The sequence below is a fragment of the Eubalaena glacialis genome, chromosome 8 (assembly GCF_028564815.1).
Source record: "Eubalaena glacialis isolate mEubGla1 chromosome 8, mEubGla1.1.hap2.+ XY, whole genome shotgun sequence".
NCBI classification, from domain to species: domain Eukaryota; kingdom Metazoa; phylum Chordata; class Mammalia; order Artiodactyla; family Balaenidae; genus Eubalaena; species Eubalaena glacialis.
Window position 1 is genome coordinate 76,656,790 of NC_083723.1, and position 243,793 is coordinate 76,900,582.

The 243,793-nt window shown below is 39.2% G+C and overlaps 2 protein-coding genes and 3 pseudogenes across 3 annotated transcripts; 3 read left to right on the plus strand and 2 right to left on the minus strand.

Moving 5' to 3' along the window:
* Positions 1 to 37,212: 37,212 nt before the first annotated feature.
* PALS2 (protein associated with LIN7 2, MAGUK p55 family member) lies at positions 37,213 to 145,903 on the plus strand. 2 transcript variants are annotated; one of them, XM_061197839.1, is made up of 12 exons: positions 37,213 to 37,340; positions 95,496 to 95,614; positions 110,422 to 110,574; positions 114,282 to 114,434; positions 115,472 to 115,699; positions 127,725 to 127,856; positions 129,723 to 129,822; positions 130,156 to 130,224; positions 132,496 to 132,657; positions 138,381 to 138,583; positions 139,535 to 139,663; positions 145,550 to 145,903. In XM_061197839.1, the coding sequence occupies exons 2-12, from the start codon at positions 95,498 to 95,500 to the stop codon at positions 145,724 to 145,726; spliced, it is 1,623 nt and encodes a 540-aa protein (XP_061053822.1). In that variant the 5' UTR covers positions 37,213 to 37,340; positions 95,496 to 95,497; the 3' UTR covers positions 145,727 to 145,903. The 2 variants fall into 2 exon arrangements, with proteins under 2 accessions (XP_061053822.1, XP_061053823.1); XM_061197840.1 differs by having other exon boundaries at positions 37,213 to 37,330.
* LOC133096618 (protein C1orf43 homolog) lies at positions 90,998 to 91,943 on the minus strand (annotated as a pseudogene).
* Positions 117,631 to 119,064, plus strand: LOC133097026 (transcription factor BTF3-like; annotated as a pseudogene).
* Positions 145,904 to 158,776: 12,873 nt separating the features above from the next.
* GSDME (gasdermin E) lies at positions 158,777 to 229,748 on the minus strand. Its single transcript, XM_061197842.1, has 10 exons — positions 229,680 to 229,748; positions 222,347 to 222,576; positions 210,269 to 210,461; positions 185,344 to 185,515; positions 183,596 to 183,716; positions 177,807 to 177,971; positions 175,724 to 175,851; positions 174,813 to 175,008; positions 162,570 to 162,640; positions 158,777 to 159,085 (listed from the first exon to the last, which is right to left on the minus strand). Exons 2-10 carry the CDS (start codon positions 222,555 to 222,557, stop codon positions 158,855 to 158,857), a joined length of 1,488 nt encoding a protein of 495 aa, XP_061053825.1. The 5' UTR covers positions 222,558 to 222,576; positions 229,680 to 229,748; the 3' UTR covers positions 158,777 to 158,854.
* On the plus strand, positions 199,777 to 200,311 carry LOC133096293 (telomerase RNA component interacting RNase-like; annotated as a pseudogene).
* Positions 229,749 to 243,793: the final 14,045 nt, after the last annotated feature.

Below are 243,793 nucleotides of genomic sequence, written 5' to 3' on the forward strand. Positions count from 1 at the left end.
TCCATAAAACCAAAAGCTAGTTCTTTGAGATGAATAAAATTGATTAACCTCTAGCCAGACTGATCAGAGAAAAAAAAGTTGCAAATGACTAATATCCAGATGAGGAAGGTGGTATTTACTACAGATTCTAAAAATACCAAAAGAATAATAGGAGAATATTATGAACAATTTTATGCCAGTAAATTCAACAACTTAGATTAAATAGACAAATTCCTTGATAGACACAAGCTATTAAAGCTTACCAGGAAGAAATAGATAACCTGAATTCCTCTATATCTATTAAAGAAATTACGATTATAGTTTAAAAACATTCACACAAAGAAAACTCTAGGCTCAGATGACTTTTCTGGTTACATCTACCAAACATTTAAGGAAGAAATAACACCAATTCTACACAGACTCTTCCAGAAAACATTACATTAATACTAAAACCAAACACATTACAAGAAAAGAAAACTATAGACTAATATCCCTCATGAACACAGATGCAAAAGTTCATCAAATTGAATCCAATAAGTTTTTTTAGGAAGGATAATATATCATGACCAAATGGGTTTTATCCCAGGTATGCAAGGTTGGTTTAACATTTTTAAATTTTTTAATGCAATTCACCATTAAAAAAAAATTGAAATAAAACACTTTGATCATCTCAAAAGATATGGAACAAACATATGGACAAAATCCAATACCCACTTCCGATTTAAAAAAAAAAAAAGCTCTCAGCAAATTAGGAGTGAAAGAGAACTTCTTCAACCTGATAAAGGGCGTCTATAGAAAAACCTAGAGATAAATATCATACTTTATGGTGAAAGAGTGATGCAACCTAAATACTCAATTATTGGGATGATTAAAATAATCACCATGCATCCATGCAGTAGAACATTTTAAGGGTATTAAAAGTCAGGTATTTAAATAATATTTAGAAGCAAAGAAAATTGTTTATGATATAAAGCTGAATGGAAAAAAGACCTATAGAAGCACATGATCCAATTGTATTAAATACAGAGAGAGAGTAAAATCAAAAGGAAATATTATACACATGTTAACAATGATTAACTTCTGCTGGGGAGAGGAAGAATGATATTATTATTAATTTGTTCTATATATACTTTTCTGCATTTCTAAGTTTTTCTATCTTTAAAGTTAGGAAAATTAATGTTACTAAATTTTAAGAAAAAAATGACAAATAGTAGAGTGGAAAAAGAAAACTAGGGAAATTTAATGACTCCAAATTTGTATCTTCAATCAGTTCCCCTCAGCCTCTTCCAATATTCACAACTGGATGTAGCTCTTCTCAGATAGCTACAGATATTGAAATTTAAGAGGTCCACAATTAATCTCATGATCTTGTTTAATACAGTTACCAATTCATTAATTTATCAATTCAACAAATATATTGAGTGTGTACTATGTGTTGGGCACTGTAGTAGGCAGTGGACAGACAGCAACAAATAAGGTATGGACCCTGCCTTCAAGAATCCTCTGACATTGTGATGGAGATAGCCAATCATGCTTGTATTGTAGAGTAAAATGTGTTACATAATGGGAGTATGAACAAGGTGCCACAAAACTATAGAAGAAAAACAATTAACCTGGCCTTTGGTGGTCAGAAAAGTCTTTCCATAGGAGAAAATATATGAACTGAGTCACAAAGGATGAGAGGAATTAGGCAGGTAGCATGTAGTAACTTATGCTCCAGGAAGAGATCTGTTTACACAAAGGCCAAGAGACTCACTCAGAGAACTGCAAGCAAACACTTGAAAATATAGGCTCCTGATCATAAAAATCCTTGAAAACCATCAAGGAATTGGGACTTTGTTCTATGGCAATGAGAAACTATTACAGGGTTTTCACTCGCACCAAGAACCCATACATTCATGCAGTTTTAGATTCTGAGAAGCAAAGCGTCCTCTCCCTCTAACACCCTACTATTTTTGAGTCCATTAAGTAGGGCTTGATGGTTCATAAATGGGTCAAGTTATCAGCAGAGTGTGCCACCATTTCTGGCCTCTGCCATGTTGAGGGTAATGGTAACTGTGCCAAAGATCTGTAATATCATCACCTGCTTTGGGACACCCATCCCTGTTGATCACACTAACCTCTGATGCATTCGACCTTATAATAGCTCTATTGCTGGACAGTCTATTGTGAAATGAGAGAGAAAATTTCTCCCCTCCATGTGATGCTTTGGTGGGAGAGGGAGGGTTATCCTCACAGCAGGGTGGTCCGAAGATGTCACAGAATTTAGTAAGACTGCTTTGTTTGTTTGTTCACATAGCCATTTTGTCCTGGGAAGCACTCCCACCACAGAGCGCTTGGGTCAGAAAAGTTTCAAGTAACAGCTATCGTTATGTTCCCAGCCCAAGTGGCTGTCTTCAAATGCTTAGAACCTACTGTGGAGTCTGGATATTTATGCCAGACTCTTTCTTCCATCAGGTGGCTCTCTCTCAGGGAAACTTTTCCTCATTTTGATTTGGCTTGTTTTAGACATCCAAGGTCTACCATATGGGATATATCTGAATGTCACTTGCAAAAACTCTCTGAATACTTTCCCTAGCAGTTTCCCCAGCCCCCTTGGATCAGTAGAGCTAAATAGATACCAGAAATTAGGAGTGGAGGGGACTCTCTTTGATCCAGGCTGCATCTATGTCTCGGCTATGGCCAACCAGGACACTGTGTAAGTTGATCCTTACACAGTGAAAAGTATAAAAGTTACAGATCAAATGCTAATGATAGACAACTCTGTGCAGTGGAATTTAGGGTGATATTTTTGTTCTAGTTTCTTCTTTCCATTTTCTAAGTTGTTTCTCAAAGACCATAATTACTTGTGTAAGAAATTTCATAAAAATTAATAAGTCCTACTATGATCAACAAGGAAAGGGTGGGGTGGGTATCGGTGAGGAGTGGGGGAAATAAGCACTCTCACATAAGTTAGAAGGGAGTGCCTTTTCTTTGAGAGCCATTTGGCAATAGCGGCCAAATCTTTGCCACGCTCTATGACCATCAATTTATCCTGCAGATATATTCCCTTAAAACTGTACAAATAGATGCATAGGGATGTTCAAGGCAGCATTGTTTGCAACAGCAAATAACTGCAAACATCCTAAATAGTCATCGACAGAGAAATGGTTAAGTAGATTTAGATACATCTATATCAGGGACGTGGTGCTAAAAATAATGAAGGAGATCTCTATCTACTGATTTGTATTGTATTCAAGATGTATTGAGAAAAGGTAGGTTACAGAATAGTTATATATAGTGTGATACCACTTGAGGAGAAAGATGGATAGGTGGATGAATAGATAGATTGATAGATGACATGATACATTGACAGATAGGTAGATAGATAGCTAGATAATTTGAATATGCATAGCAAATGTCTGGAAGAATTCAGAAGGGTGCTGTGACTTTTTACTCATCATCTTGCACTTTTTATATGGTGACTCATTTGTACTCACCCCATGAACCCTGAGTTCAGGCCAGTATTCTCCAAGACACCAGGTCTTTTCATGAACACTTACACATGCTGTTTCTTCTACCTGAAGTGCCTCCATCTCCTCCATCCTCTCACAAACTCCTTTTTTTCCAGTAAGGGTCCAGCTCCATGTCACCTCTTCCAGATGCTGTCTTCAGAGCTCCTACCCTGCTTTCATTATCTGTTAGCACTTTCCACATCTTAGCGTCTTTTTTTTTTTTTTTTTTTTAACATGCCCGTTTCCCTCACTAAAAGAGAAGCTTCTCAAAACGAAAACCATGACTTTTATTTCAAAATCTAGATTTGTATTTCAGAATCTAAAGCCATGCCTGGTACCTAATAAGTACCTGTAAAATGTTTGCTGTTAAAAAAAAAAGGAATGACCTTTCTAAATATGAAAGTCTAACCTCCTAGAAAAAAGGAATTAGCCTCAGCACCCTAATCTGTTTATAAATCTGGAATTTCTTTTAAAATAAATGCCCGTCTAAGGAAAAAAGAAAAAAAAAACCTGAAAGTCAGGAAGATATTGAGGTCTAATATTATTGAAGTAAGGTTTAATCAAAATGGATGCTTTGAATTAAGTGAATATCTTGAGAAAATGTTCAGACTTAGTCATTACTTTAAAGAAATTATTTTGTGTTAAATCTCAAGAATCATTTTCCATTTCAGCTAATCTCTCAACTTTTATTTATTTATATATATATATTTATTTATATATAAGATAAAGATACAAATGACTGGATTTTATTGGCATTTATCATTTCTAATTATAGATCTTATTTTTAAAAGAAGCATATAATCACAGCTTTGGTTAAAGGTTATATATCCTGTGATCCTTTCTTTTAAATGTCGAAACTTCTATTCTTGTCTTGTTCTCTACTGTAGTTCAGACATTAGGAAAGGGTGATGAAAGGAGCAAAATTTGATTGACAGCAAACACGAATGTTAACCAACCCTCCCCCAAAGAGACTACAGTGAAATGTGAATAATGATATATAAATCATAATAGAAAGTGAAAATCAGTCAGTTTGCACATATGGTATGTGCCGCTTGGTTTCCTGAATGCAGGAAGTGTTGGGATGATTGATGGGTATGTGTTGTGTGTTGTGTGGATCAAAGTGAAATGTCTCAGTAACCTCTGGCTTTTACAAATCACAGTGGAGTCCTTTTGTAATGCTAATAATGCAGTGATACAGATAAATGACAATGGGCCCTGAGATTTCGCTGGACAGTTGTGATTTCGTATATTTTGTCCAATTGACCCCTGAATATATCTTTCATACCATATGTCCCAACTTTTATTTCTGAGAACATAGCTTACTGGAGTTACGAACTAAATTAATACATAATTTTGAAGGATATTGTTTTGTTTGGGGAGATAAGATTAGATCTGTTCTATTAAGTCTTCTAAATAAACTGTGGGACTCTTCTGTAATAAAAAGTGACCTTCATGGAAGAAATGGACTGTCCACAGATGACGGTCACTCCTCATCACTGCATATACCCTTAGTATTTAGTACCATTCCTTACACAAAATAGACTTTCAGTAAGTATTGTTGAATTAATTAAAAGACTGGAATTAAGGAGAAATGTCTCAAATCCACGAAGTGAAATTAATCTTCTCTTCTAATACTACTCTCAGCAAATGGCATTTGCAGAGAGGTGATGATTTTCTGGGATTGTCATATATCTACTAGGACTTAGGTATTCGGTCCTGCTCAACTCATTTCAAAGCCAGTAGAGAAGTGCTTGGAATTTCAACATACCAACAACCCACAAACTTTGCCACCCACTTCCCACCCTGCTCACTGGACCTCAAATAATTTCTTTGATACTCCATCCTTTTGCTTTTGTGGCATTTGTCCTAGAAATTAAAAAGTGTCTTTGTTCATGCTTTTATTTGATTTCAAAATTCAAATGTCTGGAATGGGGAAAAATATTGCTGAAAGCAAACTTTCTCTGCTTTGTCCCTAAATAACCCAGGGATGAAATAGGATCAGCCGAATGTGACATTTGACTTGTCATTTCTTACAAAGAAATTGTAAGCTTCCTCTGAGTTTTGGAAATTAAGAAAATTTTGGCGTGAAGAGGTGTAATTGAATTTTTTTTTAACTTCTGTCATGATATGCAGATTTGAAAAGTGTTTCACACAGCAGCCCAGGGGATCTCTTTAAAAATCTGATCACAGCTCTCCACTGCTTAAAGCTTTTCAGTGGTATCCCACTGACCCAACAATATTCTCAACTTCTCACTGCAGCCTTGAAAGCCTGTGTGTCCCATCCCCATCCCATTCACTGGTCTCATCTTACACCCTTTCTCCTCAGCCTGTGCACCCAGCCAGAGAAACCTCTTGCTGCTAGACATCGCTCTGCTAAAACCTTCTCACATGCTCTCCCCCAGCCTGCAATACTCTTTTGTGCAGCCAACACCACCTCTGCCACCACCTCCAGCCACCTTCACACCTTCCCCTGGCTGACTATTCAGCCTTCACCTCCTCACATAAAACGCTTTTGTTTCCACAGATTAGCAGTTCCCAACGCATCTAGAAGTTTCCCTTCACAGTTTCTATAATGTCTGTCTTCCTCACTGAATCGGTTGTTCTCTGAAACTGGGGATTGTGCCTAACCTTGGCATTAGGGTGTCTTTAGCTCAAGCGAAGTGTTCAGCACATAGTTGTGTAACAATGAATGAGACATTACTACTGCAGATGAAATACTAGAAACAATCGGGGTTTGGATGTGATACATCTATGTTTTAATCTAGATCTAAGTGATGGACAAACACTAAATAAGATTTTTCATCTGCCCATGACTCAATGCTTAAAGTCACAATTGACTGAAAGGGGCTAAAGTCCTTGAAGCTGTGGAAAAAAACAAGCCAAAATAAAAGAATAAAATCCTCCTTTTAAAAAAATTTAGCCATTGTCTACCTGCTGAGAACCCACAGACTTCAGCATTGCTTTTTAGTTTTTATTTAACTTTATGATGAGCTTAGTCACTTTAAATATTTCAATATTTGGGGGATGAAGGAGAGGAGAGAAGTAACACTCTTCAAAGTGAATGTTGAGTCTGCCTCACCTTGAACCAAAGACAGCTAAGTCTGTTGGGGACAGAGCAGCCACACGTCTCTCTGTGGGTAGGGCTTCACCCACAGCTCTTACAGAAAGCCATAGATCTACCTGCTAGTCTGTTTACTCCTAGAACAGGAAGGGTTGGGACATTTGGTCTTTGTATCCATATGACTCTCAAGGAAGCACATGGCAAATGCTTGGGGAATAGTTTTTACTATACTGTATATCTGTTTCTTAATTTTAAAAGTATATATAGCTTGTGTGAGTAATGTATATATAAAGCATATATATCTGTATGTATACCTTATATAGTAACAGTTTATCAAGACAGAATTCACAAACCATACAATAGATCTATTTAAAGTATATAATTCAAAGGTTTTTAATATCTTCATAGAGTTGTGCAACCACTATCTCAATCAATTTTAGAATATTTTCATCACCCTACAAAGCAACCCTGTATAGATTAGCAGTCACTTCCCATTAATTTTCAATCCCCCAGCCCTAAGCAACCATGAGTTGACTTTCTGTCTCTATAGATTTGCCCATTCTGGACATTTCATATAAATGGAATCATACAATACTGTGCGCTTTGTGACTGGCTTCTTTCATTTAGCACAGTGTTTCATGATCCATCCATGTGGTAGCATGTATTAGTACTTCATTCTTTTTACAGCTGAATAGTATTCCATTGCATGGATATGCCACATTATATTTATCCATTCATCAATTTATAGACATTTGGGTTGTTTCACTTTTTGGCTATTATGAACAGTGCGGCTCTGGACATACATGCACATGTTTTTTGTGGACCTATGTTTTTAACATGTCTTAGATATATGCCTAGGAGAAGAATTGCTGGGTAATATGGTAATTCTATGCTTAATCTTTTGAGCAACTGCCAGACTTTTCCAAAATTGCTACACTATTTTACATTCCAACCAGTCGTCTATGAAGATTCTAATTTTTCCACATCTTCACCACTACTTCCTACTGGTTGTCTTTTTGACATCATTCTACTAAGCATGAAGTGGTATCTCACTGTTGTTTTGATTGGTTTTTTTTCTGATGGCTAATAATGTTGAGCATCTTTTAATTTTTTTTTTTTTTGCCATTTGCATATCTTTTTGGATATGTCTATTCAGATCCATTGCCTATTTTTTAACTAGGTAATCTTTTTATTGTGGAGATGTAAGAGTTCTTTATATATTCTACATACTAGTCTTTTATCAGCCACATTATCTGTAAATATTTCCTCCCAGCCTTTTCACTTACTTGATGGTATCCTTTGAAGCACAAAAGGTTTTAATTTTGATGAAGTCCAATTTATCAATTATTTTTTTTGTCACTTGTGCTTTTTAGGTCATATTTAAGCAGACTTTGCCTGACCCAAGGTCACAAAGTTTTACTTCTATATTTTCCTCTTAAGAGTTTTTTTTTTTTTTTTTTAGCCTTACATTTAGGTCTTTGATCCATTTTGTGTTAGTTTTTGTGCATGGTGTAAGAAAGGGGTACAACTTTGTTCTTTTACATGTGGATATCTAGTTTTCCCAGGACCATTTGTTGAAAAGACTATCTTTCACCATTGAAAAATAGTACCCTTGTTGAAAATGAATTGATCACAGATGTGAAGGTTTATTTCAGTACTCTCAGTTCTATTCCATTGATCTATATATTATTCTTATGCCAGTACCACAATGTCTTGATTACTATAGCTTTGTAATAAGTTTAAAGTCAGAGAATGTGAATTCTTCAACTTTGTTCTCCTTTGTCAAGATTGTTTTGGATATTCTGTGTCCCTTGCATTTTCATGTGGAGTTTAGAATCAGCTTTCAATTTCTGCAGTTCATTTTATTTATTTATTTATTTATTTATTTATTTATTTATTTATTTATTTATTTATTTATTTTTGGCTGTGTTGGGTCTTCGTTTCTGTGCAAGGGCTTTCTCTAGTTGCGGCAAGCGGGGGCCACTCTTCATCGCGGTGCGCGGGTCTCTCACTGTTGCGGCCTCTCTTGTTGCGGGGCACAGGCTCCAGACGCACAGGCTCAGTAGTTGTGGCTCACGGGCTTAGTTGCTCCACGGCATGTGGGATCTTCCCAGACCAGGGCTCGAACCTGTGTCCCCTGCATTGGCAGACAGATTCTCACCACTGCGCCACCAAGGAAGCCCCTGCAGTTCATTTTGAATTTTGAGAGGAATTACATAGAATCTGTAGCTCAGAATCTGTAGATTCAGAATCTGAATCTGTACTTCTAAGAGTACTGACATCTTAGCAGTATTAAGTCTTCTGCTCTGTGAACATGGAATGTCTTTCCACTCAGTCTTCTTTAATTTATTTCAACAATGTTTTGTAACTTTCAGCATATAAATTGAGTACTTTTTTTGTTAAATTTATTCCTAAGTATTTTATTCTTTTCAATTAGATTGTAAAGGATATGGTTTTCTTGTTTTCTTTGGTTTTATTTCAACTGTTGTATAGGAGAAAACTGGAATATAAAACCGAGTGTCCAATGGTGTTATTGTTATTCTTCTAAAATTTTATATGATCTTTTATTGTCCAAAAATCTATACCCTCATAAAAAATAAAAATAAAGTTCACTGAAACTGAATACATTACTCAATGAGAGGAACAGAACCACTGGAAAAGACCAATTTTTCTTATTATTAGATAAGATCCTAGAATTCTAGTGACTAGGTTACAAAAATTAAAAGAGGCCATGAATTAATAGTTCAAAGATAGAATGGGCCACCTCAAGAATGATGACTCAACAAGAATGATTAGAGACAATAAGTCTTTTTCAACTTCTAGATTCTACCCTATTCATTAGCATGACCTGGACAAGTATTTCCCTGGACCCCAAATAAATCCTCTACAAAATAAGAGGATTGGACCAAGAGATCACTGAAGTCCCTTCTAAAAATGTTCCTGATGATTACTTTATTAAATTTAAATGACAAAAAAATTAATGGCAAATGGTCATTTCTCCCCCAGAATAGACACAGTCTTCCAAAGAAAGCACTGTGCACAGAGGGTTTTTCTCTCTCAAGGTTATATATTAACGCTTTCCCATTACATATGATACATATGGTCAAAATCCGTAAGTATACTTTGGCCTTCTTTCCTAATTTTATCTACATTTACTACAAACTACGTATTTATTTTGAGCACCAATGTTATATCTCCTTCCTTATTGCTCACTTTAGTGTTTAAATATCTTTGGTGTCCAGCTTGGCCCCTGACTATTTTCCAATTCAGAACACCCTGTGGGGAAAGCAGGGTGGACTACTGCCTAAGTATTGATAGTAGACTGTGATATCTAGCAGAGAGAGATAGTCTCCTTAGTTCCTAATGTCCCTCACTTGTTTACCAATTCCAGAAAATTGTTTACAAAGGACCGAGATAACATTGAATACAAACAGGAAACATGTTTGACTTTAAATTTATTGTTAACTGGAAGTGCATTTATGTGAAATCCTTTAAAACTGAAAAGTATAATAAAAATTTTTAAGGTACACAAAAACTATAATAAAGTATAATAATAATTTTTAACCATTAACTGTAGACACTTTGAGCATCTGACATGGAAGGTAGTGAAAACAAATAGAAAAAAGGGGGCAGAATGGACATCTGTGTGATGGGGGAGGTTTGTGGAAACAAGCAAAATATACAGGCTGAGGGTCCTAAAGATAATCTTTGACTAAGAAACCAATTTGCCTAGGAGACTAGATAGATAGATAGGTAGGTAGGTAGGTAGATAAGTGGGTAGATAGAATCTCCTAGGCAAATTGGTAAATTTAAATTATAATATATTATGTTACGTTATGTTATATTATTTTACTTAAGCAGTAGTCCACCCTGCCTTTCCCAAAAGATGTTCTGAATAAGAAAATAGTCAGGGCCAAGTTAGATACCAAATGTATTTAAATGCTAAAATAAGCAATAATAAAGGATATATATATATACACACACACACACACACACACACACACACATCCTTTATTTATTTATATATACATATTTCATGAAGATAATATTTATGATTATCTACTATATCAAGGCACTATTCTTGACCCTGGGGGTATAGCAGTAAACAAAACGGAGAGGTTATATTATGTTATATTATATTATAGTGGGAGTATAATGTTATATTAGATTTTACTGACCACAGCACCTAGCACAGTGCTATATCCTCTGATTCTAATGTGGAATGTTATCTGTATCAGTCAGGGCTTGGTGAGAGGAGCACAGTTCCCTGAGTATTATGGAAGAAGAGATTTCATAGAGTTGACCTAATACAGTTGTGAAGAGCTGGGGAAATGAAGGTCTCATGGTGGATTTAGTCTAAGACACCAGACTCCTGGCCAAGAAGCGGAGCTGACCGGAAGCTACTGCCTTTGTGCAGCTATTGCCTCTGCAGGTTTTAATCGGTCTCTGGTGATGGTCCTGGGGCAGCTGTTGGTCAGCAGTTGGAAAGAGGAGCCAGACCAGCTGGAACTGGCCAGGCAGTTTCACATCAATCCATCATTGATCTGACCATGACATCCAGCAGAAAGTAATGGCCACTCCATCACTTCTGCTTTCCAGCCTTGTGCAGCTTAACTAGGTTGACACAGCACAAAACTCCACACCTGCCATCAAGATAACAGTATGTTGTATGGATGTATCTCAGGGTGGTCTTCATGATTCCTACCTCCAGATGTCCACAACTTTGTATAATACCCTCCACCTGAGTGCAGGTGGGACTTGTGACTTGCTTCTAATCAATAAAATACAACAAAGGTGACGGTCGTCACTCCTGTGACTATATTATCTTACACAAGACAGTCTTAGCAGACTGGAGTGAGAGAGACTCTCCAGCTAGCCTTGGAGTAGCAAACAGCCTATGTTGTGAACTACCTGTAGCGATCATCCCTTGCAAGGAGCAGGAAATCACGAAAGAAAAGTCAATCACAAGCATCGCAAATTCTCACTATTCAGCTTCTAATTGCACCTTTCTTGTTTCATCCTAGTACAGGGCTTTTCCTTCTTGGCACTATCGACATTTCAGGCTGGAGAATTCTGCGTGTGGGGAGCCGTCCTGTGTATTACAGGAGGTGCAGCACCTCCTCTGGCCTCTACAAACTAACGCTATTATCTCACCACTCTCCCACAGTTATGGCAACCAAAACTGTCTCCAGACATTGCCAAATGTACCCTGAGGGGTAAAATTGCTCTGCTTGGTAACTACTATTCTAGTATAAGAGCTATTGTAGCACTAAGCTCTGTGTAGCCAAAGGGAAATCTTAAAAAAGAGAAAGATAAGCCTTGGGCACAGTTAATTCACACACTAGAAAATCTATTTTCTAACCACACACCCTCAAAAGTCAAAGCTGGTGCTTGCAGCCCTAGGTCCAATGGCTTTTTCATTTTGCTTGCCAGCTGATAATGAAGAAAGTGCTCATGTGAACACATTACAAGTAAAACTTGTTTGGGAGAGAAAACTATATTTTTAACAATGCCTGTATAAGCATGTGACTCAAGCATTAAATAGCACAGTATAGATGTAAGTTTTATTCCAACAGCTCCTGTTCTGTGGGAGAATCTATGAAAAGACAGACCTTGGGAAACTTTTTATAAACAACTAATTATACAGTAGATCTTTCTGAAATATTTGCTTGGGGTTCCAGAATCCATTCTCATCATTATGTTTTGGCATAAGTTGTCGTGCTACATTAAGTATTGTGGCCCAGGTAATGTTATAGGATATTAACGCTAATATGAAATCCTAAGCACAGAATTATTTTGAAACAGATGCCCAAGATATAGTGCTATTAACATAACAAGCCCTCTGGTAATAGAGCTTTTTTTTTTTTTAAATAAAGTTGACAAAAGTATGGATGAATGAGTGAATGAATTCATTCTTGCAACCTGCCTTTCTTGAGAAACTACTACACATCAGGCACTGTTGTCTTCACATCAAATTCTCATCATGGGCTCTAACAGAGCTAACATAACGTGGAAATTATACCAGCTGCTGAACCCCAGTGCTCATTCTTCTATAGCAAAATCCAAGGCACCACTTTCTTAAAAATCAATGTTACTGAAAAAACAGGAGTCAGCAGCTGTTTTTTAAAGTGGACACACAGCCAAAGGAAATATTTATCTTGTATTTCAGTTACAGATGGAGATCAACTATTTCTCAAATCAGGTTTTACTGAAAAGACTAAGGCACTGTTGTCATTGCTAAAGACATAATAGATAAGGGGAGAGATTTATTGGTTAAGGTTACAGGAATGACAGGCTCCTTGTTTAATGGAAGAGACAGAAGAACAGATGAATGAATAGGTGTGGTATTATGATAACATCATGCATAGGGCACTGGGGTAGCAGGGAGAGAAGGCACCTAACTCAGCGTGGAGATCACTGAAGTTTCCAGTCAGAAGTAAAGAATTTATTTGCATCTGTCAAGGGAAGGAGCTAGAAAAGTGTGCTCCAGCATAAAGAATGACATGAGTGAACTTGAGAACTGTGATACAAAAGGTGTATCCAAGCCGTCGGAAATGAGTCTGGGTGCAGGCAGGGCCAGGTGATGACATGCTAAGAAATTTTAACTACATCCTGAGGTGATGGGAACTGCTCTGGATTTCATGCAGAGCTGTGACATGGTGGCAATTTGCGTTTCTGGAACAACTAGTCTCTGATTGGAGCACGGACAGGACCTGGACAAATCCTGAGGCAGGAAGACCGTTAGGCAGCTAAGGCACAAATAGTGTCAAAGATATTCATGAAAGCTAGCACGGAGGCAGCAGGGATGGCAAAGAGAGGATTTGGGCATGTTCTCCTCACCTCCTGGGGGTGGGTCTGTAAAGAGCCTCCCTCTCAGAAAGGGAAGAAAGGCAGAACCAGTTAGCCTACTTGGGTTCTACAGGAGGCAATACACATATAAAACAGTCCTACACATCTTAAGTACTTAGAAATACACATCTAGAACACATTCCTAAATGTCTTAAATAATTACTCATATGATAGAGAGTATAAATTTACTATCCCCATAAGAAAAGATGTCTTTTGGAACACATATTCATTAAGAAGGAATTATCATACTTCATGAAGTCAATCTGTCTGCGATTGTCAAATGTTGCCCTTTCTCTGAGGAAAATCACCAGTGTAGACACGCATGTACACCACACTTCATTTTTCTCTCCTAAGTCTAGTTTGTAGACATCATTCGGTATAGCAAACAATAAGTAATCTATTTTATACATTCGTGCCAAATAAAAATTGCTGGATTCAATTATATTTCAAGTGGCAGAGCAATAACACATAAACGGGGAAAGTAGCAAGATGTTCAAACGAAGTAGACAAACACAACTTTTCAGGAATATATTTATTGTGGATGTCAAGGTGCTCTTCTGCTACAATAAAAATGTTGTTTAGGTATATCATGCTACTGACTTGGCACCAGTTTGTAATTTTAAGCGAAGAGTTATTCCTCACCTATTTCAGTCCCAAGAAATGGACTCATTTTAAAATGATGGGAAGCAGAGATAGAATGTGATAGCCTTGCTTATATAAATATAGCCCTGAAAGATTCAAGCATTTAGAGTTGGTTTGCCCAGAAACCACTAGAGCTATATTTACCAACACCTAAGTCATTAGAAATGAAACGCATTCTAGATCAAGCCTGAACTGGCAGAATTGCCCCACTTGCTTCTATTTTCAAGTTATCTGGGCTGATCTAAAGTTTAAATACTTTTCAAGCTTAATTAGATGAAACACTTAAGTTATACAAGCATTTAATACTGAGTTGGAAATTGAAAAACAGATACTATGAAATCCCTAGGTAAAAAGAAAAATCAAGCAACATCTGCAAGTCCCATTTCTCTATCACTTGGGATGGATGTGTTTATACAGATCCAAATCTTTAAATAACCAAATGCCTCTGAAATGATTTTTTTTAACTTTTTGCACAGTATTGCTGATCTGTGGAAAGGCCTGATGATCCTCACACAGCTGTTGTCAAAGAATGATTTGCAAAGGCGTCAGGAGGAGGTAGTACCTACCACAGGTGTTCCGATTATCGCTTCTTAGAATTCGGAAACTCTGGGAAGGTAGGAGAGCACCTAATTCATGGGGCTGTGCCAGCATCCAAAGAGTGCTTGCTGTTTTGGTGTGAGTTTTATAGGGATCCATTTATGAAGATTTTTCTCCCTGACATTTAGCAGAGCTGTTTTATAGTCATCAGAATGGAGAGTGATTTTAATAAATTATGGGAAAATTATAGCACAGTGTCTTACACTCACTCAACGCACGTTGCTGAATGAATACATGAGAGCACCCCTCCCTCCCAATAAAGCATAAGAAACAGAATTTGAAAACTGTAAGAAGCGTTAAAGATCATCTATCTTGGCATCCCATGGCACCCACAGATACCCAGTTTTACAGATGAATAAACTGAGACCCGGGGACTTTAAATAATTTGCCCAAGGTCATACAGTTAATTTAGTAGTGAGAATAAGAGATGCCAAACAAATAAGAGGATATTCATTTATTTGCTCGCTCACCAGGGAGTCTGCTAACTTATTTACTTTTATAGATCATTAGGGCCTTCCTTTAGCCTGCACATTATAGGTACTCAATAAAGTCCATGAAATTCATTCATTCATTGTTTATTCACTCATTTGTTCATTCATTCAGATAATCTTTATCTGAATACCTACTCTGTGCCAGGTATCAGGTATATGATCATTTGGATCATTTTCTCCTTCAAATAAAATGTACTAGAATCAAATACATATTTTCATTTTTTGAGTAAGAATTAATATTCCTATGTCAAATCATATCATTAGCCTGTCTAGTACTACACTCTGCCCCCAGCAGGATCTTCTAGCTGGGATTCTTGTAAGAAAGTTGAATCTCCCCATCCCAAAGCTTATTTAGCCCATTATGCAAGGCTGCACACAACCATGAGGTCCTCGACTGACTTACTACCTCAGGCTGTGGGTTAATGCTCTGTTTCATGAGATTTGACTACCCTTGTTATGGTGGTTTATATAACCACAGATGTTCCCTGGTAACTGCAAAAGAATCCAGCTCATTCAAAATTGCGATAATGTTAATTCCATGAACAGCTCGCTAAATTCCATGGTAAGCATAAAATAGAATGTTTCTGTTTACTATTGTTATTTATGGCATGTGCCCTTTGATGTCATTACTTTTTTCTTTTATCCATCTTCCCTTTTTAATTTGATAAGTATTCATCCCTGTCCAGTTTCCACATTTCAAAGATCAGATAGCCTAATTTAACACTTTATCGTCATACATATTCTTGCTTATAATAACACAGTTTTTATTTCAAACATTACTAAATACTTTTCATTTGGCATTGTAGCATTTCATACTGCATCCTTGTGAGATTACCACAAGCAAAGAGGTTTTATACTTCTTTGCCCTGAGTCATATGGTTCATTTAGGTTAACTTGCTATATCAAAGATAGCTTAAAAAATTCTAAAAAAGAATTCTATGTCTGTCAAGATGACATTAATCACTACACTTTTATTCCCTGTTAACCAGCAGTTCCCAAACTCATGAGAATCACCTAGAGGGCTTGTTAAAACACAGATTGTTAAGTGGAAGCCACCCAGTGTCCATTGATGGATGCATGGATAAACAAAATGTGGTACACCCATACAATGGAATATTATTCAGCCTTAAAAAAGGAAGGAAATTCTGACACATACTACAACATGGATAAACCTTGAGGAAATTATGCTAAGTTAAATAAGCCAGTCACAAAAAGACAAATACTGTATGATTCACTTATTTGAGGTACCTGGAGTAGTCCAATTCACAGAGACAGAAAGTAGGTTGGTGGTTGCCAGGGGCTAAGGGGAGGTGAAATGGAAAGTTGTTGTTTAATGAGTATAGAACTTCTGTTTTGCAAGATGAAAAGAGTTCTGGAAATGGATGGTGGTGATGGTTGCACAACAACGTGAATGTATTTAACACTAGTGAATGGTACACTTAAAAATGGTTAAGATGGTAAATTTAATATTATGCATATTTTATCCCAGTTAAAACACACACACACACAGTCCCAGATTGCCAGACTTTTGCAGAGATACTGATATAGTAGGTTCAAGGTGGGGTCTGAGAATCTGAATTTCTAACAAATTCTCAGGTGATTCTGATGCTACTGGTTTGGGGTCTATAACCTGAGAACTGCTGAGATATACAAAATTAGTGACAACTCTAGAAGTTCTATATAAAAAGGGTTTATGAGTAATAATCTGTTGTAAGAAAGATGAGGGGATTTGCCTTTCCAGTTTTCATAGTGAGCACACTGCCTTCAGATTGCATGTTTATTTGGAGAAGCTTTAATGGGAGAGCTGAAGAAAAAGAAACCTGCTGCCCACACCTCTGAGCCACCTCTTGGTGACACAGCTGTACCTAGCTAATTGCTCAGGTCATCTCATAAATCCTAAGTGTAAAGGGGAAAATTAAAGAACTTGACATTTTTGCACTTAACAGATACAATCTCTTTCTTTAATTTTACAGTTTTTCTTTCAAATTGGAAAAGAGCAAGTAGGCTTTTTTTTTTAAATTTATTTATTTATTTTTGGCTGTGTTGGGTCTTCGTTTCTGTGCGAGGGCTTTCTCTAGTTGCGGCAAGCGGGGGCCACTCTTCATCGCGGTGCGCGGGCCTCTCACTGTCGCGGCCTCTCTTGTTGCGGAGCACAGGCTCCAGACGCGCAGGCTCAGTAATTGTGGCTCACGGGCCTAGTTGCTCCGCGGCATGTGGGATCTTCCCAGACCAGGGCTCGAACCCGTGTCCCCTGCATTGGCAGGCAGATTCTCAACCACTGCACCACCAGGGAAGCCCGGCATTTTTTAAAAGAATAGAGGAAAATATGAAACATTAATGAAGTGAAGAGCTATATGTTGAGTACCTGGGCAAATTAAGCATGAAGCAATGTGATAAGCTCTATCGAATTAAAATTCATAATACTCCCTGGGGTGTGGTAGGACAGCAGTCTCATCAACTGCTGTAGAAAGTGTATATCACAAATACCCTGGAAAGATTTGACCATATATGTCGAATATCCATATCCTTCCACCCAGTGATCCCACTTACAGAAATATATCCTAAAGAAATAAAAATGTAGAATATCAGAATACTTACCACAACATACCACTTGTGGGAGTATAAAATGTCATAATCCTGATGGAAGGAAATTTGGCAATATCTAACAAAACTACATATGCATTTACCTTTGACACAGCAAGTTCTAAGTCCTATCTCAAAGGTACAGCAGCAAAAATATGAAAAGACATATGCACTACACAAGCCTATTAATTTCAGTATATTTATAACAGGAAATGTTTGGAAACAACCTAACTGTCCGTCAGTGGGGGACTGATTAAAGAAACTAAGGAACATTCACACAATTGAATACTATGCAGAAGTAAAAAGAAATGAGGACTGTCTTGATATAGTATATTACATGGGGATCTCCAGGATATATAATATAAGTGAAAAAAATAATGTGCAAAACAAAAACAGAGTGCTACCCTTTGTGAAATAAAGGGGTGTGTGTATGTATATTTCCCCCTTTTTTGCAAAAATTAATAGAAGAATAAACCAAACACTAGTACAAATGATTAGTCATCAGGGAAAAACAAAAGTACAGTGGGATGCCTACAAGAACAGATAATATTACTAAGACAGAAATTATCAACGTTGGCAAAGATGAAGAACAAATAGAACACATACACTGCTGGATGAAGTGTAAATTGGAACATCCACTTTTAGAAACTCTTTGGCAATATATACGAAAGCCTGAACACACACATACCACGTGACCCAGGAATTCTACTCTTGGGAATGTACCCACCAGAAATACATATGTGCACTAAGATGCATATATAGTATACCATAATTTATTTATCCATTTTGCTGTTGATGGAGAAAAGGGTTTCTAGTTTTTAGCTTTAACAAATAATGCTTCTTGAACATTCTTGTATGTGTCTTTTAATATAATAGAATACATTAACAGCAATGAAAAAGTGAATACTTCTACTGCACACAGCAACATGGATGGATCTCATAAATAAGTATATTGTTGCATTATCTTATTTATATATAGTTCTACATATGGCAAAACTAACCTAGTACCTGAAGTCAGGAGAGTGGTCGTCTCTGGAGAGAAGAGTGGCATAGGAGTGGAAAGGGCATAAGGGCAATTTCTGGGGTGCTAGAAATATTCTACAAAGTGGGTGCATGGGTATATTCAGTTTATGAAAAATCATCAAGCTGTATGATCATGATGTGAATATTTCACTGTATGTACAGTACACTTTTTAAATGGTTTAAAAGCATAAAATTATTAAATCTAAAGGGAGAGAGGAAGCAGGGTGGAGGAGATGGCTGGAAAGCAAGACCTTTCTGAATCTATCTTGTTGTATAGTTTTGCCTTTGGAATCATGGACATGTTTTACATATTCAAAAAATAAATTCAATGAAATAAGAAAAATGTATAGATGCATGTATTAAACGGAGGTAATTAAAACTATGTTTTCTCAGATGTTAAATAAATTCTGAGATAGATATAGATAGATGATAGATGTAAATAGATATAGATATATTTTTAAAGAGTACCCTATAGCAAGCTATTCTTTCAGGATTTAACATAAGTCTGAAAATGGACAAAGCCAAGTCCTCTGAAATGCTAGAATGATTATTCTAGATTTGGTCTAACAGCTTGAAAAAAAGTGATGAATGCTAAAAGCTCAAAAGCTCAAGCTGTAGGGAAACAAAGAAGGAAGATAGAAAAATGAACAGCTGGAAAAGCGCTGGTTACTATCCAAAACAAAGAGATGTACTGGGGTTAGGCACATACTAACCTAATGGCCTTTGGAATTGACAAAAATGTGTTTGAGAAGCTGTAACATCAAGGCAGCTGGCTCTGTGAGCTAAGCAGTAAACTAAATGCCCAGACAGAGCCCCCATTCGCTTGGCCTTGGCTGAGTCAGTTCAGAACATTTAATACTGACAGCTGCAGAACTGTGCAAAATGGTGAGTAAAAAACAAATAAACAAAATGGTCAAGTGGTTCATAACTGTTTTTTATTATGAACTTTAGCAGCTCCTTCCAACTACTTCATGCTCAAGATTTTCCCAAATGGTCCTAAGCTAATGGAGGTGGGAGGATAATTGGAAGACGCCTAGAATCCTCATCTTGGGGAGAGGCAAGAAATATAATTGTGTATGCAATAAGCAATCTGATTTTAATCTGTAAAGAATTCTGACCCCCAGTGGATCTTATGCCATGATGGGGTCAGAAGTTTGAACATCTTTCTAGTTTGGGGGTTCACATATAGCTCTGCACCTTACTAATTTTGTGACCTCAGCCATCTCTTTAATCTTTTTGGACTTCAACTTTCCTCATCTGTAAAATGATAAGGAACCCTGTTGGGTTGTTCTAAGATTAGATCAGATAAGGTACATGATGTATTTAGCACAGTGTAAGCATTTAAAACCAGCTAACATTACCATGCTTCCACACTCTATCTTTTCCTCATGCATTACTAACTAGAAAAAAAGTGAGTGGAATGGATTAACATTTATTCACCACCTATTATGTGCTAGATGCCTCACTAAGCATTTAAATAGTATAGAATAATTTTTATTTATTTTATTTAATCTTTGCAAAACTCTCATGAGGTTACAAATAAGGTAATGATGTTCACAGCTCCCATGTGGCAGCACAAGGATTTGAGTCCATAGTTCTCTGACTCCAGAAATTACTTCTCTGTGTCTACAAGAAAGTAATCATCAGGATGAAAAGAGAACCATATCAGGGGGATAGTCTGTGACTGCCAGGAAAACATTGATTAGTCATTCATAAAATAGCTCAAACACACACTAAGAACTAAACAAAGGGCTTACTCCCTCTTAGAATAGACAGAGACAGTTCTCTTTGGAAGATGGAGGTGGGCTGAACTGGACAAAGTGTGGGCAAGTTGAAGTTGGTGACCTACAGAACAGTGCCTGGTACAATAAGTGAGTGAATGAGGACATTTAATATGGAGAAAAGGTTCCTCGGTCACTATACGTCTTCTGGATGAAGCTGAGGTCAGAATTTAGGGGGCCAGGGAAAACAAGAGGATTTAGACCAATGAACGTATATTCTAAACCAAAGCCAGGAATCATAGAATAAAATATTAAAATTGTCCTGAAAAATCCAAGCAAGACTAACAGTTGCTATAATTATAAGAAGTAGGTGAGCTCATGTTGATGTTGAGAGCTCAAGGCTGGACAGAGGTCATAGGTGGAGGAGGAGAATATGAGTAAGACATAGACCAAGGAAGTTCAGACTGGGCAATGGAATGAACAGAGAGGGAGGAAAATATAGACTAAGCAGGAAAGCACAATTAGTTTTCGTCTATGGATCCCAGGGCAGTGGCTGTTGGCCTATAATTCTGGTTTTAGGTAATTAATGTAATAAGAGTAGGTATTGTTTCATGAAACTTTCAATGTATGTTCTGGATCACATTATAAAATGTATTTTTTACTATGGGCCATGAAATCTCCTGCTTTAGGGAATTTGGGACCTACTTGAAAATTATACTCCTGTTAATGGTAGTTAGGGAAATAAGCTACAACTGTTGATTAGGAAAAACCCATGGTCCAGATATGCCTCAAAGGGCAGCCTTACCTTGATAAAATCACCACGTTGCAAGGTCTGTTTCACCATTCCATGGACAAAGGAATTTGATTGTGCTGCCCATGAAGAGATGTCCAGTATCTTAGGACTGACTCATGTATTAATATGCAAAGAGAAATATGGCTACATGAAGTTATTTTGATTATCCCCTCCTGGTGGGAAAAATCTGCCTGGGTAGTTACATGAGAATGTGGCTTGGTGCACATTGAATCAGAGTAACAGTAATTAGATTGATCATGTAAGTGGTAGTGATATCTGGGTGTGAAAACTCTCTCTGGTAATAATAATTAATAACAGCTAGCATTTATTGAGAGCTTACTGCATGTCAGACATTGTACTCAATACTTTATATCTCATTTAATCCTCATCCTGAGATTTTTCACTGAGGAGATACACCTGCCAAGCAGATGGCACATTGATGTCAATTAGTCAACCTACCCTTCTTCTGAACACTTGCTAACAAATTGTCTCTTTGACTGCACCTTACCAGACTGCTAATCTTGCTTGCTAACACTGTGTTCCCACACTTGCCTAAACAACACTCCTGAAGTCCCTGCAAGGAGCACCAGTGGGTACACAAGCCCTAGAATAACATGGAGAATTTTCCAGAGAATCAGTCTTCCTTGATGGTAAACAATTTCAAATATTTTATATGAAACAAACTGGGTATATTATGAAGCACAATACAAAATTTGAATGAATTGTAATTTCATCCTTAAAGTAAAAATCTTGAGATCTCTCTTTTAGGGTGCTTGGTGGAAAAGTTTTAAAATCAGAGTCCAAGGGCAGCACAAAGCAGCTGAATGGGCCTAAATTTCCTGAATTATAATCACATATTTGCCACATTTCCTACTACACTGCCCAGCTCACCTTGACTGAATTGGGTGGTTTAAATTTCATGAGCCCCATATTGACAATTAGCTCTTAGGTTCTGTCTATAGGTAGCTAATTTTATCCAGTAACATTTTTTTCAAAATTAGAATGTATTTTCTTTCTCTGACTTAAAAAGGAACACAAATTTATCGTAGAAAGTTTTGAAGATATAGAGCCACATAAAGAACAAATCTTTAAGCGCCTTAAACTCACCAATATGAAGGAAATAAGATTGTTAACATTTTAACAAACAAATATTTTTGAGTATCTGCTATGTGTCCAGCAACTATTGTAAACTTTGGGGCTACACTGTGAATTAGACAAAGTCCTTGCCTTCAAAGACATTCTACTTCTTCATTCTTATAGATGATAGAGATAGAGATACAGAAATATACAAGTATATTTTTATAAGGCTGGGATACTACTCACATTCTTTTATTAGGTGATTTTTTATTTAATAGTATGTTATAAACATGATTTTATTTTATTACACTTTCATCTACACCATAGTTGTTAAAAGCTGCCCAGTAACTTAGGGACACAAAATTTATTGTCTAATAAACCTCCAACTTATTGTTAGAGTTTAGGTTGTTTTCAATTTTTCTTTCTTATAAATACACAAAGATGAATATATTTACAGACAAATTTTTGTGTATATCTATGATTATTTCCTTTGGATGAATTCTTTTCAGATCAACATGATCTTCTTTTTGGGTCAAAGATCATGCATGTTTTCATGACTTTTAATGCATTATCAGAAAGAGTTATACCAGCCTGTATGTTCAAAAGCAGTTTATGATAATGTCTATTTTCTCATACCTCAACAACATTATGTATTTATTATTAAAATTTTTAAACCAATTTGTAGGTGAAAATTGATTTCTTGTTTTAATATATATATATTTTAAATTTCTCATGAGATCAAAAACTCATTGGCTTCTGCAGTTCATCTTTTGTGAATTTCCTTCTCATGTCTATGCTTTGGCCATTTTTTTATTGGGGGTGGCTATTTTTTTTCCTCTCTTAGTTGTAAGTGTTTTTCCTTTTAAATAAAGTATATAATGACTTTTTGTCTGCCACATATGGTACAGCTATTTTTCAGTTTATAACTTGCATTTTAATTTATTTACTGAGTTTTGACGTTGAAGAGTTTTAAAGTTTTATGTGGTCGATAATTTCATTTTCTAACTTCTGTTCTGGTTTGTAGCTTAGAAAGGCCTCTCCCACCTCAACATCCACTACCTTTTTAATTCTTTCTAATTCCAAAGGATAACATCACAAAATGTGTTGGACACATTCTGAATATCTCTCAGATTTGAGGGAAGAAATATGATCCTTCAATTTTCAGGAAAAAAAACTGGGGGGATAGAAGGGTCATAGAGAGAGAAGAGGGGTAGGTAGTGCTTTGAGACATGCATGTTACTGTACCCTTTTCTTCCCAGAAAGCAACTAGACTCTAATCCAGTGGTCTTGGGTAGGGCCCAAGAATTTGCATTTCTAACAAGTTCCAAGGTGAAGCTCATGGCTGCTCTAGTCTATAACAATAGGTGAGAACACTGGAATTCCTTAATATAACAACCAATTTGAATTGACTTACTTCATCCTTTTTCTAATCTAATAACTTTCACTAATATGAGACAATAAGATAAATTGAAGGGTGTGAGCAAATTTTCTCTAGTGTACCTGTCCCCACTCAGCAGTCCCCACTCAAGACCTGGCCAAATGAGAAAGACCGTGTCCAGACACTGAGTTTCCAGAAGGTCTCCATGGCTCCCTGAGCACCTGAGATTCTCCTGAGGTCACTGGCCCACATCTGGTCCTGACTGAGGACTGGGAGAGGGTCCATTCTTTTCTGCTTCGGTAACTACTTTGTAAAAATCTCTGTGGTGAATGGGATGTCAAACTCTTCTCTGAGCTACAAAGTGGGTTTTTTTCCTTTTTAAGTAGCAAACCAAATTCCCATTTCTGAGATTTATATTTGTTTTAAAACAAAAATATTATGCAAGTCAGACCTCAAAGCCAGCTAATACCACCATGCCTCTCATCCTCATCATCCTTGTATAAATGCAAGCCCCCGAGGGCTTAATCTTCAATCCTCCTTTCTCTGTGCTTCCTCTCCAAAGACTGCTTTGCCAGGGCTGCTCACTTTCCCCGTCATTTCCACTATGTTTTTCTGAAATCCCTTGTTCTACCCCCAGATAAGCTCTTCTACATCCTACCATGTTTTTCCCACAGCTGGGAGTCATCCCAGACCCTTTCCTCATTCCCCACATCCAGACACAAAATCTAGAAGACCATGTCATCTCAACATCTCTCAAACCTGTCCATTCTTTTAATCCCTGTTGTTATTGCCTTAATTCAAACCCTTAGGATCTGTCCCCTGGAAAGGCTGCGTGGTACAGAAATGAATACACAAATGATTTGGTATCAGAGAGACTAGTTCTTGACTCACATCCACTGCTTATTAATGGCCTGACACTGGAACAATAACTTGACATTTCTGAGGCTTCCTCCTCTTTAAAATGGGAATCGGCTCCATCTCGCAGGCATGCCTTGTAGGTTAATAAGATAGAGTATGTGAGAGGCTTAACAGGCTGCTCCACCCACTAGGTCTTCAACAAATATGGGTTTCCTTCCCTACTCGATCTTTAGTTCTTTGATTTTGATCACTGTTTGCTCATGGGTCCCCTGTTCTCCAAAAGAACATCCGCACTATCACCAGAGAAGCCTTTCTGAACCAGAAATCTGATTTTTTTTTTTTAAAGCAATTAGGGTCTTAGCATTGCTGGCAGGACAAAGCCACAGCATAGGTGCTCCAGGCACTGTCCTCCGTCTGCCTTTACAGGGCTCATCTCCTTTGTTTCCCCCTCTAGATGCTTCCTGAAGTGTGCACACTCCTCGGAACACACCCAGCAGCTTCATGCCTTCCTGACTTCCCAAGTCTGGTCCCCATGGCAAGTATCCTTCTCTTTCCCCAACCCTGTTCACCTGACAGCTCCTTGCTATTTATTCCCTAAGCCCCACCTTAAGCATCTTAAGAAATTTTCCCTGAATTATTTACATAATTGATCTTATCTTTTTTTTAAAAATCACTACTATACTTCATATAAAACATGATTACACCCTTTATAACATGGTAGTATGTTAATTATTTGTATGTCCATTTTTCTTCCAGACTCTGAGGTCATTGAGAATTGAGATCACATACTAGGTATCTTTATAGAGCCAACACCTAACAAATAGAACCATTAACTTCAACTCTTCTAGACCTCCTCACACTTTGTATTGCATATATTAAAATGAACTCACATCACACAATTAATATAACTCTTTTGCTCTGATATTTTGAAAGGATTTTATAATTTTGCTTTTAAAATTATTTAGCTACAAATGAGTGGTTTAATACTCAAAGGGCAATGATTTCTAGGCAGTCATTAAGCATAATCATAATTCTCCCAACGTGGGAAATCTGACCTAGAAATTACTTTTAAATATAATGAAATACTAAATTAACAATAACATTTTGCAGATATTTAATAACTTATTTTACATTTTGTCATGTTTTTTCTTTTCATTTTTTTGGAACCAGTAGTGAACTTTTTCAGATCTCAAATATTTCCATACCGCTGAAAAGTTTGTGGGCCAAAAGGACTTTTCTTATGGTATGTAATCAACACAGTACTTCTGCCAATACATACTAGGTATTAAATAAAGAATAAGTATTTTGGTGAATTAATAAATAGCTCTGTGGCCTTTTTTATTTTTTGTTACCATTTAGTTAGCCTTTGCCACGTGCCTGGTCCTGTGCTGTTATTTATATATATATTAACTCAGTTGATGCTCACCATTATCTCCATTTTTATAGATGGAAGCACCTGATCCCTAAGGATATCAAGGAACTTATCTACTCGGTGCATTGATGGCAGAGCCAGGATTCACTCTAAGGCCATGTCTCAACCACTACACTATATCATGTTTAAAAATTAGAGTACTACATCACTCTAAGGCCATGTCTCAACCACTACACTATATCACCTAAGGCCATGTCTCAACCACTATACTATATCAATCTGACTTACAGCTTCCTTGCCCATAAACTAAAGATAATTATATATTTCTCAAAATACACATATATTTTGAAAATGAAATGAAAAGCAACTAGCATAGTACTTAGAACATAGTTACTATACAATACATAATTTAAATAGTTTGCTAGGGACTGAAAATAATTCTCCTATGCTGAGATAACAGTAGGTGTGCTCAGAACTCCTATTATGTGCTCCCATAGCAGCTGGACTTTTCCTAAGTAGCACCTGTGTTGAATCTAATATATTTGCTTGTTTAATTGTCTCCCTGTCTAGACTATGAGCTCCATGAGGACAAGAATCATGCCTTCTTAGTCACCTTCATACTCAAGTTCCCAGCATATTATCTGACAGAAATATTAGCTACTTGAAATAAATATTAGTTGAATTGGTTAAGTTAGTAAGCACCTACTTGGTGCAAATAACTACCAGGAAAGGAGTAGAAATCAAGTCTTTTGCCAACAAGTAGCCTGTACTCTAGTTGGGTTAAAAAAAATCATAGCACAGTATTTTCAAAGCAATATGTACTCATAATTTGTATAGTAGCATCTCATAAGACCTCGCTGCTTTTTCTATTCATAGAATCCCATAAAGGATATAATATGAAAAACATTGTCATAATTCTGCTAATATTCTTGCTAATATTCTTTTAGCATACTAAGATATCATTAAGATGTAAGAAGAGGACAAAAACACATCAAGCCCATAATGATATGCAAATGATATTGATCTAATCAGTCATGTTTGCTGTCATAAAGAAGTCCACATGATTACAAAATATTTCACATATTGTGTGAACATTATTATAGACTACATCATCATCATTAAACACCCATTTGTGTGAGGCACCCTGCTAGGTACCATGTAAAATGCTTTAATTAAACAAGTACAATCTCTATACTTTGAGAATCAAGTTCACTCAAATAATCCTCTATTAAAAACAGTTCTCTGATACTTTTAAAGTATTAAATTTAAGGAATAATTTAAGCAACTGGATCCTATTTTATTGACACTTTCATTAATTTTCATAAATTATCAAGTGTACAAGGTAAATCCTAAAGAATATGGATTCAGTCAAGCTTTCATTTGTTATTTATTAATTTAAACTAGATCTGGTTATTTATATTTATACTGATTTTTATATAGTCTTTATATATGAGGACTCAAGACTTTGTCATGGCTCAAGACTTTGTCATGGCTTTCAGTTTTATTTCTAAATTTATCGTTTGATTTTCAACTTATTTTATGGCATCCTTTTCTCCAAATAATGTCATGCAGTCACAGTTTTTAGTCTTTTGATACAGTTTCTGTCTTGCTGTAATGGTGTATTTTATTTTCATTCCTTATATGGTTTAATCTTTTAGATTTAAATCTTCAGTTCATCTGGAATTTATTTTTTGGAAGGTATTTTTTAAATGTTTTGCCAATTATCTTCACACCATTTTTTTCAAACTTTATCAATTATAAGTAATAACTTTTGCATTCCCAAATTTCTATATATACGTGGATCTATTTCTTGACTCTTGGTTCCATTCATCTATCTATTCTTTCTCCAATGCTGTATGTTTAAATTACCATGGTCTTATATCTCAGTTTCTGGTATGACACATTTTTGTTGCTATCATGAATAGGATATGCCTTTTTTCAGTTTAATTTTCTATCTTGTTATTATGTCTGTGGGAAACCAATTGCATTTTATAAGTTTTGATCAGATTTGACTATCTTTCAAGTCTTTCCTTTTAGTTCTGTTAGCTCTTTTAGTTGATTATCTTTGGTCATTTAAAAAGACAATTTCATCATCTGTAAATAATGATAACTTTGTGTCTCTCTTCCTGTATTAATACCAGATCTCTTTTCTTTTTTTTTCTCATTGCACTGGCTAGAACTTCCAGATAAATGTTTGACAATAGTAGATACAATGAAAAATTTATCTTCTTTGAGAGGAAAGATAATCTAATTAAGAGCATTCTTAGCTCTTAATTATGAACTAAAGATAATTAGCAAATGGCCGTGTGCTCTTCTACAACTATTGTGAAAATAATAGTAGTCATAATACTCTCTAATACTCTAATACATAATACTCTCTTCTCTGAGCAAGCAACTGTATCAGGCATTTCATAGGTTTAATTCATAATCCTTAAAACATCCTGCAAGTTAGGCCTATTACACCCATTTTGCAGAAGAGGAAAGGAAAGTTCTCATCTACTGAATAACTTACCCAAGGTTACCCAGCTCATAAGTAGTGAATTCAGAAATATAACCTAGAGCTTTCTGATTCTCAACTCTTCTTTTGTACCATATTATCTGCATTATATAAATAGCATAATGACTTAATTCTGAAATATGTAAATGGAAATATTTGATTGGGCAATTGGTGTAGGTTGCAATGATACACTTCAATATATTTTAAGTAAGTATTCAACTTGTGAGAATTACATATGGACTTAGAATGAGATAAATTATAATCATCACTTCTTAGTTTTAAAAAAATTGAAATGAGTTAATCTGATAAGTGTTAAGTACACACAATTAGTCAGTATCTTCATAATTATTTACCTAACTGTACCATATAAGCATATATTGATTGTATTGTGGCTTAACATTTAATAGATGCATAACTTCTCCCACAAACAGATTACGTATGTCAGAACTCTTGATAGAAACCCAACTCAAAAAGTGTCTCATGAATTTATGTAACCAGAAACACCCAGAAGTAAGGCTGACCTCAGGCATGACTAAATCTTCCCTTTCTGAGTTTCTCCAAGTGTTGATTTGAGGAAAGAAAAAAAATTATCTTTCTCTTTGCTGTAATATATTTTTTAAAAAATCCAAAATTTTCTTGATTTAGGTAATATGCCTACTTCTTGGACCAATCACTGAGAGGATGAAGTCCTCTGATCGGCCAGGCTTGGGTCACATGGCCACTCCTATGATTTGAGAGTGTGGGAAGTGTACCATGATTAACAGCCCCACCAGAATCCAGTGCAATGAGTAGTGAGGGAGACATTTTCCCAAAGGAAGAGAGGGGAAGGAATGCTGGTTAGATAAAAATAATAGGCATCCATCATCAATTGTAAGCTCTTCTAAGTCAACCAAGTCTCTTTCGTCTAATTGTATTCCCTCACAGCAACATGCAAAGTGGTTATCCATGTAGATAGAAGACATTCATACAATGTAAATACAGACAGACAAAATACACATACAAATAATTGAATAGCTTCAGAGTCAGCCATGAACCTCCGTTGAAACAATTGCATTAGCATATGACTTGATTATGTTTTCTCCCTAAGGTAAAGAAACATATGATGAATGAATCAAAGCCTTTCCTGTGTCACCTGGTGGGTTCTCTGAAAGGTGGACTCTGAGACAGTTCAGTGTGTTCAGTACAGTAGGTATACTTGGATGAACACCTGTGAAAGGAAGGCAAGTAAGATTTGGCAGAGGGAGAAATCAATGTGGGACACAGGCCTGAATAACAGCCTCAGCTGTTCCCACGGGGGACTCTGGAGCTAAAATGGCCTCTCAGACTTGCTACATGGGCTGAAGTGGCTGGACCTTTACCTGCTCCTGCTCCATCTGTCATTCAATGTGGACCAACCTGTGAAGGGCTTGGGGCACATCTTTGGGCATGTGGGTTTTCTGCAGCTGACGTGATCCCCAAAGGACTGACAGCTGGAGTTCTTCTGACAGCTCTCCTGCAGCTGGGGCAACAAGTCTTTCCTTAAAAGCAGATTTGGGGAGTGCATCTCTACAGCCATCATGTTTTCTAAGGAAATTGAAGTTAACTGACAATGAGGAAAAAAACTAGAGTAATAATTTTTGCAATGCCCTGCTGTAGATAATTTATATAAGTTGTCTTTTAGAAGTATTTCCTTTACTCTTAATGTTATTCTTTCCTGGTAGGGAAGTGGATTTACACATAGTGAAGTTGAACTGATGCTCTCCATTCCTTTTTCACTTAGTAAGTCCCCGTGCTACAAAACTATGTCACTGCAATGTGTTGACAGCTAAATAATGACCGTGTACTACTAAATGAGTAAAAGAAACTCTTTTCTTACTCTTTTAAAATGTGTTTTTTTATTTACTATTTTGTTTATCACTTTTTTATTTCTTGAAAGACAAGTTCAGAAAAAATGTGCACTTTTCTATAATATAGTTCTACTGTAACAAAAACTACAAACATAGCTTTTCCACAAATCCTACATTGTTAAAATATGCAGTAAGTTTGAAAATCATGGTGATGAGTCTGAGTTAAATAACATGCTATGGAGAACCCTTAATTGTGGTGACTTGCACTATAATTCATTCCGGTTGAATTGACCTGAGAGTTACAAAGCACCCTGTGTATGAAGTGTGGGAATGAGCAGGAGCTTTGCACTTGAACTGACTTGAACACTTCATAGTTATGGAGCCTTGGGCAGGTTAATTTAACCCCTCTTCACTTGTTTCCTCATTTGTAAAGTGGCGATGAAAATAATGACTCAAATAGGATATAAAGGACATAAAACGCTGTCTGCCACATAGGCATGAGCGCAATAGATAATTGTTATTATTCACTATTATTATCAAAGCAGGATTTTTAAAAGACCTGGTCTTTCATATTTATAAACAGCTGATATTTTAAAGAGGAATGAAGTGCCCTTTACTCCCTACCATGAAGATGGCATCACTTTAGAATGGGCCATCAAGTTCCTGGATTTTTATTTTTTAACAGACAAAACAGCTTGCCCTGACTATCCCCGACACACACACACACACACACACACACACACACACACACACACACACACACACACTCTCTCTCTCTCTCTCTCTCTCTCTCTCTCTCTACTTCATCTTTGTTCCCAGTATCCTGATCATGTTTCATTCATTTGTGTAACAAAAGTGTCTTAGGGGCCTACTATGCACTCTCTTCACTTGGTTTTGCCCTCAAGTCTGCCCTCCAGTATTCTGGAGGAGCATCAGACTCAGAGAGTTTTACCCTTTGCTTCTGTGCTTAATGGCTATTCAGACACTCTTTTTTACTATAATGCCATAAGACTCCTCATAAAGACCTCTGCCCTCCAGGACTTCATGCCTCTCTGCCTATCCAATGAGCCTAGGATACCATATTGACACCATATATATTCACAATCTTTAAACTTTTTTCTCTTTTCATATATTTTAAAATCTACTTTTGATGCCTGAGTAGAACTGCTATTATTTTTTTTAGCTCGTATATAAATAGGAGAGCTGGAATTTGGAAGCCAGTTTGAAATGAGACTCCCAAAGGGTTAATTAGATATAGCAGCTGGCTGCTGTCTGTTAAACTCCAGTAGCTCAATTAGGGTCCCTGCCTGAAATCTGATTGCCCTTGGAAGAGCTTCTCAGCTGTAGCTTGTATACAAGAGCAAGAGTTCACTTCTAATTAGCAACATTTTTTTCCACTTAATTATCTTTAATTTTAGAAGTCCACCAACTAACAACTTTATCTGTTTCAATAAATGAGCCCCTACTATGAGTAGTATTTTGCCAAGCATTCCTGTACACAGCACCCTGGATTCTTATCTGCAAGTAAGTAGGAGATGGGGCTGGCAGTTGTGGTGAAAAGAGTGTTAAGATAAATATTCAAAAACAAATGATGCTCTTGTGAAGCAGAATAGATAAAGGGCTGTAAGAGATAAAATGTTACAGTAATTCAAATGAAAACAGTTGCTTCTGTTTAAAGCGGAGCAGATAAATTGTAGTGGAAAAGGAGGATGTGAGATGGGCATAAAAGCTTGGATTTGGGCCAGCAGAGATGGGAAAGGCATTCCTGCCAAAACAGAGGGGTGGAAATGTAAAGGTACAAGATATGACTGATGTGTAATATCCCCACATGGGGGCGGGGGAGTCTTGAAGATTGTTGTGAATGACCTTGTGAATAGAGTCCCATGGGCAGTGAGGAGGCAAGGATGATATGACTGACATCTGGCATTCAGATGCACATGGGACTGGACAAGGAGACTTTCTATAGGGCCAGAGGAAATGAACAAGAGAACCCCCTCCTATGAATGACATTGAAAAGGCAAATTTCAAGAGACCTGGGTGCAGGCTGTATCCGTTAGGGAGAGGGTAACAGAGGCACAAGGGAAACCTGCAGGAGGGATAGAGCAGGGGGGTAGAAACAATACATTTTATTTTAGATGTTAATTTGAGCTGTGAATGGGTTATCCAGATGGAGATATTCAACAGGAAGTTGAAAACATGCCTCAGGGGAGAGTAGAACTGTAGATACAGATGTGGAAGCACTGAAGATAGAACCCTAAGGGTCCATGAGATTCTTGAGAGAAACAGTGGTCTCTTCTCTGTCTACACTTTCTCCCTCAAAAATCTCTTCCATTCTTAAGTGGAACATTTTCATTTAGGAAGTGGGAGAAGATGACACAAGTTAAGAGGGCAGAGAAGGAATAACCAGAGAAGTAGAAGGCGGTCCTGGGTCGTAAAGTGTCAGGGAAATAGAAGGAAAGGAGAGGTTTAAAAGGTGGAGAGGCTAACCTCCTCAGACACTGCAGAGAAGTTGGATTGCTTGAACACTAAGCAAAGACGCACCCCGCCAGGATTCCATTGTGTCTGGTTAAGACTCCTGACATAGCATTTATCATGTGATAATTTAATTGTTTATTATTCTCCACCATTAGGTAAGGGTAATTTGGTATTGTTAATTATTTTATTACCAGCATTTACCACTGATAAATGAGTGAATGAATGAATAAACACATGAATGAAAATGTCAGTTGTGGCAGCAGTGAAGTGTAGTTTCAGTTGAGAGCGGGGTGTGGAAGCCAAACTCCAATGCCTAAAGTAAATGAATGGTGGAAAGGACAGTCAGGGAGATCAACCGAGATATACAGGCTGTTTTTAATTTTTGTAAGAAACAACATCAAGAAAAAAACCCCAAACATGCAAATTCTTACAACTGTTGGCTTTAATTGTGGTGACTGAAAAAAAATGAACTGCCCTTGTGTTAGGGAATGTTCTTTCTGGTGGGTAGGAGAAAGTGCTGCTAAGAATAACATTTCTGTTTATTTTGAGATTGTCTGTTAACCTAGTGGGACTTCAGAGAGATTTAGATTACAAGTAAGCCTCTGACAGATATCTATGAAAGCTAGATTAAAACAATAATACGCACAATCAACTGTGGTCCAAGGGCTTGTAAACCAGCGCCAGTTGGAATGCTCAGAGAACTGGGAACAGTGATTTTTAGGCAGCCAGGTGAGACTAATCTGGGGAAGCTTTAGGAAGGAGATAAATTTGTTTTGAAAGGGGACTATTCTAGTCAATTGGCAAAGAATCTTACAGCACAGGATTAGGTACTTTAATTTGATTACTTGAGGTAATTTGGAGCCACCCCAATATTCTGAGAAGACCTGGTATAAAATGTTGTTTGGAAGATGACTCATTTCAGTAGTTTTTAACTCTGGCTGCATATTAGAATTACCTGGAGAGCTTTGAAAAATCCTGGTGTCTAGGCTATGGGGCAGAACGGTGAAAGCTAGAGTTGGGACCCGGCCGTCAGTGGTTTTTTAAATGTTTTTTATTTTCTTTGTTTTGTTTGTTTAAGTTCTCTGGATGATTCCAATAAACAGCCCAAAGTGAGAAGTACTGCTCTAAGTGTAGGGAAAACTGCAAGCAAGCAAGAGAGAGACTAGAATTAGAAAGGTTAGCAAGGAGGCTGGAAATTGGTATCTGACCTAGCTTTGTGAACAGAGATAAAAGGGGTGAAGCTAAATAAAGTATTCTGGAGGAAAGCTTGGTTGGACTTTGTGGTACATGTCAGTTGCAATTTTTCACAAAGCTATATTCCAGGAGCATCGCCGATCTTGTTATGATGGATTAGTTGAAAAACAAACAGGTAGGACCTGCTAAGATTTGGGGCTTTTATTATTAGCAAAATTCTCAATTTCTGAGGTGCCAAAGCAACTCAGAAGAGAGAGAGAGAGAAAAAAAAATCTTATTGAAAGAATAGAAGATTTTGTTTATATTTGAAGGCAGAAATAAAGCCAATGATAGATGCTCTGGAATTAAGCATCAAAATTCAGACTTTAAATTGAGTTACAGTTAGGAGAGATATTGGTCTGTGGCAAAATTATGATCCTTTTAGAGTAACCTTGAAGAAAATGAAAAGCCAAACCATTAAGGACACTAAAAGAAAGATTCCCCATCGTTTTCAATCATAACATTCCACTTTCTTGGAACAAAGAATTTGTAACAGGTATGGGAAATGGATGGGTAGTGTCTCAGAAATGATGACCTCTCAGAAAGGTGGGCTGGCAAGCAATGATGAGAATTCCAAAGTTCATATTAAATCACTTTAAATTTATTCTGGCATGTCCCACCTTTAAAGTTTAGAGGAAGGGCAGAATGTCATAAAGTGGCACTATTATTTATAAAAGGTAGTGTTTTATAATATATCATATTTGATAAAATATAGGCACTGAAAGAGAAACTTCACTGCCAAGAGCATCCTGAAGACAAGCAACTGAAGGCAGGTGTGGAGCAAAACCATTTTTTTCTGGCTCTGAGGATGAGGCTGAGTCTTAGAAGCATGGTAAGTCTCCATGTAATAGCTGTCATTAATTAAAGAACAGACTTGGAACTGTAAATGAAAGATAATTGTTCCTATATTCCTGCTCCCAAATGCTGGGTCCCTGGTACCTGCAGGGATAAGAGAGTTGGTTAGGACTGGTCCCAGCTGTAAGTCAGGGAGGACTACATGTTGTGATTTGAGGGGCAGAGACTCCCCTATCTCTCCCTCCCCAAAGCTTCCTCAGTAAACTTCATCCTATTTTCAGGGACTGGGGGTGGAGTAGAAGGTTAGTACCTTGCTTCCAGAACACCCTTGAGAAAATAAAAGCGTACTATAAGGGATCAGGAACACACCAGAAATGACACTCATCCCCTCTCCCTCAGAGGAGCTCAGGGCGCTCCCTGGGTAGGAGGGGGTGTCCTGAGGTTGAGCGTCAGAAGGAAGAAGAGAATCGAAGTTGGCAGGTCTGGGTAGGGTGCAGCAGGGATGAGCCATCGGGTCTCCCGTGGGAAGCTAATGGGTCTGGGAAGCAAGGAGGAGGAAAAGGAAGACCTGAAAGTTTTGCTGATTCTCTGAGAGGAGAAACCTCATTCTTCCCTTCTGCATCCGCCTCGCCTCACTCTTGGGCATGGGGCACTTGCTACTTCATTTCATCCAGCTGGCCTGACTACAAGGGAGGGGGGGGCTCAACACATGTCCACAGTTACTCTGTATCCCTTAGTACATTCAGGTGTCCTTAAATGCTTCCAATTTCCCTTCCTCAGGTTTGCTGTTCCAGGAAAGAAGGTTCTAAATTAATAGGCTACAAACTCCCCCTGCATGTTGGTTTGCAAAATTAATGATCCTAACGGAAAAGTAAATTAATCTTTGATGCTTGGTTGAGGCTAAGAGAAAAATCATTGTTTTGGGGGCTGGGCCTTCTTAAACACCTCACCCAAAGCATTCTCTCCCTCCCTTCTGTGCTAACCACACTCACAGAGATTGGGTGGCCGGGGGCCGGCGGGGGTGGCCGGGGGGGTCGGGGGGGGGCCGGACACAGTACAGCTTGAAACTCCATCTCTGAATCCAAAGGGCCATGTTGCAAACATTTATCACATGCCTGGTTTGTGCAGAACAGTGCAACTGTGCCCAAGCGAAGCCAGGAAAGGCTGCATAGAGGAAGCCACCTGACGTGACGTTCCTCCCATGTCAAGTTTTACTTGCACTTTCTACATTCACGGTTTGAAAAGACTGCAGTATACATTTTGTAAAATGTAAAGAACACGTCCACAGTTTCTTCAGTTTTCGGAAGAACAGCTTTGCCAAAAGCCCCCATCACGGGTCTGAGGGTTCACAGATCTCTTGGGATTAGGTAGATGTTAAGGGAATCAGAAGTTCTCTGATTGTCTTGCTGTGTTTCTCTAGCCAGAGCCTCTGCTGCACTGCATTGCTCAGTTTCTTTCAACTGAAAAATTAAATCTGCTCTCCTGTCAAAACGCATCATCTGCACACCTGGTCACTCATCCCGGTTCACCAAGCTCTCGGCAGAGCCGAGGTGGAAAGGATGGCAGTCCCCACTTCCGAAGTCTGGGAAGGCCAGATGTTTGGGAGGATCTGAACAACTAGTGTCCTGGGAGTTCCACGGGAGACCCGGTGCTATGAAAAGAGCTAGTGTCCGTCCATTTCCTAGCGTGTGAATCAGCCGGGTTGGGCCTTCGGGAGAAAATTCGTGAAGGACATCGTCAGAGCTATGGAACCTGCCAAATACACACGTCAGAACCAGGGGTGTGAGCGTGAAGGGGGAGGGGAGAGATTTTCAGAGGCTTTTCTTCGAGGTCTATTTATCCTTTGTGCCCCACGACTGGTGGGTTCTTAGAACGTAAACTCTTGGTAAGGGCCGGGAGGAGCCTCTTCCGAAAACGCCCAGGGGAGTATCTTGCTCATCAGTAAATGCTGAATGACAGCGGCAATTTCGGTCTGGAAGACCCGGCGCGGATTGAGTCTGGTGACCCTCTCGCGGGCGCGGCTCGGGACCAGGACCGGGAAGACCCTGGAGAGGCGGCGGGGCGCGGGCGGCGCATCTGGCCGGGACGCCGCCGTCTGCGGGCGCTCGGAGGGGGCTCCACCTGGTTGCCGCGCCGCGGCCGGAGGGGCAGGGCCCGGCTTCCCCGAGGCGGCGGCGCCTCCTCGCTCCCGAGCGCGCACTCCCCGTCGTCCGGCGCACGCGCGAGGCCGGGAGGGAGCGCGCCCCGGCGGCGGCGGCGGCGGCGGCGGGAGCGGGAGCAGGAGGGGGAGGAGGAGGAGGAGGAGGAGGCGGCGGCGGCGGAGGCGGAGGCGGAGGAGAAGGGCGGCTGAGGAGAGGCTGGCCGCGCGCGCGGTGGTGGCGGCGGCGCCGGCGACCTGAGCCGAGCGGAGTGGAGAGCGACGGAGGGGGCGGAGAGAGAGGGAGGCGGAGGGGAGTGAGAGCCGCATTTCCAGTTCCCAACTACGAGTCCCGAGTTTGTAGATGGGGCTGCTCGGCGGCGCCTGCGGCTGAGGAAGAGCAGCGGCTGCGGGAGGAGGGGAGCGACGGCGGCGCGGAGGAAGCCGAGGTGCGAGCCGGTGAGTTGCCGGGGCCCCCACGTCTCTCGGGTAACGGTCTCGCCGCGCGCCGAGCCGGCCGGGGGGCGCCCTGTTGCTTGAGGCTTCGCGCCACGCGGGGACCCCGGCCCGCCCCGCGCCCTCGGCACCTGGGCTCGGGCGGGCGGCGGGGGCTGCTCGGCTCGTCTCGCGCGGGAGGGGCGCGCTCTGCGGGGCCCCCGGTTCCTGGGCTGCGGGCGTGCGGGCTGGCGGGCCGAGCGCGGCAACGTGTCTGGCCCATGCTGCCGGCCGCCGCGCCCCGCTCTCCGCCCGCGCTCCCCGGCGCGGCCCGGGCGGGGGCAGGGCTGCGGCTGGGGCTGGGGGCGCGGGGCCCCCTCCGAGAGCCGGGCGCGGGCGCCTGCACCCTCTGCGGCGAGAGTGGCGTTAAAGCATGAATGGAGAGCCGCGCCGGGGACGGCGGTTGCCGTGACTGACACCTTCGGGGACGGTCCCCAGTGGGGGCGACTCCGCCGGCCTCTGGCTGCTTCTCGAGCTCCGAGTTCTTGGGGGAGGAGGCTTTCGGCGAGTACTGCTGCCACTTCCGAGGCACGAGACTCCAGTTGTTTGGCCAGAGTGGTTTTGGGCCGAGCATACGCTGCTCCGGAGGCGTTTGCGGCTGAGGCAGTGCTTTCCGATTCTGAGTACGTTGGTCTGGAACCAGAAAGGTGCTGGCTTTTTTTGTTTGTGGTTTTTTGGGGTGGGTTTTTTTTTTTTTTTTTTTGGCTTTTTTGGCGGGGTGGAGGGCCAGGAGCGAGTCGATGGAGGGATCTTACGGTCGGCGTGATGACAGGATGCGGATTGGTTGGTGGGTGTTTTGGCAGAAGGACTTTTTAACACTTTCTTGGGAGTTTAGTCTCAATCTCCCCAGCTCCCGGGATTACGGCTCGAGATTACATCCATTCAACTTCCATCAGTTGGGGCACGTTAAAGGGGGTGGGGGCAGGCGAGGAAGGTAATTGAAGGCTGATGGGGAAGCTCAGAAAATTCTCCGCATTACTTATAAACAGCCGGTTAAGGTCAAGCTAGCCACGTTTTACTCTTTTTCCATGCCTTTGGGGATGGTTGGAATTTTACTTTGTGCTTCCTGACTTGGTCTTCTTGTTATATGGCTCGGAACAGTGGAGGTGCGTTAAATCGCTCTTAAATGGGAGTATGGTTTAGCAGCCATTTCTTCCCGTGAAATCTTTCAGATGGTCGTTGGGAAACTTCCGTATGCCGAATATTTAGGGGAGGTAACACGCTGTTAACCAATGCGGAGATAGTTGCGGTACGCAGGTGAAACAACAGACCTCACGGTATTATTGTATCAGGCCTGATTATAGTCATGTCTTCTGAGGCCTGATTACAGTAAACAAAGAACTTTTGTGGGTTGTGTCATTTTGAGGTCATCTGTATCTGAAATCTATCATGTATTTAAATTTATGTTTAAATAGACGTTTGCACAATGTATTACTCTTTAAGGTCTATGCTTCTTTTAGTTTAGACTAGGGTTACATAATATACAAGTGGCAACATTTTTAATAGCTCTGTTTTTGTCCTATAGAGATTGCACACTAAATATCTTTATGCAAAAAAAAACAAACAAACAAACAAAAAAACCATTCCGGGATGTGTGTGTGTGTCCTTTTCTAATTGATGCCACTCAGTTGCTTTTCCACTTGGAATTTCAAAATGAATTTTTTCTTTTTTTACATTCTAAATCAAATGAACACTAGAAAAATTAGGGGCTTAAGCAAGTCTGGTAGCTCTATATAAGACAGCGTCATTTTTTGTTGTTCTGTAGGCCAACTGTTGGATTTTTTTTTTAAACGAATCATTTTTTTCTTAAACATTCATGGGAGCAGTTTGCATTTTTCCTGAGTCTCATTTAAGGCTGAAATTGTTCCAGAAGACTACACAGCCTGCTTCTCTTCCTCCTCCTCCCACCCCCTCTTTTTAGCTTGGGATAACCAAGAAAATCATAATTGTGAGACTCCGTGTATGTTATCTATATTATGCTTTTAAAATTGAAGTTGTTTGAGTATTTACCATCCCTTTATATACTTTACCGTTTAATAATAGATGGTTAGCAGAAGACAACTGAGATTTTAATTAAATGCCCTTCACTTTTTTGACATCCAAGCTTTGTTAAAAGTAACATCAGAAAATTATTGCAAGTTACAAATAATACAGGGTTAGTGCCGGTCAAAGGCTACCTAATTATAAAAACACCGAGAAAATAAATGTTAAAAGAGGCAAGAGGAGCCATTTGTACTTTTTTTTTTTTTTTGGCTGTGTTGGGTCTTCGTTTCTGTGCATGGGCTTTCTCTAGTTTCGGCAAGCGGGGGCCACTCTTCATCGCGGTGCACCGGGCCTCTCACTGTCGCGGCCTCTCTTGTTGCGGAGCACAGGCTCCAGACGCACAGGCTCAGTAGTGTGGCTCACGGGCCTAGTTGCTCCGCGGCATGTGGGATCTTCCCGGACCAGGGCTCGAACCCATGTCCCCTGCATTGGCAGGCAGATTCTCAACCACTGCGCCACCAGGGAAGCCCCAAGCCCTGTACTTTTTATGTCACTTGCTGTATTATAAATTACCTAGTTCTAGGTGGTTTTTTAAAAAGAGTGTCTTGCAAATTAGACATTAGGTTTTTAGCACTGGTTATAATTTTCTTTAACAAGGTGGTTCATTTGGTAAGTGACTAAATTTGTATCAGAACATCACTTCAGGTAGATGTAGTTAACTTGCAAGGGATGTGCTCTTATTTCCGGAGGAATGAACACCTGCCCATTTAGATAAAACAAATACTGGGCTGAGGATATCATTAAATTATTCCTAAAAAATTGTACTGAGAAAAAAGAACCTATAGATTCTTTCCTTCCAAAAATAGTGTTCACATTTATGAATATCATAAGAGCAGAAAAGCATACGAGCTCTTTTCACTGATATGGTGCTAGTATTGAATTAAAGATTTGATTTCTTCGTTGTAGTTACCAGATTCTGCATAGATTACTTTTGGTCAGTCTCACAGGAGCTTCGATCATTTCCCAACTCTTCCTGTTATTTGTATGTGACCACTGGGGGGAGACTTTACAATTTAGGTTGACCGTATCCCTCCCTCCCATACACCACTACTAATCATCCCTGAGCACTTTGCCAAACTGCTGGAAATATGTTGAGGAGGATGCCCTCAGAATCAAGTCTTGATCAAGGTGTCTAAATGACTTTTATTTCTTTAACTCACACCACACTCAAAAAGTACCTCTCTTTATAGATTGTGTTATTAACAGTCTACTTTTTGGTTACGTGGGCTAACTAAATATCTAACAGTGAAATATGAGATTCATGAATACATTAGAGCTTTCAAAGATCTGACTTTACTGATATTAATCTTAGAAGCAGTGCAGGTTTAATTACTTGCTTTGCATATATAGATATTAGTTGTCTGGAAAGATCTGGAGAGAACACCATCTTATGTGAGCTGTACTGTATCCAAACCTCTTAAAGCTGATTGTTCTCCTAATTTAAAAAGCTTTCAGAGGAAAAGATATTGAAGCATCCTTTGTACCTAATTTTTATCACATAGGGGAAGTTCTTCCTTTATCATAGTAATAGAGATAAGATCGAAACCCACAACTTTGTAGACCATTAAGCTGTAGGTATTCTCAAGAGATACAATAAAGTCAGAGAAGTCTAGTTTCCGGTTTTCTCTTCTGACAATATTTAACTTTGTTAACGTCCAATTCAATAATAGTGAACTCAGCAAATGATGTTACTTTTATAGTAGCTTAGAAAGGACTTAAGTTTTTAAGTTCTTCTTTAAGACCTTTGTGCAATCTTGATCATAGCATATAGATTCATTCACAGTATAATACGTAGTACAGAATTTGAAGTAGTTTCTACCATCTTTCCTAGTTTCTTCTTTTTTAAGATGGCTTTGCATTTTTTTCTTAAAACATTTCATAATCCTCCAGAAGAGATATTTTCTGCTTAGGAAATGCTCATTCCTAGCTAACCTCAACATTGTGTTTAATACTTGGGGAGTAGTTTCTAAAGGTTTGTAAAGTTATCACTGATGCAAAGCAAAATGAGAATTAAAGACAATGTAGTGAGTTTTTCATAAAGCTCAAGTTATTTTCAAATCCTTTCCTCTGCCTACTAGTTCCTATACGTGATCTGATTCATACTTACTTTACCAACTTACACCTTTCCCTCTTAGATCAATTACTCCATTACCACTTCTTTATCATTCCCCCTTGTTCACTATATTCCATCTACACTGCCCTTCTTTTTTTCCCTCAGAAATGTCATGGCTTGTTCCTGACTTAGGTCTGTTCCCTCTGCCTGGAATTCTCATCCGAAAACATGACACAACTGGCTCCTCATCATTTCAGGTTTCAGTTCAATTACCTTCTCAGATGAGCATTATTATCTAACCACCCTGTCAGAATGGCACCATCCTCATTTCCCTGTATCCCATTACTTAAATTTTTTTCTGCAAACTGTTTATCATATCTGAAATTGTATTTTTATTTTATTATCTGTATACTCTCACTAGAATGCAAGGTCCATTAGAACAGTGATTTTTATCTCTTTTGTTTAACAATATATTCCAAGAACTTAGACTTGTTCCTGGCACACAGCTGTCATTAAATAGAAATATTCCTTTTTTTTAAATTTGAGGTTCTATCCCTCCTGAGGCTTTGGTGTTAAAATGTTCCTTTATGAAATGATTTGAGTAGATGATAGTTGTAGTAAGTAGGCCACTTTTGGCTGTAAGTAACAGAAATCCTTTCTAACTGGTATGAACAAAAAGTGAGATATACTGTAAAGATGCAGGAGTGTCTAAAGGAATCCAAGGGTTCGGACTCTGGAACTCCAGTGCCAGCAGGATACACTTCATCTCTTCTCTTTACTCTTCACTGTGCATTTGCTTCATGTCTTCTAATGCTGTAGAGGACCACTTCCTAGTCCTCTTAGTAGATGGCCATCAGCAGCTCCTAAATTTTCCCTGCACTGGCCCAGACAACAGGAAACAGATTCATCTAGCACCCATCCCTCCCCTGTTCAACAAACTATACCATATTACTAGAACTTGCTTGTACTTGCTGTAATCATGTGAAATAGGATTGGGCAGTCAACCCAAATAGGTGCCCCAGTGATAATTCATTTTCACCCTTACCACCCCCCCGCAAAAGGCTGGTTTCCCCTCTTTTAAATTTTGCTGCTATATGTAGTTGGAAGATTTGAAAAGCACTGTCCTGGGTTTATATAAAAGAAATGTCCTTTTATGGAAGGAATTTACCATCTAGTTGAGGATAATGTATACATGAAGGAAAGAAACAGAGTGGCATGAACTAAGGAAAATATTTGCAACTTGTATTATAGACAACAAGCTAACTTCCTAAATATATGAAGAGTACCTGCAAATTGATAAGAAAAAGACCAACCATAATGTGGGCAAAGATCATGGACAGATAATTCACAGAAAAGGAAATTCAGATCGTTCTTAAACATATATATCAAGATATTCAACCTCACAATATAAATATCAAAAATTAAAACTATGAGATACTATTTTTACCTATTAGATTGATAGATCAAAAAAGTTTGATAGTACATTTAAAAATTTTTATTTTATATTGGAGTATAGTTGATTAACAATGTTGTGTTAGTTTCAGGTATACACAGATTCAGTTATACATATACATGTATCCCTTTTCAAAGTCTTTTCCCATTTAGGTTATTACAGAGTATTGAGCAGAGTTCCCTGTGCTATACAGTAGGTCCTTGTTGGTTATCTGATAGTACTTTTGAAGAGGATAGAGACTAACAGATGTTCTCACGCGTTGCTGGTGGAAGTATATATCAATAGAATTTGATGTGATTGAAATTTCTGAAGATTGCTAAGGTAAATAGAACTACCTGGGAATATGTATAAATTGGTGTAGCTTTTTATGGGAGAGGAAAGAACTAACTTATTTACCTGAACGCTAACTTGTGTAGCTTTATTTTTGGCTTTAATCATGAAATAAACCCAGGCGAAGGTAAAGCCAGCAAGATTCCACACACACACGCCCTGCCCCCCAACACACACACAAAGGAGATTTTTTTTTAAGGATCATATTCAGTTCTCCTTCCCAGATCACCTTTTCTTCTACCCTAGTACTGGTGAAGTTTGTGTCTAAATCACTGAGATTTCCATATACTTTGTATCTTTTCAGAGCCTTGTACTTTATTAGCTACTTAGTAACAGTTAAGTAAAGATTGAAGTGAACAGGGCTTAGCTTATTGGCTTTTTGTAGCCACTTCATAATTTTATGCTTTTGGAAATCTTTTGTAAAAAATGATTTATAATTTCATTTAATATATGTACTTCGGATTTTATTACAATAAATGGTCATAGAACACTTTTATAAGTTTATTATATAATATATTAATGGAACTTTTACATGATTCCTTTGTTCTATGAAATATTGTTAGATCTTAGTTGGGTTGGAAAAATGTTGTGGAAAGATGGGGGAGGGCAGCTGAAATTCACGGACCTTTTCTAGAAAAATTCGTGAGAAAGCATGAGGAAGATGACTGAGCAGATCAGGGCCACATGCTTAGGAAAGGAAAAGGAAAGAGTGAGGGATTTATAGAAAGTCTGTGGTGGAACCCAGAGGGGCTACATCTTGGGAGAAGTTTTAACCTAGGAAAATGCTGTTGATTTAGTTGAATGCATATTTTGAGGATACATTATATCCTTCATGAGACTTTAATTCTGTAGGTCTTTTGCCATGAATTGGCTCTGATACCGGGGCTCTCTACCTGAGTGGGTATCGGAATCCTTTAGTGTTATCCCACACCAAAGGATTCTAATTTAGTAGGTCTGAAGGGCGGCCAGAGCATGTTCCTATTTTTTAAATCCCCAAGAGCCAATATTTGTAAAATAATACATCCTATAAAATATTCTTTTTAACGACCAAATCAGTCAGCATAGCTTTTATGGTCCTTTACCATTTACATAACTAACCTCAGAAGGTCTGTCTCACCTTGGTCTCTACTTTAGCCAGATTGATAGCTCTACAAGCATCTAACTGATTTCCATTGCTTTGCTCACTTTCATGCTTTCCCCTTCTTTGCCCCCTTGTTTCTTCTCTGCTAATAAATGTTTAAGCTTGCCTCCCCCAAGAAGCTGTCTTTGGCTGGCCTCATCCACCGTTTATCTTTTCAGTATAGGACAAATTATAATGTAACACTGACATAGCTGGTAGGTACACATCATATGAGGGGCTGATTCATGTGTTTTCACTCCTGAGTCTTGTGTATGTATACCCCTGCTTTACTGTTTGAACATCCTTATTTTTTCCTCTTGCTACCAAGAGCTTGGAGCTTAGACATAGTTGGCTTAGCATCGATAATGGCATCAGCAGTATATTTGAATGCTTACTATGTTTCAGGAGCTTTGCTAAGTGTTCTCCACACGTTATCTCATTTGCTCATCAACAGATTTTTAAAAATCAAAACCCTTTTCTGATTGAGTTAGTTTCCTGTAACAAATTGCCACAAACTTGGTGGCTCAAAACAAAAGAAGTTTATTCTCTCACAGTTTTGGAGGCCAGACGTCTGAAATCAGTATCATTGGGCGGAAACAGGGTGCTCCCTCCAAAAGCTCAAGAAAAGACTATGTCCCTTGCTTCTTCTGCAGTTGCTGGTGGTGCCAGAATTCCTTGGCTTGTGGGTGCATCACTCCAGTCTTCAAGGGCAGAATTTCAAATCTCCCTCAGCTCTGTTCTTCTCATCACATTTTCCTGTGTGGGAGAGAAGGAGAACTCTCTCCTTGACTCTCTCTCATAAGGACACATATGAGGCCCCCCCCCTTTTGTTCCAGGATAATCTCCCCGTCACAGGATCCTTAACTTAATCACAGCCACGAAGATCCCTTTTGCAAATAATGTAACATTCACAGGTTCCAAGGACTAAGACATGGATATCTTTTGGGGGACCATTTTTCAGTCTATCACTGTGATAATTCAGATGGTCCAGAAAAGGAGGGCTGGTAAAAGTCTTTTTGCCCCCCCCTCATTCCAGTGTTTCTAAGCTAGAGACAATTTTGCTGTCCCCTCAGGGACATTTGACTATCATAACTGGGAGGCAGTTGCTATTGGCATCTCTCAGGTAGAGGCCAGGGATGTTGCAGACAATGTACAGGACAGGCCGTCCCTCACAAAGAATTATCCAACCCAGATATCATAGTGCTGAGGTCGAAAAACCTTGTCCTAAAGGTAACTATTGCCAATAGTTTCTTGTATATCATTCCTGAAAAAAAAATCTTATATTAGCACATACGATGAGTAAAGCCCTCTGATATGATTTGATTATGTCTGGTGGTAGTTTTTGGTTGATTGAAAGTTGATTTAAGTGAAGAGTCATAAAAAATGACTCAATATACCTTAAATAACATATTTTCACTTTTAAAATATAAATATACGTGCATGCACCAATCTTTTCTTTGAGTATGTATCTTCTGACTGGAGCTCTGGGTCAACATTCTTATATAAACTTGTGTATTATCACCGATCCTAACTTAGGAGCAAAAACTTAAAAGTTTGTGAAGGAATCTGAGTGTAGGATCCTTGTAGTGTTTTGTGACTCCTGGATTGTTTATAGCTGTCTTGCTTACACTTAATTATACAGCAATTTGGATTTTTTGTTTTCTTGTTTTGTCACTTACTTTCTTTGGGTCTTTCCAAAGCATTTAACTTGGTTTTCATATGAAGAATAATATAGCTTTCATGGTATTGTATCAAATACAACATATATATATATATATATATATATATATATATATATACACACACACACACACATGTAGGATGCGTGTGTGCACGCACGCGTGTATGTGTATAAAGAAATCCAATTTTGTACAGAAAAGAATGGCTTTCTAAGATATTGCAAGTACTTCTTCCAGTTGTAGCTCATTTAAATAGCTTCTCATCTGGTGATATGGTGAGAGCTAATGTCACAGTTACTTCCAGATTTTTGGAAGTTTTAGAAAGTTTTGTTTTAATACTATAATGACAGTTTATAAATTATATGATATTACCATAAATACTTTATTGCTGTTACCATCTTAATGCTTGAGTTACTTTTCATTAACTGTAACAAATATTATTTGGAGCTTTGCTTACTAGCAAAACATTTTCACTGTTTCTTATATAGTGAAATGATACAGTTTCTTGAAACTGGGTACTTTATTATTTTCTTACTCAGCAAGGCAAGAGAGTTAGCGATATGGGTTGTAATTCCAGTTTTTCCAACTTCCAGCTCTTTTACTTTGTTCAGGACACAGAGCTCTGTGTGGTATAAACAATACGCTTGCTGGCAGAGATTCTGGTGTTACTACTAAACTCAATATACCTTATCTCTAAAATAGGGATTATAACATCTACTTTATAGGGTTGGTGTAAGATTTTAATTGGATAATATATGTAAAGTGTCTAGCACAGAGTCTGGTACAGTAAATATCAGTATCCTTCTCTTACTGTTTGGTACAGTGTTATGTGTACAGTGGATAATATTTGTTGAACAAATATGTCTTCAGTGCCTTTGCTTGATTCATACTTTCACTTTTTTCTTTCCAGTGTAAGAGCTATGTCTGTTAGTAAATATTTTTTAAAAGAACTTTGCTTTTAAAGTAGTCCAGTAAGTTATGTGCTTTGACTAAAGTTAATAAGTCTTATTTTTATATGACATTTCAGTGTGTTTACAAAGGCAAGCTAAATATTGGGTGGAAAGATGACTATGTAACCTCAAAAATTCCTTCCAGCGTAATCTAAAATTTTTATAAACTTCACACAATCCTGAGTTTTCCTCCCGCTTTCCCCCTAAAATCTAAAGAAGTAAGTAGTGTTTGAAAATGTAGCATTTTGTTTGGAATGAAGAAAATGACCATACTTATAATATGTTCATAATGGTCCATTTATCATATAATAAGAATTCTTTAGTATTTGGAATGAATGTTGCTATCTTTAAGTAGATTTGTCTTTTTATTTTACCTTGAATATGTATTTTTATATACATATAATAAAATGTTTTACGGGAAGTTTCATTTTACATAAAACTATTTGCCTTTTTATTCATCTATTACATATCCTAGCTGGGACTTTGGTATAAGAAACTTGGGTAGCTGAGTTAAAGAAATCTAATTCATTGAAGTTGCTTATTTTAGAAAGTAAATGATGGTCATGCGTAATTTTATATAAGTTGATTCAGATGTTTTTAATTTTCTTTTTTAAACTAGTATTTTGGAATGGGGGATAAATGAAAAAAATTAAACCACGTTTTTAAGAAGGTTGGAACACCCTGGGAGGCACATGGGCAAAGCCATCACAGTATGCACTTGCCATCCTTAGCACTGGGTTCTTGAAAAACCGAAGGTAGAGAAGTTTTCCCTGAAGGAATTTAAACTGTTGTGGGGGAAATAGGATTAAGGAGTCTGAGATTGTGAATGAACCCTTAAAAACCTTATAAACTTTTAATGTCCTCCCAGTTAAAACATTAAATATATCAAACAAATTATCGATGACATTTTATGCAATTCAGTTTGGAAATACCGGGTACTATACAACTAGTTTCCATTTACCACTACTTCCTTGAAAGAAATGTTTCAGGATTTCCAGTCTTGGGGTAGGGGGGGACAGGAAATGCTTCATAAATCCTAAGAAGCATTTTTAGGACGTCTTATTCAGAGCCTTTCTTATTTTCACTTAAAGGTTACTAACTTCAACTTCTGTTTCTAACTGTTGTTTTAGAGATAGCATAACTTGGATATTTGAGGTAAAAGAATAAGCTTTTAGTAACCTTTATTTAACTCACTCAGCTCGCTATAGCCAAGTGGGTATTTATAGTTCCTTTCCGTCTGTGGTAACTTCATGCCGGTTCATGTCAGAACGTGACATAGTGGGGCACTGACTTGGCTCTGATTGTCCTTCCATTCTCATCTCTGTTCTCTCCTTCCCAACAGACTGTGATTCTAGATCGAAGGCTGGAAATTTGTTTTGTCTCTGTTTCTATCTCTTTTAGGAGTGCCCAGCAAATATCTTCTACTCCTACTCTGCCGTCTCCTTATTTCCCTTCCAAACCTGCAGTTCCCTCTCTTCCAAAATATCTCCAGAAACAACAGCTTAGAATTTGTTACACTCAAATAGAAATCTTTACCAAAAGTAAATCTGTGTATATATGTATATACTGGAATTTCACATAATACAAAGGTTATTTTATATCGCTATTTGAGGGAAGAAATGGTCTTTGTGTCCCCTCAGCCAAGCATTGTCCCATGATCTTAGGCAATGCTTGATATTTATTATTGAGCAAATTAGGAAACCTCAGAAATTAGCATATAAGTAGTGGTTTATCATGTGCAGCAGACTGTAGGTTCTGAGATGGTTTAAGAAAAGAAATTCTTATCTGTAGGGAGGGACTTGCTGCTCATTTGATTGGATTAATTTTTGAGATAAGTCCTAAGATGCTTTTAGCTCTAAAACTTTGATTGTAAAAAAGCAAGAAGGGGGCCATCAATTGACTAGGTATTGAATAGCCAAGAAAAAAATAATATTGTTGGGTGAGGTAACATGAATGAAGGCATTTGGGTGGGAATGAGATAATGTGGTTGTAGGTATAGGAAGTAAAAAGATCGATGTAGTCAGGACAGAGTTTGTATTAGAGAATAGAGGAATTCAGTTGAATAGATGGAAGGCTAGATTTTTAAAAGAGAAATTTAAGCATTTCCAGATGGCAGAAAGCCCTATTTTTCTAATGCAGTATTGTCATTAAAGTGATATTTTAACGTGATCTGTGTGATAGTCTTATGCTGAGTGAATTACAGCAAAGAAGAGAATAGTAGTAGAAGACTTGCAGTGGTAATTTAAAGGTGAAGCAGCAAGAGCTTGGAAGACAGGTGGCAGAGAGAATGGAGAGTATAAGATGAATATAGGGAAATTGTGAATTCACTGTGGCTGATCAAATGGAATATAGAGGTATTTTTCAAGGTAGTTTTCAAGGGATTCCTAGGCAAAGGACAGTCCCTGGATTTTCAGGGTTTGGGGATCTTTTCCCAAGATAAGCCCTGTTCTTGTTTTAAAGGTTCATTTAGGTTCTTATTTTTAAGTAAGTTGTTACATTCCTTAGATTTAAGCAGGCTGTTCTCAACTATATTTGACCCTTTTTATTATTATTAAAGGATAGAAAAGTTCTTTTGAGACCACTTACCTGGGTATTACTTAGTAAGTCAAATTTCATTTGGACCAGCATGATATACTGTTAACTTTCAAAGGAAGGGTATTTACCGTAATGATGATGGAGGCGCTGTGTCTGTGTTGTCCTGGAGGGGAGGGACAGAGAAACTAAAAATTAGGAAAAGGGGAAACTTAGAAAAGCAGGACGCTGATAGTACTGATGAAGATGATAAGAATATTAAACCAGGAATATTAAATTTTAAAAGCATTCAAATGCCTGAAAAACAATTAAAACAGTGTTAGAAGTTGTGGGGAAATATGAGAAGTCTGTGATTTGATTTTTATTATCAGAAGGCATATATAAAGAATGGTCATGGGCCTTCCTCTCTGACTTTTTTTTTTTTTTTTTTTTAATTCATCAAAAAACCATATAGTAAATACCTCTTGGAACCATGGTCATACTTTCTCTAGAAAGCCAAATTATTATGAGACATTTACTGGGTGATCAAGAAAAGTGAGGTGATTTTGATGCTAGAAACATCAAACTTTATTAGCTTGGTTTGCATTGTATTTCAGTGTATATTGTGTAATTGTGTATATTGTATTTCAGTGTAATCAATGTATATTCTAAAATATACCACTGATTCTTTAAGGGGGGCAGTTTTGCTTCCCACGGGATATTTGGTAATATCTGAAGATTTTTGATTGTCACAATTTGGATAAAGGTGCTCATTAGCATCTAGTGCTTAGAGGCCAAGGATGCTACTAAACAATTCATAGGACAGTTCCCCATAACAAGGGACCAAAATGCCAGTAGTGCCAAGATTGAGAAACTCTGGAATATGGAGTAGGCAAGTTCTTCCCGGGGAATTTTAGACACCTGGTCAATTTATTATTTCCTTTTTTCTAGATTTGACCAGGTATTGCCTTCTGTTAATGCACTTTCTTCCCACAGCTTACAATACACTTGATTGTCACTGTTTTCTTTATTGTGTTCTTATCCTATGGCTATATCTTGGATACTTTGATTAGACAAATATTTCCAAATACTTCGACCTGTCTTCTCTTAGGGTGGCATTTTTCTGCTAGGACTGTGTATCTTGTGTTTCATTTTACTAATTTAATTCTTGAGGGATCACCCTATTTTCAAATTCTGAGGGCCTCTTGATGCGATTTCTTAAGTACTTTCTTTTGTAAGAAGGCTTTTTCATGTGCTTCAAGTCCCAGGTCTGGGTTGAGCTAGTTCTTGAGTCCAGGTTTTTTTTTTTCTGATGATGTTTGTATCCATTCTAATATTTTCGTACAAGGTAATTTTTTTTCTGACAATATTTGAAACTGTTGTAATCTTTCTATTATACAAGTTTATTTAAATGAAATGTTTAACTCCAAGAAAAACCATCTAGGAGTTATTTCTTTTAGAATAATTTTATCCCTGCTTATAGATAAAGATTACCCTACATAAAAGTTGCATATGAAAAGGTATTTTAAAAGGTATTAGAATGGTTTCATAATGATAAGTGAAAAACATTAGGAACCGGTTTATTTTTTCCTTAACATACCTCAATTTGATGTTCATCTAAACATATTGACCATTTAGTAAAATATAAGTGCAGTATGCCTGTGTATACAGTTGACCCTTGAATAACATGGTGGGTGGTGGGGTGGAGGGGCTGGTAGTCTGTGGATATGTATCATTGGCCCTCTGTATCTGTGGTTCCTTGGCACCTGTGGGTTCAACCAACCACGGATTGTGTAGTACTGTAGTATTTACTATTGAAAAATATCCACGTGTAAGTGGACCCACACAGTTCAAACCCCCATTGTTCAAGGGTCAGCTGTACTAGCTACTCTGTGTACAGGAAAGGAATAGGGAGGGAAAGCAAAAGTATAAAGAAATTATGTAGTAGTCAGGATGTGATGGATCCATATTGTGTGTGTGTGTGTGTGTGTGTGTGTGTGTGTGTGTGTGTGTTGAAAATTTGTCATCTTTGAGAAGCGAAGTTCTGGAGTAAGTGTAGGGGGTTTTTTTGTAGTAAATATTTTCTGTCTACTTCTAGTACACATCACTTATATCTTAATCTTCCATTTTCATCTGTGCAAATGTTTCATTAATTGACCTTCCATCAATCTAAAACTGATCTGCCTCACTGATAGATCGCTTGTTAAAAAGAGGCTTTCATTGGTTTGTTAAGCGACATATTCTGGAACTGCACAACAGAACCATCCTACCCCACCACTTCAAATGTGCGTAGTTATTGTTTTGAGTCTTGACTCCTTCCTTAGGCTTCTGTCAGCCGTGGAGAGCACTGCAGTTGCAGCTGCTGCCTCACAAAAGAGGTTTCGGATCCTCACTGCATGAGCACACAACCAGCATCAGTAAGTCTGTTTTAATTCAGGAGATACTTTAGCTAAGAAATATTTAAACGCTGGAAGAGACTGCTCTTCTGAGTCTAGGAATTGTAGGGTAGTCTCATGCACTGCTTTTATCCTTGGTGTGCTGAACAACCCAGTTTATCTAAAAGGAGAGATTTATGTTGACTGATGAGCAGGACAGTTGTCCCTCCCATTAATTGTTTATATAAATTTATTTTTAATTTTTAAAAAATATTAATGATAAACAGTTAAAATAGTACAGAAGGATGAATGTACAATGAAAGTTGCAAATTTTCTGTTCCCAGTTTTACTTCATAGAGTTATTCATTGATAATAGCTTCAGATTTAGTCATATCAGTAAAGTGTTTCTCAACAATTGGTCTTTGACATTTTTGGCAGTACTGCGCTTTGTCTTGTGGGATTGTGCTGAACACCACTTAAAGTTTAGTGCCCCTGTTCTCTACCACAGCCATTGGAGCATCAAAGATGCCCTCACACATTTCCAAATGCTCCTGGGGAGGGGAGCAGTACTTACCCTGGGTGAGAGTTTTGTAAATTTTAAAATTACGCTGTGTGTCTTAGAAAACATGTGTCTATTTTTTCAATTTCACCCAGTAACTATTGACTCTACTATAAAAGAAGAATATTTGAGCACACATGCACTTCTCAAGGGAGGCCCAGAAAGAAGTCCACTTGGGAAGAACTGCGCTTACCTCTGATGGCTTAGATTACAACATTTATTCAATCTTACCTGCATTCCTTTATGATAGTATTACTCTTGTGGTTTCAATTACCTATCTTTTTTTTTTTTTTTCTCTCTTGAGTGTTTTTTGTGATTTTTGAATTGTGAGCTCATGCTTGGCAGGGTTTTATTCAAGGGATTCTGTGCAGCCTGGTTAGGGGGCACATTTCTCCAGGGAAGATTTGCTAAGGGTTTTCTTTGGCACCTGTGTAATTTCTCAGCTTGGGGTTTTCTGAACTAGGTAGGTATATTGGAACCCTGAATCCTTGAGAGTAGGCTGTGGTTACAAATTCTCAGGTGGTATTTGCCCCCTCATACAGAGTTCAAGCTGAAAAAGGCTCATTTCCTCATTGTCTTCCTTGACCAACAGGGACAACTTTGCCAGGCCTCTCTTTTACCAGGTGGGGCTTAGTCCTGTAACATCCCTGATCTATATGGAGGGGTCTAATTGGCAGTTCTTCTTTTTGAACAGACCAAGGCCTAAACTGCTGCCTCTGAACTAGGTACTGAAGTCTGCAAACACTCCATGCAGCCATGACTCAAGCACATGCTTACCAGTTTGTTTTTATCCTCTTCATGTTGGCCCATGAGGAGTTTCTTGAGGACTTACCCTTGTACTTGAGAGGATGATTTTGGTGCTTTGGTTAGCATTTCTAGGCATTTTGTGAGAGAGTTACTTTCAGATTTTCAAGTCCATCTTTTTGCTAGACATGCAAGCCTCTTCACCAGCTTTCTGACTTCTAGTATTTCCTAAAATTTATGGTTTCTAATCTTTCATTTCTCTCCCATCTCACCTCTAGTACTGTTGGTGTTCTATTCTTTTTAAAAAGCATGGATTCTGTCATTTCAGTGGGACCTCAGGAGGGAGACGGTGTAGGCATGTGTGCTCAGCCTTCCATTGTGTCTGGAAGCTTGTCACATAGTTTTTAGATCTAAGCCCATCGATGCTATCTGACCTGAAGAAAAATAAATCTCTGTAAATGCCTTTTCATTTAACTGTGATTTTTTTTTTTTTTTTTTTTTTTTAAGTTTGACCTTAAAGAGCGTGATGTTTGGCTATAAAAGAGGTGAAAGGACAGGGGTGGAGGATGAAGTTCAGGCCATTAACTGGGCAGTTGAGCAAGGCCTCCCTGGTGTGGGGAGCAGAGTGGGGATCTCACCATGAAGTCTAACTATATTGGGCAAAATTACAGTACAACAATGAGAAACTACAGTTTTCTTAGTTACATGCAATCAATGTTAACTGCAGTTTGTTTGGCATAATAAGAATTAGAGTTCAAAGATAAATAAGATGCCATTTCTGCCCTCAGAGAACCCACTAATTTTGTGGTAGAGATAGACATGTAAATGCAAGTACAATCACTTCTCATTATTCATTTTTTGTGGTAGTTTTGTTCTGTAAGTTCTCTGTGAACACTGAATTAGGGAATACTGAGCCATTGTTTCTAGCTAAAAGAGGGTTAGGTTCCTACAAGCCTCTGATCACATTTTCATTAACTGGTCAATACATAACCTTGCTTTATGTGTGTTTCTGTTTAAAGACACCTTGAGATATATATATATAGTTGATTCATTAACATTGAATGGCCAACAGCACTATAAATTCATGCCTGAAGGAAGCTCATCAGACACTTGTGTTTTCTCTGTAAGGTACATCACCCTACTTCTTTGTGCTTAGGAACACTGGACAGCACTTAAGCACTATGCTTGGGGGACATTTCAGACAGTGAAATCACCATGAAAAAAGCACAAAAATGTGAAAAATGTGACACTAAATAAACCATGAAAAGGATACTTGTTTTTGGTGTGAGAGCTGAAACAACAAGGCAGAGTGTTGCCTAATTGGCCCTAAGCTGGGGATGCACACACTGGGCATGTTGTTTTTGCTGCTCTGTGTCTGCATATGACAACAAAAGCACTATGAGTATTGACTTTGAGGCTAAAGGTAAATTTTAACAAGTGGGTGAATTCATAAATACAGAATCCGTGAATAATGAGGATCAACTGTACTATTCAGTAAGTGCTGTATGTTCTAAATCTTCTAGGATTGGTCAGGAAAGGCTTCATTTGAGACCATTAAGATAAAATCACAGCAGTATGAAGCAATAGGTTTATGGATAGCAAATGGCTTGGTGTGGCTGGAATTAAAAGGGCCCCTTTAAGGGGGAGCAAGAGAGGATGTTTGAACAGGTAAAGGGGGGAATATAAGGTCCTTATGCCTCATATGACCCTTATGCCATGTTAAGTAATTGGAATTTTATAGGTGATGGGGAGCCAGTGAATGATTTTAACCAGGAGGAAACATGGTCATATTTGTATTTGGGAAAGCTAACTCTGATGGTGGTATTGGGGATAGATAAAGTAACAAAAATAAGTAGAAGGTGTTAGAAGTTAAGGTGAGAGAGGATGAGAGTGTGAGCTAAGGAAGTGACAGTGGAGATAACGAAAAAGGGATGTGTTTGTAAGATATGCAAGATAACAGATTGAAAGGTCTTGGTGGCAGATTAGGTAGCAGGAATAAAGGAAATTGAACAGGTTTACCTGGGTGCCATTAATTGAGATAGGGAATACTGGAAGGTGACCAGATTTAAGAAGTAATTTGATGAGTTTTGGGCATGTTGAGTTCATTGTGTCCGTGGGATATCTTTACAGTGATTAGACAAGAAAATATCATCTGAAGCTCAGGAGATAGAGCTTTGAGAGACATTAGCGTATATTTGTTAATTGGTTGATGAATATCTGAATGCCGTCCGTGTGTCAAGGCACTGTTCAGTGCTGGAGGAGACAGAACAATGAGTGAATTTCTAGCAAGGGAGACAGGCAACAAGCAAAGATACTTTCAGATGAGCCCTAGGATGAAAATAGAACTGATAGGAGGGAGAATGACTGAGGATGTGTGTGAGGGAGAGGAGCTTGTTTAGACTGGGTGTTAGGGTTCACTTTCTGGGGTGGTGACGTTTATACTGAAACAAAAATAAAGAGAATAAGGATATGCATGTGGGTATCTGGGAAGATCATTTCAAGCAGAGAGAACAGAAGATGGTAAAGATGGGAGATGAGAAATGGGAAATAAACTGGGCATGTTTGAAGAACAGAAGGAAGGCCCGTGTGACTAGAGATGAGCGGACCATGGGGAGAGAGTTGTAGCAGATGAACTCAGAGGGACGCACAGGGTGCCAAATCATGAAGGCTCTGTAGGTCATGGTCAGGAGTTCGGATGTTTTTCTAAGTGCAGTGGGAAGCCTTTGGATGGTTTTAGCACAAGAGTAACAAAATCTGTTTATGTTTTAAGTGATGGTTCTAGCCAATCTGGAGAATATTGTTGAGAACTAGAGTGAAAGCAGGGGAGCAACTGAGTGACTACTGAAGTAAATGAGCAAGAGATGGTGGTGGCTTAGAGTAAAATGATAGCCGCCAGGGGTACGAGAGTTGGATTTTGAGTCAGTTACTTAAGATTATGTACTTTTCTTCTATTACCACCATCATGGCTGAATTTAAAAATCACTTTACCATTGGATCTGTTTTGAATTCTACATATTTTTATAAGTGCATGTGAAAAATAAGTGTTATCTTGAAAAAACTACCAATGAAATTTACTCTAAAATAATCTAGTTTGGGGGATACTAAAAAAAGATTCAAATTTGCATATTTAATACAATCTGGCAGTGACGCTATAGTCATATTTCATGTTTATTAGTGCTTATTGTATAAAAGCACTTTCAGACAATTCTGTTGGTTCAGTTATAATACTACGTATTTTCTTATAAAAAACCAATGGAGCTTTAAACTGCTTTATTAATTAGTGGTTAGGTCAGTAAAAATGTATTAAAAGCAGGGCTACTGCATTGTGAGAGCAAATTAGGAACAGCACTATTTGAGCTGTTTTAAAAAAAAAAAAAACTCTGTAGATCTAGCTTTTCTCAGGATGAGCGCTGTACTTTAACAAGGATGCTTCTGGACACAGCATGGAGCCAGGACCAGGGTGGGGAAAGATTAGAGATCAGTAGACCAGTTAAGAGGCTTTTAAAATAGTCTAGACAAGAGAAGATAAAAACTCTAAACCAAAGCTCAGAGGCTGGAAATTGTGATGAGGATGAATTTTTGAGACTTTTGTGTAGTAGAATGAGAAGGATTTGGAGGAGAATTTGATGTCTAGGTTAGGGAGAATTTTTAAAAATCAGATGATTCTGAGATTTTACGCTTTGGAGAATGGGTGGATGGTGATGTCATAATAACAAGAGCTAGAATCTCTAGTTAGGGTGAGTGACTAGTTTTGAAAATGGTAAATTAAAGGCACCATCTTTGGGGTTCCCGGGGAAAGTACAATACATTAAGAAGGCAGTTGGGGAAAAGTGACTGCTGTAACTAAGATCTGAAAATCATATTCAGATAGAAACTGGTTGAAGCCCTAGAAGTAAATATCATTCAAGAAAAGAATGAAGATCTGAGGAATACCAACAGGAGTGACAGCCTGCCCTCAGGCAGAATGTGGACAAAATATGTGCTTGATTTTTCAGTTAGTTTATTCCTAAACATAGTTAGGAAGTTGGAGGAGAGTGGTGGCTAGGGAAGCCAGATAGCGGAGGCTGAATGGGAAGGTGGAGAACTGAAGAAAAGATGCCCAGGGTGAACTACTCTTTAAAGAAGCTTAGTAGCTGTGATGGGGAAAAGGAGAGAGAGGAGGGTGTGACTTAAAAGTGAAATGGGGGGCTTCCCTGGTGACGCAAGTGGTTAAGAATCCCCCTAGCAGTGCAGGGGACACGGGGTTCTAGCCCTGGTCTGGGAAGATCCCACATGCCACCGAGCAACTAAGCCCGTGCGCCACAACTACTGAGCCTGAGCTCTAGAGCCCGCGAGCCACAACTACTGAAGCCCACGCGCCTAGAGCCCGTGCTCCGCAACAAGAGAAGCCACCACAATGAGAAGTCCGTGCACCGCAATGAAGAGTAGCCCCGGCTCGCCGCAACTAGAGAAAAGCCTGCGCGCAGCAACGAAGACCCAATGCAGCCAAAAATAAATAAATTAAATAATTTTTTCTTAAAAAAGTGAAATGGGGTTCAAAATAGAGATTTAAAATATCATTACTGAAAGATGAGGAAGATATTAAAACTTAAAAATGTGGGAGTTACAAATGAAAAAATACTGAAGTTACAGGAGAGGGATAACCCATGGGTCATGGTCCTACATTGGGTGGGAGGGACTTGATTCACACAGACAGCAGCTTTGTAGAGGACTAGGGGCATATTTTCTTGTGAGATTTGAGGAAAAAGAGGTAAGGAACGGAGCTGAAACAGTTGATTCTACAAGTGGAGGGGAATTTCAGTAAATCATAAATGATAACCTCTTTTTGTTTCCCTTCTGACAAAATCATCTGCTGACTAGGGTAGTAAATGTTTGAAATAGAGAATGTGAGAGAACCAAGGGGCAAGTAATAGAAGTGTGAAGCAGTATTTGGGACTTTGCTGATTTGGGGGAAAATAAGGAAGTTTGAGCATATTGAAAAAGCTGGGGATAAGAATAGGAAGGAGGGCACTGAAAGGAAGGAAAGAGCTGTGGAAATCAGAAGTGAGGGGAGATGAAGACAAACTTGATTCCCAGATAATTTTGTCTACGGCTACATTTATTGAAATGAGTGCAGGCGAGCTGTAGCCAGGCTAGTGGGTGAATCTTTTCACTAAGTCTTAACGTAACTACACCATTAATGCAATTTTATCAAACCAAAGCATACGAAGAAAATTCTGTTAAAGCAGAAAGCTGTCATTACAGAAAAGGACTTGTAAAAACTTTCTGCAATATTTGAAACAATATTTTTATGTAACCTTTTAAACATTTGTGAGAGACACATATTACCATATTTCTAGTTCATTTTGTTACCAGTGTTCTCAAAACATGGTATCCAGCTCCTTAGCTGCTAGAACTGAAGGGCTGGCAAGGATATCCAGTTGTGTCTAGTGTTTATGCTTGCCATAAGGAAAATTGCAATGAGAAAAAGACTAAAATAGTACCAGGATTCAGTTGTCATTTTATCTATTTAGAGTGTTCTTTCACCACTTTGAACATATTGCATGTTCCTCAAGTTTCTTACAACCAGAAAGTCTTCCAAATAAGAAATGTGAGGTTAAAGCCTAAAATAATCTCTTCATTTTGGATAGGATATAGCTGCTCTCACCGAGGTAGAACTTCTTTGGGCTTTCTAAATTTCTAAAACTTTTAAAATAATTAGTAAGGCTATTCTACGCAGGGTTTCCATCTGGACGTATAGAATGAAGTTTTCTAATATTGTAGATTATGTTTGACATTCCATACATGGACTTCCTATGTGGGGAGACTGTGTTCCGCTGTCTTCTTACCTGAGCATTCCTGCCCAGGAGACCTAGTTGAGTGGCATTATACCTTGGAGAAGAGAATGTTTCCTTCTTCTTTTTCACTGTCAATAATATATTATTGTGCTTATTTTTAATGCAGTGCCTTGTACTTACTTTTATGTAATGTTTTGCTCAGTGCTTTAAAGGCTGATATAAGTAGAAGTTAACAACAGCCTGAGGGTGTTGAGTGAGATAAGAATATTTGAAATTGATAGCTAATTCTAGTAGCTTATAAAATATTTTTACATAGAGAGATCTGTGTCATTTTAGTATAACAGTACTATAATCTGAATTGTATTTGATTACAAATCAGTGATTTTTGAGCCCCAGTTCCTAGTTGGAGTGGAATTAGTGGTATGTGAATTAGGGAAAATGATTTGGGTTAAAACTAGATAAACATGGCAGTAAATAGAAGAAGCAGTTTTATGATGAATTAAATAAGATTGATTAAAAAGTTTCCTTTTGTTAAAGTTATATTTGTACACTTATGAATGTAGAGAAAATACATATCTTTTGAAAATTAAAAATATTCTTTATAGGTTTTTAAATATTGATTTTAAATGTTATATTTTAATGGAATGTTTTACTAAAATACATTTCATATCATAATATATACAAAGAAGAATTTAATGAAGCATATCATCCAAAGGTGACTTGGTGTTTCCAGGCTTTTTCACCTTCAAAGAAAAAGTCCTGTTTGTTTTTAACTCTGCAAGAACAGTTGTAATTCTGATCTTTCTGTGTTCAAATTGGTTACTGTTTATGCACAAGAGGCATATTTTTTGGTAGGTTTTCATATTAAAATTGTTAATGCATGTACAGATCAAAGACTGTCTTGCTCTTTATCTCTATTTCTTGATGCCTAGAGGCTACTACTTTGAACTTTTTAGCTGATTCTTTTGGCACTGAGCTCCATATCATTTATGGTATGCTTATGTGGCTGATTTCTTGATTGTTCAGTATTAACCGTTATGGAAGATGAGGATTTAGCTCTTTTTTCCACTCTACCCCTACTTTCTCTCTCTATATATATATATACACACACTTCTGATCCCTCAATTCTCCCAACATAATTATATTAATATTTTTATTAAATCAGTATTTATTAATTGACCCATTAGTAAATTGTAGTTACCTTTTCCATTCCTGTGTTTTTATTTTCTTGGAGTTAATAATTGTTTGCTGAGTTTTCCATATATACTGCTTATCAATAATTCAACCCCCAAAATCTCTGCTAGTTTTTTAATTCACCTTTCAGTATGTTTATCCAAGTTTATCAACTTGATTTTCTTGAAGACGTTGCTCCTGGGACCTTCTCACTGTCCAGGATAGACTCATTATTCTCCATACCTGATACACACTTGTCACCATCTTCCTGAGAGTCACTTTTGCCTTTCTCATGGATTGCGTCTTCTAGTTCCTTTATCTCATATCTTCCCCTTTTTTATTTTGCCCCTTTGTTACATGCTCAGAGGGCAGCATGTCTTTTTTTTTTTTTAATCTTTCTAAGAAAAAGTGTTTGTGGTAGATTAGTTTTATGAAACCTTATAAGCAAGTCTGAAAATTAATTTTAACTGTCCTCACACTTGATTGATAGTTTGGCAGGGTAAAGAATTTTAGGGCGGAAATGTTTTTAGATGCATCATTTCATCGTCTTTTATTTTTAGGTGTCATCATTGAAAAGTTCAAAAGGACTTTGATTCCTAATTCTTGATATGTGATTGTGGTTTTTTTCCTTTGTCTCTAGTGTTCTCAAATTTCACGATGATGTGTCTTCGTATACCTCTGTTTTCATCTATTTCACTGGGTGCTGTATGCCCCATTTAGTCTAGCAACTTACCGCTTTCAGTTCTGGAAAATATTAAGTGTTTCATTAATGTTTTTCTCCCTTCTGTTTTGTATATTCTTCTTTCTAAATAATTCCTCTTATTTAGATGCCCTCTATTAGTCCTCTGACTTTTTTCTCTTCTATCTTTCTACCTCTGTACTTTTCTACTTTTTTTGGTATTTCCCCAAATTTATCTTCCATGATTTATATTGCATTTTTTATTTCTACTTTTGCATTTTTATTTTAGAAGCTCTTTTGTTTCCCCTGGATGTTCCTCTCCTACAGCAGTCTTGCTCTAGTTTGATGAATACAATGTTTTCATATTTCTCTGAGGATTTTAATGATTGTTTCCTTCAGCCTTGAACAGTTTTATTATTACAAGTAGATTTTACCTGTTTGTTTATTCTGGTCTCTGTCACTCAGCATCTGAGATCCCAAGGTTAATATCAGTAGCTCATTCTTTTTTTTTTTTTTTTAATAAACATGACTTTTAATGCATTTAACATTTATGTACCCTTAGGAACATAAAGAATCAGGTTTGTTTTTTTCCTTTCCTTAAAAAAATTTTAACCAAAAAAAAAACAAAGTACCCAGTTAAAAACAAGTAAGAGTAGAAAGAGATATATAATGAGAAGTCAAATTTTCTACTTCACATCTGTTTCCCACGTCAGCCACTATTAGTATTTTCTTATATGTTCTTACATAAATATTTTATAAACACACAAAAGCACATATAAATATGTAAGTGTGTGTATTACTCCTTCCCCACCTTCTTTTCTTAAACAAATGGGAGCCTGGTATACTCACTTGTTTTTTTTTAACTGTAGATGTTTCATTTCTGTAAACATGAATACAGCCCATTCTTTCCACAATTATATATATTATAACTGAGCATACATACTATGAGTATATATATTATGACTTATTTAGCCAGATTATTTCTAGTCTTTTTTTTTTTAATTAATTTATTTATTTATTTTTGGCTGTTTTTTTGGGTCTTCGTTTCTGTGCGAGGGCTTTCTCTAGTTGCGGCAAGCGGGGGCCACTCTTCATCGCGGTGTGCGGGCCTCTTACTGTCGCGGCCTCTCTTGTTACGGAGCACAGGCTCCAGACGCGCAGGCTCAGTAGTTGTGGCTCACGGGCCCAGTTGCTCCGCGGCATGTGGGATCTTCCCAGACCAGGGCTCGAACCCGTGTCCCCTGCATTGGCAGGTGGATTCTCAACCACTGCACCACCAGGGAAGCCCATATTTCTAGTCTTTTGCTTTTATAAACAATGTAGCATTGAAAATCCTTGAAGATACATACTTTTTAATTTATGTAGAAGCTGCCCCAGTGTGTACCCCCAACTCTGTTACCAAACAGAGTTTTTGACCTCTGCATTTCTCTTTGGTTAACGTTAGTATCTCACTGTTATTTTGATTAGCCATCCTCTATTTAGTTCCACTCATCTTCCCATTTCTACCTGAATGAGTACTACCCTGTTTTGATTAACACAGCCTTAAAATATATTTTAATGTCTGATAGGTTCAGTCTCCTTATATTTCTCTATAAAAGGATCATTTTAAAAATATTTTTAGGACTTCCCTGGTGGCACAGTGGTTAAGAATCCGCCTGCCAATGCAGGTGACACGGGTTCGAGCCCTGGTCCGGGAAGATCCCACATGCCGCGGAGCAGCTAAGCCCGTGCGCCACAACCACTGAGCCTGCGCTCTAGAGCCCGTGAGCCATAACTACTGAGCCTGCGTGCCACAACTACTGAAGCCCACACGCCTAGAGCCCGTGCTCTGCAACAAGAGAAGCCACAGCAATGAGAAGCCTGCGCACCACAACGAAGAGTAGCCCCCGCTCCCTGCAACTAGAGAAAACCCACGCGCAGCAACGAAGACCCAACGCAGCTGAAAATAAATAATATAAATAAAAAATAAATTAAAAAAAAATTTTTTAGGACAACATTTCAGATTGCCTTAATGACAGACTGACCAGCACAATATAGTTATGCTCTCAGTATATAAATCCATCACAGACCTTGGAGATATTGCGGGTTCGGTTCCAGATCATCACAATAAAGCAAATATCACAAGGTGAGTCACATGGATTTTTTGGTTTCCCAGTGCATATAAAAGTTACGTTTACACTATACTGTAGTCTAGTAAGTGTGCAATGTCATTATGCCTACATATCTTAATAAAGAAATACGTTATTGCTAAAACATGCTAACCATCATCTGAGCCTTCAGCGAGGTGTAATTTTCTTGCTGGTGGAGAGTCTTGCCTCAATGTTGATGGCTGCTGACTGATCACGGTGGCCATGGCAGTTTCTTAAAATAAGACAGCCATGAAGTTTGCCCCATTGATGGACTCTGCCCTTCATGAACCATTTCTCTGTAGCATGCAGTGCATTTGACAGCAGTTTACCCACAGTAGAAGTGCTTTCACATTGGAGTCAGTCCTCTCAATCCCTGCCGCTGCTTTATCAACTAAGATTATATAATATTTTAAATCCTTTGTTGTCATTTCAACAGCCTTCACAGAATCTTCACCGGGAGCAGATTGCATCTTAAGAAACCACTTTCTTTGCTCATCCTTAAGGAGCAACTACTCATCCATTAAAGTTTTATATTTGTAACAGATAATGAAAAAGTTTGAAATATTGCAGTTACCAAAATGCAACACAAAGACACAAAGTGCAGTAGCTCATTCTTAACAGTAGAGAACTAAAACCATGGAACTCTGTGTGCATGTATGAGCTTCACTGTAGCCATTCTGTGACTGGATTGTTTGGGGGTAATGCCTGATCTTGATGTCTATGTCTTTCCACTTAGGCTGGTCATATTCTCTAGAGAAGATTCTTCACATCTGCCTGGAAGGTAAAGATGTGAAGGGTAAAGGCTTTTGATAGTCAAGAGGGAGAAGCAGGTGGAAGGTCTGTCTCATCATTCAATAATCCTGTTTTCCATATGATTTCATTGTCCTTTGTCCAGCGACACTTCTTACCTTACTCTCTCCAGATCAACCCCTAGTTTTCAGTCCTGCATGGGTGAGGGGCAGCAAGTACCCTGCAAGGAGGGTGGGGTTGAATTATTGATAAGTAGTATATATGAAAAACTAAGCAAATAAATATTAACTTCAAGAAAATAAAAATACAGGAATGGAGAAAGGTAACTACGGTTTACTAAGGGATCAGCTAATGAATACTGACCTAATATTATCTGAGTCTCCTCATTGTAGTTCCCCTCACTTCATGTACCTTGGGCTGCTAATTCCTCAGCCTTTGGAAGATTTTTGGTTTTTTTGTTTTAAGGATTTTTTGTTTATTTATTTATTTATTTTTGGCTGTGTTAGGTATTCGTTTCGTGTGAGGGCTTTCTCTAGTTGCGGCAAACGGGGGCCACTGTTCATCGCGGTGCGCGGGCCTTTCACTATCGCGGCCTCTCTTGTTGCCGGGCACAGGCTCCAGACGCGCAGGCTCAGTAATTGTGGCTCACGGGCCTAGTTGCTCCGCGGCATGTGGGATCTTCCCAGACCAGGGCTCGAACCCGTGTCCCCTGCATTGGCAGGCAGATTCTCAACCACTGCGCCACCAAGGAAGCCCCTGGAAGATTTTGTTTTGTAAATGAAATGATTTTCTGCTTTTCCTGTAGCTTGTTTAGAGTTTGACCTCTTGGATCTGCTAAATCAGTTAATCCTTTATCCCTATGTTTTACAGCTTGCAAAGTCAATTTATCTCTAATTCTCCACCTCTTTGTAAACTTATGCCTTTAAAAATAAAATTACACACACACATCTTTGTTACATTTTAGAGAGATTTTAGGTGAGAGCAAAAATAGATGAATTCAGTTTATTTTAACCTGGAAATACTGATATTTGTCCTCTTGAATAAAAATATTTGTTCATTTTACTTTTGTTTTTGTGTTTAATATTCTTTCAAGCTTGACACTTAATTTTGTCAAATCCAAATATGCCAAAATGTTGGAGCCTGTCAGAGAGAAGGGTTTCTGCTTTCTAACCATGTTTATTTTTAATTTTTAATTATACCTTGGGTAAAAGGATCTGTGATGAAGAACACCCTTCAGCTTTTCCTTCCGAAAGAAGATTGTTTACTCTAAGAGCCACTACAGCCATCCATGCTTTGCTTCAATTTGAATTTTTCTTTAGACCTCTTCATTGTTAACACAAGAAAGTAAGAAGAGTTGGTTCCTTTGGCATACTGGTGCTATTTCAGACTCAAACTAATCCCCAAGTGACTTTGTATTTTACTTTGGTATGTGTCAGTTGCTGATTATACAAAATTTTATCCCCAGTCAGAGCTGAAAGCTAGGTAATATAAAGGAAAAATAATTCAGAGCGTTAGTTAAACACTTATTAAACATTTGTTGAGTACCTATTATATACAAGGCTCTCTACTGGGAGCTATAATGGAAGAGAAAGCTCTTGTTCTTGGAGAGGTTATCATTTAACAAGGAGAAACAGGGAACAAATAGGAAATACTTAATGAATGCTGGAAAACCATTCTTTCTGCTTGTTTAACCAGACGTTTGTATTTAAAAATAATTAGGAAAATAGGAAAATTAATTATGAATGTATGAATTCCCTTTGGATCTTGACTTCGTTTGTTAGACATTATAATAATCTTTTTTTGGAATTACGTAATGTAGAGTGACATAATTAAAATCTGTACCTGTTATCACTCTTCCTTCAGCATTTCTTGAATTCTTGATAATTGGTTTTAACCCTAAAAGATTACTTTAAGCAAAGAATATGAGAGAAAAAAGAAGGTCAGTAATTTGCAAAAAAAGGAAATGTTTTATATTTAATATTTTTTTTTCTTCAGATTTCAATACATACATTTGATTCCATGACTGTTTTATCTTTCACAGTTCAGGGAGAAGGAGAGAATAAAATAGAGTGGTGAGAGAAGTATCTTAACCCACTGTTGATCTGTAGCATCCAGCATCCCTGACTTCAAAGAGTTTCTAATGGCCATTTCTGACTATTAACCTGGAGTTTTATTTCAGTCGTCTGTTGTTCTTGCAGGCATTTATTTTAGTCATCTGCTGCTCCTGAGCATGTTAGTACTGGCAACTCATTTTCTTCCATCTTCCTGAACTTTGCAACTGCTTCCAAGTTTCACAAGGATATTTCTGATTCCATTACTGTGTCCAAACACTTGGCGTGGCAGTAGAAATGATGAGAGATGGCTGGTGTTGACCAGTAGAAATTTGTGTCTACTCTTTCAGGGCTAAAATCATAATAAAGTCATACTGCATAGTGGCAAGACTGGGACTAGGAACTGCGTTTTCTCATGCCCAGTGTTCTGTCCAGTGACCAAACTGAATTGTTTCATGAGTTTTCTTCATATCTGCCACTTGTTGAAATGCAAGCCCTCAGTGACAGAACTCATGTCATCATATCCCTGTGCTTTTGGCCAGTCCCTTGCAAAATGTTCTGATTTGTTATCCTTTCAGTCGCTTGGACATTTTCCTTCTTTCTGTTTAGGGAAAATATTGAGATTGTTTTGTAGAGGGATCATATATGGGAAATAATCTGTGATTACAGCTGGGAAAGATGATTTACATTTACATTTACATTTATTATATGTAAATATGATGTTTACATTTATTATATGTAAATCATTTACATTTATTATATGTAAATATGATGTACATATTTTTTTAACCTATTGACTTATCGCTGGTCAGTCTCTTAAACTTTGGGGGCCTCATTTTTCTCATCTTTAAGATGGAGATAATACTTATACCCTCCAGCTTATGGCAATTTTTTGAGACTGAAATGGGATAGAAAATGTAGGAAAATGTAATAACAGTGGTATGCAGGCTTGATTCAATGATGGAGGAGTTGTAAAGAGTAATGGATTTAAGACTTTTATACTGACACCACTTGATGGCTTTGATTAAATTAGCGTGTGTGGGTGTGTTACATGAGCAGAAAAGCCTAAAAGAGCTTTTACAAAAGGGGCTCCTTAAAGCAGCAATAGTAAGAAATTCTTCCTCAGTCACTTAGTACAAATAGAAAAGATGGTCTATTTTGTCATTTTACAGTTGTGAGAGTAATACAGTATTATAAGAGAGAAGAAGAGTCCTCTAGCCTGATAAATATTTATTAAGAATCGATATAGAAATTCTTAGTCATCTCATACCAAATACCCTGGAGCTACATGCAGAAACTACAGCTTTCACTGTGTGTGTGCATGGCTAACAGTGGAAGGTAAGTTGTTTTCATTTATTCCCCCAGTGGCTTGGAGGCTTTGTTTTGAAATTTATAAAGGTCGTGATTAAGGTAAAAATGGGAAAAAAATATCTGATTTGTGGAATGAACATGTAAAAAATTAAGAGCAATCGTTAGTGAGTTTCATTCATTGTAATGCTTAACTATAGGCATTAAAATAGTCTCATCACTTAAAGTGCTCCTGTTAAAATTATGAAAAGGTATTATTTAATGTGACATGGACTGAAATGGCTTACTAGGAAAGAAATCCATGATAAAAAGTACAAACTAATACATAAGGCATGAGGTATTTAAGGGATGGAGTGTTCTATATAAGGAGATTATCTTTGGAGAGACAAATCCATGATTTGAGAAATGAGGCTAAGCATTTTTGCCTAATGAAATCTTGTACATAAGGCTACTTAATTTTATTAGGTAAGGTGGTTTTCTTTAATCCTTATAAGTCTGTACAGAAACCTCTAGGAACCTTCATGATATTGACTCTCCAGATATACAGTTCATAGTTTGAGCAGCTCATTTGTTCAGTCATTGTTTTGTTACACAGGTATGCATAAATATATTAATTTTGTAACAATTTTAAGATATTACCAGGTAGAGCCAAGAGCCCTTTTAACTAACCCTTCTTTCAATCTCTGCTCCTTCCCCAGGGGTAATACCTGTTATACTTTGCTTTATATCTTTCCAGACCGATTCCTGTATATTTGCATATTTGTACCTGTGGAAAAAAAGTTTTGTGTGCTTCATTTCTCTCTATATGACACAATACTATCTTTATGACACTTGCTGTTTTCCACAGAAAAACGTGTTTTGGAGGGTTTTACATGTTAGTGCATATAAAATCACGTTCTTTTAACGGTTGCAGATTATTCATAGGATGGGGATTTAGGCATTCCCCTGATGAGGAACATTGAGGCTATTTCTGTTTTTTCCCATGTTTTCCAGTAACATCACAGTGAGCATCCTAAAAAGCTGCCTCATTAGAAGCAATATTACCAATTATCATGACGATCTTTCACTTGATAATAAGTTGTGATGATGAAGGTTTAGTAGAGTTAAAACTTTGATTTTTCTTTTTAATTAAAAACATTACTTGAATTCTGGTAATGGTGGCATGAAGAGGCTGGCAGTTCCCTCTGCAGAAAGTAAATAGAAAACCGGACAGAATTGTCAAAAACATCCATTTAGGGGTATTGGAAATTGACCAAAGGTAGTTAAAAAAAATTGATCTTGCACAACCGTTAGGGCTTGGGGTGAGAACAGTGCGAGTCTGTGGCCTTCTGGCCCGGGCCCTTCCCAGATACCTCCTCAGGCGTGCCCTGCTGTCCCCACCCTCCTCAGCTGATGAAAACTGAAGCTTTACCAGCTTGGGACTAGCTGAGAAACCCAGCAGCTTTGCTGCCAAAGAGGTGGCCGTGGGGGAGTAACTTGATTCAGGGAAGGGAGGAGTGAGAGGGGACACAAAAACCTGTGGCTTTGCAAGTACAGAGTGGTGGGTTCAGATGGAAAGAGAGGGAGAAAACCTGCTGCCTTGCTAGCTCAACGCTGTGGACCTGGTTTAGGGTGAGCAGTGGACCAGAAGAAATTTAATAGAGAAATCCCAGAAATGAGAGAACCATAGAAGGGCTGAGGTAAGTTCACCATACAGCTCTGGTTGACTGGAAGCTACATATGTGAAGGGGAGACCCAAGAGAGGGGAGACCCAAAAAGTTCAACCCAAAGGAGACTAGAGAACTGGCTGCAGTGTTGAATGCATTCCCCAGTCTATACACAAATCAACTGGCAGAAGCTGGACGTCTTACAGGCTTGAGATGTTTGAGCACAACCATTGCCCAGGTCATTGGCTGACCATTAAGCTATACAGACATAGCCACACCCACTAGGAAGCCAGGCTAAAATATAAAAGTAAGAATTAAAAAAACTGAACAGAGACGTCCCAACTGCATACCATGTAAGGAAACTGATTCTTCAGTTCAAGTCCAGATGAATTACTAAAAAAGACCCAGCATCTCTGAAAAATAAAATAAATTGAATTACCATAATATATTAAAGGTTCAATTTTCAAACAGAAACTGCTGGACGTGAAAAAAAAAAGAAAATAAAACCTAGGAAAACGTGACATATAATCACGAGAGTCAGTGGAAACTGACTGTGAGTGGGCTTGATGTAGGATTTAACAGAGACTTTGAATTGGCTGTTTTTAATATGTTCAAAGAATTAAAGGACAGTATATTAGCAACACTTAATAGAGAGTCCCAAGAGAGAAACAAATTAGAAAAGAAGAATGAAATAGAAATTTAAGATTTCAAAAGTACAATAATTGAAATGAATAGGATAGGATTTATTTATCCAATAAATCTGTTATTGGATAGGCTCAATAACAGATTTGAGATGTCAGAGAAAACTTGAAGATCAATAAAAAGTATTCACTCTAAAGAAGAGAGAGAGAAAAAACATATTGTGAAAAGTGGACAGAGCCTCAGAGACCTGTGGGACAATGTCAGACATTTCAACATAGATGTAATGAGAGTTCCAGACAGGAAAGAAGGAGAGAAGGGACAGAAAAAATATTTGAAGAAATAGTAGCACCAAACCCCCCCCACCCCAGATTTGGTGGAAAATAATAAAAAGGGTTCCAGTAAGATGGAGTAAGCACACAATACCCCGTCTCTTCCACTGAATGCGGCCATAAAAACTGGACAGCATACAGGAGTAGCTATTTGCAGACTCTGAAAAGTCAATAGTATCAGGCGGGTTAGAGAAGACAACCAGAAATTTAAGTACCATTGAATCAACGGTGAGTTTACTGTTCTTTTGTTCTGTTTTGCTTTGTTATCCCTGGACCTAACCCCAAACCTAGAGCATTAGAATGGACAGCTAGAACTCCAAAAACTTGCTGGTTCTGGTTTAAAGAGCAAGATGCTCAACAGGAGTGCAGAGATCAATCAGTCCCTCCCCCTCCCCCCTCCCCTCCCCCTCCCCCTCCCCCTCCCCCTCTCTCGCCCTCTCTCTCTCTGCCACCCAGCCCCCAGGAAGTCCTTTGGCAGCAGTGTTGAAGCAGCTACAACAGCTAAGAGGAGCATAACTAAAACTCCAAAACAAGAAACCTTCCTCTTCAGTTGGAGGAGTTGTAGTTCCTGTCGTTTTTTTGTGGGGGTTTTTTTTTTTCCCTCTGTGCTCTGGCTGCCTGAACCAGGTCATGAGCCCATTTATAGAAAGTACACTGCAGAATGGGTTAAATTATGCCCCAGATTTCTGGAGGATCAGTAAAGAACATCCCAGAGAACCCAAAGTGCCAGGCAGATTGCAGAGGAGCTTTGGAAAGAGACTTCTTAAAGTTGTTATGCACTCCTAGGCTCATCCTTGAGAGGTGCATATGTGGCTCTGACCCTAAAGAACACACATAGATGTTTAGTACTGAAATACCAATAGACCACCAACTAAGCCCCAGACTGGCTAGTGGGTGGTACATATATGGGACTGATCCAAATAACACTGTGGAAATTTTGAAGTTTACTGGTTTCTTATAAAGTTAAATATACACTTACCATGTGATCTAGCAATCCCATTCCTAGGTATTTACCTAAGAGAAATGAAAACTTAAGTTCACAAATAAGGGTGAAGATAAGCATGGACAACTAAACTAAAATGGCATTGCTACCTTAGAGGGTCAGAATTTAACTGAGTCAATTGCTTGCTGAAACAAAAATATCAACACTCTCCCTAAGATTTCAGCAAGACAGTCTTTGTTTATTTATTTATTTATTTGGCTGCATTGGGTCTTCGTTGCTGTGCGTGGGCTTTCTCTGGTTGCGGTGAGCGGGGGCTACTCATTGTGGTGGCTTCTCTTGTCGCGGAGCACGAGCTCTAGGCCCACGGGCTTCAGTAATTGTGCCCCACAGGCTCTAGAGCGCAGGCTCAGTAGTTGTGGCGCACGGGCTTAGTTGCTCCGTGGTATGTGGGATCTTCCTGGACCAGGGCTTGAACCCATGTCCCCTGCATCGGCAGGCGGATTCTTAACCACTGCGCCACCAGGGAAGTCTGGCAGAGTCTTATGTTATTAAAAATGTACAACATACAGTCCAAAATTCCTTGGCATATGGAGAACCTGGTAAACCTTAACTCAGATGGGCAGAGATAATCATGAGACACCAATACTGAGATGACACAGATGTGGGAATCATCTGAGAAAGATTTAAAGCAGGTTTTATAAATATGCTACAACAATTAAGGGTGAGCTCTCTTGAAATGAATGGAAATATAGAATGTCTCAGTAAAGAAATAGGAAAAAGAAAAACCAAATGGGAAATTTGGAACTGAAAAATATGATACCAAAAAACTCACTGGACAAGCACAATAGCAGGATGAAGATGACAGTCCATGAACTTCAAAGCAGATCAGTAGAAATTTATCCAAATTGAAAAACAAAGAAAAAAATAGTTGAAAAAAAAAACAATGAGAAGAGCTCGAGGGACCTATGCGAGGGATGGTACCAGGTCTAACGTTAGGTTTCATCGACACCCCGAAGGAAAAAAGAAAGAATATGGTACAGAAACAAGTGTTTGAAGAAGTAGTGGCTGAAAACTTCCCAAATTTAGTGCAAGACATAAATTTGTCTTGTAGACTCAAGAGGTTCATTGAACCTTAAGTGGCATAAGCCCAGTGAAATCATGCCCAGAAACAACATAATGGAATTGCTGAAAACAAGACAAAGAAAAAAATACAGAAAGCAAAAAACAGAAAACCAGTAATAGAGTAACTATTTGAATGAATGTGGATGTCTCATCAGAGACCATAGAGGCCAGAAGGAAGTGAAACAATATTTTAAACATACCAGGGGTGGGTGTCAATCCAGTGAAACTATTCTCCAAGAACCTGGTGCTTTTTTTTTTTTTTTTTTTTTGAGCGGACTTCTCTCTGAAAGCATTGCACATAATAGAAAATTGTTTCTAAGTAAGAGTGCCAGGAAGTTACACTAGCTGCTTTTGCAAGGCATTTACTTAGTTCATAGTAGGAAGATTGTTAAGTTCATTTAAAATGGTAGTTCACTTTCCTTTCTGAATTAAACTTGTCATCAGAGGATGACAGTTCAAAGTGGGTCAGTTAACATGATTAAATTAGGGGGAAAACCCAACTATGTTCATTAAAAAAAACAATTGTTTTTAAGGTGGGAAAATTGTAATAAATTGCTGTTTTTGAGATACATTTTTCACTGACACTTTAAATAATTAACAGTAGTCACGATGAGAGATGGTTGAAGAGATTGAATTGCAGAATGTTAGGTAAAGCAGAATATTTAGCATTTATATGTTTTTAGTAGATCAGTCATTTAAATTTATTGTATAACCTCATGAGTTATATCAATCTCATTTCTTTTTTACAGATAAGGAAATAAGTGTGTAGTTAAATTTTTCTTTAATGCTATATTGGAGAAAAAGATTAAAATTCAGAATTTAGCTCTATTTTAATCACTTTTTGCTGCACATGTTCTCAGCATTTATATTGATATGTCTTTATGAGGCAATTCATTATTATTATAACATAATGAAATGAGGATCTCTTAATGGAGATGTAATTGATACAACCTGTTTTATAAAGGACAGTTTGACACTATCTGACAATTGAAAAATCACATATCCTTTCATCTAGCAGTTCTACTCTTAGTATTTACTTACTAATGATGTGTACGTAACTATGTATGTGTGTATAGATATAGGTGTTGATTGTAACACTGATTATAACTGCAAAAAATGGAAGCAACCTGTATATCTTTCAGTAGAGGACAGACTAAATAAATGTCGATGCATCCATATAGTGAAGTGCTAGATATATTGAAAAGAATGAGCTCCAATATGGAAAGATTACTAAGGTATTTTATTAATACAACAATCATTCATGTAAATAAAAAAGGATATATTCAAATACAGGGATAAATTTTGCTGGGGCGGCTAGAAAGAAGATCTCTTTGGAGTAAATCAATTTTTATGTTTATTTTAAAATATTTCAATATAGTTAAACTGCCTTTCACCACGCATGTGTGTATATACACACACATATACATATTTGTATATATATACATGTGTAAATATATATTGAGTTTTTAAAAATAACATATGTAAAGTTTTTTAACTCATTTTTTCATCAAAACTTTGACATTGTTACTCCATTATCTTCTGGTATTAAATATTACCAGTAGTAAGTGGCATGGAAGTCTGATTATTGTTACTTTTACAAACTCTTTTCTTTCTGGAAATCTTCACCTCCCCCTTTTTAATCCTCAACATTTTGAAATTTCACTTAGGTGTCCAGATCTGGGTCTTTTGCATTCATTCTGAAGTTTTGTTTGTCATTTAAATTCAGAGACATTTTCTAATATTATTTCTTCAACTATTTCATTCCCATCCTTGTCTCTGATCTTGTCCTATGAAACTCCTGATACGCACCATTGGATTTGATTATGTATTTTAAGTGTTCTCATATGTTTTATCTTCTCCTTTTTGTTCTGCATTTGGGAGTTTACCTTGACTTGATTTTCCAGGTTAGCAGTTTCAGCCTTATCATTCTATCATTTAGTTTGCTGTTTGATTTTTTTTTTTTACTTTGACAATATTGTTTTTAACTGCCAGTAACTTTTTCTTCTTCTCTGATTGCTCCATTATCTCCCTCTTAGCAGCCTGTTCCTTTATGAATGCAGTAGCCTCTCACATATCTTTGAGAATGCTAATAAAAATAAAAAATTTAAGTTCTGTTCTCAGCACCATCTGTTTCCCCTGTAGTTTAGTTTGTTCAACTTTGTCCCTTGTCACTGATGTTTTCTTCATATGTCTGGCAATCAGTAATGGTTGGTTTATATTTATAAATCAAGGACTAGGTTGATTAATCCAGAATATACCTCTGTTGAGGACTTCCTCTGTAGTTGTATAGGCTGTCCCCCCACCCCCCAGCCCTCTGTCTGGAATGGCGGGCTTCTCCTTCAGATATCTAGGCAGAGAACTAGTGAGCAAGTTGGGAACCCTCAAATAGCTAAATTAAGAAGGAGGAACTTACCCTGGCATTGGAACATATTGGTACAAGGCTGTAAGTTGGAAGAACGGAAGGGGAGAAGGTGGGGCCACCCCAGAAGTGTTAGGCAGTGTGGTGAGGGGAATTTTTTGGTTATCAGAATACCTGAGGAACACTGCAGGCATTTGGTGGAGAACAATCCTATGCAAAAAGGATTATGCCAATAGTCTCCTGTTTGAGAAACACTGCTTTAGAGCATTCACTGTGGGATAGTCTCCCTTCCCCCACCCCTCCTCATCTAGTGTCTGTTGTGAAGAACCAGATGCACCTCAGCCTCTCTGCTCTTTGTTTAGGCCCCACATCCATGTAAGGAACCCTTCCCATGCAAGACATGCGCCTACTGTCTCTGGAAAGAAGTCTGTGGTACTTAGGCCAAAAAGTGTGCCCTTGTGTATGGGGTTCCTTAATTGCTATGAGTGGCTGCCCATCCACTCACTGTGCCTGCCCTTTTCTTTTGTTGGCTCCAGGCTTAGATTTTCTCTAGGAATGCTTTGGGAAATACAGCTCCATGTTTTGTTTCAAGGTTTTAAACATTGATCATAAATTCAAGATTTTCAGTAGGGTGAACTGTTTGGTTCTTTGCACTGGGATGCCTTCCACTGGGTGTCTCCCATTTTATCGTCCCACCACTCCCATCAAAGAAAGAGTTAACCGTTTACTCCTTTCCAGTATTCACTCAGTGTTAATAATGCACTAGAAGGTATTGTTGCAGGAGTTGCCATGTATTATTTAGTTGCAACAACCCTGTAAGAATAGGTAACTATTGCCGTTCTCCATTTAACAGATGAAAGAAACTGAATTGGAGAGGTTAAGTCATATACTCAGGTTTTCAGGACTAGTTAAGTGGTATTGTCCAGGCTTTTAACCACTATGCTACATCACTTAATTCTCTGATTCCTTCATAGTGTTCTTATCATCATGCTTTATTCATTTGTTTACACATTTTGGTCTACTCTGCTAGATGTAGTTTTTGGAGGAAAGATAGTGTGTCTCTACTTTCTTCAACATCAATCATCATGCCTGGCCTATAAGCACTTGGCTAATGTTGAGTAAGTTAGCTGAGCACATTTAAAGTTTAACTTCTTTGATTCAATATAACTAAACTAGAATTTCGAGATACTATTTTGAGAACTAAGGTATTGACTGCATATTGTCATTTTATAGAAAACAAGTGTTTTTATTGACCTAACGATTTAGATGAACTCTTGCTGTCAAATCAGTCACGCGAGTCATGTGTCAAAATTTAATCATAAAGAAACCTAACTTGGTCCAAATTTTTTTTAAATTTTTATTTTATATTGAAGCATAGTTGATTAACAGTGTTGTGTTAGTTTCAGGCGTACAGCAAAGTGATTCAGTTATACATATACGTATATCTATTCTTTCTCAAATTCTTTTCCCATTTAGGTTATTACAGAATATTGAGCAGAGTTCCCCATGCTATTCAGTAGGTCCTTGTTGGTTATTTTAAATATAATAGTGTGTACATGTCAATCCTAAACTCCCAATCTCACCCTTCTGCCCTGGTAGCCATAAATTTGTTCTCTAAGTCTATGAGTCTGTTTGTTTTGTAAATAAATTCACTTGTATCATTTTTTTTTAAGATTCCGCATATAAGCGATATCATATGATATTTGTCTTTCTCTGTGACTTACTTCACTTAGTAAAATAATCTCCAGGTCCATCCACGTTGCTGCAAATGGCATTATTTCATTCTTTTTAGTGGCTGAGTAATATTCCATTATATATGTGTACCACATCTTCTTTATCCATTCATCTGTCAGTGTACAGTTAGATTGCTTCCATGTCTTGGCTATTGTAAACAGTGCTGCAATAAACATTGGGGTGCATGTATCCTTTCAAAACATGTTTTTCTCTGGATATATGCCCAGGAGTGGGATTGCTGGATCATATGGTAGTTCTATTTTTAGTTTTTTAAGGAATCTTCATACTGTTCTCCATAGCAGCTGTACCAATTCGCATTCCCACCAACAGTGCAAGAGGATTCCCTTTTCTCCACACCCTGTCCAGCATTTATTGTTTGTAGACTTTTTGATGATGGCCAGTGTGACTGCTGTGTGATGATGGCCAGTGTGAGGTGATAACCTCACTTGTAGTTTTGATTTGCATTTCTCTAATAATTAGTGCTGTTGAGCATCTTTTCATGTGTCTGTTGGCCATCTGTATGTCATCTTTGGAGAAATGTCTATTTAGATCTTCTGCCTGTCTTTTGATTAGGTTGTTTGTTTTTTTGATATAGAGCTACATGAGCTGTTTGTAAATTTTGAAGACTTATCCCTTGTCGATAGCATTGTTGGCAAATATTTTCTCCCATTCTGAGGGTGGTCTGTTTGTCTTGTTTATAGTTTCCTTTGCTGTGTAAAAGCTTTTGAGCTTAATTAGGTCCCATTTGTTTATTTTTGTTTTTATTTCCATTACTTTAAGAGACAGCTCACAAAAGATATTGCTGTGATTTACGTCGAAGAGTGTTTTGCCTATGTTTTTCTCTAAGAGTGTTATAGTATCCAGTCTTACATTTAGGTCTTTAATCCATTTTGAGTTTATTTTTGTGTCTGGTGTTAAAGAATGTTCTAATTTCATTTTTTTACATGTAGCTGTCCAGTTTTTCCAGCACCATTTATTGAAGAGACTGTCCTCTGTTGTATAGTCTTTCCTCCTTTGTCATAGATTAATTGACCATAGGTGCATGGGTTTATTTCTGGGCTTTCTATCCAATTCCATTGATCTATATTTCTGTTTTTGTGCCAGTACCATACTGTCTTGATTACTGTAGCTTTGTGGTATAGTCTGACATTACGGAGCCTAATTCCTCCAACTCCGTTTTTCTTACTCAAGATTGCTTTGGCTGTGTGGGGACTTTTGTGTCTCCATACAAATTAAAAAATTTTTTGTTCTAGTTCTGTGAAAAATGCCATTGGTAATTTGATAGGTGTTGCATTGAATCTGTAGATTGCCTTGGGTAATACGGTTATTTGAACAATATTGATTCTTCCAATCCAAGAACATAGTATCTCTTTCCATCTGTTTGTGTCATCTTTGATTACATCAGTGTCTTATGGTTTTCGGAGTGTAGGTCTTGTACCTCCTTAGGTCAGTTTATTCCTAGGTATTTTATTCTTTTTGATGCGATGGTAAATGGGAGTGTTTCTTTAATTTCTCTTTCTGATCTTTTGATGTTAGTGCATAGAAATGTAAGAGATTTCTGTGTATTAATTTTGTATCCTGCCACTTTACTGAATTCATTGATGAGCTCTAGTAGTTTTCGGGTACCGTCTTTAGGATTTTCTACGTATAGTATCATGTCATCTGCACACAGTGATGGTTTTACTTCTTCTTTTCCAATTTGGATTCCTTTTATTTTTTTTCCTTCTCTGATTGCCCTGGCTAGGACTTCCAAAACAATGTTGAATAAAAGTGGTGAGAGTGGACATCCTTGTCTTATTCCTGACCTTAGAGAAAATGCTTTCAGCTTTTCACCATTGAGTATGATGTTAGCTGTAGGTTTGTTTTATATGGCCTTTATTATGTTTAGGTAAGTTCCCTCTATGCCCACTTTCTAGAGAGTTTTTATCATAAATCGGTGTTGAATTTTGTCAAAAGCTTTTTCTGCATCTACTGAGATGATCAGATGGTTTTTATTCTTTAATTTGTTAATGTGATGTATCACATTGATTTGTGGATACTGAAAAATCCTTGCATCCCTAGGATAAATCCCACTTGATCATGGTGTATGATCCTTTTAATATATTGTTGGATTCTATTTGCTAGTATTTTGTTGAGGATTTTTGCATCTATGTTCATCAGTGATATTGGCTTGTAATTTTCTTTTTTTTGTGGTATCTTTGTCTGGTTTTGGTATTAGGGTGATGGTGGCCTCATAGAATGAGTTTAGGAGTATTCCTTCCTCTGCAATATTTTGGAATAGTTTTGGAAGGATAGGTGGTAATTCTCCTTCTCTAAATATTTGATAGAATTTGCCTATGAAGCCGTCTGGTCCTGGACTTTTGTTTGTTGGGAGTTTTTTAATCACAGTTTCAATTTCCGTACTTGTGATTGGTCTGTTCATATTTTCTATTTCTTCCTGGTTCAGTATTGGGAGATTGCACCCTTCTAAGAATTTGTCCATTTCTTCCAGGTTGTCCATTTTATTGGCATATAGTTGCTTGTAGTAGTCTCTTATGATCCTTTGTATTTCTGTGGTGTCATAACTTCTCTTTTTTCATTTCTAATTTTATCGATTTGAGCCCTCTCCCTTTTTTTTTTTTTTTTTTTTTTTTTTGATGAGTCTGGCTAAAGGTTTATCAATTTTGTTTATCTTCTCAAAGAACCAGCTTGTAGTTTCATTGATCTTTTCTATTGTTTTTGTCTCTATTTCGCTTATTTCTGCTCTGATCTTTATGATTTCTTTCCTTCTACTACCTTTGGTTTTGTTTGTTCTTTTTTCTCTAGTTGCTTTAGATATAAGGTTAGGTTGTTTATGTGTGATTTTTCTTGTTTCCTGAGGTAAGGTTGTATTGCTATTAACTTCCCTCTCAGAACTGGTTTTGCCGCATCACATAGGTTTTTGGATCGTTGTGCTTTCATTTTCATTTGTCTCCAGGTATTTTTTTATTTTTCTCTTTGATTTCTTCAGTGATCCATTAGTTGTTTAGTAGCATATTGTTTAGCCTCCACATGTTTGTGTTTTTTACAGTTTTTTTCTTGTAGTTGATTTCTAATCTTACAGTATTTTGTTGGAAAAGGTGCTTGATCTGATTTCAATTTTCTTAAATTTACTGAGGCTTGCTTCGTGGTCCAGCATATGGTCAATCCTGGAGAATGTTCCATGTGCACTTGAGAAGAAGGTGTATACTGCTGATTTTGGATGGAATGCTCTATAAATATCAATTAAGTCCATCTGGTCTAATGTGTCATTTATGGCCTGTGTTTCCTTATTGATCTTCTGTCTGGATGATCTGTACATTGATGAAAGTGGGGTGTTAAAGTCCCCCAGTGTTACTCTGTTACTGTCGATTTCTCCCTTTATGGCTGTTAGCATTTGCCTTATATATTGAGGTGCCCCTATGTTGGGTGCATATATATTTACAATTGTTACATCTTCTTCTTGGATTGATCTGTTGATCATTATGTAGCATCCTTCTTTGTCTCTTGTAACAGTCTTTATTTTAAAGTCTATTTTGTCTGATATGAGTATTGCTACTCCAACTTTCTTTTGATGTCCATTTGTATGGATTACCTTTTTCCAACCCCTCACTTTCAGTCTGTATGTGTCCCTAGATCCGAAGTGGGTCTCTTGTAGACAGCCTGTACATGGGTCTTGTTTTTGTATCCATTCCATCAGTCTGTGTCTTTTGGTTGGAGCATTTAATTCATTTACATTTAAGGTAATTATCGATGTGTATGTTCCTATTTCCATTTTCTTAATTGTTTTGGATTTGTTTTTGTAGGTCTTTTTTCTTCCCTTTCTCTTTTGTTCTCTTGTGGTTTGTTGACTAACTGTAGTGTTGTGTTTGGATTCCTTTTTTGTGTGTGTGTATCCATTGTAGATTTTCGGTTTGCGGTTACCATGATGTATTGATATAGCAGTTTATATATAAAAAAGATTCTTTTAAGTTGCTGGTCTTTTAATTTCAAATGCATTTCCAGTAGCCTGCATTTGTGCTCTACTCTTTTCACAATTACTGGTTTTGATAACATATTTGTGTTCAGATGTTTTCCTACCTTTACTTGCTGTTGCCTTTACTGGTGAGCTTTTCCATTTAATTTTATTGTTTCTAGTAGTGGCCTTTTCTTTTCTGATTAGATAAGTTCCTTTAGCATTTGTTGCAAAGCTGGTTTGGTGGTGCTGAATTCTCTTAGCTTTTACTTGTCTGTAAAGCTTTTGATTTCTCCATCAAAACTGAATGAGAAACAAATGACAATGGAGACACGACGATCCAAAACCTATGGGATGCAGCAAAAGCAGTTCTAAGAGGGAAGTTTATAGCAATACAAGCCTACATCAAGAAACAGGAAACATCTCGAATAAACAACCTAACCTTGCACCTAAAGCAATTAGAGAAAGAAGAACAAAAAAACCCCAAAGCTAGCAGAAGGAAAGAAATAAAGATCAGATCAGAAATAAATGAAAAAGAAATGAAGGAAACAATAGCAAAAATCAATGAAACTAAAAGCTGGTTCTTTGAGAAGATAAACAAAATTGATAAACCATTAGCCAGACTCATCAAGAGAAAAAGGGAGAAGACTCAAATCAATAGAATTAGAAATGAAAAAGGAGAAGTAACCACTGACACTGCAGAAATACAAACGATCATGAGAGATTACTACAAGCAACTCTATGCCAATAAAATGGACAACCTGGAAGAAATGGACAGATTCTTAGAAATGCACAACCTGCCAAGACTGAACCAGGAAGAAATAGAAAATATGAACAGACCAATCACAAGCACTGAAATTGAAACTGTGATTAAAAATCTTCCAACACACAAAAGCCCAGGACCAGATGGCTTCACAGGCGAATTCTATCAAACATTTAGAGAAGAGCTAACACCTATCCTTCTCAAACTCTTCCAAAATATTGCAGAGGGAGGAACACTCCCCAACTCATTCTACGAGACCACCATCACCCTGATACCAAAACCAGAGAAAGATGTCACAAAGAAAGAATACTACAGGCCGATATCACTGATGAACATAGATGCAAAAATCCTCAACAAAATACTAGCAAACAGAATCCAACAGCACATTAAAAGGATTATACACCATGATCAAGTGGGGTTTATTCCAGGAATGCAAGGATTCTTCAATATATGCAAATCAATCCACGTGATACATCATATTAACAAATTGAAGGAGAAAAACCATATGATCATCTCAATAGATGCAGAGAACGCTTTCGACAAAATTCAACACCCATTTATGATAAAAGCCCTGCAGAAAGTAGGCATAGAGGGAACTTTCCTCAACATAATAAAGGCCATATATGACAAACCCACAGCCAACATTGTCCTCAATGGTGAAAAACTGAAACCATTTCCACTAAGATCAGGAACAAGACAAGGTTGCCCACTCTCACCACTTTTATTCAACATAGTTTTGGAAGTGTTAGCCACAGCAATCAGAGAAGAAAAAGAAATAAAAGGAATCCAAATCGGAAAAGAAGTAAAGCTGTCACTGTTTGCAGATGACATGATACTATACATAGAGAATCCTAAAGATGCTACCAGAAAACTACTAGAGCTAATCAATGAATTTGGTAAAGTAGCAGGATACAAAATTAATGCACAGAAACCTCTTGCATTCCTATATACTAATGATGAAAAATCTGAAAGTGAAATTAAGAAAACACTCCCGTTTACCATTGCAACAAAAAGAATAAAATATCTAGGAATAAACCTACCTAAGGAGACAAAAGACCTGTATGCAGAAAATTATAGGACACTGATGAAAGAAATTAAAGATGATACAAATAGATGGAGAGATATACCATGTTCTTGGATTGGAAGAATCAACATTGTGGAAATGACTCTGCTACCCAAAGCTATCTACAGATTCAATGCAATCCCTATCAAACTACCACTGGCATTTTTCACAGAACTAGAACAAAAAATTTCACAATTTGTATAGAAACACAAAAGACCCCGAATAGCCAAAGCAATCTTGAGAACGAAAAATGGAGCTGGAGGAATCAGGCTCCCTGACTTCAGACTATATTACAAAGCTACAGTAATCAAGACAGTTTGGTACTGGCACAAAAACAGAAATATAGATCAATGGAACAGGATAGAAAGCCCAGAGATAAGCCCACGCACATATGGTCACCTTATCTTTGATAAAGGAGGCAAGCATATACAGTGGAGAAAAGACAGCCTCTTCAATAAGTGGTGCTGGGAAAATTGGACAGGTACATGTAAAAGTATGAAATTAGAACACTCCCTGACACCATACACAAAAATAAACTCAAAATGGATTAAAGACCTAAGTGTAAGGCCAGACACTATCAAACTCTTAGAGGAAAACATAGGCAGAACACACTATGACATCAATCACAGCAAGATCCTTTTTGACCCAGCTCCTAGAGAAATGGAAATAAAAACACAAATAAACAAATGGGACCTAATGAAACTTAAAAGGTTTTGCACAGCAAAGGAAACCATAAACAAGACCAAAAGACAACCCTCAGAATGGGAGAAAATATTTGCAAATGAAGCTACTGACAAAGGATTAATCTCCAAGATTTACAAGCAGCTCATGCAGCTCAATAACAAAAAAACAAACAACCCAATCCAAAAATGGGCAGAAGACCTAAATAGACATTTCTCCAAAGAAGATATACAGATTGCCAACAGACACATGAAAGAATGCTCAACATCATTAATCATTAGAGAAATGCAAATCAAAACTACAATGAGGTATCATCTCATACCGGTCAGAATGGCCATCATCAAAAAATCTACAAACAATAAATGCTGGAGAGGGTGTGGAGAAAAGGGAACACTCTTGCACTGTTGGTGGGAATGTAAATTGATACAGCCACTATGGAGAACAGTATGGAGGTTCCTTAAAAAACTAAAAATAGAACTACCATACGACCCAGCAATCCCACTACTGGGCATATACCCTGAGAAAACCATAATTCAGAAAGAGTCATGTACCAAAATATTCTTTGCAGCTCTGTTTACAATAGCCAGGACATGGAAGCAACCTAGGTGTCCATCATCGGATGAATGGATAAAGAAGATGTGACACATATATACAATGGAATATTACTCAGCCATAAAAAGAAATGAAATGGAGGTGTTTGTAATGAGGTGGATGGAGTTAGAGTCTGTCATACAGAGTGAAGTAAGTCAGAAAGAGAAAAAGAAATACAGTATGCTAACACATATATATGGAATCTAAGGGAAAAAAAAAAAAAGGTCATGAAGAACCTAGTGGCAAGATGGGAATGAAGACACTGACCTACTAGAGAATGGACTTGAGGATATGGGGAGGGGGAGGGGTGAGATGTGACAGGGTGAGAGAGTGGCATGGACATATATACACTACCAAATGCAAAATAGATAGCTAGTGGGAAGCAGCCGCATAGCACAGGGAGATCAGCTCGGTGCTTTGTGACCACCTAGAGGGGTGGGATAGGGAGGGTGGGAGGGATGGAGATGCAAGAGGGAAGAGATATGGGAACATATGTATATGTATAACTGATTCACTTTGTTATAAAGCAGAAGCTAACACACCATTGTAAAGCAATTATACTTCAATAAAGATGTTTAAAAAAAAAAGGGATATGAAGAAACTTTTGGGGATGATGGACTTTGGTGATTATATGGGTATTCATTTGCCAAAATTCATAGAATGTAACTAAAAAGGGTAAATTTTACTACATGTAAATTATATGCTAATAAACTTAATTTTACACACACACAAAAAAAAAACTGAATGAGAGCTTTGCTGTGTAGAGTATTCTTCATTATAGGTTCTTCCCTTGCATCACTTTAATATATTGTGCCTCGTTCTTTTGGTCTGCAGAGTTTCTGCTGAGAAATCAACTGATAACCTTATGGGAGTTCCCTTGTATGTTATTTGTTGCCTTTCCCTTATTGCTTTTAATATTTTCTCTTTGTTTTTACTTTTTTGTCAGTGTGATTACTGTGTGTGTTGGCATGTTCGTTGTTGGGTTTATATTGCCTGGGACCCTGCATTTCTTGGACTTGGATGACTTTTTTCTTTCCCATGTTATGGAAGTTTTCAGCTATTATTTTTTCAAATATTTTCTTAGGTCCTTTCTCTCTCTCTTCTCATTCTGGGACCCCTATAATGTGAATGTTGGTACGTTCAGTGTTTTCCCAAAGGTGTCTTACACTGTCTTCCTTTCTTTTCATTCTTTTTTCTTTATTCTGTTCTGTGGCAGTGATTTCCACCATTCTGTCTTCCAGGTCACTTATCTGTTCTTCTGCCTCAGTCACTCTGCTATTGATTCCTTCTAGTGTATTTTTCATTTCAATTATTGTATTGTTCATCTCTGTTTGTTTTTTAGTTCTTCTAGGTCTTGTTAAACATTTCTTGTATCTTCTCAGTCTGTGCCTTCATTCTTTTCCCAAGATTTTGGATCATCTTCACTATCATTACTCTGAATTCTTTTTTCTGGTGGATTGCCTATCTCTGCTTCACTTAATTGTTCTTCTGGGGTTTTAGCTTATTCCTTCATCTGGGACATATTCCCCTGCCGCCTCATTTTGTCTGACTTTTTGTGCTTGCAGTTTCCGTTCTGCAGGCTGCCAGATTATAGTTCTTCTTCTGCTGTCTGCCTTCATCTAGTGGATGAGGCTTCTTCTCTCTTGTTGCCAGTCCCCCAGGCTGTGAAGACTGACATGGGGCTCAAGACTTTCACTCCTATGGGAGAACGTCTCTGGTATAATTATTTACCAGTTCATGTGTTGCCCACCCGGTGGGTGGCTTGTTGTTGCTTTGTCTTTGGATGTAGGGTATCTTTTTTGGTAGGTTCCAGTGGGTTTTTTTTGTTTTGTTTTTGTTTTTGTCAATGGTTGTTCAGCAATTAGTTGTGATTTTGGTGTTTTTGTAAGAAGGGGTGAGCCTTCTACTTTGCTGCCTTGCTGGCAAGTCAATCCAAATTTCAATTTCAATCCAGTTTTCTGTACCATTTCCTGGAAATGTATTTAAAATTTTTTTTCCTGCTGTATTGAAAATACATTAGAAGTAGTCCAAATGACTTAGATAATTCCTTTAAATTTTTGCTTAAATATTTCCAAATGCACACAGAATAAGGTTTTGTTTTTCATTTTCTGAATCTGCAAATTATGCAGTATGGTTCTGTCAAAATAACTGTTATTCTATCTACAAAGTATAAGAGCAGAAATAATTTTTAACGTCTTACAAAAACTTAATTTACCTGTCATATTTTCATTGGGGATTTCAGTTCATTGAATTAAATGGGAGTGAATATACCACAAATGTGATTACAAAAGGATTTTTAATACTGAAATAGACTCTAGTCCTAATTTATTAAAAACAGTTCATTTAAGTACTTATAGTTCTAAAACTGGGAAGAAATGCTTTTGTAAACAACTCTAGAAAGCTTTTGGAACAGAATATATGTGGGTAAATACCATTCATTTTATTAAATTTGTCTTCTTACTGATCTATATTGTAGAAAGTTAGAAATGTATTTATATGTAAGAAGTTCTGTAAAAGCTTGCCATTTTAGTAGACTAAGCATTGAAAGATACCACTTCTACCTTTGTTGCTTGTTATACAATTTGTGGAAAGTTAATAGCTTTAAGATTACTGCTTTGTAAACCATACCACATTTCACTGATTCCAAGTATTATACAGACATTTTATTTATAAATAACTATATATAATTTGAAAACTATTCTTCATTTTAGTAACAGAAATATGTTACATTTTTGTGACTGAAACTCTGTTATTGAGGACTTGTGATGTACCAGACTGTGGGCTAGTTGCCGGGAATATAAGTTTGAACAAGACAGATAAGATTTCTGCACTCATCAGACCTAAGAGTTTAGAACGAAAATCATACATTAAATAAATACTTACCAAAATATTTAATTACAGGTTGATCAGAGTTATAAAGCATAGACTACTACAAAAGTATATATTAGGAGAATTTATCCTAATTGGGGCTGCCAAGGACATAGAAGTTCTGCTCCTGAAGGATGCGTATGAATTAGGTACACCAAGGTGGTGGTAAGTTGTGGGGAGGACTTTGTATCAGGACAGGGGAAGGATTGGTGTGGCTAAAGCTACAAAGGGTAGTGCAGATTGTTTAACCTAGTAGTGTATTTTAAAGGCTCACTGGCCATAAAATTTACATTTTAATTAATTCCTTGTAAGTGAGATATATATCACCCATAAGAAATCTGTATATATGTAGGAGGCTCTTGTATAGTCTGGGCAAGAAATGATGATGACTAGGACTCACGTTATTTGATTCCAGAAATATTTAGGAGGTAGAATCTACTGCTTCTTTGCTCCAAGTTAGTTTCTATTCCTACCACTTACATACTTTCAAATATTTTTGCTATTTTTTGGTCCATTTTTCTTCCTCTTTAGCCATTCTCTTTATTCTTGTGGGTTTTCTTTTTTTAATCTTTATTAATACTTTGCTGCTGTTTTAATAGAGATTCTAAAGGGAAAGACTATAAACTCAAGTAGTCAATCTACCATATTTAACTGAACCCTACCCCCCACTGATTTGAAATGTCACCTTTCACATATATTAACTCCTATTTAGTTATTCAAGATTTCTCTGTTGCTGTGCCAGTACTGCACCAGTTTAATTTATAGTGTTTTTATACTTAATAGCACAGGCACCTCCTTTACAGTCATGCTTTTTTTCCAGACATATTGGTTGGCTTTACGTATTTTCTCTTTCAAGTAAATTTTAGAATAACATTACCCCAAAATCCTGTTGGGATTTTTTTTTTTTTCCTTTTTAAATTTATATTTATTTTTGCCTGCATTGGGTCTTCATTGCTGTGCGCGGGCTTTCTCTAGTTGCAGTGAGTGGGGCTACTCTTCATTGCGGTGCCTGGGCTTCTCATTGCGGTGGCTTCTCTTGTTGCAGAGCATGGGCTCTAGGCCCGCAGGCTTCAGTAGTTGTGGCTTGCAGGCTCAGTAGTTGTGGCTTGCGGGCTCTAGAGTGCAGGGTCAGTAGTTGTGGCGCACAGGCTTAGTTGCTCCGCGGCATGTGGGACCTTCCTGGACCAGGGATCGAACCCATGTCCCCTGCATTGGCAGGCAGATTCTGAACCACTGTGCCACCAGGGAAGTCCCCACCCATTTTTTGATTGGGTTGTTTTTTGTTTTTTTTTATATATTGAGCTGCATGAGCTGTTTGTATGTTCCATGTTCCATGTCCTGGCTATTGTAAATAGAGCTGCGATGAACATTTTGGTACATGACTCTTTTTGAATTATGGTTTTCTCAGGGTATATGCCCAGTAGTGGGATTGCTGGGTCATATGGTAGTTCTATTTTTAGTTTTTTAAGGAACCTCCATACTGTTCTCCATAGTGGCTGTATCAATTTACATTCCCACCAACAGTGCAAGAGGGTTCCCTTTTCTCCACACCCTCTCCAGCATTTATTGTTTGTAGATATTTGATGATGGCCATTCTGACCAGTGTGAGATGATATCTCATTGTAGTTTTGATTTGCATTTCTCTAACTATTAGTGATGTTGAGCATCCTTTCATGTGTTTGTTGGCAATCTGTATATCTTCTTTGGAGAAATGTCTATTTAGGTCTTCTGCCCATTTTTGGATTGGGTTGTTTGTTTTTTTGATATTGAGCTGCACAAGTTGCTTGTATGTTTTGGAGATTAATCCTTTGTCAGTTGCTTCATTTGCAAATATTTTCTCCCATTCTGAGGGTTGTCTTTTCGTCTTGTTTATGGTTTCCTTTCCTGTGCAAAAGCTTTTAAGTTTCATTAGGTCCCATTTGTTTAATTTTGTTTTTATTTCCATTTCTCTAGGAGGTGGGTCAAAAAAGATCTTGCTGTGATTTATGTCATAGTGTGTTCTGCCTGTGTTTTCCTCTAAGAGTTTGATGGTGTCTGGCCATACATTTAGGTCTTTAATCCATTTTGAGTTTATTTTTGTGTATGGTGTTAGGGAGTGTTCTAATTTCATTCTTTTACATGTAGCTGTCCAGTTTTCCCAGCACCACTTATTGAAGAGGCTGTCTTTTCTCCACTGTATATTCTTGCCTCCTTTATCAAAGATAAGGTGACGATATGTGTGTGGGTTTATCTCTGGGCTTTCTATCCTGTTCCATTGATCTATATTTCTGTTTTTGTGCCAGTACCATACTATCTTGATTACTGTAGCTTTGTAGTACAGTCTGAAATCAGGGAGCCTGATTCCTCTAGCTCCGTTTTTTTCCCTCAAGCTTGCTTTGGCTATTCAGGGTCTTTTGTGTCTCCATACAAATTTTAAGAGTTTTTTGTTCTAGTTCTGTAAAAAATGCCATTACTAATTTGATAAGGAATTGTGTTGAATCTGTAGATTGCTCTGGGGAGTATAGTCATTTTCATAATATTGATTCTTTTAATCCAAGAATACGGTATATTTCGCCATTTGTTTGTGTCATCTTTGATTTCTTCCATTAGAATCTTACAGGTTTCTGTGTGCAGGTCTTTTTCCTCCTTAGTTAGGTTTATTCCTAGCCATTTTATTCTTTTCATTGCAGTGGTAAATGGGATTGTTTCCTTAACGTCTCTTTCTGATCTTTCATTGTTAGTATATAGGAATACAAGAGATTTCTATGTATTAATTTTGTATCCTGTGACTTTACTAAATTCATTGATTAGCTCTAGTAGTTTTCTGGTGGCATCTTTAGGATTTTCTATGTATAGTATCATGTCATGTGCAAACAGTGACAGTTTTTACTTCTTCTTTTCCAATTTGGATTCTTTTGATTTCTTTTTCTTCTGATTGCCGTGGCTAGGACTTCTAAAACTGTGTTGTATAATAGTGGTGAGAGTGGACATCCTTGTCTTGTTCCTGATCTTAGAGGAAATGCTTTCAGTTTTTCACTATTGAGAATAATGTTTGCTGTGGGTTTGTCATACATGAGGCCTAATGTCTTTTTAAAATAGTAGATTTTTGAAAACCTTTTTAATTTCTTCTGTTATGATCTGTTTTAATTTTTACCTCTTTTTCCTAAATTTTAATAATTGACATTTTCCTAGAAAATCTCTACTTGACTGGATTTTACAATAACATTGTTCACTGTGTTTTCTTTTGAATCTTCTTCATACCTGCAGTTATTTTCTCATTGCATTCCTAAGGTTATTTGTGTCTTCTCTTTTCTTAATCAGACTAGGCAAGTATCAGTCTCTTTTTATTGGACCTTTGAAACAGCCAGAATGGATTGATCAAATCTATGGGTTTTTTTTTTTTCTTCTTCTTGGATTAATTTCTGCTTTCTGTTTTAGTTCTTTCTGTTTTTGAATTTCCCATTACCTTGTAAATTTTGTTCTTTCATGATCCAAGCAGGTTTCTCATACTTTGCCCTTTTCTAGTGGGAAAATTCTTCAGTTTGATCTCTGATATTCCCACCCCCTAACCCACCCTATAATTTAATCTTTTTCTTTCTTTTGCTCTTTCTTTTCTTTTGTTTTAATCCCCTGGTAGATAGTAAGTCTGTTTCTTTGGCAGTTAATATTTATTTGTTGAATTTGGTGAGTTGCATTCACACTTTTAGTATTCATGTGCAGTGATCCTTGATGTGTAGTGATCATATTTGTAATTGAAGGGTCTAGATTAAATATATTAAATTTTCTCCAGTTTAAATAGGAATCCCATTTGTATGTCATTGAATCTGGCTTCTGATTAAAGAGTACATCCTCCCGTAATTAAGGAGGAGGAGTGGAACTTGTAGGAAACTTACCTTCTGAGTTTTGGGACTTTTCTTTCTTCCTGGAATCTCTGAGTAAATTGGGACACTTCCCTGCTTCTCTGGCTCCAGCTCAACTTTGCAAGGTTCCCACTACAGAGAGCTTCCTGTTTCATATATTAAGCTTTCACATACAAGAGTTGCCTTGTGGTAATCCGTGTCTGAGCGGTTATTATAGATTTAGTTAATGTTTTTTTTAATTAATTTATTTTATTTATTTTTTTTTTGGCTACATTGGGTTTTCGCTGCTACGCGCGGGCTTTCTCTATTTGCAGTGAGTGGGGCTACTCTTCACTGCAGTGCACGGGCTTCTCGTTGTGGTGGCTTCTCTTGTTGCAGAGCATGGGCTCTAGGCACACGGGCTTCAGTAGTTGTGGTTTGCAGGTTCAGTAGTTGTGGCTCGCAGGCTCTAGAGTGCAGGCTCAGTAGTTGTGGTACATGGGCTTTGTTGCTCCATGGCATGTGGGATCTTCCTGGACCCAGGCTCGAACCCGTGTCCCCTGCATTGGCAGGAGGATTCTTAAACCCTGCGCCCAGGGAAGTCCCAGATTTAGTTTATGTTTTAATATTTTATGAGGTTAATTATCTCTCACTGCTCTTTGTTATTTTCTCATATTGTTTATTTTTTTCATAGGATGATTTAGTTAAAAAGAACTGTTGTATTTTTTTTGATAGTTAATGTTATTAGATAACTAATTTATAAGTCAGTGAATTGGCTTGTGAGGGGCAATTATTTCTTCACCCTGTCCCATAACATCCCAATAAATGAGGGAGATTGGGATTATGCCAGGTGTTCGAACGTTATTAAGTTTATTCATGATGGAGTATGGAGTAAAGGTGTTAGGGCAGATCCTTGCAGGTCTGGGAAGTTATGCTAATGTTTGACATCCTGGTGTAATTGGAGCACCAGGGTGGGTTGTTCCACACTCACCCACCCCCTCACCTAACCTCCTCACCAGTTCCTGTCTGCTTTTCCCACCTGTCAACTCTGCGACTCCCTAAACCCAAATAGTTTCCATTCAAAAGGGGAAGATATGGAAAATAGCAAGTCCCCTCACCCCAACTCTCAACTTTGGAATTAAATAGCCTGGAACGGGGCAAGTGAACTAAGTGAGAACTTTTTGACAGTAAACATTAAGAATAACATCTGAATTCAACTCCAGAAAAGAGTGCTACCAGGGGAAAATCAAGTCTTAGCACATGTTCTGAAACTGCCCGTAAGAAAGGGCTAGGGAATGATCCTCTAGCTACGAGCTCTAAGAGCTCTGGACTCAAAGGGGCTTCAGCTGGCCCACTCTGGGCCTGCAGAACCAGATGACCTGTGGGCTGCCTGGCAAGCCCACTGCAGTCTGTCTGTCTCAGTCTCCTATGAGAGTCCTTCAGTTCCATCGCAGAGTACTCCCCAATGTGTTATACAGTTGACCCTTGAACAACAGCACCCACCCTCCACACAGTGGAAAATCCTCTTATGCTGTCTCCGCAGTTCCGTGTTGGCAGATTCAACCAACAGCAGATGATTAGTACTGTAGTACATGTTTACTGACAGTAGTCCACACATATGTGGACCTGAGTAGTTCATATCCATGCTGTTCAAGGATCCACTGTAGTTGTCCTTAGAGCTCTTTGGTTTGAGGAAGTGTTTGGCATGTTTACTCTTCTGACTGTAGAGGAGGTGTGTCACCTGATGGCTGTTGGGAGACTTCAGGAGACTGGGTTAGGTCTTTGGCTGCTGACGGAGGTGTTGCTGAGAGCTCCCACTTTGAGCTTTGACCACAGGGCCAGCTCAGTCAGGGCCTCCTGTTAGCACAGGTACTCTCTCTGGCCACAGACCCATGTCCCATGTCCCATGGCAGGCTGTCTCAGCCATCCAGCAGGGTATCAGTGCAGGGCTTGCATACACCCTTGAAAGGATTACTAGTGTTTCGGGAGATCTAGCAGATAGGAGCCGAAAATCTTGCCCATTAAGGAATAGGGATGCCAGCCTTCAGCTCGAAGTGGGTTTTCAGAGGCACAGATGGTGTCCATAAATTTCATCCTATGCAGATAGTTGTAGCAATTCTGACTTCCTTGGGTTTCCAGCTGTAGCAGTCTTGGACCATCCTCCACAAGGAGTCAAGGTTTGTACTTGATATCCCAAAGTCTGGACAGTAGAATATCAGTCTCCTATTTGAAGATTTTGGGGGCATGTACCCCTCAGGGACATGAGGTCCCCTTCAAGATTTTATTGTGAAGCTCATGATTTACTTCTTCACAAAAATAAATGGCAGTAAAAATACCAGATTCCCGTCGACCTTCACCAGCACAACATTCACTCCAGACTGGCCTCCCTAACCTGTGTAGAGCTGCATCAGTTTACCCCACTGCCCTGCCTCCTCAGCCCAAGTTCCCTGGAGCTCCCCAGCCAGGCCATTTCCTTAGTGGAGGGAAGACCAAGCCAGACTTGGCCTGAAAACATGGTTATATAGGGGGTCTACTGTATTTTTATTAAAACTCCATTAAATATACCAATTAGTTTGGGAATGTTTGGCAACTTTATAATCTAGATTCCCTTTTCAGGACATGGGACATTGACAGACTTACTAGTTTTTAATTAAATTTCCTATACTAAAGAATCAGTAACAACTTACAAAGGTCTTCAAAATAACCAAGGGTATATTTCACAATCTCTGCCACTTTTCTTCCCACGTAATTAAGCACAAATATAAAAATTCAAACGCTGCAAGAACCAATATAGAAGATACATTTTTAAAAAAATCTTCAGTACAACTGGAAATTTAAACACCAGCTATATATTTGATGATATTAAGGAATTACTGTTATTTTGTTAGGTGTGCTAACAGTATTGTTACATTGTTTAAAAAGAGTCCTGATCTTGTAGACATAAACACTGAAATATGACATCTGGGATTTGCCTCAAAGGTATGTAGGTTAGAAAGTGCATGGGGGTATGAAACAAAATTGGCCATGAGTTGCTAATTGTTAGAGCTGATAATTGTTGGGTGTGTTATTGTCTCCTTTTGTGTATGTTTGGAATTTTGCGCCATAAAAATAAAAATAAAGACATACATAGAATATCAAAGGAAAGAAAAAAGTACTCATGAAAAGTAGAGTTAACTACGTTTATAGCCACACGGTAAGAATACTTCTACAGATTGTTGATTCTGTTGTTCCCTGCGCAGAGTACACTTTGGACTTAAAGCAAAATTATGAAGTAAACTTTGCTTATATTCTTTATTTCCTAGTGTCTTCTTTCTTCATCTTACCTCAATATCAGTTTTCCTTCTGCCTGTTTTAAATGCACATTTTTCCCCTGTTTACCTCTTTACTTCCAAAATTGTCACTCATTTATACATACTGAGAAGGAGACCTAAAGATGAACCTGTTCCAATTAAAGTGCGAGAGAAAAATACTTGGGAGAGAGTTCAGGGTTAGAAGTCAGGGAATAGTTCTGATATTTGAGCATTTGGAAAAACTGATAGAAATGGGAGAAGTTTGTTGGAACATTTGGGAAAAAACTTGTAGGAGTCCTATATGAAAAGCACTAACTGTTGATTTTATTTTAAAAATTGCCAGTCTGGGGGCTTCCCTGGCAGTCCATTGGTTAAGACTCTGCACTTCCAGTGCAGGGGGTACAGGTTCGATCCCTGGTCAGGGAGCTGAGATCCCATATGCTGCATGGGGTAACCAAAACAAATAAATAAATAAAAATAAATTAAAATTGCCAGTGTGGAGAGAGGGGGAAGTAAAAGCATCACACTAGTACTATTCTAACAAAAATAAATAATGTATAAAATGGGTAAATCAAAAAGTAGCAATATTAGCACATTACCCAGAAATACAGCTGTGATTAAAAGAAACAACAAATTCAAAGTAGTTGCTTCTGTAGAATAGGATAAGTTGGGAAGGAGGCTGACAGCATGGAACAGAGAACTGCTGTATTTCATTATAAGCCACTTAGTAATACAATCTGACTTTTGACAATGTTTTATTTTAATAAAAAATAAAAATATTAAAAACAAACTGCACTATTAGTAGACTTATTCTAAAGAAGCATCAAGGGAAAATAAAATTAGTAAAACTAATCTGAATAAAATTAAGGCTGTGATACTGAATGAAGTAGGGGTCTAGCTGTACCTTCTTCATATGCATATCCAGTTGTCCCAAATTCATTTTTTGAAAAGATTGTTCTTTCCTCCTTTGAATTGTCTTGCCACTCTTGTTGAAAATCTAATGACTGTAAAGTGGATTTATTTATGGACTCTCAGTTATATGTCTTTATGCTAGTACCACACAGTCTTGATTACTGTAGCTTTTTAGTCAGTTTTGAAGTAAGTGTGAGTCTTCCAGCTTTGTTCTTTTTGAAGATTGTTTGGTTATACTGGGTTCATTGCATTTCCCACATGAATTTTTGTATCAGCTTATATAACAGTTTCTACCAGAAAGGGCGAGGGGAGCTGAGATTTTAATAGGGATTGCATTAAACCTGTAGATCAATTTGAGAAATACTGCCATCTTAACAATAGTAAGTCTTCTATAGAATCCATGAATATGGGTATCTTTTTATTTATTTAAGTCTTCTTTAATTCTTTCAATGATGTTTTATAGTTTCACTGTTAAAATCTTACAGTTCTTTTGTTACATTTATTTCTAATGATTTTTATTGTTTTAATGCTATTGTAAAAGGAATGGTTTTCTTAATTTCATTTTCAGATTGTTCATTGCTAGTGTATAGAAATACAACTGATTTTTGTATTTTGATCTTCTATCTTGCAACCCTACTGAACTCATTTATTTAGTTCTAATAAATTTTTTGTATATATTCCTTAGGATTTTCTATATATGAGATCATGTCATCTGCAAAAAGAGATAGTTTTACTTATTCATTTTTCATCTGGATGCCTCTTATTTCTTTTTGTTGCCTAACTGCCATGGCTAGACCCTCCAGTACAGTGTTGAGTAGAAATGGCAAGAGTAGACATCCTTGCCTTGTTCCTGATCTATGGGAAAGCATCCAGTCTTTCACCATTAAGTATGATGTTAGCTATGGGTTTTTCATAGATGCCCTTGAGGAAATGGAAATTTCCTTCTATTCCTAGTTGAATGTTTTTTTTAATCATGAAAGGGTATTGGATTTTGTCAAATGCTTTCTCTGTGCCTATTGAGATACCATGTGGTTTTGTTTTATTAATACAGTGTATTACATTGATTGATTATCATATGTTGATAAACCACCCTTGCACTCCTGGGATAAATTGTACTTGGTCATTGTGTACAATCCTTTTCATTCGTTGCTGGATTCAGTTTGCTAGTGTTTTATTAAAGATTTTTGCCTCTGTACTTGTAAAGGATATTGGCTGTAGTCTTCTTGTGATGTCTTTGTCTGGATTTAGTATCAGGATTTCACAGAATAGTTGGGAAGCGTTCCTTCCTCTTCTACTTTTTTTTGGAAGACTTTGTGAAGTAATGGTTTTAGTTCTTGAATTCACTGGTGAAGTCATCTGGTTCTGGGCTTGTTGGAAGTTTCTTGATTAATCTTTTTTTTTTTATTGCTCTATTACAATTTTATATTTCTTCTTAAGTAATGTTTTTAAATTTGAAAAATAAAAAACAAGTATAAGGTTCTAAATATGCATTATATAGTCTGGTAAACCCCAAATTGCATGTAAAAACCTATCCTGCTGCTAATTCATGGGAAGTCCATTTGAAATTTCTACTATTCAACAATTCAGTTCTTTAAATGTGACTTTTCAAAAGAGTGTTAATTGATAATGTCTTTTTACTTGAATTATTTTATAGTTGTATTTCGTAATAGCTTGGAATTTAAGGTTTGCTTTTTTTTTTTACTATTGCTTTTATCTCAGCAGCAATGCAGCAAGTGTTGGATAACCTTACGGAGCTGCCCTCATCTACAGGAGCAGAAGAAATAGACCTAATTTTCCTCAAGGGGATAATGGAGAATCCTATTGTAAAATCACTTGCTAAGGTATATTGGTTTATTCATAAGATAACTAAATTATTTTTTTTAATTGTTTTTACAGAGGTCTTTTCAGATTACCGTTTTAGAACCTGGTTAATATACCTTAGCCTTTGTTAGCAAATAATAACAGTTAACAGCTAATGAGATCTTACTGTACACAGAAATTAGACCACTTTTACCTTTTCTGTGCTGACTTTAAAGTTTTAGGGAAATAATAACTGAACAGTTGTATTATAACGGAGGTCTGTGGAAAAGATTCTGGTCCTGTCTCCGTTTTCAACAACAAGGTACTGACTTTCTTCTTTTACATTGGACCATGTACCTGTTTTTTCATTTCAGTTCTTGACTTCCTATATCTAGTACTTTTTGAAATCTTGTTTTTTCTTGGTAACCCTGACATTTTGAGTCTGTTTCCATAATCAACTCTCTAGTAATCTTTTTAACTCATCCATAAATATATTTTTACAACCATTTTTGGCCCAGTTTCATTTCAATTATACTATTTCCCTGTAATAATTTTTGTAAATGTCACTAAAGCTTAGTGTATTAACTGTTTCACAACCGTGCTCTTCCATTCTTCAGATGATTCTTGCTTTCAAGAACCTGTGCCATATACCCTCTCTTTTTCTTTTCTTCCCTTTTATTTCTCTTACAAGATACTGAATATAGTTCCCTTTGCTATACAGTAGGACCTTATCGTTTATGTCTCTGACCTTTTCTTCACGTAACCATCTTGTCATTCCTAAAATGTTGATTTCACCCTCTCCTGTGATCATTTTTTAGCCATAGTCTCTTACTTGTCTTCTTCTAAGAGTTCTGAAAAATCATACTTTTTACAAAGTGTTCTAATAGTAGGAGTGAGTTAATGATGCAAATTCTTCATTTTATTCATCAGTGTAATCATTCTAAGGTCATATGACATAAAAGCTTTGGTTTCTAAGTAGAAACTTATCCACTTGCAGATCACCCAACTAGAATTTTTATTTTAGTCATTTTTGACTGTAGTCTTTCAAAAATTTATTAGATATTCCTTTAATAATAATATATGGGATATGATTTTCCTTCAGATACAAGCTTCTTGTCACAAATGTCAGTCACTATACTGTGTTGAGATAAAGTAATAGTTTCAGGGTCTGTTGAAATAAGTAAGGGCTGTTTAAGCCTGTTAATTAAATTGCTCGCCCTGAGCTCTTATTGCTACTTCAAAAGTAGTGTTTACTTCTCCCTTGATATCATACTTACTGTTGGTTGTCAGTTTTTATTGCCAGTGTATCTGTTGCACCCCATCCCCATGTTTATTTAATTTACAGCTTTTAGATGTAGATTTCAAAACTAGATAATATTATGTAAGGCATCTTACAATGTGCTTATTGTTTATAAGGGTTTTTAAAATATACCGTTCCATCTTTGCAACAACTTTATGAATTGAAAACTAAGTTTTAAAAATAGAAAAATTATTTGCCTAGGGTCACTTAGCTAGTAAATGACAAAAATATTTAGGCCAGATCTTGTTTCTTCAAATTCTGTGCTCTTTCTACCACAACACAAGCTGTGTTTGTGTGTCTCTGTGTGTGTGTGTATTCTTAAGAATTTCTGTGCGTAAAAAATTATTGGCTTTTGTGTCACTGATATTGGCCTTTCAGAAGATTATCTTGTTCACTGTTCTTAACAAGTGAAATGGCTGGATGACTTTTTGAGCAGCTGAAGTGCTACTGTAATCTTTTGATGATAAAATTGAAATTAGGAAGAGAGTCACCCAGTAGTATCCAACATTCAAGCAGCTTCTCAAAAAATAAAAGCAATAGTAGTTGGGTATTCCTTACATTGAAGGCACAGAAATCCCAGGAGGAAGGGAGGACCTTCTTCCAGGAAAGAGATAATAAGTCACAGTAGGCCAACACTCCCAGCACAAGTAGGGAGAAAAATGGATAAATTGCTGAGGAAACTGTGAGCCATACATTGCTAGACCTGTGGAAAGGCAGGAGCATGTGACTAATAATCATGAGAAAAACAACAGAAGCAGTCCCATAGATGACCCTTTTATTAAAGTTTATAAACAAAGATTTTTAAATAACATATTTTTTTTAAGTGATACCTTGTTTTTTGGGGCTTGAAAAAATATTTTTTTTATTTATTTATTTATTTGGCCGCACTGGGTCTTAGTTGCTGCGTGTGGGATCTTTAGTTGTGGCATGCAAACTCTTAGTTGCAGCTTGTGGAATCTAGTTCCCTGACCAGGGATCAAACCCCGGCCCCCTGCATTGGGAGCTTGGAGTCTTAGCCACTGGACCACCAGGAAAGTCCCTAAATAACATATTTTTAATAGAAGAAAAAAGTGGGAAAAAATGAAGACATTTAAAATATTACTAGAAAATAAGAATCAAAAACAATCAAATGGTTATTCAAGGACTCAAAAATACAATATCTGGTTAAGAGCTCATTTGATGGGTTTAATATTGGATTGGCCAAAAAGTTCATTCGGTTTTAAGTAAAAATAAAAGGCACATTTTTCATTTCACCAGGAATTTTATTGAACAACATATTTGTTAACCTAATGAACTTTTTGGCCAAGCCAATAGGAGACTAAACACAGCAGAAAAGAAGATTAGTGAATTTGAAGACAGGTCAACAGAAAACATCTAAACTGAAATTCATAGAAAAGTATGTCTGGAAAAGACAATATGTGAGGCATACTCAAAAAGATCAAATACACATGCAATTAATATCCCAGAAAGAGGGAGAGGGGGAATGGGACAGAAGAAATAGTTCAAGACACAATGGCCGAGAATTTTCAAACCTAATGAACAACAACATCAACTGACAGATTCAAGAAGGCAAGTGAACCCCCTGGCAGGGAAAATACAAAGCAAAACATTCCTCAGAATATCACAAACTCCTGAAAATCAAAGATAAAGTGAAAATTTGTAAAGCAACTGGAGAAGAAAGACACATTAAGGAGAAACAGTAAGACTAATGGTTAGCAATAAAACAGGAACTCTGTTATGGAAGTCATAACAGAGTGGATCGAGATCCTTAAAGTTTTCAAAGAAAAACACTGCCAACCTCAAATTCCCTTTTCAGCAAAAGCAACCTTCAGAAATGAAAGCAAAATAAGGATTTTCTTTTTAGACAAACAACATCTGAGAAAAATTGTCTCCATTTACTCAACAATAAATGCAAAAGGAAGTTCTTCAGGCAGAAAGAATGACAAAATAAAGGGAACATTAGTGAGTAAACATAAAATCATACTGATTTTTAAGATGAAATAATAATAATGTCTGTGGCATTTATAGCATGTATATAAATGAAATATGTGCAGATGATAGCCCAAAAGGAAGGACTTAGTGATTCAGACAATTGTAAGATGCTCTCATTATTCAGGAAGTGGTAAAAGTAATGTCTTAAGGTTGTATAAACAGTCAGGGATGCGGGGCTTCCCTGGTGGCACAGTGGTTAAGAATCCACCTGCCAATGCAGGGGACATGGGTTTGAGCCCTAGTCCGGGAAGATCCCACATGCCACAGAGCAACTAAGCCCGTGCGCCACAACTACTGAGCCTGTGTGCCACAACTACTGAAGCCCACGCACCTAGAGTCCGTGGTCTGCAACAAGAGAAGCCACCACAATGGGAAGCCTGCACACTGCAACGAAGAGTAGCCCCCGCTCGCCACAACGAGAGAAAGCCCACATGCAGCAACGAAGACCCAACACAGCCAAAAATAAAATAAATTAAAAAAAAAAAAAAAAGTCAGGGATGCATGTTGAGATCTCTAGGGTAGCCACCAAAAGTAAAATTATAAGAATGAATAAATTCCACCCAAGCTATAAGGGAGAGAAAATAGACTTGAATTACCCTCACTCCAGAAACTGGAAAAGTTAGCACAAAGGTGGAGGGGGGTGACCATCTTCAGACATGGGACAACAGGCAGCACAGGATTGTGATGCCTGAGAGAAAGGAAAGAAATGAGGTGAGCTTTATGAAACTGTCTGAGGGTAGTTTGCATGCTGCAGTGCAGAAAGAGGAAGCAGAAACAGCACAGCAGTCTTAATAGAGCTTGGCATTTGGGGAGGTGGAGGTGACTGGAATTTGTGTAGCAGAGTATCAGGGAGGAGGAAGCTAAGGAGATTTGCTTAGGGGTGCCCTCAAATCTCTGGCTGAGTGCTGATTGTGCATATGTGAAGCACAGGTCTAGAGTCCAAGGAAAGACCCACTGGAAAGCACAGTAGGCCAAACAATTTCCAGGGCTCACAAGGGATGGGGAATAGTTTAGTTTGGCATTCCCACCAGCCTGAGTGGAAAGTCCTCATAACATGTGGGACATTGGGCAGAGTTCACACTCAGTTTGTTATAACAGACCTAGGAAACTAGTACAGATTACAGCAAAATCAAACTAAAAATTAATAACAGAGTTATTCCCCAAATCCCCAAATATGTGGAAATTAAACAGCATACTTCGAAATAGCCATGGGTCAAAGGAGAAATCACAAAGAAACATAAAAAATATTTTGAATTGAATGAAATGAAAATACATGTCAGAACTTGTGGGGTGCAACAAAGCAGCGCTTAGAGGGAAATGCCTATATTAGAAAAGAACAATATTTAAATCAATGTTCATGTGTACACCTTAAGCAAATAGAAGAAGAACAAATTAAACTCAAAATAAGCAGAAAGTAGTAAATAATAAAGATGAGTGAATATAAAAAAGACAAATAGAAAAAAATCAATATAACTCTTAGTATATTAATACAATTGGTAAACCTCTAGCTAGACACAAATTATCAGTATCAGAAATGAAAGAGAGGACGTTGCTACAAATCCAACAGACATTGCAAGAATAATAAGAAATAATGTGAGCAACTTTATGGCAATAAATATAACTAGATGAAGCTAATTTCTTGACAGATGCAAATGACTAAAACCTAGATAAGAGTAGATAACCTGACTAGCACTATATCTGTTTTTTATAATTGAATATTTGCAGTTTAAAACTTAAAGCTCCACGGGCTTCCCTGGTGGCGCAGTGGTTGAGAATCTGCCTACAAATGCAGGCGACATGGGTTTGAGCCCTGGTCTGGGAAGATCCCACATGCCGCGGAGCAACTAGGCCCGTGAGCCACAACTACTTAGCCTGCGCGTCTGGAGCTTGTGCTCCGCAACAAGAGAGGCCGCGACAGTGAGAGGCCTGCACACCGCGATGAAGAGTGGCCCCTGCTCGCCGCAACTAGAGAAAGCCCTTGCACAGAAATGAAGACCCAACACAGCCAAAAATAAATAAATAAATAATTTTTTTAAAAAAACCACAAAACTTGAAGCTCCAGCCTAGACGGCTTCAAAAGAAAATTCTATCAAACATTTAAGGAAGAAATAATACCAATTTTACATGATTTCTTCTAGAAAAAAGAAAGAGAAGGGAACATTTCCAATTTTGTTTTACTAGTCTTGGTGTTACCCTGATAACAAAACCAGCTAAAAACAGTTCAGTTAAAGAGAACTACAGAATAGTATCCCTCATGAACATAGACTTCAAGTTCTTAAGAAAATATTAGCAAATCAAATCTAGCAACATACAAAAAGGATAATACCTCATTACCAAGTGAGTTTTGTCTTAAAAATACAAGCTTCTTAACATTTGAAAACCAATAAATGTTTGTCACCATTTTAATGACATGATAAGCAAAATCGTTTGATGATGTTCATAGTTGTGGGAAAAGCATTTTACAAAATTGAATATCCATTCCTGATAAAAACTCAGCAAACTAAGAATAGAAGAAAATTGCCTCAACCTAATGAAGGGCATCTATAAAAACCCTGCAGTTAACATCGTAATTCATGGTGGAAGATAGAATGCTTTCTAAGATCACTTCTGTTCAACTGTTATCACTTCCTTTCGACTTTGTACTGGGAGTCTTTGCTAGAGCAAAAAGGCGAGGAAAAAAAAATAAAAGGCATACGGATTGAGGAGGAAAAAATTAACTGTCTTTATTCAAGGATGACATTATCATCTATGCCAAAAATCCTAAGAATCTATCAGAAGGAAGAAAAAAAAAAAAACCCTCTAGAACTAATTAGTGAGTTTAGCAAGGACACAAGATAAAGGATTAATCTATGTAAATCAATTGTATTTTTATATACTAGCAATGAACAATTGGAAATTGTAATTTAATGAAAAAGAAATAAATTTTTTAAAATATGTGCAAGACCTGTACACTGAAAACTACAAAACATTGCTGAAATTAAAGGCATACATACATACATACTTACATAAATGAAGGAATTGGAAGGCTCAATAATCTTAAAATGTTAATTCTCTGGAAACCGAGCTAAAGATTCAGTATAATCCCAGCCAAAATTTCAGACTGACAAGATGATGAAGGACCTAGACCAGACAAACAATTTTGAAAAAGAACAAAATTTGATCTCTTCCACAACCTGATTTCAAGGATTACTGTTGTCCTACAGTAATGAAGACAATGCAGTATCAGCATACAGATCAATGGCACAGAAGAGAGTCCAGAAAGAGACGACCACTTACATGGTCAACTGATTTTTGTTAATAGCGCTATGATAATTCAATGAAGAAATGATAGTCTTTTCAATATATGTTCCTGAAACATTGAATATTCATATGCAAAAAAATGAACATTATCTTTTTCCCCACTCTATATGGAAAAATTAGCTAAAAATAGATCATAGATCTAAATGTAAGAGCTAAGACTAAAAAAATTCTAAAAAGACGCATAAGGGAAAAACTCCTTGTGACTTTGGATTAGAGAAAGACTTCTTAGATAAGACAAAGAGCATAAGGCATAATGAAAATTTTGATTAATTAGATTTCCTCTGCAAAAGACACCATTAAGAAAATGAAAAGGTGAGCTACAGACTGGAAGAAAATATTTGCAGAACATATATCCTAAAAGGGAAGCTGCTCATTTATTGGTGGTAGCAGTGCAAAATGGTACAACTACTTTGGAAGACAGTCTGGCAATTTCTTACAAAGCTAAATACAGTGTTACCCTACAATCCAGTGATTGTGCTCCTTGACATCTACCCAAGTGAATTGATCATTTGTGTCCACACAGAAACAAACACATGAATGTTTATAGTAGCTTTATTCATAATTGCCAAAACTTGTATGCAACCAGGATGTCCTTCAATAGGTGCATGGATAAACAAAGTGTGGTACATCCATAAAATGGAATATCATTCAGCAATAAAAAGAAATAAGCGATAAAGCCATGAAAAGAGATGGAGTAACCTTAAATGCTTATTGCTAAGTGAAGGAAGCCTGTCTGAAAAGGCTACACACTGTATGATTCCAACTATATGACATTCCGGAAAAAGCAAAAGCTATAGAGACAGTACCAGAAAAGTCAGTAGTTGACAGTTTGGGGAGTATAAGGGAGGGATGACTAGGTGGATCACAGGACATTTTTAGGGCAGTGAAACTATTCTGTATGATACTTTTAAGGTGTATGAGTGACATTATGCATCTGTCAAAACCATTGGAACTGTACAACATAAAAGTCAAAATCCATGGAAATGTAAACTATAGGCTTTAGTTAATAAGGGTGTAGCAATATTGGCTCATTAATTATAACATTTATCACCTTAATACAAAATATGAATAAGGGAAACCAGGGGTAGGGGAGCAGATATATGGGAATTCTCTGTATTTTCTGCTGAGTTTTTCTATAAATCTAAAGCCTTATTAGCTAAAGTCCATAGTTTACATTAGGGTTCACTCTTTGTGTTGTACATTTGATGGGTTTTGATGCATGTATAATAACATGTAATGTCTTTTTTCTGGTTTTGGTATTAGAGTAATGCTGGTCTTTATAGATTGAGTTAGGAAGTGTTTCCTTTGCCTTCTGGAAGAGACTATAAAGAAATGGTATAATTTCTTCTTTAAATGCTTGGTAGAATTTACCAATGAACCCATCTGGACCTGGTGCTTTCCGTTTTGGAAGGTTATTAATTATTGATGTAATGTCTTTAACAGATATAGGGCTACTCAGATTATCTGTATGTCCTTTTATGAGTTTTGGTGGATTGTGTTTTTCAAGGAATTGGTCCATTTCATCTAGGTTATCAAATTTATGTGCATGGAATTGTTCATACCATTCCTTTATTATCCAAGACATCAGTAGTGATGGCCTCTTTCATTTCTGATATTAGTAAATTCATGTCTTATCCCTTTTTTCTTAGTTAAGCTGGTAAGAAGTTTATCAATTTTATTGATCTTTTTGAAGAACCTGCTTTTGGTTCTTTGATTTCATGTTTTCAGTTTCATTAATTTCTGCTCTAATTTTATTATTTTATTTAATTTGGATTTAATTTGATCTTCTATCTTGAGTTTCCCAAGCTGAAAGTTTAGATTATTGATTTTAGATCTTTCTTCTTTTCTAAATATGCATTCAGTGCTATAAATTTCCCTTTAAATACTGCAGTCACTGCATCCCACAAAATTTCGTAAGTTGTATTTTCATTTTCATTTAGTTCAGATTTTTTCAAATTTCTCTTGAGATTTCTTCTTTGACTCATGTCTTATTTAGAAGTGTGTTGATTTGTCTCCAACAAATGTAGCTGGGATTTTTATTATACTTTTTATAATCTTTATTCTTATAAACTTGTTAAGGTGTGTTTTATGGCCCATACTGTGGTTAATCTTGGTGAATGTTCCATGTGAGCTTAAGAAGAATGTGCACTCTACTGTTGTTGGATGAAGTTGATTGATGGTGCTGTTCAGTTTAACTCTGTCCTTACTGATTTTTCTGCCTGCTGGATCTGTCAGTTGCTGATAGAGGAGTGTTGAGGCCTCCAACTACAATAGTGGATTAAACTGTCTCTCTTTGAAGTTCTATCAAATTTTGCTTCATATATTTAGATGCTCTGTTGTTAGGAGCATTTACGTTATAGATTGTTATGTCTTCTTTATTATGTAATGTTTCTCTTTGTTCCTGATAATTTTCCTTGCTCTGAAGACTGCTCTGTCTGAAATTAATATAGCTACTCCAGCTTTCTTTTGATTAGTGTTAGCATGGTATGTCTTCCTCATTATCTTTACTTTTAATCTACCCGTGTCTTTATATTTAAAGTGGGTTTTTTGTAGACAACATGTACTTGAGTCTTATTTTCTTATTGTTTGGTCTTCTACTCATTTTCTGCCATCTCCGTTTTAATTGAGCATTTTATATGACTTCATTTTTTCTCCTCTTTTAACTCGTATCAGTTATATTTATTTTTTTTAAAAGATTTTAGTGGTTTCCCCTTGATTTTGCAGTGCACATTTATAGCTAATCTAAGTCCACTTCCAAATAACACTATATTACTTCACTGTAGTATAATAATACAGTAGTTACATGAAGTAACTACCTCATAACAGAGTATTTCCAGTCTCTCCGTTATAGCATGGCTGTCAGTCATTTCATTTATCCATAAGCTGTAATCATCAAATACACTGTTGCTGTTATTTTTGAAGAGTTAATCTACTAGATTAATTAAGAATTTTTAAAAAGATTTTATTACTTTCATTTATTTTTTCTCTAATGCTCTTTTCTTTATGGAGATCTCAGTTTTGGACCTATAGTCCTCTCTCTGAAGAACCTCTTCTAACATTGTTTTCAAGGCAGGTCTACTAGCAACAAATTCCCTCAATTTTTGTTTGTCTGACAAAAGTCTTTATTTCTCTTTCACTTTTGAAGGATAATTTGACTGTATAGGTATAATTCTAGGTTGGTAAGTTTTCTTCTTTCTACATTTCTTTCCTATCTGAATGCCTTTTATTTATTTCTTTTTCCTTTTTTTTTTCTTTGAAACTTTCTTCATTGGTTCTTTTTTATTTATTTAAATTGAAATATAGTTGATTTACAATTTTGTGTTAATTTCTGCTGTACAGCAAAGAGACTCAGTTGTACATATACATTCTTTTTTATATTCTTATTTGTTTTTTTTCTTGACTAATTGTCCTGGCTAGAAGATTCAGTACAAATGTTCAATAGAATGAAGAGAGCAGACATCCTTATCTTGTTCACAATCTTAGGGGAAAAGCATGTGTTAAATATAATATTATTCACTACTAAATATAATAGTAGCTGTGGGTTTATACTTTCTGTTCTAAATTTTGACTTTTTTTGCATATGATTCCATATCAGTACCTACAGAGAACCTTCGTTCTCTGTAAAAGTGGCATAATATTCCATTGCATGAATATAACAAAATTTTTTAGTCAAACTTCTGATAGATATTTAGGTGACTTTTTCACTTACAAGTCATGCTGTAATATGCAGTCTTGCTACATGTTATTTTGCATATGTATGTATATCTCTAAGATAAATCTTAAAAGAATTGTTGTAATTTTGGTAGATATAGTCAAACTGCTCACTAGTGTGTTCCCACCAGAAAAGAATGTGCGAGAATGCCTGTCTTCTGCCACATTCTCACCAACATGGTATGTTACCAGAATTTTATACTTGCCAATCTCATTTTTTTAAAAAGTATTTCAGTGTAGTTTTAGTTTGCACTTCTCTTATCATGAAGGAGGTTGTATATTTTTTCATATGTTTAAGAAGTATTTGAATGTCCATTTTTGTGAATTTTTCATATTCTTTGCCCATTTTTCTTAATGTGTTGCTGATCTTTTTCTTACTGTTTTATAGAAATCCTCTCTCTCTCTCTGTATGTGTATAGAGAGAGAGAGAGAAATTAACCTTTGGTCTGTAATATGATTCGTTAAGTATTTTGACCCTAGTTTGTCATTTGTATTTTGACTTTGCTGATTTTTGACAAGAAGAAATTTTAAATGTTCGATTTTAAATGTTCAATGCAATTTATTTTATTGGGCCTGTTTTTGTTTGTTTAAATTATAGCTTCCAGATTTGGCATCATAGTTATGTCTTTGCCACTCAATGATTATAAAAAGATTCTTTTATATTTTCTCTGAATACTATTAAAGCCAAGCTTTTTAAAAAGCCCTTTCTCCTTTTAAAAAGTATAAGATTCCCATTTTTAGTTCTTTGACATCTGTGTGGGTCTCCTAATTCTACAGGTATCTCTGAGAGTGGCTCAGCTCCCTGAGTGCTTTGAGATATAGTTTATCTAATCTAAGAATTTGAACTTTTTTTGGTTAACTAGATGACAAGTTCTTTACTCATTGGAGAATTCAGTTCTAATTTAGTTACACTTATTTCATCCATTTTTTTCAACAGAACAGATCTCATCCTTTTTGATATCATGTATGCAGAAGCAAAATAAAAAATGAATTCTCCATTCTCTCTGTCTCATTTCTACTTTCTGCTCAAATTCTTATTTTTTGGTTATTTGTGAACTTCTCTTTATCTTTTTTGTTCAAAAGTCTCTAGAATAAAAGAAGAGGATGTCTCTTGACCATAGTCAATCTTATCTCCTATTTACTTAGCTTTTTCAAGAAATACTTAATGAGCAACTACAATATACTTAGCCATGTTCTAAGAAGACAGAAACAAAATTTATGATATTTTTGTTTTTAAGGGAGAAAGATAAGATTACTACACATAATCACAATACCATTATCATTACCAGGTATTTGTCACGTATAGTGCATAACTTTTGTTAAAATTTTTTGTTTGTTTGTTTGCAAGCATAGATGGACTGTGCTTGGGTAAAATACCCAGAAGTTTTGAAAGAACTTTTCTTCTCTGCAGTTCATTTTTCTAACGTGCAGTGGTGAATAGGATTCTCAGAACTGGACATACAAGAGGGCTTAGGCTATATTTGTATCAACTCCAAGTCTACAAAGCCAGTCATGGCACGTTCTTCCAAGCACTTGTGGCAAGTGACATATATTTTTATTGAGTTGTGCTAGCTTTCTAATAATGCTTTTTCTTAAAGGAAGCAAGACCCATTTATTCAAATAGCATGTGATTCATATCTGTTTCTCTGGTCCGTTTTCAGTATTTCCTTTGTCTTTTTTGTTTGCTTGTTTGGTTAGTTAAATTCAAGTTGGTACTTGCCTCTTGAAAGCTACTAAATAAATTCTGACTTTAAAGTGAATAATGGTCTCAACTTCTTTCACATTATCCTAGAACTTAAAAAGTTACATATTAACAAATATGGACCTGTATTTGCTTTCTTGGAAAAACTAAAATTGATCTTGATTGAACCCAGCTATATCTCAGAAATTAATTTTCTGTATTAATATAATTATAGCTGCAGTTTCACTTAAAAACTTTTCTTCCTCTGAGAACTTATGTATTGTATAGTGAGATTCTTTTTCCTACCATAAAACCAGTCTGTACCAGGTTTTTGATGTGCAAAAACCTTCAGGTATATTTGTTTTTATAGCATAATTCTGCCCTCCACTTGACTTCCTCTTTCTCTCTTGCCATCAGTCTTTCCACGTTCCCTCCTGTCCTCTCCAAATTTGGGAGCAATAACGTAGGTGAACATAGAAAGGAGGGGAAGTGTATTAGAGTTTTCAAGTCAATGATCGTTTCTGTTCCTTTACTTTTCCCAAAGACTTGAATTTAATCAAAGTCTACCAGTATCTAAAGTAACATAGGATATTGTAGAAACTATATTGGCTTAGTTCCTGAAAATTTTAAGCCAGTCATTATCTGTTCCCTGGAGAAACAGGTGATATTTATAGCTCTTTGAGCAAACAGGTGAAGGTTGAAAGGGTGGGTGGTATTCTTGAACCATAAGAGTATAACTTAATACATCTAGACTGGAAGAGCCATGCTAAGAAGCAACAACTCAACTAGCAGTCAATGAGAGCATATGTCACACATTTAAATGAGTGAGAGTAATGCATAATGTTTTAGATTAAATAATTAACTGCAAGATGATGATAGAGTAGCTGGCTGTATAGTGATAAAGTCGAATAAGCTTTAGTATGTAAGAGCTCAAGCCTTGATGTTGGACTACCTGACTTAGCCACTTACCAGTAGTGTGAACTCAAGCAATCACTGTATCTCATTTTGCATCATCAGTGTCTGTGTCTATAAGGTGAAGATGATAATAACATACCTACATTTTCTGAGTACACACACACAATCTCATACTGCGCTGAGAATATAGTTCCGGGCACAAAACAAAAGCCCTCAATAAATGTTAAAGTTCTTTTCTTCCTTTTTTTTAAGATTTCTTATGCTACCATAAGAGTATTAAAAGTATTTGCAAGGTTAACGATGCTACATTAGATTTATTAACAACGAATATTTGTATTAAAACAATTAGCAATTCTAGCTTGTTTTGTAAGAGTTAAGTAATTGTGTACATTACTTTTTTTCCCAATGGTGGTGATAATCATTCCGTGATATATGTTGAACGTCTTCATCATCCTGTCTTTATTAGGCTTGTATTATACTTTAAGGAAATTATAGATTTACCTATTCTCACTCTTTGTGGCATTCTCTAGTCTTCCTAATTTTTTTCTTATCTAGATTTAATAGAAACTCATTCCTCTGTTTAAATTACATTTGGTCTTTTGACATTTTTCTTTGTTTCATAACAGTTATAATTTCTTCTGTATCAGTTTATTTCATATGACTTAAAATTTCTTCTTCAGAGGTGTTTCTTTAAAATGTTGCTAATGTATAGCCCCTCTCTTCTACTTAAACTTATTTCAACCTTGTGAATTACCTGGAAAAATATATTTAAATGTAAAAATGCATTTTTAAAATTAGAAAGTGTATCATTTAGAAGATGACATACAAAAACCAAGATTGTTAGATAGCTCATTAACAATTTTACATTGATACATGTGAAATGATATTTTTGTTTAAATAAAATATAATTTAAAAATAAAAAAAATTAGAAGATGTGTTAGAACTCTGAAGGATCCACTCCGTATGGTAGAAATAACATCCAAAGTATTATAGGGATGAGTTAAAGTTTGATACTGTTTCCGCTTGAAATTTGGATTTTTCATCACTTACAGAACTGAATCTTAAAATGTTAAGTGTGAGATTTGTCATCTTGCATGTTTTCATTTATAAACTAAATCTTTATAGTTATGCTCTACCTGTCTTCAAAATCAGACAGCAACCATTTATCAGAAAAACAACACTTAAAAGATAGAGACTGCTTAGTGTTCATTCTAAGTTTGAATTTAAAACTCTGCTTTACTCCCACTATTAAAGGATAATTAGGACTACGTATTTCCTGTGACAGTATGATTCATGGTTCATTTTCTGTGGAAAAGGTTGTGAGATTAAAAAAAATAGATCAGCTTAAGATATGGAGACATAAGGGTATCATTCCCCTAATGAGATCATATGGTCCTTCAAGGCTCAGTTCAAGAGTTGCCTTTCCTGAATTGCCTTTTTCTGCTGAATTTTCAAAACTGGAAAATGATAGCTTTAGGATTATCATTTGGGGTTCTCAAAATGATTTTCATTATTTTTTAATGACAATCCATATAACAATTATGTTCCTATTTTTTATTTTTATTATGCTTAATCATTTAATAAAGCATAAACGGTATCATTTAGAGTTTGAGTCTAGACTAGAAAGTCAGTAGGAAATTCTGTCAGGTAGGAAATATAATACATTTTTTAAATGGGCCTATTCAGTTTTTTCATGGTTTAGTTATAAAAATGAGTTTTCCATTACTTTTAGGGTAGGAATAGAGGCCAAGATTTATTATATTGCATGATAACATTTACTCTGAAATCTATATATTACCTCTCATTGAAAGATTTGGTTGCAGTGAATCAAACCTTCAAGTAATATCTTTTAAAACTTTCTTTATAAAAAGGAAACAAATCAAGAAGAAAACTGCGGTCTGGAGCAAAACAGTGTGTGTTATTATTTTAATATACTGTTGTCTTTTCAGGCTCACGAGAGGCTAGAAGATTCAAAACTAGAAGCTGTCAGTGATAATAACTTGGAATTAGTCAACGAAATTCTTGAAGATATCACTCCTCTAATAAATGTGGATGAAAATGTGGCAGAACTGGTTGGTATACTCAAAGAGCCTCACTTCCAGGTAAACTTTCCCTGTTGCTCTTCTTTCCAAGTCCCCTGTATTCCCAAAATATTCTCCTTTAGTAGTTAAGTTTCAGTTTAAGATGATGTTTTTTTAAAGATTATTTAGGGCCATATTTTGCAAATTCCAACTTAGATATTTTAATATCCCGTTCTGCTGGGACTACATAAACAGACACACGTACTATACAGATGTATAGGGTCTGTCACAGAAATACATCAGAATGGATTTTTCTTTGTGTAATTAAAAAACAACAACAACAACAACAGCCCTGCTTCACCATCACACCACATGCTGGGGACGTTTTTCTCCCTGTGATAGTGCATTTTTCTTCCTCACTACCACTGTTTCCCAGCCCTCCTTGTGACCAGCCGTATACATTTTCAGTGTTGCTTCTAAGACTGGGGTGCAGTTGATGACCTTGGAACAAAAGAGAGCTGTATGATGATAGAAACTATGACATAGCATACTTTCCATAGGTAAAAAAAATAAAAATAAATGCAATTTAAGCATTTGTCTATGTAGGTGAAGAGTTAATCAGTTTACCAAAGAAGAATCAGTTTCAGAAGAAAAGGAGGTCGAGGAGACTTCTTATAAACCTGTAATTAAGACAGTGTGGTATTGGGGCAGTATTAGAAAAATAGAAACCCCAGAAATACATCCACAGACAAATGGCAACTTGATTTACGACCGAGATACTACATTTTAGTGGAGAAAGAATGGACTGTTCAATAAATGGTCCTGGGATAAAGTGTCACCTGCTTGCCATTGCAAATCTTAGCATTAAAAATCAAATGGCAACACCCCTTTGCTTTTTCTCAGAGACTTTCTGTGACTCTCTAACAATGTTACTGCAAAAATTATGTACATTTATAGTGAGATGGTTCCTACGTAAATCTGTATCTTAGGTACAAAAAATACAAACACATGTCAAAGACACCTTTGTGAAGAGGCCAGTTAGTTGAGGCCTTATAAGGCATACTAAGTTATTTGGACTTTATCCTGAGGACATTGGGAAACTTTGGCTCGGGATTGCGGGGGTGGGTGGGTGGTGGTGGTTATTAAACAGGGAGAGGTCAGATTGTGGAGCCAGATGGTTTTGTACCAAGGCAAGAAGTTGTGACGGCAGTACAGATAGTGGGAAATGTGAGGATTTTCAAGTTCTAAGCAGCAAAATCAATAGGGCTTAGTGAGTGGTTACATGTGACAGCTGCAGAAGAGAAATGTGGGAAGTTGATACGGACAGGATTTCTGACAGACAGTTGATGGCATCCACTCTAGGAGAACTGTTTTGGACATGTTAATGTTAAGGTAACTGGCCATATTAAGTTTGCAGTACCTTAGAAGCATCTGGTAGAGCTTTTCAAGCACGCTATATTTTTTATATAAGGATATAAAATTTAATGCATAAATTTATATAAAGTTTAATAAATACGTAAAATTATGAAATGGCAACAAGTAAAAATTAAGACATTGCATTTTTACTACCCAATCCACTACTGTACTACCATAGTGCATATTCCTCCATACTTTTTCTAGGCATAAATGTACATACATATTTTTTTCCTTTACTGATTGCGATCATTTTGCACACGTTTTTTGTAACTTACCCTTTTTTTCAGTTGTTGATTTCCACTTTTTCATTTCAGTGGACCTCTGTCTCATGTAGTACACATTCTATATTCACATATCTCCATTTCCCCCAAAATATTCTTTATAGCTGCTTTGTGCATATGAGTTTTCAACCTAGGTCCATGTGTGGCATCTGGGTGGACCATCCCTTTCTCCCTTGATTATGATGTTGACCCATGGAAGAGACCAGGCCATTGTCCTGCAGAATCCGCTCCCTGGATTTATCTGGTTGCTTTCCTGCTGTGTTGTTTAGTTATCCCTTCTATTTCTTATAAACAGAAGTTTTACCTAAAAGATGATTCAAATTAATTATTTGGAACTAGAATGCATCTTAAGTAAGGTGATACAACATAAATTAATCTGCATCAGACAACGTATAATACCTGGTTGGTCCATCACTCTTGATGCTGAGATTAGTCCTTGATTAAGGGCAATGACAGGCTGATCCTACCCTTGAAAGCCTTTCCACTAGGAAGTAATCTAGTATGTTATTATTCTAGCATTATACAAAAGCTGTTTCCTTTCAACCATTGACCTACTGACGAACATAAATTAATAATCCTTGCCTGAATCAATATTTTCATTAGAGGTTGCAAAATGACATTTTTCAAATTCTCTCATTCTACATTTATTGGCTGGTGTTCTTATATAAAGTAGAGCTTTTCCTCATCAACTGAGCTGTTTAGTTAACCTGTAATGCATTTCCTACTGAAAAGTTAGGGAAATGCTAGATTCTTTCCTTTACCAACTTTCCAAGTAAAGAATTGTTTAAAATAGCAATCTCAAATGGTAACAAAGGAGGTTTTTTCAGTCCTGTTTTTTAAATAGCATTGTGGACTTATGGAGTTTTCATTAATTCAGTATGTTTCAATCCTCTACAATCCTTAGTTTTGTTTTGTTTTGTTTTGTTTTGATTTGTCAAATTATCATGACTTTGGCCAGTTGTGGGCAGATTTTTAGTATATGAATCTGAAGCTCATGAGAGTTCTGAATCAAGGGAGTTCTCAGTGTATAAGCAGTGGTTCAAGTCACAGGAGTAGATAATATTGCCTAAGAAGAGTATATACGGTAAAAACTAAGCAGCCCAGGTTAGTGATTTGAGTAACTTCCAGCATTTATAGGAATAATACTTATGTATGGATTTGTGAATATTTTTCTTCAGTCTCTTATACTATTTTCATGAAATGACCAAAAATTACCAATTAAACCCGTATACTGATTGCTTCTGTTCTGAACCTGTTGACATTTTCCCCCTTTTATTTTGATCTTTTTTTTTTTAGTTTGAATTTGCACTCCCACCATTCAAAAACTTTTTTTAAATTTAGGTTTAAGTTGAGTATACACAATTACAGTATAAATGAAAAATAAATATAACCCCCCAAGTTATAAGAAATTCCTAGAAAGCTAGATCAAAGTCATCCATGAAGATAGCACATATACAGTAAATGTAGAAGGTAAAAGTGTATTATATTCAGGACCATTACTGGCTCTTTTTTCCCCCAAAAAATGTAAATTTTATACCTTTATTAGTAATATGAAATTTCCTATCACTGATATAAGATGCTAATTTTTATTCACTGGATATCTTTTTAACAGACATCTTGTACATGTGAAAAATATGTGGTGTTGCTAACAACAGGCTTAGGATAAAACTTACGGTCCTTGCCATTTGAATTTGTATGATAACTAATAAATAGGAATTGATAAATATTGAGTGATGGTGATGACAGTGGTGGCAATGAAACTCAATGCCTCTATTGCATCACACTTGGACATCTAGGTTCCCTTAAACATAAGGCTTTAAAAAAAAGTCACAAAACTCTATCAGTCTCTTCAGATCTTTTAAAACAAGGAATACGATATTGTTTGATAATAAGTAAAATGATACATGCTTATATGTCGTAAAAAGATTCTGTATATACTTGATTTAACTCATATTTGGGAATTTAATAATTGTGCCTTTTGTGAAATTTTTAGTACTCTACTGGGATAATGAACTAAGTTATTTTTAATAACTTATTCCATCTGTATTCCATCTGTAATTAATAACCACAGGCTGTTTTGAATCCTTCTAGTCACTCTTGGAGGCCCATGATATTGTGGCATCAAAGTGTTATGAGTCACCTCCATCAAGCCCAGAAATGAATAATTCTTCTGTCAATAATCAGTTATTACCAGTAGATGCCATTCGTATTCTTGGTATTCACAAAAGAGCTGGGGAACCACTGGTGAGTTGATAAGTCAGTGCCCTCTTAAATCTGAAATCTGACATACTTGTGGCTGAGTCACTGCTCTATCTCATTTTTTCTCTCATTCATAATTTGTATCATTATGAAAACTTTATTCATGTTTGTTTTATCAGTCTTTTTTGGCCTGTGTATAAAATACACAGCTGTTGCTCTCTCAACTTGATTTAGCATGCAAAATTAAACCAAAATTAAAAGTTAAACTGAAGTAGAGGCGAGAAGAAGTTTGCCGATGAGTAGCAAAAATTTCAAAAGATAACTATTTTTTTCCTATACCCTTTGAAGAAGTAAACTCGGGTTGCTTGCTAATTATAGTATCAAAACACAGAAGAAGGTTGTTATGAAAAATTGAAGTGACTATACTATACGCCAATAAAAATTAATTAACAAAAATTGAAAACATTGGTAGGACTCTATAAGTAATGAAGTTGACAATTTCCTGCTGACATGATTATTTCTGGGCTCTGACTATAAGAACAGTGAAGTGGAAAAATGACAAAAGCCGGGAACAAGGCCATCAGAATGCACAAATACGTTTTCTTGCTCCTTCAAGCTTCCTTTTATCCTGTGGAATGCAACCTAAGATATGTTTCATTTTCAAAGTTACCCTTACCATGGAAGTCCTTTTTTAAGGGATGGTATATGTCAGCGGTCCCCACCCTTTTTGGCACCAGGGACTGGTTTTGTGGAAGACAGTGTTTCCATGGGGTTGGGGGGGATGGTTCAGGCGCTAATGCAAGCGATGGGGAGCGGCAGATGAAACTTTGCTCCCTCACCCGCCACTCACCTCCTGCTGAGCGGCCCGGTTCCTCACAGGCCACGGACCCCTGGTATATGTTGTCACAGTTGCACGTGGTTTAATGAGATTAGAGTATTGAGTCAGGAGAGAACATGGGAAAAGTAGGAATGATTCACTTACCTACTTTTGGAATTATTTTCTTATACATACATGTTCATGACTATTTAAGATTTCTTCCTAACAACCTAAAATCAATAATTCCATTCCTTATTTCCTTTAGGGTGTAACATTTAGGGTTGAAAATAATGATCTGGTAATTGCCCGAATCCTTCATGGAGGGATGATAGATCGACAGGGTCTGCTTCATGTGGGAGATATCATTAAAGAAGTCAATGGCCATGAGGTTGGAAACAATCCAAAGGAATTACAAGAATTACTGAAAAATATTAGTGGAAGTGTCACCCTGAAAATTTTACCAAGCTATAGAGATACCATTATTCCTCAACAGGTTAGTAATAAAATTCTTGCTAATATTAAGAATGCTTTTATTTCTTTAATCACACTGTTGGGTAGAGCCACCAGTTGCTACTTTTTTGCTAAAGAGAAGAGAAGAGAAAAAACTATCTGGTTTAATTGTTCTAAAGTGCCTTATTTCGTCATGAGTGAATTTTTGGATTTTTAAACAATATCATCTTACTATTCAAAAGGAATTAGGAAAGAAATCTCTTTGTGAACACCATGAACCCTAGCATTTCAGTAACATACAACTAGGTATGAGAAAAACCATAAAGCCTTTTAGTCATTAATCTAGCAAACGTTTTTGACACCTGTTATGTTCCAGGCTGTGTGAGAAAATAAGCATGTACTCCTGATCACCTCTAGCTTAGTGTTCCTGGGATGGGCTAAATAGAGAATGAGGCCAGAGAGAGAGAGGATGGGCCCAAAATGAAAAGAATCTTGAACACCTGATTTGTACGCATTTGATCTACATTTTGTAACTAATTTTTAGGTAAAATAGATTATTAAGCAGAGGAATGTTTTAATGACAGTGATCATCTAACCTCACTATGTTGAGTGAATTTCAAAAAGGAGAGAGATGAGATCGTGTAGTCAGGAAGCAGATTTTTGAAGGTGTGGGGTGATTTGTGAAAGGCAACTCTAATGGAAGGCTGTGACGACTGCTTTGGTTCAGATACCTGTGCCACCGCTTACTAGATTATGCTCTCTGTGCTTTGTTTTCTCATCTATATAGTTGGGATATTTCTTTTCGTAAAAGATTGTAAGGATCAAATGAGTTAATTCACCTTAAGCTCTCACAGCAGCACCTGGCACATCCTGAGTGCTCAGCAAGTAGCTGCTGCTATTGTTGTGATGGTGGCGATGAGGTGGTGGTGGTGTGATTGTAAAGAAATGGTAAAGAAGGAAAAAGTAATAAAGTGATGGCAAAGGAGCAGTTGACAATTATGGTAATAAGCATGTTGGAACTGAGGAGAGGGTTTTTGAATCTAGGTACTGAGGACATAGGAAATATCTATCCATGTTTTAGATGCCTTTAATTATTCAGGTTTATTCCATAAATTTATTGTTTCACGTGTGAGTAAAATTATAGGTCTTTTACATAAGATACTGCCAGTATATTTTATTTTAATATTGATACTATGATTTAAAATACTACTTTATATTTCTATACAATTCTTTGAAATAATGTGTGTTGAATACCTGCTTTATATTCTTTGGAGGATAAGCATAGTCAGTCATGAATTTTAGTATGTAAATTGGATTTCTGAAAATACAGAGGCTTATAGTGAACTTTGGTTCAGATGAAGGGTAGAGACCTTGTCTTCAAGGAAAAGAATCATGAAAGAACTGGTGTTAAAAATTAGACATTTTAAATAACTAGTACCTCTCAGACTACCTTTTTTCCTCAGTTGACACCTGAGTAGATTGGAAAAGTAGAACTTAAGATTTATGTATTTATTTTTAAATTATATGTTAGTTGTGATAGTTAGAAAGATTTTTTTTTTTCCCCTGTGGTTCACACTTCAGAATTCCTACCAGCTCACCATGGCTATGATGGACTTTTATGGGAAAAAGTAATTTTTGTGATATTAGTAGCTAGGGCTTTGGCCCAAATTCCTTTGTAGATTCTGCACCTGGTGAATGGTCTGGATGATGTGAAATGCAAGGGTATTTAGCCCTATCTTAGGCATACATTTTTGTCCGTCCTGTGCCTTCTCAAACGCTGCTTTTTATGGAGTCTTCAGAACTGGGAGAGGGCATTGAAATGGGGAAGGAGAGGCCTTCCATCCAAGCCTGAGGCAGTCTCAGACCTATCTTACCATAAAAAAGAAGACTCTAACAGGAAGCCTTCCAACAGGAGAGAGAAAACACAGCCAAACTGGGACATTTTTAAAGTGAGAGGGGGAATGATTACCAGTTATGCTGGAATATGACTGTCCTGGGCACACTGTGGTCCTCTTACTAAGAGACACTAATGGGAATCAACGGCTTTCAGCCTTTCCAACTCTGCCCCTCTTTCACTCACTGGAAGCTCCACCATGTAGTCCTGTTGGGCCTGTCTTAACTCTTTCTCTTATTGCCGTGAGAGCAGATGGAAGCCAGGAGGTCTGCATTCCAGGGTGCTGTTTTTCAAAGCATGGTCAGTGGATCATCTTTATCAGTAACATTTGAGGTGCTTACTAAAAATCCAAAATCTTTCATGAGACCTAAGAATCTATATTTTTAATTTGAAGACCAGGATGGGTTAGAAGTTGCAGCTAATTCTGAAGTTCTCCAACTTACATGTATGTTGGGTTTCCAAAGGCTGTTTAAAATTCCATTTCTTTATTTAAGGCCAAATTGATGGGAATTCTCTCTTTGAGGCCATTATGACCCAGGTGCAAAAAATGTTATGAAAAGAAATTACAGTTTTATTTCACTCAAGGATATACATGTAAGAATTCTCAGTAATATATTAGCAAATGAAATTTAATATATAAAGAAGATACTACAACATGTCCAAGTTGGATTTATCCCATGTATGCTAGGATGGTTTCGTGTTAGAAAATCCATATATGTAACCAAACACATTAACAGATTAAAGGAGAAAAATATCAGTAGAGAATTTGATAAAATTCAATACTTATGATTTTTTTAAAAAGATTAGTAAATTAGGAACAGGAAAGAACCTCCTTAATCTTATTTTTTTTAATTAAAAAACCTAAAACATTATTCTCAATAGTTGACTGTTAGAAGCATTTCTCTTTAAAATCAGGAACTGGAGTCTAAGCTGGTCTGCCTGAGACTACTTGAGTGCCAACCCCAGGCCCCTGTGAAGCCCAGTTTCCACCCTAAGATGAGAAAAACCCACCATAAACCAAGAGAAACTTGCCAAACTTCAGGCATAATTGTGAGGGTAAAAAGGAACCACCCTCAGATGATATATAGATTAACAGATGATATTACAAATATCTGTTATAACAGATGATAAAAAATCTTCAGTTCTCCTTAAAGAAACTAGGAATAAACAGTATCTCTGACTTTTAAAGAGGTAAATATATTTGCAAACCAGGGAGTGATGATCCACCTTAACAGTCCTAACACTCAGAGGTCTCTGGCAGCAAACACTTTCACCATTACCAGCCATGCTGAGACAAAGCCCTTGACAGAAAGGTCACCCCAATCTTAGACCAGCTTGGTGTCAGCAAGTTTTCAAGATCCTGGCATAAGCTGGATGGAAAAGCTCCACTTGCTACTGGGGAGGAGGGTGATCTTGTTTAGAATTTTGATGAGGCTTCCAACAGTGAAGCAAAGGGAATTGACCACTTCTTTAAAAAAAAAAAAAAACGAAACTTCAAGAATTTTGACTCCTAAAAAATTTTGTTTAGGATATAGTGAAATATCGAAACCTGTAATATTTTAAATTCTGAGGCTCTTGGACACTGCTGCTTTTTAAATTATTGTTTATACAGTTATTTATTTTGCAGTTAATTAAGCCAAAGAAGCCAGAACATAAAGTTTTAAAACAAGGATTAATAAAGTCATTGCTTCGTTAAAAAAATTCAGAACTAGAGAAGGATGTTTATTAGCGCCACTTACGTTCAATATTTTATGGAAAGTTCCATAAGCACATGAAGACAAAAATAAATTAATTATGGAAGCAAAAGACTTGTAAAGGAGAAAATAAAATATTATTTTCAAATAGTAAGATTTTTTATTTGAAACCCCCCCAAACTATAAATTATTAGAAATCATTTAGCAAGATACTTGAAAATAAGATTAATATACAAAAGTCAGTTGCATTTCTATATGCCGTAAGTAAACATCTAGAAATTAACTAGGACATTTATAATAGAGTCAGAGAATGTCACATTTATGTCTAGGAATAAATCTGACAAAAATATTCGAGACCTCCATACACAAAAAATTAGTAAGATCTAAGTAAACAGATATATCATGTTCATGGACAGGAAGACAATATTATGAAGATATCAGTTTTCCTTAAATTGACTTGTAGATTCAGTTAAATTCCAGTGAAAATTTCAATAAGGTTTTTAATGGTATTTGATAAGATGCATAGCCAAGACACTTTTGAGGCAGAAAAGCAGGAAGAGGGGCTTATTATTAATGTGTAGGAATTAAGATACGTGATATTATTGGCTTAGGACTAGACAGAATGAACAGTGGAAGAGAGAGTTCAGAAAGAGACCTACACACATACATTTCTTAGATATCTGACAGATGATATGTCTTTCAGTGAGAAAGACTATTCAATGAATGAAATTGGTTATTCACAGGGATAATATATGAAACTCTACATACACAAATCAAGTAAAAGGGGATACATGGTCAGTAAACATATGAAGAGATATTAAAAATCACAATGTGAGATACCATTTTATAACATTCAGTTGGCAAAAAATGTAACTGTGAATATAGAGTATTTCTTCTACATTGCTGGTGGCAGTGCAGATTGGTATAACCACGTTGGGAGGAAAAAGGTTTAGCATTATTAGGGTTGAATGTTTACGTATACTAAGACACGTAATTTCTTAGAGCAATATGTACAGCTAGAAACATGTTAACAAGCATGTCAGTTCCCCAAAAGAGTACATGCACAGAGCATGATACTATCTTTTTTAAGTTTTAAATAACTAGATATATATACTTTTACAGATTACATATAGGTTTAATAAAACTATACCAAAAGGAAAGCAAGGAGTTTGTGGACACAAGATTCAGGATGAGGGTTACCTTCACTGTTGGGGAAGCGAGGGTGGTGGGATGGAATGCAATGTGGGCAGGAGGACCATGTAGGTTTCTAGCCTCTGCTTTGAGTGGCAAGCTCATGAATTTTATTATATTGTTAAAACTAACAAAATAAAAAAATAAAAGCAGGCCTTGCATGAACTAATGACTCAAGTGTAATGTAAATTAAGAATTATTAGTAGTATGATTTCAGAGCAGCCAGGTTAATAAATTTTTAAAAAAAATTTTTTTAACTAACAGAAGCTTAAACTTGTGGCCCACGTATGATTATTTACCATACAGAAGTGTGAACTGCCCCTGAAAGCTTTTTAAACCAAATATATAATCTAGTTTCCTTGCTGATCTCAAAATATGTTGTTTGTGAGTGTGCATTTGAATAGGCTGAGTTCATACACTTTGAAAATCTTTAGAAAAATAACATTCTCCCTTAATTATCTGTTATTATTGTAGAGAACTTCTTAGCAACTCTGATCACTGCATTCACTACCTTGTCACTTACTCTGATGTGTAAACTCAGGAACTCAGGGGGACCGGACCTGAAACTATGGCTTGAGACTGAGAGTGTGTACGTAGCACTCGTACCATGTTCAGCCAGCGCATTCCCAAACGAATTACCAGCCTCCTTCTGATTTACGACAAAGGTCATGATTGGAGATGTTTCTCCAGCCTTTCATCCATTTCATGATTTTTCTTCTTCTGCTAATTATTATCCTTTGCATAGGCACAGCATACTCCTGTGCAATATTTTATTTTGTCAGTACTTTGACTATTTTTAGCTTTACTTTTTAAAGGTATCTTTGAGGTAAAGTTTGTATAAATAGCATATACTTAAACCATACAGTTAATAAATGTGGACATATCTATTATGTACCCATGAAACCCTCAACACAGTTGAGACAGTGAACATATCTATCACCCCCAGAAGTTTTCTTGGGTCCACTGTAATCCTTCCCTCCTGCTCCTTACCCCCAGCCCAACCTTCATGCCAGGCAAGTACTGCTCTTCTTTCTGTCACTATAAATTAGTTTACATTTTCTATATTTTTATATAAATGGATTCATACAACATGAATCCTTTGATTTTGCCTTTTTTTTAATGTGACTTCTTTCACTCAGCATAATTATTTGGGGATTTATCCATGTTTTTATGTGTATCAGTAGTTGATTCCTTTTTATTAACAAGTAGTATTCCATTGCATGGCTGTACCACAGTTTGATTATCCATTAACTGGCTAATGAACATTTTTGTTGTTTCCAGTTTGGGGCTATTATAAATAAAGATGCTATGGACATTTACATGTAAGTCCCTCAGGTAAATACCTAAGAGTTGAAGTACTGGGTCATTTGGTAGGTATATGTTGAACTTGTAAAGAAATGGCCATACTGTTTTCAAAAGTGGTTGTACTAATTACATTCCCACCAGCACTATAGGAAAGTTGCAATTACTGTACATCTTCACCAGCATTTGGTATGGGCAGTCTTTATAATTTTAGCCATTCTCATAGGTGTGTCATGGTGTCTCATCATGATTTTAATTTGCATTTCCCTAATGACTGCTAATATTGAGCATCTTTTCATGTGCTTATTTGCCATGCTTATGACAACTTTGGTGATGTCTTCAAATCTTTCATCCATTTTTTATTGAGTTGTTTTTTTCCTTATTATTTAGCTTTGAGAATTCTTTATGTCTTGATACAAGTACTTTATCGAAATTATGATTTACAAAGATTTTCTCCAAGTGAGAAGGGGCTCGTCTTCATTCTCTTAACACTAATACAAAGAGCAGACGTTCTTAATTTTGATGAAGTCTAATTTGTCCTTTTTTTTTTTTATGGATCATGCTTTTGTTCTGTGTGAAAAAATCTTTGTACAACACATGGTTATAAAGATTTTTTCCTATGTTTTCTTCTAAAAGTTTTATAGTTGTATACTCTACATCTGGCTCTGTGATCCATTTACACTGCGTTTTTATATAGGGTATAAGATATGGATCAAAGCGTTGGTTTGGGGTTTTTGTTTTTGCATGTAGGTATCCAGTTTTTCCAGCTTCAGTTGTTAAAAAGACTCTTTCATTAGATTTGGAAATTTTTTGATTGTTATTACTTGGAATATTTTTTCTGTTCCTCTGTTACTCCTGTCCTTTGGTGACACCAGTTATACATGTTAGGCTCCTTGAAGTTGTCCCATAGCTCACTGATACTCTTTTCATTTATTCAGTCTTGTTTTCTCCCACTTTTTCATGTCGGACAGCTTCTATTGCTTTGTCTTCAAATTTATTATTTTTTTTTCTAAAATGTCTAATCTGTTTATCATATCCAGTGTACTCTTCATCTCAGATATTTTTGTTTTCATCTCTAGAAATTTGAATGGAATCTTTTTATGTCTGCCGTGTTTCTACCTAACATGCCGAATCCTTCCTCCAGCTTCTTGAACATATGACTACAATATGTAAAGTTAAAAATAACTATTTTAATGTCCTTGCCTACTAAATCAGTCCCATTTGTCATTTCCGGGTCACTCCTTTTTTTTTTTTTTTTTTTAACATCTTTATTGGAGTATAATTGCTTTACAATGGTGTGTTAGTTTCTGCTTTATAACAAAGTGAATCAGTTATACATATACATATGTTCCCATATCTCTTCCCTCTTGCATCTCCCTCCCTCTCACACTCCCTATCCCACCCCTCTAGGTGGTCACAAAGCACAGAGCTGATCTCCCTGTGCTATGCGGTTGCTTCCCACTAGCTATCTATTTTACGTTTGGTCGTGTATATATGTCCATGCCACTCTCTCACTTTGTCACATCTTACCCTTCCCCCTCCCCATATCCTCAAGTCCATTCTCTAGTAGGTCTGTGTCTTTATTCCCGTCTTGCCACTAGGTTCTTCATGACCTTTTTTTTTTTTTTTTTCCCTTAGATTCCATATATATGTGTTAGCATACTGTATTTGTTTTTCTCTTTCTGACTTACTTCACTCTGTATGACAGACTCTAACTCCTTCCACCTCACTACAAATAACTCAATTTCGTTTCTTTTTATGGCTGAGTAATATTCCATTGTATATATGTGCCACATCTTCTTTATCCATTCATCCGATGATGGACACTTAGGTTGCTTCCATGTCCTGGCTATTGTAAATAGAGCTGCAATGAACATTTTGGTACATGACTCTTTTTGAATTATGGTTTTCTCAGGGTATCTGCCCAGTAGTGGGATTGCTGGGTCATCTGGTAGTTCTATTTTTAGTTTTTTAAGGAACCTCCATACTGTTCTCCATAGTGGCTGTACCGGGTCACTCTTAATTGGTTCATTTTTCTCCATATTTTAGGTTGTATTTTCCTGCTTATTTGCATGTCTGGTTTTTTTTTTTTTTTTTTTTTTTATTTATTTTTGGCTGTGTTGGGTCTTCGTTTCTGTGCGAGGGCTTTCTCCAGTTGCGGCGAGCGGGGGCCACTCTTCATCGCAGTGCGCAGGCCTCTCACTGTCGCGGCCTCTCTTGCTGCGGAGCACAGGCTCCAGACGCGCAGGCTCAGTAGTTGTGGCTCACGGGCCCAGTCGCTCCGCGGCATGTGGGATCTTCCCAGACCAGGGCTCGAACCTGTGTCCCCTGCATTGGCAGGCAGATTCTCAACCACTGCGCCACCAGGGAAGCCCCATGTCTGGTTATTTTTGATTGGCTGCCAGATATGAATTTTACCTTGCTGAGTGCTGGATATTTTTGTATTCTTAGAAATATTCTCAGGTTTTGTTCTAGGATAGTTACATTATGTGGGAGCAGTTAGATCCTTTCAGATTGTGCTTTTTAAGCTTTGTTAGGTGCAACCAGAGTAGGATTAAGTCTAGGGCAAAACCCTTCCGAATACTGAATGCTTCATGAATTATGAGGTTTTTCCACTCACACTGGTGATAACAGAAACTATTTCTGACCCTGCATAACCTCCTGATATTGTTCCCCATAATGCTGATTCTTTACCTGATCGTACTCATGACATGCACTGATCAGTATTCAGCTGAACGCTGGAGGGAGTCCTCTAGTTCTTGAGCCCTTTCTCTGTGTAACCCTTTCCTCACCGTCACTCTATTCTGTGCACTGTAACCCCCTTGATCTCCCTGTCTCTCAGCTCATCTCCTCAACTTGGAGACCACCAGGCTCTACCTAGAGTCCCCCTTTCTGGGTTACAACCTGGAAACTTTTTCTGTGCAGTTAATTGGGGCAATTGTATAGTTCATCTTGTTTGTTTCCAGTTTTTAGGGATCACTGTTTGTTGTCTGATGTCTTGACAAACATTTCATATGTTTTGTCCAGTATTTTAGTTGTTTCAGATTAGAGGGTGGGTCCTTGTTACTTCTCTTAGTCAGAAGTGGGAGTCATTTTATCTCTACTTTCATTACCATAAGAATTTAATTTTTGAATAGGTGAATCATTCCCATGGTTCTAGAAGTCAAGAAATAGGAATATGTATTCAGCTGAAATCTCCCTCCTAATCTACTACCAGTCTAGTCCTCACTCCCTATTGTTAAACAGTTAAGATTGCTTCCAATCTTTTGTGATTAGGACATATTCAATAGTTAATAGTCTTCTACGTAAGTCATTTTGCATATATCTGAGTAACACTGCTGTTGAACACATTCCCAGAGGTGGATTACTAGGTCAGAGGTTTTTTGCATTTATAATTTTGATAGCTTTGCTGAATTGTTCTCCCAAGGGATTAAACCAGTTCTTCCACCAACCTGTTAGGACTATGGGCCAATAGGCATTTTCCTATCTACAGAATGTTATCAAATATTTGGATTCCTGCTAATGTGACAGGAAGGAAATGTTATTATAATATAGTTTTAATTTGTATTTCTACTCAGAGTGAGGTTAACATCTCCTCCTGTGTTTAAAAGCCATTTGTACTTTCTTTTTTCTCTTCCTTCTACTTTAGATTGTTGGTTATTCAGTTCTGTTAGAGATAAGAATATGAGATTGAAATATATTAGCAGGTTGTATTTAGTAACTTCTTAATAACCAATGAACAGTTAACATCCATAGCCTATTAATGAAACACTTTAAAATATACTTAATAAAATACAATTATACTAAATCTAGTCAAAACTCTGTGATTTAAAGGTCATTACAAAATGTTTAGGTCAAAGGTTGGGTTCATTGATTTTTCAGACAAATTTTCAAAGTTCAGAGTAAAACTAGTTTAATCTGAGTTTTTGAGCTTGGGAGTAATGTTCCAAAACTAATTTGGTTAATGAAAAAATAAAATTGCTTCTTCCAGAAATCTTTTATATTGGAGAGATGTGGTTTGTTTGACAAATAATGACATTTCCAGAACAATTTGATGAGAGTAGAGAAATGAATATTTGAAACTTGGACTAACTCAGAAAGTCTGAGCCTTTTGTTACAAAATATATTCTGTCCCACAGATAAGAATAATAAACACATTCATGGTTAGATGACAGGATCCTCTTACTATTAATTCAGTGCAGCTTTCTTGAGAAGTAAGGAGTATCCAAGTATTTTTACAACTTTGCATATCCATCCTTCTTCTCTGCCTCATCTCAAACACCTCTTTTGCTTCTATCATTTTCAGGTGTTAATAGCCTATGGACAATTAATTAGGGAAGTAGTTGCTTTACCAAATGAGTGAAGTAAAAATGGGCCAGTAGTTTGTTTGTATTTTGTTAATTTATTATCAGTTTAAAGTCTGGCTTTATTTATGCAATGAAAAATGTATTTTTAGAGTTGCATCAATATGGAGAGGCATCCATCACACGTCCGTCAGGTATGATGTCATTCCAGGACATTCTCCGGTACTCTGTTTTTCTGTCTTATCAGCCAGCTAAATTTACCTTAATTACACTTAATCATTTTGGGTTTTTTCCATTGCCAAAACATTGAGCTGCATGCCATTGTCAAGTTAGCCAATTGTCACATTTTAGCGATCTTAATACTGTTTGTATGCTTGCCTTTGAGATATTTCTAAAATTGTACATCAGGAAAAAAATTATTGGCTTACTGATTTTTTTAAGCATTAATATTTAGCCTTTCAAAAGTTATTGAAAATATTCTGAATGCTTTGTATCAAAATCATCTAATTGTAAGTAACTAAAATTTTGTCATGTTCCCAAATTTAGTTATTTTTAAATTATTTTAATGTGCATCCATCACATTACATTTTAGTACACTAATAATGTAATATATCTGCTTGTGTTATTTGAATATCTTGTTTGGTTATATTTATAGAAGTATGATAAATAGAAAAATAACATTGTTATTTTGACTAATTATGTGCTTTCCTGCTTGCTAGTTTACCTGCTGATAAATACTAAGTCAGTTCCTTAGCAGATAAAATTTGAATTTCTATAAATATGCCTGAAAAAAAGTCTGTATTAAGAAAGTAATTGCTCTGAACTTGCCGTCAAATACTGAAAATGCTTAACTTAATTAGAATTCAAATTAAAATTAATAAACTAAATATTTTGGATATTGGCGATCATAACTAATAGTGGTAATTGACATACTTTTATTAATAAAACAGATTTAAAGGAAATTTGTGTGGTTAAGTGAATTTAAATTGGAAAATAGTTTCAAGGCTTTTTCAGTATTTGTCTTACAATTAATTTAATGCTGATCATTTACATGAAAGCAAGATGATTCCAGAAAAGTATTTTCCACACTAATTTTGGCTAGTGTGAATCTGTGTGATTAAAAATATATGTTATTACCAGGGATGAAAGTGGGTTGTATTTTGTTGTTTTTTAAGTTTAATAAATATATTTCAGGCCTGATTTCAATATGAACTTTTAGTATTTAATTTTTGCTTCAGGAAACTTTTAAGAAGTCAATCCTATTATATCTGAAATACATGCCTTAAATCAGCTGCATATATTAATTCAGGATGTTAATTAGAAAGTAGCATTTACTTGCATAAAAATTACGCAGTGTTGGTTGGAAAATCACGTGAAAAGATTGGGAGAAAGTGTCAGAATGGTGGAAGAACACAATTGCCAAACTCCGTTGATTTACAGTTAGAAAGTTAAAAATAGAAACAAAAATTTAATGTAGTACTAACGTTTATTTCTTATTTTCTTCTCTGATACCAAATTATTAATGTTCTAATAATTTTATACTTATTTAAGGAAAACAAGTTCCTTAGTTGAAGTACTAAATACATTGTCAGTTACAATTAAATCACAGTGCTTTGAAAAAGATTCCAGAAATCCCATGACAAATGATACATCTCTAGTATTTTTAATTGTGCTGTGTTTTAGGTATTTGTGAAATGTCATTTTGATTATAATCCATACAATGATAACCTGATACCCTGCAAAGAAGCAGGATTGAAGTTTTCAAAAGGAGAAATTCTTCAGATTGTAAACAGAGAAGACCCCAACTGGTGGCAGGTTAGTATGCTTCTCAAAATTTCTTCAACTGCCTTTTTATTTTTAATCTTAGATCTGGCCAATATCTGAATATTCAGGAAGAAGGTATTAGCATTTGTTCCAATGATTTTTCCTGCATGAACAGCTCCTGCTTCATGGCTGCTAATTTTGTGGACAGAAGACCAAATTGAGAGGGAATTTGTGAGTAGCTGTTAATAAATGCAGAATTAACTAGCCTGTGGTGCTCTTCCTTTGGTTTAGAGACTAGACCAGTCAGTTCTTCCACATGTGATTGCAGTAAAATATAGTATTGGGTAGGAACAACTCACTTGGGGGTCATCCCTTTTTAGTGTTTGTTCCTTTTAACTAGGAGTCTTTTACTGTAGGTAGAGTAGTCTTCCTCTTGTCTCCTCTATGTATACATTCATGACAAATAAAACGTAATTTCTTAAGGTCTTAAATCCATTTGCCCACCTCTTCTCAGTAATTGAGAAATGAAGGCTTGCTTTATCATCCGTGTTGTTTGGTCTTGGATTGAAATCTGTGTGTATGGAAAGGGATGTGTGTTATCACTGTCTTTCCCCCCTCCATTTTCCAGAAGATGTGTGATGGTCTTCCTTTTCCTTTCCACTAATACAGTTTTCAGAAAACTCTAGCATAAGTAATAAGTCTGGTTTTGTAATTGTTTACACTGACTAGCAACCACAGTATTCAGAACTGGAGAAACAAAGTCTAAAATCTCTTAAACTGTAAAAGCAAAAGAGAGTCTCATTAAGGAACAAAGTGTGAAAGAAAAGGACCTGGTACCTAGCACTAAATTCTGAATTAAATGGAGATATTAGTAACTCACATTAGCTCTAATAAGTTATACTGACTTCTAAGGGGGAATGAATTACAAGAATAAGAATAGTCTTGCTAATATGTCCTTAAATTTACATTAAGACATTATGATGTATAAGGGCACAGTGTGGTGAGAGAACTAAGAAATGAGTAAATTAAATGGAATCCATGATTTCAAGAGGTTTCCACTGAATTTCTTAGAACTGATCTAAAAAAATCTGCTTTCTGTGACAGTGTCCTTTTTTAAACTTTCCCAGTTTTCTCTTTTTTCCCTTCTCTGTGAATGCCATCTCTTAGTTTTCTCTTCTAACCCCGTCACCATTATCTATCTCTATCCCTTCCTGCATGTTTGTCATCTATTACTCTAATTGTATTTTTCAGGATTTTAATTGCTAAAAGTGATACTGGATTTTTCTGTGCTAGCTGTAAGGATAAAGTCACTAATGTTGTGGGATAAGCCGTTAGTAGCCAGTTCTCCAGCCACTATTTTGAAATAGCACTTCTTTGGGTTTCATTTTTAAAAGTTAGTTTGTTGACAGTAGGTGAGGTTTTACCTATTTTAAACTTACTCCCCCTCAGGATATTCAGATTCCTGGTAGCATGAACTAAACTCTCCACTCTGTTCTCCCAGTGCTGTCTCTCTTTTTTCTTTTTCCCCATTGATTTGGCCTCAGGAAATACCAACATAGTAGGATTATTGGATAACAAACACCTAACTAGGTGCCAACACATAACAGCATTTATTCCTTTCCATTCTCACTAGTTTAGTATTATAAATAAAAAGTTTTAGTAATTTAAAGAGCCTGTACACCTTTGTATTTTGGTCTAAAAATTCACTACCAAATAGCACACTGGTTAGGTACCCATTGATTCCTCAGTACTAAAGTGTTTCAATATCCTGACAATGCCATGGATTTAAATATCAAGGTCAGTTTCTTAAGATCAAATGTGATTTTATTTTTTAACTGACTATTGCTTGTCCTACTTATTAGAATGTGGTCTCAAATTTTGATCACTGAGATATACAATTCATTAATTTGATTCTAGGCTAGCCATGTAAAAGAGGGAGGAAGCGCTGGTCTCATTCCAAGCCAGTTCCTGGAAGAGAAGAGAAAGGCATTTGTTAGAAGAGACTGGGACAATTCAGGTGATGAACTCGATACAATAAGTAACAAGTAGTCCTTTGTGGCCACCTTTCTTTGCCTCTTTCATCTGAATTAGCTGATGAATTTATTTAAAATATATCTAGAATTAATCCCTCTCATCTGCTTTAGTGTACTGCTCTCAAAAGTAAACTTTTTGTTCCCTTTCTGCCACCTGCTGGTATTGTATCAGAATTCAGTGGCTCAACTCACCCCTGCCTGCTTCTGCTTTGTAGGATGCAACACTGGGAAGATAATTCTCCCACCCCTATAGAACACCACAGGGCAATGTATATAGTCTGACATATTTAAGTTATATTTGCCTTGTCATCCTTCAGGACCTTTTTGTGGAACCATAAGTAGCAAAAAAAAGAAAAAGATGATGTATCTCACAACCAGAAATGCAGGTATGTTTTTTTTGTTTGTTTTGTTTTTTTTTTGTTTTTGTTTTTAAACTGTTCTTTTTTTTTATTTTTGGCTGTGTTGGGTCTTCGTTTCTGTGCGAGGGCTTTCTCTAGTTGCGGCGAGCGGGGGCCACTGTTCATTGCGGTGCGCAGGACTCTCGCTGTCGTGGCCTCTCTTGTTGTGGAGCACAGGCTCCAGACACACAGGCTCAGTAGTTGTGGCTCACGGGCCCAGTTGCTCCGTGGCATGTGGGATCTTCCCAGACCAGGGCTCAAACCCGTGTCCCCTGCATTGGCAGGCAGATTCTCAACCACTGCGCCACCAGGGAAGCCCCACAGGTATGTTTTAAATACTTTTTTGAGAAATCCAAGTGAAGTATGAAATAGCTTTATATCATTACTCAATGTGGCATACACTCTAAATATATAATTTTAAATGAATTAATTCAGATTAGTACCCAACTGCAAGGGACTGCCATGTGAACACTTGGTACAATAATATACAGGCATTATTTAAATCCTGATATATATACTTGCACTATCACTAGTGTGCTTTATTTTATACTCATAGTTTATAATAAAATGAATTGGTTAGGATTTATGCTTGTATTAATGAAGGAACAATGTGACAATGGAAACTATTTGTTCAAGAACTTTGATAGAAACTTGTGTCATTTCTACAGAACAGAATGCCTTTATAAAGATAATAAAAGAGTTATGATTAAGGGCAACCATATTCTGCCATAACATTGTCCATGATACTTTTGGAAAAATAATACTGGACCAAACAAATCTTAGCCTGATCTAGTAGGATTCTTTCTTAAATCTTTCAGACTTAAAGAAAGATAAATATGACACCTACCACAGTTATTCTTTTCAGTTATAAAGGCTAATAGGAGTGAAATGCAGCTCTTAGAATCAGAAGGTTCTGGAGGCTTACTCAAAAGAATTGATAATTTTAAAGTGCTTTCTTGACTTCAGAGCTACCTCTATATTGGTAATAAACTAAATAGCACATTATAAAGGAAATAATCTAATAATATATTATAATAATAATATTATAATAAGGGGAAATTAGACTCTCCCTTAATCTATTGTGGAGAAATTGTGCAAAGAAAGTGTTGCTGTTAAGATAATAACCTAAGGAAGAAGTGTTATTACTATAGATTGAGAGTTATAGCCATAATAATAGGTAATATACTATTTCAAATCCTCTTGGGCTTTATTGTTCATTAAATATATATTCTTAAAGCTTTCTTGCAAAATAGAAAATTTCCCCATTGATCATAATTTTGGAATGTGTTTCTACTGAAAATAGTTAAGATCCAACATTTTATTTTATACATAAATTTAGAATCTTAATATTTAAATGTTAGTATGTTGTCTATATGCATTTTATTAATCAAACTAATATTTGCAGAGTTCACCACACAGTATTTATTCATTTATATCATTGGAAGGGGGTACTCATTCTATGAAACTTATTTAAGCAGCCACTCTAAGTGTACTGCTGTCCTCCATATTTGATACTCACCTTTTAGTGGAATAGATTACATAAACTAATTTGCAATTTGATTATATTAAGTAATTATTTCTACTGATGAATTGATAAGAAACAGGTTTTAAGGAATAGATTATCTGATAAGGATAAAGTAAGGGTATTTTTCTAGTTTTGTTAGACAATGTTTTAAGGCAAATGAATAGAAGCAGGTGTTTAAATCAGGGTACAAAATAATTTATTGTACTTTACCAAATTTATTTTTAAAAATCTGTACTAAGTACAGTTCAAGTGATACTTAACTATCAAGACAACTAAGCCATTACTGAACAGAATAGCAGAGGTTTTTCATCCATATAAAAGATAACTGAGGGACTTCCCTGGTGGCGCAGTGGTTAAGAATCCACCTGCCAATGCAGGGGACACGGGTTCGAGCCTTGGTCCAGGAAGGTCCCACATGCTGCGGAGCAACTAAGCCTGTGCGCCACAACTACTGAGCCTGTGCTCTAGAGCCCGCGAGCCACAGCTACTGAGCCCACGTGGCACAACTACTGAAACCCGCACACCTAGAGACCGTGCTCCGCAACAAAAGAAGCCACTACAGTGAGAAGCCCGTGCACCGCAACAAAGAGTAGTCCCCGCTCACCTCAACTAGAGAAAGCCTGCGTGCAGCAACGAAGACCAAACACAGCCCAAAATTAATTAATTAATTAATTAAAAAATAATAAAAATAAAAGATAACTGAATATGATGTTTTCCCATTTCCTTACTTTTAGAATTTGATCGTCATGAAATCCAGATATATGAGGAGGTAGCCAAAATGCCTCCCTTCCAGAGAAAGACATTAGTATTGATAGGAGCTCAAGGTGTGGGACGAAGAAGCTTGAAAAACAGGTTCATAGTGTTGAATCCCACTAGATTTGGAACCACAGTGCCATGTAAGTTTTCTGTTTCCTTTACTATTTAATTGGAAAGAAGGAGTGGGGGTGGGGCAGATTATTATTATTTTATTCCCAAGTAATTTCTAATTATGCCAATGAAAATGAACAAGCAGACGATACTGAAAAACTTGGCAACTCTACAGCTGTCTTGAAATAGCATTGTGGGCCATGTCAGCTGGCTGCCTGGTGGCAATCGCTTCTCCAAACTCTTCAATCCAGAAGTGTTCGTTAAATGCAAGTATTAAGAGTTGTGGCAAAATCAGCATTAACTGTGCATTTTCTTGTACAGTTGATGTGTATCTGAAAAGTTGTATTTTCACCCATTTTCATCCAGCGGGGGAAACCTGCTGGATCCTCTGACACTCGTGATCTGGCTTGTAGCTTTCAGTCCTGTAAGGTCCTAAACCTGATTTTTGATAGCACATCAAGAGAGATTCCTCTTCCAGAGCGGGCAGCATTAATGAAGGTCACATTTATTTATATACAAAATACAATAATACTGATGGGAAATATAACCATTAAATGAACCAGACACTCATTTTATGATCTTTGTGTTCTTTCTCTATTTGCACATTTACAAGGAAAGTTAAATAATGTCAGAAGCATGCTTGATGAGAATGGAGTTAGAGCAAGGAGTTAAGTACAAATGTATATTAGTCCTTATAATAAGGCAGTGATATCATTCATTTTGGAGATACATGAGCCTTTACTCGTGGGAACTTACATGCGCTCTCCCCTGAACACAAGCCAGTGTTGCCTTTATGAGTCCCCTTTCTGTGCTTCCATTGCTGACCAAGCCCCCTTTTGATTAACACAGAATTTCTGTAGGTATTTTAATGCCTTTAAGCTTTCCATGTCAAATCTTAGCCTAACATCACTCCATGTCTTTTGGATGAGTTTTAGAGTTTCTCCGCTTTCATCCAGTATGCTTTGACATTTAGTTCTCAGTGAGTAATCTTATTGCTGACATTTTTAGGGGTGTATTGGGGCAATAACCCTGTCATTGTCCTCATGTGCTGTTTGTAATCCCTTCAGGGTAAGACTTTGAGTTCCATTGTAGGCACTGTAAATCACTAAATCAGACAAATCATAGTTAAGTAGTTAACAAAATAAAAATCTCACTGTGATCAAAGTATTTTAAGTATTTTAAAGTATTTTATTTTTCATTTTCATCAAATTAATACATGTAGCATATTTTAATCAAGTAGTTCTCAAAAATATGTAATGAAAAATAACTCCATTTTCCTCTACCCCACCTCTGGCCTAGACCAGAAACAGTCACTTTTCAATCTTTCTGCTATTTATTTTGTTAGTCTTCCATATTTCTTAATAATGTCTTCATTCTGCTATTTCTTGTCCTGTCCAGTGTAGGCCTTACCTACTGACTTCCTGAGTGTCCTCCCAGCATAAAGATAGCTCTAGTTTCAGTTAATTCAGTTTCACTTTCTTGAACAGCCTCTTCCTCTCCCCCAACCCAGCAATTTCTAGAGTTCGTTTTTTTCTTCCCCTCTTTGTCTTGTCTTATGTGTTCATGCATATAGTTTTGTATTAAACCAAAGAACCTCTTATTTAGTAAGTCATGCTTTTTTCTTGGAGACCTCTGTCCCACAACCCTCAGTCTTCCTGCTTCAGTGAGGGCTACACACTCTCCACTCTGGCTGCCCCACGTGCACATAGGGATGTTTCCCTTTGTTGCTGTCCTGGGTTGAAGCTATTGTTCCTGGGTCCCATTCTTTTTCTTTCTTGGTTTATTGCTTTGTTTTGCTACGGCACATGCCTTGTAACTTGACAAAAAATGCTGTATGGGATGTAATTTCTGCATCTTTGTATTTGAAGTTGTATATTTTTTTGTCTTCTATTTGATTGATTATCTGAGAATAGAAAGTCTAGATTGTAAAACGCAAAAGATGTTACTCTTTAACCCAGTTTTGTTAAGAAGTCTAATGTCATTCTAATTTTTGTCCTTTCATACATGACCTGATTTTTCCTTCAGTCTTTTTATTTTGTTGGTTTTCATTATTTTATAATTTAATAATGATGTGCCTTTGTGTGCATCTATTTTTATTTATTGTGCTGATGATTAGTGAGCGCTTCAGACTAGAGATGCATGTCATTCAATTCTGGGGAATTACTATTTCTTGGATGATTTCTCCCTGTTTTCTCTATTCACTTTTTCTAGAATTTCTATTAGCTGGATGTTGAACATCCTGGATTCATCTCCTCAGTCTCTTACTTTTTTAAATCATGTTGTCCAACCCTTTATCTTTTTATTCTACTCTTTAAAAGATTACCTTGAGTTCTTTATCTTCTATCTCATCAATGTTTTATCATAAGTAGTCATATTTTTCATTTTAGGATTATTTTCTGTTTCCTGTTTTTTCCCACAGCATCATCTGTTTGTGGGAGCTATCTCTTCTGTATCTCTAAGAATATTAAGTAGTGAGTGTAATTTTTTTTTTTTCTATAGGATGATAAAAAGGTTCTGGAGATGAATAGTGGTGATGGTTGCACAACAGTGTTACTGTACTTAATGCCACTGAATTGTGCACTTAATAATGGTTAAAATGATAAATTTTGTTATGTATATCTTTTTTTTTTTTAATAAATTTTTCATTGCAGTGTCAAGTATTTTATTTTATTTTATTTTATTTTTTTAATTTTTATTTATTTATTTATGGCTGTGTTGGGTCTTCGTCTCTGTGCGAGGGCTTTCTCTAGTTGCGGCAAGCGGGGGCCACTCTTCATCGCGGTGCACGGGCCTCTCACTATCGCGGCCTCCCCCGCTGTGGAGCACAGGCTCCAGACGCGCAGGCTCAGCAGCTGTGGCTCACGGGCCCAGTCGCTCCGCGGCATGTGGGATCCTCCCAGACCAGGGCTCGAACCCGTGTCCCCTGCACCGGCAGGCAGACTCTCAACCACTGCACCACCAGGGAAGCCCTGTTATGTATATCTTATCATGATTAAAAAACACTAAAAAAATTAATTGTGTTAGCTTCTTAATATTCCAGCATATAAGTACACCATGCTTTACTGTTATCACCCATTTATATGGTTTGGGTGGCTTTTTTGTTATAAATAAAGAGATCATAAAATGTGTATACATAAATCTCAGATGTAAAATTATTAGACCAAAGGATGTATAGAGAGATTTATAAATATAGAAGTATTAAATATATTTATTTCAACTTCTTGATTTCTTCATGCCAAATTAATTTCCAGAAGATGTACTATTTTACCTTTCAAGACTTATTTTTAGTAAAGATTCAAGTCTGAATTTTTATATAGAAAGATTTATGTATATCCATACATTGTCAAGTATCACTTCTTCATATAATGTAGGTGTGTTTTACTTTTCTTTAAATCATTCATGTTTATATAGTGTTTAGTTTGTTTGTTTGTTTTAAGCCTCAGAATCAACACACACAAAAAAAATACTGATGAAGTGTGACAAGTTTGCCTAATTTTTGATACACAGTCTTGTGCTACACATTGTCTGGTGGGCTGGTTGGGGAAGTCTCATAGGGAAGGAAGTAAATGCTGGTGTTGGATTAAATTGACTTAGTCTTCTCTTTATATTGTGAAATGGTCCTAAAATAAAATATAAAAAATTATTAATCCAGGTGGACAAGCTACCTTATGAATCATGTTTTCCCTTTAATACATCTTGGGATAGTTAACAAATAAAATGTTACTTTGTTGATTATTTCCTGACTATTTGAAGAGCTACTAAAGATTAGAATTTAGCCTATCAATCACAAAACTTAAATTCTAAGCAATCGCATTACTTAGTTGCTTAGCGTATAAGCCTAAGGAATCAGCTGTAGTCAGTCCACCCTGTTCTAATTTCTCTGTTCTAGAAATGGAAAGGGGCTTAATTATGTGCCAATGTAGATTTCGTTTTTGAGTCTTCACTAGAGAATGGTATTGTCGTTAAAATTCACCTGTAAACTAAAAACATTTCACCAAGAATTTAAGATTCCCTCCACACGTTGGAGGTAGTGTTGGGGGGCAGTGTGTGTGCCTGTACATATTTATTTCAAGCAGCACGTTCCCATATATGGTTTCACTGTAGTGCGTCCCCAAAAGTCGTACTCTTCTAAAATTATCTTCACAGATATTAAGCCAAGTCCTAGTATGTATGTATTTGGGGAGTTTAAAATTGCCTTAGGAGTTTTATCATACCACCTTTGGTGAATAATCCCAGAAACCTTAGAGATCACACATTTTTGAATATGAAAAGCCATCATAGCATCTTGAAGCTCTTTAAGTGACTTTATAAATCTCTCCACAGTGGTCTGGAATGAGCCAGAAAACAGCAGGGGAAAAAGGGAATCCTCTTGTACATAATAATCTTATTTGTGAATTAGACCCTTATTATTGAGCTTGAACTTAAAGTTTTTTTCTTATAAAAGTTTTCTTGATGTGTTGTGCTTATTTCAAATAGTCAAAATTCTGTCAATTTTTCATCTGATTACTTTGTAACTTTAATTGCATGTGGTTAATGATTTTGTCACATATTCTGCATGTATAAGTACTTGATTAATAGAAGTAGAATACTGTTTTATTTCTGATCTAGGCAAACTCAGATTAAGGCTAAACTTGAAAATAACACACACACATACACAAATTACTTTTCTTCCTAGGGAGTGCTAGCAAGTTGGCAGAGAATACCTAACTCTGCACCTTTGCAACAGTTTGAAAAGTGATAATCGTCCATTCCTAGCACGGCCAAGTTGCAAAGGAGTTGTATGTCTCTAAAATACCTGACAAAAGGATGTTTTAAGTTTTTGACTTGGTCTCTTCTCTCTCATTCTCTCAGAATACTTCAGGTCAGAGTAGAGAAAGTTACTAGACCATAATAACATCCAGGTGGCTAGATCCACCGAGGTGCAAAACGAAACAGTTAGCATTTGGGAATGTTAATTAGAAGGAAGCTAGAAGAAAAGTTTGGTGCTGGGGCAAGATAAAGGATAGATAATTTATGGGTAAAACTACACTTCAGAAAATTGATAATACCAACTAAGAATAGAATTTTGCTCATCTGTTGGACACTCAACTAGGAAATGTTCAAAGAACTGTGAAGAAAGGCTGTAATTGATATTCCTTAAGGAGAAGGGGAGTGCTGGTCAGCTGGAAAAGATGTTCACTTGCAATATACCTCACACTTATTAGCTCTCACCATAGTTAAGAATTTAACTTTTGGGCTCTGCTTCTAGGTAAATATATTTTGAGTTTCAAACTGACTTTATAAAGCACATTTTTTGGATATAAATTGTATATTGGAGACTACCTCTTAAAACATTCCTAATCAGGGGTCAGCAAACATTTTTATTCAAGGGCCACGTATAGTAAATATTTTAGGCTTTGCAGGCCATCTAGTCTGTGTCACAACTATTCCGCCATTGTAAAACGAATGAAACCATAGGCGATAAAATGAATGAACATGGCTGTGGTCCATAAAACTTTATTTACAAAAATAAGAAGGAAGAGATATGGGAACATATGTATATGTATAACTGATTCACTTTGTCATAAAGCAGAAACTAACACACCATTGTTCAAAAAAAAAAAAAAAAAGAAGCAGGCCAGATTTGGTCATAGGCCATAGTTTGCCAACCCCTGCACTAAATGGAAAAGACTTAGGCTACCCTGTGCATTTTAGTTTGTTTTTTAATACCTTGCACTGTCTCTGTACAAATTCTCAACGCTATTTTATTTAGTTACTTCACGGAAACCAAGGGAAGATGAAAAAGATGGCCAGGCATATAAATTTGTGTCACGATCTGAGATGGAAGCAGATATTAAAGCTGGAAAATATTTGGAACATGGGGAATATGAAGGAAATCTCTACGGAACCAAGATTGACTCTATTCTTGAAGTTGTCCAAACTGGACGAACTTGCATTTTGGACGTCAACCCACAGGTAAGCTGCATGATTCCAAAGCTATTTTTTAAGTTTTATTTCCTGTGGAGTTTTTGTTTCTTCTTCAGATTATGAGGGTGGCTCTTTCCCTCTATTACCTGTGACGATAGAGAACCTTATTATGCATCAACAACTAGTTAAATAAATCTCTGATCTATTAGCCAACAGAGGCATGGATAGCTATAGAAGCTTGATAGAAGTTTAGTATTTATTTACTTGCTTAAGTAATATATAAATGCATGTGTTAGGAAATGTTAAATTTAAAATTTGAACAAGGCTGAAACATAAGGAATAAAAATTAAAGTCACCCACCCACTCACCATTCATTTCATTCTCATTCCATGTCTCCCTTATTGACCCCCTTCTCACTATTCTACACTCAACCCAATGAGTTTTCTATTTTTGTTGTTGTTTCTCTTATACATAAATGGAAAAATTCTATACAGATTCTTTAAGCTTTTTTCATTAAACAGTATTTCTTGAAGATCTTTTCATGTTAGGTACTATAGAGCTTTTTTTGTTCTTTGTAATTGCTGCATGGTATTTCATAGTGCAGATATATATTTATTTATATAACCACTCTCCAATTAATGGACACTGAAATTATTCTGCTTTTTCAATATTAACAGAATTCTACAATTAACATGGAAAGCATTTACATCATTCTTGATGATTTGGGGATCATTAAATTTAATACTTTCCTTTGTTCAAGGGTACCAAAAAGTAGTGAGATTGAGGTCAGAACAAAATTTAATGGATCACCGTTTAGGAAAGTACTGTATGGAATCAAAAGCATAGAAGGGAGGAGGGGGCGGATAGCAAGTATTAAATTATGTCCTTTATCTTGAGGAAAAGGGCAGATGGACTTTGATTATTTAGTATAAACTAAAGGGTAACATAATTCAAATTCTAATCCTGTATAAATTGGTTTGTAATTGTTCTTCTACACAGGCCCTGAAAGTGCTGAGGACATCCGAGTTCATGCCCTATGTTGTGTTTATTGCCGCTCCCGAACTAGAGACGTTACGTGCCATGCACAAGGCTGTAGTGGATGCTGGTATCACTACCAAGCTTCTGACGGTAAGCAGTTCTTTTCAGGCTAGCAATACTATTTTCCTCCTAAAATTTTTCCTTTTTCTTTTGGGCATGTTTAAGTCTATCCATATTTATGAAATAAACACACTGTATAAGGTATTGGAGAATAAAAATTTGTTCCCTAGATGTAGTTAGGATTTGGAACAGTATTGCTTTTACTTAGAAACCATTGTTCACTCTATTTTAAAACAAAAGTTTACTCCCCCTATGCAAATGAAATGGACCAATGTTAAAAAGTGCATATTAATCTAACTCCCTCATTTTACTAATGTGGAAACTGGTCCCCAAAACCAATAACAAGTATGTTCATCATAAGGTTTACTATTGGTCGAGTTAGGTGTTCTGACTTTTAGTTGTTACATGTCTTTCTCTCTTGTTCTTCCTCTCTTTTCTCATGTTATGGAAAACTTTAAATATGTACAAAAGAGGGAAGAAATGAACTCCCAAGTACCCATCACTTAGCTTCAATAACACATGGCCATTTTTGTTTCATTTAGACCTCTCTTCACTTCCTCCCTTACCATGAATTATTTTGAAGCAAATCTTTGATATCATATCAACCATAAGTACTTTAGTATTTATCTCTAAAAGATAGACTTTTTGGACATAACCATAATACCATTAGCACATCAAACATTAGGAGGAGCAACTTCTTCTCAATATCATCAATATACAGTCTGTATTTGAATTTCCTCAGTATTTATCATTTTTTTTTGACAGTTTGTTCAAATCAGGATCCAAGCAAGATTAACATGTTGCATTTACCTGATGTCTTCTAAATCTCTTTTTTTTCCCCCAGCTTGAGGTATAATTGATATACAATAAACTGTACATGTTGAAAGTATACAACTTGATAAGCTTGGGCATATGTATACACCCATGAAGCTATTGCAGTCAAGATAACAGGCATGTCCCTCATCTTCATAAGTTTCCTTGTGCCCCTTCAGAGTCCCTCCCTCGTTCTTCTACCTCTTCCACACTATAGGTGATAAGCCTTGAGATCAGGTGGTTTTAATGCTCTTTGTTCTTTTTCAGGTTGCTCCATGTCTCTACTGAACTTTATGAATATCTGAAATATAGTTATCAATGTTTTTATATCACTGTCTATGAATTCTAACATTTGCATCACTTCTGGATTGGTTTTGACTGAATGACTTTGCTCCTCATTATGGGTCTTATTTTCTTGCTTCTTTGCAATCCTGGTAATTTTTTATTGGATGCCAGACATAGTGAGCTTTGTCCTGGGATGCAGTTATGTGGAAACAGTTTGTTCCTTTCAGATCTTGCTTAAAAAATTTGTTAGGTAGAACCAGAGCAGTTCTCATTCTAGGGGCAATTATTCTTCAGTACTGAGGCAAGACCCATTTGAGCACTCTCCCAGATGGCCCATGCGACATGAGGTTTTCTGTTCTGCCTGGTGGGCATGGGTACTATTCCTGGCTCAGAAAGAATACTTCTCATCCTTTCTGGTGGTTCTGTGGCGACCCTGGGTAGTGGTAACGTGCACAGATTGGTATTCAGCTGAATGCTGGAGGGGGACCTTTGCAAATCTCCAGAGTTCTCTCTCCATACTGCTATTCTAGCCAGTATTCTGTCCTGCAAACTCCTGCTACCTTGTTCTCCCTGGGCTCTCAGCTCTGTCCCAACTTAGAATCCAGTAGTGTCCTCCTGGGCTCCACCTCACTATGTTACAGCCTGGAAACTCTTTCAAGCCAGTAACCTGGGGTAATCGTAGGGCTCACCTCATTTGTTTCCTGTCTCTCTGGAATCCCTGTCTTCCATTACCTGATGTACAGTGTCTTAAAAAGTGTTGTTCCATACATTTGGTCTGTCTTAGTTGTCAGGCAGGAGGGTTAGTCTGATATCTGTTATTGCATATTAGCTGGAAGCAGACCTCTCCCTTTAGACTGTTTTAATCTGTAAGTCTTCACTGCCTCCCTCCCCTCTCTTTTAACCTTCTAACTTAGTTGTTTAAAAAAACTGGGTCATAGAAAAAATGGGGCCTGATCTGTAAAGTTCTCAGTAGCTCTTAACCTAATGATTTTAGCAATTTTTATTGATCTTTGCCTGGCTCAGTTAATTTTTTAGGAATTGTGAAGTGGTGGTATTCCAAGTTTGTGATTTGTTCTGCATTTATAAACTAGAATTCTTCTAAATAACTTTTCCTTATCAACTAGTTGATGACTCTGAAGTAGAGTATATATAGGAAAGTCAGAACATAATGCTTGATACTTCCCCTTTAAGGGTCAGCTTTCAGAATAATGGGTTTGTTCCGTAACAGTCTCCAGAGGCGACAGGTGACCAAATAAGGTTTGTGGTTTTTTTAGTTTCATCATGAGCACATGGATTTAAACTTACTTGATGTGTTTTACTCTTTTGCAATTATTATTCTTATTGATGTTCAAATCGCCCCATCTTTGACCAACAGGGGCTTATTTAAGTTGGCCCTTGAGACCTATTTCATGAGCCTAATCGTCTCAGATAGCTTCCCTGCTACATGACAAATGCTCTAGGCTCATCTTGTACATTTTCTATTCCAGGCCAGGAATCAGTTACTTCTCCAAGAAGCTCTGGTTCCTTTTAGAGTAAATGGTATTTTAGGACCGTAATACTAGGGGTGCACGTTGTCCCAAGATTGATCATTATTTCTAGCTAAATGCACCTTTTAGGCAGACAGAACTAGTTTGGTTATATGCTTTTCTGTTTGTATGTTTGAAGGAAACTATATCATGAATATATATTGATACTTCCCAATCAAATTCAGGATTACAGGGTTTTATTTAACCTCTTTCATATATATAACTCCATTCTCCTAGGCTGAGTATCCCAGTTCTCAAAAACACTGGGAGTGTTAGAATATAGCACATAATTGCTCATTTGATTTATCTCACAGTACACACACAACAGTCTGAAAATAAGTGTACAAATACTACCAGGTATGATTACTGTGAACTGTCTCTTTCTCCTTTATCCTTAGGGTTTATCCCACTCAGTGTATACAGTCAAATCAAATCGCTGTGTTTTAAAGTCACTTGGAATACTCTCTCTCTGTGTACTTAGGTCAACTATTACTGTCTGATGTTTAAATTGTCCTGTCTTCAGCTAAGAGGAGCCTATTCATCTTGTTTTCTGAGTCTTTTTAACACAACCCCATAAACTTTGATGTGCTTCCTGGTATGACGAGCTGCTCCAGGTTATCCTTACACATTTCTTGGCCCAGATCTGGAACCAGCCTTCCAAAAGCCCTGGTTCCTTTTAGTGGGAAATGGTATTTAGAGATAATATAGATGCTAAAGGTGTGCATTCAACTTAGTTTGTCATTGTTTCTAGGTCTTCTCAGTGGCCAGATGAAGGAAATATATTTTCCCCTTTTGGAAAATATGCATCATTAATTCAGTTTGATAGTTCCAACTCACATTTTACATTTTTACTTAACTTCTTGGACTATGTTTATCTTTTTTTCCTCCTATGCTGAAAGTCTTGGTTGCTGATGACATTAACATAATTTCTGACTTTACATGTATAAACTAAGCACATACTATATATATAATTTCTGAGTAACAATATTAATATTAACAATATGATTATTGAAAAGTTTTAAGTTTCAGACTTAAACATTTTTTAAAAAATTGTTATGATATATCCCTTGAGTATTAAATTATTTTATTTTAAAGTCGCTAAAATAATTCTTTTCTGTGGTTAAGGCATCAACTTGAAACACAGATTTGTTTCATTTTGCTTTTGCTTTTTAGGTATTGCTCTTTTTTTTTATTTGAATTTGATTTTGTTATAATATAATTCTATACATTTTCATAGTTCCAAAGTAATCTTAAAAACAAACAAACAAACAAAAATCTAGCTTTTCCCTATCCTCTCTACTGTATTACCTCCTACCCACATAGGTAGTCATTTTTACATTTTTTTTTTAATATAAGCAAGTATGTATGTGTATCCTCCCTCCCCCATTTCTTACATAAAAGGTAGCTTATTACATACAATAGTCTGCCTGCGTTTTTCACTTACTAATATATTCTGGAGATCATTCTAGAGCCATACATAGAGAGAGATTTTTTAATTCATTTTTCCATCTATATGGTATACTCCATTATTGTTACAGGATTGTTATTGTCAAAAAGAACTTTTTTTTTTTTTTAACAAGACAAATTGCTAATGACTGTACTAGGTAAGATTTGTTTACAAGTTGAATTGTGGCCTGTTTATACATCTATAATAAAAGATATTTTAGTTGTTTCAAATTGATTTCGAAATCTTAGTGAAAATATTAACTATAGTACTAGTATCCCTCAGGCTTACTTGGGAACCCATTTCTCTCTATATACTTTCCTTTAGGTGTTTTCACCAAATCCATTAACTTACATATCATTGTTATGCTGATGATTCCTAATTTATATATAGATAACCCAGACCTCAGAGCTCCAACTTATATAACCATTACCTACTTAATGTTACATCTGCACTTGGATGTCTCACAGACATCTTAAACTTAACATGTACAAACAAAGTAGAATGTTTTGTTTCCCCTCACCAATATCGTGTTTTTCACACTCCCACCCCCTCAACTCTGCATCTTCTGCAACCACCCATTTATTCAAGCTAGAAACTCGAGCTATTTTTGATTCATTCATATTCCTCACTTTTCATATCCAGCCCATCAGTTAATCCTGATGATTTTATCACCAAAATATATTTCTAGTCTGGTGTCATTTCCATCTCCTCTGCCACTATCATAATCCAGAGATGTCTTTCCATTGCATCGAGGTCCTCCATGACCTAGCCTGGGCTATCTCAACTTATTACCCACCCTCCCTAAGCCTCCATCCATCTTGGTCTTTCAGTATCTGAAACACATCAGGGCCATTTTCCTCCTGAACTTTACATTGCTATTTCCTCTGCCTGGAATGGTCTTTCTCCCACTATAGTTCTCAGTTTAAATGTCATTTACTCAGTTTAAATATCCTTTATTCATTTGTAGAGTCTTTGTAAGCACTCTATCTAAAGTAGATCTCTTAAAGTTCTTTGTTCCTGGTTATTACAGCTTGCAGTTTTTTGTTTATTTGCCCTTTATTTGTCTCCTCCACTGGAGGGTAGGAGCCCATTCTCTCTTATTCATTTTTATACCCACAAATTATGAAACATAGTAGACGCTTTAATAGGAACTCAGTAAGTATTTGAAGAACATGTAGAAGCATTATGAAATTTCAAAACACTTGCAATTTAATGAAAAGCTTTACTTGCTCATGCAAAACCCATTACTTATTTATTCCCCCACATTGTTCCAAAATGACTAGAAATATTTTATGAAATATAAACAGTACTAGCTAAAAAAAATAGATAAAAGTGTGTGTGTGTTGTTGGGGGTGGGGAGCATGGACAGGCAGCCTTCGAAATACATTACTGAGATTCTTTTTCTTAGAGAAAGGCAGCAAATTTGGCTTTGAGCTTAACAGCCGCTGCAGATTGGGTTCCATGAGTTACAGAATCCATACGATAAAAATATTTTGAAAAGGGTGATGCAGTTGGGCTAGAGACCAGTCACCTACAAGAATTCTTTTATTACTTTGGATTTCACCCCAAGATATTGTCAGCAGTCTTTTAATCAGGAATCTTACCTTAGTATCAGTGAAACAGAAGACACAGAATACTCATAAATTCAAACACGAGTGCCAGCTGGAAAGACTAGAATAGGAACAGATGGTAATGTCTTTTTTAACAATCTATATAGATTAGATTTTGAGGATTAGTATCAGAATCACAACAAACAAATATCCAACCTACTTATTTCACTTTGAGTTGGTTTTGAGCAATTAAATATACATTATGTAAACTTTTCCTTTTAAAACTCTTTGACAGGACTCTGACTTGAAGAAAACAGTGGATGAAAGTGCACGGATTCAAAGAGCATACAACCACTATTTTGATCTGATCATTGTAAATGACAATCTAGACAAAGCCTTTGAGAAACTACAAACTGCCATAGAGAAACTGAGAATGGAGCCACAGTGGGTCCCAATCAGCTGGGTTTACTGATGATTCAATAAGGTCCACAATTAAAAGAAAAATTTCAAAAAGTGACTGCAACAAGTAAACCTTCTACTGAGAAAATACATGCACAGATAGAAGATATCTGCCAAGTCCAGGCATTTTTATTGTGTAGATTGAAGTACCAGTACACTATTCTGGATTTTTATAGAAAATGTGGTTGGGAAGGTGTACTAATATATAATTTATCTTAATTTTTCTAACTTTTTATGGATAATCTTTCTATTCATATCACATAAAGAAATGCGTTGAAGCATTTTGTATATGTTTTGATTTAGTACCCTTGCCTTTTTCATCAAAGGAATTTTCAAATCATTCACTCTAACATTGGTCTCACATTTTCACTGTGATAATGAATACTTGAAATAGTTTTGTAAAGCTGTCATTTAGTTCAGTATTTAGTGAAGGGTCAGCTACTCTTATTAGAAAATAATGGTTTATTGGCCTTCTTTCCTAATATGTATAATTTCTTACAGAAGCAGAATTTTAATGTCAGTGCTACAGCTAGTCTACTACCATCCAATACTGACATCAGAAGTCTGCTCAATGCTACATAGTTTCATTATTACAGAGATGTATGGCTATCCACTTTAATTTACGCAGCTATATTAGTTTTTTCCCTTCATTCTCTCTCTTGTGAAAAAATGAAGAGCAATACTTTGCACTCTCATTTATTGCAGTGACGGGCTGATGCTTCGTTAACATGTACACGGCAAGCAAGGCCGTGCCGGCTGAGAGAGTGCCTTATCCTGCAAAACCTTACAGCAAAATGACTCTGAAAGTTGATTTATTTGTACATGTAAAAGTTTAAGTGACAAAAATGAACCTATTGCTTTATACAGTTTTTTTATTAGGATATGGTCAGCAAATGTATCACGCCTCTGAAAATTTCTGTGACGCTGAAAAATGCCTCCAAGTTTGCAATTGGGGGGTTTTGTGAACAATCAGTGTGCTTTTGAAGTGTGATGTGATCATTAGGGTATTTTTTCGGTTTGTTATGTTGTGAAGCAAATCCATTGAACAGTTTATGAAATTTGGAAATAATTGTCAGCTGTTTTATCTCAATACAATATATACATTATATAATATGTACATTGTATGTATTATATAATATATATTAAATAATGTATTATATATATTTTTTACATTTCTGTTAGGAAATGTACTTTTTTGTTTAATGATTAGGAAAACAGTTCTCCATCTTTAGATGCATTAACATATACAAATTTCCAAAATTAATCTCAGTTAGTATATTCTTTTAGGATTCTTAGATGGTATAAATTCTTCCTAAAACATATTCAGAGATGCAGGTCATCATTAAACTAAGTTAGCCATATTTTATATTGCTGCTAGCTTTTCACATAAACAGTATTCACACTTAAAGGGTGAGGTGCTTAAATACTGGTGGTCATCTCTGTCTGGTGCTAGGCACCAGACACCTGGCTGCTGAATTTGTTTTCCCCTCACCAAAGCTGTCACACGGAATGCAGCCGGGAGGACTCAGAGGGAAGAGAAAATACATGGCATTAAGCAGCATGCACACACTGTTCTTCACAATGAGACCGAACACCCAAGTTGCTATATGGTTAAGATTGGAAATCCATAGGTGTTTTTTTTAATCCAGCATTTCATATCCAGAACACAAATTCATGTTCTTTGTCCTAGGATAGGAAATTGGTGGCAGAACGGATCACACCCTTTTAATAACTTTGGTAACTTTTAAACCACATATATTTACATCAAATTCTTGGCTTCTCAAAGCAACATGAATCAAAGCACAGTGTCGAGATGATGTCCCATGACTTAGTGTCTCAACACACTGTAAGCTTTAAGAGAAATTTTATTTCCACATTCTCAGGAAATGTGCTGTCTTCTGCGGTGTGCCTTCATGCTGCTGTGTGGAGCCTCTTTGGAATCATTGTAGCAGCTCAAGAAGTTTATACAGTTTACCCATCTTGACACAACAGAGATGATTTTTACATCATATATATCTTAAGCCTTATCCTATGGTATAAAATGCACATTATTTAGAAAACAGTCTACACTTAAAGGAATTATTTCTATTATAAATGGTATTCATGACTAACTGCTTAGTTAATACGAGATTCCTCCTAATATAAAATGGAACAGTGCAGTTGATTTCATTTCAGTCTAGACGCCAGAGCTGAAGAGAATAAATTTAGAAAAGGTCGTTTATCTCAGTAAAGAGTCATTGAACTTGAAACTCAAGTCCCATCTGGGTCTGCAGGAACCAGCAGAGCTCTGCTGGGGCAAGGAGTCCCAGAGGCCCTGGGATTCTCCCGAGGCAATGAGAGTATAGTTGTGATCAACGAAATGTGAGCTTCTCTTGTAGGAAAGGTCTAAGATAATTAGCTTTACTAAAGAGAAAATAGTTTAAAGTGATGTTGAACAATTGGTAATAGTTAAAATATACATGCACGTGCATATGCTTTTGGGAAACAATGTGCCAGTACACTAATACACCTGAGGATTCCTTGTGGACAGGTGAGTATCCACATTCAGCATTCAGGGCATGACTATTTGTATACAGCTAAATATTATATATATTTTTTATTTTTAAATATACAAATACCCCATATCCATAGAGCTGATGTCCCTGGATAAATCATTTAACCGTTAAGTAGTAGAATATATGTGATGCACTCAAGTAGAATTTTACTTTTATTACAGCCATGCCTCGATTATGCAGTCTCAATTTCTGTTTGATATTTGGATAGTATCAAATAAAATACTATCCAGTACATCAGAACTTTGTTTACTTTTGCCAAGTCTAACCATACCATTGCTGAAGATAGCTTTCTAAAGTAGAAATCGTATCATAAACCCAGTACAGCAATAGTAGCCTGAACCCTAGATTCTAGAATCTAGTAAATTTAATATAATAGCTTATAAGGACAAGTTTTCTTTAAAAGAGCAAATTGGATATTAACACAAATTTAGAAAATAATGCAAATTAGCAATAAAATATGTTAGCGTAGCATTATAGACTGGCCAGATACTAACTGCTTTGACCGTAATATCCCAATGACAGTAGAGGATGATCGTTGCTTTAAAGATTCATTTAAATTTGTACTTATTTTTATGGATAACAGTAAGTGTCATGATCCAGTAATTGGGGTTGATTTTTATGATAGATAGCCATGGAGTTAGGTACAAGTATTTTAAATTTGTAAACACTGAACATAAAAGTTTTGCAAATTGGTCAAAATAATGATCTACTTAACATTGTACTTACACGGCTTCTGAAACAACACCCCGTTTTCCAGAAATCACAGGCTAGGGAGCCAATAATTTTATAGTAATGAATCTTTATACTAAAAATGGAAAAACCAATCCTGAAGTTTTATGTATATAGATAGCAGGTCATTTTTTAAATGTTTGAGTCACCATATATAATATATATATATTTTATATATATATATACACACACACACACACACAGCTATGTGTATAATATGTAAAATTCTCCCAAGATACATGAATAGTAAAATTAAATCTGTTCACCCATGTAATTATAACTAGTGCTCTTACATTTTTAATTACTCCCAATTCTTAGACATTATGAAACTTTTTTCACATTGTTTTCATAGGTTCTGGTTTTACCTTGAGGCAGATACTAATCCCCTTTCTGAAAAATGTATTTGGAATTAAGCTCAGAAAATTATTATAACTTAGTTTCCTTAGGGAAGAAGGATAGAGTCCTAGATGGAAGCCTCTTGGGAAATACTTATTTAAACCTTCAAATGAGTTTGTGATATGGTTCAGGCTTAGAGATTATGGTACCTGCCCTCCTCTTGTTTCATTGGATTTGTTGTGAGAATTCATGTAATAACATCTGTAATGGATTTGGAGTTCTTGGGAGAAATTCAGAATTGTAATAATAGGGTTATTGTATATAGTACAAGTTAATATTATTCACAAACTTTTAAGAATACAGTTGACTAATAATTCATGAGTTTTTAAGTATACATTGTGTATCTGCAGAAGATAACAATTATGTAATTTTTTTAAGGTAAGATTATTTTTTAACTGCATTTTTGTTAGCTTCAAGTTTTATTCATTTTTAATATTTCCCATAATTTATCATGTTACTTTGTGTGTTCCTGGAATGATTTAATGCACAGAATCAAAAATGGGTCCTTAAAAACACTAGAAAGTGAAGGAATGATGATATCTCATTTCTAAGGTAAGAATTTAAAAGCATGGTTTGCACTACTTCTGCAATACACTGTACTGCTTTCTTTAAAATAGTCTCTCTTTTGATAAAAATAGAGCTGGTGTACTTCTACTGGCTGAGATCCTAATTCTGACTCCTGACCATGTGACCTTTGATAAAATTTATATGTCCCTTTAGTTTTAACATTACACTTGTTAAATAAGGGTAACTTAATATTTGTCTTCACCTTAAATTACAAGAAGTAATTTATAACTCTGATGTGGTAAACGCTAAATTGGAAAATCCTTATTAAGCTACTTGATCTGTTTATTCACTCACCCTGAGGTTGCTTATCTTTTAGTTCTTTTAAAATGTACCTCTTTTGGAGGTAACATAGTGATTGGTGCACACCATTCAGAAATTCTACCTTCAGTTTTAAAACAGCTCTGAGGATGCACTGATAGTTCCAGCCTGGAAGAGGATGTGTTCTGCTCTCTTAGTGGTCCTGGTCAGGAGGTCTTGAGTTCAGAATCCTACTCTAAGTCCAAACCTTTAGCAAATCCTTGCGACCGTGACCACTCACAAGTCAAACAAAATTTAAGTAGGCAATCCACAATTTAAGTAAGCATCCGAAGACACTCTGATGTTTGCCCCTTAAAGCTGCCCTACCTTATGCCTGAAGTTTATCACTGCAGCCCTATTGTTTACTGTAAGTTTAAAAGGCATCTGTTTCTTTAAAAGGGGAAACACATTCAGTTAGGTCCAGTTAGGGGACCTTGAATCCAACATGAATGCATTTTAGGTGTGTTCTCTAATTGCTTCAGGGCCATTGGCTGATGCTGTAGTGCTATGATAAATCTGACTTGCCTCCACATGCCAAAGTCGGTCAGAAATGACAATTTTTTTTTTCCCTACCAGCTTTTACTGTTTTCTAATCTCCGGCACAAACTGAATGAACACATCTACAGGTAATGTAAATGCCACTTACAACTTGACAGATTAAATTCCTCAATGCTTGCAAACCTGTCTTGAGTCCCATTGAACAGGTATTGTCACTACCACAGAGTAGAAGCCAAAAGGTCTTATTTTAAAAGTTGGAGATAGATGTCTTTACTACACTTCAGCAACAGCATGCCAGGGGTAGAAACATACAAATATGACAAGCCATGCCTGAAATTTGACCTTCCTCACATCAGTCAAGGTGGCCTGGGAGCTTGGAGAAAGAGAGAAACTCCTCTGCTATGTATTACTAACCCAGAAGTCATTACCAGTTAAAATGTGTGGTTCTCATCTTACTCTTAAATAGGAGAGGCAGGCAGTGGTATGAGTAACCTTACTTTGGAGACATAAACCTTGTTCTGGTAAACATGGTCCAACTGAGAGATGCCTTAGTCTTTTCAGTAAAACCTGATTTGAGGAATAGCTGATCTCCATCTGTAACTGAAATACAAGATACATATTTCCTTTGGCTGTGTGTCCACTTTAAAAAACAGCCGCTGACTGCTGTTTTTTCAGTAACACTGATTTTTAAGAAAGTGGTGCCTTGGATTTTGCTATAGAAGAATGAGCACTGGGGTTCAGCAGCTGGTATAATTTCCACGTTATGTTAGCTCTGTTAGAGCCCGTGATGAGAATTTGATGTGAAGACTTTGGGGGACTTTTTTTCCATCTCTCTTGGTATATATTTATTTTGAACACATATGCATGCTCCTTTTAACCTCTGGTCTTTGAAATGATTGTAGAAGAGACCTTTTTTGTTTTTGTTTGTTTTTTAATGGAGGGCAAAATGCTTGTTAGCAACCAAAAAATCAAAGCTAAACAAGCTGCCAAAGTAAGTTTCTGGTGAAAAAGTTTAAAAATAAAATTGCTACTGCTTTCCAAGTAACTGTATTACTAGTTCCTGTATAAAAGAAACATTATTGCTGTCCTTGTATAAATAAAATTTTCCTGCAGTACAATTAAGTATTGATTTCTCAGAAACTGTCCCTATAAATTTTTTTCACATATTTCCATATGTTGTCCAAAATGAAAGTTACTGAAATGTCCAATCTGTGAGATTGCATACTCCTGGTAAAATATTTTTGTATATATAAAGAAATAAATATTTAATATTGGGAAAATGTAGTGTTTCATTTATAGGTAGAACTAAGGCTTGGAGATAATAAAATACAGAGAGTATCAGATTAGCTTCACCAATTTCTTTTAAATGCTAATAGTCTTTGTTAAAAGCCTCTGATGTTATTTTAGATTTTCCCACCAAAATAGATCAATTTTTCACCTGCCTCCCTTTTTTCACAAGGAAATCCTAATTATTGTTTCATCTATCCCAGCCCAAAGATTCCGTGGCTTTCAAAGACGACTTCCTCAAGGAAAGATTTCCAGAGACAGGGAAGGTTAAAATACAGGATCAAGAAAAGACCTCTAAGCTTAGATGGCATGGAATACTAGGACCATTTCCCAGCTAGCCAAGAAAGAGAAACCCTGGTGGGAAAGACAATGCCTGCTGTGGCACACAGCTCAGCCCTGAAGCCTGCGGTGAGAAAGGGAGGTGGACCCACCAGACTGGCCAAGGGATGGAGGCATGAATGTGGGTGAGTGCAGGAAGCCTGTTTCCAGAAAAGGTACTTTGGCAACTCTTTCCCAAGCTAGTTTCCAGGTTTCTATACCTCATACTTCAGAAATTGCTAGTCTAGTGTATTTCTGGTATTTCTGAAAGAATTAGTCTTTTAATTGAAGTATAGCTGCTTTACAATATTGTTAGTTTCAAGTGTACAGCATAGTGATTCTGTATTTTTACAAATTATATTCCATTATAGGTTATTACAAGATAATGGGTATAATTCACTATGCCATACAGTAAATCCTCACTGCTTATCTATTTTACATATAGTAGTTTGTATCTGTTAATCTCATATCCCTAATTTGTCCCTCCCCCCTCCCGTCTCCCTTTTAGTAACCACAAGTTTGTTTTCTATGTCTGTGAGCCTGTTTCTGTTTTGTATATACATTCATTGGTATTATTTTTTAGATTCCACATGTAAGTGATATCATATAGCATTTGTCTTTATTTCACTAGGCATAATACTCTCTAGGTCCATCCACATTGTTGCAAATGGCAGTATTTCATTCTTTTTTATAGCTGAGTAATACTCCATTATATATATATATATACACATCGTTTTTTTTTGAATTTTTGAATTTTATTTATTTTTTTTATACAGCAGGTTCTTATTAGTTATCTATTTTATACACATCAGCATATACATGTCAATCCCAACCTCCCAATTCATCACACCACCACCACCACCCCCCACTGCTTTCCCTCCTTGGTGTCCATACGTTTGTTCTCTACATCTGTGTCTCTGCAAACCGGTTCATCTGTACCATTTTTCTAGGTTCCACATATATGTGTTAATATACGATATTTGTTTTTCTCTTTCTGACTTACTTCACTCTGTATGACAGTCTCTAGATCCATCCACGTCTCTACAAATGACCCAATTTCGTTCCTTTTTATGGCTGAGTAATATTCCATTGTATATATGTACCACATCTTCTTTATCCATTCGTCTGTCGATGGGCATTTAGGGTGGCTTTCATGACCTGGCTATTGTAAATAGTGCTGCAATGAACATTGGGGTGCACGTGTCTTTTTGAGTTATGGTTTTCTCTGGGTATGTGCCCAGTAGTGGGATTGCTGGTCATAATGGTAATTCAATTATTAGTTTTTTAAGGAATCTCCATACTGTTCTCCATAGTGGCTGTATCAATTTACATTCCCACCAACAGTGCAAGAGGGTTCCTTTTCTCCACACCCTCTCCAGCATTTGTTGTCTGTAGATTTTCGGATGGTGGCCATTCTCCCTGGTGTGAGGCACCTCATTCTACCTCGTTGTAGTTTTGATTTGCATTTCTCTGATAATTAGGATGTTGAGCAGCTTTTCATGTGCTTCTTGGCCATCTGTATGTCTTCTTTGGAGAAATGTCTATTTAGGTCTTCTGCCCATTTTTGGATTGGGTTGTTTGTTTTTTTAATATTGAGCTGCATGAGCTGTTTATATATTTTGGAGATTAATCCTTTGTCTGTTGCTTTGTTTGCAAATATTTTCTCCCATTCTGAGGATTGTCTTTCCATCTTGTTTATGGTTTCCTTTGCTTTGCAAAAGCTTTGCAGTTTCATTAGGTCCCATTTGTTTATTTTTGTTTTTATTTCCATTACTCTAGGAGGTGGATCAAAAAAGATCTTGCTGTGATTTATGTCAAAGAGTGTTCTTCCTATGTTTTCCTCTAAGAGTTTTACAGTGTCTGGTCTTACATTTAGGTCTCTAATCCATTTTGAGTTTATTTTTGTGTATGGTGTTAGGGAGTGTTCTAATTTCATTCTTTTACATGTGGCTGTCCAGTTTTCCCAGCACCACTTATTGAAAAGACTGTCTTTTCTCCATTGTATATCCTTGCCTCCTTTGTCATAGATTAGTTGACCATAGGAGCGTGGGTTTATTTCTGGGCTTTCTATCCTGTTCCATTGATCTGTATTTCTGTTTTTGTGCCAGTACCATATTGTCTTGATTACTGTAGCTTTGTAGTATAGTCTGAAGTCAGGGAGTCTGATTCCTCCAGCTCCGTTTTTTTCCCTCAAGACTGCTTTGGCTATTCGGGGTCTTTTGTGTCTCCATACAAATTTTAAGATTTTTTGTTCTAGTTCTGTAAGAAATGCCACTGGTAATTTGATAGGGATTGCATTGAATCTGTAGATTGCTTTGGGTAGTATAGTCATTTTCACAATATTGATTCTTACAATCCAAGAACATAGTATATCTCTCCATCTGTATACCACATCTTCTTAATGCAGTCATCTGTTGATGGGGACTCGGGTTGCTTCCATGTCTTCACTATTGTAAGTAATGATGCTATGAACATTGGGGTGCATGTATCTTTTCAAATTAATGGTTTCATTTTTTCCAGATAGTGGGATTGCTGGATCACATTAGTTCTATTTTTAGTTTTTGAGGAACCTCCATACGGTTTTCCATAGTGGCTGCAGTGATTTACATTCCCACCAGCAGTATACAAAGGTTCCCTTTTCTCCACATCCTCTCCAACATTTGTTATTGTAGGCTTTTTGATAATAGCCATTCTGACCAGTTTGAGGTGATACTTCATCGTGGGTTTGATTTGCATTTTTCTAATAATTAGCAGTGTTGAGCATCTTTTCATGTGCCTGTTGGCCATCCCTATGTCTTCTTTGGGAAAATATCTATTCAAGTCTTTTGTCCATTTTTTGATTGGCTTTTTTTCTATGATTGAGTTGTATGAGCTGTTTGTATAGTTTGGATATTAACCCCTTGTTGGCAGCCTCATTTGCAAATATTTTCTCCCATTCCATAGGCTGCCTTTTTGTTTTGTTGATGGTTTCATTTGCTGTGCAAAAGCAAATGGTCCCATTTGCTTATGTTTGCTTTTATTTCTTTGGCCTTGGGGGACTGATCCAAGAAAATACTGTTACGCTTTATGTCAAAGAGTGTTTCACCTATATTCCAAAAAAAATAGGTTTTACATAAAGTCATCCCTTGGTATGCATGGTTGGGCATCCGTGGATTGTATAGTACTGTAGTATTTATTGAAAAAAATCCCCATATAAGTGGACCTGTGCAGTTCAAACTCATGTTGTTCAAGGGTCCAACTGTGTGTGGCTCATTCTTCTGTCTCATAACTACCTGTCAGTTTTCTATCAATCACTGCAGTAACAAATTACCACAAACTTAGCAGCTTAAAATACAAACTTATTATCTCAGTTCTGTAGGTCTGAAGTCCAACACAAGTCTCAACAGGCTAAAGTGAAGTTGTCTCCCAGGCCCTGCCCTGGCTCTTACCTGCAGGTCTGGAGGAGAATCTGTGTCCAGGCTCTTGCATGTTGTTGGTGGACTCCAGTTCCATGCAGTTGTAGAACCGAAGTCCCCACTTCCTTGCTGGCTGTCTGACCGACTGCTTTCTTGTCCTTGAACTGGCCCCCTCTGTCTTGAGAGCCAGTGACAGCACTGAATTCTTCTCATGCCTCATCTTTCCTGCATTTTCTTTGGCCAAATCCCTTTCTCACTGACCCTTCTGCCTTCTTTCTTTTAAGGCTCCACCCAGATAATCCAGAATAATCTGTCCATCTCAAGGTCCACAACCTAAAAACATCTGTAAAGTCTCCGTTTGCCAGGTTCTAGGGATTTATTAGGTCATGAACACATTTTAGGGGCCATTATTGGGCCACACCACACCAGCTAATCATGTCAGCATTTCTTCCTGTATCCGTTTATGAAACAGAAGTGGTTGTGGAAACATCAGAGTTAAGGTGGTTTGTTCTGTTCTAGGAAATACTACTGTATTTACTGTTTTCTACGTATTCTGGGATACTAGAGCTTGTTTCCAAATCTAATTATTAAAAGAAGTATGGTTCTGGATCTCAAGCAGTAAATAAACATACATTTAAAATTAATAATATTTAATGATGAGGAAACTAGTTAGTTAGAAGAACCTTTTGGAGGCCCAATCTCACCCTCACTGGAGTCCAGCACTACTTACTACCTCACCCACCAGATCCCAATGGGGGTCTGCTGTAGCAGCATAAGGCTATATCTTTTTTTTTTTTTAAACATCTTTATTGGAGTATAATTAATTGCTTTACAATGTTGTGTTAGTTTTTGCTGTATAACAAAGTGAATCAGCTATACGTATACATATATCCCCATATCCCCTCCCTCTTGCGTCTCCCTCCTACCCTCCCTATCCCACCTCTCTAGGTGGACACAAAGCACTGAGCTGATCTCCCTGTGCAATGCGGCTGCTTCTGTCTATATCTATCTTTTTCAGTAGCTAATGTCTAAAACACAGTCCAGGAGGATAACTGGCCAGTCTTAGGACAGTTGTGGAAACAGACAGATTGCCTTAGTTGCTGTTTGATGTAACCCAAACTTCCAGCACTTGCTTGGATGATGGCATCTTTTCTTTCTGTCTTAAGCCTATCTATCTATCTTTAGTTTTTGATGTTTTGGGTTTTTTTGTTGTTTGTTGGTTTTTTTAAGACATACAAAATTCTAACAGGAATAGAAGGGTGAACCACTACCCCCAATGCCTCTTGCCCCAACCTCTAAATCCTTTCCTGTTTCTAGTGAACTCTTAAATGAGGGTTCCCATGCATTGTGATACATGTATATCTGTTTTTCACACAAGTAGATTCATATCACACATTCTGTCTGTAGTATGTTCTTTACACTTACTTTACTTTATTTCAGAAAACCAGACAAGAGGCATGTATAGTACCACCATCTTAACACAACTATCTTGACTTTTGCATGTTCCTTTCCAATTTGTGAATAAGGTGCTTATTTTCTACGTTGTTGCCACCACTCTGTGTCCTTTTTTTCTTATATATCATAAGTATTTGCATAATTTTGTCTCATTTTAATAGAGGTCATGAAAGGGTTATTTTCTTCATTTCTTCCTTATTAAACATTCATTAAAATCTCAAGTGCAGAAAGGGAATAAATAAGTAGGTGATGCTGAGGTAAAAAACAGGTACTGAGTAACACAGCATGTTTCTCTCTAACAAACAACTGCTTGCTCTCCTGCTCCTAAAGTAAGACATTCTAGCAGTAGGTCTCAGCAACTTCTTGCTAAGGGAAAGCAGAAGTGGCTTCAGAGCCCCAGTGGATATTAGCAATGGCATCAGGAGCACTCAAGAGACAGTCCAGGCTATTAATAGAAGGATATGAAAGCAGAATAAAGAAGAAGAAAAATATACACAATTCAAAGTTTCCTTTGATACAAATGTAGTATTTTACAAATTAAACAGCCAGAATGCATGGGAAATCCACACATTGCTCTAGACATAGGATTGGTACATTCATCAAAGCACAGCAAAGTCAAAATGGATAGAGCTTGACCCTAAGGAACAGTGTCCTGCTGTTAGAGTCTTCTGCTAAACAATAACCTCTGTACTCTAGTGGCATTTACAGTTCATTTTTCAATCAATCAATGCATAGCATACAGCACATTCAAAATGGAGCCTTCTATGAAGAGAAATTCCTCCCCACAGCATTCACAAATTTTTGGATCAAAGCATCAGCCTCATCTATTTTTGTTTAACAGGAAGTGGGAACTAGATGGACCCATTTTTCTGCAGAGAAAAGGTCTGAATGTACTCTTAACAATTCTCAACCCTCCTCCAGCTCTTTATGTGCTGGGGTCTAACTCGGACACCGGGTTACCAGCACAAGAGGCCCTCCTGTGAAAAACACACTGTACACAGAGTAGCTGCTGGCTAAATTTGAGGCGATTCATATGCAAAAAGTCACCACTTATTAAACTGTTCAGTAAATTCATCTCCTAGATCAACCTTTAACGTGGTGCTCTAAGCCCCAAAGGCAGTATCTTAATGATGCTGAAAAATACCCAGGCCTTGGCTGATAACACGTACAGGCAGACCTCAGAGATACTGTGGACTTGGTAGCAGACCACTGCAATAAAGCGAGTCACACAAATTTGTTGGTTTTCCAGTGCATATAAAACTTATGTTTATACTATCTTATAGTCTATTATGTGTACAATAGCATTATGTCTAAACAATGTTTACACCTTAATTTAAAAATACTTTATTGCTAAAAAATGCTAACCATCATCTGAGCCGAGTTGTAACCTTTTTGCAGTAGTATCATAAAAGATCACAGATCACCATGACAAATATAATAATAATGAAAAAGTCTGAAATACTGGGAGAATTACCAAAATGTGACACAGAGACACAGTGAGCAAATGCTGTTGGAAAAATGGCACCGATAGACTTGCTCGACTCAGGGTTGTCACAGACCTTCAATTTGTCAAAAAAAAAAAAAAGTGCACTATCTGCAAAGTGCAATAAAACAAGGTGTACCTGTAATCCACATAGGACACTGTTACTGTGCTCTGCCCAAAGCACAGAGTCCATTCAGGCTTATATAAAGAACCAGTGGGAAAACGTTAGGGTCCTTCAGGGTGGCAGCTTTCACGGAAGGTTGCAGTCTCTCTAGGTTAATGTCAGCTGAGGCAAACAGACGCTGCACGATCCCAAACCTTTCTGTATCTTTCAGTGGAGCCAAGACTGGGTCTTCAAGATCAGACACACCATCATCAGACAGAGCATGGAGCTGAAATGACACACGTAAACAAATCCACCAAAAAAGGTTATAGAAAATCCACATCATTGGATAATAATGTTAGCACTTCTAGATAATTATGGGGGAAAAATTAAGTTGTTTACATTCCCCAAATAGAGCAGGGAAAACCCTTAAGCTGTAACAGGATATATTTGGCCCAGGCCAGGACCTCCACTTCACCTGGAGTCCTCTGACCAAATCCCTACTCTCTGAACTCTATCTTCTACTGGATCCACTAACTCCAGTAGATTAGAAAGGTCAGAATATAACTTTCTTATACACACAGTATGTAAGGGTTGGTTTTTTTATTTTAATTCACCTATTAGAATGTCTTACATGTTTGCATGAACTCCTCAAAGGTAGGTACCATGGTTTATTTAGTGATGCTTCTTGCCTTAAGAACCTTTGCCCTTGCTCTTCCTTCCACCTGCGACATCCTTCCTCCAGAGCTCCCCACAGAACTTTCCTTCTCATCTCTGAGCTGTTGGTTGAAATGCCACATCAGAAGGGCCTTTCCTAATCCTCTCTCCATCGAGCCACTCGCTACCCCCTTATCCCAGCCACTATTACATTACTTGTCTTCATATGCTTGCCGTTTCTGAAATTATCTTCCTGACATTCCCTGTTTACTCTGTTTATTAAAACCTAAGCTGCCCAGGAGAGCAGGGACCTGGTCCGTCATGCTGACCTTATACCCTGCCTAGAACATTGACCCTCAGTTGAACGTTAGTTCTTCAGAGAGGTCACATCAAACACTGCTCTAATTGCAACTGCTCAGAACATGTGAAACTTTGCTTTTAGGGTCTTGAGCAGTGCCTCTGACACAGTTGTTTTTAATCTTTAGTAATTACAAACTCGCCAGTAGATTTGAATTTTAAACAGGCACTCAGAACCAGATCAGATTAATAATGTAGAGCGTAAAATTTAAAATAAAAAATGAAGCCTTATAAGGTATGCATGAATTTTAACTGAATCTGAAGGGAATCCAAAAGAATTCCAAACACGTTCTGAGCACTGATAATCTTTCTTACTAAAAGTAATAAGCAACTTGCCCCAGGGGCTGAAGGGCAGCACTCATTTGCATATAAAGGAACTTGTGTGTCTGTTATCAACATCAGCCTTACACGTCTACACCTTGTAGATTCACGCAATGCAACTCACACAGTGTAACCACAGGTTTCCCGTTACCACGTGGCCTAGACTGTAAACTGTAGATGATGCTTTAGGGAGTGGATCTGGCCTGCTTCTTTAAGCATGAGCACCACATCCGGTGATTTAAGAATGAGCTCCACTGGTGCAGCACAGAGGGCTGTGTCCTGGGTCTGGTGGAGAAGCACCCAGCAACATCCTGCCTTCTTCTCTGAACATCTGCCAACCCCAAGTGCCCAGAGGCACTTCTTGGTATAAGAGAGATTACAGTCACCCAAAGAGGGTGGGGTGTGAAATTAACATTCCCTCCAGATGATTCTAACTCACTTTCTTACCAGCTCTTTCACCAGTTTGCAAATGTGTTTGTTAGTGTATCTGACGCTATTCTTTCAAAAGCCCTTCAGCAAGCCTCTCAAAGTTACTCTGGCCACCAGACAAGACAAGACAAGACAGGCATGCAAGGAGATTTTTGTACCCTGCTCTAAATAAATACCTATAGGAAACATAAGATACCCAAATTTCTTCAGGAAGCAGGAGCCTTGCGGTCCTAACAAACGTTGTTATGAGCTCTAGGCGAGATTAAAGACCTTCTTGAGTGTCTTCACATAAAGAAACATTACTTCTTTATGTTGAGCAGCCCACAAAGGCAAACAGATGACTCTATGGGTGGGTAGTTTTGCACCAAGGTAGATTACCAGCTGTGCTGGGACTCCAAGTGCGTCCTAATGGCTACTCCCAGAATACCAACAGAGCAGAACTTGGAAGCAACCCAAAGATCAAATCCTACAGCAGACCTGCAGGGAAGATGACAACTAAGTGTGAGCTGGTTGGGAGAGGGAGGGAGTTAGCTAATGCAGTCTCGGCAGTATTTTCTTTTTTTATATACTTCCTGAATGCAGTTGATGACTTTGTAAATACATGGTGAGGGCTGACTTAGGAAATGCTAAATACTGAGTTGCTGCAAAAGGGAGCTAAGCTAGAAAGCAGAGTTACTGTCGTTGCAGACAATTAGATAATGATACATATTGTTTCCATAACCAAACTGCGCCATCAGCCTTTACCCTCAGCTGGCCGCACCACAGTGGCATGCTGGCTCATTTTCAAGTAGTTCAGTTTTTGTGGTCAAAGTACAAGAACACATCATTCCTCTGCACAGGTAGAATCTGCTTTCGGTTGTGAATGACATCTAAACTGCTCCTTGGAATCAAGCCTTACTGCAGTCTCTGGAATGAAGCCCTCTGCAGTCTCTGGCCCTGCTCCCAAATCAGGAAGATGAAGATGGTAAATATATGGGGCCTTGTGGAAAGATCCACAGGGCTGTGAAGGGCAGGGACAAAGTCCCCTGGGACATGATGTCCTGGCTGAGCTACCATCACCTCACCCGTTCATGTTTCCATTCCTCACTTCTCAGGTGGCTCCCGAGTCCCATGTAAACTTCTTTGCTACACCAAGAAGTACCAAAGGCACTAACCACAGTGCTCAAAGTTCCCAGAGTAGATGCATAACAAACTGCAGGGTCCTATCTAGGCAGTCTACCCCGATACCTGCTTCCCAGATCTGGGAGCAGAGCTCTGAGCTTTGGTCCTTTGGGTCTACATAGCATGCTGGCCTCAGCCCTTAGTAACCAGGCCTCAAAATAACATAGCCGGGTATCCTCTGCTTCTCTGCCCCAGGCTGAGCAACACCTGCAGAAGCTACAACAGAGGAGCTGCCCCAGCCTATTGATGGTTCCTTCTATTGATGACCCAATTTGTAATTTAAAAAGGAAAAGCTTAACCTTGACTTTCAGGGCTAAGCTCATCATTACCTAACTCTTGTTCTTGCCATGGCATTTCCTGAGGGCATGAAGCTAATGATATTCCTAGGAGAAAATGAAATGTCTCCCTGAGACAAAGCAGTCCTCTTGAATACCTCCCTGTTGAATTTGATGCAGAGCTGAATCAAACTGGTCCAGCCACATAACTGCCATTGCAAATAATGTGGTGTCAGGCCCCTTCCCTGCAACAGTGCACCAAGCCTTGGCCAAAATTCTCTCCAAAAAATGCAAAAATCATGAGATTTGGAGTATAAATATAAGGTTTGAGTCCTAGCCCTGCTAGCAAGTTCTTCAAATAACTCCTTTCCCTCTGAGCCTTAGTCTTCCTATGGGGTGTGTGATGTGGGCAGGGTGTAAAAAAGAGAGAGATTAATAATACCTGTTTTAACCTATTTTGAAGGGCTGTTGTGGATGAGAAAGCCTAGCGAGTTTTATCAGCTGTTAGGTGTCCATCTCCTCATCATTTCCCTGTTCCTGCCCATCCCCAGGTCCTCTCTGGGAGGTTCTTACCAGGTGGCACAGTGTAGGAATAATCTGGAGCTTATAACAAGTGCCCAGCAGAACTGCATTATCTGACATTTCTGCAGGAGAAAAAAAAAAAAAAAAATCAGTCACCGTCAAAAAGCACCCATGGAAACAGAGCCAGCCCCTGAGCTGTACCTAATTTATATATCCTCTACCAGTCGGGCAGAGGATATGCTCAGTAATTGTAGAATAAATGAATGAATGGGGCTAAACCGGCAGCAACGGCCTTTTAGAAAATAGATGTAGGGACCAGGTAACCAGCTCTGTGTTCACCAGAGGATATTTCTTACATGCAATTTGCCAATCAGAAAGAACGGTACAATACACAAAAATAAACTCAAAATGGATTAAAGACCTAAGTGTAAGGCCAGACACTATCAAACTCTTAGAGGAAAACATAGGCAGAACACTCTATGACATAAATCACAGCAAGATCCTTTTTGACCCAGGTCCTAGAGAAATGGAAATAAAAACACAAATAAACAAATGGGACCTAATGAAACTGAAAAGCTTTTGCACAGGAAAGGAAACCATAAACAAGACCAAAAGACAACCCTCAGAATGGGAGAAAATATTTGCAAATGAAGCAACTGACAAAGGATTAATCTCCAAGATTTACAAGCAGCTCATGCAGCTCAAAAACAAAAAAACGAACAACCCAATCCAAAAATGGGCAGAAGACCTAAATAGACATTTCTCCAAAGAAGATATACAGATTGCCAACAGACACATGAAAGAATGCTCAACATCATTAATCATTAGAGAAATGCAAATCAAAACTACAATGAGGTATCATCTCACACCGGTCAGAATGGCCATCATCAAAAAATCTAGAAACAATAAATGCTGGAGAGGGTGTGGAGAAAAGGGAACACTCTTGCACTGTTGGTGGGAATGTAAATTGATACAGCCACTATGGAGAACAGTATGGAGGTTCCTTAAAAAACTAAAAATAGAACTACCATACGACCCAGCAATCCCACTACTGGGCATATACCCTGAGAAAACCATAATTCAGAAAGAGTCATGTACCAAAATATTCATTGCAGCTCTGTTTACAATAGCCAGGACATGGAAGCAACCTAGGTGTCCATCATCAGATGAATGGATAAAGAAGATGTGGCACATATATACAATGGAATATTACTCAGCCATAAAAAGAAATGAAATGGAGGTATTTGTAATGAGGTGGATGGAGTTAGAGTCTGTCATACAGAGTGAAGTAAGTCAGAAAGAGAAAAAGAAATACAGTATGCTAACACATATATATGGAATCTAAGGGGGAAAAAAAAAAAAAAAGGTCATGAAGAACCTAGTGGCAAGATGGGAATAAAGACACAGACCTACTAGAGAATGGACTTGAGGATATGGGGAGGGGGAGGGGTGAGATGTGACAGGGTGAGAGAGTGTCATGGACATATATACACTACCAAATGTAAAATAGATAACTAGTGGGAAGCAGCCGCATAGCACAGGGAGATCAGCTCTGTGCTTTGTGACCACCTAGAGGGGTGGGATAGGGAGTGTGAGAGGGAGGGAGATGCAAGAGGGAAGAGATATGGGAACATATGTATATGTATAACTGATTCACTTTGTTATAAAGCAGAAGCTAACACACCATTGTAAAGCAATTATACTTCAATAAAGATGTTTAAAAAAAAAAAAAAAGAAAGAACGGTACAGACTCAGGGAAAAGTGAATCAGCATGGAAAAGCAGAAAGAACCTGGGGTTTGGTGACAGAAGAGCTATGTTTGAGCGCCACTAAATATTTGGGAGCGACCTTGGGTATACCTCTCACAGCGCGTTTCCTCATTTGCATACTATAGATTTTCTTTTTTTCTGCCTATGTCGGAGAACTAGGTAAACTATAAAGGGTTATACCTAGGTCACTAATCATTTGGGGGAGAAAGATGTAATGTGGTCTAGTCAAGGGGTGGCACAGCAGACCTCCTGAGCCCAGGACTGTGCAGGGCCCCCTGGCCCACGGCTGGCTCAACACAAGGGTACCAGTGGCAGAGAGCATTGGCACAGAGCTGTATAAGGCTGGGGGCTGCCCCAGAAGGGCCCTGCCAAGCCCCAGGAGAAGGAAATACAGATCAGTGTTAGTCAAAACCAGTTTTAAATACCTCCCAAGGTAGAACAGATGCAGTTGCTAAAAGGACCCAATCCCTTGGGATACAACCTTTGCACTGAAAAGGCAAAAGAGAAAAGAATCGTCTGCTCCATCATCTGGCACTCATGAACCCCTCCATCCCCTGCATTAATTAGCAGCCTTATTTATAAATGGCAGTGCGTCGCTGAGGCTGTGGCCCAACAGAGCACAATGACGCACGGCCTTCCCCCGAGAGCAGAAGGCTGCTAGGGGGAGGGGGCAGCCCCGAGGCCTGAGCCTGCCAGAGAACCCGCTAAACTGCATTTAAATGTGCTCTTGTCTCCAGAGAGTCCCCGCGGTTTTCAACAGATCCTCAAGGAGGCCCTGCTCCCAAATCAGGAAGATGAAGATGGTAAACATATGGGGCCTTGTGGAAAGATCCACAGGGCTGTGAAGGGCAGGGACAAAGTCCCCTGGGACATGATGTCCTGGCTGAGCTACCGTCACAAGTCATCTCACCCGTTCATGTTTCCATTCCTCACTTCTAAGGGGACTCCCGAGTCCCACGTAATCATCACCATCCCTTATTCTTGGAAATACTTTACTTCCATGTGACTCAATGGTCATTCACTACCTTGAGCATGGTGCTAGGGACACAGCTCTACTTTACAGCGCTTACCACCCAATTTCACTGCTTGACTCTAGTTCCCTTGAGGGTGGGGATGATGATTTTCTCCTACCTCAGCATCTAGCAGTGCCTAAAACACAGCAGAGGCTTCTTCAGCGTTTCTGGAATTGAAATGATTTCTTTTGATCTTTCATATTCTAACTATTTTACAAATGAAACCTGGGAAGTTCATGCTTAAGGTCACAAAATGGTAGGGGAAGTGTTCCAGGAGACTGGCTAGATGCTGAGACTGAAGTGCTTTAAACAAACAGGAGGAGGGAGGTTCAAGATGGCACCGTAGGAAGATCCGGAACTCACCTCCTTACATGGACAAACTGAATCTACAGCGACATATGGAACAGTTTCCTCTGAAGAAACCCCAAACTACCTGAGCGACTCCCATACATCAGGTGAACAAGGAAAAAAAACCCATGGCAGCAGGTAGGAGAGGCTGAGCCACAGTCTCCCTGTAAACCCCATACCCCTGGTGCAGTGACCCACAATCAGGAGGGAACTCAAAACCCTAGCTTCTCCCTGTGGTGAAGGATTTGAACCCCACCCTGACTTCTAAGACCACCCAGACAGACGAGCCCCCCAAAATCTGGCTTTGAAAACCAGTGGGGCTCACATCCACAAGACCCACAAGCCTATAGTGAACTGAGAAATCATTCTTAAAGGGCTTGTACGTGGACTTACCCACCCCCAGGACCCAGCACAGAAGCAGCTGTTTGAAAAGCCCCCATACTGTCTATGAAAGAGGCTTATTTGTTATCATAAAGCATCGGCCTGGGGGTAGGCATCTAATTTAACACACACCTAGGGACCTGCTGGTGTACTCTGGGGACCGAGGCCATCAGACACCATCTTTGCACCCTCCCTCTGCCACACTTCAAAGCACCAATATTTCCCAGAGGAGGGCTATGACTCATCTCTGGTGCCCTTGTTTTTGTGGCTGCCACCCAGGAAACACCCCTTGATCGTCTGGCTCTCATGGCCAGCAGGGCTTGCATTCCTGGGTCCCTCGGGACTTTAACAATCAGACGGTTCTTGGCCAGCTACCACCCCCAGGGCACTGTCAGACAGCAAACTGAAACACACCCCTAGTCCTTCTGTGAAAGAAGCCCACTTGCTTGGCCTGAGGGGCAAGCTTCTGGTTTGCCATACATCTAGGGGTCTGCTCTCGGAACAGAGGCCAATGGATGCTACCTTTGTGCTCTCCATCTGCCTCATTCCAGGTTGCTGCTATCTCCTGGAAAGGAGCTTATACAATCGTCTGGCTTGTGATTTCTGTGACTGCCACCCAGGTGACACTTCTAGGTCACCTGGCTCTACTGGTTAGCAGGATTTACACTTGTGGTCTGTATATACTTGTATACTTTAAAAGCTACTGCCTGAAGGTCTGGCTTCTAATCAGCCTAAATCTAGATGCTGACTGAGATCCTCTTTGGGGTGCTGACAGGTGTTGACAAACCCTCAACTATTGGGAGCCACTAAAAATAGGCTGCTTGGACAATCACAAAGGTTTGAGAGACAACAAAGAGCTAGGGTGAGGTTGAATAAGGTCCTCTCTTACATGAGACCACTCCCTCATGTGAGAGGAGACTATTTTACCTTCTGCATGGAAACAAACACACAGTGTCAAGGAAAATGAAGAAACAGAGAAATATGTTCCAGACAGAGGAACAAGGTAAAAGCTCAGAAAAGTTCCTGAATGAAAAGCATATAAGTGATTTGTTTGCCTGCTAAAGAGTTCAAAATATGGTCATAAAAATGCTTAATAAGCTTGGGAGAAGAATGGATGAACACAGTGAGAACTTCAACAAAGAAAGAGAAAATATAGTAAGGTACCAAATAGAAGTCAAAGAGATGAAGAATACAACAAATGAACCAAAACAGACACTAGAGGGGTTCAACCACAGACTAGATGAAGCAGAAGAAACGATCATTGAACTCAAAGACAAGGCAATGGAACTCACCCGATCAGAGCAGCAAAAAGAAAAAAAAAGGTGAAAAAAAAAGTGAACACAGCTTAAGAAACTATGCTACAACATCAAGCAGACCAACATTTGCACTATAGGGATCCCAGAAGAAGAAAGGGGCTGAAAACTTCCCTAACCTGGGGAAGGAAACAGACACTCAGACCCAGGAAACCCAGACTGGAGTTCCAAATAAGAGGAACCCAAAGAGACCCACACCACAACACATTAAAATGTCAAAAGTTAAAGACAAGGAGAGAACCTTAAAAGCAGCAAGAGAAAAACAACTTGTTACACACAGGGGAATGCCCCCCACCCCCCACATGGCTATCAGCAGATTAGATTTTTCAGCAGAAACTTTGCAGCCTAGAAGGGAGTGGTATAACATAGTGAAAGTACCAAACGAAAAAAACTTGCAACCAAGACTACCTGACAAAGTTGTCATTCAGAATTGAAGGGGAGAGAATTTTCCAGACAATCAAAAGCTGAAGGAATTCATCACCACTAGACGAGCCTTACAAGAAATGTAAAAGGAACTTGTTTAAGCTGAAATGAAAGAGTACTAATTAGTAATAGGAAAACATATGAAAATATAAATCTCACTGGTAAAGGTAAATATATAGTAAAATTCAGAATAATATTGTAAGGGTAGATTAATCACTTACAAAACTAGTACGAGATTAAAAGACAAAAGTAGTAAAAAAATAACTATAACTACAATAATTTGTTAAGGGATATGCAAGATAAAAAGATATAATTTGTGACATCAAAACCATAAAATGGCAGGAGGGGGAGAGTAAAAAAGTAGAGCCTTAGAATGCGTTCAAACTTAAGTTGTTACCAACAGGTATTTATAACCGTCTATTTTAAGTTGGTATGTAATCCTCATGGTAACCACAAATTAAAAACCTATAGCAGATACACAAAAGAGTAAAGAGACAGCAATCTAAGCATACCACTACAGAAAATCATCAAATCACAAAGGAGAGCAAGAGAAGAAAGGAACAAAGAACTACCAAAGAGCCACAAAGTAATTAATAAAATGGCAATAAGTACATATCTATCAATAATAACTTTAAATGTAATTTGGACTAAGTTCTCCAGTTAAAAGATAGAGTGGCTGAATGGATAAATTTTTTTTTAAAAAGACCATTATGCTGCCTACAGGAGACTCATTTCAGATGTAAGGACATACACAGACTGAAAATGAAGAGATGGAAACATATTCCATGCAAATAGAAACCAAAAGAAAGCTGGGGTTATACAGGCTCTCTTTATATCAGCAGTAAACAGACTTAAAATTAAGACTGTAATAAGAGACAAAAAAGGGCATTACATAATGATAAAGGGGTCAATCCAACAAGAGGATATAACACTTTTAAATATTTATGCACCCAACATAGGAGCACCTAAATATATAAAGAAAATATAACAGACCTAAAAAGAGAAATAGACAGCAATACAATAATAGTAGGGGACTTTAATACTCCACTTTCATCAATGGATAGATCATCCAGAGAGAAAAATAGGGGCCTTAAATGACACATTAGATCAGATGGATTTAACAGATATATGGAGCACATTCCATCCAAAAGGAAAAGAGTATACATTCTTCTCAAGCACACATGGAACATTCTCCAGGATAGGTCATATTTTATAGGCCACAAAACAAGTCTTAATAAATTTAAGAAGACTGAAATCATATCAAGCATTTTCCCAACCACAATGGTATAAAACTAGAAATCAATTACAAGGAGAAAACTGGAAAAGTCAAAATATGTGGAGATTAAACAATGTGCTACTGAACAATATGTCAAAGAAGAAATCAATAGAAAAATCAAAAATACCTTTAGACAAATGAAAATGGAAATGCAGCATATCAAAATGTATGGGAGGTAGCAAAGCCAGTTCTAAGAGGAAAGCTCACAGCAATAAATGGCTACCTCAGGAAACAAGAAAAATCTCAAACAACCTAACTTTATACCTCAAAAAAACAGAACAAATGAAACCCAGAGTTAGTAGAAGGAAGGAAATCATAAAGATCAGAGTAGAAATTAAATGAAATGCATACTGATAAAAGAAAAAAGTCAATGAAACTAATAGCTGGTTCTTTGAAAAGATAAAGAAAACTAACAAACCTTTAGCTAAACTTGCCAAGAAAAAAAAGAATGTAAAATAGACAGCTAGTGGGAAGCAGCCGCATCGCACGGGAAGATCAGCTCAGTGCTTTGTGACCACCTAGAGGGGTGGGATAGGGAGGGAGGGAGGGAGATGCAAGAGGGAGGGGATATGGGGATATATGTGTACATATAGCTGATTCACTTTGTTATACAGCAGAAACTAACACAACATTGTAAAGCAATTATACTCCAATAAAGATGTTAAAAAAAATAAATTAAAAAAATATCAGAAATGAAAGTGGAGATGTTACAACTGATACCCCAGAAATACAAGAGATCATAAGAGGGTACTATGAATAGTTATATGCCAAAACACTGGACAACCTAGAAGAAATTAATAAATTCCTAGAAGCATACAATCCACCAGGACTGAATCAGGTAGAAATAGTAGTAATCAGTCTTTTGGGATTTTCTAAGTAGATTGAATCAGTAATCAAAAATCTCCCAACAAACAAAAGTCAAGTCAAGGACAAGGCTGGCTTCACTGGTGAATTCTGCATACATTTAAAGAATTGAAACCAATCCTTCTCAAATTCTTCCAAAAAATAAGAGGAAGGAACACTTCCAAACTTATTTTATGAGGCCAGCATTACCCTGATACCAAAATCAGACAAGGACACCACAAGAAAAGAAAATTACAGACCAACATCCCTGATGAACGTAGATGCAAAAATCCTCAACAAAATATTAGCAAACCAAATTCAACAATACATTAAAAGGATCATACATCATGATCAAATGGGATTTTAGTCCAGAGATGCAAGGACAGTTCAACATCTGCAAATCAATGTGATACACCATATTAACAAAAGGAAGGATAAAAATCATATGATCATCTCAAGAGATACAGAAAAAGCACTTGACAAAACTCATCATCCATTTATGGTAAAAACTCTCAACAAAGTGGGTAAAGAGGGAACATATCTCAACATAATAAAGGTCAGATATGACAAGTCCACAGCTAACATCATACTCAGTGGTGAAAAATTGAAAGCTTTTCCTCTAAGGTCAGAAACAAGACAAGGAAGCCCACTCACCACTTTTATTCAACATAGTATTGGAAGTCCTGGCCAGAGCAGTTAAGCAAGAAGAGGAAACAAAAGGCATCCAAATCGGAAAGGAAGACGTAAAGCTGTCCCTATTTGCACATGACATGATATTATATGTAGAAAAAACCCTAAATAACAAAAAACTGTTAGCACAAATAAAGTCAGTAAAGTTGCAGTATCAAAATCAATATACAAAGATCTGTTGCATTTCTATACACTAATAACTATCAGAAAAGGAAATTAAGAAAACAATCCAATTTACAACTGCATCAAAAAGAATAAAATACCTTGGAAGAAATTTAACCGTGGAGGTAAAAGACCTGTACACTGAAAACTGTAAGACACTGATGAAAGAAATTGAAGAAGACACAAATAAATGGAAAGATATTTCGTGTTCATGAATTGGGAGGATACTGCTACAATGTTCATACTACCCAAGCTACAGATTCAGTGCAACCCCTATCAGAATTCCAATGGCATTTTTCACAGAAATAGAACAAACAATTATAAAATTTGTTTAAAACTATAAAAGATCCTGAAGAGCCAAAGCAATCTTGAGAAAGAAGAACAAAGCTGGAGATATCACACGCCCTGATTTCAAATTATATTATAAAGCTACATTAATCGAAATAGTATTGTATTGGCATAGAAACAGACACATTGATCAGTGGAACAGAATAGAGAGCCCAGAAATAATCCCATGCATATATGGTCAATTAATTTACAACAAAGGAGCCAAGAATATACAATGGAGAAAGAACAGTCTCTTCAATAAATGGTGCTGGGAAAACTGGACCACTATCTTACACCATACAGAAAAACTAACTCAAAATGGATCAAAGATTTAAACATAAGATCTGAAACCATAAAATTAGAAGAAAACATAGGCAGTAAGCTCCTTGACATCAGTCTTGGCAATGATTTTTTGGATTTCACACCAAAGGCAAAGGCAACAAAAGCAAAAATAAACAAGTGAGACTACATCAAACTAAAAATCTTCTGCACAGCAAAGGAAATCATCAACAAAATGAAAAGGCAGCCTATTGATGGTGAAAGAAATATTTGCAAATCATATATCTGATAAGGGGTTAATATCCAAAACATATAAAAAACTCATACAACAACTCAATAGCAAAAAGAAATCCAATTTAAAAATGGGCAGAAGGGGCTTCCCTGGCAGCACAGTGGTTAAGAATCCACCTGCCAGTGCAGGGGACACGGGTTCGAACCCTGGTCCAGGAAGATCCCACATGCCACGGAGCAGCTAAGCCCGTGCGCCACAACTACAGAGCCTGCGCTCTAGAGCCCGCGAGCCACAACTACTGAGCCCGTGTGCCACAACTACTGAAGCCCACGCACCCTAGAGCCCGTGCTCCACAACAAGAGAAAGCCCGCGCGCAGCAATGAAGACCCAACACAGCCAAAAATAAATAAATTTAAAAAATTTTTTAAATGGGCAGAACATCTGAATAGACAATTTTCCAAAGAAGACATACAGATGGCCAATAGGTACATGAAAAGGTATTCAACATCCTCATCATCAGGGAAATTAAAATCAAAACCACACTGAGGTATGACCTCACATCTGTTAGAATGGCTATTATCAAAAAGACAGGAGGGCTTCCCTGGTGGCACAGTGGTTAAGAATCTGCCTGCCAATGCAGGGGACACAGGTTTGAGCCCTGGTCTGGGAAGATCCCACATGCCGCGGAGCAACTAAGCCCGTGAGCCACAACTACTGAGCCTGCGCGTCTGGAGCCTGTGCTCCGCAACGGGAGAGGCCGCGGCAGTGAGAGGCCCGTGCACCGCGATGAAGAGTGGGCCCCGCTCGCCACAGCTGGAGAAAGCCCTCGCACAGAAACAAAGACCCAACACGGCCAAAAATAAATAAATAAATAAATAAAATTAAAAAAAAAAAAGACAGGAAATAACAAGTGTTGGCAAGGATGTGAAAAAAGGGAACCCTTGTGCACTGTTGGTGAGAATTTTTTAAGGCTACTCAAAAAATTAAAAGTCTTGGTACTATACGATCCAGCAATTCCACTCCTAGGTATTTATCCAAAGAAAACGAAAACACTGACTTGAAAAGATACACCCCCATGTTCATAGCAGCATTACTTACAAAAGCTAAGATATGGAAGCAACCTAAGTGTCCACCAATGGATGAATGGGTAAAGAAGATGTGGTACACACACAGAGGAATATCATTAATCAGTAAAAAGAGAAATCTTGCCATTTGTGACACCACGGATGGACCTTGAGGGCATTATGCTAAGTGAGATAAGTCAGACAGAGAAAGACAACGTATGATCTCACTTATATGCGGAGTCTTAAAATAAAAAAAGGCTCATAGAGCAGATTGGGGTGTGTGGGGGGGTGTAAAATGTATACGGGTGGGTAAAATGGGTGAAGACGGTTAAAAAGTACAAACTTCCAGCTATAAAATAAGTCATGGGTATGTAATGTGCAGGATGGTGACTAGAGTTAATAATACTGTATTGTATATTTGAGAGTTGCTAAGAGTAAATCTTATAAAGTTTATTTTTCTTGTGATGAAAACTTTTAACTGTATGGTGATACATACATAGTTAATGAGACATATACAAATATTGAATCATTTTGTTGTACACCTGAAATTAATGTATATATGTGTCAATTATATCTCAATTTTTTTTTTAAAAAAGTAAGTGCTATAGAAAAAACTAGTGTTATTATTTAGAAAGCTGGAAACAGGCCTCATAAAGGGGCCATTTTCTGTTCTAGCACCTTTCCCAGATTCTGAGAAGAGAAGACTGTTGTAGGAGGAAAAGGTCAACTCAGAAGGGCCAAGAATAAACAAGACCATTAGTGAAAGAGCTTACACCAATCCGACCTCCACAGTGACTGACACATAAATGAGATCTCAGTTCAGAGAGATGCAGAAGAGCACCGTTGGTTTAGAAATAGGCTGCAGATATTTTCAGCTGCACTTAAAGATTTCACTATCCCTGAGCTTCCAGCTCTGACACGGCAGGTAAGTCTCATGTTATGTGTCAACCCCAAGTGGCTGCCTGTGTGCAAGGCTGCAGATAATTTGAGGCTGTGTCCAGGCTCGGGAAAAAGGGGACTGTGGTGCATTCACAATGTTGGCCATGTGTTACATATTTGACATCATTGGTCCAGCCTATTGATATTAAAATATTTCAATAAGTAATAGGGTATGTGAAGAAAGGGCTTCTCGCAAGCTAGAGAACTCTGGCCTGTAGATTAGCTCCTGATAGAATGCCTGTAATTAAACTCTCTGATATACCAATTAACACTGGAAAAAGGTCTCTAGTGGAGTTCCACAGGGCTCTGTCTTATGTCCTATCCCAGTCAAAATGTTTACCCATGACTTGGAATAAGGCATAGAGCGTACATTCATTGGCATATGGAGCTGGGAGAGGCATTTGCTCTGATTAATTATTTAAAAACTGGAGATTCCTGGGCCTTTGTTCCCATGTGGTGCTGGGGAGGAACTCTGAATGTATCAGGAGCTCAGCGCCCTGACTGATGTCACCCTGAAGGGAAGTTGTGGGGACTAAGAGTGGGCTGCCTTGCCAGGTCTTGCCTTTCTGAGAAGGAAGTGAAAGCCCAGCTTCCTCATACAGGATGACCACCTTCTGGTACCACAGACCCTCTGGCAAGGTGCGTTCCGGATGGGAGTTGGCAAAGAAGTGTCAGGGCGGGGTGCACTGCTCAATAATAATTGGATGGCCAGGATGCGTGTGGAAGTTGTGGAGCTGCTGGGCCCAGCAACCTAGTGCGTTGGGATGCTCTCTGCAGCCTCCCTGCCCTAATGGCCACAATGCTGCACTTGGGGTAGAGCCATAAGTTTGCAAAGAGGAACAAGAGGCTCAGAAGGAACGAAACACTTGGGGGGAGAGCAGTAGCCAAATGAAAGCCACTGCCACTCAGCACTGCCAGGCAGCAAGTGTGAATCACTGGCTGTGTCTGGGGAAATTGGTTTCCTGTGTTGGTGAGGGAGTGTGCCCACAGACAGCCCTCCCGGGGGGGGGGAAGAGAAGTCCTCTCTGCAAGGGAGTGGAGGAGGCTGGCAGCAGACAGGCCTCCTTCATACTCAAGTCCGTGACTTCACGGCAATCCTGTCAACTTCCTCAGTTTTCCACTGCTTATCATCCCTGCACTGCTTGAAAGGGAGGGAACCTTATGTACCAAATCGTCCACAAAGTAAGCAAAGTAATTTCAAGGCAACCGCATTTCTTCCCCTTTTTTTTTCCATACCTGCTAGCGCACTGACCAAGAAGTAGGCCGTAGAAAGGAGTTTCTCGTTGTGGACCACATCCTCTGGGCCTGGACACTCGCCCTGCACACTGTACCCCACTAGCCGCAGGAAGGCCACGAGGTCCCGCTGCTGTGAAGGCTTCAGCTTCCCCAGCACTGCCAATGAGGGTGACAGGCTGCTGACTATGTCCTCACACTGTGGGGAGAGATGGGGGGGGGGCAGGGAAGAGAAAAGAGACAGATCTAGTAAAGCCACAGGCCAAGCTGGGCACAACACAGCCCTCTGCCCCATGACACACAACCCTTGTAGTGAGATGGAGAGTGGTCCCCCAAATATAGGTCCACCTGGAGCTTCAGAATGAGACCTTATTTGGCTTCCTTGCAGATGTAATTTAGGTAGGGATCTCGAGATCATCCTAGATTGGGGTGGGCCCTGAATCTAATGGTGGGTGTCCTTTAAGAGACAGGAAAGGAGATGGCCACGTGAAGACAGAGTAGAGATTTGAGCAATGTGGCCACAAGCCAAGGAATGCCAGGAGCCACCAGAAGCTGGAGGAGGCAAAAAAGGATTCTCTCCTAGAGCCTGTGGGGAAGCATGGCTCTAATGACACCTTGACTTTAGACTTGTGGCCTCCAGAATTGTAAGAGAGTAAATTGGAGTTTGTGGTCATTTGTTACAGCAGCCCGAGGAAACTAATACACCCTTCTATTCATCACATCGACTACCTTTCTGCAGTTAGAAAACTAAGGACCTGGGAGTAAGAAAAAAAAGAAGCTTTAGGGTTAAAAGGAGGTGGGGAAATTTTAAACACAATTTTACCCAGCTCAAAGCCTTATACCAAGAGATCTAGCCCGTCCACATCTCCAGAAAACCATGCGGAGACACTACCTTGAGATGTCTCCAGTCTTACCACTTGCTCCAGAACCAAGAGTAATTCTTCATCAAACAGGACCGCCTGGAGGACGTCGTTCAGAGCTCTCCGTTGCTGCTCTGGCAGCTCCACAAAGGGATGGAAATTCCTCTCCAAGAACAGAGTGACTGTGAAAGCAGCAGAACATACCCAGTCTCGTGACTTATCTCAGAACGAGGACCAGTAACTCTTGCTTTTTATAGCTAATTGTCCTCTGTTCTTTCATAAACACTTCCAGCTGCACAGTCAGTCTTGGAACTCAGAAATAAAGGATGCGTTAAATACCACCCTGCATGTTTTTCACTAACCAGTCAAACTACTAAAGGAAGAAAGAAGGAGGGAAGGGAAGAGAGGGAGGGGAGAAAGAAAGAGACAAAAAAACAGAAAAGAGGGAAGCCAAGTTTTGTTTCAGACTGTATTTTCCTGCTGACTCACTAAACATTAAGTCTAATCAATTATTTTCTGGAAAAGTCATTTAGAATTATTAAATTATCAAGGCTGAATTACTAAACATCAGGACTTTTACAAAGCTTCAGAGTAATGCAAATTCCAAAATACATTCGTTTTCATATCTTTCTAATACACTACAGATTTTGTATCCTTTAATATTAAATGCATGCTTTTCAAGGGGCTGGCACAATTTTCATTGGGCAAACACAGATATTCCACTTTCTCCATTCTTCTTCACCCGTCCTGGAGAATGGGTTAGAATCCCAGCTGGATTACTAACGTCCTCTTCAGGATGCTTGAGCCTCTCCCCTTAAAATCTTCCGTTTTCATTTTAAGATAGTCAAAAGTTTCTAGTAATTTAAGCCTGGGAATTTAAAAACAAGATTTGATAAACCAAAGCTTTCATATACAGGGATGCAGACCAATACATAAATGCATCCTCCGCTGGTGTCAGATTCCAGACAACAGTTACACTCAAAAACCGCTCTATAAACACAATGAGTTCCTCGCCAGCTGCCAGCCTGGAGAGAAGAGCTGTCCTGGCTGGTCTAGGGTCCAAGGGCACAGAGGCGGGCGCCCACCCTACTCCTGCCTGAACTACCCAGCCTCCCCACTCCACGCCAGGCTGACTAGAATGACCAACTTACAGGGTGGACCGGTGGGTAAGGAAATGATAAGAAAGCTCAGCCTGTCTCATCACTTCCCTGTAGTGCAGTTCAAGGCTGTAGCACCACTGCTGATGTGATTCTAACCCGTGACATTGACGTCGCTTAAGTGGCAGCTGAAAATCACACCCAATTACCGTGAGGGGGCCTGCAGCCCTGCATTAGACAGGAAAGCCTTAAGATTGGGCCTTCACCGCCAATTCTGTCAACACTGATATTTTTGCTACAAAAGCATCTATCTTCTGGTTTGGGACTCATTGAAGCCCCACTGATGAGTCTCTCCTCTTACCCTCCAAGCCAGAGATATTCTGAGCTGCTCCTAGCTCTTTTTTACTAAGCTCTTAATTATTCTTTTCTCTTTTTCCTTGCCCATCTCCTCTTCTACTATATATTGCACTCCTACTAATTCCTGCCCTACCCCCTACAAAAAACTTTTTAAAAAAACAGAAAATGCTGTGACGAGTGAAAGGAATTGCTGCAGGCAAGTCACAGGTACTGCCCTCCTCCTCGCTGGATGCCTTGACATCACATGGCTTCATGCCAAGTGGATAAGGGCCTCCAAGAGAGCATTTTGCGACGCCAACAAAGCGTTGCCTGTCTTGGCAATGAAGCCTGGAATAAATGAAACAAATGCAAAACTTGGGTTCTCTCTGCTTGCTGCTGACTAGCTCTTCTTGGTAGTCAGCAAGACTCCTGTGGTTCAAATGAAAGAAAATGTTAGGCCCCTAACTCTTCCCCTCCTCAGCCTCCTACCCCTTCCTGAAAACAGACCATCCAAGACCTGAGGTTCCCTAAGATCTGACCAAGGTGAGTGAACTAGAACTGATTCAGGCACCGTCCTGTCTGTTCTCAAATGTTCTCCATGAAGTCACTAAGGATTAGTCACCGCTTCTGAAGGGCGCATCACCTCCGGGGGTACAGCACTCAATTACCCAGCAGCTCGCCACGCCCCAGCCTGCTGGCAATACCTTGTTTTAAAACACTCAGTGGCCCATCCGAGGCAGGCAGCCCTTGCCCAGCATCTGGCATGTCCCAGAACGCAAACTCTTGTAAGGGCAGGAGGTCCAGCAAGGCAGAGTCACTTCTCCTCTCCTGCTCGAAGCCCCCGTGCTTCCCTTGCAGGAGGCAGAATTCTGTAACGCGGGGGAAAAGGACAAGCTGGGCATTAGGGTCAGCCTTGTTGGCACATCCCAGACCTGGCTTCACCTAAATCAAGCAGGGCAGGGGGGACATGTCCACCCTCTTCCTTATACACCCGCTTCCTACACATTATGCTATTTGACCAAAACTCAGGCACTTCCTACAAATACAGGAGAAATGGTTGTTCTTAACATAAGGTTCTTTGAACAGGCAGGAAGCAACCTTTCAAACATCAGAAGTATTTCCTTAGCCTGACTGGAACAAACCAACTCCAACAAACAACCCACCATATTTAACTGAGAAAATTGGAATTTGATTGATAAATCTGGTTTGATTGAACTGAAACAGAATTACTGACAATATATTTAGGTGCACAAGTGGTTACGTGGCTCTTGGAGAGTCCGTTATTCTTCATTAATAAACTATTTTCTGCAATTATATGAACGAACCTTACAAACATGTTGAGAGGAAAATCCATACACAAAAGAATATATTCTATATGAATCTGTATGAAAAGACTAGTCTTTTTTTTTAAAGCCTTTTAGAGATATTTCAATATTTATAGACAAAATAATATAATGCCTACAATTTGCTTCAAAACAATTGAGTAGGGGTGGAGAGAGGCGGGAAAGTTATAGATGAAACATGAATTGCCCTAGTTATTGAAGCTGGATGGTAGGTACATGGGGTTCATTATATTACTATCTGTACTTCTGAACATGTAATTTTCCATAATAAAAAGTTTTTAAAAATTATAAAAAGAAATGCCCCTTAAATACTTCCATATTTGAGGGCCCAACTAAGGTAACTAAGTTGTAGGTAAAAATGCAACAGCGTGTCCTTGCTAAGTAAAAACTGCGTGAACTCAAGAATGAGGGTTCTCCTCCTGACCCACCTCCTACAGTAATGAAAATAAAAAAAACAAACAAACAAATGGCACCTAATTAAACTCAAAAGCTTTTGCACAGCAAAGGAAACCATAAACAAAAGGAAAAGACAACGCCAGGATGGGAGAAAATATTTGCAAACGAAGCGACCAACAAGGGATTAATCTCCAAAATACACAAACAGCTCATACAACTCAACAACAAAACAAACAATCCGATCAAAAAAATAGGCAGAAGAATTAAATAGACATTTCTCCAAAGCAGACAGACAGATGGCCAAAAAACACATGAAAAGATGCTCAATATTGCTAATTATTAGAGAAATGCAAATCAAAACTACAATGAGGCATCACCTCACACTGGTCAGAATGGCCATCATCAAAAAATCTACAAACAATAAATGCTGGAGAGGGTGTGAAGAAAAGGGAACCCTCTTGCACTGTTGGTGGGAATGTAAATTGGTACAGCCACTATGGAGAACAGTATGGATGTTCCTTAGAAAACTAAAAATAGAACTACCATATGATCCAGCAATCCCACTTCTGGGCATACACCCAGAGAAAACCATAAATCAAAAAGATACATGCACCCCAATGTTCATTGCAGCACTATTTACAATAGCCAAGATGTGGAAGCAACCTAAATGCCCATCAACAGAGGAATGGATAAAGAAGATGTGGTACATATATACAATGCAATATAACTCAGCCATAAAAAATAATGAAATAATACCATTTGCAGCAACATGGATGGACCTAGAGATTGTCATACTGAGTGAAGTAAGTCAGAGAAGAACACATATCGTATGATATTGCTTATATGTGGAATCTAGAAAGATGGTACAAATGAACTTATTTACAAAACTGAAATAGAGTTACAGATGTAGAAAACAATCTTATGGTTAACAGGGGGGAAAGGGGGAGGGATAAATTGGGAGATTGGCATTGAGATATACACACTACTATATATAAAATAGACAGCTAATAAGGACCTACTGTATATAGCACAGGGAACTCTACTCAGTACTCTGTAATGACCTATATGGGAAAAGAATCTAAAAGAGTGGATATATGTATAACTGAATCACTTTGCTGTACACCTGAAACTAACACAACATTGTAAATCAATCATACTTCAATAAAAATTTTTAAAAAAGAATGAGGATTCATTTTATGCTTCTATTTAATAATTTGTGTACAGGCTATGGAATGAGAATGTGGCTGAGTCTAGTACTTGCATGACATGTGAAAGGCATGGGTATTAGCACGTATTTTCAATTGCTGTGGACACTAATGACATCCATAAAGACAGGACGGCTGTCTAAAGACAAAGAAAACAAGCTTTCGTTTACTCACCCAACGACCCACCCACACTCCTAGTCATCCAGGATGCCCCTGGCTCGCTCTACCCTATGCACCAGGCACCGAGGTGGATAAGCGTGAACTGACCCCCAGGGAATGCTCCCCAAGGACAAGGACCATGACCATTAACACAGCTTCAAATCCTGCCAAGAGCCCTGTGGGGCCCCCAACCATATTTTCGGAGTCCAAGACCCCAGCACCACTCTTCCTTTACACATATGCACAGCCCCCCTGAAGGCACTGCCAACTCCTTCACTCTTTGCAGCATCAGGCACTCACTGCAAGGAGCCAGAGATTCAGAAGGACCACAACCTAGGCCTTGACAATAAGTATGATACGAGTGGAAGAGGTGGACAGGTCACTGAATCCAGAGTGGCAGGTGTGGAGAAAGAAGCAGAAAAGGATTCTTGGACGAAGCAGTGTCTAAGTAGCCCCCTAAAGCCTGGTAGGAATTAGCTGGGCCAAGAGGCAGGGAGCACACTCCAGAGGCTCCCGATAAGCGAGAGTGGAGGGTTCCCAGACGGTGGGTTAACCCCGGCTGGATCACTACGTTGAGAGGCGCTGGTGATGAGAAGCAAGGCTGGACACGACGTGCCTGGAAGGGCAGACTTTATCTCGGGACAAAGGGAGCCTTAGAAGGGTGTCTGAGCAGGTGAGTGAAGTGACCAAATGTGTATTTTTAAATAATCACATCAGCTACACTGCTAGGATGGGAAAGATTCAAAGCAGAGGAGCCAATTAAGAGTCTGTGATGGGAACGAGGTCGGGGGGTGCTGGTGTCAGCCTCTGGACCTGCAGAGAAGTGCACAGACCCGGGAGGGTGGGAAGCACAGGTTCACGTCCACAGGTGCCCAATCAGAAGTCCGTGCTGAAAGGACACTGGTAAATGCCTAATTCTACAAAGCAAAGGCTAAAGTTCAAGACAATAACATGATGTTTCTGATTGGCCATAAGAGGGGGTGTCTGTTGGCAAAGGGAGGGATCGTGGCTGAGAGAACCCCTTGCCAAGGACGGGCTCACAGATGCCTCCCCCAAGGGACACGGAGGGAGTGGCCTCCTCTCCAAGTTTCACCAGACAGACAGGATCCTCGTCAACTGTACTCCCACCCAGAAGGTGGGAGGAGAGATCGAGCAGCCTCTTAAGGGCCCTTCCAGCCCCTGCAGGGCTGTTTATGAAGCCGGATCAGAACGTTTTGCAGGAAGAGCAACAGAAAACAGAGATGGGAAAAAGCAGCAGAACTGGCTTAAGAATCAGGCAGCATGTCACACGAACGAGGGCCTGACCACCAAGCTGCACAGGCAGGGCAGGCTGCAGCAGGAGAGGGCAAAGGAGAGGGCTTCCTAGGCCAGGGTGTGGGAAGTGAGCCAGAGGAACCCTGAGAACTCCCCAGGGCACCTCTGCTCAGCACCACAAAGAGGAGTTTATTTTCAAGACAGCAGAAGCAAGCCAAGATAAAAGGCTTGAAATTGAAATGCAAACAGGAGAGCCTCGCCAAGCAAGCTTTGTCTTTCCAACCCCATCTGAGAAAAGAGACGCCCCCTGTGGGAGCGACAGGTGCCCCAACAGAGCTGCATGCAGGGCAGAGCACCTCCACCTCCTCGGAGAAACAGGGAGGGGCTCCCGGGGGCCCCAAAGCCTGGAATGGCAGCCCCAGCCTGGCCCCCAGCCACCAAAGGGTCCTCAGAGCACTCATGGGCATCCTCGGTGCAGGCCAAGCTTCCAAAAAGCCTGACAAAAGCAACACCTCCACCACCAATCCATCTGGACAGGATAACCAAGGCCTCAGCAGCCTGGGCTGGAGTCACACAAGCCCACGTGGTCACACAGCTTATCACACGCTGATGACAAAAGCTGGAGGAACAACTTAATCATCTAATAGGCAGTTTGTTCAGTGGATGGATAGTCTTTCAAAGAGAAAGAATAATAATCATGCCCAGGATGACACAAATTTGGAACCTTGGACCTAAAGGATGCTGGTCACGATTCTTGGTATTCCTGGTATCCCATGCGTCCCTGGCCCCACCGCCAGACCAACTTCCTACAACTGGCACCTTCAGTTTTTGTCGCCTCCCTGAAACACAGGCTGCTCTACATGCGAAACGAAAGAGGGAGGGTCGGTGATTGCCCTTCACGTCCCTCGCGCACCCGCGGGCTTGTCCACTGTCCCACAGGACAGTCAGCATTCCGAGCGCCCACGGTTGTAGATGAACGGTGGTACCCCGCGTGGCCGAGTGAGCAGAAGGCCGACTCCCGGAAGACACCCGCATCCCCGGCCTGGTCCCCGCCACCTGACAGAAAACACCCGGGGGAGGAGCAGGAGGCAGCCCCAGACATGCATGGCCCGTCACGGCACCCCTTCACAATGTTCTCATCGTGGAGAACTGAAAGTGCACGGGGATGGAGAGAGTAGTACAGGGGGCCTCCGCACACGCATCGACCAGCTGTGATGACCCCCCCCACCTCTACCCACCCCCCACACACCTCACTCTCCGCCATCGTGCTTGAAGCAAGCCACAGACATATTTCCATTTCACCTGTGAAGAGTTCACTGTAAATCTCTAAAAACTAAGATGACGCTTTTCATAAACACAACCACAACAATGTGACCATACCTAAAAAAGTTAATTATTTATGATGTTACGTATATTAATTCATGTCCCCAAAAAGCAGTCAGACAGTTTTCTTGGGTTTGACACAAGCTTTTCCTGGGAAGAGCGTGAGGGAAGAGCCGTGAGTATCTAAGACAAGCCACACCAACTATAAAACCCTATTTTCTTCAAGTGATGCAGTGACCTCCCGGCTTTGAACACACTGGTGATCAGACAGCAAGGTCAAGTGCAGCTTTTTGGGCTCCCTACAGGGGAACGGGAGGTAAGATGATCACAGTGATGACAGTATTATTAATAGCTAAGGTGAGTACTTAATAAGCCACCGCTGTGCCAGGCACTTCACGCACCTCATCTAACCTGCCCCTCACCGCAGCCCTGTGAGGGAATGTCTTTCCCCGCCCAGACACGGGAAGCTGAGGCCCAGCCGGCTTCGGCAAGCTGCCTGAGACCTCACAGGACCCCGTGGCACTGGGGCCGATGCCCAGTCCGTCCGACTGCAGAGCCCACGTTCTTCGCCCTGCGCCCTGCCGGTGAAGCACGCCCCACACTGACATCTGGGCATTCCTCACCAACACCCTCCCACCGCGGCCCTCCGTCTCACTTGCCATGAGACATCCCCAAACTCTTCCGATATCTCTTTCTTCTCAATCCCCAGAACAGCGGGGGATCCTCTACAAGTGTGTGCCTCAGGGGAGGACGGGGTGTCCCTCCGCGATGGCTCAACCGCCTCCAGAGAGCTCTGAGCTGAGGCGCACTCACCGAACTGGCCGTCTGCTCTCACGTACAGCTCGATGACGCCGTAGGCGATGGTGGTGGGAGCCGGGATTTCCAGCACCACATTGCTGTCCTTGATGATGTTCCCATCCTCCGTCGCTGACACCTGTGGGCGAGGGCGCATGCTCCACCTGTGAGCTCAGGCTCCCCCAGGCTTCTCCTGCCCCCACGTGGCCAGCCTGGTGCCTGTGCACAAATAGTGCCAGGAAAATGCCCATGGAACGGAGCAGAAAAAGGGACCAGCCGGCAGGGGTCAGGATTTAATCCTTGTCGGCCTCATGATGTCCTACACGTATTCCAAAGTCAATGGCCAACCTGGTGGCACCAAGGCGAGATCCCAGAGTTTGGGATACAATGAAGTTAGGTCTATGGTGCTGAATAAAGAAGACAATAAACAAGATAACTTCCCATTTCCCTCATGGAGGATAATGGAAACAACTTTGAAATCTTCAGAAAATCCTCAGTGGTTAGAGAGCCTGACTAGGAGAACCTAGCTGAGAGCAAGACCCCCCGAGCACGTCCTCCTGGACCTCGTGGATGGCACACTGTGCAGTCAGATAAAACCAGGGGAGAGGCACAAGGATGAGAGAAGGGTGGGCAGGAAATGCCGAGTCAGGCACCAAAGCTCTCTCCTTCAAACCCTGTCACAAATATGACCCTTGCCCACCATGGCCTGGGGAGGAAGATGAGAAGCTATTCGTTGCCCAAATGCTGGAGATCAGAGACATCTTTAGCAACTTGATCCTGGTCACAGCGTGATGCCAGCTGGTCTCCTGACTCCCAGGCAGGCTCCAGGCCTTTGGTGGGGGTCACCGTGGATAGAAATATCGGCAGGGCCAGCTGAAGCCATCTCCCATCAGGCCTCATCACTCTGTAAAGCCTGCCCACCCCAGGGAGAGTCCAGCCCCGGACCTGTATCCCCACCTCCTAAATACAACTTTTCTGGGTCCTCTAGTATAATTTGAAAGTTACCCCAAGAAGTAAATCTCTAAGAAAAGAATATCGGGCACCATGGCAAGCTGGAGGGGAGACAGTCTGGGGTTGCAGCCTCCTGTTCCAGTTCGGTTCCACTGAAGCTCAGGGATCAGCTTGGTAAGACTGTCTGTAACTTAATCCAGAAGCATCTGTTTATGTGTATAAAGACATATGTACAGATCTTTACCTTCCCTAACTCAATCCATTAGGGATTTAAGGCAGCTAAACCAAAGGAATCATTTTGAGACCCTTGGCTCTGAGGGGCTCTAGGGGTCATCTGTGCGTCAACCTAACCAATGCTCATTTGACCCATTTTCTTTTGGGAAAGCACCTGATCCAACCCTGCATGGCCCATCCAAGTGTCCTATCACCCCGGCCTTGGGTTTACTTCAGGAATGAGCACGGACCGGGATGGTCCAGTGAGTGCTAGCCCTGAAGCACTCTTTCCACTGGGGATGAGGTGGGAAGAAAGCCAGGAGAAGCCTCCCCACAAGCTTTTATGAGAGGGAATCTACCCCAGGGAAGGCAGCTCACAACCTTCTCTTGAGTCCTGGATCCAGAGGTGACTGAAGCTAGATCACCCCAAATGTTTCAGTTACATGAGCCAATAAATTCTTTCTTGTTGAAACCAATTTGGGTTGGATTTCTGTTAACTCACTACAGAAAGAATCCTGACGAATGAAGACCCCACCCAAAGAGGCCCCTGACCGAGGCCGCCGTGGCCTCTGACCCGGCACCTCCACCCGCTGGGTGCGCACCTGCACCGTCTTGGTCTGGATCCCCACCATGCCACCGCACTGCTCCTCGATCTGGACGTGCTCAGATATCACACACTTCTGCGTCGTCACTATCTTCTGTGTCAGGACACACAGGACCTCATTCTTCCTCTCCAGCACCTGCTGCAGCACTGGATTCTTCAGATTTATTGTTCTGAAAAAGAAAGACGCCCGTGAGTGGCCTCGTGCCTCAGGGGAGATTGATGCAGCGTGAATTTTCGCCTCTCGCACAGCTGGCGGCTGAGGAGCAAACAGGGGACAACCAGCATCGTTTACTTTCTGGTGATGAGAAAGGGGGCAGTTCATCGGGAGAGGCAGAAACCAGAGTCTCCCAAGGCCACCTCAGAGCTGCCAGGCCTCCGGAGAAAGGCTGGACACCGGGGGGCGGGGGGAGGCTCCTGTCAAACAGGAGCAAGAAAGAAACCCAGCGGGCATGGCAGCTGCGGTCCACCTGCTCACACCGGGGGCTCCACTCCGTCATTTAACCAGAGGCCGCGGGGCCACAGACATCACAGGTGTGCGCAATAAATACAGGATTACTCTGGGGGCAATGCTGACCCGTGCCTTTCACAGAGGAGAGGGGAACAGGCTTGAAGCACGAACAGGAAGGAAAAAATTGGACTTGAATTTAGAAGGTACTTTTTAATCTGTCTGTCCAGGAAGGACATGTAATCTCTTAGAAGGGATTTTACATCATTTTACAGATGGGGAAACTGAGGCCAGTTAGGCGTGGCCTGCCCAGGTCACCCAGCAGAGACTTGGGGCTCCCAGGTGGCTCCTCTGGGGAACTTCAAGAACAAGGTAAATTTCCATCTACGGAAGATGATTTGTTGCTTAGAAGCAAACGATGAAGTGCCCTCTCTGGAGGTCTTGTTCCATGCTGTGAGTCTATGGAGGGGACAGGAAGAAAACCAAATTAGAGTTAGCATCAGCACGAGAACAATTACAGTGTTCATCCTGTGCTTTCTAAACAATCCAAGGTTAGTTACCTTGAAATCTCATCACCAACCCCAACAGTGGCGGTCACCCCGCCCCGCAGGCAGACGCAGGTTCTCCAGGCTTCAGCAAGCGTCCCCAGAACAGAGGCAAGTAGCTGGAAAGGTCCTGTCTCCATGTAAAAAGCTGCCCGGGGTGGAAACAACCCGTATCCAGAAACAGATGAACAGATAGGCCAACGTGGTCCATACACACGATGGGACATCATTCAACCACAGAATGGAATAAAGCTGACACGCGCTACAACACAAATGAACCTTGAAGACATTATGTTGAGTGAAAGAAGCCAGGCACAAAAGGACAAATATTGGATGATTTTACTTATATGAAATATCTAGACTAGGCAAATTTAGAGCCACAGAAAGTAGATTTGAGGTTACCAGGAGCTCAGGGAAAGAGAATGTGGGGTTCTTGCTTGATGGCCACAGAGTTTTTGTTTAGGGCGATGAAAAAGTTCTAGAAATGGATAATCGTGATGGCTGCATGACAGTGTGAATGTATTTAATGCCACTGAACTGTACACCTAAAAATGGTTAAAATGGCAAATTTTATATTTTATCACAATAAAAAAAAAGTAAAGACAGGAAAGACTGTTCGATCTCAGTAGTGGTCAAAGAAATGCAAATTATAACAATGTTTCACACATATTAAATAAGTCATAAAGATAAATTGACAACAACAACAACAAAGCCGCCCAAGGCTCCATTTCCAGGAAGACACATAGAGCAGGGCTTGCAGTCTGCCTGGCTGGGCTCCAACCCCAGCTCTGCCCCTCCGGCTAGGTGGCGGTGAGGGAATTACTCCACCCCTGCCCCTCGTCTTCCGTGGACACACCGATGGTAATGGGTCTCTTCGTGGGGCTGCTGTAGGCTTTACACGAGCTGCCATGCAGCGAGCCGTCAGCGCTTGCCGAGCAGACAAATGCCCAACAAGTGCTAGCTGGCTCCGGCCACCTTCCTGTGTCCCTCTACTGAGGCCCCCCAAATAAAGCCCCAGTGTGTCCACTTGACGGGAATGATGGGCAAGCAACTGGGTCACAGGTAGTTTTTCGCATCACTCACGCCCTTAGAAATGTCCAATGGATACATCTCATCTCGATCCCTCCCCCAGCCTCGGGATCTGGCCCCTGCCCCCAGCTGACCCCGCCTTCCAGCTTCCTCTCTGTGTCTTAAACACACCAGGGGCACGACCGCCCCAAGGCCTTGGCACAATGTCCCCCAGGGCCCTCACATCTCGCTGACACTAGTCGCCTCCCGGGGAGGCTGGTGTTCCACGCTCATCCTGCGCAGAGCGACACCCTGTCACGCTGTCACATCCTAGGATGTGGATGTGACATTCATATTCTCTGGAGAGCATACTTCCACACGACACTTTTCTAGCTCATTCGTTTCTTTGTTCACTGCCCGTCCCCTCCCTCTAGACCATAAACTCTATGGAAACAGGGGCTGTGCATGGCAAGGGCTCAGTGTACATTTTTGGAATAAATGAATAAACAAAACATGTGGGGTTTTTTCCTCTTTGTGTATCTGCCTTAATGAATGTGTCGATGTGTGAGTAGGTATGCATCTGTGCGTAACAGAGAAAACATCCGGAAGATGGAGGAAATGGAGGATCAGCAGCGTGGTTTAAAGAATGACATGAAGATGTGAATCTTCCTGAGAGATTGTGTTTGGCTCCTAGAGGCGCGGACTTGAAGATGAGGGCCGGCGTATCCGTCAGCCAGAACGTGCATCTGAACCAGGCCTTGCTGACCTTCTCCTTCTGTTGTACACAATCTCCTGTTCTAGCCTATTCTTGAACATCGACTCCCTCAATTACAGCTCAGATACCGGCTCATCCGCATTTGAACACACATCAGAAGCAGCAAATCCTGCCCACAAGCCCAGAACTAACTGCGGAGGAACGACTGAAGGCTGCCTTGAGGCATCTGAAGTGACTCTGGTGGATTGGAAATCATTGCACTGCTTCGTGCCTTAAACGGGTCCACTAAAATGCTTGATGTTGCCTTAACCAATGTTAAATTGTTTGGAAAGAAAAACCTCAGCCTAGACCACCCAAGACTCCGTTGCTTAAAATGCCCACCTCCCTCCACAGCCCCGACCTGAAACACCAGAAAGAAGAAGGGGAAAAAGGTCAATTGCAGGAACATAACTTCCTTCTGCGTCTGAGTTGAGGAGGGTCCTGAGATGCTTGTGGGGTCAGCCAATCGCCCAGGAGGCTTCCCTGCCCTCAGAATAGCCCTGCGGGGCAGCTCCACCACAGAGCAGGGCGTAGACGCCTGGCCAAAGACAGGGCCCACCTCCCAGGCTAAGATGTGGAGGACTGGGGAGGAGAGTACAGCCGGGCAAGCCCTCCTGCAGGCCGGCTGAGAGCTGCTCTCCTGGGCCCAGACAGCAGGCGGGTGGCACCCACGGCAGGCACTTCCCGCCCCCAGGTTGCTGGGATTCTATTTCCCAGGACAGCGCTGCCACCTTTTGGAAACCGAATGCTGGACAAACCAGCTCACCTTCAATTGGGAGAGGAGGGCTGGTGTAGACAGAGGGGAAGCTAGTTATCAGGAACAATGGATTGTTCACGCTGGAGTCTTCACAAAGCAACCTCCGGAGGGAATCCTGCCCCATCTCCACTGGTCCTCCAGTGCCAGGACCCAGAACAGTTCACGGGAGCCGGACCCTGGCCTGGCGCTCCTGGAGTGGGAATCCCTGTGTGATGGAACTCCCCTTGGCCCACCAAGTGGGGAAACTAGCTGCATTTCAATGTAATTTGTTTACTTTATAATCCTGTATATTTTATCGTATGCATTTAAAGAGGTCTGTGGGTTTCTTCAGATTACTAAAGGGGTTTAAGGAACAAAAAAGTTTAAAACCCTAGACTAGGGGTTTCACACATGAAGAACAAGGAGGCCCAGAGAGATGGAAGATAGTAACCAAAGTCACACAGCTGAGAGGCCCAGGCTGGTCCTTCCAAGGCCCCACCAGCCACGGCAGACCCACCTCTGCTGTCTCCCTCCTCTGGGTGAGGGCACCCAATGGCTGCATCAGGAATTTAACCTTTATCTCTAGTACGTCCATTTCTACGTGTCAGTATCTTGCCTGTCTGGCTAGACCAGTGGCTGGGGATAGCAGGAGGGACCATATCCGAGTTCTCTGGGAATCCTTTTCAGAATATCTGTGCCTGCCTCTCCTCCCTGACCCCATCTCCTGATGGCTGCCCTTAGAAAATTCTTCCCTGGTTCATCCTGATTTGCTCCATCTCTCCTGGGTCCTATTAAGAACCACTGAACGACAAGGACAGAAGGTCTTCAGAAAGAGACACAAGAAACTATTAACAGTAGTTGCCTCTTGGGTGGGGAGCTAGATGGCCAGGAGATCAGGGGTCAGAGGTATTTCACCTTCTCAGCTGTGACCTTTAGACATTTATGTCATAGGAACATATCAATTACTCCAAAAATTTTACTTAAAATTATGCTACCCACCCAGTTGGTGGATAAATGAATAGCTTACCACACAAATCCCAAAGGGCAGGGTTAGAATAAAACTCGCTCCCCAGTCCAGCCAAGGGTCAATGCCATAGACGGGAGAAATGGGGTGGAAGATTTCCCACAAGAAAATAAGCAGCTAGATGTTCTTCAGCCTCTTCCCACATATTTTTAAGGACCGCCCAGGGTTGCAGATGGCAATTTGATACTAGAACAGGAGGCGGCCGAGACAGAAGTGTAGTACAGTCAATGTCAAAGGGTTGGACCCAAAAGAACACATCTGGAGGCGAGGGCAGGGGAGTACACACCGAATGGGGCAGAAGAGCGCCCCTCCCTCACCCAGCGGACCTGCTGCCCCCCCCCACCCCATTCTCCCACGAGATCACGCGCCTCCCATGTGCCCGCAGCTCTGTGCAACACAGATACCTGCAGTCAACGTGCAGGTGGGTCCCAGCTTCATCTCCTCCTCGCTGGGTCACTGCCTCTTGTCTCTGAGCCTCAGTCTGCACATCTGTAAAGTAAGGGTTGGCTACGAGGCTTACCTGTAGTGACCCACACTGTACCCGTCTGAAAATGTTTCTTTCCTTCCACTATTGGCAGGGAGGCCAACTCAAGTTCCCTCTCCAGGCTGGCCAAAGATATGGCCACAGTTTTCAGGGGAGCCTTCAGCCGGGGAGCAGACCCTCCAAGCAGCTAAGAAAACAGCTACCCGGATACAGGCCAGGAGTTCCTGGGGGAGGAGAGCAGGCAGGAGCTGCCGGAGGCAACAGGTGGGGATGCACTAGGAAGCGTGGCTCCACGCCCGGCACGGCTGCCAGGGACCAGGCTGTGGGCCAGGGAAGCCAGCGGGAACAGAGGCTCCTCTCCTAAGGTACCTGAAAGCTCCCCAGGCCCAGCCCTAATGAAGCTGCCTCCTTCCCAGTCTGAAGCTTTAATTTCCATTCTCTTTACTTCTAAGGCTTGGAAAGCCAAATGCAAACCAGAGAGAAGAAACCCAGAGAAGACTTTTAAAACTCTAACAATATCCAAAAGGAGGGAAGCAGTTTTCTTTCCCAACGCATAATGCAGCCCCCAGGACCCCTCCCATAGAGACAAGGGGAGGGCATGCTTTCTGAGCAGACCCCCACCCCAAACTCATTCATTTCACTCCACAGATAACTGGGTCCTATTATGTTCTGGGCTAAATGCTGGAGATTCTCAGTGAGCGAGACCAAGGTGATCACTGTTGCCACGACCCTCCTGTGTAATAGCCCTTGATCATAACATGTCCTAGAGGAACAGGGCTTCAAATGGAGTTCTGATAAGGCTCTTCAAAAAGTAATGTGCATCATGACAGAGTAGGGGCAATCAGCTCTTAACCTGTCTTCTGTGGAGAAATTATGAAACTACAAGGGCCCCAGGGGACGACTAGTTCTGAGGTGGAAAACCAGTTTCATCTTGAGTACCACCTCTGATGGATCCATCAGTGATCGCTGCCTAGCTACTGGGAAAGGATTCTAAGACTGGGTCTAGGCCAGGAGGCAGTGAGGAGCGAGAAAGGCATGACTGACTCGCAACGTTTGCACAGGCCTGGAGGGGACGTGGTCCTATCGCTCGGATCTAAGCCAGTTTCTGTGCTCAGAAAGGGAGACTGCGGCCCTCAGAGGTTACAGACTGGCCTGAACCCCATGGCACACATCTTCTGACTCTCAGACCAGTGATCTTTCCACTACACTGCTCTAAAAACTGATGGCAAGAGGCTAGGGTGCAAAGGCACTCTGAAGAAACCGTGCAAGATTGCAGGGGGTTTGTTCTACCATCTCTCCAGGAACAGAGATTGGGACATTATAAAGAGCCCAAAGATGGTGGCTGGCCTGATATTGCAAAAGTATTAAGCAAGAATTACTAACCCACAGAAATGTAGCTATGTACTGACGATTAAGGCTTTAGCAATTTCGGTATTTCTCCTAAAGGGTTTTGATTTATTAGCTAACACTAAAGGAGAAGTGTGTGTTAGCAGACCAGCTGTATAGTGGAAAAATTCGAAAGGCTGTGGAGATTAGGTCCATGCACGTTGCTTGTAAACTTGGCTTTGCTCTTCTGACACTTCATTAAGCAGCAAAGTCTGCTTCTCTTTTGATAGCCAGCCTCCTCCAGTCTAGAGACCTGGCAAGACACCCCACCAAGGCCGTGACTAGAGTTTAATTTCGGTAACCACCTCCTCAAACCCTGAAGCGCGTGCCTCTGCTTCTTCCACTGCCTGCTTACCCCCCCGGGGATGGTCTTTGCCCCGTTAGAGTCTGTACGCTCCCAGAGTGGGCAGGGGAGGGGCGAGTACTTCCACCATGTCCGTTTTGTTTCTGCAGGCACCGCACTGAGAACCGGGGGCCTGGAGGGCTCTGACACCCCCTGAGTGTGAGGAACCACTAGCTGCCTCCCCCGATTTTGTTCAGGTTTGGGAGCCTGGTACAAGGGCGTGGAAGGGGTAGCCCAGACCCACAGATGAGTCTTGGCCCTTCCTGGTAACTCTGCTGTTCTTATCAGGGTTTGGGTAGGATGGGCCATCCGTGGCAATTCTGGCCACTGAGACTTGAGGAAAAGTCTGTTGGGGGTTCCTGAGAGGTTCTTTCTCTCTCTTAAAAAGAGGCACAAGGAGGAGACTACTTTTCTGCCTCTGGGCTTTGTCTGCAATGCAGTCATTTGGGCACCAAAAGGAGAACTGGGCAGCTGGGACAAGAAATGCATGGAGACTACCACCCAGGGGCTCCACGGAGCCACTGAATTAACCAGCCGCCAGGAGCCTCAGCTGAAGGTGACTCACCCTACCTGGGGAGGTTTTCTTATGTGAGGTAATAACAGATTTTCTTTGCAACTAAAGACACTCTAACTGGTCCATGAAGTTACTGTCACCTTTATTTTACAGAGGGACAGAAGCGGAGAGAGCTCGTGAGCCAGTGACCCAAAGGCACACAGCTGACCAGGGCCAGAAGGAGAATGCAGCTGAGCCTATCCAACCCCGAAGCCCTATGTCTTTCCATCTTCCATCTCCCTCCTTAACTTCCTCTGGGCCCTGTACACAGAAGGTGCTTCATGTGTGCTTGAGAACGAACAAGCAGCCTCTCTGCTCAACCCTCCTGGGAAAGCTCCCCAGAGACTAGCAGCGGATCCTCTTGGAAACCCAAGCAGCCACCACCGGCTGGCTCCTTCCCACCAACAAAGTCTCCATTTCAACCATAAAAGGAACTTCCCACACACCCACCAGAGATGATCCACCTGGAGCCGGAGCCAGGGCCAGGAAGTCTCTAGAAACCTGAGCTGCTCTGCCCTGGGGCTCCACTTCCACATGGTGAGGAAAACCCTGCTCTGTGTCACAGGGCTGTGACTTCAGGACCGTAAACTGCCTGAAAAAAATCAAAATTGGGGCACAATGCTAACCACACATTATTAGCAAAGTGACGGGGTCACCCTCACCTCTGTGCACACTGCCGTCTATTCAGTACCTTATCTCACTCACTCACAACCAGGGAGAGGAAGGAGAAAAAGGACTAAGCCATTACAGACTTACAGACTTTCAGCCTTTCAGATGGAGTAACTAATTCACTGCCACCTGCAGATGCAGCAGGTCCGAGAGATGATAAAACCGAATGAGGCTGATGCAGGGAGCTGAGCTCACGCGGGAGCCTGTGGGCCAGGTTTTGCCGTTCAAGCTCTGTGCATCCACAGCTGGATGGAAAAATCACGTGTTTTGTGGACCTGGGCTTCCATCTCGAGTCCAGGCAAATTAATTATCCTCTGCATCTCGGATGCAAAATGAAGTGTTCCAAGTATTCTATTCCAATGAAGTATATCCAAGTATTCTTCCAACCCAACGGTGCTGACTGTACTGCAGGCACCGTGTGGGTGCAAAGGTGAGCAAAAGAGGATGTTCCAGGAGGGACGCAGACATGGAATCAGGCAGTGATGACGAGCGTTACCCCACGACGGGGTTGGTGCCCCCGTAGGGAAATCGGGGGGTGACACGGCTGCTGAAGGAAATGAGAGTACATCTGAGTTGCTGGCCAGGTGAAGCAGAGGGACGGAGTCTGCATGTGGACTCTGTGCGCCTGTGCGGATGGGAGTGACGGAGCCTTCAGACAGGGCTAGGAGGTGAGGGAGAGCCTGGGGCGTCAACGGCGGGGATTGAAATACGTTCAGGCGACTGGCCTGGAGTGTGTGAGGGGAGGAGGGCGTGGATGTCAGCCCAGGACAGTGAAGAGCACAGAAGGGCACGTGCCAGGCAGGGACACACCCCGATGGGCTGCCGTGCAGAGAATCAAGTGAGTGCAGAGGGACCAGCCGGGAGACTCCAGGGACATCCAGGTGAGAGACGGTGGAAACCTGCACCAGGGCAATGGTTGTGAGGCTGGGGCACTGGGAACAGGCAGGACAGATATTCAAGAGGCAGAATCAACTAGCGGGAGACTAGGTATGGGAGGGAAAGGAGGGAATGAGCCCCGTCTGATGCTCAGATTTCTGGCTGAGATAACTGGACTTAATGCTGCAGCAACCGGCACCTCGGAGGGAGTCGGGCAGCAAAGCGGGTATAGAGAGACGAGAAGTTCAGTGATGGGCGTCAGACATGATGTGAAAGCCCTGGCGGAATAAACATCTGCTCGCCTGAACTCTGACTCCTGACTCATTCCAGCCAACACAGTTTTGTATCAATACATCACAGCTTGTCAATTTTAAAACACACACTTTTTTCACATCTCTGAAATCAGGATGTTTTTCAAATGACATGGTTTAGTTGGCAGGGTTCTTTCTTAGTGGTACATAAAATAGTGGTGCTTCTTACGATGGATGAAATCTTGGATTTGATGAAATAATGTCTATCAACCTTAGAAGAAAATAGTACGTGAATGTCTCTCCTTATGACTTAAATCCTACCTAGTTCCAAAAAGATCTGAAGTAGCCTTTCACAATAAAGCTCGTAGGACAGGATGATTTCTGTAAAAAGACAAAAGCTACTCCTGGGATCGAATATTGGAAAGAATGCTCAGAAGGCCCTCTCTCCCACAGGAGGGGTTCAGCTCAAACAAAAACAATAGAAGGTCAAACAGCCTTTTAGAAGCTCCCAATCCTAAGAACTAAAACCCAAACCAGGACACAGAATAATCTAGGAGAAAATTTAAAAAGCAGCAATAAACTGACTGACTTTCAGACATCACAGAGATGGGTGTGGCCTGGGGGAGTCTCAGGAAAGACATCTTTTAAAAAGAGTGGATTTGGTGGGGCCTTGAGAGCTTCACTGTTGCTCTTCCCAAAAAGAATATGACTAGAGGCAGGGCCCATTAATATGTTACTGATATTGGGCTTCCCTGGTGGCGCAGTGGTTAAGAATCTGCCTGCCAATGCAGGGGACACGGGTTCGAGCCCTGGCCCGGGAAGATCCCACATGCCGCGGAGCAACTAAGCCCGTGGGCCACAACTACTGAGGCTGCGCTCTAGAGCCCGTGTGCCTAGAGCCCGTGCTCTGCAACAAGAGAAGCCACCGCAACGAGAAGCCCGCACACCGCAACGAAAGCCCCCGCTCACTGCAACTAGAGAAAGCCCATGTGTAGCAATAAAGACCCAACGCAGCCTAAAATAAATAAATAAAATAAATACATTTATAAAAAAAAAAATATGTTACTGATATTGCTCAAGAGCTTCTTACATCTTGATTCAAGAACTGAACAAGCATCTCCTGAGACAAACGAAACATTCTGAGAGAACAGCCTACGTGCTTTCCAGACTTTTCTGAGGCACAGCACACGTCTGGGTCCACTCTCATTTGGGGAGAAGCCAGCCTGCTGCCACATGCAGGAACCAGAGCCTCTCTGACTCACTAAAGGTAGTGAGTCCTTCCATGGCGGGGTTCACAATGCAGACCACACGGCTGCCTGCCTCCCCTCCACAGACAAGCGAAACAAGGGCTTCATTCTGAAACTGCCTCTCCCGCCCCATCACCAAATGCTAAGTTACCCCTTACCTTCCCACAGCTCTGACCTTTCCCAGCTTCTGTAACCAGGCTCTATTGGGGGCTAGTCAGAATAGCAATAATTATGGAAGTGTTCACACTAATAGCTACAATTTTTGAGAAACTGCCATGTGCCATGCTTTGTTTATATGCCCTCATTTAATTCTCACATAAACTCCTTGGGAACAAGAATCCCATTTTAGTAACAAAATCCTGGGCGGTGAAGGCAGAAAAAGATGGTTCCTATGTCTTGGTTTAAAAAATATATATCTTTTTTAAGCCAGGAGTTGGGGGAGGTGGTTTATTAGTGTTTGTTATATACTTCTATGTTTCCACAACCAATTTTTTTCATTAAAAAAAAATAAGCCTGAAGTTTACTAGTCAGCCTAAAAATACCACCAACACTAACACCAAGAGAAGAGCAGGAAAAGGTGCTGATTGACACTGATACCCCCAGACCCCCAGGTGCCTTCACCTGGTTTATTTTGACTACTTAAAGGCTGCCCCTGGGGAGAAACAAAGAAATAAGAGAATAAGCAAAAGACCAAGATTCAGGAAACTCTTGTTCTCCAAGTACATGTGGTCAGAGGTCTTTAAATTGTTAGGCACAAAATCTATTAAAAATAATGGTGTCACTGGTCAGAATGGCCATCATCAAAAAATCTACAAACAATAAATGCTGGAGAGGGTGTGGAGAAAAGGGAACCCTCTTGCACTGTTGGTGGGAATGTAAATTGGTACAGCCACTATGGAGAACAGTATGGAAGTTCCTTAAAAAATTAAAAATAGAACTACCGTATGACCCAGCAATCCCACTCCTGGGCATATACCCTGAGAAAACCATAATTCAGAAAGAGTCATGTACCACAATGTTCATTGCAGCTCTATTTACAATAGCCAGGACATGGAAGCAACCTAAGCGTCCATCAACAGACGAAAGGATAAAGAAGATGTGGCACATATATACAATGGCATATTACTCAGCCATAAAAAGAAATGACACTGAGTTATCTGCAGTGAGGTGGATGGACCTAGAGTCTGTCATACAGAGTGAAGTAAGTCAGAAAGAGAAAAACAAATACCGTAGGCTAACACATACATATGGAATCTAAAAAAAAAAAAAAAAAAAAAAAGATGGTCATGAAGAACCTAGGGGCAAGACAGGAATAAAGATGCAGACCTACTAGAGAATGGACCTGAGGACACGGGGAGGGGGAAGGGTAAGCTGGGACAAAGTGAGAGAGTGGCATGGACATATATACACTACCAAATGTAAAACTAATAGCTAGTAGGAAGCAGCCGCATAGCACAGGGAGATCAGCTCAGTGCTCTGTGACCACCTAGAGGGGTGGGATAGGGAGGGTGGGAGGGAGGGAGACGCAAGAGGAAAGAGATATGGGGATATATGTATAACTGATTCACTTTGTTATAAAGCAGAAACTAACAAACCATTGTAAAGCAATTATACTCCAATAAAGATAGATAGATAGATAGATAGATAAATAAATAACAAAAAGAGTCATGTACCAATGTTCATTGCAGCACTATTTACAATAGCCAGGACATGGAAGCAACATAAGCGTCCATCAACAGATGAAAGGATAAAGAAGATGTGGCACATATATACAATGGCATATTACTCAGCCATAAAAAGAAATGACACTGAGTTATCTGTAGTGAGGTGGATGGACCTAGAGTCTGTCATACAGAGTGAAGTAAGTCAGAAAGAGAAAAACAAATACCTTATGCTAACACATATATATGGAATTTTTTAAAAAATGGTTCTGATGAACCTAGGGTCATCAGACAGGAATAAAGACACAGACAGAGAATGGACTTGAGTACACAGGGAGGGGGAAGGGTAAGCTGGGATGAAGTGAAAGAGTAGCACTGACATATATACATTACCAAATGTAAAATAGATAGCTAGTGGGAAGCAGCTGCACTGCACAGGGAGATCAACTCAGTGCTTTGCAACCACCTAGGGGGGTGGGATAAGGAGGGTGGAGGGAGATACAAGTGGGAGGGAATATGGGGATATGCATATGCATATAGCTGATTCACTTTGTTATACAGCAGAAACTAACACAACACTGTAAAGCAATTATACTCCAATAAAGACGTTAAAAAAATAAAAATAAAAATAATGGTGTCAGAGAAGGATGTGAGCACACCTCCTCTCATGAAAACACCAAAATCACAACTAACTGCTGAACAACCATTGACATAAAACCACTGGAACTTACCAAAAAAGATATCCTACATCAAAAGACAAAGAAGAAGCCACAACAAGACAGTAAGAGGCGCATAATTGCGATAAAATCAAATCTCACACCCCCTGGGTGGGCGATCCACAAACTGGAAAATAATTATATTGCAGAGGTTCTCCCAAAGGAGTGAAAGTTCTGAGCCTCACATCAGGCTCTCCAGCCTGGGGGTCTGGCATTGGGAGGAGGAGCCCCCAGAGCATCTAGCTGTGAAGGCCAGAGGGGATTAATCGCAGGAATTCCACATGACTGGGGAAAACAGCAACTCCACTCTTGGAGGGTGCACACAAGATCTTGTGGGCACCAGGACCCAGGGGAAAAAGCAGGGACCTCATAGGAGCCTAGGCTAGATCTATCTGCTGGTATTGGATGGTCTCCTGCAGAGGTGGGGGGCAGTTATGGCTCACTGCGGGCACAAAGGCACTGGTGGCGGTAGTTCTAGGAAGCACTCATTGGCGTGAGCCCTCCTGGAGGTGGCCATTTTCTCACCAAGACCTAGCCCCACCCAACAGCCTACTGGGATGCCTCAGGCCAACCAACCAACAGGGGAGGAACACAGCCCCACCCATCAGCAGACAGGCTGCCTAAAGTCTTCCTGAGCCCACAGGTGCCCACTAAACACACCCCTTGAAACAGCCCTGCCCACCTGAGAGACAAGACCCAGTTCCACCCACCAGTGGGCAGGAACCAGTCCCTCCCATCAGAAAGCCTGCACAAGCCTCTTAGACCGGCCTTATCCACCAGGGGGCAGACAGCAGAAGCAAGAAGAACTACAACCCTGCAGACTGTGGAACGGAAACCTCAATCACAGAAAGTTAGACAAAATGAGATGGCAGAGGAGTATGTCCCATGTGAAGGAAAAAGATAAAACCTCAGAAGAACAGCTGCAATCTACCCAAAAAAGAATTCAGAGTAATGATAGTAAAGATGATCCAAGATCTTGGAAAAAGAATGGAGGCACCAACCAAGAAGATACAAGAAATGTTTAAAAAAGAGCTAGAAGATCTAGTGAACAAACAAACAGAGATGAATAATACAATAACTGAAATGAAAAATACACTAGAAGGAATCAATAGCAGAATAAATGAGGCAGAAGAATGGATAAGTAAGCTGGAAGACAGAATGGTGGAAATCACTGCTGCAGAACAGAATAAAGAAAAAAGAATGAAAAGAAATGAAGACAGGGACTTCCCTCGTGGTCCAGTGGTTGACTCCACACTCCCAGTGCAGAGGGCCTGGGTTCGATCCCTGGTAAGGGAACTAGATCCCGCTTGCAGCAACTAAAAAGATCTCGCACACAGCAACGAAGATCCCACATGCAGCAGCTAAGACCCAGCACAGCCAAATAAATAAATAAATTTTTTTTTTTTAAAAAAGAAAAGAAATGAAGACAATCTAAGAGACCTCTGGGACAACATTAAATGCACCAACATTCACATTATTGGGGTCCCAGAAGAAGAGAGAGAGAAAGGGCCTAAGAAAATATTTGAAGAGATAATGGCTGAAAACTTCCATAACATGGGAAAGAAAACAGTCCAAGTCCAGGAAGCGCAGGATCCCAGGCAACATAAATCCAGGAAGGAAAATGCCAAGACACATAGTAATCAGATGCATTGCCCAGGACGAGGCAAGTTGGGCTCCAAGCGCAGGGCCAGAGTGGCCTCCCCAGAGTCCTTTGCACGGCACCTGGCGACAAAATGGCTGCCCAAGGGAGACGGGTGGAGCCTCCAGGCTGGGAGGCACCAGACCCCACAGGCGGCGGTGGCAGCGAGAGCCGATGGGCTAAGTCAGGGCCCAGGACGTCGCCTGAGAGCGGGGAGGATGAAGTGTCGGGCAGAGGTTTGAGCCCAGTGTCGGACGGTGTGAACTCGTTCGCCAACAACAGCAGCTTCCTGGAGCTGTTCAAGTGAAAGATGGAGGAGGAGCAGCGGCAGTGGCAGGAGGAGCCGCCCCCAGGCCCACAGCGACCCAACCAGCCAGCCACCGCCGCCACCACGGGTCCTGGGGATCTGAAGAGGAAGGGCAGCCCAGGCCCCACACTCAGCTTCATGGGCAAGCGCAGAGGCGGGAACAAACTAGCCCTGAAGACAGGAATAGCAGCCAAGAAGAAGACGGAGAATGAGGTATTAACAAGTAAAGGTGAGGCATGGGCCAAGTACATGGCAGAGGTGAAAAATTACAAAGGCCCACCAGTGCAGAGATGATGATAAAACTCGGCCCCTGATGAAATGACCCCCCTCCCTGCCTGCCCAAGGCCTGGGACTCTCTGCGATGTACATAACTATTTAATGCAGCAGCAGCACAGCAGCCATTTTCCCCCAAGGACTTATATACAGAAAGAAACTGAGATGCTTCCCACAGCTGATTTTCCAGGACTCTTTTTTACCTTGAGCACTCGCCTCCTGAGACTTCATAGAACAGTGGTCTACTGTCCCCTCTCTTCCCATCTCCTCCCTCTCTCTGGCTCTTTCTGTCTTCCTCTTCTCACCCTCCCCTCCCTTTAGCCATCACTTCTGGGAAGTAAAGAACTTGACTTAGTGCTGGTAAAAAAAAAAAAAAAGAGAGAGAGATACATAGTAATCAAACTGACAAAAATTAAAGACAAAGAGAAAATATTAAAAGAAACAAGGGAAAAGCAACAAATAACATACAAGGGAATTCCCATAAGGTTATCAGCTGATTTTTCAGCACAAACTCTGCAGGCAAGAAGGGAGTGGTACGATATATTTAAACTGATGAAAGGGAAGAAACTACAACCAAGAAGACTCTACCCAGCAAAGCTCTCATTCAGATTTGATGGAGAAATCAAAAGCTTTACAGACAAGCAAAAGCTAAGAGAATTCAGCACCACCAAACCAGCTTTACAACAAATGCTAAAGGAACTTCTCTAGGGAGGAAACACAAGAGAAGGAAAAGACCTATAATAACAAACCCAAAACAATTAAGAAAATGGTAATAGGAACATACATATCGATAACTACCTTAAACGTGAATGGATTAAATGCTCCAACCAAAACACACAGGCTTGCTGAATGGATACAAAAACAACACCCATATATATGCTGTCTACAAGAGACCCACTTCAGACCTAGGGACACATACAGACTGAAAGTGAGAGGATGGAAAAAGGTATTCCATGCAAATGGAAATCAAAAGATAGCTGGAGCAGCAATTCTCATATCAGACAAAACAGACTTTAAAATAAAGACTATTACAAGACACAAAGAAGGACACTACATAATGATCAAGGGATCAACCCAAGAAGAAGATATAACAATTGTAAATATATATGAACTCAACATAGGAGGACCTCAATACATAAGCCAAATGCTAACAGCCATAAAAGGGGAAATCAACAGGTGTTAAAGTGAGGGACTTTAACATCCCACTTACACCAGTGGACAGATCATACAGACAGAAGATCAATAAGGAAACAGGCTTTAAATGACACATTACACCAGATGGACTTAATTGATATTTACAGAGCATTCCATCCAAAATCAGTAGTATACACTTTCTTCTCAAGTACACATGGAACATTCTCCAGGATAGATCACATCTTGGGCCACAAATCAAGCTTCGGTAAATTTAAGATAACTGAAATCACATCAAGCTCTTTTCTGACCATAACACTATGAGACTAGATATCAATTACAGGAAAAAAACTGTAAAAAATACAAACACATGGAGGCTAAACAATGTTACTGAACAACCAATGTATCACTGAAGAAATCAAAGAGGAAATCAAAAAATACCTAGCGACAAATGACAACGAAATCACATCGATCCAAAACCGATGGGATGCAGCAAAAGTAGTTCTAAGAGGGAAGTTTATAGCAATACAATCTTACCTCAGAAAACAAGAAAAATCACAAATAAACCTAAACTTACACCTAAAGCAACTACACAAAGAAGAACAAACAAAACCCAAAGTTAGTAGGAGGAAAGAAATCAGAAAGATCAGAGCATAAATAAATGAAATAGAGACAAAGAAAACAATACAAAAGATCAATGAAACTAAAAGCTGGTTCTTTGAAAAGATAAAGATAAAGATACTTTTAGCCAGACTCATCAAGAAAAAGAGAGGGCTCAAATCAATAAAATTAGAAATGAAAAAGGAGGGATTTCCCTGGTGGCACCACGGTTAAGAATCCACCTGCCAATGCAGGGAACAAGGGTTCGATCCCTGATCCAGGAAGATCCCACATGCCGCAGAGCAACTAAGCCCATGCGTCACAACTACTGAGCCCGTGCACCACAACTACTGAAGCCCATGCACCCTAGAGCCCGTGGGCCACAACTACTGGGCCCACACACTGCAACAACTGAAGCCTGCATGCTCCAGGGCCCGCATGCCACAACTACTGAGCCCGCATGCTGCAACTACTGAAGCCCGTGTTCCTAGAGCCCATGCTCTGCAACAAGAGAAGCCACCACAATGAGAAACCCACACACCACAACAAAGAGTAGCCCCGCTTGCCGCAACTAGAGAAAGCCAGTGTGCAGCAACGAAGACCCAAAGCAGCCAAAACAAAAAAAAAGAAAGAAAAAAAGGGAATGATAAAGGAGAAGTTACAACAGGCACCACAGAAATACAAAGGATCATATGAGACTACTACAAGCAATGATACGCCAATAAAATGGACAACCGAGAAGAAATGGAAAATTCTTAGAAAAGCAAAACCTTCCAAGACTGAAATAGGAAGAAATACAAAATATGAACAGACAAATTACAAGTACGGAAACTGAAACTGTGATTTTAAAACTTCCAACAAACAAAAGTCCAGGACCAGATGGCTTCACAGGTGAATTCTAACAAACATTTAGAGAAGAGTTAACACCTATCTTTCTGAAACTCTTCCAAAAAATTGTAGAGGAAGGAACATGCCCAGGCTCATTCTACGAGGCCACCATCACCCTGATACCAAAACAAAAGCTACCACACAAAAAGAAAATTACAGACCAATATCACTGATGAACACAAACTAAAAAATCCTCAAAATACTAGCAAGCCAAATCCAACAATACGTTAAAAGGATCATACACCATGAGTAAGTGGGATTTATCCTAGGAATGCAAGGATTCTTCAATATATGCAAATGAATCAATGTGATACACCATATTAACAAATTAAAGAATAAAAACCATATGATCATCTCAATAGATGCAGAAAAAGCTTTTGACAAAATTCAACACCCAGTTATGATAAAAAAAAAAAAAAAAACCTCCAGAAAGTGGGTATAGAGGGAACCTAGCTCAACATAATAAAGGCCATATATGACAAACCCACAGCTAACATCATTCTCAATGGTGAAAAGCTGAAAGCATTTCTCTAAGATCAGGAACAAGACAAGGATGTCCACTCTCGCCACTTCTATTCAACAAAGTTTTGGAAGTCCTAGCCACAGCAATCAGAGAAGAAAAAGAAATAAAAGGAATCCAAACTGGAAAGGAAGAAGTAAAACTGTCACTGTTTGCAGATGACATGATGCTATACACAAAAAATCCTAAAAATGTTACCAGTAAACTACTGGGGCTCATCAATGAATTCAGTAAAGTTGCAGGATACAAAATTAATGCACAGAAATCTGTTGTACTTCTATCACTAACACTGAAAGATCAGAAAAAGAAATTAAGGAAACAATCTCACTGACCATCACATCAAAAAGAATAAAATACCTAGGAATAAATTTACCTAAGGAGGCAAAAGACCTGTACTCAGAAAACTATAAGACACTGATGAAAGAAATCGAAGATGACACAGATGAAAAGACATACCATGTTCTTGGACTGGAAGAATCAATACTGTCAAAATGACTATACCACCCAAGGCAATCTACAGATTCAATGCAAGCCCCATCAAATTACCAATGGCATTTTTCACAGAACTAGAACAAAAAGTTTTAAAATTTGTATGGAGACATAAAAGACCCCAAATAGCCAAAGCAGTCTTGAGGGAAAAAAGTGGAGCTGGAGGAATCAGACTCCCTGACTTCAGACTATACTACAAAGCTACAGTAATCAAGACAATATGGTACTGGCACAAAAACAGAAATATAGATCAATGGAACAGGATAGAAAGTCCAGAGATAAACCCATGCACCTATGGTCTACTAATCTATAACAAAGGAGGCAAGAACATACAATGGAGAAAAAGACAGTCTCTGCAATAAGTGATGTTGAGAAAACTGGACAACTACATGTAAAAGAATGCAATTAGAACACTCCTTAACACCATACACAAAAATAAACTCAAAATGGATTAAAGACCTAAATGTAAGGCTGAATGCTATAAAACTCTTAAAGGGAAACATAGGCAGAACACTCTTTGACATAAATCACATCAATATCTTTTTTGATCTGTCTCCTACAGTAATGGAAATAAACACAAAAATAAACAAATGGGACCTAATTAAACTCAAAAGCTTTTGCACAGCAAAGGAATCTATAAACAAAACGAAAAGACAACCCTCAGAATGGGAGAAAATATTTGCAAATGAAGTGACCGACAAGGGATTAATCTCCAAAATATACAAACAGCTCATGCAGTTCAATATTAAAAAAACAAACAACCCAATAAAAAAATGGGCAGAAGACCTAAACAGACCTTTCTCCAAAGAAGACATACAGACAGCGAAGAGGCACATGAAAAGATGCTCAACGTCACTACTTGAAAATTTTCTCCACTACTAGAGAAATTCAAATTAAAACTACAAAGAGGTACCACCTCACAACAGTCTGAATGACCATCATCAAAAAGACTACAAACAATAAATGCTGGAGGGGGTGTGGAGAAAAGAGAACCCTCCTACTCTATAGGTGGGAAGGTAAATTGGTAAAACCACTGTGGAGAACAGTATGGAGGTTCCTTAAAAACTAAAAATAGAACTACCATATGATCCAGCAATCCATTCCTGGGCATATATCCAGAGAAAGCCATAATTCGAAAAGGTACATGCATCCCAATGTTCACTGCAGCACTCCTGACAATAGCCAAGACATGGAAGCAACCTAAATGTCCATCAACAGAGGAATGGATAAAGAAGATGGGGTATATATATATATATATATACATATATATATATATATATATACACACACACACACACACACATATATACATAAACATAATGGAATATTACTCAGCCATAAAAAAGAACAAAATAATGCCATTTACAGCAACATGGATGCAACTAGAGATTATCATACTAAGTAAAGTAAGTCAGACAGAGAAAGACAAGTATATGATATTGCTTATATACGGAAGCTAAAAATAATGATACAAATGAACTTATTTACAAAACAGAAACAGACTCACAGACTTAGAAAACAAACTTATGGTTACCAAAGAGGAAGCGGGGGGGGGATAAACTGGGAGTTCGGGATTGACATATACATACCACTATATTTAAAATAGATTACCAACAAGGACCACTGTATAGCAAAGGGAACTCTACTCAATATTCTGTAATAATCTAGATGGGAAAAGAATTTGAAAAAGAATAGATATAGGTATATATATAAGTGAATCATTTTGTTGTACACCTGAAACTAACACAACATTGTAAATCAACTATACTCCAATACAAAATAAAAAATTTTTAAAAGATGGTGCCAGCACTGAATTGAGTGCAAAGGTAAACAGAATCATTTCAAACCATCTGCTGGGGACTTCCCTGGTGGCACAGTTGTTAAGAATCCGCCTGCCAATGCAGGGGACATGGGTTTGAGCCCTGGTCTGGGAAGATCCCACATGCCACGTAGCAACTAAGCCCGTGCGCCACAACTACCGAGCCTGCACTCTAGAGCCTGCGAGCCACAACTACTGAGCCCACCGGCCACAACTACTGAAGCCCGTGCACCTAGAGTCCGTGCTCTGCAACAAGAGAAGCCACCGCAATGAGAAGCCCATGCACCGCAACAAAGAGTAGCCCCTGCTCGCCGCAACTAGAGAAAGCCCACGTGCAGCAACAAACACCCAACGCAGCCAAAAATAAATAAATAAAATAATTCAAAAAAAAAAAAAAATCTGCTGGCCACAGGGAAAGATATCAAGTAGAAAAGACCAGTTCCAACTTTGCTGCATAGTTTTTTTTTCAAGAAAGAGATAGGCCCCCAAATCCCTCCCCTCAAAATACTCCTAAATAAAGAGTTGATGGCACATTGAAATTTCACTCAGGAGAGCTATTGCAGTAACTTCAGAGGTCAAATGTGGGCCATAACAAATAGGAGCATTTAAAATTTTTTCTTGTGTGTAAAACTTATACAATTTGTAAATATTTAGATATAGTAAGACTTTGCGGGTGTAATTTTAAAATATTTTAAATAATTATGAAGGTTCATCATTGCCATACCATTGCTTGCATGATATATTAGTTTCATATAATTTATAAGTTAGAATTCTTAATGAAGAAGCAAACTTCTAATTATCATGTATTCATAGAAAAATGCAATCTTTCTTTACCACAATTTGCCTTACAATGCACCAAAGAATGAAAGTGGGATCTGCCTGTACCATAACACCCCTCCCTTAACCCCTAAACAGTCAGGAAAGCACAAAATGGCACCGTCTCTGGAAATCCGCTGGAACCAAGGCCCTGAACTCCTGGGGCAGGAACTGATGTGTGCACTCGGAGTCCACTCGCTTCTACATTTAGCCCAGAGAAAACCCTCAAAGAGCCTCTAGTCCAACTATTTCACCTCTACCTGGCAGGGACAGAAGCGACCTACCATGTCTGCAGAAGTTATTTACCGGGAATAAACTTCCTCAAACACTAGGAGATTAGAAGCAATAATCAGTGGCAGAGATGGGGAGGGTATGGCGGTTATACTTAAAGCACTGACAAATGGCAGCTGACCATGGAAGACAAGGTGGAAAAACTAAAGAGTTTGTCTCAGAATAATACTGGATCTAAGGAATAAAACATGAACCTGAGTCATTATGGAAAGGTCTTCGCCCGTTTTCCATCAAGAATGTTTTAAGATAAACATAGAGCTCTCATTCAAAGGGGTCATGGCCAAGTGTCTGGAAAGTTAAGTCCTGTGGTCCTATGGATTGCCTTCATGCTCGACAATGCTACATAACTGTTATATAGGAAGGCACCTGTTTTTTCAAGGACAGATGAAGTTTGTTTTTGAGATGTGCACACATCTCACTGACAATAAAACAAATACTCCGAATTCCGAGGGCTAAAATAACTTGTATACAGATGACAACTTATCTAAATGACCTGAAATAAAAATGATGGCAGATAAGCCCTCGAGAAAGACAGTACTTAAGCATTACTAATCACCACTCCCAAGGCTACACATGTGTCAAACAGCCAGTCTTATCAATCTGATGATGTTGTGGGAGTCCAAAAACAGGCAGACCATGTAGATTAGAATTTATTATTCCAGCGTGAAGTAACAAGAATGTTAGTTTTACATGATCTCCATCCTATGGTCAAGTCTTCCTCCTCTTCTCTCCCCTGTTGCTCAACTTTACCTCTCAGCAACAAAACAAGGAAGCGGTGACTCTGTGATAAGATACCTCTTCCATTTCTAGACTTTAAATTTGTTCTTTACCATGTTCCTGGTGTTGCCCCTACCCCTCTTCCCCTACCCAGGCCATCCTTTCCCAATCACCTGTAGAACGAACAGAACGTCTAAACTCTCCCCAAGTGATCTCATGCCCTCGTGTGGGCACCTCCAGGTGGGCAGAGCAGCTATGCACATGTGCTTGTTCAGGACAGCGCCTGGAACACTGTACACCTCCTAGGTACCCTCACTGGGGACCCAGATTCATGCCTCTGCCTTTATATCTCTTGCTATAATTTTAACTACTTTTATCTCAGCCAATTCCTTTGCTTCACAGTCACTTCAAGAATCATGTAGAGGAAAGAACAGGAGTTTTGGAGCCAGAAAATCCTGGGATGAATCCCAGCTGCAGCACCCAAATTGAGCTCCGGGACTGAGAACAAGTCACTTCCTTCCCTGAGCCTTAAATCCTCAAACCTAAAAAGAGACAGCTGTGCAGAGTAAATGCGATGACGTCTATAAAGTGCCTGGCACACAGTAGGTACTCAGCAGATGCCTATCTCCTTCCCCTCCCTCTCTCCCTGTCCCCCCCTTATAACTGCTGGCCCTAGCATCTTTGTCTGAGACTACTTTTTCCCATCTCTACTCACTGACTTCTCCCCATATGCTTCCTATTGGCACTATCTTCTACACCTGAATCACGAAGAGTGTTTGAGAAACCTATAACGGGAAACGTGACTATAGAGCATTGCCAAACTGTGGTTTTTCAAATAGAAATAACAAGACTGCAGAAGAGGATTACGCTACAGAGGGCTGTCTAAAGACTGAGGCAACAGCCAGCCTTCCTGTCCCTCTTCCCCCTTATTTGCCAGACTTAGCAAATAAAAATATAAGACCCCCAGTTAAATTTCATTTTCAGACAAACAAATATCTTTCCAGTGTTGTCGTAGAGAAGGAATATGCCTCTCTAGCAAAGAAGAGCGGTAGAGAAAAGATAATTAAGGTCATGACTATCAGAGAAAGAGGTGGCTGTCCCTTCCACCTGGTGTCACCAGAGAGAGCTTAAAGTTCTCTGACTGAGAAAGGGAATTCCTGCCTGAGTCCTAACTCAGTAGAGTCCTGGAGTTCTAGAAAGTGCCAGGAGGCAATAGTCAAATAACAACCATGGTCTTTCAACTCCATTAAGCATCAGCTTAGTGGAGAGCTGAATGTGTTTTGAAGACTTCAGTTGCCCAAGCATCCTCAGTATCTGTACAGAATCCACCCACCAAATGCTTGATACATGAGTTTTATGGTATTTTTTACTCATTACTTTTTAAACATTATTTTATTCAATGAGCAAACCTATTTTATATTTCATATAATCCTAAGAACATTGGAAAAGAGGAGATAAGCTACCTATACTTAACACAAGTGAGTTTTCTCTTAATTTATTTGGGTTGACATTTTCCATTTTAAAAGAAAAAGGGTGATAAAATTACACATGAAAATGCACCTATGTTACTGTACAAATGGAAATATCATCTCTTGTCAGGATTACTTCAATAACCTCTCAATTGGACTCCCAGCTCCCACCCATCCAGTCTCTCCTCAGCCCAGCCGCCAGAAGGATCCTTCTAAAACATCAGTCAGATCCTGTCACTTCTCTTCTCAAAGTCTTCCAGTGGCTTCCCACCTCACTCCGAGGAAGAGTTAGTCTTTCCAGTGGCCTGCAAGGTCCTACAGGACCTGCTACCATTCCTTTACCCCCTCTGACCTCACCTGCCCTTGCCCTATTTACTCATCCCCAATCACACCACCTCTGCCTACAGCCTTCTTGCCCAGGACGCTCCTATGCTCGCTCCCATCCCCAGCTTCAGGTCTTTGCTCTGATGCCATCTTCTCCAGGATGCTTTCTCTGGCCACCTTTTCAAATCATAGCCCCCATTCCTGGCATGTTCTATCCCCCTTCTCTGCTACATTTTTCTCCATTCCAGAGAGCACCATCAACCTACTATATATTTCACTTAGTTGCATGTTTTGTATCTCTCCCCCCTAGAATATAGGGCAGAAATGTTGGCATTCTGTTCACTGCAGCATCCCCAGCATGTAGAACAGAATGTGGTACATCCTAGGCACTCAGCAAAATTACTTATGGAATGTTGAATAAACATAAGGTAAAAATAATGAGGTATTATCATTTTACTGGGGTAAAATGTATTTACTGAACTCTAAACAATGAAGAAACATGGGGTTTTCTTTAAGACTTCAGAGTTAAAAACCAGCTCTTCCCCTGAAGCCCCACACCTGCTTTCTCCTTTTCCTAATCAGAAAATCATAAAGAGCCAGGGCAGCAGGGGGATTTTTCTACTTCTGATATTAATATTCAGAAATGTAGGACAGAGTGTTCTCACTGTTGGTATTTTATAAATCGTATGATTTCTTGAAAGTACACATTTGTCTGAAGTAACATCCTTTTAAAATGCTTCCCAAGTCTCCCCTCTCAGGCTAAGAACAGTCAACGTCCAGACTAAAGGATGCCCCGCTCATCAAGTCTCAGCACATGGGCATTCGGTAATGTTTGCTGATTGGCCAAGATCCCAACGTCACCCTTCTAGCCAACGTCCCACAGAACGACCTTTCAACGAGAGACGTGTCAAAGTCCAAAATGCCAAGCAGAATTCCCATTACCTCTCCTGGGCAACTCCAATGAGCCACTGCAAGTCCAGCTCCTGCTTCCTCAGGCTTCCAAACGAGGACTGACTCTCCACGAGGCCTTTGCCACCAATGATCAGCTTGACCTTCCCCAGTGCCGTCTCCAGGGTCCCACTCACATGGTTTTCAAACTTGCCCTCGTACTTCACAAAGTCCGACTCCACGACCACTACAGTGAATGAGACATGCAGAGGAATCTAATGACAAAACGGCCACCTCTGTGCCTCAGGTCACCTAGCTTTCCAATCCTGCGGAAACCCGTGGGAAACACGAGGTCTGCACTCAGGATGGAAAGCCGGCGGCCGCGCTGTGTGTATGGGCAAAAGAACCTGGGTGCTAAGAGCGTGGCCTGCACTGGTGGCCAGGGACTCTCCTGGGCACTTTTTTGTTTTTTCATCTTTCAATTCCAATATACACACATATAGACAAGTGCACAAAAAGTATCTATAGAGTTTCCTGAATAATGTTAAAGCAAACATCTGTTTAACTACTATCCAGGTAAAGAAATAGGACATGTTAAATGTGTGCTTTTCGAGGCTGAAGGAACTAGATGAGGATGACACCTAAGCACAGAGAAAATAGCAGCCCAGCACTCTGCCCACCTACCCAGGGAGTGGCCTGCCTGATTCAGTACCTGGCAGGTCAGGCGCCTGAACCTGTCCTTGGGCATCCTCCCTTCTCACTGGTGGCCTTGGAAAACACTCCCCTGGCCTTCATTACCATCTCCATTGAAACAGTTCTCCCCATATTTACCTGTTTATATCTGACCTCTACCCAGTCTTTCAACTCCTTATCAAGCAATTCCTTATCTCTGTGTTCCTGATAAAGTCAGTGGGCGTGTCCTTCCTCCCTGCTTCAAACACCATCTTGGAACACACAAGCTCCAGACTCTCCATTCTTCCTTCCTGGCTTCCCAGACACTAAGAAAGATGCCACCACCCAGCTGGTGTCCCAGCTTCAATCAACTCCCCTGGAAACTGCCACATTCCTCATCTGGTCATACCAGGCGATTGTTATCAGATTGCCTTCAGGATCTGCCCTTTTTTGTCTGAACACTAAAGATAAATATCTGATGATCTCAGACTTGAACTGCTAGTCTTCTCATGTCTCCAGATTTCTACTGTTCTCATTTTTAATTGAACCAAATACTACCATAAAAATGGTGTCAGTCACCATCATTCAGGAAGGTTACATTGAGAGTCTCTTAGGAACTTCATACTTGGCCCTTTCCATTTTCCTGACCCAAGGCTCTCCTGGGCTCCTGGCGGTACTTCATAAGGGATTCAAATCCAACTGGAATCTGAAACGTTTCTTTCCATCCACCCACTGCCCCCAACACCTGTATTTCTTTCACCCCAGGCAAGAAAACCTATACCTCAACCAGGGTTAATGAGAATTAATCACCATTCATTATCTGTGAAATTTACGAAGTAGAGAATCATCTCCATGAAAAATAAGAAGCTTATGAAAATGCCCCCGAGTCAAAGCCTTCTCCTAGTCACATCTTGAGAACACAAACACTCTGGGAAATGCTTTCGGAAGCAGCATATAACAGCTGTTAAGAGCTCAAGATTTTATCACTAGTCTAATATTCCTAGCTGGGAAACCTTGGGTAACATCCATCACCCTGAACCTCAGGTTTGTCATATGTAATTTGGAGATAATTAATAATACCTACCTGATGGGTTCTACTGGAAGTTGATGTATGTAAAGCATGTAATACAGAGCCTGGTACATAGCAAGTGCTCAATCAATCCACTGGGTTTAGGCCAAAGCAACATCATTTCCTGATAAACAGGACAGTCCTAGATTGTATAAAGTACTACACAGACAGAAATTCTACCCTTAGATCCCAGTTCCGGTCCCAATCAGGCTTATTACCACTCCTGAAAACTCTGACCCCAAAACTGGATCCCACAGCAGGCAGGGACAATCAAGACTGTCTGTGTACTGCAAAATGCCACACTAGACACACCTCCGAAACAGACGTCATTTGTGCACACGTCTGCATCGAGTTATCCACTGCTGCAGGTGGAAGGGAAAAGTGAGGAAGCCAACAGGCCATCGGTAGGACAACCAAGTCATCACTCTCCAACCTCCGCACCCCTGGGCAACATAACACTCCAGTGTTGTTGCCAGGGGCAAGAATAACAAAGGTGAGGCATCATGAATCTGCTCAGAAGACGAAGTAGAGGGCACCTCTCATCACAGCCCTAACAGCAACAGGACACAGAACCAGGCGTGAGCTCTGGCCTCAGATGATGAGCATATGTGGGACTTCCTAATCTGCAGGGAATGCAACTGGCCTGACCCATCTAACAACAGCTCTCAGGACACCACGAAAGAAGCACCTCAACAGCACAGAGTGGTGAAATTCCAATTACTCAGGGGTCCATGGTCTGTTCTGTGAATTTTTTTTTCTCTTGCCTTTCCTTATATTTAGTTATTACACTACTCAGTAAGAGTTCTACCAGACATCCAGGGGGAAAACATGACATAAAATTAATATCAATTCACTTGCCCATTGCTTGACAGCTCTGATAATGAGCCTGGCTGAAGAAAGTATTGGCTAGAATGCTGAGCTGGAAGAAAGTTCAGAGATTATTTGTCAACTCAAATTATCTCCTCTATCACTTTTCCCCTTTAAGGGAGATGCAATCACAAAATTAGAGAACTTTAGGGCTGAAAGAAGACTCAAACATCATCTAGTCCAATAATTAAGAGCTGATGGTGCTTTCATATATCACCATGTTCCAAAAAGTAGTGTAGGAATAAGTACCAAAAGTCTTGGAAAAGTTCCCAACCTCTGGTCCAGTAATTCTATCTTTAAGAATCTATGCCAACCTAATGTTCATAGCAGCATTATTTACAATTGCCAAGATATGGAAGCAACCTAGGTGTCCATCAACAGAAGAATGGATAAGGAAGATGTGGTATATACACACACACACACACACACACACACAATGGAATACTACACAGCCATAGAAAAGAATGAAATTTTGCCATTTGCAACAACATGGATGGACTTGGAGGGTATTATGCCAAGTGAAATAAATCAGAGAAAGACAAACACTGTATGTTATCACTAACATGTACAATCTAAAAAATAAAACAAACTAGTGAATATAATAAAAAAGAAACAGACTCACAGATATAGAGAACAAACTAGTGGTTACCAAAGGGGAGAGGGAAGTGGGGGAGGGGTAAGATGGGGGTAGAGGATTAAGAAGTACAAACTGCTATGTATAAAGTAAATAAGCTATAAGAATATATTACACAGCACAGGGAATATAGCCAATATTATCTAATAACTATAAATGGAGTATAATCTATAAAAATTTTGCATCACTATATTGTACACCTAAAACTAATATAATATTGTGAATCAACTATATCTCAATAAGAAAAAAGGGAGATCTTCAAGATATCAGAGGAGTAAGACATGGAGATCACCTTCCTCCCCACAAATACATCAAAAATACATCTACATGTAGAACAACTCCTACAGAACACCTACTGAGTGCTGGCAGAAGACCTCAGACTTCCCAAAAGGCAACAAAATCCCCACGTACCTGGGTAGGGCAAAAGAAAAAAAGGAAAAACAGAGACAAAAGAATAGGGACGCGACCCGCACCTCTGGAAGGGAGCTGTGAAGGAGGAAAAGTTTCCACACACTAGGGAGCCCCTTCACTGGCAGGGACGAGGGGTGGGCAGGGGGAACTTTCGGAGCCACAGAGCAGAGCACAGCAATAGGGGTGCAGAGGGCAAAGCGGAGAGATTCCCGCACAGAGGATTGGTGCCGACCAGCACCCACCAGCCTGAGAGGCTTGTCTGCTCACCCACCAGGGCAGGTGGGGGCTGGGAGCTGAGGCTCGGGCTTTGGAGGTCAGACCCCAGGGAGAGGACTGGGGTTGGCTGCGTGAAGACAGCCTGAAGGGGGCTAGTGCGCCACAGCTAGCCGGGAGGGAATCCAGGAAAAAGTCTGGACCTGCCAGAGAGGCAAGACCTTTGTTTCGGGATGCGTGAGGAGAGGGGATCCCTTCCCAGTGTGCCCACAGAAGGCAGAGCACCGCCTGAAAGAGCTCCAGAGACAGGCGCAAGCCACGACTATCAGCTTGTACCCCAGAGACGGGCATAAACTGCTAACGCTGCTGCCGCTGCCACCAAGAATTCTGTGTGCAAGCACAGGTCACTATCTACACCCCCCAGGAGTCTGTGCAGCCCGCCACTGCCAGGGTCCCATGATCCAGGGACAACTTCCCCGGAAGAACACACGGCGAGCCTCAGGCTGTTGCAACGTCATGCCGGCCTCTGCCGCCTCAGGCTCACCTCGCATTCCAATTATGACTACCGAACCCCTCCCTCCTCCGGCCTGAGTGAGCAAGAGAGCCCTAATCAGCTGCTGCTTTAATCCCCTTCTGTAAGGGTGAGTAACAGACTCCTGAGGGTGACCTACACGCAGAGGCGGGGCCAAAACCAACGCTGAACCCCAGGAGCTGTGAGAACAGAGAAAGGGAAATTTCTCCATGCAGACTCAGGAGCAGCACATTAAATCCCCACAATCAACTTGATAAACCCTGCATCTGAAGAATACCTGAATAGAAACGAATGTTCCCAAAACTGAGGCAGTGGACTTTGGGAGCAACCCTACACTTGGGGTTTGCTCTCTGCATCTGATTTGTTTCTGGTTTTATGTTTATCTTAGTTTACTATTTAGTGCTTATTATCATTGGTGGATTTATTTATTGGTTTGGTTGCTCTCTTCCTTTTTTTTATATATATATTTTTTCTCCTTGTTCTCTTTTTGTGAGTGTGTATGTATATGCTTCTTTGTGTGATTTTGTCTGTATAGGTTTGCTTTTATCATTTGTCCTAGGATTCTGTCCGTTTTTTTGTTTTTTTTTTCTTTTTTCCTTTTCTTCTGAGCTGTGCGGCTAACAGGGTCTTGGTGCTCCAGCCGGATGTTGGGCCTGAGCCTCCAAGGGGGGAGGGCCGAGTCCAGGACACTGGACCACCAGAAACCTCCTGGCCACACGTAATATCAATCGGCAAGAGTTCTCCCAGAGATCTCCATCTCAACACTAAGACCCAGCTCACCCAACAGCCAGCAAGCTCCAGTGCTGGATGCCCCATGCCAAACAACTAGCAAGACAGGAATACAATCCCACCCATTAGCAGAGAGGCTGCCTGAAGTCATACTAAATTCACAGACATTCCAAAACACACCACTGGATGCAGCCCTGCCCACCAGAAGGACAAGATCCAGCCCCACCCACCAGAACACAGGCACCACTCCCCTGCACCAGGAAGCCTACACAAGCCACTGAACCAACCTCACCCTGTGAGGGCAGACAGCAAAAACAACGGGAACTACAAACCTGCAGCCTACGAAAAGGAGACCCCAAGCACAGTAAGTTAAACAAAATGAGAAAACAGAGAAATATGCAGCAGATAAAGGAGCAAGGTAAAAACCCACCAGACAAAACAAATGAAGAGGAACTACGCAGTCTACCTGAAAAAGAATTCAGAGTAATGTTAGTAAATATGATCCAAAATCTTGGAAATAGAATGTAGAAGATAAAAGAAACGTTTAACAAAGACCGAGAAGAACTAAAGAGCAAACAAACAGTGATGAACAACACAATAAATGAAATTAAAAATACTCCAGAAGGAATCAATAGCAGAATAACTGAGGCAGAAGAACAGATAAGTGACCTGGAACATAAAATAGTGGAAATAACTGCCTCAGAGCAGAATAAAGAAAAAAGAATGAAAAGAATGAAAAGAACGGAGGACAGCCTCAGAGATCTCTGGGACAACATGAAACGCACCAACATTCGAATTACAGGGGTCCCAGAAGAAGAGAAAAAGAAAGGGACTGAGAAAATATTTGAAGAGATTATACTTGAAAACTTCCCTAACATGGGAAAGGAAATAGTCAAGTTCAGGAAGTGCAGAGAGCCCCATACAGGATAAATCAAAGGAGAAACAGGCCAAGCCATGTATTAATCAAACTATCAAAAATTAAATTCAAAGAAAAAATATTTAAAGCAGCATGGGAAAAGCAACAAATAAAATACAAGGGAATCTCCATAAGGTTAACATCTCATCTTTCAGCAGAAACTCTGCAAGCCAGAAGGGAGTGGCAGGACATATTTCAACTGATGAAAGGGAAAAACCTACAATCAAGATTACCCAGCAATGATCTCATTCACATTCAGTGGAGAAATTAAAACCTTTATAGACAAGCAAAAGCTAAGAGAATTCAGCACCACTAAACCAGCTTTACAACAAATGCTAAAGGAACTTCTCTAGGCAGGAAACACAAGAGAAGAAAGAGACATACAGTAACAAACCCAAAACAATTAAGAAAATGGTAAGAGGAACATGCATATTGATAATTGCCTTAAATGTCAATGGATTAAATGCTCCAACCAAAAGACACAGACTTGCTGAATGGATACAAAAACAAGACCCAGATATATGCTGCCTACAAGAGCCCCACTTCAGACCTATGGACACATACAGACTGAAAGTGAGGGGATGGAAAAAGATATTCCATGCAAATGGAAATCAAAAGAAAGCTGGAGTAGCAATACTCATATCAGATAAGATAGACTTTAACATAAAGAATGTTACAACAGACAAGGAAGGACACTACATAATGATCAAAGGATCAATCCAAGAAGAAGACATAACAATTATAACTAGATATGCACTCAACATAGGAGCACCTCAATACACAAAGCAACTGTTAACAGCTATAAAAGAGGAAATCGACAGTAACACAGTAATAGTGGGGGACTTTAACACCTCACTTACACCAATGGACAGATCATCCAAGGAGAAAATTAATAAGGAAACACAAGCTTTAAATGACAAAATAGACCAGATAAATTTAATTGATATTTATAGAACATTCAAACCAAAAACAGCAGATTATACTTTCTTCTCAAGTGTGCACGGAACATTCTCCAGGATAGATCATACCTTGGGTCACACATCAAGCCTCAGTAAATGTAAGAAAATTGAAATCATATCAAGCATCTTTTCTGACCAAGAGATAAGAAATCAATTACAGGGGAAAAAACATAAAAAACACAAACACATGGAGGCTAAACAATACGTTACTAAATAACCAAGAGGTAACTGAAGAAATCAAAGAGGAAATACGTTACTAAATAACCAAGAGATCACTGAAGAAATCAAAGAGGAAATCAAAAAATACCTAGAGGCAAATGACAATGAAAACACGACGATCCAAAACCTATGGGATGCAGCAAAAGCAGTTCTAAGAGGGAAGTTTATAGCTATACAAGCCTACCTCAAGAAACAAGAAAAATCTCAAATAAACAGTCTAACCCTACACCTAAAGGAACTAGAGAAAGAAGAAGAAACAAAACCCAAAGTTAGCAGAAGGAAAGAAATCATAAAGATCAGAGCAGAAATTAATGAAATACAAACAAAGAAAACAATAGCAAAGATCAATAAAACTAAAAGCTGGTTTTTTGAGAACATAAACAAAATTGATAAACCATTAGCCAGACTCATCAAGAAAAAGAGGGAGAGGACTCAAATCAATAAAATTAGAAATGAAAATGGAGAAGTTACAACAGACACTGCAGAAATACAAAGCATCCTAAGAGACTACTACCAGCAACTCTATGCCAATAAAATGGACAACCTGGAAGAAATGGACAAATTCTTAGAAAGATATAACCTTCCAAGACTGAACCAGGAAGAAATAGAAAATATGAACAGACCAATCACAAGTAATAAAATGGAAACTGTCATTAAAAATATTCCAACAAACAAAAGTCCAGGACCAGATGGCTTCACAGGTGAATTCTATCAAACATTTAGAGAAGAGCTAACACCTAGCCTTCTCAAACTCTTCCAAAAAATTGCAGAGGAAGGAACACTCCCAAACTCATTCTATGAGGCCAACATCACCCTGATACCAAAACCAGACAAAGATACTACAAAAAAAGAAAATTACAAACCAATATCACTGATGAATATAGATGCAAAAATCCTCAACAAAATACTAGCAAACAGAAGCCAGCAACACATTAAAAGGATCATACACCATGATTAAGTGGGATTTATCCCAGGGATGCAAGGATTCTTCAGTATATGCAAATCAATCAATGTGATACACCATATTAACAAATTGAAGAAGAAAAACCATATGATCATCTCAGTAGATGCAGAAAAAGCTTTTGACAAAATTCAACACCCATTTATGATAAAAACTCTCCAGAAAGTGGGCATAGAGGGAACCTACCTCAACATAATAAAGGCCATATATGACAAACCCACAGCAAACATCATTCTTAATGGTGAAAAACTGAAAGCATTTCCTCTAAGATCATGAACAAGACAAGGATGTCCACTCTCACCACTATTATTCCACATAGATTTGGAAGACCTAGCCACAGCACTCAGAGAAGAAAAAGAAATAAAAGGAATACAAATTGGAAAAGAAGAAGCAAAACTGTCACTGTTGGCAGATGACATGATACTATACATAGAGGATCCTAAAGATGCCACCAGAAAACTACTAGACCTAATCAATGAATTTGGTAAAGTTGCAGGATACAAAATAAATGCACAGAAATCTCTTGCATTCCTATACACTAATGATGAAAAATCTGAAAAAGAAATTATGGAAACACTCCCATTTACCACTGCAACAAAAAGAATAAAATACCTAGGAATAAACCTACCTAGGGAAACAAAAGACCTGTATGCAGAAAACTATAAGACACTGATGAAAGAAATGAAAGATGATACAAACAGATGGAGAGATATACCATGTTCTTGGATTGGAAGAATCAACATTGTGAAAATGACTATACTACCCAAAGCAATCTACAGATTCAATGCAATCCCTATCAAGCTACCAATGGCATTTCTCACAGAACTAGAACAAAAAGTTTTATGATTTGTATGGAAACCAAAAGATCCCGAATAGCCAAAGAAATCTTGAGAAAGAAAAATGGAGCTGGAGGAATCAGGCTCCCTGACTTCAGAGTATACTACAGAGCTACAGTAATCAAGAGAGTATGGTTCTGGCACAAAAACAGAAATATAGATCAATGGAACAGTATAGAAAGCCCAGAGATAAACCCACGCACATATGGTCACCTTACCTTTGACAAAGGAGGCAAGAGTATACAATGGATAAAAGACAGCCTCTTCAATAAGTGGTGCTGAGAAAACTGGACAGCTACATGTAAAAGAATGAAATTAGAACACTCCCTAACACCATACACAAAAATAAACTCAAAATGGATTAAAGACCTAAATGTAAGGCCAGACACTATCAAACTCTTAGAGGAAAACATAGGCAGAACACTCTATGACATAAATCCCAGCAAGATCTTTTTTGACCCACCTCCTAGAGAAATGGAAATAAAAACAAAAATAAACAAATGGGACCTAATGCAACTTAAAAGCTCTTGCACAACAAAGAGAAACATAAACAAGATGAAAAGACAACCCTCAGAATGGGAGAAAATATTTGCAAATGAAGCAACTGACAAAGGATTAATCTCCAAAATATACAAGCAGCTCATGCAGCTCAATATCAAAAAACAAACAACCCAATCCAAAAATGGGCAGAAGACCTAAAGAGACATTCCAAAGAAGATATACAGATTGCCAACAAACACATGAAAGGATGCTCAACATCACTAATCATTAGAGAAATGCAAATCAAAACCACAATGAGGTATCACCTCACACCAGTCAGAATGGCCATCATCAAAAAATCTACAAACACAGGACCTCCCTGGTGGCGAAGTGGTTAAAAATCCGCCTGCCAATGCAAGCAACACGGGTTAGAGCCCTTGTCCAGGAAGATCCCACATGCCACGGAGCAACTAAGCCCATGCGCCACAACTACTGAGCCTGCGCTCTAGAGCCCTAGAGCCACAACTACTGAGCCCACGTGCCACAGCTACTGAAGCCCATGTGCCTAGAGCCTGTGCTCTGCAAAAAGAGAAGCCACCGCAATGAGCAGCCCACGCACCGCAACGAAGAGTAGCCCCCCCTCGCCGCAACTAGAGAAAAGCCCGCGCACAGCAACGAAGACCCAACACAGCCATAAATAAATAAATAAATAAATAATAAAAATAAAACACTCCCAATCTAAAAAAAATAAAAATCTACAAACAATAAATGCTGGAGAGGGTGTGGAGAAAAGGGAACCCTCTTGCACTGTTGGTGGGAATGTAAATTGATACAGCCACTATGGAGAACAGTATGGAGGTTCCTTACAAAACTAAAAATAGAACTACCATATGACCCAGCAATCCCACTACTGGGCATATACCCTGAGAAAACCATAATTCAAAAAGAGACATGTACCACAATGTTCACTGCAGCACTATTTACAATAGCCGGGACATGGAAGCAACCTAAGTGTCCACTGACAGATGAATGGATAAAGAAGATGCGGCACATATATACAATGGAATATTATTCGGCCATAAAAAGAAATGAAACGGAGTTATTTGTAGTGAGGTGGACAGACCTAGAGTCTGTCATACAGAGTGAAGTCAGAAAGAGAAAAACAAATACCGTATGCTAACACATATATATGGAATCTAAAAAAAAAAAAATGGTTCTGATGAACCTAGAGGCAGGACAGAAATAAAGATACAGACCTAGAGAATGGACTTGAGGACACGGGGAGGGGGAAGGGTAAGCTGGGACAAAGTGAGAGAGTGGTATGGACATATATACACTACCAAATGTAAAATAGATAGCTAGTGGGAAGCAGCCGCATAGCAAAGGGAGATCAGCTCGGTGCTTTGTGACCACCTATAGGGGTGGGATGGGGGGGTGGGATAGGGAGGGTGGGAGGGAGACGCCAAGAGGGAGGGGATATGGGGATCTATGTATACATATAGCTGATTCACTTTGTTATACAGCAGAAACTAACACAACATTGTAAAGCAATTATATTCCAATAAAGACGTTAAAAAAAATAAGAAACAAAATTTTAATTAAAAAAAGAATCTACACTAAAGCAATTGCTTAAAGGAAAAACAAAAACAACAACAAAAATTCAGATAACAATATTCATTGCAGCCTTATTTATGAAGCAGTAAATTGGACTGGTTAAGCAAATTAGGGTGCATACACACTGTTGAAAACAGTACTAAGAAATATTTAAACCCATGAAGGAAAACATATGAGGTTAAATAAAAAATAAATGAGGAGTATATAAAAATTATATGTAGTATGTTTCCAATTTTGTTTTTAAAAAATTAGATGCATAGAAAGAAAAGATACAATCCAAATGTTAATGGGAATTAACACTTGATGGAGGAATTTTTGTTGATTTGTTTTCTTGCCTTTCTATATTTTATAAATACTCCTCTGTAATAATGAGTCAAACCCCCCATTTTTGATGTTTAATGTTTCAAGCCCACCACCCCCTCTTTCCTTTCTGTTACACATCTGGGCAATAGGGTAAGAAACCCCAGGTGCTCCCTCCATTGGCACCGGCAGGAAATTGAAACCTTGTAAGCCCCAGCCTACATGCAGAACCCTCACCACACCTCCTATTCACTAGAGAAACTGAGCCCATCTCTTATTCCCTCCTTCTCTCTAGCTATTTTTGGACCAGCCTTGGGAACCTGCCATGCTGTCCCCAGAAAAGCTTCATTTTGTGAGTAATAAAACTTTTCACACCCTCCTGATGGGTATGTGGCATCATCAACCTCAACACCAAACCAAATTTGGGGAGGTAGAACCAGCCCACTTATGCTGAGGGGCCACAACACCTACAAATGAGCATGTTGTACTTTTATACCAAAACTGCAATATTATTTCTTAAATATTAAGCTATAACTTTTCATGTCAGGCCTGCAGAATTTTCTCATTTTACAAAAGGATATGTTTTTAAAACAGTAGGCAAAGAAACAGGAGAATTGATTATAAGGTATCTCCTTAGAATCACTCAAGACAACATGTGTCTAAAAGAAGAATCATCTCCTGTTCTGCAACTAATTGTAGAATATAACCAAAGAAACATACCTGGACTCAGAAACTGGTCTTCTGTGAGTACATCTCCCAGGGTGACAGATAAAAACTGGTACTTGGGTCTCTGCCAGCACCACAATCTCTTTTTTTTGGTCACCAGACTTAGAAGTTGTAATTTATCAGAGTCATTCAAGTTTGATACTGTGATCAGGTGACCTCCAGCATCAACTTCTCTAAGAAAATTCCTTGTTGCTTTGGCAAACATTTTGAGAGCTCCAGATTACCTGAAAAAAAATATATAGGAAGTTGTTATTTTGTGACTTTTTTCTAAAATTACCTTATTTCTCCCTAGTATCAATCAGTATACACGAAAGAATAACTTCTCCTTAGAGAAGCCTCTAGTTTGAGTTCAGTTGATGTCTAAAAAAATCAAATTGAAACACTGAAAGAGAATATGTATATAAATCAGGATAGGCTAGGTTATGCCTCCAAATCTCGGTGGCTTATAACCAGTAAGGTTTATTTAGTGCTCACACTACACGTCCAATACGGGAGGACAGGAAGGCTTTGCTCCTCGTAGTCATTCAGGGATCCAGGCTGAAGAGGCAGCCACCATCTTGACTATCATGTCATCAGCCAACAGCAAAGAGAGTTCTGAAGAGCCTCACACCAGCAATTAAATGCTCTGGCCCAAAACTGACACACGTCACGTCCACTCACAATTTGTCAGAACTAGGCAGATGGCCTCAGCCAACCACAATGGTCAGGAAATACAATCCTACCAAGTATTTGGAAGGCAGAGACCTGGGAATATCTGTTGAACAGCATACTGACTACCCCAATTTGTATCTTACTTATGACCACTTCTTTGAAGGGTCAAATGTGCTTTTTCTCTACACTGGGTGATGTCCCCTGTTCATAAATGGAAAGTGACTAGCTATTACTTTTAACCCCAGAAATGAAAGCCCAGTCACTCTTCAGCCGGAGGGAAAAAAAAGAAAGACATGTTGGAAGATATAAAAGTACTATATTCAGTGGAAGATGTATATACTATTCAATAAATGGTGTTAGAACAACTGGCTAAACATCTGGAAAAAAATAAAGTCAGATCCCTAACTCATGCCATACACAAGAGCAAATCCTCAATGGATTAGAGTGTTTTTAAGGAAGAATGAAACCATAAAGGTACTAGAAAAAAATACAAACAAATATTTGTACAATTGTAGGATGAGAAAGGCCTTTAGGAAGACAAATGGCAAACTGAGATAATACTTATAAAACAAAGAACCAGAGTATTTAACATATACAAAAAACCTTTACAAACCACATCAAGTTTTAAAAATACTGTAGTAGATACATGGGCTAAGGTTATAAACAATTCACAATATATAAACTGCTCATAGCTGTACATATGCATATGAATATATACATATGTGCACACACAATCATTATTACTCAAAAAACACAAATTGAAAGATTTTTTTAAAACTATCCATAGTCAACGGTTAAAATGTCTAATGCACAAGAACTGTGTTTTATTTATATTTGTACCCTGGTGTCTGGCAGTCACATAGATAACAAAATCATAGAATTTAAGAGCTGAGATAATCTTAGATGTTAATTAGTTCAACCCACTTTTCTTTACCATGAATCTTCTCAAGGGCATTAAAAAAACTGTTTTACTATCACTAGTTCTTCTCTAAAGTACCTTTTCTTATATTATTGTATAGCCAACTAACCCTGTTCTTATATCAGAGCACTCATTTATTCATTTATCAAAATATTTATTGAATCGGTGTACAAGGCAAGATTTGGGACCAGCCAGGTCGTGATGTCCAGGAGACATGGTTTTGTGTAGATATGCCCATCACCAATTCTTTGACAGACCGAGAGTTGCTTTGCAAGCTCTGGGACTGGTTCCTGCACTGGACTGCCAGGTTCTAGAGAGGGGAAGCGCAAAGGATAAGGATGAAGAAGCCTCAGTCCTGGTCCTGAAGGCCTGTGCCTCCTCTGGGGGACCAGGGCAGCAGGAGCCACTGGAGGGGTTATATAGGGAGCAGTGTGATCAGAGCGGTCACTTAGAAAGATCTTCTGGAAGCCAAATAGGAAACCAGCTGGAAGGGAACAATTAGACAACACACAATGATGCTTAACTATGTCGGTGGTGTAAGGGTAGAAAAGATGCTGGTTTGGTGGTTTCCCCAGAAGTCTGGTTGGATGTGAGGGTGCTGATGAAAGAGAGGAGACTCCCCAGCTTGGCCTGCAGCCAGCTCAGGCCTGGGTCGGCTGATGAGATGGAGACGCCAGCTACCAAGAGAGGGATCCAGAAGGAAGCAGACTGCTGGGGACAGTAAGACAGTAACTGCTGAAGAGTGCATCTAGGATAAGGTGTAAGGTTTATTTTGTCAAACACAAGGAAAGAACTTTTAACAAAATAAGGTCTCCCCAACGACCTGGGGGATTTTACCCTGCTTGTCCAAGAGAAGAGCCACACCGCGATAGTGAGAGGCCCGCGCATCGCGATGAAGAGTGGTCCCCGCTCGCCGCAACTAGAGAAAGCCCTCTCACAGAAACGAAGACCCAACACAGCCAAAAATAAATAAATTTTAAAAAAAAAGAAAAGAGAAGAGCCACAGCAGAACCTGCCTCAGTTCACCACGGTTATCAGGATCTCCATTTTTATGGTGTTTATTCTTTCCTGGGACAACCTGGAAGGGAGTTCACTAACTTGCCTTCAGATTAAACAGGTTTCTGAAGAAGCCAAATCAGGCTTGCCATTAAAAAATAATAAAATAACAAAACCCAAACCCATCTGCTATGGGCAACAAAGCCTTAGTAATGATACCAATCCTCCCCAGAGGGATTAGGGGATGAAGAAAGGGAACTCCTAAATTAATTTTTAATTTTCTTTTTCAATCTAGCATCAAATACGGCCTCTTGACAGTGTAGGCTGCTTTAAAAAGAGTTAATGGAAGTGGCTATTGCTTTGGAGGTTTTTATAAGAATCAGGCTTATTCAGTCAAGGAACTCAGAATATTCTCCTTGTGAAGGTAAAGTTAGAGGCTTTTTTTTTTTTTAATTACTATGTTTGAATACACAGTACATTTACATGGCTCTAACATCTAAACTATGGAAAAAGATATACATTGAGAAATCCCATTCCTACCCAGGTCCCATCTACCTTTTCACCCCTCTCCCCTTCAGGTATATCACCTTCATGTTTCTTTATACAAATATAAGTAAAAAGGAGTGTACACACTTTTCTGCATCTTACTTTCTGTCATGTGGCAATATATTCTGGAGATCTTTCCATGGTTAGAACCTTCTGCATAATACAGCTTCATAGTACCCCTTCACACGGATGTACCATTGCTTATAACCTGTCCAGTACTGCTGATCACTTGGGTAATTTCTAAATTTTTATTATTATAAAAATGCCACATTAAATACTCCTGAATGTATGTCTTCTTCCTACATGGGCAAGAGTATCCAAAGGGAGATTTCTAGAAGAGGGAATGCTAGACCAATGGGTAAATGCATCTATAATTTACAGGTTGTACCATTTTGCAGTCTCACCAATAAGGTATGAAAGTATCAGTCTCAGCAACAGAGTATGGTATCAATCTTTTGTATTTTTTTTCAGTCTCATAGGTGAGAAATGGTATCTCAGTGTAGTTTTCTGTTTTTCTGTTTTTTTGGTGGGGTCGTGTAGATCAGTTGCCAATATCTTTTGTTTTCTTTTTTAATTAATTAATTATTTATTTTTGGCTGCATTGGGTCTTCGTTGCTGTGCGTGGGCTTTCTCTAGTTGCGGCGAGTGGGGGGCTACTCTTCGTTGCAGTGTGCGGGCTTCTCGTTGCGGTGGCTTCTCTTGTTGCGGAGCATGGGCTCTAGGCGTGCAGGCTTCAGTAGTTGTGGCGAGTGGGCTCAGTAGTTGTGGTGTGCAGGCTCAGTAGTTGTGGAGCACAGGCTTAGTTGCTTCGTAGCATGTGGGATCTTCCCGGACCAGGGCTCAAACCCATGTCCCCTGCATTGGCAGGCGGATTCTTAACCACTGTGCCACCCAGGGAAGTCCCTCAGTATAGTTTTAAGTCATATTATTTTAATACAAGTGAAGTCAAGCATCTTTTGTTTAAAGCCTTTTTATATATCTTTTTCTTAACTGTTTGTGTCCTTAGCCCATTTTCTATTGTTTTTTTCCTTTATTCCTAGGATCTTTCAATAGGACAGAGAGATGAGCCAAAGTACAATATATGCTAGAAACTTAATACAGTACAGTTTATCATGTGGCATTGGGAGCCAATAAGCTGTTGTCTGATTCTCAAACTTCTAAAGTAACTGTCCAGCCAGGAAAGATTAAATAATATGCCCAGGGCCCACCAAAGGATCTAGAACCCAAGTTGCCTGGCACAGACAAGCACAATAATGTCTCAACTAGAAGTTAGACTTCAGATTCAAATTTCCAAAATGCTCCAACCTGGAAGTAGACGAAAATGGCCTCATGAGAGACCAAGCTCAAAATGCTCATGGCCTAAAACCCCACTGCACTTCACAGCTGTACTGAAGATCCTGGGCTCTCTCATTTGGGGCCTGAAGAATTCCATTAGCAAACAGTTCCCACTTGTCTGCCTATGTGGCTTCCCAGCTCGAAGCAGATTAGAACTCAGAGAGCCAAAGTGAAGGTGGTAAGGATAGACAAGCTCGAATGAGACTCCTGGACAAAAGACATAAGAGACATAAAGACATAAAAGACATAAGACCAAGATAACAACACAAAGTCAGAACAGTACATGGCCAACTGGGACCACTGGCTCCTGGGAACAACGACTCGAAAAAATAGTTGCCAAGGTAATGATAGCATAAGAAGATACTACAAACACTCGTGTCCATCCTCAAGATTGATTCAGACTGATGGAATGATCACATCTTTGAGTTGCAAAGGACCCGCTTCTTCCTAATACCCAATTCAGGATTCTTCTCTGGAGCAGCTCTAGTTGATCACTGGGCGTCTGCATGAATAGTTCTAGGAAAGAAACCTGAACATCTAAATCCACTAAAAGCGCTGGGGGGGGGCAACTGTATATCGAGTACCTGCTGTGTGCCAGGTACTGGGCTAAGTCCTTTCTACACATTTGCTCATTTAATCTCCATGACAACCCTGAGTAGGCATTGTCCACATTTTACAGATGTGGAAACTAAAGTTCAAAGATGTTAAGTAACTTGCCCAAGGTCACAAGAAAAAAAGCAGCAGCCCTGACATCCAGGAGCCTGCCTGGTACCATTAGCTAGCCCTGGGGTTGCTGACACCGGCCTGGCGTTTTCCTGGTGAACATGAACAACATCACAGAACGTCGACATCTGGCAAGGCCACTCTGTGGTCATGATAAATCAAGACCAAAACAAGACCTCTCATAGTCTTATCTGACCACAGACAAAATATGAACACTGTCCAAACCACAAAAATGACCAAACACTCCCACCATCCCCACCAACCCTAAACACAAGTGACTGCGGTTCTCAGCCAACCACAGTTTTAGCCTCACTCCTTTCAGACAAGATTTATGAATATACTCCAGAGAATTTCCCCCACTTTCTGACAGTATCCAATCCAGAGCAAAGTCCTATCTCCTTAAACTCTCCCCCAAATCGCCTACAAGCCCAAATCCTGTAACTCCTTTCTGCACTCAGTTACGGAGATGCCCAGGATTCCCCATGGAGCGAAGTCTCCCTCATTCAGCAAGCAACGACCCATCCCTTTCAACTCCACCTGTGTTCCCAGAGGTCTTTGACTAGAAGGCACTGAATGTCAAGTAGAGAAATAGTGCTGAGCCCAGATTCCAACCGAGGTCCACCTGCCTCCCAAGTCTGAGCCCTGGACCACCCTGCTCTGCCGACTCCCCAGTCAGGTTTTGTTTGTTTGTTTGTTTGAATTTGGACTACATATAATTTGTTTTGTAAAGTAAGAAAATGTGCTCAAAAGGGTAAACCAGTTATGGCGGAAGCAAAACCATGGCTGTAAAACACGTTATTTCTTCATTATCTAGGAAAATGAGACACCGCTGTTAGTACTTATCTCCTAACAACTTCGGCACATTTTGAATTTAGTTTTCTAAATAACAAAGTGAAATTGAGTCTATTAAATTAAAACAGGGGTGTCATCCTTCTGTATCTTCCGGTGCTCACAGCCCAGTACCTTCATTTTTATAATAAGAAGGCAAATTAAAGACAAGGTACTCCATCATTTCTTTCTAAAATAAAAATCTGAAATAAAAAACAAACGATGGTCACAAGACAGGCATGAGATTGAAAAAGGAGTCAGGGCAAGGCAGCAAAGGCTTTTAGGAAGTGGAGTGGATAACAGGAGACTGATTAAGAATAAAGAACCCTCTGGTCCCCTTGAAGTTTCAAAAAGAAAAGCACTTCTGGAAACCATAAGGCTTCCTCCTAAAGCAGGCGAGCTAAGGGCAGCAGCTGGGGCCTTGGGCCGCATTTCTCAGATCTCTCTAATTGCCTGGGCTCATCTTCTCCCGGCTGTTTTCCTTTATGAGAAGAGTTCATTGGCGGTGGCTTTGGAAAACGATTAATTTACTCTACATTTATTCAGCTGTTTCTCTGACCTAACAGCAATATTTCATTCCACTCCAACTAGACTATCTATCTCTTAAAGGCATCGATCCCAAGGCATCCGTCCCTCTGAACAGTCCTCTGAACAGAGTAGACTCTCAATGAGAGGTTTTTTTGAACACACTACAACCAGCGCCTTTCTAAGACCGCCCTCTGGTCTTTCCCGGTCAGGTGCAGATGGGAAGGGGTCTGGGATCCGCACGTTGAGGCCCCGTGAGCAGCGGTGATGTCATCCCACCCAGGCCGAGAACTCCCGAGGGGCTTGGCCTCCTCCACAAGCTCAGGGCCCAGTATCCCGTACCCCAGGGATGGGGACTTGGTCCAGGCCAGAGAGTGAATTCCACGCCGGCCCCCGCCTTCCTTCCACGCACATAAGCGCCCCAGCGCCCGGCCACGGAGAGCCTAGCGCACCCGGAGGAGAAACCGGAAGACAAAGAATGAAGAAGTGGGGAGAGGGCGCAAAGGGTGTGGGGGAGGACAGTAGGTACCCGCTGCCCTAGCAACAGCCAGGAAAGGAAGTGGCAGTGGGAAGGTGGAGGAGAGGGGATGGGAAAGGGGTCGGGGGGACAGAGACGGGAGCTGTGAACGCGGACGAGGAGGGGACGCCATGGGGCCGGCGGTCCAGCTGCGGGCAGCCCACCCATTCGACCCCCATAGGACTAAGGGGCAGACGGGAGGGTGTCCCCTAGAGAAAGAGCCTCGCGGGCTCGGCTCCCCAAGGTCAGGGCCGGATCCGGAGCCGAGCCGAGCCGCCCGCACTTACCTCCCTGCAGCCTCGCGCCCCGCGCCCGGCGCCTGCCGAGTCGTAGGAGCCCCGCGGGTTGGGTTGGGTTGGGCCGGGGCGGGGGATCGCGAGGGAGGAGGGCGGGCGGCGGGACCCTTGCTTCGTCCCCGCCCCCTGCAGCCGGGCGGGGCGGCCGGAGGAGTGAGCTCGGAGAATTTGCGCTCAGGAGTATTGAGTTCTTCAGCAGGACCTGGAACGAGGCCCCCATATGCTCTGGGCATATCCTTAGGTTAGTTACCCCACCTCCTTATATTTTTGTCAGTAAAGCTGTCCCTGACTATTCAAATTAAAAGTACAGCCAGTCCACCACCCTACAGAACACGCCCTAGTTCCTCGCCTGCTTTATCTCCTTTGCACTAATCACCATCTGATAGACTATACACATCATACTTATTTCATGCATTATGTTTCTCTTCCCTAGAATGTCAGCTCCACGAGGGGAGGAGCTTTTGTCTGTTTTGTTCACTATACCCCGCACCTAGCATAGTACCCGATGGATGGTTGATAGTAAATAATTGTTGAGTTAATTAATGCATCCTCTTGTTTCTCCTACTAGATTGTAGGGGTCTCACTCATCTTTGCACTACTTGGCACAGGGTAGGTGAACAATTAATTAATGGTTGTTGGATGAGTGAGTGACTTGAAATGGTCAAGAGAGAGAGGTGGTCCCCTTTTGGTCCTCTGCCTGGCCAAAGTGATTAGACAGTGGAAGAAAAAGAGAATCACAGAAAAAGAGAATGGCCCTGTCAAGAGACTTATTAAACTATGCTATTGGTTCTCTGTCCTCAAAATTATACAGTGATGACTCTGACTTGTTACAGAGATTACTGTCTCCTGACCTTGGCCATTAACCTCAAGAACATCCTTATAAGCAGCATGTTCATGAAGTTCCCACCAATAAGCCCAGCCCTCTGTCTAGATAGGTAACCACTTGTAACTGAGAGCACCTGAGATTTTTGGTGCAACAGTTACTCAATGGCTTCAAATTCTTCGCTTTGTTTTTTTGTCCTGTCCACTGGCTTTCAATTAAATGCTTGAGGAAGACAGTATAAGATCAGCAGCTAATATTTATGTAGCACTTTCTAATTACTGTCACCAAGCATGGTTCTAAGTACCTTACATGCATTGATGGATTCATTTACTTCTCAACAGCAACTGGTTGGAGGTCCAAGTTACAAATGAGTAAACTGAGGCAAAAGATGGGAAGCCCACCCAGCTGAAAAGAGATAGAGCCAAGATTTAAACCCAGATCATTTGACACTGTAACAGAGCAGGATCCTATGGGGCCTTCCCGGGATAGACCCCCCCTACCCCACATCCTCTGCTGTAGCTCCTCTCAGCAGTACTGAAGGAATAGTATCTGACACACATTTCCTGAGTTGTTTTACAGATGCTTAAACCACCACCAAATGGAAGAAATTAACTACTTGATGACCATGACCAGACCTACTGGCAGCTAAGGATTGATAATGTTAACCCCTGTGACACCACCCTGTTACCTCACCATCACGTACCCTGGAACACCCCTCCCTCACCTGGCCTTTAAAAATGCTTTGTGAAACCCATCGGGGAGCTCGGGTGTTTTGAGCACTAGCTGTCCTGAACTCCTTGCTTTGTGCCCTGAAATAAACACTGCACTTTCCTTCACTGCAACCCAATGTCAGTAGTTTGGCTTTACTGCGTGAGAGTGAGCGGATCCAAGTTTGGTTCGGTAACAACACCATCTGAGCTTTAAAACCACCAGACGGTACAGACTCTTCAGAAAATAAGAAGCACAATAAGAGTTACCCCACCAAGCAGTGTTTGACCATGTATGTGTTGGGAGAGAGGGATGAAATGTGTTTAGGAAAGTTCCCTCCGTCCCCTTCGCCACGGCTACTTTTCCTGTCTCTGATGGGTGGGGTCAGGAGGATTCTGGCGCAGCCCAAACTGAGAGTCTCAACTTTTCTCTTGTATTTTTTGAACAGTTGTGCTTATTATTATTACTATTTTTATTATTAAAGTATTTGAAGACTTCAGACAGACAAATGCAAGGCGGGAATTTTAGCCCAGCTAGGAAAAAAAATGAATAAAAAGACATCCAACCCCAATGCTCTCACCCCATTGTAGATGTATCCCTTTAGGAAAATGGAGCTATGACAGAATTCTGCAGGAGATAAATTGGGGTGGTCATAGTGATGGAAGTGTTTGCTTTTAATAAGATTCCCTCTACGAACTAGGTTTCAACTTATAGAACCCGCTGAAACACATCTATGGGGTGTTGTGTATTTCCTACTCTTTTCCCAGACCCTTACTGAATAAGCAACATGTAAAGGTCAGCAAAAATTGATAAAATTTATTACTGGGGTGTATTTCATAAATGAACATGCTAACAAACCAGCTCTGCATGGCTCTGCTGTTAACTACTTCCAAGTTCTTTGGGAGCCACTTTTGAAGAGACCTGCACTCTTTTAGATAAATAGCCTCCATGGTGGAGAAATAACACGCAGGCTTTGGATCGGTTAGATGTGGGTCAAATCCAGCCTGCCACTTACCAGCTGAGTGACCTTGGGCAAATTTTTAACTTCCCATTTAAAAATTGCCTATAGTGAGATTAAAAGAGAAGATGTACGAAAAGCACTCAGCACATAGTAGACCCTAAATAAAAGTTCCTTTCCTTTCCTTTCCTAATTACTTTTTGGTTAATGTCACTTTTAAGTTGAGCCTAAAAATTTTCACCTATGTATAATTTTGTCTTTTACCATATTGACTGCTTCCCAGAGGAACATCGCTACTAACATAACTTAAAATAAAATTTGGCATACATTGATATATATTTTTAAAGCAATTTAATTTACTTCCCTGAATCCCAAAAGTGTTTCTTTTTTTTTTGCAACTGGAGACTGCATTGCCAATGCCTATTACCAGTTACCACTCTAAAATAAAAAGCTTAAGGAAGGTTAAATATGGCCCAGAATTAACAGCCCATTTCTTTCAATGTCCCAACCATCTCTTATTCAATTGCAAGGTACAGATACAGACAGAAGAACTGAAATTTACTTGTTGGCCAGCAAATGATCAACCAAAATTGTCCAAATTTAAAGTCTCAAGGCAAATATGATTGGACAAATAAGGAAATAAAGTAATTTGTTGTTCAGTTATTATTTACTGCACTACAAACTACCCTAAAACTTAGTGGCTTGAAACAACAATCATCTTATTACATCTCACGATTTTGTGGGTCAGGGCTCAGCTCAATGATTCTTCAGTATCATGTGGCATTGACTGGGATCACTCAGCAGAATTTAGCTAGTGAATAGCCTAGTCTGGAAGGTCGAGGATGGATGACTGCACCCACATGTCTAACGCCTTGGCAGGGAGGGCTGGAAGGCAGTGCTCAGCTGGGATTATGAACCACACCCCTTACATGTGGCCTCTTTATCACGGTGATCTAGGGGAAGTCTTACGTGGAGGCTCAGGGCTCCAAAAGCAAGTATTCCAAGAAACAAAGCAGAAGCTATGTCTTATGACTTAGCCCCTGAAAACCCAGAATGTAACTTCCACAGCATTCTATTGTTGAAGCAAGCCCAGATTCAAAGACAGGGGAATCATACTCTACCTCTTAATGGGAGAAAGAGTGAAGAGTTTCCAGACATCTTCATTCTACTATACTTGTTTTTATGAAAGAGAATGCCATTAAATAATAATAATAAACAAATAATAATAAAGTTAGTTTAAAAAAAAAAACAACTCCTATATTTTCTGTTCATTGTTCATGTAGAAACACATACCATTGTCAGCATAAAGGAGATTTGCAATGAAGACCAGCAGTCATCCACCAGAGGTCAGGTTTCTAGAAACATTCAGGAATAACATTATTGCTGCACAAGTTTTTCTCACCCCATCATCATTATTCTTAAAGATTACTCAGCGTCCAAGTTTGCTATCCCCAGCATAGAGAAAGGCAAAGTCCATGCATCTGACATTTTGTTAATTTAACAAATATTTATTAAGGACCTACTATGTGCCAAGCACTACATTAGAAACTGGGGATATACTGATGAGTGAGGGAAACATGGTCCATGCCCTCATGGAGCGTGGGAGACTATCTGGGAAGGCAGACAGATAAACACTAAGGAGGAAGTGTGGGAAGTTCCATGGTCAGATGCCACGGGAAGGCTTGGCTACAGCATGTAACGTGGTGGAGGAGGAAAGGTAGCCGGGTCAAGGAAAGGCAACGGGTCAGGGTAAGCGAACTACCAAAACAAATAAAACCCCACATTACAATGGCTCAAACATCACAGCAGTTCATTTTTTCTCAGTGAACAACCTAAGGTAGTTCCTGAGTGTGGGAAAAGGGGATGGAGGAGGGTAGTCTCTGCTTCTTCAGGAACCAGCCTGGAGAGGCTCTGCCATTTGCAATTCAAGGCCACCAAGTGTGCCAGGCATGGGCATCTCCAGAAGGCTGAGAAGGAAAGAACCTGGAGGCTCCCTCGTGGGAGAGTTTCATGCGCCTGGCACTTTGCCTGTGTACCTTCCTCTGCCTAGAAATCAGTCCTGCTCATCACAAGGGAGGCAGGAGGATGTAGTCCTGGTGCCCAGGAAGAAAGAGGAAACGGGTTTTTGAGAGCAGTAGTGGGCTCAGCTTCAAAATGCTTTTAGAGGACAAATAGGCATTGGACAAATAGGTATAGGACAAGCTCAAAGCTTTTCTAAAGAATCCCAATTAGGGCAACCCAGACAGCTGAACTGCTTTTAGTTTAAATCATTTATTTTTGGATTATATAACGCATACTATGAAAAAATTTAAACTTTTAAAATCCTGTGCTGGGTTTAAAGGATATCTAAGAAAACATGGAGAAACTGGTGATAGAGTGGGGGAAGGGTACTTTATCTTTAACAATTATTACTGATACAACTTCTTCGCTGAGTTTTAACTGGAGGGGGAGAGTGGGAATTGAATACACATTTGTTATTTGGTGAGGTCCTTAAAAAGGCTAATTGCAATGGAAAAAACAATTTGGCAAGAAAAAATTATCTTGGCACCTGATTCAATCTTGACTGATTGCTAGAAGCACCAGTGCAATAAATTTGTCACTCTGAATGATGAGAAAACGGCTTCAGAAGTTCAGCCCCTGCCACTCCTGGGCACCTTTGACACCATGAAAGATTTTACATTCTTTCAAACTGCTGGTAGAAGTGGATTTTTTTTTTCTAATAGCATACTTTGAAATCTTCAAGCTTCTCTTTTTTTTTTCCAGATGACCTGCACCTGTCACCTCACTGCAAGGCTGGGTTTCTCTGAGGAATCTAGACAGCCAGTAGGAAATGGATACACAGGGACTTCAGAATTCAAGTAGGCTTGCTTTCTGAAAGTAAATCCATCTTTCTCTGCTAATGTTCACATATTAAAAGCAATAAAAACATCAACACTGTGATGGTTAATTTTATGTGTCAACTTGACTGGGTTAAGGGATGCCCAGATAGCTGGTAAAACATTGTTCTGCATGTGTGTGTGAGGGTTTTCTGGAAATAGATTAGCATTTGAATCTGTAGACTGAGTAAAGAAGATCACCCTCACCAGTGCGGGTGGGCATCATCCAATCTCTTGAGGGCCTGAATAGAACACGAAGGTAGAGGAAGGGAAATTTGCTCTCTCTACCTGAGTTGGGACATCCGTCTTCTCCTGTCCTCGGACATTGGTGCTCCTGGTTCTCCAACCTTCAGACTCAGACTGAACTATACCACTGGCTTCCCTGGTTTTCCAGATCATAGATGGCAGATCTTGGGACCCTCAGTCTCCATGATCATGTGAGCCAATTCCTATAATAAATCTCCTTATATAAAGATATAATCTATGTATCTATATATAGAACCAAACAGAACCAATAGGCTATATCTCTGTATATCTATATAGATATACAGAAAATTTTTCCCAGAAAATTTTATATATCTATACGGATATATCTGTATATCCGTGTAGATATATCCTATTGGTTTTGTTCTCTGGAGAACCCTGACTAATACACACACTGAAAACCAACCAAACAGGCAAATCCCAGAGTCACTTAGGTGGCTGATTAAGACTTGGCAGTTTCATGATTTTGGAGCTGGCACAAGCACTAAGTTTGGGTCCCATCTCTGCCTCTTACTTGCACTTACTACTCCTCCAAGCCTCAGTTTTCTCATCTGTAAAGTGGAGATGATAACACCTAACTCACATGATGACTGTGATTCATCTGGCACCCAGTAGATACTTGAAATGGTAGCTGCCATTATTTTCAGGTTCCTTGGAATTCCATTCCATTTTACAAACATCACTGAGTGCCCACTATGTACCTGAATAAAGGCATTCTCTGCCCTTAAAAAGCTCACAGGGCTTCCCTGGTGGCGCAGTGGTTAGGAATCCGCCTGCCAATGCAGGGGACACGGGTTCATGCCCCGGTCCGGGAAGATCCCACATGCCGCGGAGCGGCTAGGCCCGTGAGCCACAACTACTGAGCCTGCGCATCTGGAGCCTGTGCTCGGCAACAAGAGAGGCCGCGACAGTGCCGCGACGAAGACCCAACACAGCCAAAAATAAATAAATAAATAAATAAATAAATTTATTTAAAAAAAGCTCACAACTACTAGAGGAGTGACCTGCTGAAAAGTTTAAAAAGAGCCCAGTAATTCTGACTTGGGAGGGAAAATTGTCGGGAAATGTGTCCTGGAAAGACTAGCCTTTGATCAAGGACCTTGTGGCAAAGGATCCAGAAAAGAACAACAAACATCTTTGAAACCTCTCTAGATTCCATTTCTCATTGCTCTCTCCTCACCAAAAACAAGCCCTGCCCACATAGGGCAATGCCAAACATTCCCCCCAGCTATGAAATAAGCCTCACATTCTAGAATCAGAGATATGCTTGAAATGTAGATATCCCTAAAGGAAGTCACAGGTAGATGAGACAAACAATCACGTTAAAGCATAAATGTTGATATCCTTTCTGGATAGCAGTGTTTGATCAGTCAGTTGAAAGATACATGGGAGGTTTACAAAAAGGAAACCGCTATTTCACAACTTTTTGCTACTTTTAGTTTCGTTAGAAGAGCGGGCACCAGGTTCTGATATCTATAATTGCTACATTTTTTTTGAATGCTTACTTTGTGTCCAGCATGGTCCTTAATAAACATTATTTCATCCACTCTTTGTACAACTCTATAAAGTATTATTATCCCTATTTTACAGATGGAAAACAAAACAAAACAAAACAAAACAATCCTCAAGAGGCAGCCTACAAGTCTGGCACAATTGATACTAGGATTTAAGGTCTCAGGTCTCAGTCCAAGCCTTAACTTTTGATTACTGCCTGACAGGTGAATTTTGGGAGAAGTCAAACATTTAAACACAATCCTGAAAGTTCAGCTTTTCACCTTCATGTTAATATTCACTCACTCAAAATAGATAGTTATTTCTTCTGTTCTTGAAAGCTGTCTGGAATAGTGATTCCTAAAACAACCCCTGCAATCCAATGTAATGATTTCTATTACCCTGATATTAAAATATATTATTTTTATGCCTTCTAGAAATCTCTTTTTCTAAGAAAGTGAGGAAGTTTGCTTGGGCTGGATTTTCAAGGGAGGAGGAAATTGTAGGGACCTCCTTTTGTTTCTACTAAAGCTTTTGTCATTTCTTCTAAAATTGCCACAAAACATAGTCATTATAAGGCTAAGAAATCTGAGATAAAATTACATTTAAAATCTTTTATTATCCATAATATGCACAAGAACCTAAAACATTTTCTCAGATCACAATTTAGAGGCTGATTTCCTCTTTTATGTCTTGTCTGACAATTCTCCACTATTAGGGAGTCCAGAAAAAATGCTTTTGATGGCTCTCAGGCATGTTTATATAATACTTTATTAAATGCCATCTGCTTTTGCTTTATTAATGTTTTATTAAGGACCATCTGGCTGTTGCTAGATCATACAGACTCTCCAGTGAGTCAGTTCTCACCTCTCAATAAATTATCAAGAGTCATCATTAGCATAAGAGAGATGAAACCGGGTAGTGGAAAGAGGAGGAAACCAGGACACCTATGTCCCAAGGCTGCCCCCAACTGGTGTTGTGGTCAGCATGGTCCCTCGACCTGTCTGGGCCCATGTGTTTCACCTGGAAATCAAAGGTTGCACTCAATCTCTGAGATGACGTCAAACTTTAAAATTCTAGGTCAGAAGCTCAAATGCAGTGCTGTGGGCCAAAAACCCCAGGAGCATGGGGGAGGGCATGTAAATACCTTCCTGGCTACAGCCTGGACCTAATGGACAAAGAACTGTAAGATTTAGGACAGGTGGGAGAGGCACCAGCATATCCTCAGCCAGGTGGAGACTTCTGTAAGGTCTGGGGCAGGAGTGGGGACCTGAGATGGGAAAGACAGGCTGAGAGCAGACTGGGGAGGGCTTTTCCTGATGATGGGAAATTGTCAATTACATCTTTTCTCCACATCATTTTTTTCCCTTCTTGTCCTCAGCAATCTATAGTCCTTGGGAGCCAGCCATTCAAATAGGTCTAGGCAAACAGATTGGTCTCTTTAGTGTTTTAAACATTACGCTTAAAGCAAGAGTTTCCCAAATGGTGCAGCATGCAGTTGACAAGAGGACCTAGAAATTGAAGCCTTCAGCCCTGGAGATGTGAGTCACTCACTGGCTGGTTCTTGTATGAATACTTTTATTTTCTTCTTTTTTAAAAAATTTTATTGGAGTAGAGTTGATTTACAATGTTGTATTAGTTTCTGCTGTATAGCAAAGTGAATCAGTTATACATGAATACTTTTATTTTCTATGTGTGCCATGATATGACAAAGATTGGGAGTGCTACTCTAAAGCAATCTTATCCACCAAATTAATTTGCTTAGCTAATGTTACTTATCAGCAGTTCAAACATAAACAGCATTTATATTAAATTGTTTTTTATATACTAATATATAAAACATCTATTATATATTTAATGATATTAAATATAATTATGTATATTTAATATATATTAAATTCATATTGTTATAGCCTTAATGTATCACCCCAACATTCATATGTTGAAACCTAATCCCTGAGTGTGATGGTATTTGGAGGTGGGGCTGTTGGGAGATGATTAGGTCCCGAGGGCAGAGCCCTCATGAATGGAGTTAGTGCCCTTTTAAAAGAGGTCCCAGAGATCTCCCTTCCCCTTCTTCTTGTGAAGACACAGCAAAAAGAAGTCCACCATCTATGAATCAGAAAGTGGGTTCCTACTGAGGCCGCACTCCTTCTCAGATGTGACTCGAACCCAGCTTCACCTCAGGTTGGGACTTGAACCCACAACCCCTGACTTAGGAGGGGACTTGAACCAACTGTCTTTTAATTGAAACCATTCACCTGGTGTCAGGACTTACTGAAGCTCAGGTTCTTTTATCTCCATGAAGAAAGAATTCAGTGTGAGGCAAAGAGTGAGTTTATTAGCATAGGATGCTTGCAACAGATACAAGCGGGCAGGAGAGGGAGCACAGCCAGAGAACAAAGAGGGCTACATTTTTATAATAAAAAAAACGTGGGGAGGGGAGAAGACCACCTTCTTCCTCATTCTTGGGCAGACATCAAGGCTTACATCATTAATCCCTCCTTTAACCCTATGTCGTCAAACTGGGACTGTCATGGTGCTATTTAAATCATATGTGTATTAGCAAAAGGGTGGTGACATATTCTAAAATATGGTAATTCATCTCAGGTTTCAGTATAATGTCCCCTTTCACCTAGTTTCTTTCCCCTTTCACCTATATTCCTGTCTTCGCTACATGCAGAAATGCTACTCTTCAAGGACAATTAACTCCCTGACTTCATGTAACAAGATGTAGACCCCGTATCTATTTTCTTGCACTTTAACTACATATGTAGATTGTTGCTTGGTTACTGGGTTCTTTTCTTGAAATGACTATTAATAGGGAAATAAAGAAAATATACGTGCTGTTTGCAGTCTGGCACTTAAGGAGCTTGAAAATCACTACTGCATCCTAACAAGTAAAAAGCTGAACAAAGTGAAAAATCAAGAACTCTTCTTAGATTTGCTAGAGAGGTGAGGCCGTAGAGCAAAATGCTATCTTGGAGAGACAAACATGCAGGTACAAAGAATCACAACTTATCAGAGCAGAAACCTCTGCAGGAACCAGTGCTGAGGTAGGAAAACCTGCACTGTAATTGACAAATTGCTGGAGGCGCAGAGGGGATGAGTCTAAAAGTTAAAAACTTTCCGCACTGGTGAGTTTTACCTCTAGGACCTCTACAAGGTTCTCACAATTAATATCTGAGGAAAATCTCCTCCTGCATCCAGAAGGGGGAGGGAAAAAGTACTCATTTTGAAATTTACCACTGCATCCATTTCTTCTTAATAAGGTCTGTCTTCAAGAGAAACTATTTCACCAAAGCCTAACCTATTGAGATTTTATCAAGACACTGACCTGGAGGAAGGGAAATACCCAACTTCAGCCCACTCTAGCCGCCCTGTCCTACCCAAGGGAGGAGAAAGAAACTGAGATACACTTGTGCAATCCCAAGTCCAGAGGCTCACTAAGGGTCTGAGATCCAATCACAGTCTCCCAAGGCAAAGGAAATAAAAGCAAAAATAAACAAATGGGACCTAATCAAACATATGCTTTTGCACAGTGAAGGAAACCATAAATAAAATGAAAGGACAACCTACGGAATAGGAGCAAATATTTGCAAACGATGTGCCAGATAAGAGCTTCATTTCTAAAATATACAAACAGTTCATACAGCTTAAACAATCCAATCAAAAAACGGGCAGAAGACCTAAATAGACATTTCTCCAAAGAGGACATACAGATGGCCAATAGGCACATGAAAAGGTGCTCAACATTGCTAATTATTAGAGAAATGCAAATCAAAACTACAATGAGATATCGCCTCACACCGGTCAGAGTGGCCATCATCAAAAAGTCTACAAATAATAAATGCTGGAGAGGGTGTGGAGAAAAGCGAACCCTCTTGCACTGTTGGTGGGAATGTAAATTGGTGCAGCCACTATGGAGAACAGTATGGAGGTTCCTTAAAAAACTAAAAATAGAGTTACTATATGATCTAGCAATCCAACTCCTGGGCATATACATGGAGAAAACTCTAATTTGAAAAGATACATACACCCCAATGTTCATAGCAGCACTATTTCCAATAGCCAAGACAATGGAAGCAGCCTAAGTGTCTACCAACAGATAAATGGGTAAAGAAGCTGTGGTATATATACAATGGAATATTACTTGGCCATAACAAGGAATGAAATAATGCCATTCGTAGCAACATGGATGGAACTAGAGATTATCATATTAACTGAAGTAAGTCAGACAAAGACAAATATCACGATATTACTTATATGTGGAATTTTTAAAAATGATACAAATGAACTTATTTACAAAACAGAAACAGACTCACAGACATAGAAAACAAATTTATGGTTGCCAAAGGGGAAATGGAGGGGAGGAATAAATTAGGAGTTTGGGATTAACAGATACACATTACTATATACAAAACAGATAAACAACAAGGACCTACTGTACAGCACAGGGAACTATATTTAATATCTTGTAATCACCTATACTAGAAAAGAATCTGAAAAAGAATATATACGTATATCTGATATATATATATCCAAATCACTTTGCTGTACACCTGAAACTAACATAATATTGTAAATCAACTCTACTTTAATTTAAAATTTTTTTAATTAAATAAAAGACTGAGATCTAATCATAGGTCTATAGAACTCTCTCATTCCCTGACACCTTACTACCACATCACTGAAGGCCTATTTACTGCAGTTTCTTTACCCAAGACATACATCATGCACAGCTTTCAACAAAAAATTACAAGGCATACTAAAAAACAAAAACACAATTTGAAAAGACAGAGTAAGCATCAGAACCAGACTCAAATATGGCAGAGATGTTGGTATTATCAGACCTGGAATTTAAAACAACTGTAATTAATATGCTAAGGGTTCTAATGGGTAAAAGTAGACAACATGCAAGAACATGGATAATTGTGATATATAAAAAAAAAATTTTGGTCTTGTCCCTGGCTCATGGCACAGAACTTGTAAAACTCTTGGAATCTCCTGGGTGATGATGGTGTCTTTGGTGTGTTAATAAAATGACTTTTGGCTGAGGGACGCCTAGATAGCTTCAGGATGGGGGCTGGGCACCAGAAAGACCAAACCATGTGATCAGAGGGCTGGAAATTTCAGTCCCATCCCTGACTTCTGGCAAGGGGAAGGGACTAGAGATTATGTTCAATCACCAATGACCAATAGTTTTAAACAATCATGCTTATGTAATGGAACCTCCATAAAATCCCAATAAACAACAGGGTTTGGAGAGCTTCCAAACACATTGAGGTGCTAGGCAAGTGGTGCACCCAGAGAGGACATGGAAGCTTGGTGCCCCTCGCCTCATACCTTGCCCTATGCACCTCTTCCATTTGGCTGTTCCTGGGTGGTGTTCTTTATAATAAACTGGTAATAGTAAGTAAAGTGCTTTCCTGATTTCTGTGAGTTATTCTAGAAAATTATCAAACCTGAGGAGGGAGTTGTAGGACTCTCCAAATTTGTGGCCAAGTCAAACAAAACTGTGGGTAAACTGGGAACCTGATACTTGTGACGGGTGGAGACAATATTGTGGGACTGAGCCCTTAACCTGTGGGGTCAGTGCTAAATCCAGGAGTTGGTGTCAGAGTTGAACCAAATTATTGGGCACCCAGTTGGTGTCAGAGACTTGGAGAACTGGTTGGCATTAGAAAACACTCCTGGAAAGAACCTGAGAGTAGTGTAAGCAGAGAGATGGAAATTCTAAGAAAGAATGAGAAAGAAGTACTAGAGATCAAAAACGTTTTAATAAAAATGAAGAATGCCTTTGATGGACTAATTAGTAGACCGGACATGACTGAGGTAAGAATCTCTGAGCTTGAGGATATGTCAATAGAAACTTCCAAAGCTGAAAAGCAAAGAGAAAAAAGACTGAAAAAGAGAGAACTAAATATTCAAGAACTGTGGGACAATGAAAAAAGATAACATGCATGTAATGAGAATACCAGAAGGAGAAGAAAGAGAGAAAGGGCCAGAAGAAATATTTGAAACAATGACTGAAATTTTTCCAAAATTAATGTCAGATATAAAACCACAGATCGGGCTTCCCTGGTGGCGCAGTGGTTAAGAATCCGCCTGCCAATGCAGGGGACACGGGTTCGAGCCCTGGTCCCGGAAGATCCCACATGCCGCGGAGCGGTTGGGCCCGTGAGCCACAATTACTGAGCCTGCGCGTCTGGAGCCTGTGCTCCGCAACGAGACAGGCCGCGATAGTGAGAGGCCCGCGCACTGCGATGAAGAGTGGCCCCCGCTTGCCACAACTGGAGAAAGCCCTAGCACAGAAACGAAGACCCAACACAGACATAAATAAATAAATAAAATTAAAAAAAAAAAAAAAATTACACGTACCACTTATAACAACAACAACAAAAAAATAAAAAATAAAACCACAGATCCAGGAAGCTCAGAGGACACCAAGGCGGATAAATGCCAAAGAAACTATACCTAGGCATGTCATATTCAAACAGCAGAAAATCAAAGAGAAGGGAAGAAATCTTGAAAGATGAAAATATAAAGCATGTTAGATAGTGGTAAGTGCTAAGGGGAAAAAATAAAGAAGGGGCTAAGGAACTGTACTGGGTGGGGGCGGGGGGACTGGGGTTGGGGGGCAGGGTGAAGTTTGGAATTTTCCACAGACTGACCTGGGAAAGAATCCTTGGAAAGGGGAGCTTACAGTCAAATTACTGTGAGCTCTTTAATTCATGGTGGACACATTAATAATGCCTTTCTTTATTTGGAGACTGTAACAGGCTCCTTGGTGCAGTAGAAAGGGTATAACTAGGCCGGCATCCTGTTCTGCCACCCAATGACTGTGTGAGCATGGGCAGGTTACCTGACTGTCTGGGCCTGTGTTTCATATATACAGCTGAGCTTCTTCCTAAAGGACCTAGATCTGCAGGGACCCCCCTGTCCCCAGCTCAGGGTGGCTGCCCTGTGCCTATCTTCAGGTCTC

What these genes read in the sequence shown, in the direction of transcription:
- PALS2 (XM_061197839.1), top strand. Translation starts at nt 95,498, where the DNA reads ATGCAGCAAGTGTTGGATAACCTTACGGAGCTGCCCTCATCTACAGGA. An exon ending in TTGTAAAATCACTTGCTAAG is followed by an intron (nt 95,615 to 110,421) that starts GTATATTGGTTT and finishes TTGTCTTTTCAG; the next exon opens with GCTCACGAGAGGCTAGAAGA. An exon ending in TCTCACAACCAGAAATGCAG is followed by an intron (nt 130,225 to 132,495) that starts GTATGTTTTTTT and finishes CCTTACTTTTAG; the next exon opens with AATTTGATCGTCATGAAATC.
- GSDME (XM_061197842.1), bottom strand. Translation starts at nt 222,557, where the DNA reads ATGTTTGCCAAAGCAACAAGGAATTTTCTTAGAGAAGTTGATGCTGGA. An exon ending in GAGAGCAGACGGCCAGTTCG is followed by an intron (nt 177,972 to 183,595) that starts GTGAGTGCGCCT and finishes CCCGCGTTACAG; the next exon opens with AATTCTGCCTCCTGCAAGGG. An exon ending in ACTGAGTGTTTTAAAACAAG is followed by an intron (nt 175,852 to 177,806) that starts GTATTGCCAGCA and finishes CTGCTTTCACAG; the next exon opens with TCACTCTGTTCTTGGAGAGG.